The 279,473-nt window shown below is 45.8% G+C and overlaps 2 protein-coding genes and 1 long non-coding RNA gene across 4 annotated transcripts; 2 read left to right on the plus strand and 1 right to left on the minus strand.

The window, feature by feature from the left end:
* The first annotated feature begins 7,335 nt into the window (after nt 1-7,335).
* PLCG2 (phospholipase C gamma 2) lies at nt 7,336-228,772 on the plus strand. 2 transcript variants are annotated; one of them, XM_088449429.1, is made up of 34 exons: nt 7,336-7,557; nt 54,215-54,456; nt 90,156-90,299; nt 93,075-93,168; nt 100,595-100,642; nt 106,114-106,198; nt 106,288-106,371; nt 106,791-106,834; nt 112,028-112,100; nt 122,430-122,531; nt 124,377-124,495; nt 126,564-126,649; nt 128,738-128,858; nt 134,068-134,236; nt 138,885-138,989; nt 153,534-153,620; nt 156,972-157,144; nt 159,688-159,888; nt 165,271-165,390; nt 166,372-166,552; nt 166,980-167,048; nt 167,671-167,780; nt 168,351-168,444; nt 175,087-175,153; nt 180,389-180,546; nt 186,525-186,627; nt 195,403-195,612; nt 197,949-198,088; nt 198,188-198,302; nt 200,943-201,107; nt 202,751-202,839; nt 211,318-211,490; nt 220,478-220,524; nt 225,860-228,772. In XM_088449429.1, exons 2-33 carry the CDS (start codon nt 54,258-54,260, stop codon nt 220,521-220,523), a joined length of 3,774 nt encoding a protein of 1,257 aa, XP_088305555.1. In that variant the 5' UTR covers nt 7,336-7,557; nt 54,215-54,257; the 3' UTR covers nt 220,524; nt 225,860-228,772. The 2 variants fall into 2 exon arrangements, with proteins under 2 accessions (XP_088305555.1, XP_088305556.1); XM_088449430.1 differs by lacking the exon at nt 220,478-220,524.
* Nucleotides 228,773-232,761: 3,989 nt separating this feature from the next.
* Nucleotides 232,762-241,166, minus strand: SDR42E1 (short chain dehydrogenase/reductase family 42E, member 1). The gene is made up of 3 exons (XM_088449398.1): nt 241,037-241,166; nt 239,284-239,356; nt 232,762-237,117 (listed from the first exon to the last, which is right to left on the minus strand). Exons 2-3 carry the CDS (start codon nt 239,349-239,351, stop codon nt 236,004-236,006), a joined length of 1,182 nt encoding a protein of 393 aa, XP_088305524.1. The 5' UTR covers nt 239,352-239,356; nt 241,037-241,166; the 3' UTR covers nt 232,762-236,003.
* On the plus strand, nt 241,106-274,704 carry LOC148502766 (uncharacterized). The gene is made up of 3 exons (XR_015869974.1): nt 241,106-241,335; nt 253,357-253,433; nt 274,502-274,704. It is a non-coding gene; the product is annotated as an uncharacterized LOC148502766 (long non-coding RNA).
* Nucleotides 274,705-279,473: the final 4,769 nt, after the last annotated feature.

The raw sequence follows: 279,473 nt of genomic DNA on the forward strand, positions 1-279,473 counted from the left end.
GGAAAGCAATTATTTCTTGTGCGACCTATAATGCTATTTAACAACATTTAGAGTGTATAGATAGGTAGGAATCAAAACATGGATATCCTTAAAACCTGGACTGTCAGGGTGCCTTGAGGACCGAGTTTGGGAAACCCTGCCATAGACAGTTATATTCTCCCAATGTTTAACACCTGTTGAAATACCATTCAGTGCAAACCTATTCTTCTCAATTTAATTTGTAATGTGTTTTAAAGTATTGTTACTATCTCAGCTTTTACAATTTTAGACGTGATGCTTTTCATGGCAGTACTAGCATGTCAGTATGTCAGGCTCACCATGTAACGTCATCCTTGTGCTTGTTGACTTCTGATTGTCGATAAGCCATTCCTATCTCTCCTCAATAAATACTTACATTTTCTTCATTTTTTGTTCCAACGTCATGAGATGTAATGATGAATAATCCATATGGGAAATAAAGGAAAGGCCTCTATGGACCGAATAGGCTGCTGAGCCGAGGGGCACTCGGCCATGCAATGAGTTAAGTTTCTGTCACCCCGGCTACATAACAGCCGGGCAGCCAATCAGGAGTGGTTTTTTAAACCGCTCAGCCAATCACAGATGGGTTAGCTTTAGGGACCCCCGGGGGGACTTAGGGTTAGGCACCCCCCCTGGGAGGGTTAGGGTAGGGAAAGGGGGGGTTAGGCACCACTAGCAGGGGGTTAGGGTTAGGCACCCCCCACGGGAGGGTTAGGTTTAGGATGCGGGGAGGGGGGGATAGGTTTAGTCACTAACGGAGGGAGGTTAGAGTTAGACACTAGGAGGGAGGTTAGGGTTAGGCACCCCTAAAGGAGGGTTAGGGGGGGAGTAGGGTTAGTTTATACTTACCTTTTTAGCTGTCGGGATCTTCACTGCTGCCGATCCTCCGGCGTCGGGATTTTACCTATGTCCGGCGGTATTTCATACCGATCCCATATACTGGATGCTTATATCTTATTAGTGGCAATAACTATGCTTCTTCCTCATTCCAAAAGTTGTCAAGCTAAAGCTGGGTATGCACCAGTGAGCCAGCGATGTGGCTATGCATTGTACCAATATAGATCACATCGCTGTACACACTACACAATCCGTCCTGCGATATATCGTTACATGCATCATGTAACAACACCGCATCGTCCATAGAATCATCCTATTGGACGTGCAGAACATTCAATAGGACGCTGCAATGAACAACGGGTGAGAACGATAGATTGGGGGTACACGCTACACAGTGGTCATGCAGATTGGTTGAAAGTAACAAGATTGCAGGATATATTGTACAGTGTGTACCCAGCTTAAGTGGGATAAGCAATGCAAAGACATATTGGCTACGATATTTTTAAATATATTTCATAAGGGATTTCAAATGGATTTACGACATTAGGTAGGGGGAGCTGTAAGGGCAGCGGAATGCACTTCTGCTCCAAGCGGCACTGCTGCAGCGATTCTGGCTGCAGGGTGCTCTTCCAGGCACCCTGCTACCCAGATGCAGGGGCCATGGGTGCCACTGGGCTCTGCACTCGGTGAAGATTTTTTTTGCAGGAGTCTCATGCAATAACGTAAAACCTGGATGTTATCAAGTCCAACGTTCACATCATTTCAACATTTTAATAGCCCCACATTCCAGGCGACTAACTCATCAGAGGGCACCACAGCGAGACGAGAAGATGTAGTAGAATTATCTCCGCCACCCCTTACATGCCTTCATGTCAACCGTCTTGCATGTGCATCTTTTGGTCTGATGCGTATGGAATATTAAATTAAAAATAAATAAATTTTTTTATAAAAAATTAAAATAAAATACATGCTACATGAATTATATACCATATACAACCATACCCACCCTTGAATTGGTTGAAACAACAATTCCACTGCCTGCCTTATCCGCTTGTTATTACAGCCAATGCACCCACATCCAGCTAGGGCTGACCATCATGCCTCAGGCATGGCACAGGTAAAGAGAGTATGCCCCATTAAATGTCAGGCATGCATGTCACTGTATCTATTTCTCTTGGTCCACCACACAAAGCTCCGTAGGATATCTTCTTTTTCACCTGGTAGTAGCAAGACTGTTGTTTCTGGCCCTCAGCTAATCATGATGAAGAAAGATTTTGTGAGTCTCACACTGAAGGGTTCCGATCTCACATGCCAACCTAAATTCTTCTCCCGAACTTCTTATCACACACATCTATCACACGTCCCTCCGCTTGCCCAAGTATCCTCCCAGCAGAGTTGAGCACACAGTAGTCTGGAGCCTGCTCTTCCCCTCCAGCCCGCGAGATCTCGCGAGATTGCGGGTCCGGACGGGATTCAGCACCTGATATACTGTGGAGACCAAACCAGCAGCCGCACTGAAGGCGCACGCTGGAACACGGTCTGACCAACGGCTATAGCAGGAGTGGATGAAGACTGCCAAAAGAAGATACCAGGACCCGGACCAAGAAAGAAGATAAGGTGAGGCCTCACCAAGACTGTCATCTAGACTTGTTATACTTCAACCCTGACTTTGTGATACTAACAGCTCATAACTACTATCAGCTGCTCAGGGCAGTGGGGGGCGGGACGCCCTCCCCCTGCACACTTAGTCACGTCACTGGACTGTCCCCTGCACGATCCATCTGTCCAGTGCCTGTCCATTCCCCCTCCCCCCCATCTCTCCCCACCACCTGCACATGTTCACCTGCATAAACCACGCAGATTATTAGCTGCCACATGCATGTATTTTAAACAGTCCTCACTATACTGCGAGTGACATCAATAAATTACTCTGTACATCCCCCTTGGTATATATCCAGTCTGCATTATTTCACTCTGCAAGTGGGGTCCAATCTACAACATCTACAACATTCACTAAAGAGAGCGCGATCCCTACTATAACATAAATTGTGTTTACATTTATGTTCAATTGGTCATTTATCACACTAGTTTAGATTGGGGCATCTAAACATAGGGATCTGCAGCACTCACATCAATTGCTTCTAGTACCTACAGTGAGCGCCGAGAAATGGATCTACGTGATCTCCCTCTACATAATATAGTTTTGCACATGAATCAATTGCGTCATCATGGCTTCCCATCCGCTCACTCCACAGAAGTGGCCGAGATCCGGGAGGATCGTCTGCTCTCCCAGGAGAACACTTCCAAATTCAGGAGTCTCCTGGAAATTCCGGGAGAGTATTACCCTCTATATTATGCACAGCAGAACGCCATCATTCATGAAAAGCTTTCATCACAGGGAGAGGGAAATGTCCACAGTTGGCAGCATCTCCAGCAGGGGCGTATTAAGAGAGGAAGGGGCCTGTGATCACTCCCCGTCCGGGGCCCCCTCCTTTCTCTCCAGCGGACCACGCGCACTGACAAGTGGCGGCGACCATTTTCCAGGCGTTTTGTGTAGCACTTCTCCAGCCAACGTGGCACTTTGGAGAGGTAAGTATGGGTGCAGGATGTGTGGTGTGGGCCCCCCCCTCGACTTATTATAGACAGGCCCCTGATTTCCAGCCCTGAAGTGTAAAAGTTGTTTGCAGAGTTTTTTTTTTAGAAATACATAAAAAATTACGACCCCGCATTCGGTTGTAGGTTGGTTAAATGTCTTAATGGCTAGGGTGTATGGTTAATGCAAATGAATGCCCCAAATGTCAGAGGGATCCATAGTCCTTGTCAAAAAATACATAGGTCAAGCTAAAGCCCTTTAAAGTAGGTCATTAATGTTGATTTTTTTTTTTAAACCCATCCACGGACACTATTCACTTATTTTTTTTTATTTCTTAAGCTGAGTACACACCAGAAAGATATATCTGCAGATGATGGTTGTTCGTACACGCTGACCAACCGTCACTGCCATCTGGCCAGGGGTCCCGCTGGCTGGGGATCGCATCACACACCCCTCCACAGCGGCCTGTGTTCAGTTGAACAGCCGATATGTTGGCCAGCACATTACACCACATTAGAGCTCATTTTTGGATTTAATATACATATTATATATTTATATATATATATATATATATATATATATATATATATATATTAGAGATGTGCAGGCTCGGATTAGTTTTCGGATTTTCCTGCCAAAAATTGGGTCTCAGAAAGAGGCAAATCGTCATCTTTCATGGACAAACATCGTCTGTCATGGACAAAAGTCGATGAAAGATGATGCTTGTCCATGAATGATGACTAATCCAGATCCACATTAATGACCGGCGCCTCAAGACCTTAGCAGCTGGTGCTAAACGCCATCCTTAGAGACTGACAGAGGGTGACAATCTCCATTTCCTTAAAGCGTGACCAACCCATCCACAAGCATCTTAAAATATTATAGTCGTGTGTTGTTCTGTGCTGCTCTGACTATAAGGGGAACTTGGCATTGAATGACTTACAAATAATGATCAAATTATCTCCTAATATGTTTTTAATTTTAGCAACCAACAATTTTAATAAACCGTACGTAGGTTGCACCAACATCTTTTAACAAACTGACAGCTAACAGAAGATGAGCTTTTAAGAGACATCCTCTGATGAAGGTCCCTAAGGGTAAAGAAATGTATTATGAAGGAGAACCTGCCACAGGGCCTGATTCAGAGCCGGTCGCTTTGACAGAGCGCTCGCTCTGAATCAGGGCCGGTCTTTTTTTTTTTAGAACGGCCTCCTGGCCGCTTGCATAGCTGTGGGTGACCACCCACAGCTATAGCGAGCGGCCAGGAAGATGGTCACGATGGCCAAGACCATCGCGACCATCGGGCTTGCGATGAGACCCTTGTGGTAGGGTCTAGTTGCCGCAAGTCCCAGAGAGATTTCGGCTCTAACAGAGCCGGAATCTCTCCACTGACATCACTTGTGATGTCAGTGGGGCCGACCTCAAACGGTAGGTGTTCACATGGGAACGCCTCTGGGCAGCCACCCCCCCAGCCCGCCCACCAAAGGGGGCGTGCTGTCACTCAACATCGACAGCATGCGCCCTTTGGTGCGAGACCCGGAAAGACGCGTTGCCCGTCGCTATCCGGGTCTCGCGCATGCGCACGATGGAGCCGGCTCCGTCGTGCGCATGCGCTCTGGGCCACCATCGACCCGGTTGCGAGCACACAGCGCTTGCGACCGGGTCTGAATCAGGCCCACTATTTCAAACAGCAGGGATCCAGCTACCATCTGCAAACACCGCTGTAAACCAACTACCACAGCCACTTTAAATGAGTGACTGTGGCTACAGCCTCTCATCTCCCCTGGTATAGCCTCAACTGCACAATTCTCCTTCATAGACGCCGGCCTTGCTGTGTGGACACAGCGTGAGCGAGCTTACCGTGGCAGATAGCCGACGGTCTTAGGACTCATATTGGACATTGCTGGAATCTTCCAATTGACCAGCTATAGGCTGCCCAGCTCCCACCCCCCCCCCCCCTGCACCCGCAGCCTCACGTACGGCAGAGACGTCGGAAGCCGAGGGTCCGGTGACCCCGATCGGACACTACCATCCGGATAAGCTGTCCTGTCTATATGTTCCATCCTCAATGGGCTACTAAAGGATTACAGCTGAATTACTGTGCAGACATCAGGGTGAGAAACTGTATCTTTACATATTTATAATACGGACATTGCCACAATTCATCAACAGTTATATTATTATAAGTTGGAATAACAGCAGTGTTTCTCAGCAGAGAATTTGATATTTAAAGGCTACATTTTATTATTGCAGTCATTGCAAAATATTTACTCTCTTTTAATTGTGTATTATTTATTTATTTATTTATTTATTTTTTTGCTGGGACCCATGCAACATTATATGTGTATATCTTAATAAATTATGTCAATTGTGATTTAAATTCTCTGTATGGGATGATTTAAATATCTACTAATTGGATAAGCGCAGTTCCTATACAAATCCTTTCACTTTTAAGAGACAAACTGTAATGTGAATCTGATGTCTATGGTTTATGTACAGTACTTTAAGTTGTTAATGGGTACATTACATTAATACAGTATTTTCTCTAAAATCTTTAATGTAAAGTTTTCATTTCTTTGAGTTGATTAATTTTTTCTATCTTATGGAAACAATTTAATAATGCTTGATTGTAATTTTCTTTCAAGATCAAATCAATATTATTTATCTCCATTGTTACGGGGCCCCTGAAGGGCACGGGACCCATAGGCCGGTGCCTACTCTGCCTATTTGGTAATCCGGAACTGCTTACAGCACACATTCAAAATGAATTACAGGGAAGAAAAATCAGACAGCATTCACGAAAAACAGCACAGCGTTCCCTCGTGCATTGTGGTGTTATCCTCTACAAAGGTACAGACACTGTCATGTGTTCTGCTACACAAATTACTGTTCAATGCGAATGCCGTTACACAGGTGCGAGGAACCACAGCTAATACATTTAGAAACTAATTTTACTAAATTATAATTAGCAGTCAATGGTTATTCCTGACATTAAAAAAAAAATGTTTTTGTTTCTTTTTCATCATTGTTAAGAATAAACAGGGGGAGATGTACCAAACCTTGGAGAGAGAGAGAGAGAGAGAAAGTGGAGAGAGATATAGGAGCTCATTCAGAGTCGGTCATTAGCGCTGAGCGCTCACAACCGACTCGATGCTGCCCCACAGCGCATGCGCACGACGGAGCCGCCTCCGTCGTGCGCATGCCCGAGACCAGGCTAACGACGGGCGCTCCGTCGTTAGGGGTCTCGTAGCAGACGGGGCGAGCTGTCGATGTTGAGTGACAGCTCACCCCGTTTGCTGGGCAGGCCGGGGGCGTGCCCGGCCAAACGGAGGCGTTCCAGTTGGAACGCTTGCCGTTTGGGGGCGGCCCCACTGACATCATTGCTGATGTCAGTGGGGAACTTCCTGCTCGAACAGAGCAGGAAGCTCCCTGGGGCTTACGAGTGCCCAGACCCTACCCACAGCTTAACGATCGACAAGGAGGTGGCCGTTCAGGATGCAAGCGGCTGCCGTGATTCTGAGTGACCGCTTGCATCTAACGACCGCCTCTGAATGAGGCCCATAGTACCAACCAATCAGCTCCTAGCTGTCATTTTTCAAACACAACCTGTAACAGTTAGAAGTTGATTGGTTGGGACTTTATGTCTCTCCAATCTATAGCTCTCCAAGGCTCGATGCATCTAGCCCTCTGTATTTTTTAATCTAAAGAGAAAACCAGTGTGTCTGCACCTTTAAGTGCTCATTCCATATTCAGTAGTTTCGTCACACCCCACATGTGTAAAAAAACATAAGAACAGGAAGGACCGTATAGAGACAGAGAGCCGACTATTGCAGCACTGACACTTCCTTGTATTACACTCAACCCTTCCTCTAGCAGTGCACTTTGTCACCGTAGCTCGAAACATTTGAGTCCAACTTATTTCTTTTATTTTTATTTAGCATTGTACTATTTACCGGGATTTTTTTTTATTTTTTTTGTATTTTTATTATTTTTTTTTTACTTCATAGCATTGTGGACAGATGTGGAATCAAAAGAAAAAAGTTTTGCAGCTGAGGAATTAGTAGCACGCTTATGGGACAGAGATGACATTATTCTGGCTCTAGTTTCAGGTAAGTAAATTTACACTTGTCTCTCAGAATAAATTACTTGTTTGTCGATGATCGTACTTTATGATCTGAATGAATGCAGAGGATTAACGATATCTATGGAACATGACATTTTACACTGCGATACCAGGAATCCAGTTTTTGTGTAGCTGCCGAGCATCAGTGTATTCACATGAGTAAAGTGTGAAAATCTCATTATTTATTCATTTTCACTGGATTCCTAAATAGCTTCACTGATTCTCTAATTAGCAGTGAATGAGTTATCCAGTTAGAGACTTATCAGATAACAGCGGAAAAAACTTGACTTATAAAAGTGATTTTAATCCAGGTCTTTGGGAGACCAGTAGTAATAAGATTCTTGTTTTTTCACAATTTGAATATCAAAACGTTAAAAAAAAATTATTAAAAAAAAAGTTTTGGTCAGGCATAAGTATTACAGTTAACGGTAAGATGTAATGAAAATACTAGTTTGTAGGAAGTAATTGGATGCACAGATAATATTTCAGGAGGGATGGTAAATATAAATTATGAATGAATCAACCTCTTTTTTTATTACTGGTTCAAACATAAAAACGACATTTAAAAGGACAATTAAATTGTTTTTTGTATTTTTTTATTTTGAAAGTGCAAGATTTCCAGCGTGACTTTAGCAAACCGATTCGCTGTCAGTGAAACATTCAAATCCATTTTTTTCTGTTAATATTGGCAAGGATACTAATGATACAGTCGACCGACGTCAGGTGTCAAATTTGCTCGGACCCACAGTAGCCTATCGCCAATTGGCTTTTATCTGCCTAGTGCAAGTTAGACAATGAAAATGAGTTTCACATTTGTTGCTAATGATTAGTGCAAATTTTGCATGCAAATGCAATTTTAGTAAATGAGTGGGCCTGATGTTTTAGACCCAGGTATGCCAAGAAAAGGGGCACTACCCATATTTTTTTATAGAATAAATAAATTAATTAATAATTTACAATGGTGACTCTCCAAGAACATCCACAATTCAATGAAGGGTCTCTCTCATCCACAATTCCATCTTTAGGGAGGATTAAGCCCCCCACAGCTGCATTGCGGTACAATATGTGTAATTGGACACTGAGGACAAGCAGGTCTGACGCGTTTCGTATCATCAAGCCCTGTCCACTGATGCGTGGTTAATGCCATTGAGCATCAGTGGACGGGGCATGATTGCATCGTCATGTACTGGTCGGTGGCCTGGTGAAATACCTATCGTGTGAAACTCAGTTTGTTGGCCTGGGAGGGCAGGTCTACAATGTCAACAATTATGTTTTTATTTCAAACTTAATGTGGAATGCAATGTCTCTGTCAATGCTCATGTTATCTAACTAGTCCTGGCCTGGAGCCTGCCTTGTGATTATGATCACTGCTGCTTTATGCCAGTTTTATGTGCAGTCACTGATGATAACATGCAAAATGCAACATTCATCTGAAGTTGTACTGGATGATCTTATTACTTGTATGGCAGATACAGCATAGGCTGTGACTGGAGCGTCTCCACTGGGTGAACTGGTCAGATGCAGGATTCTTTAGCTGCTGATAGGCAGGTTCCTACGTATGAGCTTCTTTGCAAAACATAGCAATAATTATCGCTCAACGGCACACCTGTCAAAAGTCCCAATGGGGGCACAGCCTAGGGGGATATTGGCAATAGCTGCCCCAAGGAGCCTCCAAAAGGACTGCAGGCAACTTTTGACCTGCGGAACAAACTCACGCAGTGATGCCAGAGCTTTCTAACAGTGCTCCGAACAAGAAATATGGGCGTGACAAAAAACGATTGGTTTTCTGTGGACATGGTTTTATATACCTGATGAAATATATGAAATTTTGTATTAAAGAGCTATAAACAAATGCAACACTTACCAGCCCTATCTGACTAACATTCAATGCAAACACTACCCTAGTGGGCGATATTTATTTCAAATAGCATCCTAGTGACCGATATATACAATACAGAGACCATACGAGAGGACAACATACTATATAGCTAGCATCTTAATATACTATATACAATGGAGAAAACATTCTAATGACCTCTATACAATACAGAGGGCATTCTCATACCTCCCATCTTTGCAGCTTTTGGGAGGAGAGTTGACGTTAATACATCAGAATGGGGGTATGGACAAGTTAGAAGCATTAGGTAGCCCTTACCTTTCTTCCTTCTTATCACTCATTCATTGCCAAGTGCACCAGTGGTAGGTGAATGTGGTACCCATTCAGAGAGAAATATACCTCCCAACTTTTAGGCACACAGAACAATGGTGTCCACAGTCAAGATACTGGGACAGAGCCTGACTCACCTAAATTTGGTCAATTACCAGGTATGCATTTTGGTGACCTCAGTACTATACCGATAGAATTCAAGTGACCTCTGTACAATAAAAAGAGCATCATAGTATCCAATATACAGCACATTACAGAAAGCATCATAATGAACTATATCTATACAATACAGAGAGCCTTCTAGTGACCAAAATACAATGTGGATAGTATTCTAGTAACTGATATACAATACAGATGGGTTGGGCATGGGATGCTAGACCTCAGAATCCTGGGGGTAAAATTCCTGATGCCAGCATCCCAACAGGATTACAATCCTGATGCCTACAATTAAGTAGCCCTATCCTAACACTAACTCTCCCTCCTCGCAGACCAGCCCTAACCCTCCCTCCCTGCCGCCTAACCCTAACCCCCCTCCCCCTTCACCCTAACCCTCACCCTAGTGCCTACCCTCCCCATACCCCAAATACTTATGGTCGGAATGCCAGCGGTCAGGGTGCTGGCTCCGAGATTCTGACTGGTGTCAGGATTCCGACTCCGGCATTCTGACCACTGGCATCCTGTGATATACAAAACAGAACACTTTATGACTAATGTACAATACATAGAGCATCTCAATAAACAATATAGGAAAATAATATTTTTGTGATCTCTACACAATACAGAGAACATTGTCATGACAACTAATCAAAACACAATATATTTTAGTGGCTACTTTTCAATGCCAATCCTGTTCTGCCGGCCACTATAAAATACTAAAAAAAGCCATTCAATCATCACAGTATCTGGTTGACTAATGTCTCCAAGTGGAAGTAGTCAGGATCCCGGTGGTGACCAACTTGACGGTCACATTACCGGCAGCAGAATCCTGATGGTCAATTACAGACAAATCCCGACAGTGAGTATTAGGGCTAGGGGTAAGCACCAGGTAAAGGGTTAGGGTTAGGCTGTGGTATGGGATGGTTAGGGTTAGGCTGCGGTATGGGACGGTTACAGTTAGGCTGGCAAAGGGGACGGTTAGGGTTAAGTTATGGTATGGGACAGTTACGGTTATCCTGGCAAAGGGGATGGTTAGTGTTAGGTTGCGGGTGGGGTTCTGTTAGGGTTAGAATACTCACCAAAATTTGTTGGGATTTTGACCGTCGGGATTCCACTGCCGGTGTCGTGACCGTCGGGATGGCCACCGCCGGGAAACCTATCCAACCCTCTACCAAGCTATGGAAATGTATCAAACTTTCCAAAGTGTAGAAAAGAGTACAAATGGAGAAGTTCCCATAGCAACCAATCAGCTTCTAATTAGCATTTATCAAGTATAGTCTACAAAATAATAGGTAGCAGCTTATTTGTTGCTTCGGGTAACTACTCTGCTTGTCCACTTCTCTGCTCTTTAGGAGGCTTGATAACACCCCCCCCTTCCCCCCTCTTCCTTAGTGTGCAGGATAGTTTTACAATTTGGATTATACTCCTATTGGGAGCCAGGATAGGTCCAGGTGTAAAACGTCACATAGTTTCAGGTTTAGGATTGTAGTGTAATATTTGTCTTAAGATTTGAAGATGGTGGTTATTAGTTTGACAAAATTTTTAGCAAATTTGAGATTAAAGTCAGAAAATGCCGTTAGGAAACGGTGCAGGGTATAAACCATACAATCTTCCATTTTCACTTTTGCGTTACTGTTCCGCACTGCGTATTTGTAAATACTGCAATTTTGCATTTCTCTGAATTTCCGGTCTATACAGTATATACCGTAGAGTTGGGCCGACAATAGTGTCAATTCTTTCGGCTCTGGGGTGTAGTTGGGGTATAATAAGGGAGTAGGATGAGACTGAGCAGGAAATCCCTGAGGAACACAATTGGCAAAGAGGATCCTGCACAGACCATATAAGGCCAAATTTCACCTCTGAAACATGAGAAAATCCGCAGCCAAACGCAGAATGAGGAGAATATTCCTGTCTTGAATATTTTCCTCTTTCTAAGCATAAAATCGATGTACAGCCGTTTGCTAAATCACTCAGGTATGTGCAAAACCATCATACAATAAATCTATCGTACATCATGTAACAAGTCTATGGTACATCAAACAATAAGTCTATTGTATATCATGCAATACATCATACAATAAGTCTATGGTACATCATGCAATAAGTGTACATCATGCAATACATAATACAATAAGTCTAGCGTACATCATGTAATAAGTCTATCGTACATCAAGCAATACATCATACAATAAGTCTATGGTACATCATGCAATACAGCATACAATAAGTCTATCGTACATCATGTAATCAGTCTTTGGTACATCATGCAATAGATCATACAATAAGTCTATTGTACAACATGCAATACATCATACAATAAGTTTATTGGACATCATGTAGTAACTAAGTCTATGGTACATAATGCAATAAGTCTATGGTACATTATGCAATAAGTCTATTGTACATCATGCAATACATCATACAATAAATCTATCGTACATCATGTAATAAGTCTATGGTACATCAAGCAATAAGTCTATTGTACATCATGCTATACATCATACAATAAATCTATCGTACATCATGTAATAAGTCTATGGTACATCAAGCAATAAATCTATTGTACATCATGCAGTACAACATACAATAAGTCTATGGTACATAATGCAATAAGTCTATTGTACATCATGCAATACATCATACAATAAATCTATCGTACATCATGTAATAAGTCTATGGTACACCATGCAATAAGTCTATGGTACATTTTGCTCTAAGTTTATGGTGCATCATGTAATATGTCTATGGTAACGGCTTTAAGGGATGTTAATGTGTAGATATCCAGTTAGATAGTCCTAGTATACTATACACCACCCAACATTTCCATCCCAAGTTAATCTTGTGGAGAATTCTGGCAGCCTTAGGTGTTTATTATATAAGCTACAGTATATAGATTTCCTTTTTAACCCGCAAACATTTTGTCATTTGGTTTCAAATAAGTTATTTTTCTGTTTGCTCATTGATGGTGGTTCTTTGCAGTGAAAGAGGAAGTTTGCTATTTGTGTAAGCTATATCATGTAAATATACTTTGCACCTTTCTATTTAAAGCACTGCATTGATATATATTTTTTTTACATCAGTCCCAGTCCTAAAGCTACGCTACCACCTGCATTTTACTAGCTTTCTCCCTTCCCCTAGCTAGAACTCGTTGCTTCCTCTCACATCCCTGGCTGAATACCAGGATAGTCAGGTGTATGAGCGTAAGGACCAATCACAAGCTGAAATTAAGAAATTGCTGCTTGTGATTAATCCTCGTGATCATATCCAATTCTCCCCCACCATTATAAAATTGTAAATAGAGTTTATCAACATTGGCGAAGCCCGGGGTAAAAATCTACTGATTGGTGCAACCCTTGGGGCTCCAGCTGATGGAGTGAGGTATACTGTAATATTTGCTAATCAGTCCACATCTCCCCAACTGTTAGGAAGCAGTGCAGTCCTGCATTATCTCCCTATGCGCATACATGCTGGTCACTAGGACCCAGAGTCTACAGGAAGGTCTGACCTTCAACCTGAAGTGCTACTGCACATGTGACTGCAGCCATTTTAGCACTCTGTGTAGAATGACATGGTGAGAGACAGTAGTCTCCTGCTTAGCTCCATGTGAGAGACTGCAGCGTATATACAGTACCTGCATAAAGCTGTTCCAGCATCCTGCACCACTACATGCAAGTAGCATACACTCCCCGGCTGGTGAGCTGTATAGGCCCCCTTTCCGCTCAAGCTCTGCTCCACTGTCAGTGGGCATGTAACAGTGAGTACGGCTGTACCTACTATCTATCGATATTTAACTGGTTAAGTAACTGGGCTGTTCATAGTTTGAGTCATCCTCTGGTGTTTACCAACATAACGCTGCAGTATGAACACCTGCACACACATAATTTCCAACACCAACTAGTATAACTGAGGAGGTTCAGTAATTTGGGATAAACTGGCCGTCTATGTTGTCAGTAACATAGGAATCTCCAGTCACTACAGTTTAGAAAAAAAGTTTTTCACTTTAAAATGGCATTTTATTATATCCCTATCTAGCAATAGTTCTGTGGCAGTGGTCCCTCTCCTGTCACCGTTCGCTGTATGTTCTAACTTATTGCCAGGTGTTTTGCCGCCCATCTTTGGCGCAGCTCGCCACTTACTTGCTCTCACCTTGAACCATTGTTTTGGCTCTCCCCTGCCACAGAGGGAACTGAGCAGTGATGTGCGGTCAGGTGAGGCAGAGCCTTTCCTGTCATACTTAGGTATACTCCAAAGTTTTGACTATAAAAATGACAAGAAAAAAAAACAAAGAAAATATTATATACAGTATAACTTCTTTGTATTATTCTAATCATTTTTATAGCCAAAAAGCTGAAGTAAAAAGTGTATGGCCCCTGTCTACCTTTTCCACACATCCCTGATGAAAACACACCAAGCACTATATACTGCTGGACCATTGTATAATGCCCATATGTACCCTCGGGTTCATATATGTGTCTGTAAATATAGCCAGCGCCTCCCCAGTTATTTACCTCACCGCATGTCACTGGAACAGAGCAATGCCTTAGATCAATGATAGGCAACCTGATACACTTTGGGTCCGCATTGGTCAGCCCTGTAACCTTCCAAAGAGCCACATATTACTCTTAACCTCAGTAGACATTTTAAATAAGCCTTACAAACTATAGCAAAAATATATAATAACAACACAGCAGGAAGGAGCTGGACTCTGCAAGTGAAGTGTCAGAGGGTGCATGTGGACTTAGGGTTGCCTGTTGCTCATCTCTGCCTATGTTGCAGGGCATGCTGGGATGTGTAGTTCCACAGTAGCCAGAGTATTAATACAATACTCTCAGTCCTGCCGTTTCCATCTCAAAATATTTCTAGGATCAGACCCTTTCTCACCCAGGATGCTACTAAAACCCTCATCCACTCACTGGTCATCTCCAGAATGGACTACTGTAGCCTCCTCCTATCTGGCCTCCCTGACTCTCACCTCTCTCCACTACAATCTGTCTTCAATGCTGCTGCTCGGCTCATCTTCCTCTCCAAACATTCTACATCTGCTTCCCCCCTCCTACAAGCCCTACACTGGCTCCCCTTCCTCTTCAGAACCCAATTCAAGGTTCTTACACTCACCTACAAAGCCCTCACCCATTCCTCTCCCATTTATATCTCTGACCTCATCTCCCTTCACACTCCCGCCCATCTCTTGCCAGCTGATGATTTCCTACCACTCCCGCCTCCTAGATTTTGCCCGTGCTGCCCCCTACCTTTGGAACTCTCTCCCTCTCCCTACCAGACTCTCCAGCTCTTTACAAATCTTCAAACGGGCTCTCAAAACCCACAACTTCATCAAAGCCTTCCAGCTCTCATCCTAACCCACTACTACATACTCTTACCTCCCTGTCTACCCCATCTGTGCCACTCCTGTTTGTCTGCCCCTCCCCTTTAGAATGTAAACTCTCACGAGCAGGGCCCTCTTCCCTCATGTGCATGAAGATATTTAGAAAAAATGTTTTTAACGTGGAACATCTCTAATATTGTTCAATGTGATAATACGTTCTGTCACCGGCTAAAACCTTTATTGTCACAGGCAGTAGGGGCTCTTCACCTGTTGATAATTATGCCCATAAGTTCTCCTGGGGGCAGCACAACAAAGGGACTAGGGGCCCGGATTCAGCAGGGCACGCAATTCAAATGCAATATCGATGCGCCTCTATGACGCTTATGTTACACAGAGTGTACGCACAAGGATACTGCTACGTTCAGGACGATATCAGAAATGGGGCGGCAAAGTGATGGGCGGTGACTGGATGGTGGCTAGAAATGAATACAAAAAACGTCTGTCTCGTGCTGCGAGAGTGTCGCAGACGTGACGGTGAAAGTGGCTGCACTCTGAGACGCACAGCCGCAGCCACAGAGGCCATAGTCAGGAGGGGAAGCCGCACCTGCCATTGGGCTGGTGCGAGTGATGGTGGCGTGCGGAGAATCTCCGGTGTTACAGCGCGTGGAGATGCTGAGAGTGGGCCTCTCGGTCTTTGCACAGTTAGACGCAGGCTACTACACCGGGGGACGGCTGACACTAGCATTTACATATTATCTCAGCCGCGCATATACATATTATCTCAGCCGCAGCATCAGCAACAGATGCAGGAGCATGCGCATCAGCCTCTACCTTTGAATCAGGCTCCGGGTAAATTTACTAAAGTGAGAGTGTTTACAAGTGGAGATGTTGCCCATAGCAACCAATCAGATTCTAGCTATTATCTTCTAGAAGGGTGCTAGTCAGGGATGTGCAGTCTGTGTAGGCAGGAGAGGCAGAGCCTCCCCTGTCATACTCCCTTCCCCTATCATACTCCCTGTCATGCTCCATAGTTTTGATATAAACACTGTGTTTTATACGTGTGCCTCCCCAGCTATTGACCTCACCGCACGTCACTGGTGCTGGTTAAATGTTAAATAGAATCTGATTGGTTGCTATGGGCAACATCTCCACTTCTATACACTCTCACTTTTGTAAATTTACCCGCCAGAAGTGGGAAACAAATGAAAGCTGGATACTTCCATGTACAGTAAGCTGAAGTCTGTAATGTATTATGAAGCAGTGTGACTGAGGCCTGACAGCGGCTGGGCTGGAGGTGGGGTCTGTCATTCTGAGGCTCATGTCACTTTCTTTTTGCATGGTCTGTAGGTCTCACTTTCCACATTCCAGGTGTCTAATCATTGACATTTAGGATAAAGGAAACAGTTACTGTTGCTCTCCATATTACTGCGTTCATGAAGTCATTTCTTTTTAAAGACAACAGCACATGCATCTGAGGGGGAAGCACTCGGGAAGTCGATGGACGGAATCCCGACCGTCGGCTTCCCGACTGTCTAATCCCGGTAAGGGTTAAATGATAGGCGTCCAAATCCTGATGCCTGTCATTTTACCTACGCCGGGAGCCCGATACCCAGCTTACCGATCGAAGGTAAGCTGGGCGCCGGGCGCGGAGAGCCGCGGGGGGGGGAGGGTTAGGTGTAGGGTTCCCGGGGGGGACTTAGCGTTAGGCACCCCCCCGGGAGGTTAGGGTTAGGCTAGGAGAAGGGGGGTTAGGGTTAGGCACCCCCGGGGGGAGGTTAGGGTTAGGCACCCCCCGGGGAACTTAGCTTTAGGCATTGGGGAAGGGGGGGGGTTAGGTTTAGGCACTTAGAGGGGGGATTAGGGTTAGGCACTTGGGTGGGAGACTAGGGTTAGACACCCCTAAGGGTGTAGAATTAGGTTAATAAATCCATACCTTTGACGATCGGGATTTCCTCCCCTGCCGTGATGCCGCTGTCAGGATTAGAATCGTATGTCTTCCATCTGAGGGACTATGAGGAAGGGAAATAAGTGAGAAGCTGCAAAGGGGAATAAAAAATCAGAGAAATGTGGCAAAAGGGAAATAGAGGGCCATGGGTCGCATTTCTCTGTCTCCAACCAGGACCCCTTAATAATAGAGCTCCATGCGAGATACAACGGGTCACATTAATATACTGGCTCCTGATATCATGGAATTACTGACCAGATGCTCAACCTATTATAAAATCTATAGAGAAATGAATCAACTCTAACTGTAAATTAATAGTCTTAATCTGCGTACACCCCTATGTAATTATCGGGACGATCACCTGATATTGGCTGGTCCTGCATAGGTGTATATACAGGAGTGTATATGCAGAGGTGTATATGCATAGCTGTATATGCAGGAGTGTATATGCAGAGGTGTATATGCAGAGGTGTATATGCATGAGTGAATATGTAGGAGTGTATATGCAGGAGTGTATATGCAGGAGTGTATATGCAGAGGTGTGTATGCAGGAGTGTATATGCAGAGGTGTATATGCAGAGGTGTATATGCAGGAGTGTATATGCAGAGGTGTATATGCAGAGGTGTTTATGCATAGGTGTATATGCAAGAGTGTATATGCAGGGGTGTATATGCAGAGGTGTATATGCAGGAGTGTATATGCAGGGGTGTATATGCAGAAGTGTATATGCAGGAGTGTATATGCAGAGGTGTATATGCAGGAGTGTATATGCAGAGGTGTATATGCAGGGGTGTATATGCAGGGGTGTTATGCAGAGGTGTATATGCAGATTTGTATATGCATGAGTGTATATGCAGAGGTGTATATGCAGGGGTGTATATGCAGAGGTGTATATGCATGAGTGTATATGCAGAGGTGTATATGCAGGGGTGTATATGCAGAGGTCTATATGCAGGAGTGTATATGCAGAGGTGTATATGCATAGGTGTATACACTGTATATGAATAGGTGTACATGCAGAGGTGTGTATGCAGGAGTGTATATGCAGAGGTGTACATGCAGAGGTGTATATGCATAGGTGTATATGCAGGAGTGTATATGCATAGGTGTGTATGCAGAGGTGTATATGCAGTGGTGTATATGCAGTGGTGTACATGCAGAGGTGTATATGCAGGAGTGTATATGCATAGGTGTATATGCAGAGGTGTATATGCAGGAGTATATATGCAGAGGTGTATATGCAGAGGTGTATATGTATAGGTGTATATGCAGGAGTGTATATTCATAGGTGTATATGCAGTGGTGTGTATGCATAGGTGTATATGCAGTGGTGTATATGCATAGGTGTATATGTGTTGGTGTATATGCAGAGGTGTATATGCAGAGGTGTATATGCAGGAGTGTATATGCAGAGGTGTATATGCAGGAGTGTATATGCAGAGGTGTATATACAGGAGTGTTTATGCAGAGGTGTATATGTAGAGGTGTATATGCAGAGGTGTATATGCAGGAGTGTATATATGCAGATGTGTATATGCAGGAGTGTAAATGAAGAGGTGTTTATGCAGAGGTGTATGCAGGAGTGTATATGCAGAGGTGTATATGCAGAGGTGTATATACAGGAGTGTATATGCAGGAGTGTATATGCAGAGGTGTATATGCAGAGGTTTAAATGCAGGATTGTATATGCAGAGGTGTATATGCAGAGGTGTATATGCATAGGTGTATATGTAGAGGTGTTTATGCAGGAGTGTATATGCATAGGTGTATATGCATAGGTGTATATGCAGGAGTGTATATGCATAGCTGTATACACTGTATATGTATAGGTGTATATGCAGAGATGTATATGCAGAGGTGTATATGGAGGAGTGTATATGCAGAGGTGTACATGCAGAGGTGTATATGCATAGGTGTATATGCAGGAGTGTATATGCAGAGGTGTATATGCAGAGGTGTATATGCAGGAGTGTATATGCAGAGGTGTATATGCAGGAGTGTATATGCAGAGGTGTATATGCAGAGGTGTACATGCAGAGGTGTACATGCAGAGGTGTACATGCATAGGTGTACATGCAGGAGTGTATATGCATAGGTGTATATGCAGAGGTGTATATGCAGAGGTGTATATGCAGGAGTGTATATGCAGAGGTGTATATGCAGGAATGTATATGCATAGGTGTATATGTATAGGTGTATATGCAGAGGTGTATATGCAGAGCTTTATATGCAGAGGTATATATGTTTAGGTGTATATGCAGAGGTGTATATACAGGAGTGTATATGCATAGGTGTATATGCAGGATTGTATATGCAGGAGTGTATATGCAGGAGTGTATATGCAGTGGTGTATATGCAGGAGTGTATATGCATAGCTGTATATGTAGAGGTGTATATGCATAGGTGTATATGCAGGAGTGTATATCCATAGGTGTATATGCAGGAGTGTATATGCATAGGTGTATATGCAGGAGTGTATATGCATAGGTCTATACACTGTATATGCATAGGTGTATATGCAGGAGTGTATATGCAGAGGTGAGAGGTGTATATGCAGGAATGTATATGCATAGGTGTATATGTATAGGTGTATATGCAGAGGTGTACATGGAGAGGTGTATATGCAGGAGTGTATATGCAGAGGTGTATATGCATAGGTGTATATGCAGAGGTGTATATGCAGGAGTGTATATGCATAGGTCTATATGCAGAGGTGTATATGCAGGAGTGTATATGTAGAGGTGTATATGCAGGAGTGTATATGCAGAGGTGTATATGCAGGAGTGTATATGCAGAGGTGTATATGCAGGAGTGTATATGCAGGAGTGTATATGCAGAGGTGCATATGCAGAGGTGTATATGCATGCATAGGTGTCTATGTAGAGGTGTATATGCATAGGTGTATATGGAGGAGTGTATATACATAGGTGTATATGCAGGAGTGTATATGCATAGGTGTATATGCAGGAGTGTATATGCATAGGTGTATATGCAGGAGTGTATATGCATAGGTGTATATGCAGGATTGTATATGCAGAGGTGTATATGCAGAGGTGTATATGCAGGATTGTATATGCATAGGTGTATATGCAGGAGTGTATATGCAGAGGTGTATATGCATAGGTGTATGCAGAGGTGTCTATGCAGGAGTGTATATGCAGAGGTGTATATGCAGGAGTGTGTATGCAGAGGTGTATATGCAGGAGTGTATATGCAGAGGTGTCTATGCAGGAGTGTATATGCAGAGGTGTATATGCAGGAGTGTGTATGCAGAGTTGTATATGCAGGAGTGTATATGCAGAGGTGTATATGCAGGAGTGTTAGCCAATAAACGTTTTATAAGGTCCCTGGAGCGGTTGGATCGGGAGGTCGCATCTTATGTCTTGATTAAAAGAAGCCCGACCTCCTGTTTTCCATTGAAGAACGTACACACTGAGGGCCTGATTCAGTTCCGCTCGCGAGCGCTGTGTGCTCGCAAGCGGGTCGTTGTTGGCCCAGAGTGCATGCGCACAACGGAGTCTGCTCCGTCGTCTGCATGAGTGAGACCCGGATAGCGACGGGCAAGCCGTCGCTCCGGGTATCGCTACAAAGGGGGCGTGCTGTTGATGTTCAGTGACAGCACGCCCCCTTTGGTGGGCAGGCCGGGGGCGTGGCTGCCCAGACGGAGGCGTTCCCATGGGTACGCCTACTGTCTGGGGCTGGCCCCACTGACATCACAAGTGATGTCAATGGAGAGATTTCGGCTCTGTTAGAGTCGAAAGTACTCTAGGGCTTGCGGCAACGTGACCCTACCACAAGTGTCTCGTCGCAAGCCCGATGGTCTTGACCATCGTGACCATCATTTTGGCCGCTCGCTATAGCTGTGGGTGGTCACCCACAGCTATATGAACGGTCAGGAGGCCGCTCTAAAATTAAGAAGGACGGCCCTGATTCAGACCGAGCGCTCTGTCAGAGCGTCCGGCTCTGAATCAGGGCCTGAGCTCATTGTATACAGAGTGGTGAGATGGAAATGGAAACAGTCCACTTGGGAGAAAGAAGGTACAAAAGCTAGTCCATATACTGTATATAAAATCAAATGTCCTGACTGACTCACTGACTGACCCATCAATGCTCAGCCCAAACCCCTGGACCTAGAAACATGAAAATCGGGGAGTATATTCCTTCCATGACGTAGGTACCCACTAAGAAAAGATTATTGAAATTCGACTCTGGGGTGAAAAGGGCTAAAATGTTTCCTACCCCTGTGCAATGTCCTGACTGACTGTCTCATCGTGGCTGCAGCACAGTTCCTATTCAATAGGGGAACCACACAAGCTGCTGCCAAACATCACTGGCAGCTGGTGCGGCTCTCCTATTTGTATAGTGAGGGAAGGGAATGTGTTACTACAGAGGTGATAGAGGGAAATGTGTTACTACAGAGGTGAGAGAGGGAAATGTGTTACTACAGAGGTGAGAGAGGGAAATGTGTTACTACAGAGGTGAGAAAGGGAAATCTGTTATTACAGAGGTGAGAGAGGGGAATGTGTTACTAAGGAGGGAAATGTGTTACTGCAGAGGTGAGAGAGGGAAATGTGTTACTACAGAGGTGAGAGAGGGAAATGTGTTACTACAGAGGTGAGAAAGGGAAATGTGTTATTACAGAGGTGAGAGAGGGGAATGTGTTACTAGGGAGGGAAATGTGTTACTACAGAGGTGAGAGAGCATACCTCCCAACATGACCCTCTCCAGGAGGGACACAATGCTCTGGTCCTGGACTTCCCTGGTAAGAGGTGGGACTGCAGCGCAGTTCAAAATTCAAATAGGGGAGTCACACCAACTGTCATTTCACACGCTGCCAAACATCACTGGCTGGGACTCACTGGCAGTTGGTGTGACTCCCCTATTTGAATTTTGAATTGCGCTGCAGCCCCACCTCTGGGCCCTCCACCAATCATAAATTACTAGGGAAGTCCAGGACCAGAGCATTGTGTCCCTCCTGGAGAGGGTCATGTTGGGAGGTATGTGTGTGTGTTAGATATGTTGCTAGGTAACCTCACATCACTCTGATGTTTCAATCAACAGGCAAGAATAAATCCCCACAGTTGATACAATCAATAGAATAAGGAGATGAAGGTTTTGTATTAATTACACTTATATTGCACATCGCAGATGTTAATCATTAGTCATCCGATTTTTTATCTAAATTCAGAAGCATACTAGTACTGCTTCATTTTAACTCAATCAAGTAGATAGTGGTACATCAAGGAATCATATTCCAAATGGTGAATGTTTATTATCCTTATATATTGAATTATCATTAAAACAGTATATAGTGACATCTTTATTGTATTCCATTCCCCTTATCTCACATAGATGAATTACATACGTATAGCTCATTAAAGATTTTTTTTTTATATATATATATATATATATATATATTGTATATTACAAGACAGAGTTTAGTGCAATAGTTTCATTTAGCCCGTTGGGGTATAAAGAATCAAATTGTAATGTCCAATAAACCTCTTGGCGACACAGTCTATTATACCTGTCTCCCTCTCGTGCTGTAGTGGAAATAAATTCTATGCCCACAACCGAAAGACACTTTGGGTCACCATTATGTATCTTGTTATAATGTCGTGAGATACTCTGGTGAGGATATTTGATTAAAATGTTACGTCTGTGTTCCATAAATCGTACACGAAGAGTTCTGGTGGTACGACCTATATAGTGTAACCCACATCCGCACATTAATAGATAAATGATGAAACATGTTCACAATTCATAAATCTTTTTAAACGATATTGTTCCTTTGTTGTTGGTATAATAATAGTGGTGGTCTTTCTGTCCATGTGGGTACACATATTACATCGAGGCTTACCACATTTATTGAAACCAGGGGGTCTTTGTATTAGCCAGGTAGTTTCTCCCAATGATTCCGAAATTTTGGTATTTTTTATCGATTTTAAATGACTTGGTGCTAAGATGTTTTTAATAGATTGATTTTTTCTGTAAATGATTTGTGGAACACTCAGTAGGAGATCACCAAGAATCTGATTGTGTCATAAGATCTGGTAATTTTGTTTTATAATTCTTTTGATATCATCTGCCTGGCTATTATATTTACATACAAAGGATAGATGGGTGTTATCAATATCTTTTTTCTTTCTTTGAGGTTTAGATTCAAGTAGTGATTTACGTTTCATCTCTAACACCTCAGAAAAAGCTCTTATCAATAAATTTTCAGGATATCCACATCTTTTGAAGGAATCCATCATATCATGAGCTTGTGAAATAAAGACATGTATATCACTACAGTTTCGATAGAGGCGCATCAATTGGCCTTTTGGGATGTTCGTCTTCCAGGGGCCATAATGTGCACTTTTATAGTGAAGATATGAATTGGTATTAACCTTTTTAACATAATTAGAGGTGACAATTTGGTTATCTATAATTTCGAGTGCCACATCCAAGAAGTTTACACTAGTGGGGTGAAAACAATGAGTAAAGGACAGATTATAAGAATTACTGTTGAGGGAATTGACGAAGGAAACTGCAGAAGAAAGATCTCCATCCCAAATAATAAAAAGATCATCAATGTAACGGCCATAGAAGACCAGAGACGCACCCCACCTGCTCCTCCAGACATGGGCGTTTTCAAATTCGCCCATGTATAGGTTCGCATAGCTGGGTGCGAATCTGGTCCCCATGGCCGTTCCCATCACCTGTAAGTAAAATGTGTCGAGGAAAAGAAAATAATTGTGGGAGAGAATAAATGAAATAGCATCCAGTAGAAAAGATTGGTGTGCTTCACTGAGGTCATCATCTAATAGAAGACGTCTCTTAATCACCTCACATCCAATTGTATGTGGAATGTTGGTATATAGCACAGACGTCCAATGTAAGGAATGCGTACGATTCCTTCCACTCTATAGATTGTATTAGACTATATATATTATATATAATATAATAGACTGTGTCGCCAAGAGGTTTATTGGACATTAAACTCTGTCTTGTAATATGCAATATATATATATATATATATATATATATATATATAAAAAAAAAAAATCTTTAATGAGCTATACGTATGTAATTCATCTATGTGAGATAAGGGGAATGGAATACAATAAAGATGTCACTGTATACTGTTTTAATGATAATTCAATATATAAATATAATAAACATTCACCATTTGGAATATGATTCCTTGATGTACCACTATCTATTTGATTGAGTTAAAATGAAGCGGTACTAGTATGCTTCTGAATTTAGATAGAAAATCGGATGACTAATGATTAACATCTGCGATGTGCAATATAAGTGTAATTAATACAAAACCTTCATCTCCTTATTCTATTGATTGTATCAACTGTGGGGATTTATTCTTGCTTGTTGATTGAAGCATCAGAGTGATGTGAAGTTACCTAGCAACATATCTAACACACACACACATTATGTGACCAGTCAGTTGAAAATCGGAATAAGTTCTGAACAAAATTGTAGGTGGTTTTTTAAACACACAATTTTTATCCATTAAGGATTACATTCCAAAACGACCTTTGAATTAGGCAAATATGCTGACATGACCGGGTGACACTGTAAGTAATGATAATAAGGTGCAACCCTCGTAAGTGCTGGTCTACTAAATTTTGTCAATAAAGCTGCGCAAGGCTGCCTAGTAACATGGTAAACATACATCTTTACCATGTGATCAGGAGTTTCATCCCATGATCAGATGAAACCCGGAACTAGGTGATATCTCCCCGCTCTGTGCAAATGGAGCTGCGGGGGGTTACCTAGCAACACAACAGCTACACAATAATGAACATTTCATTGGCTCTAAAAACAACACCTGACAGTCACATGATCGGAGAAACACGGAAATAATGAAATAAGGTACTATCTGGGGATATATATATATTTTGTGAATCTTTGTTTTGTGTTGTTTCCTACAGATAAGGAACTATTTAGGGAGAAATGGGATTGCCTTCTAGCCATAACGATTGCTTCTAATATATATTATATGAAACGGTTGTATACACATATGTTTGGTTCTTAATTGACACTCAGGTGTCCATGATTCTGTTAATGAAAGAGGTATATAAGGACCATGAACACTGCACTTGGGATAGCTGGACACTTTTAACCTGCGAAACGCGTTAAGCCAGCCTCCTGCACAACTCTACAACTCTTGGGGAGACCCTTCATCATACCAACACATTGGAACTCATTGGACACCACCTTTTGCTGTTTGGGAACCTGCATCTAACATCTCTATAGAGCTACAGCTACAAGTGGATCTAATTCAGTCAATTCCTCTGTGATCATCGCTAACAGGACTGTGGTATACATCTGACCCACTTGGTAAATATTTGCTGTGCCTACTTGTTGGAACTGCTCACTTGGTCCTCTCAGCTAGTGCCCATTTATAAATATGGACTTTGGATCCCCCTAGTAGCGGACTGTTGCAGTGATCATATCTGCTATTGTGGATTTTAAAATATTTTATGAATTTATTCCTTCCCATATTGTCAGTATTTATTGCCAATTTATGTAATAAATGTGTTATTGTTTTATACATTCGTTTCAGCTATATATGTATCAGTTATTAATCCAACTCAATTATAGCACCAATTTTTAGCACCAGTACCATTTACATTTATCTACTTCTGCTTGGGGTCTGACTACCCCCTCTGGCTACTTTCTTTGCCTGCGCATTGGTGTTGTTGTTTTTTTTTTCTATTCATATATACTATAAGTTAACAAATAGGGACGGCACTCCAGGTCTTGTATCAATGTAGAAAATTGTATTTAAATGATCACACAGTCAAGTCGACGTTTCGGTGCTAAAGACCGCACCTTTGTCAAGACATAAAGATGGCAAATGAGACAAATACTACAGCTGTAAATACAATTTTCTACTTTGACACAAGACCTGGAGTGCCGTCCCTATTTGTTATAGTGTATGTTTGGAGTGTAATCTTACATGACATCCGGGCTAATTGCAAGTGCTCTTATTGAGTGCTGGACATGTTTTATATTTATACGATACCAAATAACGGCGGCACTCAGGGATTTGAAATAAAACACGACACAGCAGTCAGCTAATATCGATGTTTCAATGCGACAGTATTTTCATCAGGACACAAACAGAATAAAGAAAACAAACCTTAAATAGGTGCTCCCCCTCACCATGTTGCTGCAATTTCCGGCACGATGTCCGGCTAGGCTCCCGCCAGTGCGCGCATAATGATGACCTCACTACAGTGCACCCATCACCATTGTAACTAAAGACACAAATCCAATCTGTAGTATAGAAAATACAAACGAGCAGTAGAAATAAATAAAAAAATATAATAATACATATGTATGACCGAATCTGTTGCACTAAGTGCCTCATTCAGACCCGCTCGCAAGCGCTGAGCACTCGCAAGCGGGTCGATATTGAGGCCCTGTGCACGCGCAGCGGCCGCACTGCACGTGCGCAAGCCCCGGAGCGAGAGAAAATTTCTCTCGCACCGGGGCTCACTACAAAAGAGGCGGCTGTCGATGGTGATCGACAGCTCGCACTGTTTTGTAGGCGGGGTGGGGTGGCTGGCCAAATGGAAGCGCTCCCGAAGGAACGCCTGCCGTTTGGGGGAGGCCCCACTGACATCACTCGCACACCCTGCACCCATATTATTTTAAACTTACCTGTCCGTGGTCCTGCGGCGGGTGTCAGCGCTGCTCAGAATACTGGAAAATTGCAGGTGCGGCCATTTTTACAGTGTTCTGCACATGCGCAGTAGACTTCGGGCACACTCTAGTGCCCGGAGTCTACTAAGGCTCCGGTGGCTGGCTAGCCAAGTCAGTCGGCTGCCAGCCACAGGGGAGAGAGGAGGGGGCCCCGCACGGGGAGTGCACATGGACCCCTCATCTCTTAAGATGCCCCCGGGTCAATGTTTTACTTCAAGGAATGGAAATAACTTTTTCTTTAATTCTACGTAAAGAGTTACGATCATAACCTCTATTCACAAATTTAAGTATCATAAGATCCATTTGCTTATGCATATCACTCTCATCGTTGCAAATTAGTTTTAGCCTCAGCAACTGTGAGAAAGGAAGCCCTCTCTGATCTGAGTTAGGGTGAAAACTAGTTGGAGAAAGTAGAATGTTCCGATCAGTCGATTTAACATAGAGCAAAGTATTTATTTTTTGATCCTTGATCTTGATTGTTACTTCCAAAACATCTATAGTATCATGATCAATTTTATATGATAGTTGAACAGGGCCACAGCTTGTATTATGGTTATCCAAAATAGAACAGAGATGCTCCTTACTGCCTGTCCACAGCAGGAGGACATCATCTATATACCTAGTGTAATACAATATGCAAAATTTCTGTCACCCAGTGCAAAGACTCAGCTCAGCAAAGACTCTGTCACCCCAAGTAGATAGTAGCCACCCTTAACTTACTTGAATACAGACGTCAACATTGTAAAGGCTGAAAGATTTGTAGGGTGAGGTCAATACCTACTTTCAGTCCCATCAAATTAAGAAGCAGCGCTAGCTGCATTTATTATGTGGCTCTGGGCTATCTTCCCTCTTCAATGGAGCATTCAGGCTCCACTGACTCAAGACTCAAAGTAAGCATTGCAGCCTTTACTGCACTACCTCACCCACTATAGAGTACTGCAGTGATCGCCACACAATACAGAGAGCCTTAGTGACAGCTTTATACACAGAGAGTATCAGTGATGACCATACAATACAGAGAACATTGCAGTAACCACCATAGCATACTGATTGGTGGATGGCTCTGGTCATCCTCCAGTCAGTGAGAAGGAAGGGACAGGTCTATGCTAAATTACTCTACCATCCCCTCTGGATCTGCCACTAGTGCGGAGACTCAAAGTGGTCCAATAATGGGATTGAGGTGGTCGTAAGGCACAGTGGTGTAGCTCTGGGGTGGTGATGATGAGAGTCAAGGGTGTCATCATGCTGTTTCACAATGGTAGGACTGTTCTTCCTACTTTTTCAGCTTCTTTATTGCCACACCCCCTCTGTGTGATGCTGCGATTGGCATTATTGCACCGTAGAATGACGCCGTTATCTATCACCAACTAAACATAATTCTTTTATCTAATTCAAGGGTGGGGAACCTTTTTTCTGCCGAGGGCCATTTTGATATATATAACATTATTCAAGGACCCAGTGCAGGCCAAACCCCCTCTATGTGATGTCACCCAGGGCGGGGTCACAATTGCCAGTGATTACAGCAATGCCCGGCGTATCCTGAGGATGCTGCGGGGGGCTGTAAGGGCAGCGGTGTGACCATCCGAAGGGTCCTAAGGATGCTCCTGGTGGCACTGCTGCATAGATTCTGGCTGCAGTGTGCCATTCTAGGCATCCTGCTAGCCAGATGAGGCTAGCAGAAAAAAGCTCCGAAGGCCAGACCAAATGATTCCGCGGGCCTTATATGGCCCCTGGGCCTGAGGTTCCCCATCCCTGATTACTCCTAAACATATAAATAATTGAGTGCTGGGTCTTCTTACAGACAGCTTTATTGTAATGGCCAATACCCTTCCATTATCAAGGGCTGTGTATTTTTTTCCCATAGGCAGAAACTACCAGTCTAACAGGCGCCAATAATGATAACAGCTGTACAGCAGTGGGTTTGACAATAAGGTCGTTACTCAATTTCCTCCCCTTGTTTTAAAATTTTAGTTTTTGCTGTAGCAAAGTTTCAGCCACTGTACATTATTATTATTATTATTATTACCAGTTATTTATATAGCGCACACATGTTCCGCAGCACTTTACAGAGAATATATTTCCATTCACATCAGTCCCTGCCCCAGTGGAGCTTACAATCTATATTCCCTACCACATGCTCACACATACTAGGGTTAATTTTGTTGGGAGCCAATTAGCCTACCAGTATATTTTTGGAGTGTGGGAGGAAACCGGAGTATCCGGAGGAAACCCACGCAAGCACAGGGAGAATATACAAACGCCACGCAGTTAGGGCTTTGTACATGTCCGTGTTCTACTGAAAGAGTGAACGGAATCGGTATGAAATACCGCCGGCGCTTCGATTCCCGGCAGAGCCCGGCAGCGGAAGCCCGACAGCGCTGGAAATCCCGATCGTCGCTAAGGTAAGTATATACTAACCTAATCTAACCCCCTAACCCTAACCATCCTTAGGGGTGCCTAACCCTAACCTCCCCCCAAGTGCCTAACCTTAATCCCCCCTCTAAGTGCCTAACCCTAACCTCCCCCTTCCCTACTGTCTAAACCTAAGTCCCCTGGGGGGGGGGTGCCTAAACCTAAGTCCCCCCCAGGGGTGACTAACCCTAACCCTCCCTCCCCCTAGCCTAACACTAACCCTCCCGGGGGGGTGCCTAACCCTGTCCCCCCCCGGGTGCCCTAAACCTAACCCTCCCCCCCGCGGCTGTCTGCTCGCGGTGCCCGGCATCCCTTCTATCGGGATGCCGGGCGCCAGTCTCCCGGCATCGGGGAAATGTCAGGCGTCTACATCTAGACGTCCGGCATTTCACCCTCGCCGGGATATGACAGTCGGGAAGCCGGCTGCCGGTATTAAGGCAGCCGGTTTCCCGATTGTATACCGAGTGAACATTGAGCTTTATATATACAGTATCTGCTGCTTACTGAGCATATGGGCCATATTTACTGTACTAATTATCGGCTTCTATGCACTTGGGGGCTGATTCAGCAAGGATCGCCATTGCAAAGCAGCATGCAGGCATATACTGTAGTGTGTAGTGCACGCAGGAAGCTTTGCAATGCGTTCCTTGCTGGGATCACCATCGCGACCATTGGTGGTCGATGTTCGCGATGGTGGATGGCGCCGGGCAGCTGAGTAAGCCGGCTTGTGAGCCCAGCAGATGCGTACATCCACGCAGTACCTGGGCTAGCCACTCCCGGAAAACAGGGCGGACATGCCCCATTTCCGGAAACCCCATCTGACTCCGCCCCCGCACCGCCCCTTAAATGCCTCTGAAGGGCTTGCATGCGTCTTAGCAGGACCCATTCTGCACACTCATAGAATGGGTCATGCGCACACGCAGATTCCCGATAATCAGGAATCTGCGTTCAGCAGTGTACGTAGGCCCTTTGGCCACTCTCACTCCCAGGTGGGTATTGCAGTCTGGCCTTTGCAGTTTCCAGGCTTGCAGTTAGATGACTTGCCTAAGGCGCATATTGGATCCTGTAAACTTCTCTCTTCTACAATGTCCACAGAGATTATTATTATTATTATCCTTTATTTATATGGCACCACAAAGGTTCCGCAGCGCCTTACACAGTACATAAATGAGCACACAAGAAAAACAGTTAATAGTAATACAAAACAATGCAGGACAAGGACAAGGTTATAAACTCAGCTGCAAAACACAAGCAGCAGGACATGAGCAACCAGGTGGTAGGTGCCATTGTAGGGAGTTAGGAGTAAATTATACTATAAGTAGGGGGAGGAGAAGCACGTGAGGATGAGGGCCCTGCTCGTGAGAGCTTACATTCTAAAGGGGAAGGGCAGACAGACAGGGGCGACACAGAGGGGTAGATAGTGAAGAAGGAGCATGGAGCAGTGGGTTAGGATATGTGCTGCGGAATGTGTGTGTATAAGACGACCTGATGTTATGTAAAAATTAAGTCCTTCATACATCTATCTCTATGATAGAAAATAGATTGTTTGTGTTATTTACATGAGAGATGTACAAAGTAAAGTAGAAGCACTTTAATTTGTGTGTTACATTTTAGCATCTATATACAGCCTGACAAGAAATGCAGCTATTATGGGACTGTCCCACCATCCTAATACAGTAGTGACTACTTTAGTTCCAGCTGCTGGGTGCTATGCCATGCTCCTGTGAGTGGGTGCATCTCACATGCTAGACCCACTCACAAATGGGTGCAGCCATACATGATGTGGTCCCACAGGATGTTGCAGTACCCGGGCCCAGAATTTCTCTTGGCAACTCTGGAGGTGACAGACAGAACGAGGAGGGAATGGGGCTTAGTAGTGGGGTAACAAGACCATGGAGGGAGGTGGTTGAGACTGGAGGTATAGGAGAGGTGGGGGAAAGAAGCAGAGGGTTGGAAGCAGACTGATGAGAGAAAAAAAAGGAAGAACAGCAAGTGGAGGAAACAGGAGGGGGAGGAGAGGGACGGATAAAGTAGAGGATTATGTGGACATAGAATATGGGGGTTGTGTGAAGTAAGGGTGTTCATGCTGTGGACAAGGTAATAATTGAGATGTAAACTGGAGTGGAGGCTGTGAGATATAGAGTCAGTGTGGATTAAAGTTGTTAAATGTTCAAAAATACATGTAAAGAACAGTGCTGCTAATGTATGAGCGCAGCTCCAAAAGTGATATATAAAGGAGAGGTATGTGAGTAGTGGGTGCAGGAATTAGTTTATAAACAAATGATTAAAGTGGATAGATGTGACACAATTGGAAAAGGCAATACAAAATGAATGAGGACAAAATTACAATGTACCCGAGCTGATCCAGTCCAAAGTGTTCTGATCAACAAAGATCAATCAACAAGAGCAGTATACAGACAGGGGAGCACTTGCAGTGTCCAAGCAGTGAGTGCAGTAAGTAGTTGCCTGGATATGCATACAGCAGAAGATGTTGATTTTGTTCATTCACATAAGTATGTTGCTTCTTGTTGTTCAGAAAGTGTTCTGGTTTTGAGTTTCTTTTCCCTCAGTTTTCCTCCAGTTTAACTGCAGCGTAACTCCGACTTAGTTATCAAATTGTATTTACACTTATAATCAGAACACTTTGAATCTTAACACAGACTATGGCAGCCACCGGCTATGCAGCCTGTGGGAGCAGTAATATCTAAAGTTACAAACATGTCTCTGTGCTCACTGATTGGGACCCCACCCCGAAAGCTCTAACACACACTAAATTGGGATGCAATAAAGTCTAAGATAAACAATTTGTGAGAAGGGGGAGGCCAACACAGATTCACAATACATTCCTAACTTACTTTAGATAAATTGCTCTTAGTATAGCAGTAGTTGTAATTTACCCAGTATAAATTTTCAAAACTGTGCTGAGGCAATCACTAAAACAGTTCCAAAATACTTCATAGAACCTATCTCTCTCCACACAGATGATTTCATACTGGTCAACTCAATACTGCCAGCAAATTAGTATTGTAGGGTTTGTTTCAAGACTACTCAGGATCGTACTTGGTCAATTACTGTATCTACCTTTGACGTCTGAATGGTGCTTTTTGGGGACTTGGGTAGGAGTGTAGTGTACCAGGGACTGCAGTCAGGGTAGGCAGAGCCACCCCTGTCATACTCCCTGTCAGACTGCAGAGTTTTGACTATAAAAATTATTACAATAATACAAAGAAGACATTTATAACTTAGATATATCTTTGTATTATTCTGATCGTATTTATAGGCAGGCTTGCCTACCCTCCCGATTTGGTCGGGAACCTCCCGAATATCGGGTTCCACTCCTGACCCCTCGAAAGGCAGGCAAGCCTCCCGGCTGCCACCTGCCCCTCCGGGCTACAACTAGAAAACCCTGCAGCAGTGAGCCCGATGACGCGATTCACGCTAAATCGCGTCATTGTGGCTCCGCCCCCTGCTTCACAATGCCTTTATTTTCGGCGTTGTGAAGAGGGGGCGGGGCCACGATAGCACAGTAACACCTCTGGCTCCGCCCCATGTGGAGTCAGTGCCTGGCCACGACCCCCTCTGTATGCAGGCATTCAGCTCCCTCCCGGAAGGAGGGAGCTTAATGTCGGCAACTATGTTTATAGGCAAAACCAAAGTTGCAGCACTGCCTGGAAATACAGGGAGAGACGAGAGATGAGGCAGTAAGAGCTCAGCCTCACCTCTGATAGCCAGACACTGCCTGGAGCTGGGGGCTAGGCCATAAAGAGCCTTGAGCTCTGCTGGACACCTCTGATGATCAGATGACCAGTCCAGGAAGTACTCAAGCATTGGAGCTCAGCAGCAGAGGAGAAAAAGGTGAGGAGGGTCCACTGCTAGGGGGAGATCTGTGTGTGTGGGGGGGAAATACTCTGTGCCAGGGGCGATCTTATGTGCTAATTGGGAGATATGCGTGAGGGGGATCTGTGCTAAGGGGAATCTGTGTGTGGAGGGGATCTGTGTTTGGTTTAGATCTGTGCAAGTGGGGCAGGTTCATATATGTGTACATCTGACTCTGATGCTAGCCAGTACCTCCCCAACCATTGACCTCGCTGCACGGGGTGTACTAATGCCCGAGGGGGCTCATTTGCAGCATCCACCCTCCTCTGAGCAGTGCTTACCTCCACCCCCAGCATCTTACCTTGTAAGCGGGTCTCTTCTCCTCCTAGTGATATTCGGGATGATGGTGCGTGCACACAAGAGAGCAAACGCTATGGCACAGTGCCAGCGTCTTGGCTTTCACTGCGCAGCTCTATGATGTCACTGGGAAGATGGCACTACAGAAGAGGAGGGAGCGCTTGCTGGCACAATATAAGTGTGCTATGGGTGCAGAGTGTGTGGACTTTCTAGGGGCAGCAGAGGGTTAAGGCTGGAGGTCATTGCAGCTGCTTACAAGTCCATCCTACAGATATGGATACACCCAGAATCCTCTCTGTCACCTTTCCATGCAGCCATAGCTGCTCTTACCTTTCTTACTTCACATTTCACTTTTCTCATTATGGCGATGCCCTGGGGTGGCTCGGCTGCGCCGGTTTAGAGGTGTCCTGCGCTCTGGATTTGAACCCTAGTATGTTAGGGACCTACCGTACAGAGGTTACCTGGATGTGGTGGGTAGGACCATAACCTTGGCCATGATTATGCTAAAAACCTCTATTGATTGCAAAATGTTATTGCATAATGTATTTATATATATAATCAGTAATTTGGAGCTGTGCACCTTTGATTTGTCTGTTCCTGTGCCTACAAGAAGTCTCATCAGGTAGCACCTCCCATTATATATATTCAGGGTGTGCAGTCCAGGACACTTTCCCATACACTCCATTTACAAGGCAAAACTTTTTTTTATTATCTCTGAGTGAAGACTACGTTAGAGAGAGAAAAGAAAACTGAAAGTTTCTTTTGCAATGTGGGAGAGCAACATAGCAACATTGTCTATTGAGATGAGATCTCAGTTTCACCAATATCTAAGCTGTGTATGGTGGCGGGTGATCCCCATATTGCAAAATGACTATTATAGCCTAGGGGGAAGGAGGGGGGGGTGGTTCAAGCAAGTTCTGTTTGTTTGTTAGTTTTTTTTCCCTTTTGTTCCTATCTCCGATTTTGAGCCCAAATCATCTTTTCATATTAATGTTATCTCAGTATTAATGTGAGCCCGATATTGTCTATTAACAAATGTTTCTGTTCCGGCACAATATGTTGCATGTATGTTTTGCTTCTGTGTTCTGGGGGCCTGATTCAGAGCCGAACGCTCTGACCAGAGCGCTCGCTCTGAATCAGGGCCCTCTTCCATGAAAATGGAGCGTCCTCCTGGACGCTCACATAGCTGTGGGTGACCACCCACAGCTTATGCGAGCATCCATGATGATGGTCACGATGGTCAAGACTATCGCGACCATCGGGCTTGCGATGGAGACCCTGCAGTAGGGTCTCACTGCCGCAAGCCCTGGAGTGATTTTGGCTCTATCAGAGCCAAAATCACTCCCACTGACATCACTAGTGATGTCAGTGGGGCCGACTTCAGACGGTAGGCGTTCCCATGAGAATGCCTGCGTCTGGCAGCCACGCCCCCGGCACGCCCACCAAAGGGGGCGTGCTGTCAATCAACATCAACAGCACGCCCCCTTTGGTGCAAGACCCGGAGCGACGGAGAGCCCATCGCTAGCCGGCCCACTGACATCACTAGTGATGTCAGTGGGAGTGATTTTGGCTCTGATAGAGCCAAAATCACTCCGGAGCTTGCGGTTGAAAACCTCAACCGCAGGCTCCGGCTCGCAAATTCGATGGTCGCGATGGTCTCGACCATCGCGACCATCACAATGCACGCTCGTATAGCCTGTGGGTGGTGACCCACAGCTATACGAGCGTCCAGGAGGACGCTCCATGAAAATGGAGCCCGGCCCTCATTCAGAGCGTGCGCTCTGCTCAGAGCGTACGGCTCTGAATGAGGGCCTTAGTCACCAGGATTCCGTCAGACGGCTTCCCGGGTGTTGGGATTCTGACTACATCCCCCCAAAAAACTATTACTTAAAGTTTGGTAGTTTTATAAACTTTCATATTCCCCTGATTAACATTTTTCACATCAAAAAAGACCACAATGTATTTTCTAGTGTTGTTATCCAAAGTGATAAAAGCAGCAACTTACTAAACAACACAACGCGTTTCATAGTAAAAGTGATACATGGTAGACAATACCAGAAGATACATATATATACGGTGCACATGTGTTATCAAAGCAGAAAAGTACATAGAGACAAAAAGTCTTTACTGCACCCAGGGGGTCATTCAGACCCGCTCGCGAGCGCAGGACGCTCGCAAGCGGGTCGATGTTGCCCCAACATTGACAGCACGCCCCCTTTGATCGGACACAACGAGCGAAGGACTTTCCTTCGCTCGTCGCGTCTGGCGCATGCGCACGACGGAGCTCCCTCCGTCGTGCGCATGCTCAGTCCATAACATCGACCCACTTGCGAGCGGACAGCCGCTCGCGAGTGGGTCTGAATCAGGCCCTAAATCCCGAATTAGGACTAAAGAAAGGCGTCTAAATCCTGACGACTATCTTTAGCTCGACGACGGAATCCCGACAGACGGCTTCCCAAACGAAGGTAAGCGGGGACAGGGTTAGGTTTAGGCACCCCAGGGGGGACTTAGGGTTAGGCTGGGGAGGGTTAAGGTTAGGCTAGGGAAGGGGTGGTTAGGGTTAGGAACCCTCCCAGGAGGGTTAGGTTTAGGTTTCGGGAAAGGGGGGTTAGGTTTAGGCACCCCCGGGGGGACTTAGGGTTAGGCACCGCCCCGAGAGTTTTAGGGTAAGGCACCCCTAAGAGAGGGTTAGAGTTAGGGGGGAAAGAGGGGTAGGGATAGGGTACTTACCTTAGCTGTTGGGATTCTGCTTGTTCGGGATTCCGGCGCCTGCATTTCACCCGGTCTAGTCAGTCAGCGGGATTTCATACCCAACCCGTTTTCTTTAACCTACCCACTTACATCTTAGTTAACCAGGAGTGCCGGCTCCACTGTGCAAGGCTTCATTGAGAAACCCTGCTGGGACAATACTCTATTGGCAACAGGGATTCCATCTTTGCTAGCTGAACTGAAACATGACCGTAACTCAACCATAGATGCTCCCACATTACATGCATGGTCCTATAAATGTGTATATATTCACCTTTATGCAGCGTTACACACATCTTTGGTGTTCGCCCAACATATTGATACACTTGTGTTGCTACTCGACTTGAAATCATGTGTTTTTACGCTTACTATGCATTGCCCACAGTTCCATCGTCCCTCACTGAACTTTGCCAACCAGTTACAGCCTCATCAGTCGCAAGTGGAGATGTGATTGAGTATTGCGCACAGTTGTAGAGCATGCGCAGTGCAAAAACACACAAGATATGCTCTGCATATAGACATACATTCAACGCAGCATCAGGCCCAATGGGAGTATAATCTACCAATCTATCAGCGAGTCCCCAGATTACGGAAATGTTAATTCTCTTTTACCCCCTTGGCTGCGGAGAATGAGTGTGACCCACCTGCATATACACCTAAACTGCAGATGACAAATCCAACTTGTCATCAGCATCGAGGGGGGTCCCACTTGTCATCCGCATTGAGGGGGGTCCAGCGGTACAGATGGGCACAGATGTTAGCTTTATTAAAAAATGTATACATGTTAAAATAATGAATGAAAGCATGAAAGAGGGACCTTTTGTGGAGTACCCCCCCCCATCCTGGCACCCACGTTTTAAATAAGGGGGGTCCCCTCTTTCAAATGATGCGGTCCCCTAGCAGCTATTGGGCGTGATGCACGCGTTTTTTTGCGGCCAAACCTCTGAAAATGACGTTTTCTGAGGTTTGCCTGCTCTCTGCATATGCGCCAAGCCCAGGAATGTGATACATTCACGGAGCTTGGATGCAGTGGGCAACGGCAAGTTTAGATAGAGTTGCCCAATAGAAGCCTATGGGCTTCTATTCGCTGCTTCCCCCCTAGGAGTGATCCAATCGGATCCCTACCAGTAACCCCCGCAGTGTGCGTGTCCTTCTGCGCATGTACGGAGGGACGCAAGAGGTACTTATGGGTCATGAACCCAATCTCCTCCATGCAGGCGCAAACACACATGTGGGCACTGATGCTTGAAAGAGGGGAGTCCCAGTGGCGTAACTACTGCCCCCGCAGCCCCCGCGGTGGCTTGGAGGCGCCGGGTAGCTTGGGGGTGACGGGGGCAGTGGTTACACCACTGCAACTGTGAGCGCTGGCCCCTGAAATGATCGGAGGCTAAGGAAGCCTCCGATCACTTCAGAGGCCAGCGTTCCCAGTAATGCAGTGCGCGGGTGACGTCATGACGTTATCCGCGACCTGGGGAACCTGCGCGGCCGCGTCTGCTGGATCTATTTAGATCCAGTCAGCGCGGCAGCGGGAGAGACAACGCGGATGACAGCGCGCAAAGTCAGGTAAGTGAGGGAGGGGGGGGAGGGGAGGGAGAGAAGTTTGGGGAGGCCACAACTACAGGACAGGCCACAACTACAGTGGGCACTACTAAAAGGTGCACAACTACAGAGGGCACTTCTAGAAGGGGCACAACTACCGAGGGCACTACTAGAAGGGGCACAACTACAGGGGGCACTACTAAAAGAGGCACTACTAGAAGGGACACAACTACAGGGGGCATTACTAAAAGGGGCACAACTACAGGGGGCACTACTTTAATGGGCACAACTACAGGGGGGCCCTGCATAATTGGCACTACTACAGGAGGCATTGCATAATGGGCAGTATTACAGGGGGCATTGCATAAGGGGCACTTGCTACAGGGGGCATTGCATATGGGGCACAACTACAGGGGGCACTACTTTACTGGGCACAACTACAGGGGGTCCTGCATAATGGGCACAACTACAGGGGGCCCTGCATAATGGGCACTACTACAGGGGGCATTGCATAAGGGGCACTATTACAGGGGACATTGCATAAGGGCACTAGTATAGGGGGCATTGCATATGGGGCACAACTACAGGGGGCACTACTTTAATGGGCACAACTACATGGGGCCCTGCATAATGGGCACTATTACAGGGGGGCATTGCATAAGGGGCACTAGTATAGGGGGCACTGTATAAGGGGCACTAACTTGATACACGCAGTTTACAGGTTATAAACTATGTTCCCAATAATCTGGTTCTACACGGACATAAAATCTGTGCAACCTGTCTTGAGCTGAGGTGACAGACTGGCAGGAGCAGAGAGGAGGGTTGGTGAAGTAGATCTGTCAGGGTGGGATGTAATGGGCATTACTGTTTGGCATAATGTGTATTTGACATTACTGTGTGCACAATGTGCTATTAGGGGCATTACTGTGTGGCATAATGTGTTGTATGTGGCATTACAGTGTGGCATAATGTGAAATAGGGGCATTACAGCGTGGCATAAATTTGTTATAAGGGCATTACTGTATGTCATTATGTGTTATATGTGGCATTATTGTGTGGCATGTGTAAGGGGCATTGCTGTGTGGCATAATGTGTTGTAAGGGGCATTCCGGTCTGGCATTCTGTGTTATAGTGTGTCATAATGTGTAAGGCACATTACTGTATCATGTAACCATACACCTTAAATGTCGTCTTTGGGTGTGTTTGATCTTTGGGCGGGGAAGGGGGGGGGAGGGGGCGCCTGAAACTCTTTTGGCATGGGGGAGCAAAATTTATAGTTACGCCACTGGGGAGTCCCCTCATTCAAATAATATGCGCCCCCTCGGCCTTTATTGTTTGGTGATCACCTGTATGGAAAGTGATAGGGGAAGAGCACATTGCCCCCTATCTCTCCCTTTAGGCTGCCTTGTATGAAAGAAACAATGTGCCACCTTAGTAGTTATTGTCCTGTGATCGCCAGACAATAACTGAAACAGTACAAAACACAATCTAATATTCCGCAGAGGAGGTAAAGGGGATCTAAAGTCCAGATCTCTGCCATCTTGCCTGAAATTAAAAATGGGGTCCCTAATTTAATGCGGCAGGTTGCGTAGTTCATAAAGTGGTAGGCCTTGTTGGGCAACCATATTATTCATACTCATTGTAAGCCAGGGACAGTTTAAGAGAGGAGGGGGCCTGTGTGGCAGACTTCTCAATGCGGGCCCCCTCTCTCGAATTGTGCCAGAGTCTACTGTGCAGGTCTCTGGTAACACGGTGCCCATTCCATGATACCGGGACACCTCTACTGCGCGCACTCAGATCTCCGGTGACATGGCACCCACGCCTTGGTACCGGGGATACACCTCTACTGCGCATGCGCAAAACTCAAAATGGCCACTGTGCGACTTGTCTCGACACAGGACTCCGGAGAGGTAAGTATTAAATGGGTGCAGGGTGTTGGTCCCCCATGGACCCAAGTGCCCATGTGCACGTACACCCGGCTCCCATTGTAGATACGCCAATGTTGTCAGCGTTTAAATAGAGATGGCAAAACTTGACAAAATTAAAAAAAAAAAAAATCCATGATAATTTCCAAGTGCAGATAATTTAAATGAAAATCTATGTAGAATCCGGGCTGGTTGCAATTTTGGAAAGATGTGATGTTACTTTCTTGAAATTTCGCTTAAAAAACACCCACTTTTACATTTTATTTGACGTGTTAGGAAAAGGTAAAAGACAAATGGTATTTTCAGAAACTGAATACACAGTCAATTGAGATGGTCCATAATTAACCATCCCAATTGACTGTGTATTCCAGGAACTCCTGTACGTTCTCTACATACTGATACTGGTACATAAGGTGCCTGCTTACATTCAATTGGATTTTAATGACTTTTTAGTGTACACACTAAGCATAAAGTACATTTTTGTCTATGCGCATATGTATACTCCAGAGTATATTTTAATTTTATTTATATTTCTTACATGTTATTTTATATGTGTATTTTATGTTATTTTATATGTGTATTTATTCACTATGCATAGATACATTTTCCTAATTTACATTTAAAAGGTGCAGTAGTAGCATCGGTACGGCCGGCTGTCCTCCTAAGCTATTCCTGTCTTAGGTGATAGCAAATACAATGAAGTGGGAAGAAAAGCTTTATTATTCAAATACAGCAAATACATTTTTTTCCTGTTTAAATGTATGTTAATATTAATTTTCTTCTATTTTTCAACTTTTTTATTCTTTTTTTATTCTATTTTTATCATTTATTTGAACAGAAAGTACCACCTACCACATCTAGGTGGCAATAAAGAGCTCTTTGATATTAATCGGTGGTTCCGAAACTGGGGTGTCAGGGCACTTGCACGGGTTGGTAGTCCATTACTAAATCAAATTATTTCATGCTTAATGTGATAGTCAAAATCAGTGTTGGGGCTGTCAATCATATAATATGGGGACAAACAGAAGATTAGCCCTGTTCACCACCATATAACTTAACCTAAGGATAATTAATTAAATGTAATAATTTTTGCTGAATTTCTCAATAAGACATTTTTGGCCTGGGGGGCGCCATGAAAAATATGCTCAGACTCTAGGTAGCTGCGATTCAAGAAAGTTTGGAAACCACTGATACAGTATAAACAATATATTTATTGCAGTGTCGTTTGTAGGCTATACCAGGGCAAGATTAACAAATTCCAAAATAATGTAAACGCGCCAGATAATTCAATTAGCGGGGTTTACCGTTAAAATACTAAGGTGCAGAAAAGTCCGCAAGAAAATGCTCCCATGGGGGGAATAACGTGTTGGGGAAACCCCATTGATTCTGCACTTTACGTGGAATCAGTGGATTTACACGCATTAACCCCTGGTTTACTGCACGGGGAAAACGCTATTTAATTGAACAGTATATCCCTGTGCGGCTCGGGTAATTAGCCGCGAGGTACATATTGCGGCTAATAAAAAATAAAGGCGTCCTGCACATGAAGATCAGCTGTTGCAATTCTCATTTTATGTCACTTATAGGTATTTTTCCCCGTTTTCAGGGAAACCTGGCAATGGCCAGGGATAGTGCATCCACTTTTTCTTTATTATTAAGTTATTTATTTGATAAAGCGCGCACATATTACGCAGAGCTTTGCAGAGAATATTTATTTATTTGTAATAAGGTAAAATTACCTTTTTATAGATATTATTATTTGGTTTTCCGTACTGTGTTTAAGTTGGTTAGCATTCATGCTATGGGGCCTATTCATCAAACAATAAATGGCCCGGTAACCATGTGGAAACGCTAGCATTTTTAAGTTACCGGGCCATTCATCATTAGGGGTCCGATAGGACCCACCGGTATTCAGCAAACTCCATCTTCAGACGGTGCTTGTTCTCGGATCCCCGCTCCTTCCTATGGGAAGGAGTACCGGGGATGCGAAGAGGTATCTGAGCGGATCCCTCCGCCACCTCCTTACTCCCTCCCGGCGGCTTTACGCATGCGTGACTCGAGGTCACACATGCGTAGCCGGGATGATGGGGAGCAGGTAAGTAACGCAGCTACATCTGTAGCTGCGATACTTTTCACGGGGACAACTGCTTTTCGGAGCAGTTGTCCCCTCAACAGAGCAATGATGAATTGCTCCGGTGTCAGACTTCTAAAGTATCCCTCACAGCGAGTTCAATACGTCATCATCGGAGGCCTTACTGCCTTTGATGATGAATAGGCCCCTATGTATTGTACTTACCACAGCATATTATGTGCCAGTTTTGGCAGGAAATTAAAATTTTTACCAGGAAAAACAAAAACAAATGGTGAATACCAGGAAATCTTGACATTTGAAACTGAAAACACTGTAATATGAGGTTCCCCTCCTATAATATAGCTGTGGCTGCGTTATAAAACAGCAATAAAAAAGGCTAATCATAGACATCATGTAGAAAGACATGATGGTAGCGAAGGTCACTTGCTCTGTCCACTGCTACTAAGAATACCTTGGAAGCGCAGAGGGGCAGAATCCCTGAGCCATGGAGCTGACAATCATTATTTCTTGCCGTTTGTTTTCCACACTGCCGTCCAATTCCCACTTTTTGCTTCTGTGTCATGTAAAGTGCTTTCATCATGGGGAAGGGAGGTCTGTGTGGAGCCTGCAGCATGAGGAAGGAAGTGTATGCACTAGAGCAGAAAACCAAGCTGCTGGGTGGGGGGTAGTGTAGAATCGTATAAACGAAAAAAGCAGAAGCAATGAAACTACGAGGAAGAAGTTTAGAGCTTTCTCCATCATCATGTGCCTGACAACGTAGCTGACGGCCAGCGCAACCTTACCAGAAGTCCACCTGTCACCCTAGCTGAGAGATGGCGGTGAGTGCGGGGAGGAGGGGCGTACCGACGACCACAATGCCACCGTTGCCAGCGATAGGAGTGGTGTAGTCCCTATGCTTTACGACAGGTTTAAGCAACCTATGGCTCAGGCTATTTTGTAGCTTTACATTTTAGCATGACAAGGCAGGCATGCTGGGCCTCATAGTTCCACAACTACTGCGTTACCTACCTCTGATTTACACAATCTAGCATAAACGTGTGTATTATTAAGGACTATGGAAGACATATAAATAACAAGACATTATTCATTATAAGAACTGCCAACAAAGTGGGACTGAATCATTAAGAATATGAAAGGAAGACAACTAACATTACATCAATGTACTCCCTATTATTTAATGTCCCTGTCCCAAGTCACTTTTGCCTTAGACTGCGGCCTCAGTAGAGGACTCTTCCTGGTGGGGAAAGAGAGTGTTCATGCTTATGTGACATTATCCTCTGGAGTTCAATTACTGCACAAGGACAGGGACATGGAGTTGACTGTAGAAACTCTGTAACTGTGTCGATAAACCAGGAAATATAGTGAAACTCAGTAATATTGATATCCCCTGTTTATATTTGTGTGTTTCTGTCGAGTTTCAGTGATCTGTAGAGGAACTTGGTGTATTGCAAAATTAACAAAAGAATTGAGGTGAAACGCGCCGTCTTTGTAATGGGCGAACCTTGCTTAAAGGGGAAGTATACCAGTTTAATTCAACTATATATCATCCAACCTTGTTGACTTTTCTTTACCTAACAGCATTCCATTTACAATCTTAATAGCTGAGAACATGCACAAGCGACATGTTTAAAATATGAGGCACTGTACCTGCTGAGAGTGGAGTAAAACGTGTTATTATTTGAGAATTCCATTGTCACGCCTGAGGGTTGGTGTGGGTAGGAACAGGCATGGGAGGCTGAAGAGGAGATCAGAGAGGCGTGAAGGAATTTGGGTGGACTGAGCCAGGACTTCCTCATGTAATGATGTGAGGAGATAGAGATACGGCAGTGAATGATGGGCCCGAAGGTGAGGACAGGAATAGAATGTCTTTATTAAACAACAGGTTGGAATGGAACTGAATATATAGTACTGAAGGAATGAGCAGAATCATATTGGGACCGATGATGCTGGATTAAGAGCTGGATTGGTGTGAGACTGATGTTGATAATTTGAAGAACTTGATGGATTTGAATCCGATGTTAAAGAATTGATGAACTTGATCGGTTTGAGACCGATGTTGAAGAACTTAACTGATAGGAGTCCGATATTATTTAATTGATTAACTTGATCGGTTGGGACCGATGTTGATGAATTGAATAACTTAATTGAGTCCGATGTTGAAGAATTGATGAACTTGATCGGTTGGAATCAATGATGATGAGTTGCAGTACTGGGTCGGTTTGGAACCGATGATGATGAATTGCAGTACTGGGTCAGTTTGGAACTGATGTTGGAAGTATCGGCTGGGACCGATGGATGGATATATCGGCTGGGACAGATGGTTGGCGATATCGGCTGGGACCCGATGGTAGTAGTTAGGAACAAGTCTCAGTGGATAACCCAGACTGGAGCACAGATGGAATGGACACTTGCAATCAGACTTGAAACTGGAATCACATGGACTGGAACCGTTCAGATACAGAGTACCTGGGAGCACAGCACGGAGCTGTAATTTCAGCAGAAGCGATGTTGTACTGGCAATGGAGGCCAGTCAGGAAATGGAATTTATAGGGGTGGATCCCCAGGGATTGGATGCTGCGATCAGCTGGCCTGGGAAAAATTAGTTAGGATCGTGACATCCATAATCCTGAATTGAAAATCTCTTTAATATTTGTTTTTTAACCATTTTCCTAAATCCCCGCCCCCTGTCGCTTTAAGCATAAACACATGAGTTATAAGACATTGGAGCAGACGGCATCAGCATGAGTACCTGATTACAGGGGCCCCGTATCTTTTCTCTTCACCAATGTGCACATCCATGGTAAGGCTGGGGCAGTGCTAGTTTGTCAGTAAACTACTGTAGTGCAAACACTGTCTCTGCTATCTGTGATAAATTATCAATGAAAATTTGCCTTTTTACCAATACATTGCCGCTGTCGTGACTGCCCACTGGATGGAAAAAAAGGACGGGGCTTACGATGGAAGCTTTTTTCATACAGAATAAGAAAGACCATGTGTAGTTCATACAATAAAACATAAATAATGCAAATTAAAAAATGACTAACAATGCCAGATCATCTAAATACTAAATCGTCCCTACGATGATCAGCCTGCTGCATAATGGAGAGACTACTACCGGTAGTATGTCTGGTTAATACGGGGTGTTGCCTTTATTATGGGTAGGGAATGTGGGGGGGTTAGGAAAAAGACAGTGTGTCCCACTCCAGCAACTACCAATCTCAAGTTGAAAAGAACTTGGGCTCTTTAGACCCCCTTGGTCTGGGGGGTCTGGGTAATTAACAAGATTGAGACCCAGGCCCAATAGAATGAACAAGTGTCCCTAAGCCTCCAGCTCTTTATATCAACAGTGAATAGTACATACTTTTTGAAAATAGTATTTGCACAAGGTGTAAGGAGTAATGTTCGGAGGGTTAGTTACGGGGGATGATAGCATTTGCTCCTGAGAATCCCTCTGTAGTCTTCTCCCACAATACTTTTAATACACAAAATGAAAATAAACTTTCATTACATAACTTGTGGAAACCAGCCTAGGCCCCAGTTATGTTAGAACAGTGATCAAGGGTTTAAAGTAGAGATGAGCGGGACCGGTTCTCAGAGAACCGGACCCACTCGAACTTCCATATCCAAAGCGAGAACCGAGTTCGGCTCGGGGTTTCCCGTCTGACTCGGATCTCAAAACAAGGCAAAACGTCATCTTCCCGCTGTTGGATTCTCGCGGGCTTTGGATTCTATAAAGTTCCCGGTGATCGGGGCCATTTTCACTCCGGGTGTGGATGGTGAACTGAACAGACGTGTTGCTGTCACTGTCTGTGTCAGTGTGTTGACCAACTTGTCCTGTTGGGGTCTGTGATGTTATTGCATTAGATATGCCTAATGTTTGTAGACACTCCCTAACTGTATGTGAAAGCCTGGATCTTCTGTGACGGTCCCTAGGACCAATGGGAATGCTGGGAAGTGGGTGTAGTCTTGTGAACAGTATGTATATAGTTTGCAAATGGCTGAATAAAGAGCATAGCAGTTGAAACCCATGCATCAGTGTCCATATGAATTCATATACAAGCATGCAAACAAAACAGGGTCTGGGGCTGAAGGCTGCTGCTGTGTTGTCCATAAAGGGGCTGGGGCTGCAGTATATAAAGGGGGGCTTCAGTGGGTGCTGCAGCTGCTATGTCACTTGTCCTGTCAATCAAGGGGCTGCTGCTGTGTCCATCAAGGGGCTAGGGCAGCAGTGCTGTGTTGTCCAGGGGGGGTGCTCTGTCAATCAGGGGTGCTCTTCTGCAGTGTAAAAAAAAATAAAAGTGTTTTTTTTGTGTGTGCGCGTTAGCAACTTAGCTGCACTATTATTGTTTGGTGACACTGCCTACCAGACCACAGTTTATCGTCCACGTATTTGTGACTCTGCAGGTGGTCTGTCTGCACTCAGCAGGGGTGCTTTGTTGTCCATAAAAAAGGGGTGCTGTCTGTGTTGTTCATTACAGGGCTGCTGCCTCGTTCAGGGGTGCTCTTCCCCAGTGTTAAAAAAATATTGTTCAGTGACACTGCCGTTCAGACCGCAATGTAAGTTTGTTGATATGGAGGACAATCAAATGAGAGGAGAGCAGGAACCACATACCAGTCTTGCAGCTGCTGCCAGCAGTCATGATGACGATGCAAGGCCGTCAACGTCATCTATGACGTTGACGGCCCAACGGCCCAAGGGCTTAAGTCAGGACATTTAAAATCAAACAAGCAATGTTTTACAGTGTTAAAGAAAAAAAAATTAAAAGCTAAGGGCCTGATTAAGACCCACTCGCGAGCGGCTGTCCGCTCGCAAGTGGGTCGATGGTCTGCACTGAGCATGCGCACGATGGAGGGAGCTCCGTCGTGCGCATGCGCCAGACACGACGAGCGAAGGACTTTCCTTCGCTCGTTGTGTCCGATCAAAGGGGGCGTGCTGTCAATGTTGATTGACAGCACGCCCCCTTTGGTGGGCGTGCTGGGGGCGTGCCTCCCTGACGGGGGTGTTCCCACGGGAACGCCTCCCGTCAGAAGCCGGCCCACTGACATCACTAGTGATGTCAGTGGGAGTGATTTTGGCTCTGATAGAGCCAAAATCACTCCGGAGCTTGCGGTTGAAAACCTCAACCGCAGGCTCCGGCTCGCAATTTCGATGGTCGCGATGGTCACGACCATCGCGGCCATCAAAATGCACGCTCGTATAGCCTGTGGGTGGTGACCCACAGCTATACGAGCGTCCAGGAGGACGCTCCATGAAAATGGAGCCCGGCCCTCATTCAGAGCGTGCACTCTGCTCAGAGCGTACGGCTCTGAATGAGGGCCTAAGTTAGCTGCAGAGAAACAAAAAATTTACAATATGCAGTTTACTACACAAAGTGACAAGGAAAGGATAAGGCCTTGACCTTTTATTTATGACTGGTGGTTCTGCATCTTATGATGATGTAAGCCCTTCTCCCTGTAGAAGTGTGAAAAAAATTAAAATCGCTAAGGCACATGAACCAACTGTGTGCTCAGATAATTCACAGATCCCCGAGTAGAGTCCAAGTGTGTCCGCGGTTGCCATGTGTGAGCCTGACCTTTCTAATACTGTACTTGAAGAGGATCCTCCTTCCATAATTTGTGTGCCCTCTGCAAATGTGGGGATGAGCAACACAAGTCAACATGCTGACGTAGAAATTGAGGATGCTTCTGTGAAATTGCACCAGGATGATGAAGAGGATATTTCTGTAGTTGGCGCTAACAAGGATGATGAGGATGTTGATGCCGAGGATGTTGTTTGTGTAAATCAGGCAACAGTTGTTGCCCATGGTATGAAAAAACCCATTGTCATGCCGGGGCAGAACACAAAAAAATCCACTTCTCATGTGTGGAATTATTTCCACCCAAATCCGGACAAGTCAAGCCATCTGTAATGTTTGCCAAGCAAGAGTGAGTAGAGGTAAGGATCTTAACCACCTAGGAACCTCCTCCCTGTTACGTCACTTGCAGCCCATTAATCAAATTCCAAAGTGTTTACAAAATTCAGATACTTTGGCTAAAAACGTAACAATCAGTCCAGCGTCACCTAGCTGCTCACTTCTCTATGTTAGATCCAAGCGCCTGCAATCTTCACCACCAACACCTGCATCATCAACATCCTCAATCGTGATCAGAAGTAGTCCTGCTGCATCCAATTTCATAAGCATGACTGACTCCTCTCCTATCTGTGGTTCCTCAGAGGGATCCTTGAGTGCTACGCCTGTTGCTGCTGCTGTGAGTGAATCTTCATCCCAAAACGGGACCAGGAAGAAGACTACTTTTAGTAGTTTAACAAAACAATTGACTGTCAAACAATCCTTTGCAAGGGGGAACAAGTATAACAGCAGTCACCCAGTTGCATAGCGGATTGCTGACACCATAACAGCTATGCTGGTATTAAATGTGTGTCTAGTATCCACCATTAATGCAGTGGGTTTTAGACAGTTAAATGCGGTTCTGTATCCCCGCTACCATGTCCTTTCTAGTTTCACTTCACAAGAACAGTAAAAAAACCTTATTAGTGTCCTCCAAAATGCCGTTGTATCCACTGTCCACTTAACCACAGATATGTGGACAAGCAGGACAGTGCAAACTAAAGATTACATGACTGTGACAGCCCAATGGGTAGGTGTATTGCCTCCAACAGTGCAAATAGCAGCAGCAGCATCTAATAAATGCCAGGTCATTCAGAGGCAGGCCACTCTGTGTATCACCGATTTCACTAAGAGGCATACCGTTGAGAACATCTTAGAAAAACTCAGGGAAATCAATGCAAAATGTCTTACCCTGCTTGGACTCTCCTCGGGATTTGTGATTTCTGACAATGCCACCAATATTGTGAGAACATTACATCTGGACGAATTCTAACACGTCCCATGTTTTGTTCAAACAATTAATTTGGTGGTGCAAGATTTTTTTTAAAAATGACAGGGGCGTGCAGGATATGCTCTCAGTGGCCCGAAAGATTTCGGGACATTTTCGACATTCAGCAACTGCGTGTCAAAGATTGCAGCACCAGCAATTACTGTTGAATTTGCCCTGCCATCAGCTGAAGCAAGAGGTAGAAACTAGGTGGAATTCTACTCTCTATATGCTTCAGCGGATGGAGGAGCAGCAAAAGGCCATCCAAGGCTACACAATGGCCTATGACATAGGGAAAAAAAGCAGGAATGCACCTTAGTCAAGCGCAGTGGAGAACAATTTCTGTGTTATGCAAGGTTCTCAAACCCTTTGAACTTGCCACATGTGAAGTTAGTTCAGACACTGCCAGCTTGAGTCAGGTCATTCCCCTAATCAGACTTTTGCAAAAGCAGCTGGATAAACTGAAGGAGGAGCTGAAACAGAGTGATTCCGCTAAGTATGTTGGACTTGTAGATCAAGCCCTTTATTTGCTTCGCCAGCATCCAAGGGTCATCATAAGAGTGGGTGGGACAGCCCAAGGACAATTCCATCTTGCACCTCTTTCTTTGCATTATGTACTGTTTGCGGCATTGCTGCCTGTCATTTTCAGTTTTATAGTTTATGAATGTCCAAAAATTGTAATGGCCACAGACAGCATCCCCTGTATGGTCCTTTTATTTTAAATTCTGAACCACCAAGTTGATGGGGTGGGCAGATATCAGCAGCACAGAGCATCTTCCTGCCAGGATGTGTGCAATAAAGTACAAATACGTTTAATACAAAAATTAGTATAGTATATTGGTCACATACTGTACATACATATTTACATGGTACATACACATATACAGTGCATAAACCAGGCTGAGGTAACCTGAAGTACGCCACCTGTTATTGACAAATAATTTCCAGTAGGCCCAGCAAACATCACAGATGCTGGGAGGTCTGGTTCAGCTAGAGAACTACAGGCTGCTTTCCTCTGATGCAAACAGCAAGTCTTGGTCCCATTATCCCCAACAACCTCCCTGAGTACAAAGTAAACGTCTGTTTACAATATGTTCTAGCAGCATCTCCACAAGCAAGGCCACCTCATTTCTATTAGATGTATAAAAATTTAAAAACCTCCTCCAGATCGAACTGAAGAACTTGATCCTAGATTGATCTTCCTTCATAAATTTAAGAATTAATAAATAAAATCATAACATTAAAATAAATAAATTAAAAAGTAATCAATTCTTCCGTCCTTTTACTGTCTTCAGTACATAAACATATACCAACTCCGCCGGGCCTCTGACCTAGTTAAGGAAAACATTCTTGGTTTTTAAACTTCCTAGGGGTCGTATAGTTTATTAAACTGCCATCCTGTCTACCACTGCAATGCCACTCTGTGCCATTTTGGAAGCTGAACTACCACATGTTAGTGCCGCCCACTGCTGTCACTTAGCTTAGTCAGCCAGCTAGCTTGATGCAACCTTTTAGCCTATACTAGATGAAATCAATATTGTGAGCGGTGAGGTGGTCAAAATTGACTGGAAATGACTGGAAATAAATGTTATTGAGGTTAATAATACTGTAGAAACAAAAACAGGCCCAAATTCTGTGATTTTAGCTGTTATTATGACTTTTTTTAGAAAACATACAGATCCAAAACCAAAACACGCAAGGGTGGTTTTGGCAAATCCAAATAAAAAACGCGAGGAGATACAGATTCAAAACCAAAACACGGGGGTCGGCGCACCTCCCTAGCTTAAAGGTGCTACCAAAGTGAACACTGATACTGTGTCTCAGCACCACTAATTCTAATAAATGTATATTGACATGTTTATACTTAATCTAATATGTCCAAATATAATGCAATAATACTCCTATCTATAGCACGCACCCCTATAACTGGCAGGATTGAAGATTTGCTCTGCAGAACTGCACTGTGTGCATCGGTAGATTTATGGCCTAGTAATGCCTCAGCAGCTCAACTGACTGCAGCCTTAGGGCCTGATTCAGAGCCGGACGCTATTTGCGCTCGCTCGTTCAGAAAAAGGGGGTGGCTATTTAAATGAACCGTTCGCTCTTTGCGGTCTGTTGACGCCTCTATGTCTGAACGAGCGAACAAAACATGCGGTCGTAATTTTGTAAAAGACGCCCCCTGGCCGCTCGCATCATACGTCATGTCCGTTATTTAATAGATTAATCGAGTACATCGAACAGCGTATGAACTGCTCGCTATTCTTGTGGTTGGTTTTTCCTACCGCAATCTTGCGAGCAGTTCTGACTATAAAACAACCAAGTGACGTGGTCAATGACGCTGCTGTATTAATTATGCACACCCATAAAACGCCCGTTTTGACCTTTAAGCACGCCTGCGTTCGGATCTCCACTCCCCGTTTTCAAGCACCTTCCCCTGTTACCACCCACAAACGCCTCCTCCTGTCACTCAAAATAGCAGGCATTCGCTATTTAGCGAACAAACGATTTTGGGCCACACTGACTGGTTCGCGCATGCCTATTACAATACGTACGCATGCGCAGTTGTGCGAACATCGCTCGGAACGAACGAGCGGCCGCTTACGAGCGGCTCTGAATCAGGCCCTTAGTTTTCCTGGACACCAATCCCCTGCTTCTGTGGAAGCTTGCAGATGCATCATTTTTAATTTACCCCCCTCCCCCTTTTTAGTACTATAAGTATCCTAATTGTATAAACAGGGTTTTGAAATTCTGTCTATTTGCCTATCCCGTAGATAAATCTGTGTACTTACATTTGTCTGTTAGGCCGATTTCGGACACTCATTAAAATATCAGCGGTGCACTGAGGCGTAGTTAATGTAACAAGCCAAGAAAGCGTAACAGGAAAAGTTCTACATAACGAAGCTGGGGTAAATTGACAATCTTGAATTCACAGCTGTGACATGTATCAAATATTATTTATGATAATTGTCATTTCACATAGCTAATATACAAATCAAGTCACATTTATTTTCCCTTTCCATAACTGGTTCCTTTAAGTGAAAGAATATTGTACTGGAGCATAAGTTATTTATAATATACAGTGTGTCTGTAGAGCTTATAGAGCTCTTATTGCTGAATTTACAGTACATGGACACATCAATATCGAAGGGATGTTCGGATGGAAAGGCAAAGTGATTGTGCTTCAGTGGTGTCAATAGTTCCTAGCCTTCCAGGTGACAGAAATACAGTAAGATGACTTAATACATCACTGACACAGTATAAGTGACATTTGTGTTTTTAATGTATGCAGCTAGTCGGAGGTAATATTGTGAGCCCGTAATAAAGTCCCTTCCGTAGAAAATAATTTATATAATAATACACATATTTTACACCACAAAATGTACAATAAACTACTTTATAGACATTTTATGATATTAGAAGCCAATATAGTCACTTTTCCTTTATTTTATTAAATTAGCTGGAGGTCATTTATCATGCGCATTTCGCCGCACATCACAAAACACCAGGATGTTCCACCGTTGCGCTTCGATGGTCTACCAGCACCCGACAATGTACTTGTAGAGTCTCTGCAGTCCGCAGAGTAGGGATTGCATCAACGTGCAGAGAAGTGTAATAATATTTAGATGCGCACTGCGCAAAAGTGTAAGCTCGAAGACCAATCTTCTATCACTGTATTACCACACTTTCCAATCACAATAGGGCCACCAGTCAGCTCATAGAATTGCATGTTTCACTGAATTTAGCTGACGCAACCTTTACAGGGTCCTAACTAAAGTTTGGATATTTCTGCACATTATGATACATACTTACTATTTATTATACAAATGCGAATGTTGCACATTGGCGTTTCGCTGTACTAAATGACAGATTTTTCAAAGTTAAAAACAATTTTGCGAAAGGATTTTGTCTTCACCTACCAAGTGATCCCACAAACATCGACTTGGCTTCTGCAAATATCCTGGACCAACTTACCGGTTTCTATTTAGAGACCAGCATCTTTTGGAACTGTCAATAGGAATACCCCTCTATCGGTGCAAGGATTTGGTAATTATATACTGGCAGGCCCATTTCTATTTTGTGAAAGTGCCACTCACTGTCATCTACAATTATTTCCATATCCGGAAGTATATATAAGAGAAGGCATTGTGTTTGTGTGGATTTCCTTTGGGGTGAAACATTGGCTCACATTTCATATTGCATTTATATTGATTTTATTGGACATTTATTATATTAAAACAACATGTTCTTTATTGACATTTGACTATTTGTTAATGAATATATAATCATCATAGCACTACTATTTGTCTTCTGGTTTTTTTTTGTGTGTATACATATGTATGGGCCTGACTAGCCCTTTATTTGGTAGCTGCTTGGGTTAATCACTTCCATTGCATTTTCATTGCTTTGTGACAGTAAATTATTTTTTTATTTTCAAGTCCTCAGTTAGTTGCTAAGTCAGTTAGTTGCTAAGTCAGTTAGTTGCTAAGTCAGTTAGTTGCTAAGTCAGTTAGTTGCTAAGTCCAATCACCACCCGAATCCAGGACTAGCCTCCTACACAGACTGTGCGAATGGTCATTCCAACGTGAGTCCCGAAAAGGAGAAGGGCTTAGCTATATGGTGTCCTGACATTAATATATATGGGGGCGCCTTGGATAAATTGGAGTATGATTTGGGACGGGCGAATGGCGTAACCAATTTGGTGCAGTTTCTTGCTCTGGAATTTCGAGAGGAACCGGAATATTTTTTGCTGTATGTTCCCCATGTCTATTTTTAGTATTATTATTATTAACTGTTATTTATATAGCTGCCATATATTATGCAGCATCTCAGGAAATTTGCTTTGCCCCAGCGTTGTTAACTAATTCTTAGCGAGAGGCTTAGTGGGTAGTGGTAGCAAAGGCTTACTGGGTAGTTATTACTTGGAAAAACATAGGGAGATGCTTTGTATTAGAAGCCTTGAAGTTTGCTTAATGTTTTTTTTTTGTGTTTGGTTATAGTTTGCGAACCTCATTACTGGTGATATATTCCATCACCACATAAAGACAATCTACAGGAAGAGTGTTTTTATATTGTATTTATAGACATTGACTTCTAATATCCATAGTAACTTACAGTTGGGGTGAATTATTACTATACACATGATTTCCCAAATAACGCACAAGTAATGATACAAATATTTATTTACAAGCCTTGTACGGTATCACTTGGCGCCGATTCAATTAGCCGCAGGTTGAGCCGCGTGGTCTCCTCCCTCGTGTAAAGCGTGCTCCAGAATTACTCAATTGCAGGGCTGCGATTAACCCACCAGCACCTCCAGAGGATGTGAGCAGAAATGAGCATTAACTCCTGACTCTGGACTGCTTGCGAGTTGATCGCGGGTCTCGATTTGAATAGCTCTGGGTACTTTATGTGGCAGAACAGACCACCCAAGTCACTCCTTGCCTAATTGAATCTACCTTTGTAAATCAATTATTACGAATTTTGCCTGTGCTGTTAAGTTTGTGCCTAAAAAAGAAAGCCTATAATGCAATAAAAGTGTAATTTACACAATTATTTTTCTGGTCCGCAGCACATTTGAAAGGTGTAAGACCGATTTGGGGAGTGTGTTTGAGATGGCGCGAAGGAGGAGCTCTGATTACCGGGCGCTGCCGGAGTACGAAAAGAGCCAGATAAAGAGGACCCTTGAACTGGGTACTGTGATGACTGTATTTAACTACAGGAAGTCCCACCCCGAGCGGAGGACCATCCAGGTGATAATGGAAACCTTCCAGGTGGCTTGGAGTAAGACAGCAGATAAACTTGAAGGATTCTGTAAGTACTCTTCACCTTCTGTACTAGCTATGGAGTAATTTACAATAAAATACATATGTCGTGCTGTATGTTCTCAAATAATCAATATTTTCGACATACATATTTTCGTCTTTTCTTCAAAAATATCATCAATGAATTGAACATCGAGTGTATATATTCTTATGGAAATAAAATAGTATTGATATACTGTAGGGTTTGATGCATGCAAGAGTGTATCTTGCATGTTTTCACACTTTACATGTGTCAAAACTGATCATAACCAAATAAAGATGATGTGCAGGACCCTACACATTTCGGACATTCTCACATAGGCAAAGTTCAGTGAAAACGCGTTGAAGCAACCTGAGGTTATACAGACTTGGATGCTAGGCTAATTGCATTAGAAATCATTGCGTGTCTTTTGAAATGCAATGTGAGTCCAAAGAATATACATAATTTATTGTTAAATTATTCCCTGTTCAGTGACAGTGTAATTATTTGAAGCAAACTACCTATTTGGCAGGTTTATATAAAGATGTAAAAAATACATTGTGATTTTTATGATCCATTACTGTCAGCTAAAATGTTTAACTGTAACAGAGAATAATAATCTACAGGCGCACTTGCCGACTCTCCCGAAATGTCTGTGAAAACTCTGAAATAATGGGTGATCTCTGTACTCCCGAGATTTTGGCAATGTACCTGAAGAGGGGTCAGATACAAAAGCGGTAACAGGGGCCAGCATGATGATGCAATTAATGGCATGATGCTGGGCACACTGTGGAATGGTCGCATATGCGCATTTTAACCCCCGGGTCATAAACCAGGCAGGCCCGCCAAGGGCCGCAGTGGCCCCAGGTAACAGGGGGCATGGCCTAATCACGGGAGGCATGGCCACTCCCCCTTCCTGGAAAAAAATGCAGCGCCGCGAGGCGGCACTGTGCGCTGGGGAGGGGGGCTCTCTGAGCCCCCTCAGCCCTGCTCAAAGCCAGAGGGGGCGCGATCAGCCATGAGCAGTCTCCCACTGCAGCTCACCACACACTGAGGGAGGGGGGGGGCGGTGTCAAACCCCTCAGGAAGCCTGGGCCCAGGTAATCTGTACCCGCTTCCCCCCCTCTCTGCGCCCCTGAAACCAGGAAGTATTTGCATCGCTCTTCCAATATAGAGCTGTCCCAGGAAAGTAGGTAATCCTGCCTACCAGCAATCATCAATAAAATGCTGGTGTGCAGACGAAGAGAGGGAAAGATGATCACAATTTAGCGATAATTAAAAAATCTCCCCCTTTATGTAGCTATGGGGCATATTTATTAATCAATTCTGCCCTAAAAATATGCAAAAAACTTCTGTTTCCTCATATTTAAGGGCAGAACTAAGTATCCTCTAAATCAGAGGTCTTCAACCTTGGCCCTCCAGCTGCTGTGAAACTACACATCCCAGCATGCACTGCCATAGTTTTAGCATGCTGTTATATCAAAAAGGTGGCAGTGCATGCTGGGATGTGTAGTTCCACAGCAGCTGGAGGGCCAAGGTTGAAGACCTCTGCTCTAAATGTACCAATACAGAAAGCAGGAGATATTGTGGAGCTCTCTCCTGCTTTCTCTCCGCCAGCCCCACAGCAGCCTTTCCAATGTTTTTTTTTTATTATAGAGACCCTATTTATGTGGGGAAGGCATTAGCCCATTGACTGCAATGGGGCAGCCCTGCCGGAGAGGGATGTTGGGATCCCTCCCCACTGGGCTGCAGGAGATCCCACTTTGCAGCACAGCTTTTTTCGCACTTCACAGCCGGAAAGACACGCAATAGCTGCAAGGGGGTCCGTACGTAGAAGTAAAGTAAGCGCAGAATCCGTTCTGTGCATATTCATATAGGCAACGTGTGAACGAAATTGCGGGCTATGCCATACTTACTGACTTTATGTTTCTCCTCTCTGAGAAAAGCCCGGAGACCGGGTGACCACGTCGGGGGCAGGGCCGGGCTCTGTACATCATTTGTTTCTGCTGTCTTAGGTGGGGACAGTACTTACTAATACTTATACTATTTTAGCACATAAGCAGTGGTGTATCTATACTGGGTGCAGGATGTGCAGTAGGGCCTGGGGGCCAAACCGCATACCTTGCACCCATGTATTATAGTCACATCTCCAGAGTTTGCGTCACTGGGAAAATGAAGTAGTGGCCATTTTCCTGGAGACATGCCCATGCTCGGTTGATAATGACACACTGTCAGAGTGTACTCAGCTGCGCCTCTAGCGAGAGAGGAGGTGACCCACACAGAGGCCCTCATTCAGAGGCGGTCGCAAGAAGCGATCGCTCTCTCTGAATGAGGGCGGCCGCTTCTTTTTTTAGTGCTGCCTCCAGGTCGCTAGCTAAGCTGTGGGTTACCGCCCACAGCTTAGCGACCGACCAGGGTGATGGTCGCGATGGTCAAGACCATCGTGATCATCGGTCTTGCGACGAAACCCTAAGGTTGGGTCTCGGCAAGCGCAAGCCCCAGGGAGCTTCCTGCTCTGATCGAGCAGGAAGCTCCCCACTGACATCATTGCTGATGTCAGTGGGGCCGCCAACACAAAACGGCAGGCGTTCCATCGGGAACGCCTCCGTTTGGCCGGCCACCCCCCCTGCCCACCTCCCAAATGGGGCGAGCTGTCAATCACTATCGACAGCTCGGCTCCGACGTGCGCATGCCCAGTGGGCAAACATCGACCCGGTAACGAGCACCCGGCACTTGCGACCGGGTCTGAATAAGACCCAGAGACTGCACACATGCTCCCTCCTCTTTAAGCTGCCCCTGCACATATGCTTGTCTCAAGAGTGTCTGGCTGGCCTTTATTAAGTGAGTTTAAGAGGGTAAATATCTGGCTTTCACGGTCTCTATCCCTGATTTTAAAGCTGGGTACATACTATAAGATTTTGACCATCGATGCTAACGACTAGAACGATTCAGATCGACCAAAACCATCCCAGAAACAGCTGATATACACTAAACATACTACACAATAACCGTTTAGGTCCAAACGATCCATTCCATTCCAAATAATCTCTTATCTGTAGGCTAATGCTAATTAATTAGCAGACGTAGGGGCAAGGTCCGTACACACACTGCACTTTCTAGACCAGAGGTTTTCAACTGCTGTGCCGCGGCACAGTAGTGTGCCGCGGGCGGTTGTGAGGTGTGCCACAGCGCTAGAGCCGCCGGTCACATTAAAGAGCTGCGGCCCGGGCAGCGCTGCCACTGAGCTCCTCTGGGAGGCTCAGGGGCACGCCCGGGCCGTGACCTGCCTGAACGCGGCAGCGTGACATCACAGGTCACGCATGCCGCGTTGCCTGCCTGGCCTGCCTGCCCGCCCCAACAGAGTCTCAGCCAGTCCTTTTCTCCCGCTCGCGGCCAGCCAGTCCTTCTCTCCTTCCCGCCTGCGACCAGGCAGTATTCCCACCTTCGCCAGCGGTTAGCCACCCCTTCACTAACTCCTGCCTGCGGCCAACCAGTACTACCCGCCCGCGACCAGCCACCCCTTCTCTCCCACCCGCCCGCGACCAGCCACCCCTTCTCTCCCACCCGCCCGTGGCCAGCCAGTACATCTCTCCCTCCAGCGGCTAGGAAGCCCTTTCCTCCTAGCCGCCCGCGACCCGCCAGCCACTGCTGACAGCTCTGCACCGTGGGAACCTGCAGCCGATGACAGACAGGTAAGTCTAAAAAAATTTAAATTTATTTTTGATGTGGTAGCCAGTATGATTTGATTTTGTGGAGAGCAATGTGTTGTTGTTTTTTGTTTGTTTCTGTGGGGGTCCTTGTTATTTTTTTTTTCTGTGGTTGCCTATGTTATTTTTTTTCTGTGGGGGGTCTATTATTTTTTTTTCTGTGGGGGCCCATGTTATTTTTTTCTGTGGGGGCCTATGTTAATTTTTTTCTGTGGGAGCCTATGTTTTTTTTTTCTGTGGGGGCCTATGTTATGTTTTTTTATGTGGGGGCCAATGTATGTGTGTGTTATATCTTTGGGGCCATTGTATGTGTGTTTTATTCCTGTGAAGGCCAATGCGTGTTTTTTTATGTGAGAGCCAATGTGTATGTTTTTGCATAGGTCGCGCACGCCACATCGCCGGATGGTGTGCCTTGGCAATTTTAAAATCTTGCCTAGTGTGCCTCCAGTTGAAAAAGGTTGAAAATCACTGTTCTAGACAATACCAAAATGATCCGACTGACATAGCGCGCGCAGTACACCCAATATGGGGAGTCCAACCGTTAGACCCTGGTGCTGTATACACACTACACAGTTATCATCCCAATCTGTCATGTCGTACCCAGCTTAAGTCTGACTCTACAGACAAACTGATTATACATATATATATATATATATATATATATATATATATATATATTAGAGATGTGCACTGATCCTCGTGTTTTGGTTTTGGATCTGGATCTCACCTGGTTTTGGATCTGGATTGGTTTTGTCAAAACCTCACCTCTGTGTTTTGTTTTTCAGTTATGGTTTTGGATCTGGATTTTTTCTTAAAAAATCATAAAAACAGCTAAAGTCAAATAAAATGGGCTTTTTTTTGTTCCTACAGTATTAATAACCTCAATAACATTTATTTCCACTTGTTTCCAGTCAATTTTGACCACCTCACAGCTCACAATATTGATTTTTTTTCATCTAGTTTAGGCCCAAAATTTGCACCAAGATAGCTGGCTGACTGCAGCAGTGGGTGGCACATTGCAGTTCAACTTCAAACATGGCACATCAGGAAACACTTTTATTATTCAAGAGAGGCCTGAGGGAGTTGGAGTATATATGTAGTTGAAGGCAGGGCAGGGACAGGGAGGGTTGCTTGGTAGTAAATTTAATTTTGTTTTTTGATTCTGAAGAAAATTTACGAAGGAGAAGGGGAGGGGAGGAGGCATTTACAAAAAAAACTGATACATTCATATCAGTCCTTGCCACAGAAGAATCCTTGAGAATGGCTGCTGCTGCTGGGAGTTGATTTTCTCATTCCAGAAGGGGACCAGGAAGAGTGCTTTCCAAAAACAAATAAACAATTGACTTAAATAATCCTTTGCAAACCTTCTATAAAGGCATTTCCCAACCTGTACAGGGACATAAAAAACCGTAGTTAGTTAGTGGCCTCAAAGTGCCACTTAACCAGCACAGATATGTGGACAAGCATAAGATCTATGGTTTAAGGCAGGGGTAGCCAACCCTGGTCCTCGAGAGCTACCAACAGTGCATGTTTTCCAGGTCTCCTCACAGAATCACAACTATAATAATTAACTCCACCTGTGGATCTTTCTAAATGTTTTGGTGAGTAATGATTATACCTGTGCACCAGCTAAGTCATCTGGAAAACGTGAGCTCTTGAGGACCGAGGTTGGCTACCCCTGATTTAAGGCATTACGTTGTGTCTTTCTTGAGAATCCTGCGCCTGCTTCTGCGGCTAGGAGTGGATTTTCATCCCGGAAGGGGACCATGAAGAGTGCTTCCAAAAAACAATTGACTGAAATAATCCTTTGCAAACCTTTTGTAAAGGCATTTTCCAACCTGTACAGGGACATAAAAAAAAAACAGAGTTAGATAGTGGCCTTAACCATATTACTTAGATATATGTACAAGCGTAACAGAGCATTAAATGCAACATTTCAGTTTAAGGTTTAAGTTTTACGTTGTGTCTGGAGATCATTTAGAAAGCAGAAAAAGAGCTCCACAACAAGTGGCAGATGACTAAACTCACACGCAAAGGTTTAATAGAAATAGATACAACACCAGATCAGATGTTTACCCTGGAGGATCTGTCTGATTCATCATGGTGCCCCCAAGACCAAGATTGTGCAAATTCTGCCAAAAGAGAGACTGACACCATGGCTAAACAAAAGAGTCACCTTCTGGATGTGAATTGTCTCATTTGCATGGGGAAAACCCACCCCTCAGATGAGATGGATCTCAGCCAGTGGACAACATTGAATATCACCATTAAAAAGTCACAATGGAAGACTACAGTGTGGAGAATCTTTCTTCACAGTCAGGAGAGGCCTCAGAGAACATGAAAAAAGATGCTCTAGGTGCTGAACTTCAAGGTATTTCTCCAGTTCTGCAGTGTGGGAAGGTTTAATTCACATATAAAGAAGTTCAAAGTTACAGCCTTCAAAGTGTCTGGCTATAACACCCACCTTTGCCAGGAATTACCAAGGATTATCACAAGCAAAGGATTCATCTGTCCAGAATCTGTCTGGGAATTCATGGATCATATCTGGCCTGAATGCACTAAGACATCCAGTGATTCTGTGTTCTGTAGCTGACTTTAATCCTACCTGAATCGCAAACTGAAACACGAATAGTGAGCACAGACAACATGGAGGCCTTTGTTATTCAGCTGCCTGCATGCCAACCAATACCTCCCAGACTATACCCACTGGGGGGACCAGGTCTTGATAATGACCATCCCCATCTGTTGCTAGACCTTATTCTTCCAAACCATCCATCCTGGACTTCCTGTCCAAAAAGGGTGAGCAGAGTACACAAAGAGAAGCTAGATGTCCCCGATGACATTTATTTTTCATCTATAATAGATAGATGATGTGGAGAGAGAAGAGCTTCAGATGTTGGAACAGGGGCTCCCACCTATTTGGCTTCCCTCCAGAGAGCAGAGCTCTGTTCCTCAGGAAGTGTCTATGCCTGAGCTGATGAAAGGTAGTCTCTGCCTGTTGGTAAACACCCTTCAGGAGATGGCAACTCAGAATAACAACAACTATAATAATGTGTCCACTGATAACCAGCCTGATCCCTTAATGGCAACATACCCCATATGCCAACTCATAACATGACACCCAGTTTGCAGCCTCCTCTTCCTTATGACACTAATCCAGTCACCATGGATGATCAATCAGCCATGTGTGGTCCACCCAATTTTTGGCCTTCTACATTCTAACATCATAATAACACACTATAACATACTAGACTTATAATCTTTGCTTTTGTTTATGTTTTTGAATAGAACAGTTTTAGAATTTAGGATGTCCAATCTATATAGGTTTGTAAATATAGGCTTTAGTGTTTAAGAGCATATAACTTTATAAGCTGTTAGCAGAAATGTTATCCTATGTTTAAGATTAAAAAAAAACTTTTTGTAAACCAATAACTTAAAAAAGTTTTCATTGCAATATTCATGTTTGTTCTTTTTTTATTTTATTTTTTACTGGTTTTGTTTACAGAATGCAATAAAAATATTTATCAAAATAAAAAAAAATAAAATAAAAAAAATTGTTTTTATTTTTTCACTGATGGTGTGGTTAACACGCACACAGAAAAAAATTGATTGTTTTTTTCACACTGGGCGTGAACCCCTGAAAGAGACAGCAGCCCCTTGACAGACAGCAGCACAGCACCCCTGTGCACCTATGCCGATGACCGTGACAGCTAGGTGTAGCTAACACGCACACAAAAAAAATAGTTTTTTTTATTTTTGGCCCAGCAGCCCTCAACAGACAGCAGCACAGCACCCCTGCGCACCTACACCGATGACAGTGACAGCCAGGTGTGGCTGACACGCACACAAAAAAAATGTGTTTATTTATTTTTTGGGCAGCAGCCCCTCGAAAGACAGCAACACAGCACTCCTGCGCAGCTATGCCGATGACAGGTGTGGCTAACACGCCACACAAAAAAAATAGTTTATTTTTATTTTTTTAACACTGGGTTGAACCCCTGAAAAGAGTCAGCAGCCCCTTAACAGACAGCAGCACAGAACCCCTGCACTGATGACAAGTGTGGCTAACACTAATTTTTTTTTTTCACACTGGGGGTGGGTGAAGAGCACCCCTGAAGGACAGAGCACCCCCTGGACAACACAACACTACAGCCAGTCAGCCCCAATGGACAGGATAACGACAGCCAGCCAGCCCCTCTATAGACAACAGCCAGCCCTTATGGACAACAGTAACCAGCCCCTATGCACAGCGTCAGCATGCAATTAACAATAACAAGTATTAAGTATTAACAGTACAGCACAGCTCCCAGCTCCCTCTCTCTTCACTCTCCACAGCCGGAATGAAAATGACGGCGAATCGCGGGACCTTTATAGAATCCAAAACCTGCGAGAATCCGACAGCAGGATGATGACGTTTTGCCTCGTTTTCAGATCCGAGTCAGGCGGGAAAACCCGAGCCGATTCGTATCTGACTTGGATCCCCATAATTCGGGTGGGTTCGGTTCCCAGGGAACCGAACCCGCTCATCTCTAATATATACAGTATATATAAATGCTATGCTATGTATCAACCAAAAGAATGTAGAAATATTATTAACAATGACATGCATATCATTGTATTACCAAATGAAGCCTATGTATTAGGCCACTTGCACTGAACATCACTGCACGGCTTTTCAAAAGCAATAAGAATCCAAAGATCATACTGTACATGATTTATTTCAGTGACAATCTATGTAATAACTACAATCTATGACCTAATTATGTCTATCAGAAATCAAATCATAAATTGCAGCACTGATCCTAAGTTCCATAGATATGAAAAAGAAAAAGTTTTATGGGGTATCAACTTCAAGACATGCCTGCTTGAAGTGGCAAAGTGGACTTACAAAAGCCATTCAAGAATCTTAGGAGGCAATATAAAATAGCATTGCACGAATGCATTGTGCTACTGTATACCCAAGTAGTGTGTGCAAGAAGCAACTGGTCCCCTGACCGAACTGCTGTCTTGTTGATTAATATGATTACTGTGTTCATGTGTCAAAGTTATCTATTTGAGACAGACTTGAGTACCATGGCTGACTGTACACTGTTACCTAAGGTCCATTGGGACCGATAACTTAACTCAGGCTGTACAAGATATTAATAACAGAGTTCACTGTATGATATAGAAAGATATATATATATATATATATATATATTTTTTTTTTTTTTTACATATATAAATTATTATTATTATTTTTATTGGGGGAAAATATTTAAGTACAGAGAAGAGTTTCATTTAATCCAGAAAAATAAAAATAAATGTATCCACCGCCTGATGCTGGCCACAAATCACTTTCAGAATCTGCCACCACTATCTGCAATTCGCAGCAAGAATACAATTTCACCGCAGAGCCAGAGGTCAACACTTTAAATTGCTTTTCCCTATCTCACATGAAAGAACTAAACATTTTCATTTATTGACAAGATGATGCCTGAACTGAGACAAGTTACTTAAATTCAATGACCCCTGACTTTGAGTCCAAAAAGATCTAGTTGTCTGCTTTATAAGGAGGAAAACTGGCTGCCTGCGTTTTTTTTTTTTTTTTACAGTGAGCTGTCTTTTAAAAGAATAGTGCAACTTAGCAGCTAAAGAAAGGTCTCAATTGATAACTCTAAAAGGCTGTATTCATTTTCTTGAAAAGTAGCTGAGCTGGTTCTGTCGGTGATTTGACTGGAAGGCTGTATGTTTGGAGGGTTGTACGGTTGGAGGATTGTAGTTTGAAGGCTGTACAGATCGCTGTGCTGGATTAAAAACATGGCAGCCAGGGTGGTTGTCCAAGGGCTCCCACATACTGGAGGCCCTCACACATTGCTACATCATTAGCATAAAACTGAACTGTGACAGTGCAGGCTACAAGTGATGCCGTACCAGGTGGGAATGGCAAGGGGGAGGAACAAGAAGGTCCTGAGCGGCACCAGTGACACTGTGGCATAATGTGAATTGGAGGCACTTTGTGGCATAGTGTGAACTTGAGGCACTTTGTGGCATAATATGAACTGGGAACAGTGGCATAACGTGAACTTGTGGCACTGTGACATTATATAAAATGGGGGCACTGTACGACAATGTGAACTGGAGCACTGCAGCTTTTTTTTTAACACATTTGTGCTGCTAGGAGTATTTACACATTATACTATTTAATTACATTACCAGTATATAATTTTGGCAATTTAGTTGGTAGGGGCCCCCTACAAGTCATAAGGTGCGTACACACTGGGCAATAAAGTGGACGACTGAACGATAACGATATCGTTATCGTTCAGTGGTCCACTTTATCATCCATTTTTAACCCCAAAAAGATGAACGATAACGACGACGCGTGTTCCCGCGGGTCGATCGTCATTATCGTTCATCGGGCTGACATGCAGGCCAACCTAACGATCTCGTCAGGTTGCTGCATGTCAGGGAATGGGGGGGAGAGAGCCCGGCGCTGAACGATATCGTTAATGATATCGTTCAGCTGCTGTGCTCAATGTCATGAACGCCATTGAGCACAGCCTGCCGGGGACAACACTACACGATATCGCTCAGGAAGCATATCGTGTAGTGTGTACCCACCATTAATCTGGCCCTATCGTCTGTAGGCTTCACTGTTTGAAGGCTGTACCGAAGGGTTGTATGGAGTACTGTAAAGTTGGAAGTCTGTACAGTTGGAGTACTATATAGTTGGTAGGCTGGTCTGTTTAAATTAAAACCTGCGTGGTGTTAAGGCTGTATGGTTGAAGGCTATACGGTTTGAATGCTGTATGATTGAAAGGCTGTACAGCTTTTAGTTCTTGTGTCTCTCTTCACATTGGAGGTAATGTATTCAACTAACTATATTAATTACATGCAGTTGAGAAACCATGGGTCCTGAGCCCAAAATAGTCTCATGATTGGTGTAATACATTCCTATAACTGCTAATATAGTAAGTAGATGTGCTGGTGGAACCAGGAACCGATGAGAAGGTAGTTTACAAAGAAGGGATGGTGACAACATACAACTAAGTCCTGGGAAACCAGGAAGACTTTATGTACATGAGGTCTATAGTGGTCATACCTGCTGCCATATATTCGGTGATAGTGGGCAACTGGCCCAATATTTAAACACTTCTGGACCCAACACCACTGTGTTGCTTGATAGTGATCCTATCATAATCATTGGGGCCATTATTTGACAAAGTTAAAGCTTTTAACAGTAGGATTAGTTTTTTTTTTGTCTGTGTTCCATTTCCAGATTGCATCACAACATGTAAGTTTACAGGATACTACCTAGCATTATGATTCTCTAGCCTGGCTACAGACTGTGTAGGTGTAATTAATATATACAGTATAGAGACCAGTGGCATAGATAGGGTATTTGGAGCCCAGGGCAAATTGAAAAATGGAGCCTCCCCCCCCCCCCATATGTGCGTATGCCGTAAAAATGGGCGTGGTCACAAGGGGTGTGGTCACTGAAAAATGGGGCGTGTAAACATGACACACACCCCTTTTTCGTCACTCTGGGAACATTTCTTTCCATTCCATATGCACCTTAATGCAGTGCCCCTTATACAGTCCCCCCTATGCAGTGCCCCCAGTAGTGGTCCCCCTTATGCAGGCTCCCAGTAGTGCCCCTTGTACAGTACCCCCAGTATGCAATGCCCCCAGTAGTACCCCTTATACAGTGCCCCCAGTAGTGGTCCCCCTTATGCAGGACCCCAGTAGTGATCCCTAGTATGCAGTGCCACTTAGACAGTGCCCTCTGTAGTGGTCCTCCCTATTCAGTGACCCCAGTAGTGGTCCCCCCTATGCAGTGCCCCTTGTGCCTCCAGTAGTAAACCCCTATATAGTGCCCCCAGTAGTGCCCCTTATGTAGGCCACCCTGTGCAGTGCCCCCAGTACTGGTCCCCCCTTATGCAGGCCTCCAGTAGTGATCCTCCCTATGCAGTGCCCCTTATACAGTGCACTCTGTAGTGGTCCCCCTTATGCAGGCCCCCATTAGTGCCCCCAGTAGTGGTTCCCCTTATACAGACCTCCAGTAGTGATCCCCCCTATGCAGTGCCCCTTATACAATGCCCCCAGTAGTGGTCCCCTTATGCAAGCCCCCAGTAGTGATCCCCCCTATGCAGTGCCCCTTAGACAGTGCCCTCTGTAGTGGTCCTCCCTATTCAGTGACCCCAGTAGTGGTCCCCCCTATGCAGTGCCCCTTGTGCCCCCAGTAGTAAACCCCTGTATAGTGCCCCCAGTAGTGCCCCTTATGTAGTCCACCCTATGCAGTGCCCCCAGTACTAAGGGGGTTATGCAGGCCTCCAGTAGTGATCCTCCCTCCTGCAGTGCCCCTTATACAGTGCCCCCTGTAGTGGTTCCCCTTTTGCAGGCCCCCATTAGTGCCCCCAGTAGTGGTCCGCCTTATACAGACCTCCAGTAGTGATCCCCCCTATGCAGTGCCCCTTATACAGTGCCCCCAGTAGTGGTCCCCCTTATGCAGTGCCCCCAGTAGTAGTCCCCCCAGTAGTGTCTCCAGTAGTGGTCCCCCCCGATGCAGTGCCCCCAGTAGTGCAGACAAAGACACACACGTAAAAAAACAACAAAAAAACACACTTACCTGAATCCCCGCTCCCGCTCCCGCCGCCATCCGATCCTCCGTCCTCCCGGGCTGACCCGCTCTGCATTATGGGAGAGACGTCATGACATCTCTCCCATCCATCATCCACTGTGGGAGCCGGAAGCTGGAGCTCATAAGTGAGCTCCAGCCTGGCAGTGGGCGCAGCAGTAAATGTGCTCTGTGCCCCGGACGTGAACCCCTTAGTGTTAGGGACTGCTAGTGACAGAGAAGCTTTGACGAGGCCTAGCAGCTTCCCATGTATTTACAAATGCATGCAACCAATATCTCTGAAATTCTATTACCATATAGTCTCACATATTGTTGCTAGTATAATTCAGTGTGCTGAGGAACAATAGGGGGTTAAACCCCCCTCCCTTTTCTATTTGGTATGACCCCTCCTTTTCATGCACCTGAAAAAGTACTACCAGATTGATTGAGCAGCTGCCATTTTTTTTTGTTTGTGGTCAATGAGAGTCTGTCTGACTCTCATTGGCTGCTAATTAAAACAAACACACAGCCGGCGGCTGTGTGTTTGTTACTGTGTAGAGCTGACCGAACTGAGGGCCTGATTCAGACCCGGTCGCAAGCGATGAGTGCTCGCAACTGGGTCGATGGTAGCCCAGAGCGCATGCGTACGACGGAGCCGGCTCTGTAGTGCGCATGCGCGAGACCCGGATAGCGACGGGCAAACCGTCGCTCCGGGTCTCGCACCAAAGGGGGCATGCTGTCGATGTTGAGTGACAGCACGCCCCCTTTGGTGGGCGGGCCGGGGGGGTGGCTGCCCAAACGGAGGCGTTCCCATGAGAACGCCTACCGTTTGGGGGCGGCCCCACTGACATCACCAGTGATGTCAGTGGGAGAGCTTCCGGCTCAATTTGAGCCAGAAGCTCTCTGGGGCTTGCGGCCACGAGACCCTACCACAAGGGTCTTGTCGCAAGCCAGATGGTCGCGATGGTCTTGACCATCGCGACCATTTTCCTGGCCGCTCACTATAGCTGTGGGTGGTCACCAACAGCTATGCGAGCGGCCAGGAGGCCGCTCTAAAATTAGGAAGGACAGCCCTGATTCAGAGCGAGCGCTCTGTCAGAGCGTCCAGCTCTGAATCAGGGCCTCCGTCCGGTCAGCACTACACTGACCACAGTGTCCTGGACCACGGCCGATGGCGTCCAGGGCACAAGCCCTGCTCGACCCACCCCTAGTTACACCACTGATAGAGACACACTTGTATGCACAAACATGGTGTAAAGTCATTTTCCAAGGAGCGGTCTTTAATGTATGTCTTCTTGTCCACAAAATGCGCTTCCGGAGGTGAAAGCTCCAATGAGGCAGATTCAATTTGGGCAGCACAGACGGTGTAATGGTTAGCATTACTGCCTCACAGCACTGAGGTCATGGGTTTGATTACCACTACAGCCCTAACTGTGTGGAGTTTGTATATTCTCCCTGTGCTTGCGTGGGTTTCCTCCGGGTGCTCCGGTTTCCTCCCACACTCCAAAAATATACTGGTAGGTTAATTGGCTCCCCACAAAATTAACCCTAGTGTGTATGTGTGTGAGCATGTGAAAGGGAACATAGAGTGACAGTGACACCACAAGTGACCCGCACTCATGGTGGTAGCTAACGCCTACGCTTGTAGTTTGAGGGGGGCAATAGAAGACACGATATTGACCCCAGTGCATACTCTTGCATGGATGGCAAATAAATAAACCAGTTATCATTCCGTGGACACTGTGGCACCACCACGACTGACTGCAAGTGGGTATAGCGGTTTATTGGCACCACCAGGTTCCATTCCCCCATGCATGTACCTATTTTTAATGCCAATCCCCAAAGTTAAAAGGATTCACATATCCCTCCGCAGGTTGTTTTGTGTCACATGCCTCATCCCTGTTGTTCTGATTTCACTGAGGCATGAGGCACACAGTTATGTCATAATAAACAAATCGCAGATAGCACTAAGGGCCTGATTCAGACCCACTCTGTCCGCTCGCAAGTGGGTCGATGTTGTGCACTGCGCATGCGCACGATGGCGGGAACTCCGTCGTGCGCATGCGCCAGACGCGACGAGCGAAGGACTTTCCTTCGCTCGTTGTGTCTGATCAAAGGGGGCGTGCTGTCGATGTTGATTGACAGCACGCCCCCTTTGGTGGGCGTGCCTCCCTGACGGGGGCGTTCCCAAGGGAACGCCTACCGTCAGAAGCCGGCCCACTGACATCACTATTGATGTCAGTGGGAGTGATTTTGGCTCTGATAGAGCCAAAATCACTCCGGGCCTTGCGGTTGAAAAACTCAACCGCAGGCTCCAGCTCGCAGTGGCGATGGTCGCAATGGTCAAGACCATCGCGGCCATCAAACTGCACGCTCGTATAGGCTGTGGGTGGTGACCCACAGCTATACGAGCGTCCAGGAGGGCGCTCCAGAATTATGGAGGGCGGCCCTCATTCAGAGCGTGCGCTCTGCTCAGAGCGTACGGCTCTGAATGAGGGCCTAAGACTATTGCAGCTGCCAGTATATATTATGTAGAGAATACGTTCCCTGAAAACTCACCTCTTCAGGCAGCTTATTAAATCCAGAACCATACCCTCCATAAGTTATCCTACCCAATTACATCCGCTCTCTACAGTCCCCACGTTACATACATGTATGTTCTCTTCCTTCACTTTCACATCCTCAGGACCCCAGCCCAGGCCAACATTCCTATATGACTGGATCATACAACCCACCAAGAACCTCCGCAATCTGGCTGGACCATTATACAGTAGGTACCAGGGCCGTAACTAGGGTGATGTGACCTGTGCCATTGCGCAAGGCAGGGGGCGCTGTTTGGGCCTGTCAATTTTCCTGTTTATTATCATTCTCACTTCCTCTTCTTTTATCCCCAGCATCTCCTGGCCTCCCCTATCTCTTCCCTGACCCTTCCCCATGAGGCCATGGCCCTTTCTCAGGTGCACTATCTTATGGCCCTATTTAAAAAATGGGAGGAGGGGGCGCCAATGCTCTCTCTGGCTCAGGGCACCAAAAAGTCTAGTTACGGCTCTGGTAGGTACTTACCTTTGTGTATCAATGCCAATTCCCCTATAGAGCGTAAGCTTGCGAGCAGGGCCCTCTTACCTCTATGTTTGTCTGTTATTACCCAGTCTTGTTCTATTACTGTTTGTCCCCAATTGTAAAGCGTGACAGATAGAATATGCTGGTGCTGTATCAGTAACTGATAGTGTGAGCAGCACTGTGCAGTCCAGCTGACTATCATTATGTTGTTACACATTGACAAAGAAAGCAAATTGTACATAGGCAAATATCTTTCCTGGTGTGATAACAAAGTGACACATGGTTCATTCTTCTCCCTATTGACCAAATAGAATGTTATGAATACACTGTTACTGTATATACAGTTACAATGTTATGTATATACAGTATGTACAAAAGGTGAAACTATCTTGTTATATATTTCATATGTAAATGACTATAGTGTTGCTGTACATGGTACACCATACGTGGTGTGCCTCATTCCCGTGTAACTGGTTTATTCTGACAACAAATGCAGGACCTGAGAACAAACATTCAGCAGATACAAGAATAGTGGGAATAGTGAGTGTTTTGTTAAAGAAGTGCTGTTCTTCTTCCAAACATCTTTTCTGTTCTAATGACAGAGCCTAATGATGTCCTAACTCAGAGGTTCCCAAACTCAGGGCCTGATTCAGACCCGCTCGCGAGCGCTAAGTGCTCGCTTGCGGGTCGATGGTGGCCCAGTGCGCATGCGCACGACGGAGCCGGCTCCGTCGTGCGCATGCGCGAGACCCGGATAGCGACGGCCAAACCGTTGCTCCGGGTCTCGGTCCAAAGGGGGCATGCTGTCGATGTTGAGTGACAGCACGCCCCCTTTGGTGGGCGGGCCGGGGGAGTGGCTGCCCAAACGGAGACGTTCCCATGTGAATGCCTCCGTTTGGGGGCGGTCCCACTGACATCACGAGTGATGTCAGTGGGAGAGATTTTGGCTCTGTGAGAGCCAAAATCTCTCTGGGTCTTGCGGCCACGAGACCCTACCACAAGGGTCTCGTCGCAAGCCCGATGGCCACGATGGTCTTGACCATCGCGACCATCTTCCTGGCCGCTCGCTATAGCTGTGGGTAGTCTCCCACAGCTATGCGAGTGGCCAGGAGGCCGCTCTAAAAAACAAGAAGGCCGGCCCTGATTCAGAGCGAGCGCTCTGTCAGAGCGTCCGGCTCTGAATCAGGCCTTCAGTCCTCAAGGCACCCTAGCGGTCCAGGTTTTAAGGATAACCATGCTTGGGCACAGGAGACTAAATAAGTACCTCAGTGTTTTGATTTAACCATTTGTGCTCAACCATGGATATCTGTAAAACCTGGACTGTTAAGCTGGCCACACACTAGACCAACTTACATCCAACCAGCCAACTTGTTGATTGGTTGGAATGAAAATCTGGTAACGTATGGGAGTAAATGATGCTCCAAAATGCCAGAAAACAGATGAAAATGGTCGGTCAGACAAGTTTGTTAAATGTTTGATCTAAACAATTTGTTCAAACAACAGTTTTTGTCCATTTTCCGGCGTTTGGGAGTAAATTGCTGATTGTCATTTGCTTTCATATATTACCAGATTTTCATTCCAACCAATCAACTAGTTGGCTGGTTGGACAGATAATCTTTAGATGTGTGGCCAGTTTCAGGGTGCCTTGAGGACCGATATTTGGAACCTCTATCCTAACTCATTAATAACATATCACTTGGGCCTCATTTGTCACATACATGGGAATGGGTATAAAGTCCCGGCGGCTGAAGCCTGAAGGGAGAAGATCCCAACAGGGCAGGTAAGTACCCTATCCCTACCCCTCTTCCCCCCTAACCCCAACCCTCCCTTAGTGGTACCTAACCCTAACCTCCCCCCCTAGTACCTAACCCTAACCTCCCCCCTGGGGGTGCTTAACTCTAACCCCCCCTTATCGCACCCTAAACCTAACCCTCCCAGGGGGGTGCCTAAGCCTAACCTTCCTCCGGGGGTGCCTAACCCTAACCCTCCCCCCTAGGGGTGCCTAACCTTAACCTCCATCCCCAAAACCTACCCCTAACCCCACTGCGCTGCCTAAACCTAACCACACATCCCCCGCGCGGCTAACGCCAAGGGCGCCCCAGACTTACCTTGTTCGAGCTGGCGTCCTTCGGCGTTCCGATGTCGGGATTAATATAGGCGTTGACGACTATCTTAAGTCCCTTATCAGGATTCAGATGTCAGTATTGAGACCGGTTGCTTTGCGGCCGCCGGTCTCATAACTACATCCCCATACATGACCAGTACAGTAACTCATTCATTGAGGTGTTACAATTCTAATAAGAAAGCTCATATATTGGATACCGTATGACGGGTAACAGGTGACCTCTAGTGCAGTATGCAGCCCTCTCCTGCAGCCCCTTCTCCTCACTGCTTTATTGTTATAACTTGTAAGACTTGTGTAAAATACCCACGGTATGTTACAGTAGGTAGGTGTCTCTTACTTTGATATATTGTTTTATCTTAATGTGAGTGTCTCTCAATGGTTAGTGGGACACCCATGCTGTCCCTGAAGAGAATTCGTCATCCTTTCACTGATTTGTATATACAGAGCACCAAGGACGTTACTAGAACTTTGTGGGTAACATTTTGAAGGGGCCCCTATACTTCAAAGAGAAAACTCTCTCTCAGTACTCCACAGAAGTAGACATGCCTAGTACTGCCCAGGAGGTGTGCTTACTGCTGCCTATCATTTTACTGCATTAATATCCTCAAGTCTATTCGTCCAGAGACGTAAGGATGGTCGAGGTGGTGGCTTTCTAGGCTGCAGAATGCCATAACAGGCAACTAGCATGCCAAACACAGGAGACATGGGGCAGTGACAATGCCATCCTCTAGGCCCAGCATCCGGGCCTAGGGGGCGGCATTATGACTGCCCCATGTAATACCGTTGTAGGGGCAGGTGGGCTGGTGCAATGCCTATGTCTGGGTGTGCAGCTGGTGTAATACCATTATAGGGGCAGGAGGGCTGGTGTAATGCCTATGTCTGGGTGTGCGGGCTGGTGTAATACCGTTGTAGGGGCAGGTGGGCTGGTGCAATGCCTATGTTATGTGTGCAGCTTGTGTAATACCTATGTAGGGGCAGTTGGGCTGGTGTAATGTCTATGTCTGGGTGTGCAGCTTGTGTAATACCTATGTAGGGGTAGTTGGGCTGGTGTAATGCCTATGTCTGGGTGTGCAGCTGGTGTAATACCATTGATGGGGCAGGAGGGCTGGTATAATGCCCATGTCTGGGTGTGCAGCTGGTGTAATACCTATGTAGGGGCAGGAGGGCTGGTGCAATGCCTACATAAGGGCAGGTGGTGCAAAACCTATGTAAGGGCAGGAGGGCTGCTGTAATGCCTATGTAAGGGCAGGAGGGCTGGTGTAATGCCTATGTAAGGGCAGAAGGGCTGGTGTAATGCCTTTGTAGGGGCAGGAGGGCTGGTGTAATGCCTATGTAGGGGCAGGAGGGCTGGTGTAATGCCTATGTAGGGGCAGAAGGGCTGGTGTAATGCCTATGTAGGGGCAGGAGGGCTGGTGTAATGCCTATGTAGGGGCAGGAGGGCTGGTGTAATGCCTATGTAGGGGCAGAAGGGCTGGAGTAATGCCTATGTAAGGGCAGGAGGGCTGGTGTAATGCCTATGTGGGGCAGGAGGGCTGGTGTAATGCCTATGTGGGGCGGGTGGGCTGATGGGTATAGTTAAATTTTTACTGGTGCTATTTCTAGTAAGATTTTTTCAGGGCTGATCTAATATGTAGAGAAACATAAAATGAACAAATGTTATTATTTATTGTGGAAGAATTTGTTGAAATACTAAGTCACCTAACAGTTGAGAAAATGTAATAAAATTAAATCATTTTGTCCAATTCAAAATATTTGTAAAAGACTTTCTGGATATTTAATGACAATAATCCAAAAAACAAGTAAGGTATCAGTAAGTAGTGTATGGTATGACAGTCGCGGTGAAAATGAATCTACTGCGAGCAGCTTCTATAGCTGGTGATGATAGTTTCCTGCCAGTAAAACAAAGTCTCATTAAACATTAGAATGAGTACGAATGGACAATAATTGGCCCGTTCTAATAAAAGGGAACCTTCCAGGTGGGTCTATGTAACTATCTGATAACTCATTCCTTCTTAGCAAGGCAGTTACAATCTGTATATGTATTATTCAATGTTAACAGCTCAATAGTCTGTATTTTTGAGAATGCCAAGATCAGGATTGAAGCTTACAGCGCTGTAAGAGGACAGCAGTGCGCTCTGTGCCGGCCCCAACGCCTAAACCCGTGACATCACGCCTAGGCGCCATTTTCCCAGAGACCTGTGCACGATGCCAGAGTCTACTGCGCCGTCGGAGAGGGCCTGATCCGTGCCTGCACATGGGCCCCCTCCTCTCTTAAAGTGTCACGTAATAATTGAGTGATTTATTTGCTACTGCGCTAAAAGTCCCGAAAACCCCTATGACGCATGTGTTACCCTGAGTATACGCACAAATGCGCTGTTGTGTATGGGACCGCTGGTAACAACACTGACGAGGAAAAACCATGTGCGTTCCTGGGTTGTGGTGACCTGAAGTGAACGCAGAAAAAAAATTGCATGGGCGTGTTATGGGAGTGTCGCAGGCATGTCAGGCGCAGAGCCACACCGGCTATGTTTAGAGGCGTTCTGACAGAGGCAGGTGCAAGTGCCGATAGGGCCCCCGATGGTGGAGTGTCTTCAATCCCCAGCAGTGTTGCACCGTGCAGCGCTGCTGAAAGTGGGCGTTTCCGTGCTTGCACGACTAGGTGCATGTCAGTACACAAATGGGCTGAGACTAGTATTTGCATATTATCGTCACTGTGTCTCCACAAACATACGCACCAGCGGCTGCAACTGCATGCACCTCACTGAATCAGGACCCATCTCTCTCAAAGGTTTTATACATCTCACCTTATATGCTTCAATATATCTGCAGGGGTATCGTATTGTGCAGTTGGCTCTATATAACAGCGTGTGTGGCCCCACATGCACAAATTATAATCAGATTGATCAGCTATCATGCAACTCTAAATATGGTGAAATATGAACTAATGGGGCTTATGCTAGCCCATATATTTAAAGCGGCAATCATTTAAAACACGAAAACAGGCTGATTTTGCCTAATAAATTGATTGCTGCTTTAAAAATACATCAGACTTGCCGGAATCGCACCTGTACCTGCATTCAGCAAGCTTTTATATAATCTCCCGTAAGTCCAAAGTTTTCATCATGCAGTCATAACCTATCCATGCACAAAAGGCACATTGTGTCTCCTTATACAAATAAGATGGAAATGATGTGTTTATGTATGCTACCGGTAGCCGAGAAGCATTAACCCCCACTCATCTCATTACTTATACCTGATACTCCTGCACAAGCCTCTTTTATGTAACAGAACAATATCCTTTGATGCCATCTCAACCAGCAAAATCCTTTGTCTTCTATTGTCAGATGGTAGGAACAAAAAAAGAAATAAAAAAAACACAATAATTGCAAAGTGCTACATTCACTGGAAGAAAATATATTTTTACTTCACAGCTATTTAGAAATCAGGTTGATGTTTGCGAGCAGTGGAAGGGGTTCCTGCCTTGACATTGCAGTATTTTGATTTTCTCTGGCCTACCTCCGGCACTTGTTTAATGCACCTGTCATTCTACAGTGCTTTGTTGTACATATATATATATATATATATATATAAATAAATACGTTTTTGCAGATTGGTGTACAGAGGGCATGATTCAGTCCCGCTCGCAAGCGCATAGTGCTCGCAAGCGGGTTGATGTTTGGCCCCTGCGCATGCGCCGCCTCCGGCATACGCATGCGCGAGCCCCAGCGAGCTACGGCAGCTCTGACGCTCCGGGTTTCACTACAAGACAAGGCGGCTGTCAATGTTGATCGACAGCTCGCCCCGTTTTGTAGGCGGGTAGGGGGGGTGGCTGCACAAACTGAGGCGTTCCCGAAGGAACACCTGCCATTTGTGGGCGGCCCTACTGACATCACTTGTGATGTCAGTAGTGGACTTCCTGCTGTATTAGAGCTGGAAGTCCACTCGGCATTGCAAGTGCTGAGACCCTACCTTAAGGTCTCCTCGCAATGCCGATGGTTGCGATAATCGCGACCATCGCAAGGCCGCTCGCACTAGCTGTGGGTGATCACCCACAGCTTTGCTAGCAACCTGGAGCCCGAAACGAAAAAAAAAAAACGGCCCACCCTGATTCAGAGCGAGCGCTCGCAAATTGCAAATTAGGGTTAGGCACTAGGTGGGGAGGTTAGGGTTAGGAACCCCTAAGGGAAGGTTAGGGTTGGGGGAGAGGGTTAGTTATACTCACCTGAATTACTTGTCGGGATCTTCACTGCTGCCTGTCTTCCGGCGTTGGGATTTGAACTGCTGGACATAGGTCCGGCGATCATTCGTACCGATCCCTCATTTATTTATTAACAAAGCATATTTAGTTTAGTATCGCAGTGATACAAATGAAAATGCAACTGGTATTCATCAATATTTACCCCTCCGGCGAGGTCCAGCGATGTCCTCCTCGTCGGCAAGGTCCTCTGCTCAGCTACTGGCAGCCTAACGCTCTCAGCGACGGGCTTCTGTGTGATGTGCAAGCATGACGGTGCAGTGCCTGGAAAGCTTCGCTGGATTTTCCTCACTGCCCTCATTGGGTCCTAATTGCCGGCAACGGGGACCGCATTGCGCTCGCTATCTAAAGATGGCGAGAACGATGCTGTGGCAAACAGCGGTAATCTTAGACTACCGCTGTTTGTTGAATAAAGAAAAGATGACATAACCCCGTTAGCAACCCCTTATGCAGCGGTGATGGCAGGGTTGTCTTAACAGCAGTGTGGGCCCTGGGCAAAGCAATGCACTGGGACCCCTACCCACCCATTCACGGGAAAAAAATTTAAATGGTCAATAAAATTAAACCCTCCTGCATGCCCATCAGACATCCCACACATGCAGAGAGACTCTGTCTGACTGGTTTGAAGCCGGCGGATGAAGTGAAACTGGGACTGAGGTGAGTACTCGTCACGGGGGGGGGGATGGGGTGGGAGAGGTTAGATCGGAATACAGTGCACCGGTGACTGTTTTATGAAAATATCACAAATTTACCAACTGGCCGCAGCTGCAGGGCGGCAGGTTGGCGAGCCCCCTACAAGCTTCGGGCCCTTGGGCAACTGCCCAACAAGCCCAATGGAAGAGATGGCCCTGGGTGATGGAGGTTTTAATGGGGGAGCGTCATCTACAAGAAAGCCTCTTATCGGATGTGCTGTCCTGGCATCTTTTAGATGATAAATAAACAAGTTAATTCATCTGTTCTCGCTGTGAATATTGACAATAATAGGTTTTGCAGTAATTAACATTGCAATAATGCCGACATTAATAAATTAGCCCATAACCATAGACTGGATATGGTTTTTTATCTATTTGTTTTCTACAAATGGGATGAAGTCGAGTTTGCAATGGGCAGTAATGGCAGTAATGGCAGTAGGGAAGGATATGAAGAACATCTTCTATGATAACGTATGGGAAGTGCCCTTCAGGCTTTATGTTTGTAAAATAAGAAGGAAAAAATAGAGGGCCTGATTCAGTAAGGATCGCTATTGCGTATGCAGCTGCAAAATCGCACGGAACACAGCTGCGAAAGTATGCTAATGCCTGCCACAACTCAGCCGCCATAGAGACGTCCACTGCTGCTTTCTCACATCCATGCTACCTCGCACTCCTGCTTATACATCGGTACCATCTACGCACAGCGGCCCTTCACGCAGCATTTACACCAGGTCTGACCAGCCGCAGACACTGCAAGACTCGTCGCACGCAGTGAGTACTCAGGGATGGATTCACGCTAGTGCACTGCTGAACGCAGCTTCCCGATGTTTGGTAATCAGCGCAGAGGCCAGACCTGTTCTGCGCGTGTTACCACTGTTGTGGGGGAGGGGAGAGGCCAGGATCTCCGTCGAGTGATGGAGATTTCCTGGCCTCTTCCTCTAAACTGCGGCGTCTGGCTGCGGGAACCTATGAATCACCGCAGCTGGCCGATGGTACGCAGATTATGCGATGCTGCGTTGAACAACTCAGCTCGGTTAAGTAATGCAGAGGGGGCGTGATGGCTCCTGTGCATTACCATATCTGCAAATTATTGGACGGTCTCCCTAACTTGTTTTCCAGCTGCTCTGCGAGTGGCGTGCTGTAACAGTTCTCTTTATCGATGTTGTGTTATTCGATTCTTAAATGCGCAGAAAACACCTGACTAAATTTATCATTAATTAAAGCAGGTATATGGTGATGTGAGAAAGTGATGTGACATGTTCAATAATGGACGAACAAACCGGCATGGCGAAGATCGACAGGGACGCCCGGCCTATCACTTTTGGGTGGGAGGTTTTCGATCAACCACCCTATAGTCCGGACCTTGCTCCAAGCGATTTTCACTTCTTTGCTAAGCTCGGAGTGTCCCTGGGCGGAAAATGTTTTGGAAGTGATGTTGAGTTGAAATTTGCAGTCAGCAACTGGTTCAATGGACTGGAGGCAGCCGTGTACAAGGGGATTCTGAAGTTTGTGGACAGGTATGATAAATGCTTATATACAGGGGCGTAGAAAGCCGGCCCAGGGCCGGGTGAAGAGGGCGTGGCCTAATCGTGAGCTACGTGACCATGCCCCCTTAGTAAAAAAGAAAACGTTATTGCAGCGCCTTTTTGATCGCTCCCCCCCCACAGGCACGCTGCTGTGTGCTGGGCTGCCTGTGAGGTAAGAGGGAGGGGGGGCAGCATCAGACCCGGGCCCCTCCAGCCAGCCCTGTCCCGGGTAATTAGTACCCACTCTTCCCACCTCTCTGCGCCTGTGCTTATATAAAGGAGGTGAATATGAGGAGAAATAGACAAAGGTGCTCTGAGTTTAAAAAAAAAAAAAAGAACAAATAATTGTTTAATATTATTAGTATTTTTTTTTTTTATAGGCAAATGGTCTTTACTTCCCTCATACTATTTCCAAGTGTCCTCTGAAAATGTACACAAACTCCTTTTGACACATCAAGAGGACTTTAATCAATCGTTTTGTATTTGATAAATTTCCAAAAAATATATTGTTATAGCTGTATGTGTTATTTTATGTACTTTCCAGGCATGTATTCACATTATTACTTGTTCAGGTTCATTGGCACAGGATATAATACTCTGGGTGAAACAGCAGAGATGAATTGTAACCCAGGGCAACAGCTGAACAATTCTCCTGGAGGGATATACAGACAAGACTAAAGGTGCCCACACACATACCGATATACTTACGATCAGCCGTTGTGTACGATTGCTGTCCAATCTTCATCCGATCTCCTGCAGCCAGACTCTTTTATAGTGCATTGTGTTCTAGATTGTCAGATCTGCCATACTGCACGGCAGATCTGACAATGCGATGTGCGACCTGCAGGGACGCGCATCGCATCATGATCGTGAGTGGGGACTCGCGATTTACTCACGATTTGGCCATATTTTACATGATCTGTCGTTTCAATGCCTCGGAATCGGCCAGATCGTGTAAAATATTGCTATGTGTGTGGGCAGCTTAAAAAAAAGCACAGAAGGAAGCCAAAAACAGATAAAGCCGTGTATTTAGGGCCTGATTCAGACCCACTCGCGAGCGCTGAGTGCACGCAAGCAGGTCGATGTTGGCCCAGTGCGCATGCGCACGACGGAGGCGGCTCCGTCATGCGTATGCGCGAGACCCGGATAGCGACGGGCAAACCGTCGCTCCGGGTCTCGCTACAAAGGGGGCGTGCTGTCGATGTTGAGTGACAGCACACCCACTTTGGTGGGCGGGCCGGGGGCGTGGCTGCCCAGACGGAGGCGTTCCCATGGGAACGCCTACCATCTGGGGCTGGCCCCTGACATCACAAGTGATGTCAGTGGGTGGACTTCTTGCTCTGTAAGAGCAAGAAGTCCACTGGGACTTGCGGCAATGAGACCCTACCACAAGGGTCTCGTCGCAAGTCTGATGGTCGCGATGCTCTTGACCATCGTGACCATCATGCTGGCCAGTCGCACTAGCTGTGGGTGGTAACCCACAGCTATGCGAGCGGCCAGGAGGCCGCTCTAAAAATACAATAGGTGGGCACTGATTGAGGGCCTGATTCAGAGCCGGATTCTATTTGCGGTCGTTCGTTCACAAAAAAGGGGTGGCTATTCAAATGAACCGTTCGCTCTTTGCGGCCTGGTCACGCCTTTATGTCTGAACGAGCGAACAAAACTAGCGGTCGTAATTTTGAAAAAGACGACCCCAGGCCGCTCGCATGATACGTCATGTCCGCTATTTATTAGATTAATCGAGTACATCGAACAGCGTATGAACTGCTCGCTATTCTTGTGGCTGGTTTTTCCTACCGCTATATTGCGAGCAGTTCTGACTTTAAAACAACCAAGTGACGTGGTCAATGACGCTGCTGTTTTAATTATGCACACCCATAAAACGCCCGTTTTGACCTTTAAGCACGCCTGCGTTCTGAATTCCACTCGCCGTTTTCAAGCACCTTCCCCTGTTACCACCCACTTACACCTCCCTCTGTCACTCAAAATAGCAGGCATTCGCTATATAGCGAACAAACGTTTTTTGGCCGCACTGACTGGTTCGCACATGCGTATTACAAACCGTACGCATGCGCAGATGTGAGAACATCGCTCGGAACGAGTGAACGGCCGCTTACGAGCGGCTCTGAATCAGGCCTTCAGAGCGAGCGCTCTGAAAGAGCGTCCGGCTCTGAATCAGGCCCTTAGTCCTTTCAGTAAGGCACGTATAACAATACATACAAAGGGGCGTATTCAATTAGCGGCGATAAAATAGTCTGATTTCCCCGGAGAAATCAGGCGATTATCGCATGCTCACTCCTGTTTTCACCAAAAGACAGGCGAAAATTGGTATGTGTGATAAAAAAAGCAGAAAATAAGTGAAAAAGTGAGGACATGAAGGAAATGGCATCTGTACTCCAACAAATGGCTGACGTACATCGGAAATTAATGTAGAAGTGTATTATTGGCCATAATAAAAGTATTTAGGGTACTTAAATTGCGTCGGTTGGCAATATATTGCGTATTTTAGAAAAAAATAAAAAAATTAGAGAAAGCTATTTTTTTCAAGGAAATTACTGTTCCAAGTAAATTGGGGGTACGTTAAAAACTTAAAATGGGTGCAAGTATATTTTCCTGTCGTAAAAGCGCACTTTTAAAAAACTTTAAAAATACGCCTGTTGCGACCACGTGCAATGTTTAAATCACGCATCCATACAGCCAATGAAAAAAATATTTATGCAGAATCACAGAGCACAAGAAGTCATAAGCAGCAGATTAAACTAAAACAATGAATCACCAAATCAAAAAACATACATATAATAAGGTTCAGTATATAATCATGCGCCAGACTACAAAATGAAAAAAAAAAACTTTTAGAGGTCTCAGTCCAAACTGTTTGGTCTCACCCACAAATTTGCGAGAGATGTGATGTATTACTCCTATAAATTCCAATATCATAGGGACAAAAAGGGAAAGAAACAAACAATATTGTATCAATTTCCAAGAGGTATTTTTTTCAAAGATAACACCTCAGTGTTAAAAGTTCGAAGTAGAGTGTTCCAGACAAAAGCTAAAGAACCCGGGTGCACTTGGAAAATATACAACCTCACTGTGTGTAATGTAAATATACAGGTGCTCACCTGTATGCTTACATATATACAGTATGGTTGTCAGCAGGCACATAAAGGTTTCTTTATCTCCCCATACTGTACTGTATGTCATATAGCGATCACCAAATAAGGGGAAAGAAAACAGACAGATGGTATATGGTCACATATGCCGTCCAAGCAAAAAATGAAACCCGGGTGTTCAATACTGGGACATAATACAGGACTGGACAAGATAAATAATGCACCTTTTGGGACACAGGGCCTGATTCAGAGCCGCTCGTAAGCGGCCGCTCGTTCGCTCCGAACGATGTTCGCACATCTGCGCATGCGTATGGGTTGTAATGCGCATGCGCCAACCAGTCAGTGTGGTCGGAAATCGTGTGGTCGCAAAATAGCAAATGCCTGCTAATTTGAGTGGCAGAATGAGGCGTTTGTGGGTGGTAACAGGGGAAGGTGCTTGAAAACGGGGAGTGGAGATCCGAACGCAGGCGTGCCGAACGGTCAAAACGGGCGTTTTAAGGATGTGCATAATTAACAAAGCAGCGTCATCGACCACTTCACTTGGTTGTCATTTAGCCTGAACTGCTCGCATGATTGCGGTAGGAAAATGCTACCACAAGAATAGCGAGCAGTTCATACGCCTTTCGATGTACTCGATTAATCTAATAAATCCCACATTTAAAAAATGTAAAAATGATGCATCAAGGAACTTACCCTGAGTATGCAGGTCCAGACACACGTGCAATGAAGCGCCATCTTGTCTGTGACCAATAAAGTTATATAGGGAGACAACCAAACAGAACGTGTGGTTACTGCACAAGGTGGGAGTAAATAGCAATTATCTGTATAGAGTGATAATAATATTTGCTCTCTAATGACATGCACAAGAGGCTTGTTTAAACATAAAAATCTTAATTTAATATACAATATGACACATAGATAATGTTAAAACAGAAAATATATTGGCATAATCTGATTTTGGATAATCTAATGATACAGTTTGCTGTGAATGCGTGATTTTGAAACTAATGTAACTAATTAAACGATAAAATGTAGCAAATATTATTATCACTCTATACAGATAATTGCTATTTACTCCCACCTTGCGCAGTAAGCACATGTTTTGTTTGGTTGTTTTCATTAATTTATTTGGTCCTAACTAGATCAAGCTTGTTACTAGCTAGCAGGTGGTACTTAAACGTATACAAATTATATTTTAGAAAGCGCCAGGTACTGTAGCTTTAAAAACGACAAAATAATTTCTTGTCTATATAGGGACACAAACTTACCCATCATTCTTTTACTATTATACACATATTACCGGGAGCCGTGATCACGTGGATGTGATCACATGGCTCTAGTTATCTGAGTGGGCAGAAGAAGTTGCCGTCCAAACCACCTGCAGTGTTCAGTACTCAATAAAGTTTAGTGTTTAGCATTCACTAAGAATGCTGGGTAGGTTTGTCCCCCTATATAACTTTATTGGCCACAGACAAGATGGCGCTTCATTGCACGTGTATTTGGACCTGCATACTCAGGGTGAGTTCCTTGATGCATAATTTTTAAATTTTTTAAATGTGGGATTCAAAAAATAGGTTTTATAGGCCATGAATTTTATACTTTTTAGTCACTCTACTTGAAAATGCGCCTGGAGTGCATCGAAACGCGTAGAAAGAGTGATTACAAACAGTGGCCCTGATCCAGAGCCACTCGCTATTTGCGAGCGCTCGCTCTGAATCAGGGTGGGACAGATTTTTTTTTAACCCAGGCCTCCAGGCCGCTCGCTAAGCTGTGAGTGACCACCCACAGCTTTAGCGATTATCGCGACCATCGGGCTTGCGACGAGACCCTTGTGGTAGGGTCTCGTCCATCGCAAGCCCCAGTGAACTTCCTGCTCTAATAGAGCAGGAAGTTCACTACTGACATCACGTGTGATGTCAGTAGGGCCGCCCACAATTGGTAGGCGTTCCTAAGGGAATGCCTCCATTTGTGCAGCCACCCCCCCGACCCGCCTACAAAACGGGGCGAGCTGTCAATCAACATCGACAGCCGCCCCGTCTTGTAGCGAGCCCCGGAGCGAGTGATTCATTTTCTTGCTTGGACTGCATATGTGACCATATACCATCTGTCTGTTTTCTTTCCCTTTATATGGTGATCGCTATATGACACATGGGGAGATAAAGAAACCTTTATGTGCCTGCTGACAACCATATATATGTAAGAATACAACTGAGCGCCTGTATATTTACATCCATATAGCCCCCCGAAATACCAGACCCAGGGCCCCATTTACTAACAAAATATAACCCCTTTAGCGCTCACTAAAGGGATTATACCATCTTTCTGTATTTAGTAAACAGCGGTAATCTTAAATTACCACTGTTTGTACAACATCGCTCTCGCCAACTTTTAGATGGCAAGAGCGATGCGGGCCCCATTGCCGGCAATGGAGACCCGGTGCCTTTCCGGCTTCAGCGAAGCCTTCCAGGTACTGCCGGGTCCCCGTGTCATGCACATGCACAGACGGACCGTCGCGCATGCGCATAACACTGGAGCCCCGTCGCTGGCAGCGTTAGGCTGCCAGCAGCCCAGCGGGGGACCTCGCCGAGGACTTCACTTGACTTCGCAGGACCTCGCCGGAGGGGTAAGTATTACTACACACCAGTGGAATTTTTGTTTGTATCACAGTGATACTAAACGAAAATTTCCGCTGGTATTTGTGTTCGTTAGTAAATGGGGCCCCCGATACGTTAAACCCATTTTCATAATTTTTTTTATTTCTCACCCAAAATTTGACTAGTTGTTTTTTGCCAAATTGTACATCTTACGAAAAACTTTTGGGGTAATTTATCATTGGGGTGGGGGGAGGGGGTGTCCAAAGGGTTCTGAAAGAAATCCCCACATTTTTTAGGCAAAAATAAGGATTTTGAATTTTTCCACCTGGTCTGAGATGGTGAAAGCTTTTTGCCTGATTCTAACTCTTCGATTTTCGCGGTTGCGATCATTTACCGCAATAACGGCACTTATTGCACCTGATTGAATCCGGCCCTAAAGGTGAAAAGTCATCTAAGGGCCTGATTCACAATTGCACTGTGTAGATGGATCATACTATTTTTTTATCAACTGCGCATGTGTTGGAGCCTGAACGCAATGGGGCTTTTGCACATAGGTGTCCTGTGAGCGTAGAGACGCAATTAGGGGCTATTCAGAGGTGAATGTATCCAGACAGATGGATCTCTTGCACCAAGGATAGGGGGAGTGCAGACGAATTCCGTGCGACTCTGGACCAGCCCCGAAGTCCTCATATTCCCTGTAATAATTGCATATGGCTGTTGATTCCACATTAAAGACTCTAGAATTAGAAGATGTATCGAATCTTGGAGAGAGATAAAGTGGAGAGAGGTAAAGTACCAACCAATCGGCATCTAACTGCCATTGTACAGGCTGTGTTTGAAAAATAGGGATGGTCATCGGTCGGGTGTCCATCGATGATTACCATCGATAGGCCCATAAGTGATTACCATCGATCGCACAAAAAACCATATATAGTGAACCATCGATGGTGTGAACCCCCTCGATGGACACCACTGCTAGGGGCACAGCTGACCACGGGCCAATCAAACAGGGGGGCGGGGTTAAGGATGATAGAGGGTGGGGCTAAGCTCCGTCCTGTCAAGGAAAAAAAACAACTTCTCCCACTCATCCATCAATGGCAGAGAACCGTAGTCGACATCAGGCGGCCACCATCAATGTTTTGAAATCATCGATGGTCCATTGATGTTTTGAAATCATCGATGGACGATGGCCATCCCAAGTTAGCAGTCGATTGGTTGGTACTTTATCTCTCTCCAAGATTTGGTAAATCTCCCCCTTAATCTTCCAGGAACTGTAAAAACATACCAATACCAATAAATGGTGTGTGACACCTCGCGTTACCTCTCTACCTCTACATTTCATAGTAAATATCCATATTTTTTCTCCCCATAAGCTTCGCACCACGGATATACAGATACATCAGGCTTGGGAGGTTTAACTCTTTCCTGAGAGCGTCTCTGCTGATGGCTGCACAGATGCTGGTCAGGGGTTGTGTTGTACTATGTGTACTTCCTCCGGGTGTGTGAGAACCCCCATGTCCTGTCAGGAACAGGAAGAGCTTTGTGTCTGTCCATTATATGTGGTGTAAAACCACTTCCCTCACCTTTCTCCTAAATGTCTTATCAAGAAGAAGCATGTTCTGTAAAGCGTAAGGGGCAGAGCTATAAAATAACCGATCACTAGGTCCGTCAGCCAGAAACACAGCAACTTTTCTCTTATTAAATTGGAGAGCGGATTTGAGTACGTACTGATCACAATATCAGGCCAACGGCAGTGTTCTGGGTGGTGGAGTATATAACGTGCCTGCCCGGTACTTGCCTGCTTTATGGACCTCTTCTCTGGGAGATCCCAAAGGGAAGGTCCAAGTGGCCAGCGAGCGGGGCATAGTAATGCGATTATGCACAAGGGCCCCCTTCAGCCTTGACACGCCAATGATTTAAATGCAAAATGATTTGTATACTGCTCGCCATGACGGAAATGGCGCAGTAGAGGGGAGTCAGTGGTTGCCTGTGATGTGTCAGGAGGAAGCTATAAGGTTGTACTTAAAAACTAACAATGTCTGTGAAAGCCCTGCTATAAATAACCCCACATGTCCCATTATTATTATTATTATCATCATTTATCTATATGGCACCACAAATGTTCCGCAGCGCCTTACAAAATATATAAACAAATACGTGACCAGGGGCGGCGAGAGGGGGGGGAGCGGGTACAGATTACCGGGGCCCGGGCTTCCTGAGGGGCCAGGCGGGGGCCCCGGTCCGGCGCCGCTCCCCCTCTCTCCCTCACAGCAGTCCAGCACACAGCGTGTGCTGAGCTGCAGTGGAGACTGCTCGTGGCTCCTGAGCAGCAGCCACTGCAGTCTCCTATGCCTGTGGGGGGGAGCGATCACACTGATCGCGCCCCCCCTGGCTTTGAGCAGGGCTGAGGGGGCCCAGAGCGCCCCCCTCCCCAGCTGCAAATCTTTTTTTCATTATTTTTTTCCGGGAAGGGGGCGTGGCCACGCCTCCCACGATTAGGCCACGCCCCCTATTACCTGCTCCCGCCGCGGCTCTGAGCGGGCCTGTACGTGACTGAAGACTTACAGCACAATACAATGCAGGACAAGGACATGGCTAATGGACATTGCTACGTTAGCGGCCATAACACCCACATAAACGGCAGAGCTTAAGCAACCGAGTGTTAGGTGTCCTAGTAGGGAGTAAGAAGTAGATGAAAGTAAAGTAAGGAGAAGTACAAGAGGGTAGAGGGCCCTGCTCATAAGAGCTTACATTCTAAATCAAAATACCACACTTTTCTGATTATCTTTTACTGGGTTAAACAAGTGTCTGGTAAACAACAAGATAAAAACCGCGCACCAATAGTGTCCTAATACTTAACCAATTAAAAAACTCATTGATATCTCAGATAAGAGGAACAAACACAAAATTCACTGACTTGATCATTTTTTTGGGGGGGGAAAGCAGTGTTATACGTTAGAAACATATACGCTAATTGTGGTCGTCTATCATGAGTCTACGGCAGGGGTGGGGAACCTTTTTCCTACCGAGGGCCATTTTGATATATATAACATTATTCACAAGCCCGGGACAGGCCACGCCCCCTCCATGTGATGTCACACAGGGCGAAGCCACAATTGCCAGTGGCTACAGCAATGCCTGGGGCATCCTGAGGGTGCTCTGGGGACTTGTACTGTAAAGGCAGCGGTGTGACCGTCTGAAGCATTCAGGTGCCACTGCTAAATAGATTCTGGCTGCAGGGCGCCATTCTAAGCAGATGAGGCTAGCAGAAAAAAGCAAATGATTCAGAGGGCCTTATCCTGAGGTTCACCGTTCCTGGTCTATGGGCCTGCTTCAAAGTCATATTACACGCCCCCATTTTCGGGAACGTTGGCCGGTCCTGCCCACTCCTCGCCCCCAAAACAGCCGCTGCCTTGCAATGATGATGATTGTATTTATACTATATTGTTTCCTCCCTGTATCCACAGGCTGTTTTCACATCCACTCTTTTATAATGTACGTTATAATAACCCGCAATGTACTGGTTTTTGTTTGTATAACTAAAAAGTAATACAATGCACATAGGAGCTAATTCAGATCCGCTCGCAAGATGCGATCGTTTGCTGGCCAAATGGGCCGGATATTTAAATTAAGCGCTCGCACTGCGTCGCGTAAGGACGCCCACTGTGTGTAAGCGAGCTACGGGAACGTGCGCTTGCAAGTGTCTGAAGACGTTCCCTTGCCTCTCGCAACACACGATCTCCGGGAAATGTAGGATTAATCGGGACCATCAAGAGCCATCGGAGCTGCTCGCAGCCCTTGGGGTTGCCTTTCCCCACCGCAAGCACTGCGATCAGTGTGGGCTGAAATACATGCAGGTGACGTGTACAATCAATGACGCTACATTGCTAATTATGCACGCCCTTTAAACTGTGTTTTGGGGGACTGACACGACTGCGTTCGCACATCCTCTCCCCCGTTCACAAGCACCTTCCCCTGTTACCACCCACAAACGGCGCTATCTGTCACTCAAAGCAGCGACCTGATAGTGGCTTACGAGCAACCAAATCAGATCGCAATGCATGGCTTGCGCATGCGCACTGCGAGTTATACGCATGCGCAGATGGGCGAAAATCGTTCACAGCGAGCAATCGCGCCTTAGCGAGCAGGTCTGAATCAGGTCCATACTGTATGAAGGAAGGAGAATATGAAGGAAAAAGTAAACAAAACTACCACAAAACTAATTTATGCTCCACCCTGATGAGTGCTGCCCTAAATGTACTTATGTGTTAGGTGATTTATTAAAGTGCAAAACCATAGTGCAAATAGTGTTTTACATTTGCACAAATTAATATTTTTTTTCCCCCAGGGAAACACATAAAATTTCCAGCCAAGATTTTTATCTGTTGCCCTCAGAGCTGTCATTAGTAACACTGGGCCCAACATTGCGGCTTTCAGTGCCCCATCCACAGTTGCTACAACGCTGAATAGAGGGCGTGGCCAAACCCCGTAGGGGACATGCCTGCGCCTCTTTGGCAGACCTGGGCCCCAGTACATTTTACGGTCCCCGTCTTTTTGACAGAAGTTGGGCGAATTTAGAGAATTCTAGAGTATGGATCCTACTGTGGATTTGTAGTAAAAAATAAAACGGCGTTATATATAAATGAGCCATCAGGGATGGGGTAGGTGCATTTAGGGACCTTTTCTAACCCCCCAAAAGGACTTCTCGTCTCCCAATACTATTATTGGGGTGCATTTTTCACCTTCTAGTGGCTAATTTCCAGCTGCAGTTTGATGATGTCAGGAAAATACTTTAACATACCGAATTAACTGCGCCTCTCATAATTAATGTAAAACTGTAACGAGATTAGACCGAGCAATATTTTAGGAGAAAAACTTAAAGCTTAAATTGGTAGTAGGTTATACTGTCTATTGTAGTTCCTACTGTTCCTCTTCCATGCACTGTTTCAGGAGCATTTGCAAACCCGCAATTATAGAAGTATCGTCCTTTTCCAGGGGTGTTTCCAAAGATCGGTACGTGGGAGCGGAGTGCACCTTAAAGTGTGTTTTTTGGACAGCTGAGCGCACTTCTGTATGCCAAAAAGTAGTGCCAGTTCTTGTTTTATGCAGTTTATAAGTCATTATTATTTTTATATGAAAAAGAAAATGCTGGCCATACTTACTGCTATAGGGTAATGTGTATATACATGCTCTAGGGTGATGTATATACATGCTATAGGGCAAGGGTGGGGAACCTTTTTTCTGTCGAGGGCCATTTTGATATACATAACATTATTTGAGGGCCTGGTGCAGGCCACACCCCCTCCGTGTGATGTCACACAGGGGCAGGGCCACAGTAACCGGTGATTACAGCAATGACCAGAGCACCCTGAGGATGTTCCAGGAGCTGTAATGGCAGCGAGTGACCGTCTGAAGCATCCTAAGGACGCTCCTTGCGTCACTGCTACATAGATTTTGGCTGCAGGGTGCCATTGCAGCCATTCTTGCTCAGAGGGCCAGACTAAATTATTCCGGCGGCCTTATATGGCCCCCGGGCCTGAGGTTCCCTTACCCTGCTGTAGGGTGAGGCATATACATGCTATATAGTGCTGTATATACATGCTATAGGGTGAGGCATATACATGCTATAGGGTGATGTATATACATGCTATAGGGTGAGGCATATACATGCTATAGGGTGAGGCATATACATGCTATAGGGTGATGTATATAGTATATACATGCTATAGGGTGAGGCATATACATGCTATATAGTGCTGTATATATATGCTATAGGGTGATGCATATACATGCTATAGGGTGAGGCATATACATGCTATAGGGTGATGTATATACATGCTATAGGGTGAGGCATATACATGCTATATAGTGCTGTATATACATGCTATAGGGTGATGTATATACATGCTATAGGGTGAGGCATACACATGCTATAGGTTGATGTATATACATGCTATAGGGTGAGGCATACACATGCTATAGGGTGAGGCATATACATGCTATAGGGTGAGGCATATATAGTACATGCTCCAATGCTGACCTGTGATTTATTTTCTTGTAGTGGACCTCTCGGAAATTAAGGAAATCCGCCAGGGGAAAAACTGCAGGGATTTCGAGCGCGGCAAACCCTCTCGCTTGAAGGAAGATTGTTGCTTCTCCATTTTCTATGGGAGTCAGTTTGTGCTCAACACGCTAAGTTTGGAAGGTAAACTATGCCCTAAATACCATCATACAGGCTGGTTTTTCACAAATGTTCTTATAAATAAAATGATATGACACGTCCAGCAGCCACAGCCAAGAGAATAATGTACAAGGAGACCGCTCATATTACGTGAAAACAATATTTATATAACGCACATTTATTCCACAGCGCATTTTACAGCAGTGCTTTGAAGAACTGATGGGGTCATTCAAACCCGCTCGTGAGTGCAGGACGCTCGCAAGCGGGTCGATGTTGCCCCACTGTGCATGCGCACGACGGAGGGAGCTCCGTCGTGCGCATGCGCGAGACTCGGATAGCGACGGGCTCTCCGTCGCTCCGAGTCTTGCACCAAAGGGGGCGTGCTGTCGATGTTGATTGACAGCACGCCCCCTTTGGTGGGCGTGCCGGGGGCGTGGCTGCCAGACGAAGGCGTTCCCATGGGAACGCCTACCGTCTGGGGCCGGCCCCACTGACATCACTAGTGATGTCAGTGGGAGTGATTTTTGGCTCTGGGCTTGCGGCAGCGAGACCCCACCGGGGTCTCCGTCGCAAGCACGATGGTCGCGATGGTCTTGACCATCGCGACCATCATCATGGATGCTCGCATAAGCTGTGGGTGGTCACCCACAGCTATGCGAGCGTCCAGGAGGACGCTCCATTTTCATGGAGGAGGGCCCTGATTCAGAGAGAGCGCTCAGGTCAGAGCGTTCGGCTCTGAATCACGCCCTGAGAGCAGTCTATGCAGGAAGTGGCTTGAACCACAAGGCAGCGGGACTGGCCCGAGTGTCAATCAGATTTATGGGGCGGGCTAACAGAGGTTTTAAGATCTGTCGCCTTACTGGGCCATATGCTGCCATACACCTGCACGACCAGCATAAGATCCGATTCATCATATGATTTCCCTCCGATTCCCCGGAGCTCCCGGCAGCATGTTTGTTGTTTTTCTTAGCACAGGATCTGTCGTAAGATCGATCCTGTGTCTCACAGGCTCATTAGGGAAACAGTCATTGAAATGACTTGAATTTACACACGATGGATCGCATGAACAAAATAAACGGCATGATCTGCACACGATACGACTGAACATATGGGCTGCACATCTGATCATAAAATCAGATTATAGGAGCTGCGGGAGCGCGCATCGGATCTTATCCTACTAAAATAATACACGATTTTCACAAGATCCATATTAAAGACTCACCGAAAATCGGGGCAATCGGCCCGAAATCGTGGAGGTGTATGGCCAGCATAAGTCTCTTTGTCGCCTCCCATCAGCTGATAGGTTTAACAGTATAATACATAATGTAAAATAAATAAAATATAATAGGTAAAATAAATACTTGTGCTGTGCAGCTATAATACATCACTGAAAAAGAAGACACCATCATTTCTTACTGATCATCATATAAAACGTGAGATGGATAATTTACTGCCTAAAATCCTGTTAAACAAATTGTGTAAATCTGTTATAAAAACGAACTTTTACTTCACTGTGTATTTAAATATTTACTTCTTTTTTTAAACTATTATTTTTTGTACCAGGACTAGGCAACCCATGGCTCTGGTGGGGCAACAAGCAGTACCCTAGCAGGAAAGTAATGTGCCCTAGGCTGTCCCCACCGCCCCTCCATAACATCACAGAGCAGGGGCTAGCCAGGTAGCCTAATGGTGCATACACACGGTCAGATTTAAAGGACGATTTAAACAATAATGATATAATTTAAATCGTCCTTTTTTTGCCCTTCAAACAATGCGCGGGCACGGATGGTCGATATCGATATTGACCATTGCCCGTGCATGCGATATCGACCAGGTTAGCCTGGTTACTATCGGGACCCTCGATCGTTGATCGAGGGACGTTATAGTTGTTGGGGGAATGGTACATGTGCTGGATGTTCAATAATGATCAGACAACGATATCTGATTATTGTCTGATCTGATCGTGTTTACGGGCCATAAAGCTGACCATACACTAGACCAACTTTCATCCAACCATCCAACTAGTTGATTGGTTGGAATGAATACCTGGTAATGTATTAGCAGATTTAACAAACTTGTGATTGTTATTTGCTCCCATAAATTACCAGATTTTTATTCCAACCAGCCAACTAGTTGGATGAAGAGCCACATGGTACCTAAGCCTTACCCTTAACTTTTTCCAGCAGCTTGGTAGATGGATAAAACCATTTACAGTTACCCATGTGAATCCCCACACTGTCTTCACGTTCCCCCTATTGTTTAGCAGAGCTCCTTGTAGTGAAGTAGGAAGAAATCCCAGAGGATCAGAAATAGTTTTTTTCCTTTGTGGTCCTTGGAATTTTATAGGTAAAGGATTTCTCTACCATCTATGGTAAAATGTAAGGCTGGGTACACACGTAAAGATTTTCTGTCCAACCATCCAACTAGTTGATTGGTTGGAATGAAAATCTGGTAACGTATGGGAGTAACTGATGATCAGCAATTTGCTCCTAAATGCCAGAAATTAGATGAAAATGGTCGTCAGACAAGTTTGTTAAATGTTTGATCTAAACAATTTGTTCAAACAACAATTTTTGTCCATTTTCCGACATTTGGGAGCAAATTGCTGATTGTCATTTGCTTTCATACGTTACCAGATTTTCATTCCAACCAATCAACCAGTTGGCTGGTTGGACAGAAAATCTTTACGTGTGTACACCTTAAGATTGTTACCAGCCACCAAAAAGTGAAATATGGGAATACTGGTCATATAATACATCATTTTCCCATTGTGTTTCGTTGTCTGGTTTCATTTTGCAGCTGACTCCTTTGAAGATGCAGAGAAATGGATGTGCGGTTTGAATATCTTAATTGACGAAGTGAATTGTGCACCCACCCCGGCCATCACAGAAAGGTGTGCTTATTGCTTATTTCTTCTGTTTGAGAATGGGCAATATACAGGGAAGTGTACAAGAAAGGTGACGTGCCAGGAACATTGTAACAATATGATATGAACAATTTGAAGCATTCTGTTTGTATGGGTCAAATCCAGAGGTTCCCAAACACGGTCCTCAAGGCTCCCACAACAGTTCAGGATTTAACTCCAAGGTTGACCAAAGATGACTATGGGGTCTATGGACTAAGGCCCTGATTCAGAGCCGGACGCAAGTGGCTGCTCGTTCGCTCCGAGCGATGTTTGCCCAACTGCGCATGCGTACGGATCGTAATACGCATGCGCGAACCACTCAGTGCGGCCGAAATTCATGTGCTCGCAAAATAGCGAATACCTGATAATTTGAGTGACAGAATGAGGCGTATGTGGGTGGTAACAGGGGAAGGTGCTTGAAAACGGGGAGTGGAGATCCGATCGCAGGCGTGCTTAAAGGTCAAAACGGGCGTTTTATGGGTGTGCATATTTAAAACAGCAGCGTCATTGACCACGTCACTGGGTTATTTTATAGCCAGAACTGCTTGCAAAATTGTGGTAGCAAAAACCAACCCCAAGAATAGCGAGCAGTTCATACCCTGGTCGATGTACTCGATTAATCTAATAAATAGCGGACATGACGTAGGATGCGAGCGGCCAGGGGGCGTATTTTTCAAAAAAACGACCGCATGTTTTGTTCGCTCGTTCAGACCTAGAGGCGTGAACAGACCGCAAACAGCGAACGGTTCATTTGAATAGCCACCCCTTGTTTTAGAACGAACGACCGCAAATAGCGAGTAGCTCTGAATGAATAGATTGTAAGCTTGCAAGCAGGGCCCTCTTACCTCTATGTCTGTCTGTTATTACCCTGTTTTGTTCTATCAATGTTTCCAATTGTAAAGCGCAACGGAATATGCTGCGCTATATAAGAAACTGTTAATAAATAAATAAATAAATAAATAAATGAGGGCCTAAGTCTTAAAGAGAGACAAAGTGGACAGAGATAAAGTACCAATGAATCAGCTTGTAACTGTGATGTTACAGGCTGTGTTTGAAAAATGACAGTTAGGAGCTGATTGGTTGGTACTTTATCTCCATTCACTTTCTCTCTCTCCAAGGATTTAGTACATAGACCCCTTAGAACCTCAGTCATTTTGATTTAACCACCTGTGCTCAACTATGGATATCACTAAAACCTGAACTGTTGGAGAGCCCTGTGGACCGCGTTTGTTTGGGAACCTCTGATCTAACTGATTGATACATGGGTTCTCAAACTTGGTCTTCAGGACCCCTAACAGTGCATGTTTTCCAGATGTCCTCACAGAATCGCAAGTGAAATAATTAGCTCCACCTGAATGTGTCAGTGAGTAATGAGTACACCTGTGCGCCTGCTGGGTGACCTGGAAAACATGACCTGTGTGGTGTTCTAAGGGCTGAGTTTGAGAAACAACTGGTTTAACATGCTAAAGAAATCATGCAGCAGAAATGACCAGTTAGGCAAAGTATCTGTTGCTGACTGCATGCTTAAAGTTCCCCTGCCATTAGTAAATACCCCTTCATCTCCATCAAGGGCCAATGCACAGTTGAACGCAGGCCATTTTCGCACTGTTGCAGGCTCTGTAGTCATGTAAACGCATCTACAGGCAATTCACAGACCCATCGCATGTATCTTGACTTGACAGAGCAAATATAAATATGTCCATCATCGTGCCACCATGATGATGCCTAGCAGGCCAAATGGTTGAGCAAAAATTGTAAGTATTAAAATTGTATTTAAATTTTCCTCACAGAAAAATGCATTTTATTTTTCTTTTACATAAGCACCACACGGCACTGGCCACACCCACACGGCACTGGCCACACCCACATTGCACTGACCACACCCACATTGCACTGGTCACACCCACACAGTACTGGTCACACCCAAACTGCACTGGGCACCCCCACACAGTACTGGTCACACACTCATGGCACTGCCCACACCCACACAGCACTGGTCACAGGGTTGATGCTAGATTTTTGGCAGAAGGACCTTTGATGTCACCACCCTGGGACCAGCGACGGCAGGGGGAGTGGCAAGGCTGGTGAGTTAGCAGTTTTACTATCCACGTAGATATAGGACCTGATTCAAACCCGCTCGCTAGATGCGTTCGCACGCTAGGTGCGTATGCAAATCCTGCAAGGCAGGCGATCACACGGCAAGGCATTAGCACACCCACTATGTCTTAACGTGCGATCGCATTGTGTATGCAGACGCCCACCGGCCTGTCTTAAGACTCCCACTTGCGCACGTCATATCCAGGAAGTGTATGCAACCATCAGTGACATCGAGTAACATCGGATGCGATTGCAGCACTTGTGGTTGTCCATACCCTGCCGCAAGCACTGCAAGTGAATACTACCAAGTGAAGTGTATAATGACGCTTCCTTTTAATTATGCACGCCTCTGAAACGGCGTTAAGACGCTCAGGCACGCCTGTGTTCGCACCTCCACTCCCCCATTTCTAGTGGCCAGCCCCTGTCCCCACCTACAAACGGCTTCTCCTGTCACTCATTTTGCCGGGCTGTCTATGCTCAGCGAGCGAACGCTTCCCGATCGCTCGCACTGGTTCGCGCACACGCATTGCGATGCGTTTGCATTCTGCGCATGCATACGCAATCGGCTCGTTGGGTGCGAACTCATCCTAGTGAGCGGGTCTGAATCAGGTCCATAGAGCGTGAATAGAAGTCTGTGGCGAGCAAAGCGAGCCACCGTGCCCGTAGCGTGGAGAGAGAAGCGAGCCCATGAGGCTACAGTTTGGGTCCCATGTTCTGAACCTTGCTCCTCCCCCTGCCCTCGTGGGTCACATGCTTTTGACGTCAGAGATCCTTCAGCATACTTCACTTTAGACCTAACCGTAGCCCGGCTCAGCAGGAACTGTAGTATGCTTCCCAGTGGCCCAATCCGCTCCTACAAGTGCTCAGGATATAGATATGTACTATCTGGCTGTAAGTGCACTGTAAAGCCAGGTAGCAGTTATCTTGCTTGGTGAAGTAGTTGGCATACTCCCAGTCACTCTAATATGAACAATTGCACCGTAAGTAGAGGGAAGTATCACAAATGATATATTGGATCTGAGTAAAATTGATGGGAGATGACTCAGAAGGAATTTGCACTATAAACCAACAGAGAAGTGAATTGGCCGATGGAGTTCTTCCTATCACCTCTGGAGAACCATAACCACTCTGCTAATAGCACGGCCTCATAGCAACTAGGAGAGGATGCACAGGAGGTGATGGACAAGTCATATGTACAACATCACACAGTATTATCATAGTATCAGTCAACCTAGGGTGGCCACAGCCCCCAATAGACACCGTAAGCCAGTGCCAAAGATCTGGAATATATATTATATTATATTGAAAGACCGCTTTCCAGAATGCACAAGAAAGAGCAGGTTTAAGGGTTCTTTGGAGGAGAGCTCAGACCTCCATCTCTAAGGCCCAGTTTGAGCATTCTGACCTCCCAGCTACAATATATAGCAGGCTGAGTAGAAACGAAACTTGCAAGGCCAATATAGCGGTATGAATGCTGTGGTTGTCTCTGGGGAAAGAAGCAGGAAGCCTGTGCAGAGAGATAGACACACTATAGGGGTCTGATTCTGAAGTGAGAGCAAAGCAAAAAAGCAACTCTGCATCTGGAACAAACCATGCTGCAATGCAAAGGGTGCAAAGTAGGGATGACCATTGATAGCTAAGAACCATCGATCGTTAACTACCGATGACCATTGTTTTTTGCCATTAATGGCAAAATCGAGATCCAATCGTTTGACGGCAGACTGGGAACCAATGTTTTTTTATTGTTATTGTTCCCGACTTCACTGCTGCGGGCCAATGCTGATTGGCCCGCAGCACGCCGTGACCCCCAGCAGCAGTGGCCATCAACAGGAATCACTGATGATTATCCATAGATAGTTTTGTGCCATTGACGGGAATCACCGATGGTGACCATCAATGGGCAGACCACCGATGGCGATCTCTAGTGCAAATACTCATACATTTATTATTTTTGAATGCAGAGGTAAATACTGGCTGCTTTTTCATGTTACCCAGCTTTATTTTTACACTGCACTTTAGATATGAGGGCCTGATTCAGTGATGGACGCAGGTAGCATGGACGCTGCAGGGATGCTGGCATATGGTAATGCAGCAGGAAGCGTCTGTAGGAAAAGATGCCTCCTGCCAGCTCCTGCGATCCGAGTGCTGCTTCCAAAGACACAGCATCGGATCACCATTGTGCCCATCTGTCGCAATGGCTGCAGTAATCGCCCATCAATACAAACTACTTTTACTTACACATAGGGCTATTAACCAAACTACACCAACATACATCTCTTCACTCATCTCAAAATATCTCCCAACTCGACTTCTCCGCTCTGCACAAGATCTGCGTCTGTCATCCTTACGCATTACTTGTTCCCATTCACGGTTACAGGACTTTTCTCGGGCTACACCCACCCTGTGGAATGCCCTCCCACGCATAATAAGACTTTCCTCTAGTCTCCAAACCTTCAAGCGTTCCCTGAAAACTCATCTCTTCAGACAAGTTTATCAGATTTCAGAACCGCATGCATAACCTTCATAGCTTCCCTATCTATTTACATCCCCTCTCACAGTCCACAAATAACCTAACACATAGGGTCAAATGTAATAGAGTGTCAGTTTTGGTAAATTGCGAGTTTAGTGCTAAACTCGCAATTTTCCAGAACTCTCCAATGTAATAGGGCGTCAGTTCACTAAAACTCGCATTTTTCAGAGTTACTAAAAATCCCCATTCTCAAACTCGCATCCAGATGTTTGCACATTGAAAACAATCAACTCGCCCAATGTAATAGAGTGTCTGTTTAAGACTCACAAAAAAAAGATAACCAAAAGTCCCCAAATCATAGACCTGCTTCAGGCTAGCGAGTACATCCTGAGCAGGTCAGAGTAACACAGAAACATGCACATATCCATGAGATACGTGCATATTTCTGTGTGTACTTATGTAAAAGGTTTTAAATTTAAAAAAAATGACGTGCACCCCCTCCCCAAAAGCATAATCAGCCCCGGGCTTTATAAAGCCTGTCCTGGTTCTAAAAATACAGGGGCCAAAATGTGTAGGGAGCCCCTGTATATTAAGAACCAGCGCAAGGCTTTGTTGAGCTGGTCCTGGTTCTGGAAAATCAGGGGACAAAACGAGTAGGGGTCCCCTGAAAATTCCCAAACCAGCACCAAACTCTTTCTAGCGGGGGGATAATTCCACAGCCAGGGAAAACCTTTCACCGGTTTCCCCGGCCAAAGCCTTACCCCTGACCACTAGTCAGCCCAGGCTGGGGATCCCTGCGGAGTTGGGGACACCCCCAATAAAGGGGTCCCCCTCTCCAGGGCACCCCAGGCCTAGACTGATAGCCCGGGGCTATCCCCAGCACCCTAGGGCGGTGGGTGCCGGGTTGATTGTGTTAGTGTTTTGTGTAAAATAAAGGGTTAAATATTGTCTTTAGTAGTAGAACCACAAGTACCAGCAAGCCTCCCCCGCATGCTGGTATTTGGAGAACCACAAATACCAGCATGCGGGGCATTACAGGCCCGCTGGCACATGTAGTTCCACAACTAAAGAAATACATTAAAAAGAAAACCACACACCGTGAATGTAAAATTTTAATAAAACATACCTGCACACTCACACTCACACATACTCACCTAATCCATAAGGGTACCTGAAATAAAAATCCATACTCACCTGTCCTATGCGTAGATGGCGTCCTCTTGTCCAAGTAGGCATCCAAAGGATTAAAATAACACAACGGAAAAAAAAACGTACCATGCCGGACTGAGCAAAGGTATGTGTGTACACATACCTTTGCTCCGTGTAAATTACCGGGACACACGTGTGCCCCGTCATTGAAGGGGCCGCCAGCCAATCAGCGGGCATCTCTGTCTAAGCAGCTTCCTGATTGGCTGAATGCGGTCAACCTGTTTTCCCCATAGACATCAATGATGAGAATTCACCATTGAAGTCTATGGGCCTGATTCAGAGCCGGACGCTATTAGCGCTCGCTCGTTCAGAAAAAGGGGGTGGCTATTCAAATGAACCGTTCGCCCTTTGCGGTCTGTTGCCGCCTCTATGTCTGAACGAGCGAACAAAACATGCGGACGTTTATTTGAAAAATACACCCCCTGGCCGCTCGCATCATACGTCATGTCCGCTATTTATTAGGTTAATCGAGTACATCGAACAGCTTGTGAACTGCTCGCTATTCTTGTGGTTGGTTTTTGCTACCACTATATTGCGAGCAGTTCTGACTATAAAACAACCAGGTGACGTGGTCAATGACGCTGCTGTATTAATTATGCACACCCATAAAAGGCCCGTTTTGACCTTTAAGCACGCCTGCGTTCTGATCTCCACTCCCCGTTTTCAAGCACCTTCCCCTGTTACCACCCACATACGCCTCCTCATGTCATTCAAAATAGCAGGCATTCGCTATATAGCGAACAAATGATTTTCGGCCGCACTGACTGGTTCGCGCATGCGTATTAAAAACCGTACGCATGCGCAGATGGGCGAACATCGCTCGGAACGAGCGTACTGCCGCTTACGAACGGCTCTGAATCAGGCCCTATGATGGGAGCCGCTTCATCGTAGCCACAAGGTTAATTGAGTTTAATCTTGTGGTTACATCATGTGACATAATAACAGTCAAATATAAAGGGGGAGGCGCATCAAATCCTGGTGAGAGATAAAGTAAAGGAGTTGCCCACAGCAACCAATTACCCTCTAACTGTCATTTATCTACCAGGAATCAGTATGATATACCATCGTACGGGATGCTAGCGGTCAGAAGACAGACAGCGGCATCCCGATGGTTTAGATCCCAACAGGGGCAGGTAATCCTCCCCCTCTCCCCCATCAGCCTAATCCTCCTCCGGTTGTGCCTAACCCTAACCTCCCCCCGGTGGTGCCTATATCTAACCCCCCTCCCCGCAGCCAAACCCTAATCCTCCCCGGTCAGTGCCTAACCCTTACCACCCCATCCCTGGCCTAACCCTAATCCTAGCCTAACCCGCATACTTACCTTCAGGATGCCGGCGGTCGGGATGCCAACGTCGGTATCTTGATCCCTTCGAGATGCCGGTGTCGGCATTCTGACAGGAGTTGGGATTTCGGTGTCGGTATCCTAACGTCCAGCATCCCGTCCTCCAGCATCTTGACCGAATCCCATCTAGCACAGCCTGTAAAATGACAGGAGGTGATCGGTTCCTTTGGGCAACTTCTCAAATGTATCTCTCTCCAAGACTTGATACATCTCCCCCACAGTGACATAGCACTTATGGCGCCACGTGTAGGCGAATGATAACATCAGCTGACCTTGTGCGTTTTCTGTGTTCACAGTTGGCTGAGAAAGCAGATCTACTCCGTGGATCAGACAAGGAAGAACAGGTAGGATGACATTCTTCTATTCCGTGTCCGCCCCAGGCCGGTGTTTCCCACTCGCCCATCTCTAGGCAACGTCAGTGTTATCTGTACTGCTCAAGGCAATTGGCTCTTCCACCAAATGCATACAGCAAATCTAGCCCTGATATGTAGTGTACTTATTACCACCGACAGGGTTCATACGCTAATTTCCAGTTGGTTTATGTCATGACTTCTACCAGGAGATTGGATAAAGATAACATTAGCCAGCTAATTGTCTCTGTTGGATATCTAAGTAATAATTGTGGATGGTTTGTCCCATGTTTGCAATGCACCCCCTCTCTCTTCCTTGCAATGGCTCCCACTGCTGCAAAGGACAGGACAATTTTGTGGCTGGGGGTGAGCATGAGAGAGAGTGGAGCCCTGCAATACAAGTCATACTACCTAGCGACCCGGCTAACGACAGGTCAAAAATTAATCGGTATGTAATGCCGGCGGCTGTTTAGCCGACAGATCAAATACCGACAGCAGCAGCCAGGCAGGTCTAAATCCTGACTGCTGAAGGTAATTCCCCCCCCCTAACCCTCCCTTAGGGGTGCCTAACCCTAACTTCCCCCCGTTAGTGTCTAAACCTAACCCCCCCTCCCCGCACCCTAACCCTCCCGGGGGAGTGCCTAACCCTAACCACCCCTAATGGTGCCTAAGCCTAACCCCCCCTTTCCCTACCCTATCCTTAACCCTCCCGGGGGGTGCCTAACTCTTAGTCCCCCCCCTCCCGGGGGTCCCTAAACCTAACCTCCCCCCCTGCAGCTAGACGCTAAGGGGTATATTTACTAAAGTGAGAGTTTTTAGAAGTGAGTTTTAAAAGTAATGTTGCCTATAGCAACCAATCAGATTCTAGCTATTATCTTCTAGAAGGTGCTAGTTAAATGTTAAGTAGAATCTGATGGGTTGCTATCGGCAACATCACTTTTAAAACTCACTTCTAAAAACTCTCACTCTAGTAAATTTACCCCTAAGACACCCTATCCTGACTGCATCCCGGTCAAAAATACAAGTTATAAGTAATGCTGCATTCATCATCTTTTACTGACATGCATGTATTTTTGGGATTTCATATCGCTAGGGCGCAGGCTTACGTAGCTTGTGACTCTTAGCTATTGCAAAACCAATGCTGAGATTTGTAGTTCAACAGCTGCTAGAGAGCCGCATGTTGCCCATTGCTGCTCTGGTGAGAAGAAAATGTTTTCCTAAAACAAGATATGTTGCTGGGATTCTCATGATTCCTTTCATTGTCCCGGATTGCTCAGGAAGTACGAGATGTGGGTTTCTTTTATGTCTGTCCCAGAGGTTTAATCAGGCTTCTCGGGGAAATACATGTTATTGTTACATTCTTCAGGAAATACGCACCCTGACAATTTATTCAATTAAAGGGAAACTCACAAAGGGAATTATGTTTTGTAGAGAAAACTAATACTGCGTCATCGTAAAATGAAAGGCACTCTAATTATTACTATTATTTGTATTTGCATGATGCCACCAAATGTCAGTAGCGCTTTACAGCGAAGATTAAAATAGTATAAACAGTCTATGCTAGAGGTTCCCAAACGCGGTACTCAAGGCTCCCCAACCGTTCAGGTTTTAGAGATATCCATGGTTGAGCACAGGTGGTTAATTCAAGTTGACTGAAGTACTAAATAAGTCACCTGTGCTCAACCATAGATATCTCTAACAGCTGAACTGTTGGGGAGCCTTGAGGACCGCGTTTGGGAACCTCTGGTCTATGCAATAGAAAAAGTTTCAAACGGACAGTACAGGGTCAATAAGCAAACAGTGAGATGATTACACAACTAGGTGACTTACAACTATTTAGGAGCGGCTCAAGGCACAGGCTGACAGGTCCATCGCCTGGAGCCCCAGAGCCTGGAAAGGGGCAGTCTTGCGCTCACATCCGACTGCTGAACTTCTGGCGCCGGCCACGCTGGGCTCATCTTTCGGCTGAAATGTGGCCTGGGACACTCTGGTAATGAGCGTACAGGAATCCAAAAACGCTGTGCCGGTGACATCACTGTGTCAGTGCGTCACCTGCCGTCCCCTCTCTTCCGCTGTCAGCAAGATCCACATCTGGGGTTTATGACATCTGTCGTGGACCTACACATCTAGCATGCAACATGTACTGTGGCAGGGCATTCTGTGATGTGTAGTTCCACGGCAGATGGAGTGCCACATATCATCAACCCCAGATGTGGCTCCTTCTTAGGGCAGGAGTGGTAACAATGTGCCTTCTATACCACCCCATGCCCACAAACACCGTATGATTGCAGTCACCTGTTTCCAAGTATTGCTGGCATTTACTTCACCAGGTATTTTCGGGGCCAGCTGATTGAAATTGGGGACATAGCCACATCATGGAGGGGGCATTCCTCCTATCATTCTCTTTATGCAGGGCATGCTCAAGGGGGAGCCGTGCCCTGTGCAGGATGGGACTTATGCGCCCCTTACCTCCAACCAAAAATGGGGGCTTGGCCTAATTGTCATAGGCCACGTCCCCAAAATGACGTTAATTGGGGGCGTGCAAATATGGTACGCCTCCCATTAACATTAGGCTGGAGGCGAGCCCAGCACTGCGTTAGTAGCTTGACTTTCCTGCACTGAATGGATGCCACATAGATGCGCGTGGCATCCATTCCTCTTCTCCAGGGCCGGCTTCGCCGCACAGCTGCGGCGGTGGAGATGCCCGTCCGCCCACGGGACGGTGGAACAGTGGGGCAGTGCCCGGAAAACAGGACTGTCCCGCTGAAATTGGGAATGGCTGGGAGGGGTGTGCCCTCTATGGGGTTGTGCCCCTGTTCGACCTCGCTGGTCGAACATGCCTCAAACCGGCCCTGTCTTTATGATATTGCACCAATTATGCAGAGATGCATCCCAAATTGGCCGGGGACTGGGATAATTCCGTCCCGATCTTGGCAGCTGGATAGAGTCCTCAAATAGAGACTGTCCCACTGAAATTGGGAGGTACGGCTTAGATTCAGAAAACAGTGTAAACTAAATACCCCCCTAGTCATGACGCTCATTAACACACTTCATGTTATGGGTAATGTCAGAAAGGAAATATCACTATTATTCTAATGAGCCTGTCACACATTTATGTTATTTAGCTAATTGTATTCTAGCAGATAGGGAGCAGGGATGACAATTACTATTTGGGGCATTATTTAACTTTAGGGGGCGATTCACTTGTTCTGCGCACCCCCCGCTTGGCAACTATACGAATAGGTGCCAAATGGAGCAATTCAATTGTTTCTTCCTTTCGGATGCCAATTAGTATTTAAAGCGCCTAAAAGCACCAGTGTAACCGCGCAAAGCGGCTAAACCTGTCTGAAGAAGTGGTTAGGGTGCCCAGAACCACAGACTTTGCACTCATTTCTCCTGGCACCTCAGGAGGCTGCGAGAAGAAATGTGTCCCCCAGCGGCTTTAGGTGTCCAAATGGAGCAACAATTGAATTGCCTCATCGGGCGCCTGTTTGTTTAGACGCCCAGTGGTGGGCGTCCAAAACAATTGAATCGCCTCCCTAATGTCCCAAATGACCCAATTAATACTTTTGGGAGGAGGGGGTGTTCATCATTTGAGGCGCTCAGGAATGACTGTATACAGTACCCATTGCCTGACATTCAGCTCTGCAGTTAAAAAAAAAACCACACGATAATATGTGACAATTTTTAGAAGAGGAGATGTTGCCCATAGCAACCAATCAGATTCTAGCTATTATCTTCTAGAAGATGCTACTGTAGTTAAATGTTAAGTAGAATCTGATTGGTTGTTATGGGCAACATCTCCACTTCTAAAAACTCTCACTTTAGTAAATATACCCCCCAGGCCTTAATGGGACCCTTATTCCTAACCGCGGTCCGCAGATGTCGCGGTTCAGCCAATGGTGGCAGCTAAATTGACTTATTATGAAGTAGTTTCCTGGAAGTTTAAGGAATTCCCTGGTTTGAGAAGAAACCAGAAAAACTGAGTCATTCTGTGACCAGCCCACCTTGGTCCTGCGCCAAGTCTTTCTAGAGAACAAGTGTTTCTATAATAAGTAGAGTTGAAGAAAGGTTAAATCCCAGCTCGGGGAGACAATGGCTGTTCCTATATCATGTACGATGTCTGAAGGCAGCACGCTGCACTGTAGCAAGTTCATTATGTTACACACAAATCAGAGTTTATGATCTTTGCAAAGGTGCTTTCCAGCAACAGGGCATTGAATAATATTCTGTATTAATCTTGAATAATATAACCGCACTGTTGGATTAAACTATAGTCAGTGTACTGAAACTGACTCGGGCGTTGATTAGATTGTAAACTGGGCTGGGAAATAAATAAGCAGGCCGTTCAGGTGAGTTCTGGTGAATGGCTGTTTACCAGCCCAGAATGAACTCTTCCCACCTCTATGGGCAGCCATGACAGATGGAGAATTGAACGACAGCTGCAAGGCATTTTGGGAGGCAGACATAGGAAATAGTGATGGGCAACAGGCGACCCTCGGAGCAGATTTGTGCCCCATAGCTTGTAACACATGTTCAGGGCAGTAGACAGCTGGCCCAGGCCCCATTACTATCAGGGGGCATGGCCTAATTGCAGGAAGGCCATGCCGCGCCCCCTTAGAATAAAAATACTATTTGCAGTGCCATGAAGCGCTGAGGAGGGGTGCGCTGTGAGTCCCTCAGCCCGGTGCAACTCCAGGAGGGGGGCACGATCAGTGTGACCACTCCCCCTCTCAGGCAGAGGAGATTACTGACATGAAGGGTAATGTTTGGCTCGGGCGATGCCATTGTTATTGGTTCTTCAGACCTGACTAATCCACTGTATTTGTGGTTGCACTGAAGAATTCTGGGTAGTGTTTTTTTTTTTTATCTTCTTCAATTAATACATTAGGGCTTTCCATCGATGTGGATTCATGAACAGATCCAAATATTTTTTATGATAATAAGAAAATTTAGTGATGGAAAAAAAAATCAGATAAATATGCTGTGCTGAAAATATTTTATAAATATATATAATTTTAATCAAAGCCTGAGGTGAGTGCTCGAATAACCCTGTGCTGTTACAGTGCAGAGGGCTTGGGGGTTTGGGCCCTCTCCTGAAGGAGAAAGTCCCATTTCTCCCCATCCTCCAGAACCAAAAGGCCCTTGGGTGGGAGGGGGGGGGGTAGTTTCTTCAGACCCTCCCTTCAACAAAACCAGGCCCCCTTACTCTATGACCCCTGAACCACGGAGGTCCCTTAAAGGGCAAGCTTCTTCAGTCCAATCCCCCCCCACAATTTTGTCGACTGTTCCCTTTGGGAAGGAGGGACCCTTTGACAATTTGGGGATGGGGCTGCTAGATATATTCCAGATTCTTTTCCTTGCAAAGTAACAGAGCAGATTAGTTTTGCTATTTTTTTTTTAAAAAAACATAACAATATTTTTAGTGTCTAATGAAGATTTTTCTGAACCTTCCACATTTACAGTGTTAGCATTCGAGAGCTGAAGACAATCCTTCCACAGATCAACTTTAAAGTCGCCAGCACAAAATGGCTGAAAGACAAGCTGATGGTAAATACTGTATACTGCCATTCTATTACACACAGCAATCCTCGCCACGCCAAGTGTGTTTATCCAACAATTGTTTTATTTTGCTGCAGGAGATTGGGATTCCCAAAGATGATCTCAGCTTTGAGCATTTACATTTGTTTTACAAAAATCTCATGTTTGATCAACAGAAATCAGTAAGTTTCTACAAGTTAAATAAAAATTAATGTCTAAAACAAAAGAATCAATTTTGTGCCATTTTCTCCATCTGACTGTAAAACTATAATTATGGTGTCAGTTTTAATATGTTAGTTACAAATATATTCAGTCAAACCTGTCAATATTAGATGGCTTATATTATGTAGTATGCATGTTTAGATGCCACTGTTGTTATTTATGAAGAAGCTATTTCTGTGAAATGAAGGTCTCTGTAATTTGTTCTAAAATAATAAAAATATTAGACACATACATTACAATACATTCTTTTTTTATTTAATAAAGTTATGAAATCTTACAGTTCAGATGTATTGTTGTGCCTGAGGTTCAGGTCCCATTTTCGAGCTCACCACATTCATAGTTGCTGCAAACAGTGTAACGTATATTCTTCTCTTCTCAGATTCTGGATGAATTTCGGAAAGATTCTTCTGTATTTATTTTAGGGTAAGTATTCTTGTTTCCATCCTTCAGGTCACCACAGCCTTAGAGGGCGATGGATGATATATTCGGTGATAGTAAACTATGGGCCGTATTCAACACGGATCGCTGTGCTGCGATCGCACGCCCCCGCCTTTTGCAAAATTATGCAAATTAAATGCGATCGCACTTCCGCCGCAGCACAAGATGCTGACACCCAGCATTACATAAAGCCGCCCCCTACACCTTACTTACATCCAAATTATTTAGCAAGACAGCGCAAACATCGAGAACCATCGTACCCATACGCACAGTTGTGGCTGACCTGGCCCTCACGCACAAACTGCTAAATTTCCTGCAAGCAAGGAGTACTCAGGCTGCGTATCCAATCGTAGGGGCTTAATTATGCACGACCCTGTAATGGCGTTCCAACGCACAGGCACGCCTGCATTTCCCTGACCACCCCCCGTCACCCCAAACGCAGCATAGCGATCCGTGCTGAATCAGGCCGTATTGTCTAAAAACTGTTATCAAGATATTTTTAGCATACACATTAATAATTGAACTGCAATTTATTTTATTGAAAAAAGTAAAATAAAACCATATAATACATACAGTAAAAAACAGGTAACTCAACACCCCTTATTACATAGACATGCATTGTATTGTGACCCATATAAGCTTCCCTGTAGCAGCACATTCTCTTCTCTCTTCCTGTAGCATCACAGTATCCCCTCTCCTCCCTGTCTTAGCACAGTATCCCCTCTCCTCCCTGTCTTAGCACAGTATCCCCTCTCCTCCCTGTCTTAGCACAGTATCCCCTCTCCTCCCTGTCTTAGCACAGTATCCCCTCTCCTTCCTGTAGCAGCACAGTATCCCCTCTCCTCCTGTAGCAGCACAGTATCCCCTCTCCTCCTGTAGCAGCACAGTATCCCCTCTCCTTCCTGTAGCAGCACAGTATCCCCCCTCCTTCCTGTAGCAGCACAGTATCCCCCCTCCTTCCTGTAGCAGCACAGTATCCCCTCTCCTCCTGTAGCAGCACAGTAGCCCCTCTCCTCCCTGTAGCATCACAGTATCCCCTCACCTCCTGTAGCATCACAGTATCACAGACGGTCAAGCCGTCGCTATGGGTCTCGCTACAAAGGGGGCGTGCTGTCGATGGTGAGTGACAGCACGCCCCCTTTGGTGGGCGTGCCGGGGGCGTGGCTGGCCAGACGGATGCGTTCCCATGGGAACGCCTACCATCTGGGGCCGGCCCCACTGACATCACTAGTGATGTCAGTGGGAGTGCTTTAGGCTCTGATAGAGCCAAATGCACTCCAGGGCTTGCGGCAACGAGACCCTACCACAAGGGTCTCGTCGGAAGCCCGATGGTCGCGATGGTCTTGACCATCGCGACCATCTTCCTGGCCGCTCGCTATAGCTGTGGTTGGTCACCCACAACTATGCGAGTGACCAGGAGCCCTCTCCTCTCTGTAGCAGCACAGTATCCCCTCTCCTTCCTGTAGCAGCACAGTATCCCTTCTCCTCCCTGTAGCAGCACAGTATCCCCTCTCCTCCCTGTAGCAGCACAGTATCTCCTCTCCTCCCTGTAGCAGCACAGTATCCCCTCTCCTCCCTGTAGCAGCACAGTATCTCCTCTCCTCCCTGTAGCAGCACAGTAGCCCCTCTCCTCCCTGTAGCAGCACAGTATCCCTTCTCCTCCCTGTAGCAGCACAGTAGCCCCTCTCCTCCCTGTAGCAGCACAGTAGCCCCTCTCCTCCCTGTAGCAGCACAGTAGCCCCTCTCCTCCCTGTAGCAGCACAGTAGCCCCTCTCCTCCCTGTAGCAGCACAGTAGCCCCTCTCCTCCCTGTAGCAGCACAGTATCTCCTCTCCTCCCTGTAGCAGCACAGTAGCCCCTCTCCTCCCTGTAGCAGCACAGTATCTACTCTCCTCCCTGTAATAGCACAGGAGCCCCTCTCCTCCTATAGCAGCACAGTATCTCCTCTCCTCCCTGTAGTAGCACAGTATCTCCTCTCCTCCCTGTAGTAGCACAGTACCCCCTCTCCTCCCTGTAGCAGCACAGTATCCCCTCTCCTCCCTGTAGTAGCACAGTATCCTCTCCTCCCTGTAGTAGCACAGTATCCCCTCTCCTCCCTGTAGCAGCACAGTATCCCCTCTACTCCCCTATCCTCTCTGTCACAGCACAGTGGACTTCATTCAGAGTCGGTCGTTGCGGCCGCTCGGTCGTACGCCACCGATGTTCGCTAAACTGCGCATGCGTAAAATTTGCAATGCGTGTGCGCAAACTAGCTATTATGATCAGAAATTGCTCTCTCATTGAACACAGCCAGGTTGTTAGTTTGAGTGACAGGATGAGGAGTTTGTGGGTGGTAACAGGGGAAGGTGCTTGTGAACGGGGGAGTGGAGATCCGAACGCAGGCGTGCCTGACTATGCAAACGGCGTTTTATGGGAGTGCATAATTAACTAAGTAGTGTCATGGCACATATGACATGGGAGGTTTTTACACTGACTAGATCGTAGTGCTTAAGAGAGGGTATGATCAACCTTAAACTCTACGAGCAGCTCCGATGGTTCCCGATGGTCTCGATTAATCCTTATATGCCCGGAGATGAAGTGTAGTGCAAACGAGAAGGGGGCGTATTTTTAGTCTTATGGCTGCATCCTCCCCTCGCTCATCCAGCTAACGATCCCATCTTAACGACGCAACTTGCGAGCGCTTCATTTGCATATCCGGCCCCTTTTACCTTACGACCGTGCGGCTGCAACGACCGACTCTGAATGAGGTCCAGTATCCCCTCTCCTCTCTGTAGCAGCCCAGTATCCCCTCTCCTCTCTGTAGCAGCACAGTATCCCCTCTCCTCCCTGGAGCAGCACAGTATCCCCCCTACTCTCTGTAGCAGAACATTATCCCATCTCCTCCCTGTAGCAGCACATTCTGCCCTCTCCTCCCTGTAGCAGCACATTCTGCCCTCTCCTCCCTGTAGCAGCACATTCTGCCCTCTCCTCCCTGTAGCAGCACATTCTGCCCTCTCTTCTCGGTAGCAGCACATTCTGCCCTCTCTTCCTGGTAGCAGCACAGTATCCGCTCGCCTCCCTTTAGCAGCACAGTATCCCCTCTCCTCCCTGTAGCAGCCCAGTATCCCCTCTCCTCTCTGTAGCAGAACATTATCCCATCTCCTCCCTGTAGCAGCACATTCTGCCCTCTCCTCCCTGTAGCAGCATTTTCTGCCCTCTCCTCCCTGTCACATCACAGTATCCCCTCTCCTCCCTGTCACATCACAGTATCCCCTCTCCTCTCTGTCACATCACAGTATCCCCTCTCCTCCCTGTCACAGCACAGTATCCCCTCTCCTCCCTGTAGCAGCACATTATCCCCTCTCCTCCCTGTCACAGCACAGTATCCCCACACCTCCCTGTAGCAACACATTATCCCCTCTCCTCCCTGTAGCAGCACAGTATCCCCTCTCCTCCCTGTAGCAGCACAGTATCCCCTCTCCTCCCTGTATCAGCACATTATCCCCTCTCCTCCCTGTCACAGCACAGTATCCCCCCGCCTCCCTGTAGCAGCACAGTATCCCCTCTCCTCCCTGTAGCAGCACAGTATCCCCTCTCCTCCCTGTAGCAGCACAGTATCCCCTCGCCTCCATGTAGCAATACATTATCCCCTCTCCTCCCTGTAGCAGCACAGTATCCCCTCTCCTCCCTGTAGCAGCACATTATCCCCTCGCCTCCCTATAGCAGCACACTGTGGCCCTGATTCAGACCCACTCGCGAGCGGCTGTCCGCTCGCAAGTGGGTCGATGTTCTGCACTGAGCATGCGCACGACGGAGGGAGCTCCGTCGTGCGCATGCGCCAGACGCGACGAGCGAAGGAAAGTCCTTCGCTTGTTGTGTCTGATCAAAGGGGGCGTGCTGTCGATGTTGATTGACAGCACGCCCCCTTTGGTGGGCGTGCCGGGGGCGTGCCTCCCTGACGGGGGCGTGCCTCCCTGACGGGGGCGTTCCCACGGGAACGCCTCCCGTCAGAAGCCGGCCCACTGACATCACTAGTGATGTCAGTGGGAGTGATTTTGGCTCTGATAGAGCCAAAATCACTCCGGAGCTTGCGGTTGAAAACCTCAACCGCAGGCTCTGGCTCGCAGTTTCGATGGTCGCGATGGTCACGACCATCGCGGCCATCAAAATGCACGCTCGTATAGGCTGTGGGTGGTGACCCACAGCTATACGAGCGTCCAGGAGGACGCTCCATTTTTATGGAGGGCGGCCCTCATTCAGAGCGTGCGCTCTGCTCAGAGCGTACGGCTCTGAATGAGGGCCTGTGTCTTCTCCCTGTAGCAGAACATTCATCACATTTACTGAAGATGACTTACCTGTCCTTCCGGCATCAGTAGTACAGGGACAATCTGGCAGCTAATCAGAGATCAGCTCATGTATTTTGATGCACTGCCAGACTGACCGACCTCTCCATATTTGATCATGTACTGTAGGTGCTTTGAAGAAACATGCTAATATATAACATTAGAAAAAACATTGCATTATTGGACCAATCAATTGCTTAGGGGTTTTTTTTTTTTGGCAACTCTGGCCCTGATTCAGAGCCGGACGCTCTGACCAGAGCGCTCGTTCTGAATAAGGGCCCACCTCCATTAATATGGAGCGTCCTCCTGGACGCTCGTATAGCTGTGGGTCACCACCCACAGCATATATGAGCGTGCAGGATGATGGTCGCGATGGTCTTGACCATCGCGACCATCAAAACTGCGAGCAAAAGCCTGCGGTTGAGTTTTTCAACCGCAAGGCCAGGAGTGATTTTGGCTCTATCAGAGCCAAAATCACTCCCACTGACATCACTAGTGATGTCAGTGGGGCCGGCTTCAGACGGTAGGCGTTCCCTTGGGAACGCCTCCGTCTGGCAGGCACGCCCCCGGCACGCCCACCAAAGGGGGCGTGCTGTCAGTCAACATCGACAGCACGCCCCCTTTGATGAGACACTCCGAGCGAAGGAAAGTCCTTCGCTCGTCGCGTCTCGCGCATGCGCGCGACGGAGCTCCCTCCGTCGTGCGCATGCGCAGTGCGGACCATCGACCCACTTGCGAGCGGACAGCCGCTCGCGAGTGGGTCTGAATGAGGGCCACTATCTTTTTGTATAGTATCAGTGTATTTGTGCTAAAGAGAGTACTGATGTGTGAACTGACAATTGGGTTGTATATTTCAGAAATGCGGACCGTTCGGATGCGTCTGCTATTCATTTACATGATTTTCAAAGGTTTTTGCAGCATGAACAACAGGTGAGTCAGTGAAACGTGCTGTGGTTATGTGTTACGTCAGTGCCCTATGGAATTAGCTATGTTTCTAGCCCAAGGTTGCATTAGAAAAATATTGCTTGAGAGTGAATAAAATCACAGTATAAATACTCTGCCGGTTTTTAAAAGGCCTCACACTTGTTTATTGGCGTTCTCTGCATTTCAGGAGGCTGTTGGAAGTGTAAAATTCAGTTTTTATTGTCACTGTCTCTGCATTGCATTATAAATAAAGCTGTGTCTCTTGAATAAATTGGACAGGTCCTTTCTAAATGGTGGATCCTTACTATATAAATTAGTATTTTACTTGGCTGCAATCTCAACCTCCATTTACATAATTGTAATATGATGTGCTTAATTTTTATGTCTCCATCATTTCTTATGCTGGAATCTTACTCTTAATGCCCGTGGCATTCTAGGCAAATTATACCCCTTTTACACCAGAGTAAAAACCTTGGTCTACCCGGGTCGCAGCTCAGTGTAAAAGAGTCCCTGATAAATGACCCGGGTCAAGTGACCCAGCAATCCAACCCAGGTAGCTACCAGGGTCGGACCCAGGATGGACCTGGGTAATGATGCAGTGTAAACGGTGCGACCCGGGTTATCCGACCTGGTCATGCCTAAAATCAGCTGATTGGGGGTTGTGGAGCAGTCACCTCCCACTTTTTATGACCTCACAGGTTTAGCAGGGCAGACCTGGGTTCAGTGTGAACAGGGCTGACCTGGGAGTAACCCATATCGAAGGTGCAGTGCAAACAGTGGCGTAACTACTGCCCCCACAGCCCCCGTGGTGGCTTGGAGGCGCTGGGTAGCTTGGGGGCGATGGGGGCAGTAGTAGTAACTACGTAGGGTGCAGCACCCTCCATCTGCCGGGCACCCGCTGAGTGTGTTACCAGCGGGCGCCCGGCTCCTATTCAAACCCACGGCGGCAGCCGGAGGACGGAGCTCCCTCCGTCTTCCGGGTCCCGCAGGGCACTATGGGAGTGACGTAATGATGTCACTCCCATAGTGCCGAGGAGCGGACGCCGGGGACGGAGCTCAGGAGTGAGCTCTGTCTTCCGGGTCCCGCAGAGCACTATGGGAGTGACGTAATGACGTCACTCCCATAGTGCCGAGGAGCGGACGCCGGGGTATGGACGGCAGCAGCACTGGAGCGGGGATCAAGGTAAGTATTTGTGTTTTTTTCTTTTGTGTGTGTGCGTGCGGAGGGGGGGAGCAACTACAGGCGGCTAACTACAGGCGGCTAACTACAGGGGGCTAACTACTAGAAGGGGCACTACAGGGGGCTAACTACTAGAAGGGGCACTACAGGGGGCCCTGCATAATGGGCACTACTACAGGGGGCACTACTTTAATGGGCACTACTACAGGGGGCCCTGCATAATGGGCACTACTACAGGGGGCCCTGCATAATGGGCACTACTACAGGGGGCATTGCATAAGGGGCACTACTACAGGGGGCATTGCATAAGGGGCACTACTACAGGGGACATTGCATAATGGGCACTACTACAGGGGACATTGCATAAGGGGCACTACTACAGGGGGCATTGCATAATGGGCACTACTACAGGGGACATTGCAAAAGGGCCACTACTACAGAGGGCATTGCATAAGTGGCACTACTACAGGGGGCATTGCATAAGGGGCACTAGTATAGGGGGCATTGCATTTTGGGGCACAACTACAGGAGGCACTGTATAAGGGGCACTAATTTGATACACAGTTTACAGGTTATAAACTATGGGCCTGATTCAGAGCCGCTCGTTCGTTACGACTGATGTTCACACAACTGCGCATGCGTACGGATTTTAATATGCATGCGCGAACCAGTCAGTGCGGCCGAAAATCGTGTGCTCGCTAAATAGCGAATGCCTGCTATTTTGAGCGATAGAATGAGGCGTTTGTGGGTGGTAACAGGGGAAGGTGCTTGAAAACGGGGAGTGGAGATCCGAACGCAGGCGTGCCTAAAGGTCAAAACGGGCGTTTAAAGGGTGTGCATAATTACTAAAGCAGCATCATCGACCACGTAACTTGGTTGTTTTATAGTTAGAACTGCTCGCATGATTGTGGTAGGAAAAACCAACCACAAGAATAGCGAGCAGTTCATACGCCGTCCGATGTACTCGATTAGCGGACATAACGTATGATGCGAGCGGCCAGGGGGCGTTTTTTCAAAATTACGTTCGCATGTTTTGTTAATTATTATTTATTTGTAGTGTAATAAGTTGGGGTAATTAGATTGGTGTCAGTGGTGCAGTGATTAGAGTCCACACATTCCAGTAAAAGTAAATGAAAATGGTGCTTTACTGCCACATAGAAATCAGGAAACAAAAATAGAAAATAACAAACAACCTAGCCCTCTCTTAGGGCACTAGCTCACTTCTTGAACCCTCTCTATAGAAGCAGCTAATCTGCATGAAAGTCTCTCACAGTCTCTGAGATTGGTGGTCCTTCCTGCCACATGCAGGACTGGACACTGGCCTCCTGGCCTGGTATAGCTTTCTTAGCTTGTTGGCTGCCGCCTCTCACAAGGACAGTGTCAGAGGTATAGGGATCTCCCTGCCTCCTTGCAGGTATGATCCTGAGCACCTGGTCAGCTTCGCTCTGACTGCTGCTCACCTGGACTGTCTGACTGTATCCACCAACAGCCTCACCTGGGCTCTGCTCATCTGGCAGCCCTTAGGCATCTTCCCACAATGTTTTTCTACTCTGTGTGGGCGGATCTGTTCTGCCCCACACAGAATCTGCTGCTCACCAGCGCCATCTCTGGTGATACTGCCACAATATATATTTATATTTATGGGATTATAATATGGGATGTAGCCAGCATCCCGGCATGCAGCGTGCGTGATGCCGATGGTCAAAATACCGGCGCCGGAATCCTGACATCGTTGTGATCCCGGCGCCAGAATCCCGACTGCCGGCATCCCAAAGGTAAGTATCAGGGGTTAGGTGGAGGGTTAGTTTTAGGCACCGGGCAGGGGGAGGTTAGGGTTAGGCACTAAGAGGGGAGGTTAGGGTTAGGCACTAAGGAGGGAGGGTTAGGCATCAGCGAGGGGAAGAATTCTGACTGTCGGGATGTTGCTGTCGACATTCTGACCAGCGGCATCCTGACCGCCGGGATTCCATACCTAACACATATATATATGTATATGTGTGTGTGTATATATATATATATATATATATATATATATAATGTTGTAATAATCTAATTCTGCAAACATTGTAACCAGCACCTTGTTCCCTTGCAGAACACCCCTTCTGGCAGACGTTATAGAGCAGCAGAGAGGCTATTATGCATTCATTCATTGCTGTAATTGTTTGTGCATTTCATCATTTAAACCTGAAACATAAAAACAGAAGCTAATAATCTAAATGGCAGAACAGTGCGTCCCATGGTGACCGCTGTCAGGCTGATAAATGCAGGGGGTTGTGATTATTCTGCCATTGTGCATTGGGCAGCAGAGGTGTTTCATTCAGCCACTGCCTCTATTTAACATTTCCTATGCAAATAAAAACTGAGCCGCCGCTGGGAGAATGATTTGTTCCCCTCACCTACAGTGCCATCCCAAAGACCGTCATTATTATCCCGATAGACCAAGATTAGCTGGCGGTGCTTTTTTGCATATGAAAATGAAAGGTCCTCTCAGCAGGATGAGACGGGGGAGCAGATAGAGCCTTTCTTTGTCCTTGTATTTGCATTGAGTGATTAACTCCAGCTTGGCGCTTTTTATGACTTGCCTGACTGCGCGTTGGCCCACCCCGTAGATAGAGAACCCATGCTGACCTGCTATCACAGCACATTATTATTTAGTATTATCCATTATTTATATGGTGCCACAAGGGGTCCACAGCGCCTTTCAGAGGGCCTAATTCATTACCGAATGCAATAGCGATTACGTATGCAGTTCAACTGCGATAGTAGGCTAATTCATAGAGATCGCTATGCCGCAGCAGCACTACACAAGGACGCCCACTTTACCTTACACACATTCGTAATGTTTAGCAAGACTGCAAAACCATCGGTAACATGGAGTACCATCGCAGCCTCACGCACACTTGCACAAGCTCTGACCGTACTCAGGAATTGCTAACTTCATCGCACAGTATGAGTGCTCAGGATGCGTAGGGCATCGCAGTGGCTAATTTATGCACGCCATGCAACGGCGTTCAAACGCACTGCCACTCCTGCATTTCGCCAACCACCTCCCTGTCACCACCCACAAACGGCACTTCCTGTCAATCACTCTGCGATGGTTCTGCATAGCCGATGCGGTCGCAGTCCCGATAGCAGTGGCCGGCTCACGCATGCGCAGAACACAACAATAGGCCAATTGAATCAAGCCCTGAGTACATAAACAGAATGATCAAAACAAAAAAAGTGACATTGCAGAATATGGACAAGGTTTATAAACATTGCTGCATCAGCCGTCATAGGGCCGGAATCATTAAGGATTGCTGTCGCGATCGCTCGCTCTGAGCGATTTTCAGCCATCTGCGCATGTGTATAATTCGCAGTGTGCGTGCGCAAGCCATTCGTTGCGATCTGATTTTGGTTGCTCGTAAGCCACTATCAGATCGCTGCTTTGAGTGACAGATAGCGCCGTTTGTGGGTGGTAACAGGGGAAGGTGCTTGTGAACGGGGGAGTGGATGTTCGAATGCAGACGTGTCAGGCCGCCATAACGCCATTTAAAGGGCGTGCATAATTAGCAAAGTAGTGTCATTGTACACGTCACCTGCATGTATTTCAGCCCGCACTGATCGCTGTGCTTGCGGCGGGGAAAGGCAACCCCAAGAGCTGCGAGCAGCTCCGATGGCTCACGATGGTCCAGATTAATCCTTCATTTCCCGGAGATGACGTTTGTTGCGAGAGGCAAGGGGGCATCTTTAGACACTTGCGAGCGAGCACATTTTGTCGTAGCTCACTGAAACATAGTGGGCGTCCTTACGCGACGCAGTGCGATTGCTTAATTTAAATATCCGGCCCCTTTGTGCCTGCGAGCGACTGCATCTTGCGAGCGGGCCTGAATGGGCTCCTAAATCTTGTGGGGGCCTTGGGACAACTAAGAAGGGGGCCCTTGGCCCCCTCCAATACCACCATAGTGCCCCCCCCCTCGGTGACCCTCTCACAGACCCCGTCTGTCTCGTCGGCATACTGCGTCTCCCTCCCAGCGTCGAGCCCCCACACTTACCTAATTTGTTTTCCGGTTGCTCACTGTAACACAGCTCCTCGGCTGCCTGCTCTTTCAATGGGTGCAGCGCTGCGTGACGTCATGAGGTCACACACGCTGCACCGATTAAACAATTAATCTGTGCTGTAATTGAACCTCCGGTTCAATAAAGTTACTGAGCGCCGCGGATCCCCTGACTGTCCCCTCGCTTATGGGTAACTTCTCCACTAGTAAAAAAGAAATTTAATGAAGATATAACCCTTCAAGAAATGATGACAGCGCTGTGCATCTAACAGGAATGAGAATTAATAATTTATTAAAATAAAGATTCATATATATGTTTCCATATTGACCCCAAAAAAATTTGAGACATACAATACCATAAACACAATTGAATAATTATTAATCACACAAATACAATATAAAACTCCAGTCAATCAGACTGAGAAATATCCAAAGATTTTAGTTTATAAATATGTTGCACTTCATAAAAAATACATTAGTCCCCCGATTTTCTTTCTATTTAAAGAAGAATATTAGTAGAAAACATTAATTTTGTGTTAGTGCGCTCCTTATATCCAAATTATAGGTAGTTCCTTAAAGACTTTATAGGTAGTTCCTTAAAGACTTTAGTAGGATTAGTAACTTCTAATCAGCCATAAAATAGTATAGTCACTTACATCACCTGAGGAGAATATAAATTACAATAACAAGGGAATTCCCATCTACCCACTACCCAGGTGATGTAAGTGACTATACTATTTTATGGCTGATTAGAAGTTACTAATCCTACTAACAAAGGGCCTGATTCAGAGCCGCTCGTAAGCGGCCGCTCGTTTGCTCCGAGCACAACTGCGCATGCGTACGGATCGTAATACGCATGCGCGAACCAGTCAGTGCGGCCGAAAATCGTTTGTTCGCTAAATAGCGAATGCCTGCTATTTTGAGTGACAGGAGGAGGCGTATGTGGGTGGTAACAGGGGAAGGTGCTTGAAAACGGGGAATGGAGATCAGAACGCAGGCGTGCCTAAAGGTCAAAACGGGTGTTTTATGGGTGTGCATAATTAATACAGCAGCGTCATTGACCACGTCACTGGGTTATTTTATAGTCAGAACTGCTCGCAAGATTGCGGTAGGAAAAACCAACCACAAGAATAGCGAGCAGTTCATACGCTGGTCTATGTACTCGATTAATCTAATAAATAGCGGACATGACATAGGATGCGAGCGGCCAGGGGGCGTAGTTTTCCAAAAAACGACCGCAAGTTTTGTTCGCTCGTTCAGACATAGAGGCGTGAACAGACCGCAAAGAGCGAACGGTTCATTTGAATAGCCACCCCTTTTTTCTGAACGAGCGAGCGCAAATAGCGTCCGGCTCTGAATCAGGCCCAAAGTCTTTAAGGAACTACCTATAAATTGGATATAAGGAGCGTACTAACACAAAATTAATGCTTTCTACTAATATTCTTTTTTAAATAGAAAGAAAATCGGGGGACTAATGTATTTTTTATGAAGTGCAACATATTTATATATTAAAATCTTTGGATATTTCTCAGTCTAATTGACTGGAGTTTTATATTGTATTTGTGTGATTAATAATTATTCAATTGTGTTTATGGTATTGTATGTCTCAAATTGTTTTTGGGTCAATATGGAAACATATATATGAATCTTTATTTTAATAAATTATTAGTTCTCATTCCTGTTAGATGCACAGCGCTCTCATCATTTCTTGAAGGGTTATATCTTCATCAAATTTCTTTTTTCTTTCTGATTAAAGGGTGACAATACCTTTTAGAGAGCTGCAGTACATCTAATTTGTTGGTCTCTGTTTAGACCCGCGCCCTCTCTTTCTTTGTTTTTATTGATGCTCCACTGGTACACTTTAGAAGCTTAGATAAGTCTTAGGGCACAATTTACTAAGCGGCGGGTTATAAACTCTGGCGGTTTGGTGACGGGTTTGGCGTTGGTTTCTACATGACACCGAAACCGCTGATTAGTAATTTTAGCCATAGTCCTGGTCTATCCTATTCTAAAATGTGTTTTGACAGCAGTTTTGCAGCGGTTTTGAAGTGGTTTTGATCTTTGTAAATCTGCAGATTGCAAAACATCCGCCAAACCGCCAGGGTTTAGAACCCGCCGCTTAGTAAATGTTGCCCTTAGTGTTAGACCCCTGTTCAATGGAACATCTCCTGTGTTACAACCCCTAGGGCCTTATTCTAAGTCGCACGTACTGCCGTCGTTTGGCGCAGGTAAGTGATATTTTTCTACCGCGCTTGGGTCTAAGTCGCACAATGCATGTGTACCGATTGTCTGCGCACACAGATGCAGTACTGATTCAGACGCACGGTCTAGAAAATGTATTGCAAATGTATTGGATGTTCCTGTACGGTGAGTTGGAGGTGGCTATGCGGATGAACAGAGATTCAGTGCCTTATGGGACTGTCACAGGCCAGGTAGCGTGCATGTCGCAAGCAGATACATACAGTACATAGATGCTTAATCAATTACTTTGGAGGCCATACTCAGACAGAGAATTTGCACCTAGCATGGGGCTGGTGTTATTTTTGATGGACGCTCAGAGTGGGTGTCTCAGTACACCAGGGAAGGGCATAATAGCAGCATTAGCATAAAATCGCAGGAGGGGCTGCGACAAAAGGCACAGACATGGCCGCCGCTGCGTCCGACTCAGAATCGGGCCCCTGGTGCATTATAAAGAATAATATCTTAATGATCACTCCTAGTGGTATATTTACTAAAGTGCACATTTTTTAGAGATGTTGCCTATAACCAATCAGATTCTACTTAACATTTATCTAGCACCTTATAGAAGATAATAGCTAGAATCTGATTGGTTGCTATGAGCAACATGTCCACTTTTAAAAACCCGCACTTTAGTAAATATAGGCCCTCATTCAGAGCCGTACGCTCTGAGCAGAGCGCACGCTCTGCATGAGGGCCGGGCTCCATTTTCATGGTGCGTCCTCCTGGACGCTCGTATAGCTGTGGGTCACCACCCACAGGCTATACGAGCGTGCATTTTGATGGCCGCGATGGTCGTGACCATCGCGACCATCGAAATTGCGAGCCGGAGCCTGCGGTTGAGGTTTTCAACCGCAAGCTCCGGAGTGATTTTGGCTCTATCAGAGCCAAAATCACTCCCACTGACATCACTAGTGATGTCAGTGGGCCGGCTTCTGACGGGAGGCGTTCCCGTGGGAACGCCCCCGTCAGGGAGGCACGCCCCCGGCACGCCCACCTAAGGGGGCGTGCTGTCAATCAACATTGACAGCACGCCCCCTTTGATCGGACACAACGAGCGAAGGAAAGTCCTTCGCTCGTCGTGTCTGGCGCATGCGCACGACGGAGCTCCCTCCGTCGTGCGCATGCTCAGTGCAGACCATCGACCCACTTGCGAGCGGACAGCCGCTCGCGAGTGGGTCTGAATCAGGCCCATAGTTCCTTCTTTGGCTTAAATATGAATTGGTGAGTAGATCAATCTGTATAAATAGGTTTTTAGGATAAAGGTAATCTCATAAGGAAAATTATGTTCTGCTGAACTGCCTTTTTTAAAAAATTTTATACTAAATTATTTAAGTGAGATAAAGGCAGTCCCTAGCTCTAGTGGTGAATACGTCTGTACAGGCTCTAGTTCTAGTGGTGAATATGTCTGTACAGGCTCTAGCTCTACTCTTGGATACATCTGTACAGGCTCTAGCTCTAATGGTGGATACGTCTGTGCAGGCTCTAGCTCTAGTGGTGGATACGTCTGTACAGGCTCTAGTTCTAGTGGTGGATACGTCTGTACAGGCTCTAGGTCTAGTGGTGGATACGTCTGTACAGGCTCTAGCTCTAGTGGTGGATACGTCTGTACAGGCTCTAGCTCTAGTGGTGGATACGTCTGTACAGGCTCTAGCTCTAGTGGTGGATACGTCTGTACAGGCTTTAGCGGTGAATACATCTGCACAGGCTCTAGTTCTAGTGGTGGATACGTCTGTACAGGCTCTAGTTCTAGTGGTGGATACGTCTGTACAGGCTCTAGCTCTAGTGGTGGATACGTCTGTACAGGCTCTAGCTCTAGTGGTGGATACGTCTGTACAGGCTCTAGCTCTAGTGGTGGATACGTCTGTACAGGCTCTAGCTCTAGTGGTGGATACGTCTGTACAGGCTTTAGCGGTGAATACATCTGCACAGGCTCTAGTTCTAGTGGTGGATACGTCTGTACAGACTTTAGCGGTGGATACGTGTGTACAGGCTCTAGCTTTAGTGGTGTATACGTCTGTACAGGCTCTAGCTTTAGTGGTGTATACGTCTGCACAGGCTCTAGCTTTAGTGGTGTATACGTCTGCACAGGCTCTAGCTCTAGTGGTGGATACGTCTGTACAGGCTCTAGTGGTGGATACGTCTGCACAGGCTCTAGCTCTAGTGGTGTATACGTCTGCACAGGCTCTAGCTTTAGTGGTGTATACGTCTGCACAGGCTCTAGCTTTAGTGGTGCATACGTCTGCACAGGCTCTAGCTTTAGTGGTGTATACGTCTGCACAGGCTCTAGCTCTAGTGGTGCATACGTCTGCACAGGCTCTAGCTTTAGTGGTGCATACGTCTGCACAGGCTGTAGCTCATGTGGTGTATACGTCTGCACAGGCTCTAGCTCTAGTGGTGTATACGTCTGCACAGGCTCTAGCTTTAGTGGTGTATACGTCTGCACAGGCTGTAGCTCATGTGGTGTATACGTCTGCACAGGCTCTAGCTCATGTGGTGTATACGTCTGTACAGGCTCTAGTTCTAGTGGTGGATACGTCTGCACAGGCTCTAGCTCTAGTGGTGTATACGTCTGCACAGGCTCTAGCTTTAGTGGTGCATATGTCTGCACAGGCTCTAGCTTTAGTGGTGTATACGTCTGCACAGGCTGTAGCTCATGTGGTGGATACGTCTGCACAGGCTCTAGCTTTAGTGGTGTATACGTCTGCACAGGCTGTAGCTCATGTGGTGGATACGTCTGCACAGGCTGTAGCTCATGTGGTGGATACGTCTGCACAGGCTGTAGCTCATGTGGTGGATACGTCTGCACAGGCTGTAGCTCATGTGGTGGATACGTCTGTACTTTTAGTAGCATTTTTTTTCTCTTCATTATCCCAATAGGAATCCTCGGCCCAAGACCTTAATAAAGTCCGTGAAATCATGACAAAATTTATAGATGACACTATGAGGGAGACAGCGGAACCCTTTCTGTATGTGGATGAGGTAAGCAGTCTTGGGATATATATATATACATTTTGCACTAGCACAGAAATGTCTTATATGCTTCATTTGCATTTGCACTTCGGCAGGGAAATGCATTTCTAGTTGTACAATGTATATAAAAAGATGCTTTAAACAATCAAAAATGACTAATGTATAACTACAGTCCTCCCACATTCATAATTTAATCAAACCATGAATAATGTTAAGCCACTTAATCTCACTTTTGCGCAGTGCACGTCTCAATGTTTCCCATTCACCTAGGGGCAAATTGTAGTTGAATGGTGCATCTGCTGAACGCGTTAGCAGGCTGTAATGCAGGTGGATCATACAGGTGCAACTTTGCCCAAATGCAGCGTTTTGTGGTGTACATCGAGGTCTCTTTGTTGGGGGGGGGGAGATTATTCATGAAACCTTGGATAGAGATAAAATTGTGAAAAATAAAGTACCAACCAATCTGCTCCTGTCGTACAAACTGTGTTTGAAAAAAATGACAGGAGCTGATCGGTTGGTACTCTGGGGTCTATTCATGAAGATGTGCGGTAAAAAATTGCTACTTTTCACTATAGATCGATGCGATCTGTAGCTTCGCTAAGTAGCAATTCATGTACCCTCACCTGTGTTACAAAGCGAGGCGTTAAAACATGGCCTGGCGATCCGGTTTTTTCATTGTTGTCAGTGACTTTTTCTTTTCCCCTCTCTGGTCTGCGCATGCGCCGTTTTGATCGGTTGGGCTATTTTCTGTGCATGCCCCGAAATATCCCTGGCTAGCGCTGCATACCACAGACGGCAGCAGTGGCTGATGGGTTTAAAAAAAGGGGGCGGAGCAACAACAGAGGACGGGACCCGGCTTGAGGACAGGCAAGTTCCCTGTCCTTTTCATGCAGGGGAAACGATGGCGAACGCGAAGCAAACACAAAAATGAGAAGCTCGGCTTTCCGTGTTTTCATGAATTGCACTCACCATGGAAAAGATTGGTGATAGCGATTCAGACACGGAACGGGTGCACCACCGGAGAAGTGATAAGCTGCTCCAGAGTAACTTGCTCTATGAATAGCACGAAGCAGAGGAAAGCCCTGTTTTCAGATAAACAGGACTCTTCACAGCTTTATGAATAGACCCCTTTATCTTTCACAGTTTTATCTCTCCACGCTTTCATGAATACCCCCCTAAATGAGGGCCATGGGCTTAGGGCCTGATTCAGACCCGCTCGCGAGCCCACAGCGCTCGCAAGCGGGTCGATGGTCCCCCACTGCGCATGTGCGAGACCCAGCCAGCGACGGGCGCTCTGTCGCAACGGGTCTCGCACCAAAGCGGGGCAGCTGTCGATTGTGATTGACAGCTTGCCCCGTTTTGGAGGCGGGCAGGGGGGTGGCTGGCCAAACGAAGGCGTTCCCGAAGGAACGCCTGCCATTTGGGGGCGGCCCCACTGACGTCACGAGTGATGTCAGTGGGTGAGCTTCCGGCTCTGTTAGAGCCGAAGCTCACTGGGGCTTGCGGGAACGAGACACTACCACAAGGGTCTCGTCGCAAGCCCCGATGGTCGCGATGGTCGTGACCATCACGACCATAACCTGGCCGCTCGATAAAGCTATGGGTGGTCACCCACAGCTTAGCGAGCGGCCAGGAGGCCGTCTTTAAAAAAAAAAAACAGGGACGCCTTGATTCAGAGCGAGCGCTCTCAAAGAGTGTCCGGCTTTGAATCAGGCCCTGTGTTCACTTCTCATGAACATTGATTCTGTCTACAAATGTCTGCCTCTACTGTGTGTAGTCGGCACTGTACAGGGCACTTTCTTTCCAAGTGTGGACAGCATACCCTAATTCTCGTCATTACTATGTCTCTCGCAGTTTCTAGCCTACTTATATTCCAAAGAAAATAGCATCTGGGATGACAAGCACGAACAGATTTCTGTCCAAAATCTGAATAATCCTCTATCACATTACTGGATTGCATCCTCGCATAACACGTGAGTAATGATTGAGATTCAACCCTATAAATGCTGTAAAACAAAGGTAAGACAGGTGCAGGGCAGGGACACGGGTCACATGTTCAGTTGAATATAATGTGCACTTATCGGCAGAGGGCCTGATTCGGAGAAGGACGCAGTTGCAATTCCGTATGCAGATTGGGCACTTTACCATTACGCATGCGTATAAGCCGCATGGCTCGTGCGCTACGATCGCATTGTGATTACGGACATACATAGGAATAGATTGCAGTGATTGACAGTTTGTCAGCTTTTGGGGTGGTATAATGTGGGTGGGTCAGAACAACGAACGCGTGTCCGACCGTTTAAACGCCTTTTCCTGGATAAATTAGCCCTTTGCGATCTTCTACGTAGCATGAGAGACCTCTGCGTGACAGGAGAGCTGCCGAGTCTGCGGCTGGTCAGACCTTCCGAAAGGGCATGATGGTTGCTGGATGTGCGCCGATGTTACCGATATTTACGCAGGGGCTATGCAGAATTGGTTGTAGGCATGTTTCAGGTGTATCGCTTGCATCTAGTATAGGGATGGAGACCGGGTCGTAACTAGGGATGTCAAGTGGTGCAGTTGCCCCGGGGTGCAGGGCCCAGGGGGCGGCACTGTTGCTGCCCCAAGGCCGATAGCAGGGTGCTGGCACACACCCTATAGTCTGTGCCGTGCCATACTTCCCGGTGCTGGTGCAGTGCCACCCTGTCCCGGTGCTGCCAGGAGTAAGTTTGTGCTTCTGCTGCTGATGACTAGTAAGAAGCACTCGTATAGGGGTCTTATGCACCGCGGGATGCTTATAGCTCTTCTTACAGGCGAATATGCGCCTTGTATATAATACACGAGCTCATATGCCCGATTTCTGTCTAATGCCAATAAAACTAGTTTAGGTGCCATGAAAAGAGATAATCTGTGCATGTTTCTGAGCTTCTAGTAATGAAAGTAAAGGTGAGAAAAATAATGTATCATTCTAAAACAAGCATTTTACCCTCAAATAACGGCTGTGTTTAGGGATGGATGTAAATTGCACTTGCAGACCCTTGATCCTTGGTGCAGCTGATTGGGCTCATGTTTATAGTTTAGTATTACAAGCGCATCCTACTAAGAGATGCATGCTATAGTGAATTGGATGTGACTCTCCAAAAGCAGAAGAGATTGTACTTTGGGCCTTATTCAGACCCGTTCTCTACCAAGCAATCGCTCGGAGCGAGCGATGTTTTGAAATCTGCGCATGCGTAGGCATCGTATTGCATGTGTGCCAACCAGTACGAGTGATCGGGAAGCCAGCATAGACTTTGGCAGGTCAAGCCGTTTGTGGGTGGTAACAGGGGCAGGCCACTGGAAACGGGGGAGTGGAGGTGCGAACACAGGCGTGCCTGAAAATCTTAACGCCGTTTCAGAGGCGTGCATAATTAACAGCCAGCGTCATAGGACACGTCACCTGGCTGGTTTTTACACTGAAGTGCTCGCAGTGCTTGCGGTAGGGTTTGGTCTGCCACAAGCGCTGCGATCGCATCCGATGGTACCCGATGTACCGATGGTTGCATACACTTCCTGGAGATGATGTGCGCAAGTGGGTGTCTTAAAACAGGCTGGTGGGCGTCGGCATACACAAAATGATCGCTCGCCAAGACATAGTGGGCGTGCTTATACCTTGCCGTGCGATCGCCTGCCTTGACGTCACTTAGCCGAGTTTGTATACGCTGGGAGCAAGTGTCCACATCTTGCGAACGGGTCTGAATCAGGCCCTTTGTGCCATATAAATAGAACACACCTTACAACTGCAGGTAATAGTGGTACACAAACATTGCAGATTGTCTAATATAAAATATATGGGTAACTGGCAGAATAACCTGTATAAGAACTGTATATAATATATCATTGCACGGTACATTGAATCCTGTAGTATTCATTGCAGGCAGAAACTCAGGAGTTCAAACAAGTGCATTACAAGGCTCCTGGCCACACTGTCAGGCCGACGTGCTAGAATGTGGCCCTGCAGCTTCTGTGCTAATTACACCGATATTCTTCCGAGCTCTGACTCTTCCTGCTTCCTGCCTGTAGGTATCTAACCGGGGACCAGCTGCGCAGTGAATCCTCCACCGAAGCTTATGTGCGGTGCCTGCGGATGGGCTGTAGGTGTATTGAGTGTAAGCACAGATGTATTTCATTGATGTCTTACATGGGGGGAGGGGGGTGTCTTACATCAGTCCATTCAGGGTCCATTCCTTCCTACAACTCATTACGCTTTAAGAATTGGAAACAACAGAGTAATAGAGACCATTTTTTGTTACATTCTGAATCCCAGGACATGCTGATAAAAGTGATAATCTTATGTAATGTTTTAGAAAGAGAAAAAAAAAGTTAAACATTGTATAATCAAGCTGGGCTGCCAACGTGGATGGGGTGCTCTGGTGACTGAGGTTATGGTCCATCTGCATTTTTCGTGAGTCCCAGGTGACATCATATCTGAGATCCAGATGAGGACCATCCATTACATAACCTAGGATGCCGCCAAGTGGCCCAATGGTATCTGAGGGCTCGGATTATTCTAAATGTGTTTTTTTTAAATTAACAAATGAAGTGGGAATAGGGGACCAAACTAGTACATTGCTGATGGCCCCACAGGGTTTATCCAGGCTCTGGTAGGATCCCAATCAGATGACCAACTGTCACAGACTATCACACAAACGGGATGCAGTAGAAATACCGACATGCGGGATGTCGGCGCTCAGAATGCCGGCACCCGAATCCCGACACTAGTCAGAATCCCGGGGCCGGTATCCCGATGTTAAGTAGTGGGGCTAGGGGAAGGGTTAGGCACTAGGGGCAGGGTTAGGCACTACAGGGAGTGTTAGGGTTAGACATTAGGGGGAGGGTTAGGGTTAGGCACTAGGAGAAGGGTTAGGGACTAGGGGGAGTGTTAGGGTTAGGCACTGGGGGGGGACGGTTAGGCACTAGGGGGGAGGGTTAGGGTTAGGCACTAGGGGGTGAGGGTTAGGCATTAGGGGGGAGGGTTAGGGTTAGGCACTAGGAGGGTTAGGCACTGGGGGGGATAGTTAGGCACTAGGGGGGAGGGTTAGGGTTAGGCACTAGGGGGTGAGCGTTAGGCATTAGGGGGGAGGGTTAGGGTTAGGCACTAGGAGGGTTAGGCACTAGGGAGGGTTAGGCACTAGGGAGGAGGATTAGGCACTAGGGGCTGAGGGTTAGGCACTAGGGGATGAGGGTTAGGCACTAGGGGGTGAGGGTTAGGCACTAGGGGGGAGGGTTAGGGTTAGGCACTAAGGGGAAGGTTAGGCACTAGGGAGGGTTAGGCACTAGGGGGTGAGGGTTAGGCACTGGGGGGAGGGTTAGGGTTAGACACTAGGGGGGGAGGGTTAGGCAATAGGGGTAGGGTTAGGCACTGGGGGGGAGGGTTAGGTTTAGGCACTTGGGTGAGGTTAGGTTTAGGGTGCTGGGAGGGAGGGAGAGGGTTAGGATACTTACCCGACAGGTGTCAAGATGACGGCATCAGGATTCTGACCACTGGGATCCCAAGCGCCGGCATCCTGTACCCCACCCACACAAACATGTGTGGACCTCCCATTACAGTGCATCATGTCATTTGTATGATGCGACTGATAACACAAAAACATGCAACAATTCATTAAATAGCCCCCACCCCGCTTCCCTCAGCCAGACTGATAGGTATACCAGCTAAACAACATTCCGGAAAACACAGATTGAAAACTCGCAAAATGTAAAACGCCTAAGAAAGTTTGCCTGACACCTACACACATTGGAGGCAGCCATTTTTGTTTGCTGAAACCAGCCTATCAATGCGCTAGGAAACATTGACATCACTGATGGACTAAGAGTCAGCTGGTCGCCAGTGATTTCACTTATTCCCGGCCTGCTGTCTACTTCCTAATATTGGTTCAGCTGACAAAATGGACAGCTACCCCGTGTGTTGGCGATAGGTACACGTCTTCAAATGTTATAGATTTAAACATCTACATTATTGTTAAAACCTTTTGCCATAGAATAGAAGCGGATTTGTGAAACACGTGTGCGCTGGGGGATTCTAGTTAAAACCTATTTGGAATGATCCGGTTCATTTGTCCCAACATTGCTGCATTGCTGGCACGTGGGATTGCTGAGGTTGCACCTTAACTATGCAGATGAGGGAGCGGATTTTGCTAGAAGCTGTGCTGAGGTCACTGAGGTGTGATTGTTGCCTGTCTCTCACCTCTCTCCAGTGGACTGCTGGGACGGACCTGATGGAAAACCAATTATTTATCACGGATGGACAAGAACAACGAAAATTAAATTTGACGACGTGGTGCAAGCCATTAAGGACCATGCCTTTGTCACCTCCGAGTGAGTTTGTGCTGTAACCCGTTAGTAACTGGGGCAATGACATGTATGACGGTGGTGTATAAAGGTAGGCCGAAGCCAACTAGTAGTTACTTTTTTCAATCTTGGTCACTTTTCCTGCTTATATACACACACTGGTATAAACCGATATACATAACGTTTAGCCAACATTTAAAATGTCGACATACAATATGTAGATGACATAATGTTGGCAGGGTACATGTCGACATATTCAATACTGACTTGTAACATTCTGATATTGCCATAGTATCGACATATTCACAATGTCAATCTCTAACCCTAATGGTAATGTCAACATGTCATATGTCGGCGTTTTGTCCATGTTGATATTTTAGAGATGTTGACATTTAACCATTTTGACATCATAACTTTCTACATTCTGGTGTCGACATAGTTAATGTCGACTTAGTGAATGCATCCTCTATAAACCTTAATCACCATTCATTTTACTGTGCAATTAGTTAATGGGGAAACATAAATGCATTTCCTAGGACAAAACTTTAAAGCTTGGGCCTGCCATTGGCAGCGCTGTACATTACATGCATATTACATCAGTGCACCTGCATATACTATAGGAGCTAATGTAGAGACATAAATGCAATTTGCACCTTTTTTCCACGTAAATTGCATTTTTATGTTTCAATTCCACGCCGAAAACATTACGCTTCCCTACCAATGCCAAATAAGAGGTGGACGTTAAAGACGCTGCGAGTGTGTCTTTGTACACAGTGCGACTGCAACTAGGCTAATACTGCAGCCGAAGGAATTCGTACAGAGTTGCCCATCTGCTACAGCTCTCAGTGGCGTCGCTATGGGGGTGTGGCCTGCACCGGGTGTGACACCAAAATGCCGGCTCCTCCTCAGTGACAGGAGCTGGGTGCCACAGTGTGACATTCTCCTGCAGCACTCGGCTCCTGTCGCAGAGGAGGAGCCGACAGTGCAGCCAGGAACTAGTCTCCGGGGACAGCCCAGTATCACCGTGGATACTGAGCACACCCCCTGGAAGGATTTCCCACAAGGCCACACCCCTTTTTGTTTGACCACATCCCCTTTTCACACGAGGGGGACACAGAGTGCGCACCGGGTGTCACCAGATCTCCAGTGATCCCTCCGCTGCCACTTTGCTAAAAAGTTGCACCAACGGGCGCACATCGGTCGCACCAACAGACATTAGAGCAGCCCTATGGTGGCTCAGAATGTCAGTCGCAACACGGCCACCGGTGCCAGTGCAACTGCGAAAACAAGGCAGCGACATAGCCACTCCCTTGTTTCCTCACCGAAATTGCCTCTATCTGCATCAAAATCCGTTCTGCATCCCCAGGCGGTAACCATCGGGAAACAGTGGGGCTCAGACGCATGCGCATTACAAAAAACATCGGACAACTGTGCAAAAATTGGTGTCTCTGAATCAGGCTTATGACTCAGTGCACTTAGGGAGGGGGAATAACGTTTTTTTAAATGAATAACTAATTAAAGTTAAGAATTAATAACAAGGTTTTTATTGTATAGTGACCAATAAAGGTTAGATCAGGGGTCTTCAAATTTGGCTGCTGTGGAACTACACATCCCAGCATGCACTGCCACCTTTTTGATATAACAGCATGCTAAAACTATGTACAGTGCATGCTGGGATGTGTAGTTCCACAGCATCTGGAGGGCCAAGTTTGAAGACCCCTGGGTTAGATAAATCACTGTACAAATTGCTGGTCTCCAAGTGCACCACCAAACACTCATCATTTTCTTCTTTTTATGGGTGTTGCAATGCATTTGTGAGATAGAGGGTGCACCAAGTACATCTGTAAATTAGCAAAGATATCTATAAATAAATATAGAGGGCGCTGACGAGAGGTGTTAATCCCAGCAGCTGAAACGTGGAGACAGTCGATCTCCAATAAATATAAAAAAAAGAAAAAAGGAATAGCAGCGCTGTATGACAATAAATGTATAGCGATTTATTAAACATATAAATCTTAAAACCCAGGCTGATGTAATAAGCACATGTACTATATGGATATGTGAAAATTACAATTATAAATGGCAATGAGCAATACTATGCCCTGGAACACTGTTTGGAATAGAATCCTATAGCACTGTTGAATATAAGGCAGTCCAACTTTACAGCACACCAATGCTGAGTATATTTACCCACTAGATAGAAAAGTCTACAATGTCCTTTAATTAGCGATGGTCCCACACTGAGGTTGTCCAACGCAGATGACTGGACCTGGTGTTGTTAAGGTGGGTAATGATAATTACCGATGGTCCCACACTGAGGTAATCCAACGCAGATGACCAGACCCAGTGTTGTAGAAATGGGTGATGATAATGGTCAGAGTCCAAAGTTGAGCAGTGCCAATAGTCCAATGATACTTGATATGAAATCCAAGTGTCCAGGGTAAACAGATAGTTCACCTACGCGTTTCACTACTCTAGGCAGCTTTTTCAAGGTGTCCAAATGATGAAAAAACTGGCTTTAAATAGTGTTCCACATGGAAATCAATTGCTCTCAGCTGTTTACAATTATCCCTACCATTTCTCAATCAATTCATTAAAAGAGGCACAATTTGACAACAGGAGGCAAAACCTGTGATAATATATAAAAGACCAGAGGAGTACTTACTGATTCTAATGCATATTCATTACAAACAGGTCCCGATCGTGGCGTCTCGATCAATACGGAAGCTATTTGCTACCGCCGTGATGACGTCACACGTCGGGCCGGGCAATGATCCTGAGACGCAGCGTTGGTCACGCTGCGCCTCACAGACTACAATCACCATGACCACCAGGGTGTAGTGACGATATCTGACGGCAACGCTAATCCCCCACCCCATACCATATGATAGAAATATCTATCGTGCATCTAAAATTATGCATAAACCAAAGGAGTAGTCCTAATCAAAAAGTAAAAAATAATCGGTATCCATAAAGGACCCCACAAAGCAAATTCAATACATAAATAAAAATGATAATTTGCACATAAAATGCATTTTTTGTGCATGTATATGTGTAAATTATCATTTGTCCAGTACAATTTTATTATTATTTTTATATAAACTTTTTTATATCAATTATTATTAATTTTTATGTATGTATTGAATTTGCTTTGTGGGGATACCATTATTTTTTACTTTTTGATTAGGACTACTCCTTTGGTTTATGTATAATTTTAGATGCATGATAGATGCATGATAGATATTTTTATCATATGGTATGTGGTGGGGGATTAGTGTTGCCGTCAGATTCAACACACACCACAAACCACTAACACACATTAGAGGTCACTTATGACTTGCCATTGTTCCCTCCGCACTGAGAAGCAGCTCTGCACCCTTAGGGCCTGATTCACGCCGGACGCAATTTGCGGACGGTCATTCAGGAAAAGGGGGTGGCTATTCAAATGAACCGTTCGCTCTTTGCGGTCTGTTCACGCCTCTATGTCTGAACGAGCGAACAAAACTTGCGGTCATTTAAAAAAAAAATACGCCCCCTGGCCGCTCGCATCCTATGTCATGTCCGCTATTTATTAGATTAATCGAGTACATCGACCAGCGTATGAACTGCTCGCTATTCTTGTGGTTGGTTTTTCCTATCACAATCTTGCGAGCAGTTCTGGCTATAAAATAACCCAGTGACGTGGTCAGTGACGCTGCTGTTTTAATTATGCACACCCATAAAACGCCCGTTTTGACCTTTAAGCACGCCTGCGTTCTGATCTCCACTCCCCGTTTTCAAGCACCTTCCCCTGTTACCACCCACATACGCCTCCTCCTGTCACTCAAATTATCAGGCATTCGCTATTTTGCGAGCACATGAATTTCGACCGCACTGACTGGTTCGCGCATGCGTATAACGATCCGTACGCATGTGCAGTTGGGCAAACATCGCTCGGAGCGAACGAGCGGCCGCTTACGAGCGGCTCTGAATCAGGCCCTTAGAGGTCTGTACAGAGGGGAATACAGGGCAGGGCGTAACTAGTGAAGTTTGGAGCAGGTGGACCTATGTGCTGCATTTGCAGAGCGTTGCAGAAATTAAATTTCCTTTTGCGGAGCTTTATTATTGTGATAAAGTGACGGAGAAGGCGCAAATTCCTTCAGCTTTGTTACTGTGCAGTTTCCCACCACTTCGTAGTTGGTCGTCTTTGCTGCTTCTGCTGTAGTTTTAATCGGAAACCGTTATGTGACCCATGGACAAATTTCCATCCACAATCTGAGCAATGAAGAAAATAATTCAAGACACAAAAAAATGCACCTCTACAGTTTCATCTACCTTTTAGGCTGTGAAGATGTTTCCCAAAACCGTAGTGCAGGCGTACACCTTGACCTGTGCTTGGCAGGCAGTCCAAGTGCACTGGCGCAAAACCGTGGTTTGCAGTGAGCACTTGCATTTTGTAAATTACCTTTTTGGACAGCACGGATGGTGTAATTAGCATTACTGCCTCACCAAACTGGGTTCAACTCCCAACATGGCCCTAATTGTGTGGGGTTTGTATGTTCTCCCTGTGCTTGTGTGGGTTTCTGCCAAGTACTCCGGTTTTCTCCCACATTCCAAAAATATGCCTGTAGCTTAATTGGCAAAAATGTACCTTAGTGTATATATGTGTCTCCTGTATATGTGGTAGGGAATATAAATTGTAAGCTCCATTGGAGCAGGGACTGATGTGAATGGCTAAGTATGCTCTGTATGGTGCTCAAATATGTGTGCGAGATATATATATATATATCTATATATATATATATCTATGTATATATATATATATATATATATATATCATATCTATGTGTGTGTGTGTGGACAGTAACAGCGACTTGTAGAACATTGTCTGTTTCATAGTAGTGGGGGGTTATGAGGAATGATTAATGGGCTCACATAGCTGAGTATATTGCCTGACTGGCTTAAGCCGGGTACACACTTGGCCGACCCGCCGAACTGTCTGACAATTGGTAAGTGCATATACACTTACCAATCGTGCGCCCCATGTGTCGAGTCTGACGCCACAACTGGCCGTGCATTTATATTTGCCCGCCCAGTTGAGCTGTCACTCACCGCCGGGTCCCTGCAGCATGTGTACGGGCGATCGGCAGGTCCCCCCCCGTACACACCAGCAGATGCACTGATATATCGCTCACAGAAAGCTGCGCTCCACCCATATGCTTAGATTTAGGTAACATTGGTGTCTTCTCTGCTTCAGATACCCAGTCATACTGTCCATTGAAGAACACTGCAACGTGGAGCAGCAGAGGTACATGGCCAAGGTGTTCAAGGAGGTATTTGGAGACTTGCTGCTGACGAAACCCACTGAGGCCAGCGCAGATCAGCTGCCATCTCCTACACAGCTAAAGGAGAAGATCATTATCAAGGTGACATCAGCATTAAGAGCTAATTAGGAGCAATAAAACTTACGTGGCCCTTTAATGATTGTTCTGATGGCCTCAATCTGTGGGGATCACTGGAGTAAATGTCAAGGGGGCTGGTGACCAAAAAAAGTTTGGGAATGACAATAGCCTCACCTGTCACATAGCAGAATATACTGTGCGTAACTCACCTCCAGTCCAGTCATGTTCATCTCTTTAATATACTGTGGTAATGAGGATTTACCAGCGTCTGGTGATTTTGTTACTTCCCTTGGATGAAGTCTCTCAGTGGATGCCTACTGTGTCTTATCATTCCTCCCAACATTTACACTTGCCAAAATAGGCCCCACCCCTGGCCCACCTAAACCTTTCTCACTGCGCCCAAATCCCACCCTAACCTGCAGAGAAACCTCCATTTCTGGTGAAAACTCCGCCCCTTTTGTTTCCCATACATCGGGACTGTCCCACAAAACATTAGGTCAATTAAGGATGGCCATCTGTGTGGCATCCATCAATGCTTACCATCGACGGTGATGGTGGCACAAACCATCGATTGGATAGTAGCTATTCAGTGTGGTGCCATCAATGCTTTTACCATCACTGTCTTTGCGCATGGCGGCTGGCTCGGCTTCTGACTTAGAGCTGGGGGCGGAGCATGACTGAGAGCTGGGGTGGGGCCTGTGAAAGAGACTGGACATCCCATATCCGGCTCTTACCCATAGTGTAAGAGGCAGGGGCAGCGCAGGGATGCGTGAAAACAGGGAAAATAAAAACAACAAATGGGCATACAGCTACCATCGATGGCTGGAAACAATATGGTTCTTCGTTGTCGATGGTAAAAGTATTCAACATCAACATAAACCATTGATGATTGTATATTATCGATGGCCGATGGCTATCCCTAAGGACAATTGGAAGATATGGACATATGCTAAATCCAGCTGGGACTTGCCCAGAGTTGGAGTTAAAGGGATTGTACCTTGCACTGGTGAATGTATATACTAATACAAGACAGGTGATGATTTATCAAAGGGTCTAAATCCCTAGTGCTAGCAATAACACGTCATAGCCATCAAATGGATCCGCCAGCGATAGCACGTAGGGAAGTTTTGCTGGCAAACGTGCATAAGGAAGCCGTAAGTAAGGGTGTGTGAGTGACCAGTGTCACAGCCCAGGGCACAGGACTGAGGGGGAGGCACCGTCGCTGCCCCAGTGGCACCTTTCCTCAGCTTGAGGGGACCCTAGAACGTCACCCTGTATCTTGAAGAGGCGCTCAGCAGCACATTCCTAGTGAACAGCCCAGCTATCTGGCGGCTCCCAGCTTTACCCCCTCTACATGTGGTTGTGACGGCACATGTTCTAGGGGAGGTGAAAGCTGTCACTGGGGAGAGGAAGTACCCCGCTACGGCCCTGCTGTACATGTAACAGATTTTATTATGTTATCGCTATAGGATGGCAATAGCAAAATAAGATCATAATATGCTTTATTGTTTTAAAAAAAAAATTTGTTGCAATGAGTAAATGTTTTAATAATTAGATTTTTTACTCACAATACGCATATTTAGTAAACATGTAGAATAAATATGACCAAGTCCAGTGATTATTCGCTGACTTACGTCAGAAGGTGCATATTTCCCTAAATCAGTCATCCAAGGCAGCAGCAGATCACTACCAAAGTACAAGAGAGTTAATGAATAACTCAGTTACTGCTGTCAAGGACAGGAATGGTAAACTACACCAATACATAACAAAAGTGTATAATAAGGGCCCGATTCAGCATGGATCGCAATGGCACCCACGTATGTAGATCGGCCGATGGTGCGTACTGCGCATGCACATACCCCGCACTGTGCGAGCCGGCGATCGCACTGCGATTATGGAAGCAGACAGGAATCCATCGCAGAGCGAGTGGCAGGCTGTCAGTTTGGCGGTGTTGACAGAGGAGTGGTCGGAGAAACGCAGGCGTGCCTGTCCGTTTGAACGCCGTTGCATGGGCGTGCATAAATTAGCCACTGCGACGGCATACGCAGCTTGAGCACTCACTGCGTGCGACGAGACTTGCAATTTGTGAGACAGGTCAGACCTGCTGTAATTGTGCGTGACGAGCCGATGCTCTCCGATGGTACCGATGTAAACGCAGGACTGCGAGGTATCACGGATGTGAAAAGGCAGCAGTGGGCGGCTCTTTACTGCCTGAGCGGTGGCAGACAGAATATTTTCGCAGCTTCATTGCTTGCGATTTACGCAGCTGCGATATGAGCTGAACCAGGCGAGGAGTACTAAAGGAGATAGTTGGGCGTTTGCCCGTTTTTAAAAAAAAATGAGGGCTGGCACTGATGGGTTGTTGGGCTGCCCTCTAATCCACAGTAATACGTATACATGGCCTCTGCTCTGCATATACTACTGTACATATGTGTAGCTTATTGCTGGCTATAACAGGACACAGGAACAATCATATAGTATAGCAGACCTAATGAAAAATGTCCTGCAGTAATGCACAGCGGTCAAACCATCATGGCTAGCTTCCCCGCGCCCCTTCCCTTAACAGCCTGGCATTAACCATATACATGTATCACTGTAATTATCTCTGCATGTCCCACAGCCTTGGTTTGGCTGCCATGTAAGAGTTAAAAATACAACAGGGAAGTCACCAGGTTTCTTTATATGTACCTCTGTACTAACAGTGCATTTTGAAGGTATGTTACCTCTTAAGGCCTCTTACCCACTAATATACAAAATGACGACATTTAACTCTAGTAAAAGCATGTAAGCAGATAAGGGGATGGATCTTATTGGTTCCAATGATCCTGTAACCGCTTGGACTTGTAGTGCAAGTAAACACATAAATCTTGTCAAGGTGATACCGGTCCTGAGCAGATGAACTTACCGCTTTGCTGGGCCAGTCACTGCTGATATGCACATGCGTGAGTGAGCTGAATAGCTCGGGGGGCTTTCAAATAATAATCATTTTGAGAGATTTTTATTTATTTTTTAATAAATCAATGAACAATATTTAAAAACAATTGAGGCGGCCATTTTGGGAACACCGCCTATCCATGAATTAGGTTCGAATGACATCACACCAACACATTTTTTGGGGCTGAGAATGACTGAAGGGGTGTCACTAGTTACTGAAAGCATATTAGGCTGCCTTCCCATAATTATAGATTCAGCACATAAAATGGCTGACACCAGTGTGTGCGGGTGCTTGTCTCTGACCCTTTCTTGTCCTTGGGGGGCACCGAGAAGCCAGGTTTCCAGGGCAGCGTGGAGTCCCTAATGGAATGAATAACAAAATTAATTGCTTGGGTACAATACAAATTAATTAAAAAAACTAATAAACTCTTTCAGACCAGTGACCCCAGAGTACTAAGTAGGCCAGCCTTCACATATGCATAATTATGCTAAAAAAACAGCAAAAATCAAATCTATCCCCCAAAGGCTCTCTAAATAACAGATACGGAGTTAAAAAAAATAATGGCTTTTAAAGGGAAAATAGTTATATATTAAGTTTATGTTTAAGTGTTTGTTACCATGTGAACATCAGTTATTTCACTCACTACACTTTATTTTTCCAGAGAATATAATAATAATAATAATAATAATAATAATAATAATAATAATAATAATAATAATATGTTTAGTCTGATTCATGGGAGAAAGACTTGTGATTTGTTTTCCAACAATATATATTTTTGTGTTTTATAAATATGATGTTTTTCAGCTACCATTTGCTGGCCTGAATCTATATGCAGCCTTATAGTTTGCTAGGAGCCAATGAAATCACTGCGGCACAGCCCGACTAAAATTCTTTAGGCCTGACTAACATCCATGAGGCCTGACTAATATTCATGAGGCCTGACTAATATTCATGAGGCCTGAATAATATTCATGATGCCTGAATAATATTCATGATACCTGACTAATATTCATGAGGCCTGAATAAAGTTCATGAGGCTTGACTAATATTTATGAGGCTCAATGTTAGGCCTCAAGAATATTAGTCAGACAGTGCCTCAGCGATTTAAGTCAAGCCTTTTCAATATTAGTCAGGCCAATCAATAACCATAAGGCCTGACTTATATTGATGTGGCCTGACTAATATTGACAAGGCTTGACTTAAATCACTGAGGCACTGTCTAATATTCTTGAGGCCTAACATTCATGAGGCTTGACTAATATTCATGAGGCTTGACTAAAACTCATGAGGCCTTATACTTATGTGGCCTGGCTTATAATTATGTGGAAAGACTAATATTTACAAGACCTGACTTTTATTCATGAGGCCTGATTAATGATAATGAGCCCGGACTAATATTTCTGTGGCTTGACTAATAACCATGAGGCTTTACCAATATGCAGGGGGCCATACTAATATTTATGAGGCATTAGTTATATATTTGTGTAGCCTGACTCATGTATGTGTGACATAATATTCGTGCGGTCTAACTAATAGTCATGAGTCCTGACTTGTATTCCTCAAGCTCTGGTGAATGGATAGGATACAATCTCATATATATTAATTAAGCCCACAAAATGGCTGTCTACATTGTGTGCAGAGGCCCACTGTAAATACTTCCCAGTGTCAAGGGCAATTTAAAGCTAGTTACTTATGATTACAGAGAAATCATTTCATGTTTATCTTTTTTTTTAGCATAAAAAGCTGGGACTCAAAGGAGATTATATCACAAAGGCAGAGGATCATAAGGAGGAAACCAAGCTTCAGGGAGAGCTCTTTATGTGGGACCCCATAGATCAGGTAATCTGCTCATACTCCCTATAAGTACTGGAAGATCTTTATTTTGCAGTTAAATTTGAATTATCATCTTCTCAAGGGCCCATAAATAAATCTGGAATTGTGTTTGTGCATACTTGTGTCAGTAGTATGAGGTAGTAAATGGGGGTCAAATGCAAATTGCTCTCCATTTGCTGCAAGGTGACCCTAAATAAAGAAATGCCATAAATGAATATACCAGTGTAACTTTGATATATGCTTATGCTTATGGATGGGCATGCCCATTGCCTGTGTAGTCTGCAGGTTGTACAATTTGAAAGAAACTACATTTTGTGAGGGATGCTGTAATGTACATTGTGGGCGTCCAGGCTGTGATGTGAGGAATGATGTAATGTACACCATGGGCGTCCAGGCTGTTGTGATGTGAGGGATGCTGTAATGTACACTATGGGCGTCCAGGCTGTTGTGAGGGGTGATGTAATGTACACCATGGGCGTCCAGGCTGTTGTGATGTGAGGTATGATGTAATGTACACCATGGGTGCCCAGGCTGTTGTGAGGGATGATGTAATGTACACCATGGGCGTCCAGGCTGTGATGTGAGGGATGATGTAATGTACACCATGGGCGTCCAGGCTGCTGTGATGTGAGGGATGATGTAATGTACACCATGGGTGCACAGGCTGCTGTGATGTGAGGGATGATGTAATGTACACCACGGGTGCCCAGGCTGTTGTGATGTGAGGGATGATGTAATGTACACTATGGCCATCCAGGCTGCTGTGATGCGAGGGATGATGTAATGTACACCATGGGTGCCCAGGCTGTTGTGAGGGATGATGTAATGTACACCATGGGCGTCCAGGCTGTGATGTGAGGGATGATGTAATGTACACCATGGGCGTCCAGGCTGCTGTGATGTGAGGGATGATGTAATGTACACCATGGGTGCACAGGCTGCTGTGATGTGAGGGATGATGTAATGTACACCATGGGTGCCCAGGCTGTTGTGATGTGAGGGATGATGTAATGTACACTATGGCCATCCAGGCTGCTGTGATGCGAGGGATGATGTAATGTACACCATGGGTGCCCAGGCTGTTGTGATGTGAGGGATGATGTAATGTACACCATGGGTGCCCAGGCTGCTGTGATTTGAGGGATGATGTAATGTACACCATGGGTGCCCAGGCTGTTGTGAGGGATGATGTAATGTACACCATGGGCGTCCAGGCTGAGATGTGAGGGATGATGTAATGTACACCATGGGCGTCCAGGCTGCTGTGATGCGAGGGATGATGTAATGTACACCATGGGTGCCCAGGCTGCTGTGATGTGAGGGATGATGTAATGTACACCATGGGTGCCCAGGCTGTTGTGATGTGAGGGATGATGTAATGTACACTATGGCCATCCAGGCTGCTGTGATGCGAGGGATGATGTAATGTACACCATGGGTGCCCAGGCTGTTGTGATGTGAGGGATGATATAATGTACACCATGGGTGCCCAGGCTGCTGTGATTTGAGGGATGATGTAATGTACACCATGGGTGCCCAGGCTGCTGTGATGTGAGGGATGATGTAATGAACACCATGGGTGCACAGGCTGCTATGATGTGAGGGATGATGTAATGTACACCATGGACGTCCAGGTTGTGATGTGAGGGATGATGTAATGTACACCATGGGCGTCCAGGTTGTGATGTGAGGGATGATATAATGTACACCATGGGCGTCCAGGCTGTTGTGAGGGATGCTGTAATGTACACCATGGGCGTCCAGGTTGCTGTGATGTGAGGGATGATATAATGTACACCATGGGTGCCCAGGCTGCAGTGATGTGAGGGATGATGTAATGTACACCATGGGTGCCCAGGCTGCTGTGATGTGAGGGATGATGTAATGTACACCATGGGTGCCCAGGCTGCTGTGATGTGAGGGATGATGTAATCTACACCATGGGTGCCCAGGCTGCTGTGATGTGAGGGATGATGTAATGTATACCATGGGCGTCCAGGTTGTGATGTGAGGGATGATATAATGTACACCATGGGCGTCCAGGCTGTTGTGAGGGATGCTGTAATGTACACCATGGGCGTCCAGGTTGCTGTGATGTGAGGGATGATGTAATGTACACCATGGGTGCCCAGGCTGCTGTGATGTGAGGGATGATGTAATGTACACCATGGGTGCCCAGGCTGCTGTGATGTGAGGGATGATGTAATGTACACCATGGGTGCCCAGGCTACTGTGATGTGAGGGATGATGTAATGTACACCATGGGTGCCCAGGCTGCTGTGATGTGAGGGATGCTGTAATGTACACCATGGGTGCCCAAGCTGCTGTGATGTGAGGGATGATGTAATGTACACCATGGGTGCCCAGGCTGCTGTGATGTGAGGGATGCTGTAATGTACACCATGGGTGCCCAGGCTGTGATGTGAGGGATGCTGTAATGTACATCATGGGCATCCAGGTTGTGATGTGAGGGATGCTGTAATGTACATCATGGGCGTCCAGGCTGTGATGTGAGGGATGATGTAATGTACACCATGGGCGTCCAGGCTGATGTGATGTGAGGGATGATGTAATATACACCATGGGCGTTCAGGTTGTGATGTGAGGGATGCTGTAATGTACATCATGGGCGTCCAGGTTGTGATGTGAGGGATGCTGTAATGTACATCATGGGTACACAGGCTGCTATGATGTGAGGGATGATGTAATGTACACCATGGGCGTCCAGGTTGTGATGTGAGGGATGATATAATGTACACCGTGGGCATCCAGGCTGTTGTGAGGGATGCTGTAATGTACACCATGGGCATCCAGGTTGCTGTGATGTGAGGGATGATGTAATGTACACCATGGGTGCCCAGGCTGCTGTGATGTGAGGGATGATGTAATCTACACCATGGGTGCCCAGGCTGCTGTGATGTGAGGGATGATGTAATGAACACCATGGGTGCACAGGCTGCTATGATGTGAGGGATGATGTAATGTATACCATGGGCGTCCAGGTTGTGATGTGAGGGATGATATAATGTACACCTTGGGCGTCCAGGCTGTTGTGAGGGATGCTGTAATGTACACCATGGGCGTCCAGGTTGCTGTGATGTGAGGGATGATGTAATGTACACCATGGGTGCCCAGGCTGCTGTGATGTGAGGGATGATGTAATGTACACCATGGGTGCCCAGGCTGCTGTGATGTGAGGGATGATGTAATGTACACCATGGGTGCCCAGGCTGCTGTGATGTGAGGGATGATGTAATGTACACCATGGGCGCCCAGGCTGCTGTGATGTGAGGGATGCTGTAATGTACATCATGGGCATCCAGGTTGTGATGTGAGGGATGCTGTAATGTACATCATGGGCGTCCAGGCTGTGATGTGAGGGATAATGTAATGTACACCATGGGCGTCCAGGCTGTGATGTGAGGGATGCTGTAATATACACCATGGCCGTCCAGGTTGTGATGTCAGGGATGCTGTAATGTACATCATGGGCGTCCAGGCTGTAATGTGAGGGATAATGTAATGTACACCATGGGCATCCAGGTTGTGATGTGAGGGATGCTGTAATGTACATCATGGGCGTCCAGGCTGTGATGTGAGGGATGATGTAATGTACACCATGGGCTTCCAGGCTGGTGATGTGAGGGATGATGTAATATACACCATGGGCGTTCAGGTTGTGATGTGAGGGATGCTGTAATGTACATCATGTGGCGTCCAGGTTGTGATGTGAGGGATGCTGTAATGTACATCATGGGTGCACAGGCTGCTATGATGTGAGGGATGATGTAATGTACACCATGGGCGTCCAGGTTGTGATGTGAGGGATGATATAATGTACACCGTGGGCATCCAGGCTGTTGTGAGGGATGCTGTAATGTACACCATGGGCATCCAGGTTGCTGTGATGTGAGGGATGATGTAATGTACACCATGGGTGCCCAGGCTGCTGTGATGTGAGGGATGATGTAATCTACACCATGGGTGCCCAGGCTGCTGTGATGTGAGGGATGATGTAATGAACACCATGGGTGCACAGGCTGCTATGATGTGAAGGATGATGTCATGTACACCATGGGCGTCCAGGTTGTGATGTGAGGGATTATATAATGTACACCATGGGCGGCCAGGCTGTTGTGAGGGATGCTGTAATGTACACCATGGGCGTCCAGGTTGCTGTGATGTGAGGGATGATGTAATGTACACCATGGCTGACCAGGCTGCTGTGATGTGAGGGATGATGTAATGTACACCATGGGTGCCCAGGCTGCTGTGATGTGAGGGATGATGTAATGTACACCATGGGTGCCCAGGCTGCTGTGATGTGAGGGATGATGTAATGTACACCATGGGCATCCAGGCTGTGATGTGAGGGATGCTGTAATGTACATCATGGGCGTCCAGGCTGTGATGTGAGGGATAATGTAATGTACACCATGGGTATCCAGGTTGTGATGTGAGGGATGCTGTAATGTACATCATGGGCGTCCAGGCTGTGATTTGAGGGATGATATAATGTACACCAAGGGCGTCCAGGCTGATGTGATGTGAGGGATGCTGTAATGTACATCATGGGCGTTCAGGTTGTGATGTGAGGGATGCTGTAATGTACATCATGGGCGTCCAGGCTGTGATGTATGGGATGATGTAATGTACACCATGGGTGCCCAGGCTGATGTGATGTGAGGGATGATGTAATGTACACCATGGGTACCCAGGCTGCTGTGATGTGAGGGATGATGTAATGTACACCATGGGTGCCCAGGCTCATGTGAGGAATGATGTAATGTACACCATGGGTGCCCAGGCTGTGATGTGAGGGATGATGTAATGTACAACATGGGTGTCCAGGCTGTGATGTGAGGGATGATATAATGTACACTATGGGTGCCCAGGCTGCTGTGATGTGAGGGATGATGTAATGTACACCATGGGTGCCCAGGCTGTGATGTGAGGGATGATGTAGAGTGCACTATGGGTGCCCAGGCTGTGATGTGAGGGATGATGTAATGTACACCATGGGCATCCAGGCTGTGATGTGAGGGATGATGTAATGTACACCATGGGTGCCCAGGCTTTGATGTGAGGGATGATGTAATGTACACTATGAGTGCCCAGGCTGCTGTGATGCGAGGGATGATGTAATGTACACCATGGGTGCACAGGCTGCTGTGATGCGAGGGATGATGTAATGTACACCATGGGTGCACAGGCTGTTGTGATGTGAGGGATGATGTAATGTACACCATGGGTGCCCAGGCTGTTGTGATGTGAGGGATGATGTAATGTACACTATGGCCATCCAGGCTGCTGTGATGCGAGGGATGATGTAATGTACACCATGGGTGCCCAGGCTGTTGTGATGTGAGGGATGATGTAATGTACACCATGGGTGACAAGGCTGCTGTGATGTGAGGGATGATGTAATGTACACCATGGGTGCCCAGGCTGCTGTGATGTGAGGGAGGATGTAATGTACACCATGGGTGTCCAGGCTGCTGTGATGTGAGGGATGTTGTAATGTACACCATGGGTGCTCAGGCTTCTGTGATGTGAGGGAGGATGTAATGTACACCATGGGTGTCCAGGCTGCTGTGATGTGAGGGAGGATGTAATGTACACCATGGGTGTCCAGGCTGCTGTGATATGAGGGAGGATGTAATGTACACCATGGGTGTCCAGGCTGTGATGTGAGGGAGGATGTAATGTACACCATGGGCGTCCAGGCTGTGATGTGAGGGATGATGTAATGTACACCATGGGTGCCCAGGCTGCTGTGATGTGAGGAATAATGTAATGTACACCATGGGTGCCCAGGCTGCTGTGATGTGAGGGATGATGTAATGTACACCATGGGTGCCCCGGCTGCTGTGATGTGAGGGATGATGTAATGTACACCATGGGTGTCCAGGCTGCTGTGATGTGAGGGATGATGTAATGTACACAATGGGTGCTCAGGCTGCTGTGATGTGAGGGATGATGTAATATACACCATGGGTGCCCAGGCTGCTGTGATGTGAGGGAGAATGTAATGTACACCATGGGTGCCCAGGCTGCTGTGATGTGAGGGATGATGTAATATACACCATGGGTGCCCAGGCTGCTGTGATGTGAGGGATGATGTAATGTACACCATGGGTGCCCAGGCTGCTTTGATGTGAGGGATAATGTAATGTACACCATGGGTGCCCAGGCTGCTGTGATATGAGGGATGATGTAATGTACACCATGGGTTCCCAGGCTGCTGTGATGAGAGGGATGATGTAATGTACACCATGGGTGCCCAGGCTGCTGTGATGTGAGGGATGATGTAATGTACACCATGGGTGCCCAGGCTGCTGTGATGTGAGGGATGATGTAATGTACACCATGGGTGTCCAGGCTGCTGTGATGTGAGGGAGGATGTAATGTACACCATGGGTGTCCAGGCTGCTGTGATGTGAGGGAGGATGTAATGTAGACCATGGGCGTTCAGGCTGTGATGTGAGGAATGATGTAATGTACACCATGGGTGCCCAGGCTGCTGTGATGTGAGGGATGATGTAATGTACACCATGGGTGCCCCGGCTGCTGTGATGTGAGGGATGATGTAATGTACACCATGGGTGCCCAGGCTGCTGTGATGTGAGGGAGGATGTAATGTACACCATGGGTGCTCAGGCTGCTGTGATGTGAGGGAGGATGTAATGTACACCATGGGTGTCCAGGCTGCTGTGATGTGAGGGAGGATGTAATGTACACCATGGGCGTCCAGGCTGCTGTGATGTGAGGGATGATGTAATGTACACCATGGGTGCCCAGGCTGCTGTGATGTGAGGGATGATGTAATGTACACCATGGGTGCCCAGGCTGCTGTGATGTGAGGGAGGATGTAATATACACCATGGGTGTCCAGGCTGCTGTGATGTGAGGGAGGATGTAATGTACACTGGGTGCCCAGGCTGCTGTGATGAGAGGGATGATGTAATGTACACCATGGGTGCCCAGGCTGCTGTGATGTGAGGGATGATGTAATGTACACCATGGGTGCCCAGGCTGCTGTGATGAGAGGGAGGATGTAATGTACACCATGGGTGCCCAGGCTGCTGTGATGAGAGGGATGATGTAATGTACACCATGGGTGCCCAGGCTGCTGTGATGAGAGGGATGATGTAATGTACACCATGGGTGCCCAGGCTGCTGTGATGTGAGGGAGGATGTAATGTACACCATGGGTGCCCAGGCTGCTGTGATGAGAGGGAGGATGTAATGTACACCATGGGTGCCCAGGCTGCTGTGATGTGAGGGAGGATGTAATGTACACCATGGGTGCCCAGGCTGCTGTGATGTGAGGGATGATGTAATGTACACCATGGGTGCTCAGTCTGTTGTGATGTGAGGGATGATGTAATGTACACCATGGGTGCTCAGTCTGTTGTGATGTGAGGGATGATGTAATGTACACCATGGGTGCCCAGGCTGCTGTGATGTGAGGGATGATGTAATGTACACCATGGGTGCCCAGGCTGCTGTGACTTATAGACACTCGTTTTTGTATAGTCTGTGTATGTTGATCTAAATACTAATTTATTGTTCCTAAACCCCCCAAATGTCCTGCTCTGTTCTCTAACCCAGCAATGGGGCAGCAGAGTGACTCAGTGGTCAGCATTGCTTCCCCATGTCACTTGGGCCAGAGGTTCTATTCTGACCAGAGCCCCATCTTTGTGGAGTTTATATGTTTCCCTGTGTGCTATAGAGATGATTTAGGGCAGTGGTTCCCAAACTTTTTTGAATCACGGCGCCCTAGTATCAGCGTTGTTTTCACAGAGCCAAATGTTTGTTATTGAGAAATTCAGATGAAAATGTAGTGAAGTAAATTGTGCTGACCTGTCATCCTTGGGGTCAGTTATGCTGGGGGACAGGATTGCGATTCTGTTTGTCCTCATATATACATTACATTGACTATAAATAATTTGATTTGGTGCTGAACCATCAACCTGAGGCACCCCTGCAAGCGTCCCGAGGCACCCCAGGGTGCCACGGTGCACAGTTTGGGAACCACTGGTGTAGGGTCTGCTGTGAATGATTAAATATTCTCTTTACAGATATTCATTTTTTGTAATATTAGGGAAGGGAAAAGGGGAGACTCTGAGCACTGGTGCCAAATAAATTAAGGTAAAGGTAGAATTACTGCAAATGAATAAAAATGCAAATGCAGATGGTAGTATCAGGGATGTATTAACCTTATGGAGGTGCACCCATTAGAGTAAGAACAGGAAATAGAAAAAGAAAGTACTCTCTTTTTGGGGCACAAGAATCTACCTTGGATAGTAAAACTTAACTTTTAATGTTTTGTCATAAAAGAATCATAGGAAACGAAAAACTTAATGATAAACATACAATAATATACATACAATAATTGCACAACGTTATATTAAAAAAGCAAATACTTGTATCATATCAAACAGCAAATCAGAGAGTGGTCAAGATTTATGTAAATAGATTTAATAATCCAAGGTACCAATACCACAATACAAAATGTAAGGTGAACCACCCCTAATTGGTTCTGATGCAGCTGTAGCCAAGGTGAAGTTTTAAGTTTGTATATATATTTTATACAAGGGAAAAAAATCCCAATATCTGTAATACAAGCACAATCCAACCACATATGAATTAATAGCAGATGATAAACAGTTAATAATCTATAATCTTCTGAGGAGGAAAGAAAGCAAACTAATGAATATTCCAAATTCACAATTTAGGACAGCATTTTTTCCTTATGTCATTTAGAAACTGCTGCAAAACCGCCACCAAACGCCCCGGAGTTTAGAACAGAATAGAACCCGCCACCAAACCGCCGGGGTTTAGAATAGAATAGAAACCGCCGCTTAGTAAATTTTGCCCATTGAATTTTTCGCCTTTTACTTTCACCTTCTGTTAGGCAGCAATTTATGTGCCACAAGGTGGCGCTGCAGCTCATAACATTAAAACACTGGGTGAAATTCAGAAAGCATCAAAACTAATACAGTAGTAAGCTAATGCACTAATATTGAATGAGTTTGAAGAAGCATTTTTTTTATATAATTTACATGTTTGTTTCTTTATATTTACCTTTTTTATTTATTTACTTCTTTATTTTGATTATTCCCAAAAGTTACAGTAATAGCTAAAATACACCGGAGGTCATTCACTGACATCTAGCAAAAAAGGGAAAATATACAGTACAGGCTCCAATCAGCAGTTTGCTGTGATCAATGCAAATTAAGCAGTTGTCTGATTGAGTGTGACGTATCGATTTGCACGTTTCCAGACAATATATAGACCTGTCTTATTACCAGTAGAGCTATGTAATGAGCAACCACGTAGGAGGCAGGTGATTAACCGCATCATGTGATCATGAGCCAATAAGAGTTGCCTACTGAGGTTGCCTGGCTGAAAAAATGTCCCGCCCCATTAGCACACACAGAGCCTGATTCAGACCCTGACGCTAAGAAGCGTTCGCTCGTAGCTGCCGATGGATCGCATTCTGCACATGCGAATGCATCGCAGTGCGCGAGCCAGTCACTGCAATCGGGAATCGTGCGCTTGTAGCACAAAGACTGAGCGCTACCTTGAGTGACAGATAGCGCCGTTTGTGGGTGGTAACAGGGGAAGGTGCTTGTGAACGGGGAGTGGTGGTACGAACGCAGGCGTGTCTGAGCGGCAAAACGGCGTTTAAGGGGCGTGCATAATTAGCATGGAGGCGTCATTGTACACGTCACCTAGTTGTATTTCAGTCAGCACTGATCGCAGTGCTTGCGGCGGGGTAGGGTCTACCTCAAGCGCTGCGTGCAGCTCCGATGGCTCTCGATGTTACCGATTAATCATACACTTCCTGGAGATGACGTGTGCTAGGAAAGTGGGCGTCTTTATACTGCTGCGTTCGCTCACTGCCGTCGCTCTCTAAGACATAGAGGGCGTCCTTACGCCACACAGTGCGATTGCGGAATTTGCATACCAGGCCCCTTTTGGCAGCGAGCGATCGCGGCTTAGCGTCCGGGTCTGAATCAGGCCCACATACCCCAAGCTCAATAAATAAATAGCCTAATAAATAGCATTTTATGAATCACTATGTTCATGTATCTACTGCACACAGTATTGAGTATACTATTATACAGTCAGGATCTGAGGCACAGTTGCATGTGTGTAAGATTTGCGGGCGGACCTTGCAATGTTGCCTACTGCGCTTTCTCCGTGGCTAAGCGTACCCTTCTTCAGGTGACTCTGAGTTGTGCCCATCTCAGTTGCATATCCACTTGCGGCTTTATTGGTGCATATGGGTGGCAATGGGACATCTGCACGTAGGCTAGGTGTTCTGAGGGCATGGTCTGTATGCCCAACTGCAGGCTATGGCGAGTTCTGCAAATGTATTGATCCATCTGCTTTCTGCAGATCTCTTGCACCAGGTATAGGGTAAATGCATGTGCACGCTGATAATGATAATTTCCTGAAGCGTACGGATCGGGGCTATACTGCCACGTAGATGCCCGCTTCCCTGCATACGGGCGAATATCCGTATTTCGTTTCGTGCACGCAATGTGGGGGCAATTGCTTCAGACTTACGTGCATCTCTGAATTGGGTGTGGTACAGAATGTAGACATGGTCATGTCGACACTGTGCTTGTCAACAGCCAACATACATTTTTTTTTCTTCTGTTAGAGCTCTAACCCTATTCCAAACCTTACCCTAACCGCAACCTAATCCATAACCAATATTGTGACTGTTGACAGTGTCAACATAACTTTGTGAAGGTCGACATGCTCACTGTTGACATACAGACCATGTCCACCATCTGGTGTAGACATTCTATGTTGACAAAAGGACTACATATCTCAGAATTGTCCCTTTAACAATTTCATATGTGTGTGTGTATATATATATATATAGACCTCAATAATTGTACGATACTCAATATGTGTGTAAATAAAGTAACAATATGCTAAACAATAATATATATGCAGTTCATATTTATAGACATAAAAACCTATGAATAGTGCATTATGATAGCTTGATGATCAGGGTTAAATGTACCTGAAAGGGATAAGATAGTGTTTGGAGACTCTTGTAGGACTCGTTTCTTCAGATGAATTGCGCAATAATCTCCCCAGACTCTACTTGTTTGTAAATGTTGCATGCTTAGAGATGTAACAAATTATTCCCATATTGTTTCTTTTAGTGCATACAGTCTTATTCCATGCTGTACACAGGATTTGTAAAGCACAATTTCCCTGAGCAATTGATTTTGCAATGTAATTTCGGTGGCTGAGACACCGTATGACAAATTGCCTTGTCCAAGGTTACAATGGGCTGACGCTGGAATTTGAACCATGGTTATCTATCTAGCAAAGTATTCTGGTATCATTGTTATTCAGTCAGTGAGTTTAACTACTGAGCTACTATCTAACAATTCCTATAGCAATAGCTTAGTGTAAGTGATGCTTTTATCAGTGGTGCCCCCCCCCCCCCCCCCCCCCCCCCCCCTGATTGTAGGGAATGAATAGAATTGCTTCCTTGGTCACCAATAATAGTAAATAAATAAATAAAACTGTAATTATAGGATTTACTATTTTGTTTTATAGCTTGAAGTGTATGCAGAGGTCAACTGAAATGGCACCTCCTACACCGTCTATCAATTCTCACTTTCACTTTTTCATGTGTAGAATTCGGCATGAAAAAATAAAAAAAACACTATAGAAAAGCCTACATGACATACATTGATTGTAACATATAAATGGAATAGAATAAATTTCCCCCAAAAAAGATAAAACAAAGTCCCTATAGGGCACTCATGGACAATAATTGGCTAAAACATGTATATATTTTATTTGGTATACTTTACAATGATAAACTCTGTTGCTGACAGAAAGATAAAATATACAATCAAACAGAGCGAAATATAAATAAAACACAAAAATGTGACCCAAAAGGGGAATGAAAAAGAAATTAAAGCTGTGTGGAAACTCTAATAAACAAGTGATTTAAAATCAAGTGGCATTAGTTGACGTTTATAATATTCTCAATTTACTGTGATAGTAATTGAAATACCTTCATACATTGAATGTAGCAAAGTATATTGCTCTGGGGTTATGTATATATTCAACAAACTGCAGCAAGTTCTAATATGTTTTAGCCTTTATCTGCTCTGCTCCTGGAAGAAATACTGACACATAACTTACTACTATTAGAATTCGGTGTGGTTCTTGGGGGTATATTTACTAAGATGGGAGTTCTATTTAAGAAGTCATGTTGCCCATAGCAACCAATCAGATTCCAGGTATTATCTTCTAGAAGGTGCTAGATAAATGAGAAGTAGAATCTGATTGGTTGCTATGGGCAACATCACTTCTTAAATAGAACTCCCATCTTAGTAAATTTACCCCTTGGTGTCAAATTAACATCTTCTATTTTCAAAAGGGTCAAGAGGAAAAATCATGTCCATAAGGAAATATCTTATATAGGACTCAGGGGTTGATGTATCAAACAGTAGAGGAGTGCAACAGTGGGGAAGTTGCCCCAAGTAACCAATCAGCTTCTTCCTATCATTTTATAAAATGTACTTGATATATGAAATCTGATTGGTTGCTATGGGCACTGGCCCACTTCTTCACTCCTTTCACTGTTTGGTACATCAAACCCTTAGTTACAGTTCTAAAAAAAAAAAATTAAAACAGTGGCGTCCCTCCTCGAGGTGTCACCTGGTGCGGGGAGGTAGCCTGCGTGTGCGGCATAGCTGCATGCCAGCAAAAAGTGGGCGTGGTCACTCAAGAAGGGGGCGTGGCCACACTGCCCAAACCCCCGTGCCATTACTTGGGGGGAGAGCGGGGGGTGCAGGAGGTACATGTGTGGAGTGCCGGCCGGCTCCCTCAGTGTCAGGAGCCGAGTGCTGCACTTAATGCTACAGTGCAGCACCCGGCTCCTGTCAGTGAGGGAGAAGTCTGCACGGTATACGTTCGGGATGCCGGGGGACGTAATGCCGACCGCCGGCTTCCCGACTGCTTAATCCCGGCAAGGGTTAAATGACAGGCGTCTAAATCTCGACGCCTGTCATTTTACCGACGCCGGGAGACGGCGCCCGGCATCCCGATCGAAGGGATGCCGGGCGCCGAGTGCAGACAGCCGCGGGGGGGGGGAGGGTTAGGTTTAGGACTCCCACGGGGGACTTAGGGTTAGGCACACCCCCCGGGAGGTTAAGGTCAGGCTCGGGGAAGCCCCTCTTCCCCGAATTAGGGTTAGGGGCGGCCAGCGGTAAATCGTACCGAATGCGCCTGCACCTTGGTGTCACCCCTCGGCGGGTGACACCCGGGTGCAGACTGCACCCCCCGCGTGACGCCACTGGTCTAAAGGTGCATACACACTAAATGATATTTTGTACGATTTGGCCAATTTTGACGCATCGGAACGACAAATTGTGCAAATCGAGCAGTGTCCACGGTCCCGCCTGTCGTTTGTCGTATCCTCAGATCTTACCTACATGCAGTAAGTTTAGGCAAGATATTGTTTGTCTGGGTGTGCCGGGGATTTACAGGGGGAGTTCAAGGGAAATTGTTGACGACATCACATCTTTTGCGAGTCGTCTACTGTGTAGGCACCTTAAAGGAATTAAATACCGCCGGCCGCATGGCGGTTCGATTCCCAGCAGCGCCTGGCTGACAAAAGCAGAGTTCCCGGCATCGGAATCCCGACAGCGCTGGAAATCCCGATCGTCACTAAGGTAAGTATAAACTAACCTAACCCTAACCCCCTAACCCTCCTTAGGGTTGCCTAACCCTAACCCCCCCTTCCCCACTGCCTAAACCTAAGTCCCCCGGGGGGGTACCTAACCCTAACCCTCCCTCCCCCTAGCCTAACCCTAACCTTCCCGGGGGGGGTGCCTAACCCTAAGTTCCCCCAGGGTGCCCTAAACCTAACCCCCCCGCGCGGCTGTCCGCTCGCAACGCCCGGCATCCCTTCGATCGGGATGCCGGGTGCCGGCCTCCCGGCGTCGGGGAAATGACAGGCGTCTAGATATAGACGCTGGTCATTTATCCCACGCCGGGATAAAGCAGCCGGCTTCCCGATTGTATACCACCTTAACAGTTAATAGTCAATTCGAGACCATAACCAGATAACATGACCAGTTTTTATAATGATTTCTGGGCAGTGAAACATCTTACCAAGCTTTGGTTAGCATATAATCAGAGGAGGGTATATTACAGTTTACGGGGTAAAGTATATTGTCAAATCTGGAGAAAAACAAATTATCTTAAATAGTTTCAAAGAACTCTGTTTAAGTTTGCAATGCTAACTATTGGCTTCAGCGGTGCCCTGGTAGTTATATATAGCTATAAGCTACAGTATTAAGCCCTTATATGAAATATGCTGCTGTAGAATCATATATGTCGGTCGGTAACACATTTAAAAACCACGTTAAGGATTTATAATAATGGTAGAGGATGATGGGGTCATATCATATTATTCTGCTAGTCATGTTGAGAGTTTCCTTCAAAAAGTAGAATTCTAATATAATATATAATATATATCTTTCCTTATAGAAATGGTACATCCGATACTGCGCAATAGCTGGCGACAAACTGTCCTATGGCGATGAGATTGAGTGCACAGATGATGCTGCACCGAAGGTATTTTCATGTCTTGTGTGAAAATGATGCTACCTACCATAGGTAATGTGTTACCCTTACACTTGCTGCATATTCCACTCCAAAAATCTATACAGTCAGGGCTATTTTTCTGGAAAAATAGGTTGAGGAATAGTGGGTGGAGCTACTGTGGGTGGAGCTACAGAAAATCAATTCTATATATTATATATATATATATTCTTTAAAAAAGAAGGCATTCAAAAGGAACTTTAAAATAAAACATATCTAATGGAAAATACCTTTTGGTCCAGGACATTACGTCATAGTTAATGAGAGGTTCAGGAACTTAGGGCCTGATTCACGCCGGACGCAATTAGCGCTCGCTCGTCCAGAAAATAGGGGTGGCTATTCAAATGAACCGTTCGCTCTTTGCGGTCTTTTCACGCCTCTAGGTCTGAACGAGCGAACAAAACTTGCGGTCGTTTTTTGGAAAAATACGCCCCCTGGCTGCTCGCATCCTACGTCATGTCCGCTATTTATTAGATTAATCGAGTACATCGACCAGCGTATGAACTGCTCGCTATTCTTGTGGTTGGTTTTTGCTACCACAATCTTGCGAGCAGTTCTGGCTATAAAATAACCCAGTGACGTGGTCAATGACGCTGCTGTATTAATTATGCACACCCATAAAACGCCCGTTTTGACCTTTAAGCACGCCTGCGTTCTGATCTCCACTCCCCGTTTTCAAGCACCTTCCCCTGTTACCACCCACATACGCCTCCTCCTGTCACTCAAAATAGCAGGCATTCGCTATTTAGTGAACAAACAATTTTCGGACCGCACTGACTGGTTCGCGCATGCGTATAACGATCCGTACGCATGCGCAGTTGGGCAAACATCGCTCGGAGCGAACGAGCGGCCGCTTACGAGCGGCTCTGAATCAGGCCCTTAGTTCCTGCTGAAAAATAGCCCTGTCCACAGTATTATACTGTTCTGTCTATCATGATATATAGTATATACTATGGAGGAGATATAATAAATCTTGGAGAGATATAAAACTGGAGATACATAACACCAACCAATCAGCTCCTAACTGTCATGTTACAGGCTGTGTTTGGAAAATGACAGTTAGAAGCTGATTGGTTGGTGCTATTTATCTCCAATTTTGTCTCTCTCCAAGACTTATTAAATCTCCCCCTAAGTGCTTTTGGGTGTATATTAGATCTCATAGGCAGTACCCTATGGTGTCCGCCATTGCACGGGGCTCTTCTTTGACTATTATGGATTTTGTAGAGCAATTAAACATGTTTTGTTCCTGAGAGCCTGAAGCCATGTCACGGGTTATTTAATCATTTTATAAAACTATTCCAGACAAGATGAGAATACTACTGTGTTTTGTATCAAAGCATTATCTACCGCTCTCTTAAGTTTCCATTTCTATATTTTTTTATCCGCGTAATAATGAATGGTCGCCCAATGTAGCAATTCAATTGTTTTTGGACACCCATCAATTACCGAGCTTGTCACACCCAATTAGACTGGGTTAAGCCGTGTAAACTGGCTCAACCCATCTAATATCCGGGTTAGGTCTCTCTAACAGCAGTTTGGGTGCCCGAACTACGGACTTCTCGCCAGTGGTGTAAGTGGAAAAAAGTTCTTAGTGGTACTCTATGCACAAAAAAATGGGCGTGGCCACTGGAGACGTGGTTGTACTAGCATGACACGCCACATATTTCTTGTCACCCTGGGAGCATACTTCTCCATTCCATTCCAAATACACCTTACCTATATGGTGGTTTCTCTGCAACAGGGAACCTCTGAAGAAACTGATCCTCCCTGGGCAGACGATGTCTTCAGTCGGTATTCACTACTCATGTAGGAGATCATATGGTCCAGAAAATGCCTGTTTGTGAAGGAATATAACCAATGTCTTCATCATACAACAGATATTCCACCAGACTCGTGCCCCCTGTGTCACCATCTGCCTCCTGTATCCCTTCTAGCCTCCTGCCTCTTGTGTCTCTCCTGCCTCCTGTCTTTACAGCCTTCTGCCCCATCTTTCTAGCTTCCTGCCCCCTGCCCCATCACTCCAGCCTCCTGTATTTCCAGCCTCCTGTCCCGTCACTCCAGCCTTCTGCCCCATGTCTCTTAGCCTCAACCCCCTCCCCTATGTCTCTCAGCCTAACCCTCTGTGTCTCTCAGCCTCCCCCTCTGTGTCTCTCAGCCTCCACCTCTGTCACTCAGCCTTTCCCTCACTCTGTGTCTCTCAGCCTCTACCTCACCCTGTGTCCCCGTGACACAATGCCTTTTCACCGCGCGCGGTGCAGCCACAAATGAGGGTGTGCCCTAATTTACATAGGACATGCCCCTAAATTATGTTATTTGGGGGCGTGCCCGTATGGCACACCTCCCGATAACGTCAGGCTGGGGGCAAGCCCAGCACTACGACAGTAGCTGGGCTGCACCCAGCCTTCTTCCTGCAGTGAATGTATGCCACGTGCACTAAAGAATCCCGCACTTTAGTAACTATACCTCTGACTGTCTTATATTGCCTTTACCTGGCAACACCTCCACCCCGGGGACTGTCTCTAAGCCAGTTTTTACATGATCAGCTCTCAGTGCAGTGACTGTAATGGAGCATACACACGGTCAGATTTGTCAGACTTGTCAGATGAACGATTGAACGTTTAAACGATTTGAACGATTTTACCAAAGATTTGAACGATTTGAACGATTTTTGACTGCATTAAAATGAATGGAATCGTCCAAGTCTGACTGCAAACACATCAGATGTCAGAAATCGTTATCTGACCATCGGGAACGCGCATCATTGATCGTCCATCGTTCAGGTATGTCAGATATGTCAGATTTTCCTTCAGATATGAACGACTGAACGATTTTTAAATCGTTATCGTTCATATCTGAAGGAAAAATCTGACCGTGTGTATGCACCATAATGGAGCGTACACACGGTCAGATTTGTCAGACTTGTCAGATTTGTCAGATGAACGACTGAACGATTAAACGATTTGAACGATTTGGACGATTTGACCAAAGTTTTGAACGATTTGGACGATTTGAACGATTGAACGATTTTTACCTGCATTAAAATGAATGGAATCGTCCAAGTCTGACTGCAAACCCATCAGATGTCAGATATCGTTATCTGACAAACGGGAACGCGCATCGTTGATCGTCCATCGTTCAGGCATGTCAGATATGAACGATTTTTCATCAGATATGAACGACTGAACGATTTTTAAATCGTTATCGTCCATATCTGAAGAAAAAATCTGATCGTGTGTATGCACCATTAGAAGTTATGCGTAGCTCCTATCCCCAGCAGTTTATACTCTTTTCAATAAGTTTCCTGTACTTTTTCTTCACACCCAGTCAATGAAAGATCTACATCTGCAAGAGAAATGGTTCCACGGACGGATGCCCGAAGGACGCTTCATGGCCGAACGACTGCTACAAGAGTACTGTGCCGAGATGGGGGGCAAAGAAGGAACTTTCCTAGTGAGAGAGAGCGAATCGTACCCTAATGACTACACTCTCTCGTTCTGGTATGACTTGTGCTGCCTCTGCCCATAACAGATGTATATTCAGCTCCACTATAATACTGTATATGTTATAAAGCAATAGTACATCAATGATCAATGTATGAAAAAATGATAAACGAGGAGTGATAATGTCACTGACAGTCTGCTGCCATTTTGCGCGCGATCACTTAGAACGCGTTAAGCAGGGGCATTTCTAGAGAGGAGTGCAGTCTCCGACACGGGCCCCCTCCTCTTTGTCCGGCAGCCGGCAGCGCACTAACCTGTGCGCGGCCAGGGCTGGAGTTATAGACTCTGGGCACTAGAGTGCGCCCAGAGTCTATAGAGTATGCGCAGGTCACCAAGAAAATGGCCTCGGCAGCCATTTTTCCTGTACTGCGCATGCGCAAACGACGGGAAAATGGCCACGGCGGCCATTTTCCAGTCATTTTTACAGCACTGGACCGCGCTAACCTTACCCTCCTCCAATGCCTAACCCTCCCCCTAAGCCGCTACTTACATTCGCGATTCTGGCAGTCAGGATGCCAGTACTGGGAGGTGTCGGGAGTCCGGTGTCGGCATTCTGACCGCTTGAATCCCCGGGGTCGGGATATTGACCGCATCTAGTCTAGATGTGTGAGAGTGGCAACTGCCCGAGGCGTAATGCTGCTGGGGGGCTCAGGATAATTCATATTGTATTTGAATACAGTTGAGGCCTGGGGGTGTCAGTTTTTCTTCTTTCCCCAGCATCTATACATTTCAGTTATGGCTCTGGCAGCATTAGCCCATGCACTGTATATTATATATCGTAGGTAGATTTTTCCCTCAAAGGTGGCAGCCTGTTGACCAATGCCAAAGCTGTAGGTGCTGGAGGAAACTAAGGGGTCTATGGGCCTGATTCAGAGCTGAATGCTCTGACCAGAGCGCTCGCTCTGAATCAGGGCTGTCCCAGCTAAATTTGGCTCGGCCTCCTGGCCGCTCGCATAGCTGTGGGTGACCACCCACAGCTTATGCGAGCGGCCAAAAAGATGGTCATGATGGTCAAAGACCATCGTGACCATCGGGCTTGCGACGAGACCCTGCAGTAGGGTCTCGCTGCCGCAAGCCCAGGAGTGATTTTGGCTCTATCAGAGCCAAAATCACTCCCACTGACATCATTACTGATGTCAGTGGGTCCGGACTGAGACGGTAGGCGTTCCCATGGGAACGCCTCCATCTGGCAGTCACGCCCCCGGCACGCCCACCAAAGGGGGCGTGCTGTCAATCAACATCGACAGCACGCCCCCTTCGGTGCGAGACCCGAAGCGACGGAGAGCCCGTCGCTATCCGGGTCTCGCGCATGCGCACGACGGAGCTCCCTCCGTCATGCGCATACGCAGTGGGGCAACATCGACCCGTTTGCGAGCGTCCTTTGCTCGCGAACAGGTCTGAATGACCCCCTATGTACTAAGCAGTGATAAGTGACAGAGTGAAAAGTGATAAGTGCCAGCCAATCAGCTTCCAGCTGTCATCTCACAGGCTGTGTTTGAAAAATGACAGTTGGGAGCTGATTGGCTGGCACTTATCACAGACATCACTTTTCACTCTGGCACTTATCACTGCTTAGTACATAGACCCCTAAATAACTTTAGGACATCCAGACTTGGAAAGTTAAGTAGCTTTATTCAGCAACAACAACACAGGTAAACCTACCCTCTATAGCGACTACTTACTCATTATAGAGAGTGCTTACTCACCTCACCTACAGTTGATGTTTCTTTTTAAGAGTGTTTCCAGACTTGCAGAACATAAGGCCAGCCTCCTGGATTCCCCCCACTTCCCTAGTGAAATGGGCGGGGCATTAATAAAGTGATTCACTGCAACTTCAATCATCATGGTCCCACCCCCTGCTGTTCAATGACACTGATAGCGGCATTGCACCAGGTGTGGGGCTTGGAGAAGTGAATCGCATCCTCACACCTCATGCAATTCTCGTAGACACCAAGTAGACAAGAATGATTCGGATATATGACATCCTCATGTCTCCAGCTGGTCACTGCAGCAGTCTTGGGTCTCCCTGTAGTACAGGACTCTCCTGAGCTTCTGTCTGGCAGAATACAGCTTCAGGGGACAGACTACCTGTCTGTCTACAACTAGTTTTGGGTCTCAGCTGTCTTGCCTCCAGCACGACACCCTACAGCTAAGCATTGAGCTGCAATTATAGTGGTCACTAGGGTTGGCCACAGGCATCGATGATTAGCAACCATCGATGGTTTTACGGCAACTAACTAGCTTTACCATCCATCGGAGGCCATCAAAGGTGATCGATTCTAGGTCATAATATCATCGAATTCTGCGGTGCCGCAGGATTGTCCTGGCATACTGGTGTCATCATTTTCTACTTTAGATTGCATCCCATATCCTGTATTACAGTTTAAAAAATGTTCATAATGTATGCCTTTAAATCATCGCTAGCATTACTCTCTAATCGTGTCGTTTAATAAAGTACAGTATGTTTTCTTTTACTAACTTCTCCAGCTGACATCTTGCATTTTGTGCAGATCTTTCATATTTGCGGGTTCCCCTTGCAGGAGATCAGGCAGAGTGCAGCACTGCTGGATCCGTTCCTGTACCGAAGGAGACAACGTGAAGTATTACCTGACCAACTACTTAACGTTCGATAGTATTTATGAACTGATCAAACACTACAGGGAGTCCTCGCTGCGCTGCGCCGAATTTGAGCTGCGATTGACGGATGCTGTTCCCAACCCCAACCCACATTTATCTAAGGAGTAAGTGACTATTTCAACTTATTGTGTCGTGACAACAATACAATGTGTAGTACCATGAGGGGCCGCTGTGTAATTACTGTCACTTGCAATCAGCCTGACAGAACCCACAGCTTTTATGTAAGATGTATTCAATGTAATCAGCAACTCAAAGAAACATTTTTCTTCTAGGACTGTTCAATGTCATTGAAATAACTCATTGTGTATGAGAACCTCCTTACCTACTTATGTTATTGTAACAATGAGTATTTCATACTATTTGTGTGCCAAACGGCAAATGGACAGTGGAGGTTACCATTACTAATCAATTCACATTGAGGTACATTGTACCTCATGCCTCAGGGATGTCAATAGTTAATTGTGAATTCATTGTTTGACTATTGGCTTAGCCCCTAAAAATGTATCTGTCTGATTTAGTATTGTGAGGTGAATGTACAAAGCATTTATGTTTCAGGACTTTACTCTAAAAAGTTATACTCTTTGCTGTAAATAGTTGTTACTAGACCTTACAAAGCCCTTGTTCGTGGCTCTGATCCAAAATCTCTCTGGTTCTTAGTCGGACGCAGGCACAGGGCAGGTATCATTCTATTTGGGGCAGGTATAATTTTGTTAAAGCTCCAAGAATGTGACCCTTCCTAACCCTTCCCTCCTGCAGCCTAACCCTCCCCTACCGCAGCCTAACCCTCCCCTACCGCAGCCTAACCCTCCCCTCCTGCAGCCTAACCCTAACCCTCCCCTCCCACAGCCTAACCCTAACCCTCCCCTCCTGCAGCCTAACCCTCCCCTCCCACAGCCTAACCCTTCCCTCCTGCAGCCTAACCCTAACCCTCCCCTCCCACAGCCTAACCCTTCCCTCCTGCAGCCTAACCGTCCCCTCCTGCAGCCTAACCCTAATCCTCCCCTACCGCAGCCTAACCCTCCCCTCCTGCTGCCTAACCCTAACCCTCCCCTCCTGCAGCATAACCCTAACCCTCCCCTCCTGCAGCATAACCCTAACCCTCCCCTCCTGCAGCATAACCCTAACCCTCCCCTCCTGCAGCCTAACCCTAACCCTCCCCTCCTGCAGCCTAACCGTCCTCTACCGCAGCCTAACCCTCCCCTCCTGCAACCTAACCCTCCCCTCCTGCAGCCTAACCCTAACCCTCCCGACCCACAGCCTAAGCCTAACCCTTCCCTCCTGCAGCCTAACTGTCCCTTACCACAGCCTAACCCTCCCCTTCTGCAGCCTAACCCTAACCCTCCCCTCCTGCAGCCTAACCCTCCCCTCCTGCAGCCTAACCCTAGCCCTCCCCTCCTGCAGCCTAACCCTAACCCTACCCTCCTGCAGCCTAACCCTAACCCTCCCCTCCTGCAATCTAACCGTCCCCTACCGCAGCCTAACCCTCCCCTCCTGCAGCATAACCCTAACCCTCCCCTCCTGCAGCCTAACCCTAACCCTCCCCTCCTGCAGCTTAACCATCCCCTACCACAGCCTAACCCTCCCCTCCTGCAGCCTAACCCTAACCCTCCCCTCCTGCAGCCAAACCCTCCCCTCCTGGAGCCTAACCCTAGCCCTCCCCTCCTGCAGCCTAACCCTAACCCTCCCCTCCTGCAGCCTAACCCTAATCCTCCCCTACCGCAGCCTAACCCTCCCCTCCTGCAGCCTAACCCTAACCCTCCCCTCCTGCAGCATAACCCTAACCTTCCCCCACTGCAGCCTAACCCTAACCCTCCCCTCCTGCAGCTTAACCATCCCCTACCGCAGCCTAACCCTAAGCCACTCCTCCTGCAGCCTAACCCTAACCATTCCCAAATGCAGCCTAACCCTAAGCCACTCCTCCTGCAGCCTAACCCTAGTGCCTAACAGTAATACTAACCGTCGAAAATCTGTCGGGATGCTGCTGTTGATATTGTGACTGTCTGCATTCTGACCATCGGGATCCTGACTACATCCCTTTTAGGTTCCCTCCCAGTTTCCACCCTGAAACGCCCAGGGTCCGCGGCACAAACCCCTTCCCAAGTGTTTGTGACCCCATAAGCATATGCAAATGACATTGGACAGTTGAGTTCACGCCTGTGCAGTAAGGGTATCACAGACTTGTCACACCTGCGCAGTAAGGGTATCACAGACTTGTCACGCCTGCGCAGTAAGAGTATCACAGACTTGTCACACCTGCGCAGTAAGGGTATCACAGACTTGTCACACCTGCGCAGTAAAGGTATCACAGACTTGTCACACCTGAGCAGTAAGGGTATCACAGACTTGTCACACCTGCGCAGTAAAGGTATCACAGACTTGTCATGCCTGCGCAGTAAGGGTATCACAGACTTGTCACGCCTGCGCAGTAAGGGTATCACAGACTTGTCACACCTGCGCAGTAAGGGTATCACAGACTTGTCACACCTGTGCAGTAAGGGTATCACAGACTTGTCACACCTGAGCAGTAAGGGTATCACAGACTTGTCACACCTGAGCAGTAAGGGTATCACAGACTTGTCACACCTGCGCAGTAAGGGTATCACAGACTTGTCACACCTGCGCAGTAAAGGTATCACAGACTTGTCACACCTGAGCAGTAAGGGTATCACAGACTTGTCACACCTGCGCAGTAAAGGTATCACAGACTTGTCACACCTGTGCAGTAAGGGTATCACAGACTTGTCACGCCTGCGCAGTAAGGGTATCACAGACTTGTCACACCTGCGCAGTAAGGGTATCACAGACTTGTCACACCTGCACAGTAAGGGTATCACAGACTTGTCACACCTGCATAGTAAGGGTATCACAGACTTGTCACACCTGAGCAGTAAGGGTATCACAGACTTGTCACACCTGCGCAGTAAGGGTATCACAGACTTGTCACATCTGTGCAGTAAGGGTATCACAGACTTGTCACGCCTGCGCAGTAAGGGTATCACAGACTTGTCACACCTGCGCAGTAAGGGTATCACAGACTTGTCACACCTGCGCAGTAAAGGTATCACAGACTTGTCACACCTGCGCAGTAAGGGTATCACAGACTTGTCACGCCTGCGCAGTAAGGGTATCACAGACTTGTCACACCTGCACAGTAAGGGTATCACAGACTTGTCACACCTGCGCAGTAAGGGTATCACAGACTTGTCACATCTGTGCAGTAAGGGTATCACAGACTTGTCACGCCTGCGCAGTAAGGGTATCACAGACTTGTCACACCTGCGCAGTAAGGGTATCACAGACTTGTCACGCCTGCGCAGTAAGGGTATCACAGACTTGTCACACCTGCACAGTAAGGGTATCACAGACTTGTCACACCTGAGCAGTAAGGGTATCACAGACTTGTCACACCTGAGCAGTAAGGGTATCACAGACTTGTCACACCTGCGCAGTAAGGGTATCACAGACTTGTCACATCTGTGCAGTAAGGATATCACAGACTTGTCACGCCTGCGCAGTAAGGGTATCACAGACTTGTCACACCTGCACAGTAAGGGTATCACAGACTTGTCACACCTGCACTGTAAGAGTATCACAGACGTCACACCTGAGCAGTAAGGGTATCACAGACTTGTCACATCTGTGCAGTAAGGATATCACAGACTTGTCACACCTGCACAGTAAGGGTATCACAGACTTGTCACACCTGCACAGTAAGGATATCACAGACTTGTCACGCCTGCACAGTAAGGGTACCACAGACTTGTCACGACTGCAAAGTAAGGGTACCACAGACTTGTCACACCTGCGCAGTAAGGGTATCACAGACTTGTCACACCTGCGCAGTAAGGATATCACAGACTTGTCACACCTGCGCAGTAAGGATATCACAGACTTGTCACACCTGTGCAGTAAGGATATCACAGACTTGTCACACCTGCGCAGTAAGGATATCACAGACTTGTCACACCTGCGCAGTAAGGGTATCACAGACTTGTCACACCTGCGCAGTAAGGATATCACAGACTTGTCACACCTGTGCAGTAAGGATATCACAGACTTGTCACACCTGCGCAGTAAGGGTACCACAGACTTGTGTTACATATGAAATTCCATGTATTAGCCATAATTACATAAGGGTTCCGTAGTATGTCAGGCATAGGAGTGCTGTTGTGTCAATACAAGACTACTGTGTCATTGAATATTTAGAACTAGACATCCCGGCTACTCTCATTTAATTCACCACTAAATCCACGGACCATTTAAATTCCTTGTAGGTCAAGTCCAGCCTATAGACTTGTGAATTGGATCCTTTATTCTATTTTATTTTTTTGTCAAAATATTTTTAATGAAGCAATGAGTGTTATGTTAAAAAGCTTACAGATAAAAAAATATAAAGGCAATCGAAGTACACATGTCGTGGAAATAAAGAACAACATGAAATATCTTTGAATACAAAAGGTCACATAAAAAACAGCATAAAATTTGTATAATTACAAAAGAAATTGCTCCGCTCTAACCCCCCACCCATCCAAAGCAGTCCCACACCTCCGCACATCTTCAGTCTTTAGAAAAATGATAATCACATAACAATCGGAGGATCATTATCCACCATACGGAGCATATACCATGTGGTATTTGAAAAAGAGTTGTGAATTTGAGACTTAATGGCTGTGGAGAGCGTTGCTATATAGCTCTCCCATACTTCAAAGAACTGTTCTACTTTTGCCTCTCTTTCCAACGATGTTCCCACCCATTCCATTCTAAAGAGATAAAAGAGCTTGGCCTTAATAAGGACCACTGAGGGAGGATATGGGCGTAGCCAAGTTTGTAGGATGGCCATCCCTGAGCTGCGCTTACTTTCAATAGTAGCTTCCTACACCCCCTAGTTATACGTACAGTAAGTTCTGTGAAATGATTCCAAAAAGCGCCCATTCCGATGTTAGGGGTAAGTAATTTGTTAGGCGTTCAACAGCTTAGGCTCAAATTCGAACCCAGAACTGGCGGATCATGTGACAGGCCCAAAGGCAGTGCAGCGGGTCCGCCAGAGGCGCACCACATTTGAAGCATAAATGGGAAGTGGAGAGACTAGTCAAAAATCTTCTGTGTGGTGAGAGGTAGGTTCTATTGGATCCTTTATTCATGTTCTATTGGATCCTTAATTTATGTGGTACCACAAGGGGGTCAGTTGCGCCTTACAAAGTACATAAACAAGTACAACACATCACAGAATATAGGATACAGGCTATATAAAGAGTGCAGAACATAGGATACCTGTACATGCTATATAGCTATTGCAACATAGGTATTTAATATACCCACAAAAGCAGCTCCGGTTGAGCTCAAAGGGTCAGTATCGCTCTTGGTAATGGGGACGAGATGATGGTATAGGTCAGGGAAGAAAAAGCACAAAAGGGAAGAGGGTCCTGCTGGTTTGTTAAACCATATTTCATAGATGAACTGATCAGTGTTGTGCTTGCTTCATGCAGCTGGTACTATGATAACCTGAGTCGCGGAGAGGCAGAAGATATGCTAATGAGAATTCCCCGGGATGGTGCTTTTCTGATACGGAGGAGAGAGGAGACAAATTCTTATGCCATTACTTTCCGGTATGTGCACTGCATTAATCTCACATGCCCAATTTCATTGGCGGGACCATTTCACACACTGGCCTCTCATGTGGTTGGCCAAACTAGTTGAGAACAAATCATTAGGCACTTACTGTAGTCCTAAGATGACCACACACCCAGACTGATAGTGGCCAACTTCTGATCAGCATTTTCCAACTTGCCGGGTAATGATCCAGTCAGTATCGGTCTAATTATTATTGGGCATCGCACAACAAGGGGATGAATTTCTTGTGCGCCACTTTTCGAAGCCACTGTGTCTTCGGAATTTTCCACCGCAGGATTTAAAGGGGCAATAATATGAAATACTAAGCCAGGTGTGTTTTGCATTTAATATTATTGCCTCCTTTAAACCCAGCAGTTAAAACTGTCTTAAATCGCACAGGCTTTGAAAAGCACTATATAGTAAATTTACCTCCCGGTGTCCAGTTTATCCAGCATCTATGGTGACCTCACCACATGTGTAGCAAGTGTGTAGACCAGAGATAGGTTCCCAATCACACTCCTCAAGGCTCCCCAACAGTTGAGGTTTTAGAGATATCCATGGTTGAGCACAGGTGATTTAATTACTACCAAAGTCAATTTGATATAACCACCTGTGCTTAACCATGGATATCTCTAAAACCTGAACTGTTGGGGAGCCTTGAAGACCGCATTTGGGAACCTCTGGTGTAGACAATAAAAGGAAATGGTTAGTGTGTGTCACTGCTGAATTACACTTTTTTTTTTAGTAAATAGACCCCAAGGAGGTAAAGAGATTAGAGAGTTTTGCAAGAAGACGATACATAATGTGAGATACAATGGGAAAAACTCATAAAGAAAAACAATAGACCACCAAACCTTATATATCTTGTGCTGCCTCAAATCCTTGCACGCTCAGCTATTCTGCCCCTATGTTATTTAGCAAATGGCGGAGATGGCACATGCGTGACGTGAATTCCTGTCCATGTATTTGTTTCTCAGGGCAGAGGGAAAAGTCAAGCATTGCAGAATCAAAAAAGATGGCCGCCTGTTCGTTCTCGGGACTTCAGCCTATTTTGAAAATTTGGTGGAGCTCGTGAATTACTATGAGAAGCACACGCTCTATCGGAAAATGAAGCTGCGGTATCCAGTGACAGAGGAACTGTTGGAGAGATTTAGTGCCGTATGTTTTCCGTTCCATCATTATTGTCTTCAATATGTCCATCCAACCAACAATATGTCCATCCATATTTCTGTCTTGACATTGGAAAAGTAACGGCAAGATGTCATTGTTTACCAGGGTCACGGACTGTTCAATGGGCTTTACTAAAAGGGCCGTCGTATAGGATGTATCTCTCTTATATCTCATCGGTTTTCCGAATCCGAATAAATATATCTCATCTGTTTTCCGAATCCGATAAACATGTTCCTTTAATTAATTAGGAGACATACTTAACTGGACAAAGGGGTAATCTGTCCTGTTTCCGTTATGTTAGGCCATTACCCATTATGCCTTTCAAATGGGTTCATCTTAAATATGAGATTTTTTTTAATTATTATTATTTTTTACGGCGATTGTTGTATTTTGTTTTTATGTTTTTGTATTACAGGAAAAAGATTTTAACTCCATATACGATGTTAAGATATACGTAGATCCAGTTGAAATATCTCCAGCAATGGTAAGAATTGATTTGCTTTTTATTTTAATCTGCAAATACAAAACTGTTTTAGAAATGGGACCTAACTACTGTATAATTTACGCATTACCCACAGGCAAACAGATCAATGAATTTTATATATACAGTAAGATATATAAAATTCATTGGTCTGTCTGTTTGTTTGTCTGTCCGGTTATGCATTCGGACACCCCTGCACCGATTGGGATGGAACCAATGCAAGGTGGTCCAGTTGGATCCTGGACAGGTTTTAGGGGCTTAGGGTCCTGGTCGGACCTCCCGTTGGTGAACGCTGGGCAGAACTTTGACCTGGGGAGCCTGTTGTGAGCTTTCCACTGGATGGGTTTGGACAAAAACTTCACAGAGAGGTGGCAAATGGTCTGGGATGCCTAATGGAATGGTTGGGGTTCCGGTCGGACTTTCCTCATGGGTGTATTGGAAGAGCTGCTAATCTGATTAATTATTTTGAAAATGTTGACAGTTACATCCAACTCATTGATTACTTAATCATTTGAAGATTTAAACAAGGGCAATGTCGGGTACTTCAGCTAGTAAAATATAAATGCCCCCCATTTTACTGTACATATTATTGACACATCCTTATTTTCCTTGTTTTTTTATTAAGCCACAAGGAACAGTTACCGCTTTATACAACTATACGGCCATGCGGCCAGACGAAATGAGCTTCTGCACCGGGGCCTTGATTCACAACGTGGTAAAACTCTCTGAAGGATGGCAAGTATCACTTATCATCGCTTATTTCATTGCATCATCAGAAATCAGTAAGACACATGCAGATTCTAGGATTAGAGGTAGAGCTGCCTGCACGAAGGAACAGGTCGAGTACTTCAAGTATAATCTCTCTCCGGCATTAGGAGCTGAGAAGTATTCATATAATTACTAGGTATTGCATAAAGGTACATTTGCGCAATTCATTTTTACCTGGTACAACTGCTATATGTGTCACCCCCATTTCTGGGAAGGACGAGGCCAGGGTCTGCATCGGGAGATGCAGATTACCTGCCCTCGCAAGCTGCCAGGACGTGGTCAGGCTGTGGTAAGCTTCAACAACTGCAGCCTGCCCAAAGGGGCAACCATTGCATCTGATGGTCGCAATATTGATCCCAGGCTAGGATGGCAGATGCATTGGCATTTTAGATGGACAGCTCTGCAATTCCGTTCCATCTCTGAATCAGACCCATAAAATGTACATACAACAAATTATATCCCTGAGGAGCTTTGTCTGAGATTTGATGAGTCAGAAGCCGTTTAATAATATGTTATAATGTGACTTTCTATATATAGGTGGAAGGGGGACTATGGAGATAAAATACAGCACTACTTCCCCTCAAATTACGTTGAGGACATATCAACGAACGATGAGAGTTTTACTAATCAGGTAAGAAATCAGACCCACTAAAGCTTTCAATGAAATCTGGGCCTGATTCAGACCCGGTCGCAAGCGCTGAGCGCTCGCAACCGGGTCGATGGTGGTCCACAGCGCATGCGCATGACGGAGCCGGCTCCATCGTGCGCATGCGCGAGACCCGGCTGGCGACGGGCAATTCGTCGCTCCGGGTCTCGCACCAAAGGGGTCGAGCTGTCGATGTTGAGTGACAGCTCGCCCCGTTTGGTGGGCGGGCCAGGGGGTGGCTGCCCAAACAGAGGCGTTTGGGGGTGGCCCCACTGACATTACGAGTGATGTCAGTGGAGAGCTTCCGGCTCTGTTAGAGCCGAAAGCTCTCTGGAGCTTGCGATGAACGAGACCCTACCACAAGGGTCTCGTCGCAAGCCCGATGGTCGCGATGGTCTTGACCATCGCGACCATCATCATGGCCGCTCGCTATAGCTGTATAGCTGTGGGTGGTCACCCACAGCTATGCGAGCGGCCAGGAGGCCGCTCCAAAAATTTAAAAAGAACGCCCTGATTCAGAGCGAGCGCTCTTTCAGAGCATCCGGCTCTGAATCAGGGCCTCTGGGCCTGATTCAGAGCCGAACGCTCTGACCAGAGCGCTCGCTCTGAATCAGTACCCTCCTCCATGAAAATGGAGCATCCTCCTGGACGCTCGCATAGCTGTGGGTGACCACCCACAGCTTATGCGAGCGTCCATGATGATGGTCGCGATGGTCAAGACCATCGCGACCATCAGGCTTGCGACGGAGACCCTGTGGTAGGGTCTCGTGGCCGCAAGCCCTGGAGTGATTTTGGCTCTATCAGAGCCAAAATCACTCCCACTGACATCACTAGTGATGTCAGTGGGGCCCGCTTCAGACGGTAGGCGTTCCCATGGGAATGCGTCCGTCTGGCAGCCACGCCCCCGGCACGCCCACCAAAGGGGGCGTGCTATCAATCAACATCGACAGCACGCCCCCTTTGGTGCGAGACCCGGAGCGACGGAGAGACTGTCGCTATCTGGGTCTCGCGCATGCGTACGACGGAGCTCCCTCCGTCGTGCGCATGCGCAGTGGGGCAACATCGACCCGCTTGCGAGCGTCCTGCGCTCGCGAGCGGGTCTGAATGACCCCCTCTGTCCCATGGACAACGGCTGAGCCAGACATGAAGGCTAATCTAAACATTCCATAGATGCCTATGCTGTACAGGGCAAAAGGAGGATTTCACTTGTGCCCACCATGACAACGGGCCGACGACTAGATGTTCTAGCAATGGAGCTCGGATGATAACGTTTTTAAATGAATTTTCTATCTCAGCCCTCCTGTTTTCATATATATATAATATGCTGTAATACTCTCCGAGTTCGGAGATGCAGGAAGATCGCCCACTCTCTGGGAGATCTCCCCCAAATTCTGGGAGAGTCTGCAAGTGTAATTATAACATTACAGACATACTCTGCAGGGTTTTACAGTGCTTTGGAAGGCGCCTCCAATCCTTGGCACATAATGGTTATAATTCTTAAAATGACAAAAGAAATAGGACTCCTCCTCCATACAGCAAACCTCTCGGGAACCTCCCCGCTACCTGATGGAGTCTCTTAGCGCTGGATAACTACAGGGGTTATGTATCACACCTTCTAAAGAGTGGACAACTGAATGAGTTTCCCATAGCAACCAATCAGCTTCTAGCTAGCATTTATCAAGTACATTCTATAAAATAATAGCTAGAAGCTGATTGTTGCTATGGGTAACGTCTCCACTTGTCTTCTTCTTCCCCCTATACCTCCTAATAGAGTTCTATACTGTAAGAAGTGCCTGCATAGAGTTCTTGTAATATTATGAACAGCTTGTAACACACCCAGTACAATAAACATCGTTATGTGACGTTCTGGCTTTTGGTTCAGGGCATTGGGCGTAATTCTGGCATTAATTTACCCCGAACTTGCCGTACTTCAAAATAATCTTAGTAATAACCTGTGGTGCTGGGGATGTAGTCAGGACACCGGCGGTCGAAATGCCAACCGCCAGAATCCCGACACTGAAATCCCGACATGGGACTAAATATAGGCGTCTAAATACCGACGCCTATCATTAGCCCCGCGTAGAAATCCCGACGTGCGGCCTACCGAACGTAGGTTAGCTGGGTGTCGCGACGTGTTAGCTGCAGGGGGGTTAGGTTTAGGCACTCCAGGGGGGACTTAGGGTTAGGCACCCCCCCCAGGAGAGTTAGGTTTCGGCTAGAGGAAGGGAGGGACAGGGTTAGGCACCCCACCATGAGGGTTAGGTTTAGGCTAGAGGAAGGGAGGGGGTTAGGGTTAGGCACCTCACCGAGAGGGTTAGGTTTAGGCTAGAGGAGGGGAGGGGGTTAGGGTTAGGCACCCCACCGAGAGGGTTAGGTTTAGGCTAGAGGAAGGGAGGGGGTTAGGGTTAGGCACCTCACCGAGAGGGTTAGGTTTAGGCCAGAGGAGGGGAGGGGGTTAGGGTTAGGCACCCCTCCGAGAGGGTTAGGTTTAGGCTAGAGGAGGGAAGGGGGTTAGGTTTAGGCTAGAGGAAGGGAGGGACTTAGGGTTAGGCACCCCACCGAGAGGGTTAGGTTTAGGCTAGAGGAAGGGAGGGGGTTAGGGTTAGGCACCTCACAGAGAGGGTTAGGTTTAGGCCAGAGGAGGGGAGGGGATTAGGGTTAGGCACCTCACCGAGAGGGTTAGGTTTAGGCTAGAGGAAGGGAGGGACTTAGGGTTAGGCACCTCACCGAGAGGGTTAGGTTTAGGCCAGAGGAGGGGAGGGGGTTAGGGTTAGGCACCTCACCGAGAGGGTTAGGTTTAGGCTAGAGGAGGGGAGGGGGTTAGGGTTAGGCACCTCACAGAGAGGGTTAGGTTTAGACCAGAGGAGGGGAGGGGGTTAGGGTTAGGCACCTCACCGAGAGGGTTAGGTTTAGGCTAGAGGAAGGGAGGGACTTAGGGTTAGGCACCCGTCCGAGAGGGTTAGGTTTAGGGTAGAGGAGGGGAGGGGGTTAGGGTTAGGCACCTCACCGAGAGGGTTAGGTTTAGGCTAGAGGAGGGGAGGGGGTTAGGGTTAGACACCCCCCGGGTGTTAGGTTTAGGCTAGAGGAAGGGAGGGGGTTAGTGACCTCACCGAGAGGATAAGAGTGCTGGGAGGTGCGGTTAGGATTAGGCATCATGGGGAGGGGGCTTATGGTTAGGCACCACCCCCCGGAGTCTTATGGTTAGGCATCCCCAAGGGAGGGTTAGGGGGGGGGAGAGGGGAGGGTTAAAGATACTTATGAGCCGGCGTTGGGATTTCATCTGTCGGGCTTCTCTCGTCGGGATTTGAATCGGCGGGTTATAAGCTGTCTGTATTTCATACCCAACCCATGGTGGTGTGTACATGGTTTCTACACACTGTAAAAGCACCCATGCCCCTGCCTTAGTCATTGTAATAATTTGCAATAAATGGAGAGGCTGCATTCACATGAATGCCCACAGAATTATTTATTTAGTAACAGTTATTTATATACCGCGGGCATATTCCATTGCGCTTTGCGACAGTCTCCGTTGCGTGCGGCTATGGGTATACTTTACCTGGAGAAGCTCCAAGTCTGAGCCGTGTACCCGTTCTATAATGTTTTACTCAATCTATTGTACATAAGACCTGGACACTCTAAGCTGTAATACAATGTTGCGCGTAGAAGACATGAATGTCTCTAAGGTCAAATGTTTTATCGACCTGTTCTGCTGCTGATGCATTAATTACTGCCAAGTTACTAAGCCACAAAACACAGGGCTTGTAAACTCATTCCTCTGTGAAAACGTCTCCGTCCTCTGCTGGGAAAGACTGCTGTGCACAAGACTGCATTGTGGAACATATACAGTACTTTGAATGATCAAAAAGACTTCTTGGAACCACGTTCACAGTTGGAAACACCCAGCGGAGAAAGCTACATGATGGGAATTAACCTCTCTTGCTGTCATAAAAGCACAAAATGTCAGACATTAGACTGAACAAGTGCCGCCTGCCATAACGCCTCTGAGCGTGGTGAGTGTCTCGTTTTCCAAAACAGAATTGTAACTAGCACAATGGATATTCAAAGTTATCTTTTCTCCGGCTCCGATTTAAATATGAGGCAGAGTTAATAGAGAGCCCCCCCCCTTTTTATTCAGATCCTCCTACAGATAATAATATGCTAATTTACAAATCAATTTTCTATGGATCGGGAGGTTGGGCATCTTAAATATTAAAATTGCACATAAGATGCGACCTCCCGATCCGTCCGTTTGCAGGAGCGTTTAAGCCGTTTGTCGGCTAATGCTCCTCCATACACACCTATAGAATCATCGGGCCGTCAGGTGATCGGCCAATGATTGTATAGGTGTGTACCGAGCTTAAGGAAATGGATTTCCACTATGGAACGCAGTTAAGTTGATGTAAATTCTGTTACCCAATCATACGACAGAGTAAAAAAACACAACAATTATTATTTATTTATTTATTACCAGTTATTTATACAGTACACACATATCCCACAGCGCTTTACAGGGAATATTTGGCCATGCACATCAGTCCGTGCCTTAGTGGAGCTTACACTCTATGGCCCTGATTCAGACCCGCCCGCTGCCACAGGTGACCTCCCACAGCTTGTGCGAGCGGGCAGGAGGCCGTCGTGATAATCGCGATCATCGGCCTTGTGACGAGACCCTGTGGTAGGGTCTCAGCTACCGCAAGGTCGAGACCCTGGCATTTGTGGGAGGCCCTACTGACATCACTACTGATTTCAGTAGTGGACTTCCTGCTCTATTAGCCTGCGTTTGTGCACCCACCCCCCCTCCCCGCCTACAAAACGGGGCGAGCTGTCACTCACCATTGACAGCCGTAGTCTTGTAGCGAGCCCCGTAGCGACTGAGCTGCAGTCGCTGGATGGGGCGACGCCAGGCGCTGCGCATGCGCAGTGGGTTAACATCGAGCCGCTTGCAAGCGCTGTGCGCTCGTGAGCGGCTCTGAATCAGGCCGTATGTTCCCTAGTCCCTACCATATGTACAAACACACACATATACATTAGGGTTAATTTTTCAATTCTATACCCAATTAATTTCCCGTCTTCACTCACATTTGGGCCCAACAGGGGTAGTGTTCAACAACCGGCACTACAACTGCTGTGGAACTACACATCCCAGCATGCCCTGCCACAGTTCAGGACATGCTAAAACTGCAGCAGGGCATGCTGAGATGTGTAGTCATACAACAGCTGGAGAGCCTCTTGTTGAATACCTCTGCTATAGAGGTATAATTTGATCTTGCCATGTACCTGCAGGGACAGATAAGTTGGGCCCACATTCTATCTGTGTGCACAGGAAAAGGAGGTGTGACCACACATCACAGGGGCATACTGTGAGACACGGGGGGCATGGCCTCGCATTCCGCCCCATCTAGGCACGCTGGCCATACTTGCCTACACTCCCGGAACACGCGGGAGGCTCACAATTTTTCAGGTAGCCCCCCGCACCCCCGGAAGTGTAGGCAGATATCCTGCATCCTGCCCACTTCCTAGTAAAGCTGGCAGGTTGGAGAGATTTATTGGGGAATTTGCAGGTCCGCCAGGAGGGGGCGGGGCTAAACGGGGTGATTTGCATAATTTAGCCCCGTCCCTTCATTGCGGATCACAGACTTTTCCGGGAACCGGGAGGGGCCTAATTAAGTCACCAGTCCGGTCCCGCCCTTCGAACCGGTCTGCAGCAGCAGCTCTCAGGGCTGCTCCCGGAAAGGAAGTACTCAAACTCGGTTAGTATGACATTGGCCGAGTAGAGCGCCGGGAGACGGACCTGCTTGGCCAGGCCTTTAGAAGGCCAGAGTGGCCCATCAGCCCTTCTGGCATTTGCCAGAATTGCCAGATGGCCAGTCTGACCCTGTGCACCTGTGATACATATTGACATGTGCTTTGGAAGGAACAACTTAATTCCACCCAACTACTCAAACTGGCCAGAGCAAACTACCCCTTCCGCAAATGTCGCCATCGTAAACCTGAGTACTTTGGCGGAAATTGAGGATTGGATTTTGCGTTGTGCTCTATGCAAGAATCCCATATTTTACCTGCCATGTGTAGTAGTAGCATGCCAATCACAACACTATGGGCAAAATTTACTAAGCGGTGGGTTCTAAATCCTGGCGGTTTGGTGGCGGTTTTGCAGCGGTTTTGGCATTAGTAAATCTGCGGATAGCAAAACAGCCGTCAAACTGCCACCAAACCGCCGTCAACGCAAATTTTAGTATAGAATAGAACAGGGCTGTCATTTAGAAACCGCCGCCAAACCACTGGGGTTTAGAACTCGCCGTCAAACCGCCATCAACCCACCAGGGGTTAGAACCCGCCGCTTAGTAAATTTTGCACTATGAAGCAATTAAAAAATGCCTAAAAACAATCTGGAAAAATGTCCTCGTGTCAACCTTGAAGTGAAAAAAAAGCCAAAAAGCTGAAATTGACAAGCCAAGCAAAGTTTCATTATTAGCCATTCTTCATAGCAGTTCCAGAACATGTTTTAATCTGGAAAAGGTGGAATATTTCAATTGATGTTTTCTAATGTGGCTAGTTGATATGACTAGAGACGGGAGCAAGTTTCTGACTCTCATCACATGGTAACTCAAATGTTTCCACCCACAGATAATCGAGGACAGTCCCTTGGGGTCTATGTGCAGAGGTATTCTGGACTTAGGATCGTATGGCATCAGTAAGTACTGTAGTTGTGTTGGGGATGATTTATTAATCTCTGTTTAGACCTGGGGTTCTATGACCTGCAGAAGCTCTAACAGCAAACACATCATGGGAGTATTGTTGGAGCAGCTCTTCCGGGAGCTGAAAACACCACTGAATGTGGTCAAACGTCAGTAAAAAGTAGTAATTAAAAAAATAGTAATAAAAAGTTTTGCTATTTTGTTTATGAGTGAACAAACTAAATGTACCTAAAATATATGAGAGTAAAATAGTTATGTTTATATATTTGTTTTGTGATGTTTGGATTTATCCTGGAGTTAGCACAATTATATATATGAGATAAAATACTCATCTTTAAAATGATAAGGAGTGATGGACCTGGCATCTGCATGTGCACGGCCCGCGCAGTGGCGGCTGGGTCGTGTGACGTGCGCAGTGGGGACTGGGTCGCACACCGTGCACATTAAGGGCCTGATTCAGATCCGCAGGAAATGATGATATTCACGAAAATGAGCGATTTCCTGCAACTGCGCAAAACTGCACGGCACATGCGTCACACCGAGTGTACGCCCAAAGGAGCTGCTGCATTCGGGACAGACGGTATCAGAAATCTGGCAAAGAATGATGGGCGTTCCTGGGCAGTGACTAGCAGTGCAGGCAAAAATTGGGCATTCATCGGGCGCCTTATGGGAGTGTTGTGAGCGTGTCGCTGTAAGCTCGGTTCACGGACGCTCAGCCACAGACATAGGAGGCCGTGGTCAGACGTTAAATCTGCACCCATCATAGGGCCGATGCTAGTTTAGATGGTGGGGTATAAGGGTGCACCAATCAGTATTACAGCGTGCACGGGCGCTAATAGTGGGCTTCTCAGACCGCGCACATTTGGCCGAATGGATGCACACACAAGGGGAGGAGTCTGTAGCTGCATTTGCATAAACTCACAGACGGGCAGCAGATCACAGAGAACGGAATACTGGGAGGCTGATAATAGATTAGTATTTGTATAAGATCCGGTAAATATTATCTGTATATTGTACGGTTATCGCTAATTATCACTGAAGTTTGATGTCATTTTTTCTGCGTTGATTAAAAAAGCATGTTTATTATAAACAGGGCCGTAACTAGGGGTGGGCGAGCTGTGCCGCCGCACGGGGCCGTAAGGAGCGGCACCGTTGCTCAAACATTTGACTTGCAGGGTGCTGGGGACAGCGCTCTGCAACCTAGAGAGTCACCAGGAGAATCCTCAGGGCAGTCTTCTCCCTAGTGCCGGCGGCTGTCCCCTCTTTGTGACGCCACGGTGTCACGTGTACTTTGCGGTGCCAGCACAGGGCAGAATATCGCCCTGCTAGGAGCCTGATTATAAGGAATAATGCGCATCCTTTAGAAGAGTGTTACAGATATTAGACGTCGCCTTGGATATCGGTGTACTGGCCTTGTGCGTTTATATGGGCACATAACTCCTCAATGACTTCTAATATCAATATCCAAGTGAGGAGCACATTACATTTAATATATTGAACATTAGTATAGTTTAGGGCAGTGCTTAGACTGGTGCATCAACTAATATGGCCTTCCTCCCATCCACGCGTGCCTACTCAAAGTGATTCTGATCCAGACATATCTGCGGCCACATTCCCATACGGCTGCGGCAGCCGGCTCACTACCTTATGCTGATGGGAGTATACGCCTGCGTATGCTGAGTATTTGTGCATCTACACAAATGCCCGGCCCGCCCACTGTATTTCCATCCGCAGCTGCATCCGTCATCATTAGTACCTGCACTTGGACCCAGCCCATGCTGGGTGCAAAATATCTACCTGAAACAGGCGTCCCATCTCCATCCGCATGCCACATTGAGCGCATAGTTCGGCCTACATGCCCCACAAGATGGCTCAGTTCCGTGCGATCGCCACCGAATTTACTGCTTAGAAACGCCCATTTCACAGAAAGAGTCAATGAACATATCTATCCGTAGGCATTTGCAATCTTCACCCAGTGCAGTCGGTATTTGCTTTCTACAGAGTGCGAGCAGTTTACAGATTTTCACGAGATCAGTCAAATTTCCACTTACCTTCAACTCAGAAGCAGGCCCTATATTTTATTGTAAACAGTTCTGACCCCATCACAACAGGCTGAGGGCCTGATTCAGAGCTGGACGCTCTGACAGAGCGCTCGCTCTGAATCAGGGCATCTTTTTTTTTTATGGAGCGGCCTCCTGACCGCTCGCATTGCTGTGGGTGACCACCCACAGCTAATGCGAGCTGCCAGGATGATGGTCGCGATGGTCAAGACCATCCCGACCATCTGGCTTGCGACGAGACCCTTGTGGTAGGGTCTCGTGGCCGCAAGCCCCAGAGAGCTTTCGGCTCAAACAGAGCCGAAAGCTGTCCCACTGACATAACTTGTGATGTCAGTGGGGCCACCCCCAGACGGTAGGCGTTCTCATGGGAACGCCTCCGTCTGGGCAGCCACCCCCCCCCCCCCGGCCCGCCCACCAAAGGGGGCATGCTGTCACTCAACATCGACAGCACGCCCCCTTTGTTGCTTGACCCGGAGCGACGGATTTCCCGTCGCTATCCGGGTCTCACGCATGCCCACGACAGAGCCGGCTCCATCATGCGCATGCTCTCCTGGCCACCATCGACCCGGTTGCGAGTGCTTGCGACCGGGTCTGAATCAAGCCCTGATTCCATTGTGAGAACACTGCAGGCAACTCACACCAGGCTAATCCATTGTCAGAACGCTGCACACAACTCACACCAGGCTAATTCCGTTGTCAGAATGCTGCACACCACTCACACCAGGCTGATTCCATTATCAGAATGCTGCACACAGCTCACACCAGGCTGATTCCATTGTCAGTACACTGCACACAGCTCACACCAGGCTGATTCCATTGTCAGAATGCTGCACACAACTCACACCAGGCTGATTCCATTGTCAGAACGCTGCAGGCATCTCACACCAGGCTGATTCCATTGTCAGGACACTGCATGCAGCTCACACCAGGCTGATTCCATTGTCAGAAACGCTGCACACAGCTCACACCAGGCTGATTCCATTGTCAGAACGCTGCACACAGCTCACACCAGGCTGATTCCATTGTCAGAACGCTGCAGGCATCTCACACCAGGCTGATTCCATTGTCAGAACGCTGCAGGCATCTCACACCAGGCTGATTCCATTGTCAGAACACTGCATGCAGCTCCCACCAGGCTGATTCCATTGTCAGAACGCTGCACACAGCTCACACCAGGCTGATTCCATTGTCAGAACGCTGCAGGCATCTCACACCAGGCGGATTCCATTGTCAGAACGCTGCAGGCATCTCACACCAGGCTGATTCCATTGTCAGAACACTGCATGCAGCTCCCACCAGGCTGATTCCATTGTCAGAACGCTGCACACAGCTCACACCAGGCTGATTCCATTGTCAGAACGCTGCACACAGCTCACACCAGGCTGATTCCATTGTCAGAACGCTGCACGCAGCACTTTCACAGGGGAATCGCTGTAGTGTGATGGCGACAGTGTTCTGTTTTCACTTTATCATTTTGCTGATTGCGAGATGAATCACTTCAGAACATCTCAGTCCCCAGCAGAGGCGAATTAAGGCCATATGGGGCCCTAGGCAAGATTCTTGTTTGGAGCCCCCTCCTCTGCCAATCCATCCATGTTAATATGCCTTTCCCGAGGCAATGCCCAGCCCCTTTCCACTATACTACTCTTTTTACAGTACTTGGCCTATATGTGCTTATTACTCACATACTCCTCTGCCCACCAGTTCATCCTTCATGTGCCCACAAGCATTTTCTCACATGCCCCTCTGGCCGCCAGCTTTTCCCTCACATGCCTATCTGCCCAACGGCTCTCACATCCCCCTGACCCTCCATTTTCCTCAATGCCTTCCTGCCCCCCAGCTTTTTTCTTACATGCCCCCCTGCCTACCACATTTGTCCTCACATGTAACATGCCCCCGGCCTACCAGCTTTTCCCTCATATGCTTCCCAACAGTACCCACACTATCCCTTCTACTTACCTGATTCACACAGACAGAGGCACATACATACAGGCAGGGTCACAGATAGACACACACTCTTAAATACATACCGGAAGAGTCAGCCGGGTAGGGTGCTGGACCTAGAGAAAGGGCACTCTGGCGCGAGTCTTACAAGAGGGTGTGGCCATGGAAAAAGGTGGCGTGTCTTTAAGATACACCCCCCTTTATCACTCTTCGGAATGTGCCTGGAACTTACGACATGCTGGGCTACCCCCAAGCGCTCATGTCTCTGTGAATAGATGCTTGGCGCATGGGTGCATCGGTATACCGCAATTTTCCCCACCCGCGGGACACTGTGGCTCATGGGTGGTGACGGCACCCACAGGCTGTTTTAGTGGGGCACCGCCAAGGGGGGCAGGGCGCATTCTGCCCTGTTGAAATCGGGCAGGGTGCGGCGCCCTGTTAAACAGTCTAGCCATATATACATACATACGGCAGGATCCCACATACATACATGCATACATACAGGCAAGGTCATACAGACACACACTATATATATATATATATATATATATATATATATATATAAAATCAGTAATGTGCGATGAGGTCAATGGCTTCAGTGTCGATTGTTTCTCCTACCTGCACCACTATATATTCGCTTGCATCCGCTGACTGAGCTCCAATCTCTAAACACTGCAGCGCACTTCCTGGTCACATGACACATACAAGGTGTCAATCAGTGCTCAAGGCACACCCCCCCATACTCAGAGGCATGCCTCTATTAGCTCTCTTTCTGTCCAGCTTACTGCCTATGGAGTGGCCCATACTGACACATTGTATAAATGTATCTAAGACTTACCTGTAATAGCGCCCATTACATGTGTGTACTGCAATGCACAGGACCTATACTAATTAAATCACCTATGGCAGGTAGGATCAGTGCTAGCACCAACAATTGTACCTTAAATACACGCATACACAGAAAAAAAGGGGGGGGATAATCAGGCCCTGGTCCCCGGGTTAGAATGTAAGTCCTCCTAAATCACCCTTCTGACTCTGCTTCTTGCAGAGCTACAGAAGAGAAAATGGCTGGAAAATTTCTTTAATTCACTTGAAGATGGATGGTCAAAACAGATATTTGAAATTAAAGTTCCTCTTTAAACGTTGTTTGGCTAATACTGACAGTTTGTGGCTGTTTAGCATTTTCTAATAATTTATAAAAATAATAATTAATTAATCTTTCAACAGAGAAAGAGGCTCACGGGAAAAATGGCAAAATGTTTGTCTTTTCATTGGAACCCAAGAATCCAGATGACCCCTCGTTAGACTTAGCAACTGACAAAGTGGAAGAGCTGTTTGAGTGGTTCCAAAACATCCATCAGATTGTAGGAAAAAAAGTGGCGCAGGTAAGTGTCCGCCAGATAACTAGTCAGTGGGGAAGGGGGGGCTGGAGGATTTTGCACTGCTCCATGGGGGCTGGAGGCACATGTCTACACATCTGTTGGCATTAAAACATGGATTTAAAAAAAATAAGAAAATAAATGTTTACTGTATATATGCTGTAGCTACGGGACTATGGGGTGTACATACAAACTTGTTTCAAATAATCTTGTGACCCCAGCACTCCTATTAATATCATACTTTATGACTTTCTGGCTGCTCCCTCTGTGAGGGGGGCATGTGAGAGGCGTGACGTGGCATGGGGTGGCAGTGCGGGGAGTGTGCGAGGTGGCGTGGTGCAGTATAGGGGCGGTGTGGGGGGGTGTGACTGCAAAATTGCATCATTGTAGCCCCGCCCCCCGCTATACAATGGCAAAATTATCGGAATCGTAAAGCAGTGGGCGCGAATATTTAGCATGATTCACTTATTCGGCCGACTGGACCGCTCACTTCGCTCTGAAAGTGGGCGCCGCCAGGAGGACGCAGGTCAGCCTCGTTAGACTTCAACGTTCTTCTGGGCGGCCGGGAGCAGCACCTGAGATTCAGGAGCCTCCCGGCTGTTCCAGCAGTGTAGACAAGAATGTATTGGTGCGAGAATATTACAGTATAAAACGCACCATTAGAAATTAACAAGTCCATATATCCGACATTATGGTGCCTGTTCCCAAGTGCCTAGCCAGCGAAACATCCGGCTATAGACCGAACTAAGGGCCTGATTCAGCTTGGATCGCAGTTGCTAATACGCACGCAATCGGCCTATTGTTGAGTTCTGCTCATACGTATGCATAGCAGTGCGCGTACGCAAACCGGCCACTGCAATCGGGACTGCGATCACAGAGGCTATGCAGACCCATCGCAGAGTGGTTGACAGGAATCACAGTTTGTGAGTGGTGATGGGGGGGTGGTCGGCCGAACGCAGGCATGCCAGTGCATTGGGCCGCCATTTCAGGGGCGTGCGTAAATGATTTACTGAGATACCATACGCAGCCTGAGCCCTCATTGCGTGCGCTAAAGTAAGCAATTCCTGAGTGAGGTCTGACCTGCCTTACCTGTGCGTATGGGTCCAATGTTACTCGATGTTACCGATTATTTCTCTGTTACCAATGTATACGGATGTGAGTAAGGGGAAGTGGGCGTCCTTATGTCAGGCTGCGATCGCAATGCGAATGCAATTATTTGCGTATCACCGCTGATATTAGCAACTGCGTTGCGTGTGTATTAGCAGAATAGCGATCCTGGCTGAATCAGGCCCTAACACAGTGTTGGCTAACCTTGACACTCCAGCTGTTGTGGAACTATATATCCCAGCATGCCCTAATAGCAAAACTGTAGCGGTGCATGCTGGGTTATGTAGTTCCATAACAGCTGGAGTGTCAAGGTTAGCCAACACTGCCCTAACACCTCACTTAAAGCATCATATATGAGGGCCCTCTGTAGGTGAAACAGTTAAGGAACATGAGATCATATTCATTATAATACCAGCGTTCGGTGTTAATCAGTTCCTAACGCAAACATCTGGAGTTAAGTGACTCTGACATCAGCCATTTGTCCTGATTGCCGGTGACATGAATATGTTTAATCGCAATTGGCATATTATACATTTTAAATTGCCTTTCCCATTGACTTTAACAACCCGCATACATATTTATGCTCTCACAGCACATTGGTAATAACCTCTTTATTCACAGCTTAGTTTGTCAAATTTTGGGTGAGAATTTTTTTTTTCAGAGCATCTTGTTTTGCTGAAGCTGTGAAAGTGGAAACAAGTCTTCTAAAGCTAATTAGGATATATATATTTTTAATTTTTTTTCGGCTGGGATTAGTAGATCCACAATAGCTGGACAGCTACAGGGCCTGATTCAGACCCGGACGCTATTTGCGGACGGTCGTTCCAAAAAAGGGGCTGGCTATTTAAATTGAGCGCTCGCTCTTTGCGGTTTGTTGACGCCTCTATGTCTGAGCGAGCGAACGAAAAATGCGCTCGCTATTTTGTAAAGACGCCCCTTTGCTGTTTGCATCACACATCATCTCCGGTATTTATTAGATTAATCGGGAACATCGAAAGGCATCTGAACTGCTCGCAGTGGTTGTGGTAGGTTTTTCCTACCGCAATCACTGCGAGCAGTTCAGGCTAAAAGACAACCAAGTGACGTGGTCGATGACGCTCCTTTACTAATTATGCACTCCCATTAAACGCCCTTTTGACCGTAAGGCACGCCTGCGTTCGGATCTCCACTCCCCCGTTTTCAAGCACCTTCCCCTGTTACCACCCACAAACGGTACATTGTGTCAATCAAATTAGCAGCCCCTCGCTGTTTTGCGAGCGCACGATTTCCGACCGCAATGACTGATTTGCGCATGCACATTATGACCCATACGCATGCGGCAGTTGTGCGAACATCGCTCAGAGCGAACGAGCGAACGCTTACGAGCGACTCTGAATCAGGCCCACAGTCCGTTCTGAAGCTGCTCCATTATCCATTTATTGGAAAAGCATAAACAATGTTTTCTTCTAAATGGTTTCTAAATAGAAATCGACACAAACAGTGCAACATAAAGAAGCTGACTCGGGTCCTGATCCAGAGATGTGTGCTATCCCAATCGTTAGTGCACATCTTCGATGTTTTAGGAGCTGTGCATGCGCAGGATCCGTTTTGCGCATTAACCCTCCCCAAGCCGCAGTATGATTGACATGCTGAGGCATTTGGGGGTGGAGCGGGGACGTGGCAGGAAATGTGGGCCGTGTCGCCCCTGTTTTCTAGGAGGAATGAGGCCAAGGTCTGCGTCGGTGGATGCAGATTTCCTGGCCTCGCAGCTGCCAAGGCCCGGCCAGGCTGCGTTAAGCTTCAGCTACCACAGCATGGCCAAAGGGGCAACCGCTGCGACGGTGATGTCGGGCTGCAGACCTCGGTCACAGCGCTGGGATTGCAGATGCAGCAAGTAGGCGTCTGTTTCCTACGCAAGCCTCCCGCTGCATTTGCATCTGAGATGGAGACGGAGTTGTACAGCTGCATGTGCGCGTCTCTGCAATACCATTCATTTCTGGCCTCCCGCCATAGCCTGCTTACTAGCTTGTGCTAATGCGATAATCCGACCGTATATGTAGAAAATCTTTGCGACTGCATGTGGCTGCCTATCCTGCCCACTGTTTTACCATCCCAGCTATCGTCATTGGCATCTGGATGCCTGAAACCGGCGTCCCACCTTTGTCCGCGCGCTACGATCCAGCGTGAAAGTCGGCCTGCACGCCCTTGACACTCCATCTAAATGGAACCGATCCATGTGTTCACAAAGTCACCGCCCAGAAAATCCTAGGCGGATCAATCCGCATGCGCTAGCGATCTCTGTCAGAACGCTTGAGTCCGACTGCATGCGCAGTCGCTGATTTCTCTCTCTGGCGCATTCGCGCAGTATGCTGAAACACGCCAGACCCGTCCACATTTGGCAATTGCACCCAACTCAGAATCGGCTTCAGTTACATACTGTAGCTTACCCGCTTTTTATTATGTTCCCATAGGCTCATTAGTATGTAAGAGCTGTGGGTTACAGACGTCGCACGAACAGAAATGGTAAAAGTGATACAGATGTGTCCTCATACGTTATTGCTGCAGTCGTGCCAAACAGCCCCTCTTGGTGCACCAAGCCCCATGCGACTATGTGTCTTTTTCACCCGAAAATGTGACCCGGTATTTGGAACAAGGTTCAGACCTAGAACATATCCCCTTCAGACTGCGGCGCTGACCCAGGTTTTGCAGAGGTGCGGTGACACTGGCCTGTGGGCACTTGGAGATGTCATTATCTCCAAACGCAGAGAAACCAGTAAGTCCCCATGCTGTAAACGGGACCTGGGTCAGACGAGCCGGGTTACCCGTTTACACTGCAGGGTAACATGGGTCATTCACATGTTAAACCCTGCAAGCTACCTGGGTTGTTGCTTATTCGCTTGACCCGGGCATCCAACCTTTGCCCTTTTCACACCTAGCAGCAACCCGTTAACCCTGCAATAACCAGGGATTTTGCTGCTAGTCTGAAAGGGTTATTAGCCGAAATACGATGCGATTAGGATGCACTGGGAGACTGCGCTGATTAATTTGATATGTGACACTTTTATATCTGTATGCGACGGAGTATAAATCTGTATACAGAGAGCTACGATGCAGCGGCCGCGCCTTTTTTCCACGCCAAGTTTTGCTGTGCTCCGTATACAGATATACAAGTGTCACGTATCAAACTAATTAGCACCACCTGCTGGTAGGAAAAAGAAGCCAGGCGCCAGCAGAGTCTCATGGGACCTGGCGGCTCATTCCCACCAGGCGTCTTGCGCTACATGGCGTATTGAGACTAGGGGGTATATTTACTAAAGTGTGGGTTTTTAGAAGTGGAGATGTTGCCCGTAGCATGCGTGACGTGACCATTTTGGGAACGTGCCTCTGCCTGCGACTGCGATCCCACCCGCAGTGAAAATGGCTCCAGGCGTCCCAGATCCGACGGCCATTCTACAACGGTTACTCAGAAGTCCAACGATCGAGTGATTTGCGCTGAGCTGGGTGTATGTATGCAGTCACTTGGATTTGCGAAGCCGCTGGTGGGTGTCTCGATACAAAACCCGGAAGCTGCAACATTTGCTATTGTGTGCACAGCCGCTGCGTACAAATTCACAGTCACTACTGCATTAGCGCACATAGGCCGGATTCTACGTGGCACGCTGCCATGTCCGTGCCTACGTCTTTTGCTGGTATTACTTCTGCGACTTTATGCAAATGCCACTACAAGCCCCTCCCTGGTGTACAGCCCTGCGTCTGCATGTGGAAGGGCTGAGACGCCCACTTTGTGCATCTTAGATGGTGAAATAGCGCCCGGTGATTCTTTACACGTACAGTAACCTTCAGTCGCACCATCAAAACTTGCGCCAGCCCCACACTAAGCTCATGATTATGGCCTCCAATATGAATTATTAGTCATTTGAGCTCGCAACCAGTTCAGCGACACGCCCGCAACAGTCCCATAACACGCCCATCTCCGTGCGGCCACTTAACCACCTCCCAGTCATCGACGCGGAACGCTCAAGACGTTTCTGAGATGGTGTGTGCGCACGGGCTCTGGATGCATGCGCAATGCGAAGAAAAAAAATTGCTCAACTACGTCCGCCATTGTCATTGCGCCTGACTCAGAATCAGAACCATGGTGTATAATGAGGGCGGTTTTGGTGCCTCTTAGTTTTGTTTTTGTCCTGTGGAGTACACCTCAGTGTAATGGACTATGGGCCTGATTTATTCCGTATCGTAACGCGATGACGCACGCAGACGGCCGATTGGCTTCACTGCGATGGGACTGCGATCGCAGAGACTAGGTAGACACATCACAAAATGATTGACAGGGAGTGAGCATTTGGGGGGTGGTGACGGTGGGATGATCGGTGAAACGCAGGCGTGCCAGTGCGTTTGAACGCCGTTACAGGGGCGTGCATAAATTAGGCACTGCGATGGCATACGCAGACTGAGCTCTCACTGCGTGCAACGAGGTTAGCGATTTCTGAGTAAGGTCAGACCTTGTGCAAGAGTGCGTGAGGCTACGATGTTACTCGATGTTACCGATGGTTTCGCAGGCTTGCAAAGTATTACGTATGTGAGTAAGGGGAAGTGGGCGTCCTCACATTGGGCTGCGACGGCATAGCGATCGCAGACCTTAGCTTATTTTCGCAACGGGCTGCGTGCGTAATTGCAACTGCGATCCGAAATGTATCAGGGCCTTTGGGCACATGAAAAGTGTGAATGCCAACCCCGGCATCTACTCCTAAAATATAAACAATATTCTTTTTTGATATTCGTACTTGATTATGTCCGTGTATTGAAATAAATTAAAAATAGCAAAAATAAACCCACTTTCAAATGTATCATCTGAGACCTAATTTGTCATTGCCTCAATGTACCTACTGTATCTGCAGGATTTTTTAATCAGGGACTCGGAGAAGAAACAGGCTATTGCACGGGAGTTGTCCGACCTGGTGATTTACTGCAAGCCCACCACTGAAGCCAAGGACAATTTAGGTACAGTAGTGCTGGCAATTAGCTCATTTACACCTAACTTATACACTGTGCATTAATGTCATTGCTGCCTCATGCTGTGGAATGGGTATGAAATACCGCCGGTTCGATTCCCGTCAGCGGCAGCCCGATAGGAGCAGAGTGCGACGCAGCGGAAGCCCGACAGCGCTGGAAATCCCGATCGTGGATAGGTAAGTATCCACTAACCTAACCCCCCTAACCCTCCTTAGGGGTGCCTAACCCTAATTTCCCCACCAAGTGCCTAACCGTAATCCCCCCTCTAAGTGCCTAACCCTTACCACCCCCTTCCCCGCTACCGGGGAGGGAGGGCCTAACCCTAATTCCCCCCCGGGGGTGCCTAACCCTAGCCCTCCCTCCCCCTAGCCTAACCCTAACCCTCCCGGGGGGGTGCCTAACCCTAAGTCCCCCCCGGGAGCCCTAAACCTAACCCTCCCCCCCGCGGCTGTCCGCTCGCGGCGCCCGGCATCACTACGATCGTGATGCCGGGCGCCGGTCTCCCAGCGTCGGGGAAATGCGGGCGTCTACATCTAGACGCCCGGCATTTCACCCATGCCGTGATAAGACAGTCGGGAAGCCGGCTGCCGGTATATAGGCAGTCGGCTTCCCGATTGCTTCCCTATGCTGTCAGGTCCCAGCATATTGATAGTGTAGTATTCTTATGGAACTCCAAGAATGAAGTTTCCCAATCAGTAACGACTATTTGTGAACTGTAAAACTGTAGAGCTACAATGCTCCTTTATGATCACTACTCTGATTAATGCTAAAACAGTTGTCCACAATAAGTTTGCAAATTCAGAGCAAAAGAATATTAATTGGAGTAATATGCTATATATAATTCAGCTTTATAAATGTCCCCCAATTGATACTGTATTTAGTTTTTCGGTCACAGTTGCTACTTATATTTTGCAAATGTCGCTGTGAAATCCTGATGATAAATTGGACCTCTTACTATTTTGCCCATGTTCGTGCAGGTTATTTCAGTTCCTTAGCTTCCTGCTCCCATTTTCACACCGAGACACAAGGCTCTTAGTGAATGACAATTTTGTGTGCACCCGGTTTTATGAGTTTGCAGTCCCTCTGAGTGCCATTATTGTAAATTATTTCATTCACAAATGCCACCTTTGGTTTAGAGAACTAATATAGGAAGGGTTTAGAGCAGGGATGGGGAACCTCAGGCCGGAATCATTTGGTCTGGCAGTCGGAGCTTTTTCCTGCTAGCCTCATCTGGCAAGCAGGGTGCCTAGAATGGTACAATGCAGCCAGAATTTATGCAGCAGTGCCGCCTGGAGCATCCTTAGGACACTTCAGACAGTCACACCGCTGCCCTTACAGCTCCCCGAAGCATCCTCAGGATACTCCGGGCATTGCTGTAATTACCAGCAATCGTGGACCTTCCCCAGTGTGACATCACACGAGGGGGCGTGGCCTGCATCAGGCCAGCAAATAATTTTATATATATCAAAATGGCCCTCGGCAGAAAAAAGTTTCCCCACCCCTGGTGTAGGGGACGGATACTGATAATATATATTTCAATAGTTTTGATTATAATTATTAATTATGGGTTCTATTCAACATGTCCTCTAATCAGCTGATATCAGATACTGTGTTGCAAACATTTATTGATATGGAAAGGTATATTTAATGAATGTGAATCTAATAACATATTGTTGCAGGTGGCATAGACAGATTAGCAGAGCCGTAACTAGACTTTTTGATGCCCTGTGCCAGAGAGAGCATTGGCACCCCCCCATTTTTTAAATAGGGACATAAGATAGTGCACCTGAAAAAGGGCCATGGCCTCATGGGGAAGGGCCAGGGAAGAGATAGGGGAGGCCAGGAGATGCTGGGGATAAAAGAAGAGGAAGCTACAAGTGAGACTGATAATAAACAGGAAAATTTACAGACCCAAACAGCGCCCCCTGCCCTGCGGTGCCCTGTGCCATGGCACTGGTCGCACTACCGTTACGGCCCTGCAGATTAGATCCAGAATGCACATTATAATTCCTGTAATAGTTATATACAAGGACCCCGATAATTAATGTTCCTAACGCGAGCTCCGGAGCAATTCATCATTGCTCTGGCGCAGAGATAGCTGATCCGAAAATCAGTTGTCTCCATGCGCATGAAACTAGTGCGCATGTGTGACCTACAGGTCACACATGTGCAAAAGAGCCCCGACGTCTGGCGGAAGGAGCTGGACAAGGGCGGAGGGATCAGAAAGGAACCCTTTACGCGACCCGGGACTCCTTTTCATAGGGAAGGCGCGGGTAGCGGGAGCATTCGCCATCTGAAGATGGAGTATGGTTCCGCAATCAAGCTCCGAAAATATTGTATTTTTGGAGCTTGATGAATTCTGTCTCCTTACTAGTGTATGGGGACAGTGGGCTATTCCGGTAAGCAGGAGATATCTGTGATATCTCCTGCTTTACCCTTTTGAAAATGACCCGAAAACCTAATTTCTACAATTGCTTTGTAGAAATTAAGTGGTGATGAATAGAGCCCTACAGTATATGTTTGGTTTTACTTCCTTATAGGCTGTCACTGTTCATATGACTGTTCCAAGCCAGATCAAACCCTAGTGGGCCCCGCCCCCTAAGCAACATAGTGATTTGGGTACACTTTTACACTTTTCGTTTTATACAAATAAACTAACATAACAAGGGATTAATCCAGGTCTCTCAGTGCCTACTGCACCATAGACAGGATCTTAGGTTACCTAATAGCTTATCCAACTAAGTCATAGGTTCCTAATATCTTCCATCAGGGCTCCTATCCGAAATGGTGGGGCCCGGGACTGACAAAATAGACAGGCTCCCCCCATATGTGCAACTCCATCACTGCAGTGTCTCTCGAGTTACAGCCAGCCCCCTTCCATTTACCCTTCAGACTCCCTTCTGTCTCCCCAGCCAACTCCCCTTGTGTCCCCTGCCAGCCCCCCTTCTGTGTCCCCTGCCAGCCTCCCTTCTGTGTCCCCCTGCCAGCCCCTCTTCTGTGTCCCCCTGCCAGCCCCCCTTCTGTGTCCCCCTGCTAGCCCTTCTGTGTCCCCTGCCAGCCCCCCCACTGTGTCCCCTGCCAGCCCCCCTCCTGTATCCCCTGCCAGCCCTCCTTCTGTGTCCCCTGCCAGCCCCCTTGTGTGTCCCCTGCCAGCTCCCCCCTTCTGTGTCCCCTGCCAGCCCTCCTTCTGTGTCCCCTGCCAGCCCCCCTTCTGTGTCCCCCTGCCAGCCCCCTTCTGTGTCCCCCTGCCAGCCCCCCTTCTGTGTTCCCCTGCCAGCCCCCCTCCTGTATCCCCTGCCAGCCCCCCTTCTGTGTCCCCTGCCAGCCCTCCTTCTGTGTCCCCTGCCAGCCCCCCTTGTGTGTCCCCTGCCAGCCCCCCTTGTGTGTCCCCTGCCAGCCCCCCTTGTGTGTCCCCTGCCAGCCCCCCTTGTTTGTCCCCTGCCAGCCCCCTTGTGTGTCTCCTGCCAGCCCCCCTTCTGTGTGAAAAGTACATTATTACAACTGTTGATGTAGTCATAGGCTCATACTGTATAAGTGCACAACCTAGTCATGGAAGCTAGCTGTCCGTCCATCCGTCACCTTAATAACTAATACTGGAGAGAATATGGCAGCATCTTTTTGTTTATATTTCCCCATATCCCAGACCCAGTTCTGTGTCCCAGCCCCCACACTTACCTTCTTGTTATTGCTGTGCTCCTCATGCGACAGCGTCACGGCTTCTCTCCGTGGCTCGCCGTAACGTCACGTGCGCCTGGCCGAGTCTCCAAATATTAAAAACTTTATTGCATGGCATCCAGAACACGCGAGACAGGCAGGATGGATTGTGGGCGGGCATGGATGGATTGAGGGCGGGTGGTTGGACAGTCAGCAGGATGGAATGTGGGTGGGTGGACGACCGTCTGCAGGATGGATTGCAGGCGGGCCCCCCTCGCCGTCCGGGCCCAGGACTCCAGTCCTGGCAGTCCTCCCCTGATGGCGGCCCTGTCTTCCATTACAGACAGTCCACATTTTAAGGATATCCAATGCTTGAGCACAGGTGACTTAATTAGTACCTTAGTCAATTTAATCTAACCATCTGGATTCAACATGGATATCCTTAAAACGTGGTCTGTTATGGCGGAGTTTGGGAACCTCTGAGCTTAGTGATTCTCTATATAGTGATTTAGGGGACTATTCAATTGTCGGTTATCGCAGCGATGTGCATTCTGAAATAGTACATTGTGACCGGCAGAAAAATTCCATATATTACACCGCATACCATGCAGACAATTTCCTCCATAACATGTGTCAGTGCATCACCTCCCAACCCAGTGCAAACCAGAACAACTGTCCAGCCAAGGGAGGTATGTTCAAAATATATACAGGTTTTAAATATTATTTATTGTTCATCGATTCTACCTAATGCCACTCTCTTTAAAATTATAGGCTGGGCAGTCTGGGAGTTGTGGTTCAACAAGAGCTGTCAAACCATGTTCGCCTGGTCTAGGTCAAGAGAAATTAAAGCATGGGCTCAGCTCGTGGCTCAGACCTTTTTTCAGGGGAAGACACCCGCAGATTAGCGACACAGCGACACAGCTTGTTACTTTCCTGACATAAATAGCTTCCACGCTCTCTCGCCACAAGCAGGTCCAATTAAAATAACTCATTTAATTATGCAATTATTTTAAATGTCTTCTAATGAGTAATCTGGGGGATGGTAATTATAAGGTTCATTTAGGAAGGTTGCAGATTTATATTTTCCCTCATTGACAGCTGAAGGTGCGAGTGTCATTGGTATGAGGTGTCCGTCACATTACTTTACCTCTTACATCTGAGGACTGTGATAAATTAATATTAAAATGAAGGTACTATTAACATGTTATAAAGTTTATATCCGGGAATATTATATGTCTTCCTTGCAGATGCTTATTTTATCCTCCATGTCACTGGTAACTTATTTGCTAACTTGGTAACTTTGCTTATGCCTAATTGGTCAAAATATATAACTACAATAACCGTGAGATCAGATCTTGGACTAGGAGGTAACTTATTGAATGACTGAACCTATTCCTGCACACATCGGTGTGCTTGGCCCAGTTGCTCACTGATCCCTTTGGTCTTTGTCGTCCTGTTCAAAACTTATGCCCCATACACACTAGACGATAAGTTGGACGATATGAACGATATCGTTATCGTTCATCGCGTTCAATATCGTCCAGTGTGTATGCAGGACATCATTAACGATGTCTTTCATCGCCCGTACTTGCAGGGCAACCTGACGATATCGCCAGGTTCTGCAAGTACGGCGATGAGGGAGGGTGCCGTCACTGAGCGATATCGTTAACGACATTGAGCCCGGCAATGCAGGGGAACCACTTAACGATATGGCTCGTGGAGCGTATCGTTAAGTGTGCATGCGCCTTTAGAGAGGTCATGTGTTTGGATCTCTGGTTAATAGGACCAGAGTGTAAGGACTGAACTGAAAATGATTGGGTTTAATGACGGGTACACACTAGACGATATGTCGTCCGATCCCATGGATCGGGCCGACATTTCGGGCACATCGTCTAGTGTGTACCCACTATGCCCACTGCAGCGGGTAGTTCGTCGGGGTCGTTCCTTTGGCCTGCATGCACGGCCGATGGAACAACCCAGCTGCTGACGCCGGCAAGGTCAATGGTGCTGGTGAACTATATATAGGGTGGTCAATCACTGGATCGTGCAGTGTGTACCACCTGCCCGATATATCGTTCATTGGCATCGGTATGATGAGTCGCTGAGTATATACCCAGCTTTAGAAGAGAGTACAGGTTCAGGGGGGGGGTGTACAGTTGGATGTGAGGGTCTTTTTTGCATAAAATATGCACTTTTCTACTGCGCAACCACACAAAAGAATTATACTTCCGTACATAAGAGGAGTCACTTGCATGTTACGCATCATACACCTTACGCATTGATAGGTGGAATGGGGAGGGAGGGAAGTGTATTAGCTCTACGGCAGGAAGAAAAAAATTTCCATTTGATTTATTTTAGGGATGTTTGTATTTATTTGAACTTAGGGCCTGATTCAGACCCACTCGCGAGCGGCTGTCCGCTCGCAAGTGGGTTGATGTTCTGGACTGAGCATGCGCACGACGGAGGGAGCTCCGTCGTGCGCATGCGCCAGACGCGACGAGCGAAGGAAAGTCCTTCGCTCGTTGTGTCCGATCAAAGGGGGCGTGCTGTCAATGTTGATTGACAGCACGCCCCCTTCGGTAGGCATGCCGGGGGCGTGCCTCCCTAACGGGGGCGTTCCCACGGGAACGCCTCCCGTCAGAAGCCGGCCCACTGACATCACTAGTGATGTCAGTGGGAGTGATTTTGGCTCTGATAGAGCCAAAATCACTCCGGAGCTTGCGGTTGAAAACCTCAGCCGCAGGCTCCGGCTCGCAAATTCGATGGTCGCGATGGTCTCGACCATCGCGGCCATCAAAATGCATGCTCGTATAGCCTGTGGGTGGTGACCCACAGCTATACGAGCGTCCAGAAGGACGCTCCATTTTCATGGAGGCCGGCCCTCATTCAGAGCGTGCGCTCTGCTCAGAGCGTACGGCTCAGAATGAGGGCCTTAATGGGCACTTTTATTCTGTATTGGCGCCTATTTAATTGTATTTTTACATCCTGAACACCACTTTAGTATTACTATATTCAACGCTTTTTTCTATGAAAAAAATGGTGTATTGGTAAAGTAGGTGCCGCTACTCACCTAAAGTCACACGATGACATCAGATCTATAGCAGCTTCCGCACTCTGGGTTAGTGTGAAGATACCTATTTTATTCGTTTCTGGAATGATTTCACTGATCTTCCTGTTTGTGGAATTAGTTGAAAGTATTAAAAATTAGGTTAAAAAAAAAAAGATAAAAGTGCTGGTCAGGGGCTTATTGATGCTCGGGAGGGACCATATTCTGCGTGTCCCCTCCTCTGAGCAGCGGGCACCCCCAAGCCCTGCATCTCACCTTGTGCCATCATTTGGGTCCCTCCTAGCTCTGACCTGTTGAGGCATGGACTCCTCAAGACCTCGGAAGGTGTCCTAAGGTATCTGGCACCAAGAAAATAGCAGCAGATCCTTTAAGTTCTGTAAGTTGCTATCACAGCTGTGTTTTCTTAGGCACGCAGCTGCAAAAATTTGCTAATGTTTGTAAAGATCACCTGAGCATAAAAGTGAAACAAGGTAATCTATGCATCAGACCAAAAATGTAGCCCAAACTTTGCTGAGAACAATGGTTTTTGTCCCAATGCTCTACCACATCCCAGTCCTGAGATATTTGCATAAATGCCTAGAAACACGAAAATCGCTGTCTGCCATGAGTTAAAGATGGCCACCATTTCGAAAAAGGAAGCTAATAAAAAAAAAAAATAGTGGTTTTAAGTTATTGGCATATAGGTGGAGGTTGATTTTTTTAAAAATGATCAAGCAACCGGTGTTGGACCACTTGGTATGTATTGACCCGCCTGCCTTGGCCTACGTAGGAGGCCTAGGGGACCATATCGCTGACACCAGGAGCCGGCAGCCAATCAGGCCTGTAGGAGCAGGCAGCCAATCAGGCCTGTAGGAGCAGACAGCAGGAGACAAAAAAGTAGCTTTACACAAAAAATTGGCAGATATCAAAAATAAATTCCAGGTACCTTCATACGATCACACTAATGGTGCCTTAGTGCAGCCCTCTCCTGCAGCCCCGGCTCCTCTCTGCTTTATTATTATAACTTGTAAGACTTGTGTAAAATGCTCACTGATCTACTACAGCAGATATGAGTCTATTTGATTAAATGTATTTATTTTATTATGGAGATTAAGGGTAATGTGCGTATCTCCCTGAAGTGAATCGGCCTTCTTGTTACTGATCTAGAAGGTATAAGTATATACAGAGCGCCAGGGGCATTACTAGAACTTTGTGGGCAACGTTTTGAAGGGACCCCCAATGCTTCAAGAGAGAATACTCTTTCCCATAGCGGTCTAGCGCAGTGGGCGTGTCTAGTACTGCTCAGGAAACGTGCTTACTGCCGCATATCATTTTACTACATTAAAATGTCTCTTTATTATCTTCACATCCCTTCATATCACCATCACCTTCTTCCATCATAGTCATTACCCCATTTTATAATATTCTACAAAAATAGTGCTTCAAAGTGCCCCACAGTAATGTCCTCTGTATGTAGTATGCTCCCTAATAGTGCCCCGGCCACTGTTCCTAATAACCCCTTACAGTAGTACCCTGACCCATTTTATATAATGCCCCCTCCCCACCCGTGTTATTTTCAAACCCTTGTAGGCCCTGTCTGTTCCCCATTTTTATCTCAATTTATGGAATGTTGCCCTTTAAAAAGGCGGCTCCTTGTCAATCTCCTCTCTGGTGCATCCTTCTACATTTCTCCCAGCAACGGTCAGCACTGATGTAAGTGTGAGCTGGGTGCAGGGGATGCAGGTCCCTAATCGTACAGGCACTGTATACTTATCAGACTTCCTGACTGTCGATGGAATAGTCCCAGTTTCCGAGTTCTATCCCTCAATCATGATCTGGACTGCATTGTTCCGATTGCCGGTCAGTTGTGGGCGGTATGTTCATTGCTGCTCTGGTAGTAGAAAAAAAAAAGTAATTGTACACTTCATTAATGCAGTCCACAATGCATTGAAGTTAGATGTTCAACTTAGAGCCGCAAATGTGCAGCAACATTTGGATGGCGGAAGCTTTTGTACAATAGTGGGCAGTATTGTGTATGACCTTTACCATGTTCTTACATACAGTGAGACCAGATTTCCGAGAAGTCCGATCGTTTGTGGAGAATAAGGCAGAAAGTATCGCCAGGCAGAAATCCAATGACCTCCTGCTATACAATCGCAAAGCTTTAACCAGAGCGTACCCCAAGGCACCTAGAGTGGATTCCTCCAACTACGATCCCCTGCGCCTCTGGCTGTGTGGGGCTCAGATGGTGGCTTTAAATTACCAGACTCCAGGTAAATACTTTTCCATTTATTCTGCTCTTACTATTCTATAATATTTCTCATATACTCTTTATTACTCTTTAGTCCCGGCAGGACTGGCCATCTGGCAAATGGCAGATTGGCTGATGGACTGGTGGGTCGGTCTGGCTGTCTAGAGGCTTGGCCAAAAGCCCCGCCTCCCGGTGCTCTGCTTAGCCAGCATGTTTAGATGGGCCGTGTCATGAGGTCATGCTCCCGTGACACGTGACACGCCCCCGGGATGTGTGGCCATGCCCGCAATGATACATGCCCCCTTTTCCATGTACACAAGATAAATGCTGGGGCCCCAGTCCATCCCTGATTTCATTGTTTATTTATACTCACGCACAAGTCTCTTTGGGCTCATTCAAACTTGTACAAGTTGAAATTTGGTACAAAAAGAGAAAAAGGTGCGCCTCAACCAATCAATATAAATATCTCTATTTCTCAAACTGGCAGCTCCAAACAGCAGGATCTGCAACCTGCTAATAGGAAAAGACTAATACAAATTATGTTGAAGCGCTTGTTTGAAAAAGAACAATAGATTCTATAAAGGCAATTTAAGAAAACACAATAAACATGATACAATTGATTACAAAAATATGATATTCAGTGTTCTGAATTATATGTATCAACTCTTAATGCCAATACAAGATGTTTAACTCTCTGTGTAGTGGGACAGAGCATGGATAGTTAAAGGAAAGTCCAAATCCTCATATACCGAGGTTTAAGCAATGCCTGACACAGCTGTATGTGAGCACAATGTATACAGGCAGATCAATACTCACTGTCCTGATATCTGTGTCGGTATGGATATTGTACAAATACAAAGGACGTCCTTTTACTCTCAAATAAGCTGTAAACTGGTATGTCCTCCGGGATGTATAGGTTAAACAGTTCGCCCAAGGTGAAAGTTATTGGCACTGTAGTCAGCCGTATCAGTTATCGCACAATACCTGTTGAGAACACACACTCACCCCAGATAGTGCAGCGTTCACTGTCCGACAGCGGGAGCGCAAACTCTGTGTGTGTTGATAGAAGGCAAGTCTGTCTCAGTCTCAAGTAAGAGTTGGTACATTTAATTCAGAACACTGAAGATCATATTTTTGTAATCAATTGTATCATGTTTATTGTGTTTTATTAAATTGCCTTTACAGCAGTGGTCAGGGAACAGGGGTAAATTACCCCACATGGGATAAAAATTAAATTCCTGGGGGTAATGGACGGACAGCCGGGCATGCATATGAATCACATTTTATAATATAGAATGATTCATATGTATGCCGCTGTGCCGCAGAGAGGCTCTAAGCCGGACGCCCGCTGAGATGTTATTACCAGCGGGCGCCCGGCTCCTTCCCTGCAGCGCCGCGTTAGCCGGAGGCTGGAGTTCTCTTCTGAACTCCGGCTCTCTCCATGCGCACTATCGGAGAGACGTCATAGTTCCGAGGAGTAGCCGGGCGGACAGGATGGCGGCGGATGCAGGAGCGGGGATTAAGGTGTTTTTTTTGTACAAGCGGCACTACAGGGGCATTATATGGGGGCACTACTACAGGGGAATAACTATGGGAGCACTACTACAGGGGCATAACTATGGGGGCACTACTACAGGGGCATTATATGGGGGCACTACTACATGGGCACTATATGGGGGCACTACTACAGGGGCATAACTATGGGGGCACTACTACCGGGGCATTATATGGGGGCACTACTATATGATTTCCTTCCTTTCAAATCAAGGGTGTAACGTCGGCGTATCTAAATATATTTTGGGGTAAAAGGAAAAAAGTTCCCTGACCCCTACTTTATAGCATCTCTTGTTCCTTTTTCAAAAAAGCGCTTCAACATAATTTGTATAAGTTGAAATTTGTACTGAAAATAAAACCTATGAGATATTTGGGTCTGTAGTGCCATCCCTAATAATGTTGCTGACTCATCTTTTTATTGCTGAGCACATGAGACGGATTGACAAATAAGATGGGCGCAGAAGCATAAAATTATATTGGATCTTCTGTATACTTACAGGACAGGAACTATTGTAATGACATTTTTTTCCTTTCCCCAACTCAATGTTTCGTAAATTCACTTTCTTTTTACCTGATTTGCATTAGAATACTGGCATCAGGAAGATATCCGTAACAGGAAGTAGAGAAGACATATTTTAAAAAACATAAATAACTACAAGCGTAATTATTATTGGAACAAAAACAAGAATGGTATATACAGTAGGTCATCCAAAGATGACAACCGCCACCTGGATTAGGAAGCTTCTTAACCCACAGTTATGATTCCAAGACAGTACTACACTTTAGATTTCCCTGTCTTTTCAGATCGATCCATGCAAATAAACCACGCCATGTTTTCTCCCAATGGCCGATGTGGATACATCCTGCAGCCAGAGTGCATGAGACAAGACACCTACGACCCAAGCGATTCCAAGAGACAATGGCAGATGATGTTGACCATCAAGGTAAGAGAGAGCAGTAAGCACAAGGTGTACAATGCAATCCAGTTAACAGAAACCTGTTCAGTAAAACTAATGAGATACTGAATCATACTTTGCTCCCAGGTCCTTGGAGCTCGTCATTTGCCGAAGCCGGGCCGTGGCATTGCCTGTCCTTTCGTAGAGGTTGAGCTATGCGGAGGAGAGTATGACTTCAAGAAGTTCAAGACCAGTGTTATGAGTGGGTTGGAGATCTATTTGTACTCCCAATGACACATACTGTAAAGCTAACAGAAGGAAAACTAGATCTAACTGTACATGCTGCACATTCAGTTCATCTAGCAGATAGAGATGATTAGCCTAAGCTAGCGTTTGCCCTGTAACATTATGGAATAAGAGAGCTAGGCCTTCTCCATGCTGTTGAAAGACACGTTATGGTAAATGGTACACCCTATTCCTGTTAGCAGTTCAGTTACAAGTTCTGTAAGGAATTCTACACTTGGCAAAAAAGCATATAACAGTAATAAGAGTTAAAAGAAAATTAAATGATTTGATAAATCTAGTTAGTAGCGATCCTGTTAAGAGGTAGCGGAACTACATCTTACTGACTCATTGTTCAGGGTTCACCCTGATGTCAGACTGGAAACACCTATTGGCAACCAGGTTACCAAGACCTCCAATGTGCACAGTAATAATTGATTAATGACTCAGCAAATCATCACCAAGCTTGTCACCCATCATGGGTGTTATAGGCTGAAAGAACAGAAGCCACGTCCCGAACCTTTGTCACCCCTGACCTCTAAACGCATATAATTAGGTCATGACACATTATTAGTCTAGTACCACAGTATAAGAATTCGGAATTCAAAGCAAAAGCCGCTATTGTGTTACAACATACGGTGTACAGTATGTCACAGGCACGCACCGATCATCCAAATCATGAATATGATAACGTTGTGTAACGGGCACATGTATAGCAGTGGGAAGGTGCAGTGACCCTTTTTTTTTTACATTGCATGTTTGCAGACTATTACATTTACGGTTAGGTCTAGACTATACAGGGCTAATGGCCCTGTGACGTCACACCCACGTGACTCGGCCTGAAAGGGGGAGGGGCAGGGATGGTAACGGGGGATCAAAAGCGGCCCCTCGCGGGCTCGCTACGCTCGCCACGCTTCGGGCACGGTGGCTCGCTGCACTCGCCACAGATATTTATTCCCCCTCTATGCCCTAGTGGATGGTAACGCAGGAGCAGTCCAGCCTCCTGCAGCGGTCACGTGGTGTCTACGTCACAGAGGTCCTTTCTCCAACTTGGAAATAGCAGCAACCTTATATTTACTGCAGGCCATCATTTCATCTTCTCTCTGGGAGGTAACCCTGCCGAAGTCAACAATTGTCACACGGATTAATTCAGCCCACAAAAAGTCTGTGGGGGTAAATTTACTAAAGCTTCTAAAAATGAATAAGGTTGTAGTGTTGTCAATAGCAGCCAATCGGATTGTAGTTGTCATTTTTCTATTGCATCCTAGAAAATGATAGAGATAATCTGATTGGTTCCTAGTATCAACACCACCACTTTTCATTTTTAGAAGCTTTATTAAATATACCCCTGTACCCACTATGCCGTGATTGATAAAGTTTCAGGCTGCTGAATGATTATGAGACCATGGGTATGTCCACTGCACTGGAACTTAGATAGTAAACTTTATTGCTTCACCTCTCATTGAACACATCACGATATAATAATAATAGAGTCCAATGAATAGGGGTGCTACCAAAGATTACATGTAGATAATTTGAATTAAATCTGGGAATCGGGTTAGCGGAAGAGAATCTTAGACTAGGTGCACTCAGGCAATAAATCAAATATTAAAATGTAACTTTTATTATATCATATGATAAAAAAAATTAATATATATATTTAATATTATTAGCACGTGTGAAGCAAGAGAAATAAAAAAAAAATGTGTAAAGAGATAAGCAAGTGATTAAAACGTGGTACCACTGATGCTTATATTAATTAGCATCCCAAATTTTTCAATGCTGCCACCATATAATAACAACTAATTATTAAAAATATGCTGTTCTTGGTATATTAAGTGCAGCTGCTTTGTAGTGATCCAGTAATATAACTGTTGCAGAAATTACTCCTATAATCGCAACAATGTTGTGCTAGAATCTTTACATGGATTGCAGATTATATTGTACTGTTACATTATGTTCATTGTTTCTAGTAACTATTGCCACAGCGGTTAGATAAAAATTCCACTGGCATCATTCAGTATAGGTTGAAATCCTCTTATATGATAAATCAATTCTGTATCCTGTTGAAAAATATAAGTGATATCACGCAGCTCCTACAATGGCTGCAGTCAGGGACCTGGCTTCCAGCCGAATCAACGTATCTTCAGATATAAACTTCACAATATGGATATACAGTTTACTGTATGATCAGAGGGAAGATATCCCCATGTGTTATGTGTGTTGATAGCAGCACTCGTTGCTAACACTATGCAGGATCTAGGTAATACTAGTCTCCCGCAGACATACATATAACCCCGCACTGCACAACCCAGCATCTCCGTATACGGAGTAAATTAGTGTAGTTGTCTCGGCATATAATATTTAATAAGATGGTGCATAGCATCAGCTGAACTGCCTACCATTAATAATTAGTTGTTATATAGTGACAGCATTGAAAAATTTGGGATGCTAATTAATATAAGCATCGGCGGTACCACGTTTTAATCACTTGCTTATTTCTTTACACATTTTTTTTATTTATGTTTTATTTCGCTAGATTCACACGTGCTATTAATAATAATAATATATATATGAATGATTATGAGTCATGTGATAACATCCTGCCTTGCTTTTCTAGGTGACAATGGCCTAAACCCAGTGTGGACCACGGTCCAGCAGATCATGTTTGAGATCTGTGAACCAAACCTGTCATTCCTGCGCTTCACGGTCTATGAGGAGGACATGTTCAGTGATCCCAACTTCTTAGCTCAAAGTACATTTCCTATTACAGGGTTAAAAACAGGTACAAATATATATTATATGTATGTGTCACGTGTGCTATCAGTTTTGAGTATGGATTCGTACAGTATTTGGCTAAACTTGCCAAATATAAATCTGAGGGTAATGTCACGATGGTGAGCAACAATGTCACTTTTCGCCCTTGGGTAGCACATTGGGGCTTTTATAAAATGTTGTATGAGGCCACAATTACATAGTGCGTACATGCCAACGCCCCAACACCCAGTCACGCCTATTCAGTCGCAAGAGGAGTTGCGACTGAGATGCTTCATGCTAACGACCGCGAGATCCATCCACAAAATGGACTGTCGTGCAACTTTGAGTCAGACCCAAAAATTCTCAGCTACTCTACTTTCATTGAATCAAATACAGACGTGTCCTATACACCATACGGCGCAAGACGTCCGACGAGACTGAGCACTCCGAGAGGTATAGCCCACCCTCTTTTTTTCTTTAAGCTTTGCATTTTGTTTTCATCGCAGATGCAGCAAAACCTCACTCATAAGGGTATATTTACTAAGGTGCAGATTTTTAGAAGTGGAGATGTTGCCCATAGCAACCATTCAGATTCTAGCTATTCTATTATAGATGGTGCAAGATAAATGATAATAGCTAGAATCTGAATGGTTGCTATGGGCAATATATCCACTTGTAAAAACCCTGCACTTTAGTAAATGTACCCCCCAGTGTACTACAGACCCTGAGCTGCGACTATGGGATCTGGTCAATATCCCAGCACATGGGACGCCGACACTTAGAATACCAGCATTGGAGTCCCAACACCTGTCAGAATCCCGATCGCCGACATCCCGAAAGTAAGTAGCAGGGTTAGGGGGAGGGCTAGCATTAGGGTTAGGCACCAGGGGGAGGGTTAGGCTCCAGGGGGAGAGTTAGGGTTAGGCTCTAGGGGGAAGGTTAGGGTCAGGCACCAGGAGGAAAGGTTAGGCACCAGGGGGCAGGTTAGGGTTAGGCACCAGGGGGAGAGTTAGGGTTAGGGACCAGGGGGAGGGTTAAGGTAGGCACCAGGGGGAGGGTTAGGGTTAGGCACCAGGGGGCAGGTCAGGGTTAGGTACCAGGGGGAGGGTTAAGGTAGGCACCAGGGGGAGGGTTAGGGTTAGGCACCAGGGGGAGAGTTAGGGTTAGGCACCAGGGGGAGGGTTAGGGTTAGGCACCAGAGGGAGGGTTAGGCACTAGGCTGGAGAGTTAGGGTTTGGCACTAGGGGAAGAGTTAGGGTTAGGCACCAGGGGGAGGGTTAGGGTTTGGCACTAGGGGGGAGGTTAGATTTAGGCACCAGGGAGGGAGGGTTAAGGGGAGGAATAGGATACCTAAGTATCGTAACCCTGTCGGTATGCCGGCATCTGGATTTTGACCTCCGGGATCCCGAGCGCCAGCATCCCGTACCCAACCCCTCCCTTGTGTATGAATCGACTAATCCATGAACTGCATTTCTGCACAGCAAGTCTGCCAAGATGTCAGTCAGTACCTGTCTGCCAGGTTAAAAAAGCACCTGCTCCGGATCTGCTGCAGTGGAGTGAAATGTTATATTAATTCATTAAACAAACAAACTGTCGTGATTCCTAGAGAAATCCCTGTGAAAAATAAGCAACTTGAGAGAACATCGTGTCTTTTACTGTTATGTCTTTCAGGCTACCGATCGGTCCCTCTCAAAAATGGTTTTGGGGAAAATATAGAACTATCGGCTCTTCTGGTATACTGCCAAATAAAAAAATATCAGGTAAGTGCTGGCATGGCTGCCTTCTATTCACCGGTTATAGCGGCCTGTGGTGTGCGGTCTATGGTGTGCTATATACATTACTAGGCTCACGCTCTCTCCGTATGTAATAGTGCCACAATCATCGTGTTACCTATTCGCACTGTTCCTTAACAGATCTCCCCTCTTCCAATCCTTATGTCATCCTAAATACAGAATATATCCACCAATAGTGATGCATTAATGTGATATTTCCCAGTACACACATATACCTGTAATATAACCCACACTCACCATGTATGAAGCTTTATAATGTAAAATGATTTATGTGCATTGCCCTTATCTTCATTTGCACTTATATATCTGTAGAGATACTTTTACTCACCACCATACTTTTTATCACTAACGTTACTTAGAGGAAGTTGTAATTATATCAGTTAGTTACAGCAGTAATAATTATTACACTATAGACCAGTCCTGGGGTCTCCCATCTACCCCTGCATCCACTTCCATGCGCTATCCGGCAGCCAGGTCTGATGACATCACACCTGACCCCATTGTGTACATGCAGATAGGAGATCACCTTGCATGATGGGAACAGCCAGGGGGCAATGTCCCTTCCCAAAACTGTGCACTACACTGGGAGCGGCATGTGGGCACCGGCAGCATGGGCGATGCACCAAAATCTACCTGGGATTCGTGTGCGGCCTCCTGGACGATATGCAGTTGGGAAGCCAGCGGACCTAATCCCAACAGCCGGCTTCCCGACTGCTTAATCCCAGCAAGGCACTGACAGGCGTCAAAATCCTGACGCCTGTCATTAGACCTACGCCGGGTGCACGAAACCCAGCTTACCGATCGAAAGTAAGCCGGGCGCAGACAGCCGTGCAGGGGGGGGGAGGATTAGGCACCCCCCCTGGGAGGTTAGGTTTAGGCTAGGGGAAGGGGGGGTTAGGGTTTGGCACCCCCGGGAGGAGGTTAGGGTTTGGCACCCCTGGGGGGAGGTTAGGGTTTGGCACCCCTCGGGGGACTTAAGTTTAGGCAGCGGGGAATGGGGGGTTAGGGTTAGGCACTTGTGTGTGGAAGGGGGGGGCGTTAGGGTTAGGCACCCCTAAGGGAGGGTTAGGGGGTAGAATTAGGTTAGTTAGTACTTACCTTAGGACGATCGGGATTTCCTATTGTGTCAGGCAGCCGCTGTCGGGATTTGAACCGCCGGCGGTAAATCATATTGATTCCTCCTGGACACACCTACTGCGATGACCATATTGCAGATGCAGTTACAATACCCTATGGGTGCACATGAGCGTGGGCCTAAAGCCGCCATCTTTCTTCCAATTTGCTCAGCTGTCACAGGACATTTATATAGACTGAAGCACTTCAAATGGTCAGAAGAACAAATATATTTCTTTTCTGCATCATGTCAGACCATAACTGTAAGATTTGTGCTTTGCAGCTCTGTAAAAAGTGCCGGTCTTTTATACAGAGAAAATATTTGCCCCATCCAAGTGAGTGACCTAAAATAAACATTTTAGGTATTACTCTTATTACTCTCCGCTGGTCCAGTAATTGGCAGCTCCCCCTCTGTGTCTAGTGATTCATTACCGATCGCAACTGCGATTATGCACGCCATCGGTGTAAACGTATGCATTACAGTGCGTGTGTGCAAACCGGCCACTGCGATCGCAGTGACTACGCAGACCCATCGCAGAGTGATTGACGGGGTGGTCGGAGAAACGCAGGCGTGCCATTGCGTTTGAACGCCGTTGCATGGGCGTCCATAAATTATCCACTGCGATGCCCTATGCAGCTTGAGTACTCATAGCGTGCGATGAGGTTCCTGAGTAAGGTCAGGGCTTATGCAAGTGTGCGTGAGGCTGCGATGGTACCGATGGTTTCGCAGTCTTGCTAAACATTACGGATGCGTTTAAGGTAAATTGGGCGTCCTTATGTAGTGCTGCGACGGCATAGCGATCGCAATGGATTAGCATACTATCGCAGTGAGACTGCGTGCGTAATCGTTATTGCAATCGCAGTTGCGATCCATAATGAATCAGGCCCTTGATCGATCATAAGTCTTGCGGCAGTGGTACTTTTTTGGTGTTGTCAAAGCCGCAACTCCTTGGAATTGTCTTTTGCAGTTATAGGAAGTTCACAGGTGACAACATGAACCGCTTGGACTGTTTGGTGCCTCAGGGGAACCCAGCAATTTGTTACCACTGAGCGCCTCTGCAGCCGCCGGGTGGTGGGTCCTGCCGTGATCGGCGGGGTCAGCAGCGATCGGCAGCTTGGAGGTCACTGGAGGAGGGTACAGGGATGCAGCGGGACCAGAGGTCCCTCTGCCATTGGCGGGTGCTGGAAGATCATCTTCTGGCAGCCGCCCATTCTGCGTTTCAGACTAGTCGCATTGTTTGCTACTATGGCCCGTATTCAATTTGGAGGGAAAAGCCGTTTTCACATGTTTTTGGCGAAACTTTTACGCGGGTGACGTAATTTTCGCCTGTTTTGGTTTTACCCCGTATTCAATTTGGAAGACTTTCTGCCTAGGCGGAAAGTCGATGCAATGTACCAGGCAAAAAAGTTTCGCCTATGAATAGCAGGTGGAAAAAAGTGCAGAATTGGGGTTTTGGGGTGCAACGTTGCGGGAACCCCCATGCAGCCTTCAGACAGTCCCCCAAAGGTAAACTGTGTAAAAAAATGTTTAAAAAACACTTAAGGCCCCCCCAAAAAATTACTTTGAAAAAGGAGGCGGAAAAAAAAAATTGGGGTACAAAGTTAAAAACTAGCGAACTTGACTCTGGGGGGTCCCCAAGTATGCCCCAGGTGTTTTTTTTATTGCAGGTGCTTGCGGCAGGTGGATTTTTTACGATTTTTACAACTACACTTTAGCAACTTTTAAATATGCTGACCCCCATTTTCAAGTACCCCAAATTTGCTGGGATAAGTTATTTTCAGAAAAAAATACTCCTGAATACTATTCTGCACCACGTATAGAAAAACGCTATTTAGCAGCTATTGAGCCCGTTTAAAAACCCCAAATACCTTCAACAAGCCAAATCGGGGAGTATCATAGTGAACCCCCATGTCAGAGCATCTTTTGGGGGGTGTCAGACTGATTTCCCCAAATCTGACAGCGCTTTCCGCCTGTTTCAGTTTCGCCGTGTGCCATTTTCGCGTACTTTCATATTGAATACTGGGTAAAGCATGCGTGCGATACTTTTCCGCCTGCCAAACACGCGATGTAGGCAGAAAGTCCGGGCCGCGAAAAAGTATCGCGGCTCGGCTCATATTGAATACGGCTCTTAGTCGGTTAACGGACAGCCTGCCATGGTCACAAAGGCTGCGACCATGCCAGGCAAGTGGTTAGGAGAAAAATGACTTTGACGTAGGGACTGAGAAAATGATTGGCGCACCATTTACACAATCGGCAGTGCACGATGGTTGCCTGTACACAGCTGTACACGCCCTAGCACTCACATTGGTTTCAGTTACCTGGAATGAAAACTGCTCTACAAAGTCAGATTTATATGAACTGTAATGTCCATTTCATTTAAGGGCTTGTCAGGTATTCACAGATCTGTGGAAATACATGATGGCCTAAGCCCTTTTTGTATCTTCTTTGTTCTATATTATTTTCTCTGTTACATATATAATATATAGATACTGCCGGTGTCTCGTGGGTACATCACTGCTGCTGCTGCAAAAAAAAAATCATTATCATTTTTGGTAGAAGTAATTATTTCTCTTTTATACAGGGGGGCTGTGGTGGAGGTTTGGGTCACGGGGTGGAAGAGGCAGCACAGCATAATCAGCCTTTGGGGCAAAATAATTAAATATGTGCCAGCTGTCAGTGATCCTTGTGGGCTGAAATGGGATTTGTACTAATAGAGAAGTATTAAAGTTTAGTTTAAAGGGAAAAAAAAAAGAAGTCAATTAAGGGATACTTGGAAGCGATGATTCCCATGCCATCTCCCGTACACTACATTCTTTCTTAGGGGCAGCCATTGGGAAAAGCCATGTGTCTCCCTCAACATCGTTTGCATATCATTAATGGGACGTTTCAGAGACTAGGAGGGTCTGAAAATATTTTGATGGATCTACGGTGAACCATGAATCTTTACGGTTATTGCAGAGTTAGACTCCCTGCCAACGTAATCTGAATGTGAAATTAAGACATGATTTGTAGTCCGACCCATATGTTCTGCGACTTGCAAAACCCTCAATAAACTGTTATAATTTAATAGTAGGTCTGCTTTGATGAAAAGCACATCTGCAGGCACTTAGCCGGGAAATGTGAGATCATAAAGCCCTACAGATGGCTGGATAGCAGAATTCTCTGGGTCTCCATAGCGGAAAGCTGTGTAAGACACTGACGGCTATATGAGACTTCTGACTACGTTGCTGGCTAGGAAAATTGGATCATTTTTACAGAAGATCCTCCCTTTTTTTTACATTCTGATGGTAATGGTTCTGCTTGTGTCTCAGCGGTAGATTTACTAAAGCTTCTAAAAATGAAAAGGGGGGGGTGTGTCCTATAGCAGCCAATTAGATTCTGTCTATAATTTTCTAGGATGCAATAGAGAAATGATAACTACTGTCTGATTGGTTGCTATGGGGAACACCTAAGCTATCCATAAGAGCCGTTTGTGTAGACGCTAAACTGGGGAAATGTCGCATAAATGCTGATAAACCTCAAGCACATTAAGTAGAAGGCAATTGAAATGTACCTGTCGCCACGAATCAGCATCTATTGACCCTGCAGTACACTAAAAGCCACTGCAACAGCATGCTTGGGTGTACGTTTACATTTTCGATTTGCCAACTTTACTGGCATCACCTCAACTTTTTGTAGAACTAAGAGGAAAAGGGAAGAGACAGACACAGCTGCCATTCTAGTAGTTTAGAAAGAAAATTGTCTTTGCCACTAAAGCATTGAGGAGAAGCTTGGGAGATTACTTCCGTGCCAAGATGCGGCTGCCGTCATGTTAATGGGCATTCCCTGTGTCTCATCCTACCTGTATCTCTATAATTGGGTAGCTTTCTCTTGTCACTCAGCTTCTCTGGTTTGAAGGGTCCCCTAAGTAATCGAGCCATGACAAAGAAAGGCCCAGGGTGAGGCCAGCAAACAATTATGTAGGGTGCACCTGCGCCACGTCGACCACATCTTTGCATCAGTAGTAGATGTGTCCTTTAATGCACTGGGTTGGTGCATTCAAACAAATCCCAAATTGAATCTTGATTCTAGCACCCTGCACCAGTCACAACCCGTGCAGTTCCTCCTTCCTGCCTGGGGTGTGGCTCTTTGCTCTGGTGCCTCTAGCACACTCAGCTGATGCAACAAACTTTGGAGATACAGAGCAGAGTGTGCTAGAAGCACCAGAGCAGAGAGAGACACTCCAGGCAGGAAAGAGGAACTGCACGGGCTGTGACAGGTGCAGGGTGCTAGAATGAACACTATACTCTCCATTCACCCTGTGCTTCATTCAACATAGGACTAAAAATTTGTGTTTTGGATAGTTCAATACGCAGAATAAGAATGGAAAGTGAGATTTTGCATCTAACATACAGAATAATGGGAATAGTAGGAAGAGATGGGGGGGATCTATTCGAATTAGACCAAGAGTCAGTGTAAAGCTGGGTACACACCTATACAATCACTGAATATCAGGTGATCGGGCTGATGATGGTATAGGTGTGTATGTAGTACCACTGCAGGAGCGTTAGCCGATAAACGGCTTATAACACTCCTGTAACGAACAGGATTGAGAGGACCTCCCAATTCCATAGAAGCCTGTACACACTGAGCTATATGTAGTACAGTGTGTACAGGGCTGCAGGCAGGGGGTGACACTGGGGGAACCCAGCTCGGCTGGTTGGGAGCGTTTACCCCGATCAGCCGCAGGATAGAAAAGGTGTGTACCCAACTTAAGCCCAGCGTAACTACCTAGTTGCAGAACTTGACGCTTCTGGTCTAGTACAGTCTTAGACTCCTTCATTATATTCCTTGTGTCTTCCTCAGGAAAAGCAATAATAAATATGTCATATGTGGCAGTTTAGATGGGAGCTTACAGAACCAGTCGATTGACCACTTTTATCAATTATTCCTGCCATATTTTTTTTTATGCATGTTACAGTCTCCAGCAAGGCCAAAAGGCCATAATGGCCTGAGGTTTGGAAACCCGCAGGTTGTGATTGTCATATGGCCTATTGTTAGTTGTGGGAGGGGGCAGTGTGTATGTGTGGGGGTATTAGTACGTATTATGGGCGGTGTTAGGTTGTTTGGCTAGTATCCAATCATTACATTTGTGGTAGACTATCTATTAGAGTGATTCTGTTTAATTCTGCCTCTTGGTTGAAACATGTTGTTGAGGAGGAGTCAGGCTGCTGCCCGAAGTGTAAATTTTCACGAGCTACTTTCTTCCATGAGACGTGGGAATGTGGGAAAATTAGAACATTTTGGGATAAGATTATGGTATTTCTAAACAATATATGCGCCTTACATCTTATGAAGGAGCCATTGGCTATGTTATGCGCTAATTTTATAAATTGGGACCTGCAGGGTCGTAAGATGGAATTATTGCCCTTTCTTACGATAGTGGTAACTGTGGCGTAGAAAGTTATCCTCTGTAACTGGACAGTTTCCACAGCACTATCAATTCAAAAAGTTCAAACTATTTTACTACAAATACTTTATTTTGATAGAAGAGCAACTATACCTGATGTTGAGAAGGGGGTGGTTCGCTTTTACGCTAAATGGGGTATATATATATCGACTCCTTGGATTCCGATGTTAGAACTCATATAATGAGATTATTTGAGACTACGAATTGGTCTCTACTTCGTCATTTGGAGTGATGTTGTATATTTAGATCTTTAAATCCTATATTTATGGGCCAGGGGATAAGACTCTTTGGGCCTGATTCAGACCCACTCGCGAGCGGCTGTCCGCTCGCAAGTGGGTCGATGTTATGGACTGAGCATGCGCACGACGGAGGGAGCTCCGTCGTGCGCATGCACCAGACGCAACGAGCGAAGGAAAGTCCTTCGCTCGTTGTGTCCGATCAAAGGGGGCGTGCTGTCAATGTTGATTGACAGCACGCCCCCTTTGGTGGGCGTGCCTCCCTGACGGGGGCGTTCCCATGGGAACGCCTCCCGTCAAAAGCCGACCCACTGCATCACTAGTGATGTCAGTGGGAGTGATTTTGGCTCTGATAGAGCCAAAATCACTCCGGAGCTTGCGGTTGAAAACCTCAACCGCAGGCTCCGGCTCGCAAATTCGATGGTCGCGATGGTCTCGACCATCACAATGCACGCTCGTATAGCCTGTGGGTGGTGACCCACAGCTATACGAGCGTCCAGGAGGACACTCCATGAAAATGGAGCCCGGCCCTCATTCAGAGCGTGCGCTCTGCTCAGAGCGTACGGCTCTGAATGAGGGCCTTTGTCTCCTGTAGAGGAACAACGTTATTTCCTCTAGTGTAGGAGTGTCCTATCAATGGAAAGGGAACAAGCTGCACCACAGTCCGGGGGGGGGGGGGGTGGGAGGGTTTTGTATGTGTTTATTTTATATATATATATAATTTGTTTTTGTTTTTTGTTATGGTTCTATATTATTTTATATTTTCTATCCCTGTGCTTATGTTTAACAGTAATTTTTGACTAGCTATATCCTACAGGCAAAACGTATTTGTTTGACATTGCACTTGAATTGTATTTGCTTACACAGATTGCAGTTCTGTATCTATGTGTATATGGATTTATGTAGTATATCTGTATAGATATACATGTACATGTATGTTTGCACTTGTGAGTATATAAAATAAAAATAAAAAAAAATTGTTTTGGAAAAAAAAAAAAATTCTGCCTCTTGGTTCCTGGTGCCTTTTCTATTGGTTGTTGGTGCTGGGTTAGGTGGAGCAGTATTGCCATCAGTAGGCACACGTGGTGAAGGAGGTGGTAGCAGAGTGCTGACCACACGGATAGGCTAGTGGTCACAGCCCCTGAGGGAGGGCCTGGCCATGTGTGGGAGGTGCTGGCACCAGTCTGGCTCCGGCGTGTGTCCGGTGATCACCGTGTAGAATGCCGCTGACAGGTGTAGGCTTTCTGGCCAACTTTTTCCCCATTTCTGTTTATTCGAATGAATTGTAACTTTCTAGTCCCCAAATCAAGTTTCTGTGCGTTTTATTATTCAGCAAAAGAGGTTATAGATAGAATATGCTCAAGTTGTTTATGCCAAGGTGAAAACATCAACATCTAAGAGGCTTACATGTCTATCGGTGCTATATATAACAATAAACTGGTAAAGTGTTTGGCTAATTAAAATAAAATCTATTTAAATAATGAATATGTACATTGCCGGGGATGAAATCATATGCTTGTAAGGAGGTTTAGCTGCCAACATACAACCAACCAGCGCTATACGGGCCGGGTTGATAAATGTTTAGCTCCGTTCAGTACTTGTCTTGTAATAGTAAATAACTGTTGTTGTTATTGTTGCCTCTTAAGGGTAATGGAGAGGACCTATACTCTTCATCCGGGAATCTGCGGAGGCACATAAACCATAATAATGAGGTGTCCTTGTACGACACACACCAGAACGTAAGGGTCCCTAGCAGAGAAGCGCTGGTGAGACAGCCAATGAGTGACAGCAGAGGAGCTGCAACGCCAGATCCCAGGAGGTGTGTATAACTAACAGTGTTCTCTCTTCTGTGGTCTTCCTCTATGCATGTACCTATCTATTACCTCTTTCATATATATCGGCTTCCTCTGTCCCCAAGACTCCTTACATTCCCACCATAAAGGGGTTTTACACTTGAACAGTTAAGTTTTACTACAATCTCCCTTCGCAACACAAGACCTTTGGGGGTTTACTTCTCTGGGACCCCCTCCCTCCCCCACCATTCCTTCCGTTTAGCATGGTCCTGGTACTTATACATGGCCGGGATGGCTGCAAATCACAATTGGTGTTACTCGGTTCTAGTAGGGCTGATATATCGAGGGTCCTCGAGCTGCTGTGTCAGATCTCCCCTGCTATGGCGAGAGCTGAGTGGCACTAATAAGGATCGGCAGAGGTCTCCAATATATGTGAGTGTCAGGACACTGGTAAGTGCTGCAAATGGGGTGGTGGGGCAAGGAGTGATGCCCCCCTCCTAAGTGCTCCTATTTGGAAGGGATGGGATTTAGCTAAATTCATTTTGAAAGTTGAAAAGCCCTTTTAGGTAATTCCAGGTACAATGCATTTACCTAACTAGCACCCAAATAGGCGGGATTCCCCTCCAGATTGTCAGACCTCAAACCCACCAGAGCATCAGCGTTTTATCATGGGAAGTCTCTAATGCAGGTCCTACCTGCCCATGTGATGAGTCTCTGTTCCTGCTTCTGTAGTTGCACAACAACAGTCAATCGAAATCATGTGCTGACTGCTGGGCGTTTTCTATAGTCCAGCGGATATTATTTAGCTATAACAGCCATCCTGTGTGCTTATATAATCATGTGACCATTTATACCACCCATTAGGGCATGTTACAGTTTTATCTGATTAGGATTTGCCCTGCTTTGGGTATATTGGTTGCATATATCTGCAGCTACTGTATAGGTGCCCATCCACTAGCAGATCAGGGAAAGACGGTACGATTACGACATCGTAATCGTACCGTCGTTCCCCTAGGGGGTGAGGTGCCTACACTGAACGATTGATCGTTCAGCGTAGGCACATCAATCATCCCCGAACATGGCCAATCTGTCGTTATCGGCAGATTGGACTGCATGTTCGGCCGATGATTGATGTCGGAAATGACCAGCGGGAGCGCACATCGCTGGTCGTTTACGACATTTGGATGCACGATTTGCAGCTGATTACTGAGCGACTGCACGATTACGATGTCGTAATCGTGCAATCGTACAGTGTAATCGGCTAGTGGATGGGCACCTTAAGTCCAGTCTCTGTGGCTCTGCCCAGTATTAGAAAGTGACATATCACAGTTTGAATTTCATCCCTTAGCTGTAAGAAGCTGGTGGGTGATAAGATCTGATAGTCGTGGGGCAGGGGTGATGTTAACTTTAAATTTAATTTAGGCTATTAGTGCTTCAAAAGGCCACCAAATTTATTTAGTATGAAAAGGCTTTGTGAAACATTCCTAATTGTACTACCCAAATCATTTAGTTCGACACTATTATGTTACCTCACTGTAAACTACTTTGTGCATGCTGAGACGTATAGTGCACCCACAGGCTGAGAGACAAAGATTGCCTTAGCTTGTGGCTGCAACTCGATGTTCTTGCACTTGTTACTACTCACAAGGGTTGGTGTCTTTCCTTTTTTGTCTATGGGCTGGTTTAGGTCTCCTTTCTCTTACATTTGATAGGGTCTGCTGTTTCCCTTCAGGCCCATGTTTGTAAAAGAGCAGGGCCGAGAATAGGGAAAAGGGGCGGGCGGGGACCAGAGTGTCATCGCTGAGCCCTTACCCAAAGTTTGCCATGGGGCTTGGTAACGTGAGTTCTGCCCGTCTTAGCACAGTATACCTTACCTGGTGGTGGTTACCCATTATTACAGCTATCCTTTTGCACTTGGTACTCAGAAGAATTGGTGTGTCTCCTTGGCTGTCTGTGGGATCTTTTTCAGATGCATTTGTTTAATATGTTTTTAATTCCAATATTTTATTGTTATTTAAAAGAAAAGTAGTTTTAGTTGGAGTTCATTAGGGATAATAGAAGGTAATTCAGATACTGGATCCGTTCAATACTGGTTATCCGTTAAATACCTGTTATCCTGAAAGGACAATAAATTGGAAAAACAAGAGCTGGACATTTGTATGCTAAACACTTTAAGGAGCAGAAGTTTAGGGGCAATGTGGAGAGCGATGGGTTATTTTTAATTGCAATTTATGGTGTTTCAAATCACGACACCTTACCCCCGTAAATTTGCTCCCTTACCCCCAATACATTAACTCCCTTACCTCCATACATTTACTTCCTTATTCCATATAGTCACATCCTTACCCTCATATATTTACTTTCTTATACTCATATATTTACTTCCTTATTCCTATACAGTCACTTCCTTATCCCCAGTCACTTCCTTATCACCATAGTCACTTCCTTATAAGCCAGTCACTTCCTTATACCCATTTACTTCCTTATCTCCATAGTCACTTCCTTATAAGCCAGTCACTTCCTTATACCCATTTACTTCCTTATCTCCATAGTCACTTCCTTATACCCATTTACTTCCTTATCACCATACAGTCACTTCCTTATACCCATTTACTTCCTTATCACCATGCAGTAACTTCCTTATACCCATTTACTTCCTTATCACCATACAGTCACTTCCTTATACCCATTTACTTCCTTATCACCATACTGTCACTTCCTTATCACCATGCAGTCACTTCCTTATACCCATTTACTTCCTTATCACCATACTGTCACTTCCTTATCACCATGCAGTCACTTCCTTATACCCATTTACTTCCTTATCTCCATAGTCACTTCCTTATACCCATTTACTTCCTTATCACCATACAGTCACTTCCTTATACCCATTTACTTCCTTATCACCATGCAGTAACTTCCTTATACCCATTTACTTCCTTATCACCATACAGTCACTTCCTTATCCCCATTTACTTCCTTATCACCATACAGTCACTTCCTTATCCCCATTTACTTCGTTATCACCATAGTCACTTCCTTATCCCCATTTACTTCCTTATCACATACGGTCACTTCCTTATCCCCATTTACTTCCTTATCACATACGGTCACTTCCTTATCCCCATTTACTTCCTTATCACCATACTGTCACTTCCTTATACTCATTTACTTCCTTATCACCATGCAGTCACCTCACTTCCTTATCACCATACAGTCACTTCCTTATACCCATTTACTTCCTTATCACCATACAGTCACTTCCTTATACCCATTTACTTCCTTATCACCATGCAGTAACTTCCTTATACCCATTTACTTCCTTATCACCATACAGTCACTTCCTTATCCGCATTTACTTCCTTATCACCATACAGTCACTTCCTTATCCCCATTTACTTCGTTATCACCATAGTCACTTCCTTATCCCCATTTACTTCCTTATCACATACGGTCACTTCCTTATCCCCATTTACTTCCTTATCACATACGGTCACTTCCTTATCCCCATTTACTTCCTTATCACCATACTGTCACTTCCTTATACTCATTTACTTCCTTATCACCATGCAGTCACCTCACTTCCTTATCACCATACAGTCACTTCCTTATACCCATTTACTTCCTTATCACCATACTGTCACTTCCTTATACCCATTTACTTCCTTATCACATACTGTCAATTCCTTATACCCATTTACTTCCTTATCACCATGCAGTCACTTCACTTCCTTATCACCATACTGTCTTTTCCTTATACCCATTTACTTCCTTATCCCCATACATTTACTTCATTATTCCCATAGTCACTTCCTTATCCGCATACTTTTACTTCATTATTCCCATAGTCACTTCCTTATCCCATACATTTACTTCATTATCCATTTTCTTTATCCCATAGTCACTTCCTTATCCCCATTTACTTCCTTATCACCATGCAGTCACTTCCTTATACCCATTGACTTATCACCATGCAGTCACTTCCTTATACCCATTTACCTCCTTATCACCATACTGTCACTTCCTTATACCCATTTACTTCCTTATCACCATAGTCACTTCCTTATACCCATTTACTTCCTTATCACCATACAGTAACTTCCTTATACCCATTTACTTCCTTATCACCATACAGTCACTTCCTTATCCCCATTTACTTCCTTATCACCATACAGTCACTTCCTTATCCCCATTTACTTCGTTATCACCATAGTCACTTCCTTATCCCCATTTACTTCCTTATCACATACGGTCACTTCCTTATCCCCATTTACTTCCTTATCACATACGGTCACTTCCTTATCCCCATTTACTTCCTTATCACCATACTGTCACTTCCTTATACTCATTTACTTCCTTATCACCATGCAGTCACCTCACTTCCTTATCACCATACAGTCACTTCCTTATACCCATTTACTTCCTTATCACCATACTGTCACTTCCTTATACCCATTTACTTCCTTATCACATACTGTCAATTCCTTATACCCATTTACTTCCTTATCACCATGCAGTCACTTCACTTCCTTATCACCATACTGTCTTTTCCTTATACCCATTTACTTCCTTATCCCCATACATTTACTTCATTATTCCCATAGTCACTTCCTTATCCGCATACTTTTACTTCATTATTCCCATAGTCACTTCCTTATCCCATACATTACTTCATTATCCATTTTCTTTATCCCATAGTCACTTCCTTATCCCCATTTACTTCCTTATCACCATGCAGTCACTTCCGTATACCCATTTACCTCCTTATCACCATACTGTCACTTCCTTATACCCATTTACTTCCTTATCACCATACTGTCACTTCCTTATCACCATGCAGTCACTTCCTTATACCCATTTACTTCCTTATCACCATGCAGTCACTTCCTTATACCCATTTACTTCCTTATCACCATACTGTCACTTCCTTATCACCATGCAGTCACTTCCTTATACCCATTTACTTCCTTATCACCATACGGTCAGTTCCTTATCCCCATTTACTTCCTTAGCACCATACAGTCACTTACTTATACCCATTTACTTCCTTATCACCATACTGTCACTTCCCTATCACCATGCAGTCACTTCCTTATACCCATTTACTTCCTTATCACCATGCAGTCATTTCCTTATACCCATTTACTTCCTTATCACCATGCAGTCACTTCCTTATACCCATTTACTTCCTTATCACCATGCAGTCACTTCCTTATACCCATTTACTTCCTTATCACCATACTGTCACTTCCTTATCACCATGCAGTCACTTCCTTATCCCCATTTACTTCCTTATCACCAGTCACTTCCTTATCACCATACGGTCAGTTCCTTATCCCCATTTACTTCCTTAGCACCATACTGTCACTTCCTTATCACCATGCAGTCACTTCCTTATACCCATTTACTTCCTTATCACCATGCAGTCACTTCCTTATACCCATTTACTTCCTTATCACCATGCAGTCACTTCCTTATACCCATTTACTTCCTTATCACCAGTCACTTCCTTATCACCATACGGTCAGTTCCTTATCCCCATTTACTTCCTTATCACCATGCAGTCACTTCCTTATACCCATTTACTTCCTTATCACCATACTGTCACTTCCTTATCACCATGCAGTCACTTCCTTATACCCATTTACTTCCTTATCATCATGCAGTCACTTCCTTATACCCATTTACTTCCTTATCACCAGTCACTTCCTTATCACCATACGGTCAGTTCCTTATCCCCATTTACTTCCTTAGCACCATACTGTCACTTCCTTATAACCATACAGTCACTTACTTATACCCATTTACTTCCTTATCACCATACTGTCACTTCCTTATCACCATACTGTCACTTCCTTATACCCATTTACTTCCTTATCACCATACTGTCACTTCCTTATCACCATGCAGTCACTTCCTTATACCCATTTACTTCCTTATCACCATGCAGTCACTTCCTTATACCCATTTACTTCCTTATCACCATACTGTCACTTCCTTATCACCATGCAGTCACTTCCTTATACCCATTTACTTCCTTATCACCAGTCACTTCCTTATCACCATACGGTCAGTTCCTTATCCCCATTTACTTCCTTAGCACCATACTGTCACTTCCTTATCACCATGCAGTCACTTCCTTATACCCATTTACTTCCTTATCACCATACTGTCACTTCCTTATCACCATGCAGTCACTTCCTTATACCCATTTACTTCCTTATCACCATGCAGTCACTTCCTTATACCCATTTACTTCCTTATCACCAGTCACTTCCTTATCACCATACGGTCAGTTCCTTATCCCCATTTACTTCCTTAGCACCATACTGTCACTTCCTTATAACCATACAGTCACTTACTTATCCCCATTTACTTCCTTATCACCAGTCACTTCCTTATCACCATACGGTCAGTTCCTTATCCCCATTTACTTCCTTAGCACCATACTGTCACTTCCTTATAACCATACAGTCACTTCCTTATCCCCATTTACTTCCTTATCACCAGTCACTTCCTTATCACCATACGGTCAGTTCCTTATCCCCATTTACTTCCTTAGCACCATACTGTCACTTCCTTATCCCATACATTTACTTCATTATCCATTTTCTTTATCCCATAGTCACTTCCTTATCCCCATTTACTTCCTTATCACCATGCAGTCACTTCCTTATACCCATTTACTTATCACCATGCAGTCACTTCCTTATCCCCATTTACTTCCTTATCACATAAGGTCACTTCCTTATACCCATTTACGTCCTTATCACCATGCAGTCACTTCCTTATCCCCATTTACTTCCTTATCACCATACAGTCACTTCCTTATCACCATAGTCACTTCCTTATTCCCATACATTTACTTAATTATTCCCATAGTCACTTCATTATCCCATACATTTACTTCATTATCCATTTTCTTTATCCCATAGTCACTTCCTTATCACCATGCAGTCACTTCCTTATACCCATTTACTTCCTTATCCCCATTTACTTCCTTATCACCATGCAGTCACTTCCTTATACCCATTTACTTATCACCATGCAGTCACTTCCTTATACCCATTTACCTCCTTATCACCATGCAGTCACTTCCTTATCCCCAATTACTTCCTCATCACCATACAGTCACTTCCTTATCCCCATTTACTTCCTTATCACCATAGTCACTTCCTTATCCCCATTTACTTCCTTATCACATACTGTCACTTCCTTATCCCCATTTACTTCCTTATCGCCAGTCACTTCCTTATCCCCATTTACTTCCTTATCACCATACAGTCACTTCCTTATCCCCATTTACTTCCTTATCACCATGCAGTCACTTCCTTATCCCCATTTACTTCCTTATCACCATGCAGTCACTTCCTTATCCCCATTTACTTCCTTATCACCAGTCACTTCCTTATCGCCATACAGTCACTTCCTTATCACCATACAGTCACTTCCTTATCCCCATTTACTTCCTTATCACCAGTCACCTTATCGCCATACAGTCACTTCCTTATCCCCATTTACTTCCTTATCACCATGCAGTCACTTCCTTATCCCCATTTACTTCCTTATCACCAGTCACTTCCTTATCACCATACAGTCACTTCCTTATCCCCATTTACTTCCTTATCAACAGTCACCTTATTGCCATACAGTCACTTCCTTATACCCATACATTTAGTTATTTATCCATTTACTTCCTTATCTCACACATTCACTTCTCTTTAATGCAGTGCTTCATGTAACCTGACCGGTCAGTCCAAAGGATCCAATGGTCCAGCGATGAGACCTTCTCTCCTACCACTGCCAGATCTCTATCTTTTTTTAAATACTGTAGCTGCGGTGTCTCCATTTCCTCTGTTTACATGAAAGGAAGGTTTCATTGGTGAAGAATAGACAACACACAAAGCTGTCCGAGTTATTAAGAGAACGTGGAGTGTAGAGCCTTTGGGGTGACCTGCATTATTACTCCCACGCTGCTAACATAGGTCTAACACTAGTAAGTAAAACGTGTTTCCCCTTATAGACTGCCATCTTACACTATCTAGCGACCACCAGGGTGGAATTCTCCTTTATACAAATATACAACAATAAGAGTGGTTGTGACAAAAGCATTGCCCCTAACTTTCCAAAGCTTTGGGGACATCAAATCATATTAAAGATTTATGGACATTTAGGGTACTGTGTCAAGAATAAATGTCTGACAAAGGGGCCTAATGCATGATAACTGCCCAGGGTTAGTGGTTTATTTAATCTGACACTTATGTATCAAAGGAACAAACTAAGAGTTTTTAATGGGGTGCCCTTCATACTTTTTCTAGCGGATCACATGCCAAGGTACATCCTGCACGTAAAAAAACCTGGCAATGTTATTATTAGCAATAATGGTATACAATGGAATGTCTGATAATACTGCGGTATCTACCCCTTTAAACACGAAACTGTCTGGTTTACAAATGTACAGTGTTTACAGATTAGCCACCTACCCCCATTCCCCCCTCGCCCTTTGGAAAAGGCCGGGCAAGCACTAAATCTCTATGATACAATGTGTTCTTACCTACAGCACAAGGAGCATGTATTGTCCCACAGGACAGCCCCACCAATATCCAGTTTGCATTATGCCTTAGGCAAAGTGGCTGCATGCTCAATAAATAGTGCTGATTTTCTGTTCATTGATATAGATTTTGTAATTGGGCTTTAGTCTAAATTTACTGTTAAGTCTGTGTCAGATCAGTTAAACATGTACACAATTCCAAACATGACCTTATCCAATAAATGCCCCCAACCCCATTGCTATCTCTTGGCATATGGAATATATAGGGTGTTTATATCAGAAACTATGATCTATACTCTGGTTACTACCAAGCACCCATGTACTGTATCAGTATTCAGCGAGTTGTATTTTGTTCTTGCTATATGTTTGCTGCAAACCGGTTTACAAAAGAGACCGCCTTACATTCAATATACAATAATATAATAATTGTCAGAATTATTCCTTATCTCTCTCTTATTACAGACCAGGGCACCGCAAGTTCAGTCCTCAAGGGCAGCCTGATTTCTAAGGTAACACACCTAAGAAAGATTTGTGCTCCGGTAAAGTTACAGTAGTAAAGCTTGATCAATAGTTTGTCCGTATCACATGCAATTAGGAGTTTCCAACCCTTTAAGAGGACATAAACCTAATGAAACACTTTTTAGTAGAATGCATTTATACACTTAGCTGTATTATTATCTTTTTTTATAGTTCTCTGCGGAGTTTCGTTATGCAGAATGCTGCTATATTTCTGCAAGAGCCGCCCACTTAAGCTGTCCATATATGGGTGCAGCCCAATGTGACAGACCCAACCGTTCGGCACATGGATCAACTGGTGGGAATCTATCCTTCACAATTAGGACCTTATCTAGAGGTGGACGTCATTGTAATGCGAGTGCGTTTTGTTCACAGCGCGTCTTTGTTATTAATACTGCAGCCAATCGGCTTCCTGCAGACACACCCACTGGCTGCTGTGCTAATAATTTGGCGGTGCATATAAAGATGCACCATCGGATATCACACCAGCCCTTATGGAGGTGCAGAATGTCAGTCCGAACATGGCGCCAGTGTAACTGCAACAAGAGAAAGTCTGTCTAGCCAATCCTGTTACCTCCCAGGGTCGCCTACCTAAATCGCCTCTCTCTACATCGGAATTTGTTCTGCGACTCACGGCGGTAACCATCGGGACGCATGCGCCTGTGTGACCAGACTAAAAAAACAGCAGCTTGCGTCTGAATCACCACTGCGTCCGCCTCTGAAAATTTGTCACCGGGGGGGTCTTACAGTTGAAACTTGGGTAACTTGCATGTTTCCATGCAACCCATCCTAAGGGCCCCCATTTATTAACGACACCTAACCCCCCTTAGCGCTCGCATCCTTTCTGTATTTAACAAACAGCGGTAATCTAAGATTACTCCTGTGTCTCACAGCATCGTTCTCGCCATCTTTAGATGGCGAAAGCGATGCGGTCCCCATTGATGGCATTGGGGACTCGGTGCTGCCCTTCCGGCTTCAGTGAAACCTTCCAGGCACTGCCGTGCCCCCGCCGGGTGAATGTGTCCTGCACATGCGCAGACGGGCCATCGCGATGCGCATTACACAGGAGCGGAGGACCTCGCCAACACGGAGGACTTCGCTGGACCTCGTCTGAAGGGCAAGTATTGATAGATACCAGTGCCATTTTCCTTTGTATCACAGTGATACTAAATGAAAACTGTTAATAAATGGGGCCCTAAATGCTACAAGAGCACTAACTTTCCAAGGGGCCAGCTTATATAACACAGTACGGTTAACACCGCAGTTAGGTGTAACCTTTGTACAAAAACCCAGCAACCAATCAGACACTGGCTTTTATTGTTTGCCGATAAAAGCCGATTGGTTAATGTGGTTAGAAATATTCATAAATACAATGTTAGTAAATTGATAGATGTCTTTTACTTCAAGTTTTAATGTTTATGTTTAATTCCATATTAAGTATTTCCACATCTACTTTAATCATCTTAATTCTAAGTGGTTTTTTTGTTATTGAAATATACAATATCAGTATTATTAGTAAGCTAAAGACGTTATTAGGATCAGTCCAAAGTAGCAAACCGAGACGTTTTGTTGTGGAATAACATGAACTTGTAGGATACTTCACAGCAAAACGCGTTAGTTATGCTACAGTGAGATAACCATTGGACCAAGGTCTACAACATCCTCAGCTTATCAATTACATCATAACTATACGATGATCATCTTGCAAATCAGGTCATTTCTAGTAATTTGTGGGTTGTTTTTATGGATCTGTGCGTTACAGACAGGAGTAGAATGATAGCTACTTTCTTATGAGTTCCAAGTGCAAATTTCTGGACGTGAACTGTGAAGTTAAGAGATGGACTAGATCAGTTGTTCTTAACAAGTCTTCAAATAATGTCTAGCAACTCAGTTATAAACCAACTATGCTCTTCATACTATGGGTAGAAAAAAAAAATATCCGGACGCGTTTCACCTGCCCTAAAATGGTTCCTTCTCCTATGTTTATGACATGATCTAAGGGAATGAACCAATAATACCCGTTGAGCCTGAATAGAGACACATTAGCGTTTATTTAATAAACATGCTGTAACCAATACTAGCTTACATTAGACTGACTACATTCGACTTCTAAAAGCTGCAATTTGATTGGCTGCTGTGGCCAAACACACTATATGTATAATGCCTAGGAAGCCTGATATGTATATATGTATGTATGCATGTATGAATGAGAGGACACCCCGGGAAGCTTGACGTCCACATAATTAATATCTTTCCAAAATGTATAGCTTTATGTTTAGCTCTAAATCACACCATTTCAGACTATTTGAAATGAAGTTGAATTGAAGTTGTGATCGTTGGGGGGGGGGGGGGGAGATATTTCCCTGTACAAAGCACACTTCCTGTCAGTCATCACATACTAGCCCTGATTCAGAGCCGGACGCTCTGACAGAGCGCTCGCTCTGAATCAGGGCCGTCCCTCCTTCATTTTGGAGCGGCCTCCCGGCCGCTCGCATAGCTGTGGGTGACCACCCACAGCTATAGCGAGCGGCCATGATGATGATCGCGATGGTCATGACCATCGCGACCATCGGGCTTGCGACGAGACCCTGCGGTAGGGTCTCGCTGCCGCAAGCCCAGGAGTGCTTTTGGCTCTATCAGAGCCAAAATCACTCCCACTGACATCACTAGTGATGTCGGTGAGGCCGGACCCAGACGGTAGGCGTTCCCATGGCCCTCGGCACGCCCACCAAAGGAGGCGTGCTGTCAATCACCATCGACAGCACGCCCCCTTTGGTGCAAGACCCTTAACGACGGCTTGGCCATCGTTATTCGGGTCTCGCGCATGCGCACCATCAACCTGCTTGCGAGCGGGTCTGAATCAGGCCCACAGTCCGCTACAGCAAACTTATTCAACAGCTTGCAAAGTAAATGTATAGGATCTCTTTTATATGAGGATACTGCTAGATGCAGAACCTGGAAGCCCTTATTGCTGTAACTGTGATTAGCCAAGTTAATAATATAAATGTAATAAATAAAAAAAAAAAAAAAACTAATTAGTTCTGAAGCAGATGCCTTGGAGTTATTGAAAGTTGAAGCCTTGGTTACCAAACAGGAATAAAACAGATTAGCGATTTGCTTTATTGCCACCTCTTGCTTCTGTATCCTTTCCCTTTTTGTTCTGTGCATTTCTTTTTTAAATAGTAATTATTATTAATTTACAACTGCAGCTGTGCCGTTATAACGCGCTCTCTTTAATAAATATATCCCCTTCTGCTCATCTTTTCTTTATTTATTCCACTGCACCATATGTCTTTCCTCTAATGAATGTGTAAAAACCTAATTACATCTGATAGGAGATAAAATGTTACTCCTAATTCTGCAAGTTCAGGCTGGTCTTTGCGCAGTGCGTACCGCTCAGCCGCTCACTGGTCACGCAATGTCACCAGCAGCACGCACTGCCGTACTGTGACTGGAGGTTACTAGCATAAAACGCTAATGATACTATGACAAATGAATTAACCAGGTTTACAATTAGTCACCTGGAAAAAGGAACAATAATATGTCAAGGGTTTAAGGGCACTCTAGCCCCATTTCCTACAAGATACCTTAATACATTGGCCCTTACGTAATAGCCTGCGAGTAGCAGGAACAGGCATGATTTAGCCCATAGATTTAAAGCAGCAATCATTTAAATAGCAAAACCTCCCGCTGGCTTATGTGATATGCAGCTGAATCTGAAGCTGCAGCATGGGATCACTCTGCGTGACCATCAGTCATCTGGGCGACCTTCAGGGTACTCAGAACTGCCGGTGTTTTCACAAAGCTGAAACGGAGTACAAAGACGCCCCCGTTTTCTGAGATGCTGCTGCCTGGTGCCATCCCCAAACTGAGTGACAGGCTACAGCGTCCGGGCACTGCGAGCGATCTTGCAGGAGGGTCCTGCGCATCTGCAGAACTCGAAACATCGCCTATTCAAAGATGTACGCAAAACCAATGGTCATATAAAAGCACAAAACAATTATAATAAAGTACAAAACACACCTGTTTTGCATGTGCCATTTTATATCCCTTCGGCTCAGTTTCAGCAAGGGCACCTGGATTTCACCAAGACACAGAGGGCCTGATTCAGACCTGCTCGCTAGGATGCGATCGCTCGTAGCTGGCCGATATTTGCATTCTGCGCATGCATCACATTGCGAGTGCGCGTAACCACTGCGACAGACCGGGAAGTGCTCGCTCGCTCAGCATAGGCAGCCCAGTTGAATGAGTGACAAATTTTCTATTTTGGGGTGCAAACGTGGGGAAACCACTCAGGACCCTTGGGACAGCCCCCCAAAAGGACAACTGTGTAAAAAAATCTGGGGAAAAAAAAAAAAACATAACACCCCCAAAAAAGTGCTTTCATTTTGGGGGGCCAAGCATAAAAACTAGTGAAATAGCCTTCTTAGGGGTCTGCAAGGATGGGTCAGGTGTTTTTAGGATTGCAGGTGCATGCAACAGGTGCGTTTTTCATGTTTTTTTAAACTTCACTTTAGAGACATAAAAACATGCTTGCACCCATTTTCAAGTACCCCAAATTTGATTGGACTACTTATTTTCACCAAAAAATACTGCTTTATGCCATTCTTCACCACTTTAACAAAAGATGCTAATAACAAGGATTTAAAACAACTTCAGTACCCCAAATAGTTTTATAATGGCTATTGGAACACTTCTACATTGTTCCCCAAGGTTAGTGCATCTTTTTGGGGGGTTCGGTCTGATTTCCCCTATTCTGACAGTACTTTCCGCCTGTTCTGCATTCGCCTGGTTAGTAATTGAATAGGGCGAAAAGCGGGGACGCACACGACAAGTTTTTGCATCCAAACACGCGATGTAGGCGAAAAGTCGGGCAGGCGGAACTTTCTCGCCGATGCAAAACTAATGGAATACCGCCCTAAATCGCAACGTGCATCTGCATCTGTGTACGAACTGCTACAATGTAGCGAAGCAGCTTTTTTTCATTCCAAGTCCGGTTGTAGCTCAGATACAGACTCAGGTGCGCACAGATACAGGGGTCGCATAGCAAATGAAAAACAGTCTGCTCGAAAGATGCTAGCAGAGAAGGACCGGACCTGACGGCTCACTCACGCCAGTCGCACTGCGTGTCATATTGAGGCTAGATATATCGGGAAACATCTGTATGTAGCCATGTTCTTTCAGGTAGATCTCCACAGTAAGCTTGTTTAGTTTTCTCCAGTCCTCAGTTACCCTCAGTATCCTCCATAAAGTGGGTATAAAGTCATATTCCCTTTTGGGCGTAAGTTTTTTCTGTATTAATAATATTTTATTTTCTTTCTTTTAAAGGTTAGAAGTGAAACGTATAAGTAACAGCAGATTTTACTCATAACGGAAGCTTGATATTTAACTGTAGTCGTTTACCTTATCCTGGAACATGGGGTTTGTCTCCAACGCGAGAAACATTTCAAGATTGTTTATAAACAGACGACCATTATTTAGCCATGGATACTTCTTAAAGCGTCTAAAAAATGGCTACCATGAACTATTACTGTAGCATACGGTTTGCAACGCTGGAGACTTTTGCTGCTGTGTTTTTAAAATACAAGTGAGGGGAGATTCAGAATCTCCTGGAATGTCGAAGACTTTGAAGACCTAACGTACGGTCACGTGTTGGATTTGCGTGAGATCTTACATGGATTCCTTGGTTTGTTTTAGATGCCTGTACTTGTTCCTTCTAGAATGGCGCTGTCCTGGCACTGGCGTAAGATAGATACTGGCATAGATACTGCCTGGGCCGTGGAGGGCCCAGTTCCACTCTGCGGTATCTTCGGTCATCAGGAAACTCTATGTGCCCTTTGCCGTTTAACCATCAACATCGTAACTGCCTCCAAATTTAAACAGCGGTCAGAATGGAGAACAGGTTTGTCCCTCCCTAGAAATCTTTGGGGCACCAAAATAAAGTTTGACACATGGCTATTAAGTGGACAGGCCTGGTCCGGAACGTTGCTGGAGATATAACCGCGATTTAATTAGTGATAATGTGATGTACTTGAACTGTGCATGTAAATGGATTATAGTTTATAACGGTTTCATCAATGTCTCATAGAATATATTATTACTTGTAAGACTTTTCTTAACTTGTTTGCATATTTGTCATTTTAGTGCCTTAAAAGTGGAGAAAAGAGTGTTATTACCATTTTTACAAGTTTTACTTGGTGCTGTTCATTATGATTTTATAAATGAGTATATATTTAATCCCAAATCAACCTTATGCTGTACTCCCATGTCTATACAACTGGCTGAAGTTAGTGCCAATACAATCATTACAGCACTCATTCAATATACTAGTTACAAATTGCAAAAGAAAAAAGGTTCAGAAGGCCACCAATGAGCCAAATTGTGGTTTCCTCACACCTCAGTTTATTGTGAATACTGAACACGTGGCACATGATATAGCAAAAGTATGTTATACATTTAAAAAATACATTTAAGGTATAATTATGTCATTATTCGGCTTACCTCAGATCAGAACAATGGTTAGTCCATACAGCTTAATATTAAACTAATGGTAAAATCTTTCCTATCCCCATAGCAGCCTATAACTTGCCTGGAACCAGTGACATCAATGTGGTGTGGTCTGGCTTCTATTCATGAGGTACTCTCTCCTAGTAACTGGATAGGCCGCATCCACATGAATATTAGTTAAGCTGACAAAATGGCTGCCACAGCATTGTAGACAACTCCATTTTAAATTCAGATTCAAAATTCCAACAAGGAAGTAAGGAAAGTGAAAATGAATGCGAGATTTAGCTCAATTAAACAAAAGATGCCGATACATATAACTTCCAAAATAGATCTTCTGCAACACCATCAGCCATCTGAGCTGAGGTTACTTAGATTGGTCCTCGCAGCTCCGTTGCTGAAGCAGGGAAGTCTGTATTGGAAGACGCAGACCATGGTCTTGGCACTCCAGAACGGAGGCCGGCACCGCTCCACGGTGGGTGGGGCAATGTGCAGACGCGTTGTTTGCAAACCATCGCGTTTGCATACATTCCTGAATGAGAGCCAAAGACTCAACCATCGGTCACACATCGGCTGATTGTTGAACTTCTGAGTAACTCAGAATGGCCTTCAGAACGGTGACCCAGGGTCTTTACAACTACCTATGGGATCGCAGTCGCAGGCTGAGACATGTCCCGAGAACGGCTGCATTGGAGTCGCCACCTCCCCGTTGCCTCCCACAAATGGTCTCTGCTTGCCAATCACTTTGCGAATACATCCTCACTGTGACCACCCTCGCAAGGCCATTGCAGCACATGCGCAGTGAGACTTATACGTATGCGCAGTATAAAAAACCATGATCCAACGGCGTCAACATTGCCATTACCTCAGTCCCTGAATCAGGCCCCATGGTAAGAACCAGATCAATGATGCACGTAATGTTCCCTGCAGAGCCGTAACTAGACTTTTTGGTGTTCTGTGCCAGAGAAAGTATTGACTCCCCCCCTCCTCCCATTTTTTAAATAGGGACATAAGATAGTGCACCTGAAAAAGGGCCATGGCCTCCTGGGGAAGGACCAGGGAAGAGATAGGGGAGGCCAGGAGATGCTGGGGATAAAAGAAGAGGAAGCTACAAGTGTGAATGAAAATAAACAGGACAATTGACAGGCCCAAACAGCGCCCTCTGCCCTGCGGTGCCCTGTGCCACGGCACTAGTCGCACTAGTTACGGCGCTGGTCCCCTGTACTCTTGGTCAAATGATCTCACACGTGCAGCTATTGGAGGTTTTGCTCAACCCTGCCATTAGATTGAGGTTGACACGTTCATGGACTTGTCATGCCAGACCTAATTCAATGGATTACATATTTGCATAGGGGTTTTACGCCTCAAAAAAATGCCAGAAAGACAAGAATTCCAAATTACACCAAGTGACCACGCAGCCTCTTCCACCATGTAATCTACAGCAGGCTCAGCTGGAAATGGAGTATAGAACAAAAAAACACAATCACACTCATTTGAATGAAGGTTTCCGTGTTGTCTAGGAATGTCTGCCGTGGATAGCTCTTTCGGTTGGTTTGGTGTATTAGTCACTATGGGCCTCATTTATCAACGAATTTGATCATCCACTCGTTGTATATGACAGTTAGGAGCTGATTGGCTGAAGCACAATTATCATACGCAACAAGTTTTATCACTCATTGTAGATGCTAAAACTTGTTGATAAATAGTATATATATATATATATATATTTTTTTTTTTTTTTTACACACATACACACACACGTGTGCTTTTCCCTTTTTTTTTTTTATATTTAATCCGTGCAAATGAACGTCAAACACATATTTTATATAACTACAGACCATGCAGCCAGATCTATTACTTGGATAGCACTTACACAAAACCAGCCCTGTTGTATCCAGCATGAATTGCCAGGTCTAACAAACGAATGTACAGTAAATATAAAATGTCACCTTTCACAACTTGCTATGCCGCTGGGCAAATGAGAGGATGAAGGATAATTTATTCTATTTTTTTTGTAGTTACATGTATTCTAACAGTATGTTTTCCCTTTCATACTCGCCAAAATGTCCCACATGTGCCTTATAAATAGAGGTATTTGTGAAAGGATGTAATAATAATAAAAAAAACCCACATGATTTTTAAGTTAACATTGTCAACTGTTTTGTCAACTTACCTAGACAATAACTTCGCCTATGTGATTTATCGTCTATATTTTTAATAAAGGTTTGCAGTGATTGCGTGTCTGTGCCATTCATTGTTTTATTTACCTGTTCTAGGTTATGTGAAATAAGCGTTAATAACTGCTACAGTAATTACAACACTTTTATTGCAGCATTATTTATGATAGAATTGTACTTAAAATTATTAATGGCTTGTGTGAAATTTTGGGTTAGGCACCCACCCGGGAGGTTAGGGTTAATAACCCCTGGGGGGGGGGGGGGGGGGACTTAGGTTTAGGCGGCAGGGAGGAGGGGGTTAGGTTTAGGCACTTAGAGGGGGGATTAGGGATAGGCACTTGGGGGGGGTGGTTAGGGTTAGGCACCCCTAAGTGAGGGATAGGGGGTTAGAAATAGGCTAGTGAATACTTACCTTCGACGATCGGGATTTCCTCCTCTGCCGGGATGCTGCTGTCGGGATTCCAACCGCCGGGGAGGGGTCCGGTGGTAAATCATACCGATTCCACTGCAGGAAATACAATTCTCATTTAATTATTTAAGGGGCGAGCAAGGGTTCTGTTCAACTACTTTTAGTATGAAAAATGCTTTCACATCTTATGTGTGTATGACACTCCATTACATTCTGATATTGTGCACAAACAGGAATATGCAAGCTTTGCATTGGCTACTAACATTATCAAGCTGCATCTCTTACGTCAGCGCCCTAGCAATGCTCAGAGGCGGCACAACCCAATCCCGGCGCATGTGATGTTATGATGTCACACAAATTCCCGGGGAGCAGGAAGAAAGGTGCCGGGCAAAGGCCTAAGGTACCCTGGTGCAGTCAGGGCAGCCTGGGACCATGTTGTGCCCTTGTTAGCGCCTGCTCTACATTATCGCTATGCGTATTTGTAGACCTGGCACAAACGATTCCAATGCTAAATTGGGCACAATATAATTAACTTGTAAAAGACAAAATATTTTATGTATTGTTTTAGTATAATGCGTCTGAGGACTTTGGTTAGTCTAAAAGCGATACAAAATTATACTGTCTTATTGTCAAAACTAGTGCAAAAAAGACCCCAGCAATTCTCAACTACTGTAAATATTTACACATTTTGGAAAAAAATAAAAAAAAAACATTTAGGTTCATTTGAGCTTTCAATACGTTACATATTGTAAACTACTATTAATGTTTTATCAGTTTTTTAAAGAAGTGACTACATTAAAGTCTGAACTGGTTAGCATTTTCCTTTATTTTATTTTTGATAAAAACCAGATAAAAAAACAATCCCTTCCCACTGCCTAGACAAGGGTGGGCTTTCACCATTTCCAAATATACATGGAATACACATTTGCAAGTAATCATTAATAACATTACATGTAAAGGATTGCTTAGCTGGAATATATGAAATTACATATATTATTTTGCTGAAAATTATGCAGCGATTTGAATAAAAAAAAAGAAAAGAAAAAAATAAATCAGAAAAGATTTGTAAGCTAAATAGGAAATGTAGAAGTTGAGCAGTACTTACAATACAGTGATGATTTTCTGTTATTTTTACTTAATCAGTAGTAAAAAAAAAAAAAAAGTAGAATATAATCAAGAAATTATTCCTGTACAATACAAAGATTATTTAGGTAAAAATATAAAATATATTGCATAGGGAGCTGCTTCTTAAAAATAAAGCTCTGGCAAACTAATGGGGCACAAGCTGTGATTTTGACTTTTTTTTTTTTTAAAAGCAAAACCAAACCTGCAGTTTTACAGACTCCTAGACTTACATTTCCCACAGAGAATATAAACCGCTGTATACACATTTCCTGAGCTTGAATATTTACAAAGTGCGATGCATGCATTAAAATTATGGAATCTCTGAAGTAGAGATGCTCTGGTTCTAAATCCTATTTAAAAGTGGCCAAAAAGTTCTAATATTTGCATACATTTTGAAACTTTTTGAGAGTCTGATTGATTCAAATTAGAATTCAGTCAACTTGAGGTTTGATGAATCCCGGCCAACACTTCTACCAATCCCAAGACAGCTAAGCCGGGGAAGCGGAACAGGAAGTATGAGCCAGGATTCAGTGCCTACAAACAACATTATGGATGACACATGTTTCAGCTTGTGCTTAACGTGTGGTGAATTCTGTAGGTAGCTAGCTCTCCGGCTCACAGGTTTGCTCCTTCCATCGTACCATGTTCCTCAGTTAACATTAACATCAACCAGCCTGATCACATGATGAACATGTCCAATAGAAGACAACACTCGGGGAAACCTTAGCGTAATGTTACAGAATTACACTATAGATAAATGAGGACATTAGTAACAGAAAAGGCACCTTGCTAACAATAAGGCTAATTTATAAATGTGCATAAGCTGAGCATAAATACTGATTTTGTTACATGCTCGGTTTTATGTACTTACACCCATTATTTCATTTTCTAAAAGCTACGCACATTCATTTTGCTCCTTCCATTTGCCACTAAGGAAAAGCACCTTAAAGCTGCATACACACGTAAAGATTTTCCGTCCAACCATCCAACTAGTTGATTGGTTGGAATGAAAATCTGGTAAGGGATGAAAGCAAATGACAATCAGCAATTTGCTCCCAAACGCCGGAAAATGGCCAAAAACTGTTTGTCACCGCCAGGGTATTTCAGCATGGCGCTAGGCGAGTGTTACATGTGAGGTCATTGTGGCGCGGGCTGTCTGGTGGCGGAGCTGGTGTCTGGCGGGGGGCTTTGGCTGCACGGGTTGTTGTGCGGGCCTGTTGTCACTCTGCGCTGGTAAGGCCTGGTGGCGTCTCCATTCCGTTTGGCATGGGCGCCGCCATCTTGCCTTCTGGCCATGTGATGCGGCTGGCCAATCCTGGTGAGTCACATGTTCCCTCCGGCCAGTAACAGCACGGCATGGGGTATTTAGGAAGGGTCAGTGCCTTCCTTCTTTGCCAGTGCAACGTGTATCTCAGCCTAGCTGAGAGGGAGTTCTCTGTGCTTATCCTGTTCCTGTGAATTCGCTGTCTGCCAGTCTGCCTGTCAGCTCCTAGCTCCCAGTGGACTACCCCGCTTCCTCCATCACCCTTGCCCATACCTGAGTCTGCTGACATCCTGCGCTTCAGTTCACTACCTGCATACCTGGCTTGATTATTTTCAGTTCACTACCTGCACACCTGGACAGCTCTAATGGTTTCTACTTGGACATTAACCCTTTTACTCCCACCACAGAACTCTTGTGCACATTTATATATTCCTGGACTTTTATTTACTGCCACATTATATGTCTACTCAAGCACTTATTAAAAATCCTAGTTTTATTTTCAAATATGCTTCTGTGATCGCTCCTGCTACCACCCCAGGTCCACAAACAACCCAGAACATAACACTGTTGTTTGAACAAAGTGTTTAGATCAAACATTTAACAAACTTGTCTGACGACCATTTTCATCTGTTTTCTGGCATTTAGGAGCAAATTGCTGATCACCAGTTACTCCCATACGTTACCAGATTTTCATTCCAACCAATCAACTAGTTAGATGGTTGGACAGAAAATCTTTACGTGTGTATGCAGCTTAAGGTGCCAATATTTTTCCCTGAAGTTACTTTGCCTCCAGTTATCACAACTGGTCCCAGCAATTATCTTCAATGTCTTCCTATAAGAGGTGGCTGCATAGTATATCGGAGGATAAAATAAGCTCATCCATTATAAACAGCAGGTAAGTAACTAACAGCAACATACTAAAGAAGGAACTGGACACGAGAACTAAGTTTTGTTATGAAGGTTTTTCTATGTTCTATCATATATATTCCACAAAAATAATACAATTTTGATAGGACTCCTTGTGTAAGGTAGAGAGGAGGGTTATAGTTCAGGGCACAAACATTTAGACTATTACCTTTATACTCTTATTTCCCTCTGGCTCATCCCAGCTGGATTTCATTGTCCCGAGCATGAGAAAAATGATGGCAATGAGGATTATATTATTTAGAATATTATATAACGCAGTGTTAGGCAACCTGATTAATATTCAAGGGCTCATGGGTGGCCCTCTAACTTACACAAGGGCCTCATATTGGGCCTGATCCTGAGTTATACGCTAATCACATCGTTGTTGCCTCTTTGTATGCAGTGGGCAATGCAATATTACGCAGCATCGGATCACTCGGTGTGAACATCGGTGGCTGGTGTTTTCACACAGCTGAAGCCAGCACAAGGACGCAGCCACTGGCTTCAGCACGCCCAGAAAATGGGGCAAACACGCTGTCGTTTCCTGGGGCACTTTCTGACGCCGCTCCCAAATGGCTGTAGCCTGTCAATCAGGCTGTGGCGTTTGGGCACATCAAGTGCGCAGAAGGAGATCTGCCCGTGTGCAGTACAGGTCCTACGCAGGTCTTCAAACATCAGGTTGGCGTACAATTTAGAATCAGGCCCAGTTGCCTTAATTGATAAAAAAAAACAATACACTTGATCAAAGGAGAAACACCAGTTAATAAGAACAGATCGGTAAACTAGTGGTTCAAGCTACAAAAACAAAACAGAGAATCAGGAAGGAGCTGGAGGCCGCGGGTGAAGGTTAGGACGGCAGCATGTGGACCTAGAGCCGCCTCTTGCCAGGATATAGCCAATCCACATCCAATCTGTGCTGGGGATTTCAGCCGACATCTTTCAGTTCAGTTTGTAAGGATTAAAGCGTGAACATTTCTCCCCCCCTCCACCTTTACTTTAAAACTACAATAGAATTTGGAAGGACACCCCTATTACTGCTTTTTGCACTATCTGAGAGAGTCGGAGCATCTTGGCGTATTGAATCTTCATCAGCTGATTCTGGAGGTTCTGGGATCGGCTAATTGGAGCTTTGCAATGCTAACAGCGCAAGAGGTGGAGGTTCTGGGATTGGCTAATTGGAGCTTTGTAATGCTGACAGCGCAAGAGGTGGAGGTTCTGGGATCGGCTAATTGGAGCTTTGCAAAGCTAACAGCGCAAGAGGTCGAGGTTCTGGGATCGGCTAATTGGAGCTTTGTAATGCTAACAGCCTAAGAGGTGGTGGTTCTGGGGTCGGCTAATTGGAGCTTTGTAATGCTGACAACGCAAGAGGTGGAGGTTCTGGGATCGGCTAATTGGAGCTTTGCAATGCTAACAACGCAAGAGGTGGAGGTTCTGGGATCGGCTAATTGGAGCTTTGCAATGCTAACAGCGCAAGAGGTGGAGGTTCTGGGATCAGCTAATTGGAGCTTTGCAATGCTAACAGCGCAAGAGGTGGAGGTTCTGGGATCGGCTAATTGGAGCTTTGCAATGCTGACAGCGCAAGAGGTGGAGGTTCTGGGATCGGCTAATTGGAGCTTTGCAATGCTGACAGCGCAAGAGGTGGAGGTTCTGGGATCGGCTAATTGGAGCTTTGCAATGCTGACAGCGCAAGAGGTGGAGGTTCTGGGATCGGCTAATTGGAGCTTTGTAATGCTAACAGCCTAAGAGGTGGTGGTTCTGGGATCGGCTAATTGGAGCTTTGTAATGCTAACAGCCTAAGAGGTGGTGGTTCTGGGATCGGCTAATTGGAGCTTTGTAATGCTAACAGCCTAAGAGGTGGTGGTTCTGGGATCGGCTAATTGGAGCTTTGTAATGCTAACAGCCTAAGAGGTGGTGGTTCTGGGATCGGCTAATTGGAGCTTTGTAATGCTAACAGCGCAAGAGGTGGAGGTTCTGGGATCGGCTAATTGGAGCTTTGTAATGCTAACAGCCTAAGAGGTGGTGGTTCTGGGATCGGCTAATTGGAGCTTTGTAATGCTAACAGCCTAAGAGGTGGAGGTTCTGGGGTCGGCTAATTGGAGCTGTGCAATGCTAACAGCGCAAGAGGTGGTGGTTCTGGGGTCGGCTAATTGGAGATTTGTAATGCTGACAACGCAAGAGGTGGAGGTTCTGGGATCAGCTAATTGGAGCTTTGCAATGCTAACAGCGCAAGAGGTGGAGGTTCTGGGATCGGCTAATTGGAGCTTTGTAATGCTAACAGCCTAAGAGGTGGTGGTTCTGGGATCGGCTAATTGGAGCTTTGTAATGCTGACAACGCAAGAGGTGGAGGTTCTGCTGCATAGGGATTACAGGTATGAGAGAGACAGAGGCAGTGTTATGATGTGAGGAGGGGGAACAATAGAAAGCGGAAGGAGCAGGGTTCCCCAACAGCACAGAATAATGACGCAAGGCTCCTTTGTCATTAAAACATATCAAGCAGAAAATAATTTTTTTTTTATTATCAACAGAGCAATATTAATTAAAGAAAACAATAGTTCTATCCTATTTTCCAGCTTCCCTGCAAGAAGTGGATTTTTAGTTTGATAACCCACTGTAAGGTCTGCTGTGATTGCAGGAGTATGGGATAAGACCAGTAATAAGGTCAGTGGTCCATAACCTATAACTGACCTGTGACATTTCAAAAGAACCAGGCGGCAGAATGGTGACAATTTCCAGATAGGAAACCAAATCAAAAATTAGCATCAGTCACTTCTGCTCTTCATGCTTTCTGTTACAAGAGGTAGTGCCCCTTGCAAATATAAGTAGTCCCCATTATCTAATTACTGGCAGAACCAATTCTAAAAATCGAACTTAAAAACAGTTTATATACTAATTAGGTAGCCATTGTGTGTGTTAGACAGCATTAGTGAGAAAACAGGCTGTTAGATTACTAGGAAGTGGTGGCATCGCCCAAACACCGATAATGCAATCCATCAACGCACCAGGAACCAGTGGCCTTGCTGCTTAGCCTTCATTCTATGGTGTTAAATTGTTCCCGGGGCCTCAATAGAACAATATAACAGAGAAGTCCTAGTTGTTTGGAAGTTCTAGGTCTAACCCCACCACACTGGGAACCCAAGCAAACACCGTCACAATCAGCAAGGCAAGTAGACCAACATCCCAAAGAAAATTGTTACTATTGACCCGCTTGCCATAGCCCTGACCGCGGTACCATTTGGCAACTTCATGCATCGTAAACGGCATGGGTTCGTAACCCAGCTCTTTCTTGGCTTTTTCCAAGCTGAAGTAGTGTGTTATCCCTGTTTTATAGACCTCGGCACGGGTTAGTAAAGGCTGGAAGTTATAAACAGGGCTGATAAGGAAATGCAGCCATTCAGTGAGGTAGGCCATGAAATACATGAGGAAGAGAGGAAGTCGAACTGTGGGGTATTTATACCCTAGACCTTCCACAAAGGGGCGGAAGAATTCGAAATTATCGATTGGGTCACCATCTGCAATGAAGTATGGCTGACCGGCAGCTACGCGCTTTCGATTGTCTGTAAGACCTTCAGCGGCTAAAGTGTGAGCGGAGACAAGATTATCAACATGGACAAACTGCACAAGATTATGAGGATCCCCATAAAGAAACTTGAACAACCCTTGTTCAAGATTATTAATGATTCTAGGAAGATGTCTTTGCTCCCCTGGGCCATAGATACCGGCTGATCTGAGAGCGCAGGTCCTTAGACATCCGCTATTATTACCAAGCTTGCTGCCATTGGCTTTCAGCACCATGTTTTCAGCGATAGACTTGGTGCGGGAGTAGTTGTCTGCATGGCGATTCAGAGGTAGATATGGCATGGATTCATCTCCGTTCTTGATGAGCTGCCCGCCGAACACCACATTGTATGTACTGGTGTAGACTAGTCTTTGAATGCTGTTGCTTAAGCAGGCCCGGATGACATTCTCTGTGCCCTTCACATTAACCTCGGCCGTGAGAGAGGTCTGAAGTTGCTCCCGGCCGGACATTCCGTAGGAAGCTGTATGGATGACGCAGGTTGCACCTTTAAGGGCGTCCTCCACCGCCGAAAGAGATCGGATGTCTCCTTGTATAAAACGGATTCCATCGGGGAGTTCTTGGGCTGGTCTTCTTACGTCAAAAAGAACCACTCTAACACCGCTCTGGTGCAGCCGGCAACCTAATCTGAAACAATAAATGGGAACGTGAATATTGTCCAATTCCAGGTTGGCTAGTACAGAGGTACACAACGGAGGGCTGGCAACTGCTGCAGGCGCACGAAACTGCCCTTCTTGGTTTGCATTGAGCGTCTTTTTCACCCGAAAATGCGTCTTTGTCGCAAACGGATGCAACAAATGGCTTCTCTAGACTGCAGCGATTAGTTTGAAGCGACACTTGTACAGCTGTGTGCAAAGCAGTCTGAATACGTAGTGTTCATTCTAAAGGGGCGGGACGCCTGGTCAGCAAAGGGTCACTTTCGCGCGCGCCAAAAAGTTGGTGTGTCCTTGAGACACGCTCCCCTTTACATCACTGTGGGAGCTGGCCCCAAGCTCTCCCTGCAGTGTGAACAGATAGCGGGCGCACACACACAGCATCAAATCACCGGGCGGTGATGGTTTCACTGCAACTTCCCCCCCCTGCAGATCACTGCGGCACTTGGGTGGGTACAACAACCGGTAGGCTGATTTAGCGGGGCGCCGCCATAAGACCAGAGCACATTTTGTCATTTTTAATATAGGATAGGGTGCGGCGCATCACTAAAACAGCCTAGCGGGAATACTAATATGTAAACGAGGTAGCGCCAACAGCTTTTTTTTCTACGCCAAGGTCCGTTGAGCATTGTTTACAGATTCAGTCGCACACAGATATGCGAGTGTTGCATATCAAATTAATCAGTGCAGTCTCGTGAAGCGGTTTTGTTGCATCTGTTTGCGACTAATACACATTTTGGGCGGCACAAGCTGAGTCGCACGGGAACTGGCAGCTCACTCATGTCAGTCGTATCGTGCCGCATGGCGTATTGAGGCTGGGTGCATGTGGAGGAATCAGTATGATATACCCCCGTTCAAATCCCGGCAGCAGCAGCCCGACGCAGATGGAAATCCTGAACGTCGGAAGGCAAGTATAAACTAACCTATTCTACCCCCTAACCCTCCCTTAGGGGTGGCTAACCCCCCCCCCCCAAGTGCTTAACCCTAATTCTACCCACTAAGTGCCTAAACCTAACCCCCCCCCCCCTTCCCCGCCGCCTAAACCTAAATCCCCCCGGTGGAGTGCCTAACCCTAACCTCCCCCCGGAGGTGCCTAACCCTAACCCCCCCTTCCCCTAGCCTGACCCTAACCTCCTGCGGGGGGTTCTTTACCCTGTCCCCCCGGGAGCCCTAAACCTAACCCCCCCCCCTACGGCTGTCCGCGCCCAGCATCCCTTCGATCGGGATGCCGGGCAAAGATCACCCGGCGTAGTAAAATGACAGGCGTCGAGATTGACACCTGGCATTTAACACTTGCCGGGATTCAGCAGTCGGGAAGCAGGCGGTCGGCATTGCGTCCGCCGGCTTCCCGACTGTTTCCCCATGTGGATACATCTGTACGTATGACAATACAACCATCAGCTCCTAGGCTGGGTACACATAAGATGATATATCGCTTTGACGCGGATTGGACCAATATATCGGGCGCACTGTCTAATGTGTTCTCGCAATTACGCGCTCCCACAGGACATCACATCTGATGTTCTGCGCGATATATCGTTCAGTGTGTATGGATGACCGATGTATTATTACATCGGTCATCCAGATGGCTGGGAACAACATCATTTTGATGTGTACCTGGCTCTAAGATAACTCTTCGTCTATTCACATAATAAGTCTCGTGCAGGCACCCCGGCTGTTTAGACAGAATATAGCTACCTACTATGCAACACAATGATAAGTCTGAAACCACTAAAGCTCAGACAGGAAGATCTACATAGATATCAGTAGCAGCACTACCATTCGCTGCCAAATATCCTAACGAAAATAACTACTACTATGCATATTAACATTATATTAGATAATTTTGGTGGTAGTGCCCCTTTACACCGGCCTTCAGCACATGAAGTACATGGACAGTAGAGGGAAAAAATATATTCTGCGTTGAGAGTAATACCAGGCTGGATATTTGCTAGGCCATTCTCTAAATGAACTGCAAAACTCATTAACCAATCCTAATTAATAATGAAATTCGGCTTCTTCGGAAGATGCAATTAGTGCTCATTAGTCAAAATATCCCCAATGGAATTGAATAATTAAATAGATTATTAATATACTTTCCATAATTATGCAACATTATTAATTATAGCGTGGCACTAACCTGTGTCCAAAGTAGCCGCCACCTCCAGTAATGACAAATGTTTCCTTGGGAGACTGTGAAATGCTCATCGTTTCTTAAGGGGAAAAAAAAATATATATATATATATATACATTGTAAATCTAAAACGCACATATAATTCTATGTATAAACAATTAATGATAATATTTCCCACCCTGCAAAGCCACAAGCACTTCAATAAAAGATTTTCCATATAATGTTTGACAGAGACAAATGCTGAAACCCGCGATGGAACCAGGGACCTTCAGACGGTCAGTCAAACATTCTCCTAACAGATATATCGGCCAGCTCACCATACGGCAAAAGTTAGGTAAAGACAAACAGGGCAAATGACCAATAAGCCACATAAAATTACTAAACCTGTCTAAAGTCCTGGTTAGCGTGACCAAACAGCAGTCAGACCAAAATCAGTACTTTCCGCACATTTCTTCTCGTCATCGCAGGAGAGTGTGATCAGAAGTGTCCACCCACAGCAAAAGCGCTCTAATGGAGCAACAACTGAATTTCTTCTTTGGGCGCCCATTACTCACAGCCGCACCTGAAAACAATTAAATCACCCCTTATCTGTGTGCAGTTTGTATGTTCTCCCGTGCTTGTGTGGATTTCCTCACACATACTGGTAGGTTAATTGGCCGGTGACCCTAGTGCATGTGTGTGGTCACATTACATAGCCATGCCTAAATATTATATAACCAAATAAAAAAAATGAAACTAACTTCTGCAACATTCACACTGAAACCAGCTGTGCAGCTATGTACATTTTCCATCTGTCCTTGATGTCCAAGGACTAATCATAGCGTAAGTATCAAAGTCCATATACTAGTCATTGTATAAAGTATCATAGTCCACATACTAATCATAGTATATATAGCCTAGACCACTGACTATTCATAGTGTAAATCTTCTAATCCATAGACTAACCATTGCAGAAGTATAGTCCACATCACAGTAGCCAACTGTTCAAAATAATGAACCTGCCATATTACTGAAAGTTACTAAACATTATTAATGGCGGCAGCAGCACAATGATTGGCGGCGTGTAAGCACCCCCAGAGCTGGATCCGATGGTCTATATACTAAACATGGAATATCATGATTATAGCATAATAATAGTCCCCACAACAGTCATAGCATAAATAATAGTTCATAACAAGTCATACTATAAATACTGTCCATACAACAGTCATACTATAAATATAATAATCCATACAACAGGCATAGTATAATATAATAATCCATACAACAGGCATAGTATAATAAAATAATCCATACAAGTCATACTATAATATCATAATCCTTACAACGGCCATACTATAATATAATAATCCATACAACAGTCATACTATAATATAATCCATACAACAGTCATACTATAATATAATCCATACAACAGTCATACTATAATATAATCCATACAACAGTCATACTATAATATAATAATCCATACAAGTCATATTATTTATAATATATATATATATATATTAATCCATACAACAGCCATACTATATATATAATCCATACAACAGCCATACTATAAATGCAATAGTCCATACCATCAGTCATAGCATAAATATAGTAGTCCATGCAATAATGACAGCATAATATAATAAACATAGGATACACATAATCATGGTCTGACATCCACAAGTGGTGCCACTGTACGTAGTGCTGACGTCACGCTGCCCTCTGACCCCGGCTCCCCCTCAGGTGAGTGATATACGGGTACTACTATTACCTTTCTCCTGACCAGCCAGGGGTGGGTGCTATGCTGAACCTCCTCTCCCCCTCTGTGCCTCCGCACCGCACCGTACTCCTTACGGCTTATGTATGTACTAAGTTCCGTACAGCAGCATGGCGGCGCTCAAGTAATATATACTCGCCGGCTGTTGCCTGGGGCGACACGGTGAAGCCCTGCGTGCTGACGTTGAGACACGTGACAGCAGGAGCAGCAGCTGCAGACCATGGCGGGGAAACTGAAGCCCGGGGAGCTGAGGGACGTGCTGGAGGCGCTGAGCGGCGCGGCCCGGGACCTGGGTACTGTCATATCATATCACATGCCCCTGGGGACAACAAGGCCCAGCGTGACCTGCCAGCATATAGTAGTGATCCCTACACTCTGATAGCTTTATGTAACTTTCCTGAGCACATTTCCTCGGTGATTGGGTGCTGCGATGTGGTGATAGGGTGCTGAGGTGATGGGGCGCTCGGACTGGGGAGCTGAGACCTGATCGGGTGCTGAGGTGACTGGGGAGCTGAGAGGTGACTGGGGTGCTGAGGTGATTGATGAGCTGAGACATGACGGGAAGCTGAGGTGACTGGGAAGCTGAGATGTGACTGGGGAGCTGAGGTGACTGGGGAGCTGAGAGGATTGATGAGCTGAGACATGACGGGAAGCTGAGGTGACTGGGAAGCTGAGATGTGACTGGGGAGCTGAGGTGACTGGGGAGCTGAGGTGACTGGGGAGCTGAGAGGATTGATGAGCTGAGACATGACGGGAAGCTGAGGTGACTGGGAAGCTGAGATGTGACTGGGGAGCTGAGGTGACTGGGGAGCTGAGGTGACTGGGGAGCTGAGAGGATTGATGAGCTGAGACATGACTGGATGCTGAGGTGACTGGATGCTGAGGTGACTGGATGCTGAGGTGACTGGGTGCTGAGGTGATTGGGGAGCTGAGACGTGACTGGGGAGCTAAGATGTGACTGGGTGCTGAGGTGACTGTAGAGCGGAGACGTGACTGGGTGCTGGGGTGCTGAGGTGATTGATGAGCTGAGACATGACGGGATGCTGAGGTGACTGAGAAGCTGAGATGTGATGGGGTGTTGAGGTGACTGGGGAGCTGAGATCTGACGGGGTGCTGAGGTGGCAGGGCGCTCAGAGTGGGTGCTGTGGTGATGGGGAGCTGAGACTTGACTGAGCGCTGAGGTTATTGGGGAGCTGAGACGTGACTGGGTGCTAATGTGACGGGGCGCTCAGACTCGGTGCTGTGGTGATGGGGAGCTGAGACGTGACGGGGTGCTGAGGTGACTGGGGAGCTGAGAGGTGACTGGGTGCTAATGTGACGGGGCGCTCAGACTGGGTGCTGTGGTGATGGGGAGCTGAGACGTGACGGGGTGCTGTGGTGATTGGGAGCAGAGATGTGACTGGATGCTGAGGGTGATGGGACGCTCAGACTGGATGCTGTGGTGACGGGGAGCTGAGATGTGACTGGGTGCTGTGGTGATGGGGCGCTCAGTCTGGATGCCGTGGTGATGGGACACTGGTGACAAGGTATTGAGATGTAATTTATATATCTTAAGTAGTAGTTGAACTTTCAGTGCTCCCTACACAGCATGCTGAGGTAACAGTAAGGCCTCTGGGCACCTGCTGTGAGCCATATTCAGAGTTATTCGTATATATGTAAATTTCCAGGTGCGACTCCCTAACCCTGCTGTCCCTGGTTTAGATGAAACTGGATTATTGACCATCGATGGTGGAGTTCTGATTGTTCTCTGTCATCAACAGCAGGGGCACAGCGATAATTTAAAAAAAAAAAAAAAAATTGCCAGTGCACTGGGCATGGAGCTTAGCCACAACCCCTGATGCATTGTTTAACCCCTCCCTGACTGGTCTGCCATCTGTGTAAAACAAGCAGGAATGACTGCCTGTCCATTATTTCAAGCCATCAGTGCTAAGCACTGATGGTACCATTGATGGAGACCATCAATATTTAACCCTCTGATGGCCATACCTCGACCGTATTGCGACTGGAGGCGTATTCTTGGAGTGGATTTTCAAAAATGTAAAAATAAAATAACCATACGCAAAGGAAACGCCTTAAAGTTAATTACCGGATCGAGCTGATAATAAGTACACAAGTGGATTGATGCATCTGCAGGGCTTACTGATGCAGCCCATAAATATAAAAAACATTCCTACGACTGCACTTCCTTCCCAGCCCTGGACTCGGCCTCTTAGTTGGACACCGTCTCTAGTCACGTGGGGCTAAGCTCCATGCCCAGTGCGGCTAGCGGTGACCCCAGATGTTTCGGACCATGGCCGGATTCAAGGGGAGCAGGTAAGCAGCGGGGGTTCCGCGGTGGGTCCCTGCTGAGAACATAGGGCCTGATTCAGACCCACTCACAAGCGGCTGTCCGCTCGCAAGTGGGTCGATGGTGTGCACTGCGCATGCGCACGACGGCGGGAGCTCCGTCATGCGCATGCACCAGACGCGACGAGCGAAGGACTTTCCTTCGCTCGTTGTATCTGATCAAAGGGGGCGTGCTGTTGATGTTGATTGACAGCACGCCCCCTTTGGTGGGCGTGCCGGGGGCGTGCCTCCCAGACGGAGGCGTTCCCAAGGAAACGCCTACCGTCAGAAGCCGGCCCACTGACATCACTAGTGATGTCAGTGGGAGTGATTTTGGCTCTGATAGAGCCAAAATCACTCCGGGCCTTGCGGTTGAGAAACTCAACTGCAGGCTCCGGCTCACAGTGGCGATGGTCAAGACCATCGCGACCATCAACCTGCACGCTCGTATAGGCTGCGGGTGGTGACCCACAGCTATACGAGCGTCCAGGAGGACGCTCCATAATTATGGAGGACGGCCCTCATTCAGAGCGTGCGCTCTGCTCAGAGCGTCCGGCTCTGAATGAGGGCCATAGTCCTCAGTCCCCAGGCAGGGGGCTCCCTGGGGACTGGCTGCAGCGTGGAGCCAGGTACTAATCTGCGCTTCCACTATCCTCCTGGGACAGCGGGCCGCAGCTGAGCGGCAAGCGCTGCAGTGTCCCAGGGGTTAATTGCATGCCAGGGAAGCATGCCTTCCCTGTATACAGCCGGCGCCTCCCCCGCTGCACAGAGCCCTCTCTGCGCTGCCGATTGGTCCTGTGGCAGCGCTCCTCCCCCAGGCCGGCCTCCTCTCTGCTCTTCGGTGGCCATCTTTGCATGGTGAACGCTGCTGTAGCTGCTGATCGGTGGCATCGCGGTCTGGGTCCCCCAGCATACCTCTCCTCCGTGGCTTAAGGTCAATGTATGCAGCGCTGTGTCCTACCAGACTCTGTGTGTGTGTAGTTGAGAAACAGTGCTGATAGTGCAGGGATTGATTTCTTCTGCATTGTATGTGACTTTTGCTAGCGACTGCTGCCTGTACTTTCACTTTCTACTGTCAGCCATTTTACTGTCCCTGCTCTTACTCTGCTAAAGCCCTTGCGGTGCGGTGATTGCAGGGTGGTTCTCCCACTATACTAACAAGTATCAGTGAGAGGGGTCACATACTTACCATCATGTCTGAGAGTGAATTTCCTCTCCAGCTTTTGTGTACTAAGTGCAATGTACCAATAGCGGAGGGGCTATGTCGGCAGTGTTATTTATTGGCGCGGCACGGCTCCGGTACAGGAACCTCCCTGGGCTTGTTTCGCTAAGGCGCTTACAACCTTAGTGGGCCAGTTAGCTCCGCCACCTGCGTTTTCCCAGATGGGATTGTCCCAGTAGTCAGTGGTGTCGTCACCCATGCAGGGTTTCCCGAGACAACTGATGGTACCCCACAGTCTCCCTATTTCCCCTCCCCAGGCTTCACATGAGCCTGCATGGGTTAATTCACTGACAAATTCAGTACAGCATTTGTCGGAAGTGTTACAGGGGGAGTCTGTGTTGCGGCCACATAAGTGGCCTGTGGCGTCTGTCTGCTCCTTATGAGGATGACGACGTGATGTCCGATGATGGGGAGATTCTGGATCTATCTGACCAAGAAGAGTCGGGCGCTACGTCAAAGGTTTATATTCCTGGCCTTATTCGGGCAGCCCGCACGGCTTTAGTTATTGAGGATGATGATCCTCCGGTGTCCAAGTCCAAATATGCCTTTTTCAAGGATATTAAGGGTGACGCCACAGTGTTTCCTCTTTCGGGTCAGTTAGTAGACCATTTAGAGGAGGCGTGGAAACACCCCGGAAAACGGTATCAGCCTCAGAGGCGCTTAGCCGTGGCTTATCCGTTTGCTGACAAATATTTTTCTAAGTGGGAATACCCTCCACAGGTGGATTCTCATGTGACACGCCTAGTCCGAAGTGCCACTTTGCCCATGCCTTCCATGTCCTCCTTGAAGGATGCTACGGACCGCAAGGTGGGAATCTGCCTAAAGTCCATTTATTCTCTGGGGGGCGGGGGAGGGGGTCGGCGTCCAGACCATCTATGGCCGTGTGTTAGGTAGCCAGAGCTATGGAGAGCTGGGCTTATGGTTTGGAGGCGTTTTTTGGACTCTGACTGTTCTGCTGAACAGGCCAAGTTGGTGGGCAATCTCCGGGATTTGGCCACTTACATCAATGAAGCGGCCTTGGATATCAGTATCCTCACCTCTAGGTTTTCTTCTGCAGCTGTTGCTGCTCGTCGCACCTTATGGTTGCGATCTTGGAAAGCGGACGCTGATTCCAAAAAGGGCTTAGAAGCTTTGCCTTTTAATGGAGAAGTCCTATTTGGTCCGGATCTGGACAAAATCGTAGCTACGCTGGCAGCAGCCAAATCTGCATGTCTCCCGTCTGCTGCGGTCCCTTCAAGTTCTGGTACGTCGGCCTTACAGGGCTCAGGGTAGGCCTAAAGCACAGTCTTTTCCCCGTCAAGCTGTGCCCAAGAAATCGGCCAAGCCCAGGAAACAGGCCTGGAGTACCAGACGTCCGGCCCCTAAGTCAGATGACAAACCTGCGGCCTGACAGTCCGGGCCTCCCTTTGGGGGATCCCAAAGTGGGAGGCCGTCTGCTTCAGTTCGCCAAGGGTTGGTCGATAACCACGACAGACATTTGGGTTCACGAGGTGGTTTCTCACGGGTATGCCCTCTCCTTTCGGCACAGGCCCCCATCGCGGTTCTTCACCACAGGCCTTTCATTAGACTGGAACAAAGCCTTGGAACTGCGGAAGGTTTTGCACAGTATGCTCCAGGCTGGAGTTATAGTGCCTGTTCCATTCTCCCAGAGGGGCCAGGTTTTCTATTCCAATCTATTTTTGGCGCAGAAACCCAATGGGTCGTACCGTCCAATACTCAACCTCAAGGCCCTCAACAAGTCCTTGAGGGTGCCTCGGTTTCGGATGGAGACCCTACGGTCCATCATTCTGGCGCTGGAACCTGGGGATTACATGGTGTCATTGGACATCCAGGACGCTTACCTGCATGTCCCTATTCTTTTGCACCATCAGCAGTTCCTCAGGTTTGCAATCTGCAACAATCACTTCCAGTTCCGGGCGCTACCTTTTGGCCTGGCGACAGCACCACGAGTGTTCACCAAGGTCATGGCGGTCATGGCGCTCACCTGCGGATGCAGGGAGTCCGCATGTTACCGTATCTGGACGACCTTCTGTTGGTGGCAGGGTCTCCAGAGCTCCTTCTACGCTATTTTGACCTGACTATTGCAGTGCTGCAACGTCACGGCTGGTTGATAAACTGACAAAAGTCCACCCTGATCCCGTCTCAGAGGATTCTGCACCTTGGGGCCTTGTTGGACTCCAGGCAGCAGCAAATCTTTGTGACGGTGGAAAAGATCTCTGCTTTGCAGTTGAGGGTGCACAGTTGTCTACAGTGTTGCCGAGTGTCTCTGCACTCGGCGATGAGGTTGCTGGGCTCCATGGTGTCAGTATTCGACATGGTGGAATATGCCCAGTTTCACTCCAGACCTCTGCAGCAATTGATCCTGTCCATATGGAATGGACTGCCTCAGAGTCTAAAGTCCCAGATGATGGTGCTCACTCCGAAGGTTCGCCTGTCTCTAGCCTGGTGGTTGCAGATGACCCACCTCAACAAGGGTCGCCCATTTTGGGTGGCGAACTGGGTCCTGTTAACAACGGACGCCAGTCTTCGGGGCTGGGGAGCTGTCACGGGTCCACACTTGTTCCAGGGCAGGTGGACTCAGGCCGAAAAGGAGCTTCCAATAAAATTTTGGAACTCCGCGCGGTTTTCAATGCTCTCCAGCAGGTACATCGGGTTCTCCAAGGTCATCCCGTGCAGGTCCAGTTGGACAACGCCACCACCGTGGCCTACATAAATCGACAAGGAGGAACCCGAAGTCTGGCGGCACTTGCAGAGGTGTCCCGCATCCTGGTCTGGGCGGAGCGCAATCTCCCGGCTATATCGGCTGTATTCATCCCGGGAGTCCTCAACTGGGAAGCGGATTTTCTCAGTCGGCAGGATGTACATCCGGGAGAATGGTCTTTGCACCAGGACGTCTTTCAACTTCTGGTGGACAGGTGGGGTCTTCCAGAGATGGACCTCATGGCGTCACGGCACAACAGCAAGTTGCCTGTGTACGGGTCTCGAACAAGAGACGAAAAGGCATCTCTGGTGGATGCTCTGTCCGTCCAGTGGACGTTCCAGTTTGCCTATCTCTTTCCTCTGTTTTCCCTTCTTCTGCGGGTAATCCGGAAATTCAAACAGGAAGGGGGTACACTCCTGTTGATAGCTCCCGAGTGGCCCAGGCGGCACTGGTTCTTGGACCTTCAGAGTCTGTCCGTGGACATTCCTTTGCGGTTGCCGCTGCGACCGGACCTGCTATCACAGGGTCCTTGTCTTCACCCGGACCTGACTTGGCTGTCTTTGACGGCGTGGCTGTTGAGACGGCCATGTTAAGGTCCAGGGGTTTTTCCCAGCTTTGTGGTGCAAACCATGCTAAGAGCTCGGAAGCCATCCTCTGCAAGGATATACCATCGTGTGTGGCATACGTTCTTCCAGTGGTGTCGACCGAGAGGTGATGCCCCTCGGGAGTTCCCTCTGTCTAGAGTGTTGGCTTCCCTACAGGCGGGGCTAGACCATGGGCTTCGCCTTGCTTTCCTGAAGGTGCTGGTGTACGCCATGTCAATTTGGTTCCATCGTAGGATTGCTGTGCTCCCTGATGTGCGCACCTTTATGCAAGGTGTTCTTCGCATTCAGCCACCTTTTGTTCCATCGGTGGCTCCTTGGGATTTGGCTGTGGTCATGAGAGCTCTCCAGGGACCGCCGTTTGAACCACTGGGCTCAGTGGACCTTAAATGGCTTACAGCTAAAACAATATTCCTTCTGGCCATTGCTTCGGCCAGAAGTGTTTCTGACTTAGGGGCTCTCTCCTGTAGACCCCCTTTTCTGATTTTTCATAGGAACAGGGCGGTGCTGCACACTCGTCCTGGACTCCTTCCGAAAGTTGTTTCAAGTTTCCACATCAGCGAGGAAATAGTTGTGCCGGCTTTTAACTCACCTGATCTTTCAGTGGGTGAGGCCACTTTGGACGTTGTGCGGGCCTTAAGGATTTATGTTGACCGCACTTCTTCTTTTAGGAAGTCAGACGCCTTGTTTGTCCTCTATGGCTTCCGTAAAAAGGGTTGGCCTGCTTCAAAGCAAACTTTGGCAGGTTGGATTCGTATGCCTATTTCATAAGCTTATCTTCATGAAGGCCTTCCGGTTCCTTCCTCTGTGAGGGCACATTCCACTAAGTCTGTGGGTCCTTTGGGGGCAGCTCAACGTGGTGCCTCTGCAGTCCAGATCTGCAAGGCTGCCACATGGTCCTCTGTCCATACCTTTGTGAGGTATTACGCTTTTGACACCTTTGCCTCTCAGGATGCTTCCTTCGGGCGGCGGATTCTCCTTTCAGCACAGGAGCGTCCCCACCCTTGAAGGATACTGCTTTGGGACGTCTCCAAGGTATCCTGTGGATACCCTATGGACCCTGATGTAGAAAATATGAGATATGGTAAGAACTTACCTTTGTTATATCTATTTCTACGAGGTCCATAGGATTCCACAGGACTCCCGCCCTGTCGCACCTGTACTGCAGATGGGCTTTTATCTGGTCACCGGTTTTTCCGTCTCCTTCTGGTGAGAATGTGTTTCTTGTGTGTTGCAGATCTTTCTTCTCTCTCTTTCCTCTCCTCCGACCTGGGGCTTATTACGTAACTGATTTGCCTTGGCTCGGGGGCGGGGTATAGGAGGGTGACCCCAGTGCACCCTGGGACGCTGAAAAAACTTAACCCTGTGGTGCCCGTGACCGACGTCATCACCCATACCCCAAGGTATCCTGTGGAAACCTATGGACCTCGTAGAAATAGAGATAACAAAGGTAAGTTCTTACCATATTTCTTATTGTTATCATTCTTCATCTTTTATAGACTAGTATCTCAGTTTGGTGTCCCCCCCCCCCGATTTATATGGAATTTATATAAACCAGCAAGCTTCGGATATTTACAGTCAGGGCCGAATGTAATAGCCTGCGATTTATGGGAGGTGGCGCGATTCCGCCGTGAGAGTCGGTAAATTTAAAGGTGCATATTCAGTTGCCCGAGTTTTGTTTTTTGTTCTTTTCCCCAAACCTATTCAATTAACTACAAGAATTTGTATGGGAATTACCACAGGTTTTTTCTTGCAGCTTCAGAGTAGGTGCAAAGTTGGGAAAAATAGTTGTTTTAAGATAAAAATGTTAAGACTCGTTCAGAACCCCTGGGACAACCCCCCCCCCACCCCCCTGCCAATGATCAAATGGTCAAATAGAATATTTTAATTAGCTTAATTGCCTAATAGTTACATGTCCTTATTGGGGTGAAATTCTTCAAAATGCAGTGGGTAAAAAGATGTGGGACAGGTATTTGAGGGTTTTTTTATTGATGGAACAGGTGTTTTAAATGGAATCAGTATGAATGACCGCCGGAAGACCGGCAGGAGTGACGATCCCGACAGGGGATTAAGGTAAGTAAAACTAACCCTCATGGGTGAATAAACCTAACCTCCCCCCCAAGTTCCTGCAGCCTCAACCTAAGTCTCCCGGGGGGGGGGGGTGCCTAACCCTAACCCCCCCTTCCCCTAGCCTAACCCCCAGGGGGGGGGGTGCCTAGTCCCACCCGGGAGCCCCTAACCTAAAACCCACGGCTGTCCACGCCCGCCCCCTGGCTTACCTTCGTTCGGTATGCCGGGCGTCTGCTTCCGGCGTAGGGATAATGATAGGTGTCGGGATTTCGACGCCTATCATTAGACCCCAGCCGGGATTTGACAGTCGGGAAGCCGGCGGTCGGCATTTCGACCGTCTGCTTCCTGACTGCACCCCTTTCAAACATTGCAGGTGGGAGCTACAGGTTTGTTTTTGTTTATAAAGCGGTTTCAAATGACTCAAATCAATTTTTATCAGTTTTTTGCACAGCATCTATTTTTTCACTGCTATTAAAAATGCTCAAATCGGCCATTGAAACATTTTAAAAGTGCAAAATCTTTTTCTTTGGGACAGTCATAGACACCTATAATGAATTACCCTCCTAAAAATCTAAAATAAATTATAAAAAAATATATTTTAACCTTTTTGCATTGTATGCCCTCTTTGTGTGAGTCATTAACTAGATCTTTTGAATTAAGCCTTTCTTTTTTTTTTTTTTTTACGGTGAGGATCGCCTTTGAAAAACAAGATTGTGAATTTTGCACAAACGTTATGAAATATTTTTAGTTTTAAATACACTTAGTAAACCAAAGGTTGTTACCTATTAACCAGTGTAATATTGAGGGTGGAAACCGGGAAGTCTCTGGCTGCACTTACCACTTTCCTATAGTGATACAGGTGGAGTCTCCCATATCCAAATATTCCGAAATACGGAATATTTTTAGCATGACCGAGATAGTGAAACCTTTGTTTTCTGATGGTTCAGTGTACGCAAACTTTGTTTAAGGCACCAAGGGCCTGATTCAGACCCACTCGCGAGCGGCTGTCCGCTCGCAAGTGGGTCGATGTTCTGGACTGAGCATGCGCACAACGGAGGGAGCTCCGTCGTGCGCATGCGCCAGACGCGACGAGCGAAGGAAAGTCCTTCGCTCGTTGTGTCCGATCAAAGGGGGCGTGCTGTCAATGTTGATTGACAGCACGCCCCCTTTGGTAAGCGTGCCGGGGGCGTGCCTCCCTGACGGGGGCGTTCCCACGGGAACGCCTCCCGTCAAAAGCCGGCCCACTGACATCACTAGTGATGTCAGTGGGAGTGATTTTGGCTCTGATAGAGCCAAAATCACTCAGGAGCTTGCGGTTGAAAACCTCAACCGCAGGCTCCGTCTCGCAATTTCGATGGTTGCGATGGTCTCGACCATCGCGGCCATCAAAATGCACGCTCGTATAGCCTGTGGGTGGTGACCCACAGCTATACGAGCGTCCAGAAGGACGCTCCATTTTCATGGAGGCCAGCCCTCATTCAGAGCGTGCGCTCTGCTCAGAGCGTACGGCTCTGAATGAGGGCCCAAATTTTTACAAATATAGTATAAAATAACCTTCAGGCTGTGTGTATACGGTGTATATGAAACATAAATTAATTTAATGTATGTACACAAACTTGGTTTGAGCCACAAAATTATTAAAAATATTATATAAAATTACTTGCAGGCTGTGTATGAGGTGTATATAAAACATAAATGCATTCTGTGTTTAGATTTGGGTCCCATTCCCAATATATTTCATTATGGTACGCAAATATTCCAAAATACCCCTGGCCCCAAGCATTTTTGGATATGGGAGACTCAACCAGTATTATAATAGTGGGCCTCTTGTAACTGGTGGATTACTCTGAACTGGTTTATAATTGTCTTGGGGATACACCTTGTGTGGGTATGGAATGTGTAGAAAACTGCTGCCATTTTACTGCAATGCAAATTACATATATTAGTAAATATCTGAAATATTAATCTCAATGATCTCCAAAGGGCATACCACTAAAGGGTTGATTCGATTACGTGCGATCATCTCGCAACTGTGAGTAAGCGCGCATATATACCACGCTTACGGTACCGCCATAATCGTAGATTTTTGTTCGCAGCGTTCGGGGTGCCATTGGCGGCGTTTCAGCGACCATGCGTCCCCCTCCCATGAGTTCATTGAATCGACTCCTAATACTGAGCTGCCCCTAACATTGGAATTTCTGCATAATCTCACAAACACTGGACATTTGAAGTATTAAATATATTTATTTATTTTAGATTTTTAATTTTCCAAAACTTTTTCCAGGGAGGGAAAGAAAGCAAAGAAGGAAATCATACAGTACTTAAATGTCAACAACCAACCAAGCATAAATCTGTTATGTAAAAAGTAATGTAGGGCCCATGCATTACTGGATTTTCATTGGCTGGTTGGAGAGATCATCTTTAGCTGTATGGCTTTCTACGATCATCTACAGTAAAGATTCGGCTGCTTTCCTATCCGAGGGCCAGCCACGGCAGAGGAAGGCTGTGGATACAATGGAATACCCCTTTCACATTACAAGCAATAACCTGGGTTATTGCACGTGAAGCTCAGCAACCCGGGTTACCGTGCAGTGTGAAAGCGTCACGTTGAAAACTGGTTCACACCAGCTTGCGATGCAGTGTGAATGGGTAACCTTGGTCGATGCGACCCAGGTCCAGTTCACAAGAGTAGAAAGAGCCAGCGCTTAGAGCGATTATTCCATCTCCAAGCGCCGGCTCAGCGCGTGATGGCGGCGACGTCATCGGCCCAGCAATAAGCCAGGTTGGGCTGCCAGTCTGAAAGGGGTCTCAGCTGGGTCGCACCCGGGATGGACGCATAAACAAAATCCCGGGTGTGACCCGGCATAACAATGTGAAAGGGGTATAAGGGTAACACACCAAAATAGCTTCACCTGCAGGATGCTGCTGCTACTCCTACACAGGGAACTGCGGAACATCCTTACTCAGCTGCTTTTACATTGGAACGCAAGCGTCTCTTCTCCATGAGTGGTGTACATACAGTAGAGCAGGGTTCTTCAACCTTGGCCCTCCAGCTGCTGTGGAACTACACGTCCCAGCATGCACTGCCATAGTTTTAGCATGCTGTTATATCAAAAAGGTGGCAGTGCATGCTGGGATGTGTAGTTCCACAGCAGCTGGAAGGCCAAGGTTGAAGACCCCTGCAGTAGAGGAAAGCAGCTTCATCACTGTTGGAGACCGCTAAGAATCCTACAAAGAGATTGTGCTTTCACCACTATTAGACCTGGCGGAAGACACTCACGTTGGTTGGATGCCGGAACGGGACACGGGCACCTGCTTTACTCCTGGATTATATTTGGTGCACTCTTTATTTTGCTGTAATTTCCACTGATAGACATTGTTTTATTTGCTACAGGATCCTGTTTGACATCACTCCAGGATTGCCAGGAAAAGCTCGATAAATCCATACAGTGTCAAGGTTATTTAAACTATGTAAGTATAATTTTATAGTTTACTTGTGCATGAATCTTTTTGTTTTAGCCCTTCCTTGGTGACAATTTGTAATGATCCCCTCCCCATCAAGGGATCTTTGTTTGTTTTTGTTGTTTAATACAATAAAAATGAAGAAGAAAAAATATATAATGCTACATATTATTTTGTATTTATCTTGCTTTTTATTTGTTGCAAGTGTTTGCTGGTGGTGGTGGAGGGTTTGAGATGTGCTTAGAGACAGGGTCCCAGGGGTGTCAGCATGCTTAGAGAGGGTCCCAGGTTATAGTGAGCCTGTTTTTGTTAATTTGCCTTTGCCTAAAAATTAAGTTTGTTATTGATAATTAAGATCGTTATTCGAAATATAGTGATGTGTACAAGGTAATGTTCAAATGTAATCAATAGCCTAATTCATTTATTGGCTGGCAGCACATACAGATTTGCAAAAACTGTGATGACCTGTTCCCGGTGGTACACAGACTACCGTTTGTGTCCTAACAATAGGTTACGAACCCCGGATGTAAATTGTATATTGATCTCTCATATATTGTTCTTCCTCGGGAGACCGTGCATTACATTGCAGAGCGACGCTGAATTACCTCTGCAAGTGCATGCACCAGTGCAAAGTGTTTAAACAATCCCAGTAGCAGTCTGACGCACAGTCCTAGCTGCACATATAAGAAGATGCTCATTCTATTTTTAGAGCAGATTGTTTGCAATTTGCCCCCATTGGATGAGAATGTGTACGGAAATCAAACATATGAAGGTTACTATGACCGTTCCCACTTGTACATCCCATAAGTGGTTGCTGTGTGTTTGTGACATTATAATGCTGCATTATGGTGTGGATGTTTCTCAGATCAGAGCACGTGTGTGTGTCTGTGTGTGTGTGTTTACATATGTATGTATTGGTTGAATCCTGTGGGGGCACTGGATCTAGGTGCAATATTTACATTGGAATGTCTGACCAGCCATCTCAGATTTCTACGAAATTTTTTTAGTCAAGAGAGGATGTCCAATACAACTATTTCTGCCAAATATCTCGACTGTCTGACAATTAGTATATTAAATATAAATTTTTCAAATTATTTACTAATCGCGGCTTCTTTATCCAGTTTATTTGAAATATCACGGGTGTTTAATAAGGAATCACCATGAAATTTGGACCCCTAAGGTAACTTCCCCCCCCCCCCCCCCCCTCCCCAAATCCAAAAAACGAAACCAAATTACATTTATCTGCCTCATGTTTTGCGTCACGGCAAAAACGCACGTTTTTCGAATAGAATTAAAAACGCTAGGTTCCATCGACATTAGGGATCCCATTTTTTTGGGGTGCTTAAAAAAGGTAAACATTACTACCACAAAAAAAAATCAGCAGGGCACTCTTTAATAGTGGAGGCAAAAAATAATGAAGTTGATGTTCGATTACTGTTGTACCGCTTACATAATTAACACAAGAAACCATGAAATTTAAAACCTTTAACATAGCTTGAGTCCATAACTGAAGTTGAGTCAACAGTCTCATGTTTCCCTTGTTTGGAACTTGTTGTAACTGTCTATAATTTTCCTTAAAGTGGCAACAGAAAATGTATACTGCCTTCCAGTACTTCCTTGGATAGTTGGTTCTTTCGTTACACAGAGGACGTGAATAAAAGAATCAAAACACTTATCTCTTGAAGGCCAGGACAGCACATTTGTTGATTGGTTTCGTTTCATGAAGTGTACCAGCACATCTTGTTCCTACTCATTACATTTAATGATATACCCAATGTACCAGATGTTATCCTACACCGCTGCTATGTATGTTCCAGGTTGCAGATCACTTTTGTCTACATATTTTGTGACTGTGGTCATAGTGACACTAACTCTGGTTCATTACTAATAGGCCGAAATCTGTGATGAGAAAGTGTTCCTGCCACAGTCTTTGCTGTTTCTAGACAGCTATGCAGCTTGGCTTTGCAGTCTTGTATTTCACACGTAAAAAAACTTTATGCCATGTACATTTTCATTTGCCCAGCTATACAGGTCCAAAGGTGTCAAGATGTGATGGGTTTCCACTGCTTGCATACTGGTGCGTGTGGCTAGACGTTTAACTGTCCCTCCAATGCCGCCACACGGTCTCTTACCAAGAGATGTGGCAAAAAAAATGTCATTCTGCTTGAATGTTGAAGTCATCCTTATGGAAGCACAAGTTCAAAAAGTTTTTGCAGTTCTTGTATTGTGCTCTAGCACCATCACTAAAGTAGTAAACATACTCCAATTTTGGTAATAGTTTCGCTAAGTGTTTCATAACTAAGTGGTTTTTGGGTAGCTAGTAATATGGCAGTCCGTATTTAAAAGACTACCAAATGTGCACTTTGATTGAGCAGCTGCCATGATTGACTATCTTTCTGTGACTACCTCTCCCTTTCTCTGGAAAGTTTCAGTTTTGGTTTCTCTAAAGAGAATACCCTTCCCATCAATTTCTGTTAAGTTTCATTTTCTGTATGGGAGTTTTATCCCATTGCCTCAGTTTAGTTCACTTTTTTGGTATGGTTTTTAACAATGTGTAAATTATGTATGCGGTACACCAGTAATCAAATGTGAGCTTGATGATTTTTTTTTTTTTCTCTCCACTATGAAACCGAGTACCCTGCTGATTTTTTTTTTTTTTTTTTTGTGTGCTAGTAATGTATACCTTTTTTTTTTTTTTAAGCACCCCAAAAAAATGGGATCCCTAAGGTCGATGGAACCTAGTGTTTTTAATTCTATTCGAAAAACCGTGCGGGTTTGCCGTAATGCAAAACATGAGGCAGATAAAATAATTTGGTTTGGATTCAAGAGGAAAAGTTACCTTAGAGGTCCAAATTTTGTGGTGATTCCTTAATTAACACCTGTGATACTTCAAATAAACTGGATAAAGCAGCCACGATTTGTAAATTATTTAATACATTGAAAAATCAATATATCATCAACTAATTGTCAGACAGTCGAGATATTTGGCAGAAATAGTTGTTTTGACATCCTCTCTTAACTAAGAAATTTTCAAATAAAAAAAAAAAAAATCTGAGATGGGTGGTTTCTTTGGGTGATGTGGAGTGATATTATACAGACGGCGTAATGGTTAGCGTTACTGCCTCACAGCAATGAGGTAATGGGTTCAATTCCCACCATGGCCTTAACTGTGTGGAGTTTGTATATTCTCCCTGTGCTTGCGTGGGTTTCCTCCGGGTACTCCGGTTTCCTCCCACACTCCAAAAATATACTGGTAGGTTAATTGACTCCCAACACAAATTAACCTGTGTGTATGTGCGCATGTGGTAGGGAATATAGGCCCTCATTCAGAGCCGTACGCTCTGAGCAGAGCGCACGCTCTGAATGAGGGCCGGGCTCCATTTTCATGGAGCGTCCTCCTGGACGCTCGTATAGCTGTGGGTCACCACCCACAGGCTATACGAGCGTGCTTTGTGATGGCCGCGATGGTCGAGACCATCGCGACCATCGAATTTGCGAGCCGGAGCCTGCGGTTGAGGTTTTCAACCGCAAGCTCCTGAGTGATTTTGGCTCTATCCGAGCCAAAATCACTCCCACTGACATCACTAGTGATGTCAGTGGGCCGGCTTCTGACGGGAGGCGTTCCCGTGGGAACGCCCCCGTCAGGGAGGCACGCCCCCGGCACGCCCACCAAAGGGGGCGTGCTGTCAATCAACATTGACAGCACGCCCCCTTTGATCGGACACAACGAGCGAAGGACTTTCCTTCGCTCGTCGCGTCTGGCGCATGCGCACGACGGAGCTCCCTCCGTCGTGCGCATGCTCAGTGCATAACATCGACCCACTTGCGAGCGGACAGCCGCTCGCGAGTGGGTCTGAATGAGGCCCATAGAGTGTAAGCTCCACTGGGGCAGGGACTGATGTGAATGGTCAAATATTCTCTCTGTAAAAGCGCTGCGGAATATGTGTGCGCTATATAAATAACTGGTAATAAAAAAAAAAAAAAAATATATATATATATATATATATATATATATAGTGTGTGTGTTTTAGCATTAGAAGTGCAAACTAGCCAATTAGTGCAAATAGTCTTCTAGATGGGAGGACTGCCTGCTGGGATTTGTAGTACCACAGCAGCTGCAGAGCCACAGGCCTGTTTCCTCTTCTGTACAGTGCAGCATGAGACCCCAGTAACTCTTATTAGATGTGGGCAGGTTTTCATAGAGCTGTGACAGAAAGACTTATGTAATCCATAATGCATTAGATTTGCAATTTTTAGATTAGAATATAATTCCTCCTTCCGTATGAAATAAAGACATCTCAGGCCCTCTGAAAATGTCACGGTCGAGTGACTCTGACTTGTGTGTCAGCTATTCTCTTTACAAATGCAGATACCGTAGTGCTATCTCCTTATTACGATGGCCCCTGCAGCTAAATGGAGTCACTTTGTAGCAGAAGAATCGATGGATATCACTTGACGTCACCTTGATATAGTATTTAGCTGGGGGCAAAGACCAGCTCCCATGCACCGGCTAATCTAGGAGGTGGGGATTATAAGGCTTCTCACTTTATTTTCTTCATAATTACATGCCAAATTAAGTAAACAGCCCTCCGTAGAGCACTGCAAAAGGGTTTTTTTGGTTTTGTTTTCTAATAAACCTGGTATTTATACAACTTTTACAAAAGTTACACAAGGAACGGTCTAGTGTTTAACAATTACAAATGTTAAGATATATAGCCTTTCCGTATTAGTGCCTTCTCTCTTAGGGGAATACGTAATGTCTAGAATAAGGATGGGCAAAATAATCAAGAATGGAGCTGTACCGTTTGGTGATTACTGATCCCGTTGTGCGACCGTGAGCAGATCTAACTAGACTGTAATCTGTGGGCAGTGTAAATGGGGATTTCTGTGCAATGGGTAAGTGTACAGTACCCACTCCCTCTCCTGCCACCGCCGTCATACAGACCATTGCCTGGAAACTCTGTTATGGAAATATGGCTGCGGTCACTTTGTTATCGCCACGCAACAATAATTAGGCCCATATTAATCATCATTAATGAAGATATAGTTTTTTTGTTTTTTTTTATCGACACATCACAGTGAACATAAAATCGTTTATTACCGCAGTCTACTTGGAAAACGATCAATCTAACTGCTGAGTGATAGCGGCGGGCTGCAGGAATGCAAGTTTTACAATTTTACTAGGCCAGTGTTACTATATATGTGAATGCTATGTCCAGGTTTGCCAGCTGGCGCACGCTCAGTGGCACTGGAAGCCATGACTTGGGTTTATATTTCCACGTGTTGAAAAAACAAATTACAAATAAACAAATTTTTTTCTGCAGATGTTCTGAATTGAAAAAAAAAAAAACGGCTTAATTTAAATAAACCATTATTATTTCAAATAATATCCTCTGCTGTTACCTTTCTCAGGTGGTGATGGCCAAAGGTGGGGAACGCAGGGTGGCAGCCCTTGATAGCTCAGGAGGAGTTAGGGATAGGGCTTTTTACTAGTTAATGTTTCCCAAACTGTGTGCCGTGGCGCCCTGGGGTACGTCGGGGCACTTGCAGGGGTACCTTGGGTTGGTGGTCAGTACCAAATAAAATAATTTTTAGTCGGTGTGATAGGCAAAACCAGTTCTAATGGCTGCCAATCAGAAAATATGTGGATAAAACAAGCGCAGCCTGTCAGCCACCACATATCTGAACCTAAGGGTGACCTGTAAGCACAAATTACTTCATTTAATTCTCGCTGAATTTCTCAATAACAAACTTTGGGCCCAGGGTGGTGCTGTGGGAAAAATGCTGATACTCTAGGGCACCGTGATTCCAAAAAGTTTAGGAACACCTGAGTGTGTATGTATATATATATATGGATTGATGTGATGTTGGAAGTTTCTGATTGGATGGGAGATCGTACATCATGGTAGTGGCCCTGCAGACAGCTGTTAGGGATTACACGTTCCCGTTTGGGCGGTCATTTGGTTGATTTCAAACATTTTTCATTGCTTTACAAATAAGTCAGATCTTAGGTTACGAATTGCAATGTACAACTTAATTTTAAAGTTTGTTTTTTTGCATAATGTTCTATATGTAGCAGATACAATCCTGCCCCATTGTAGTCTAGACTTTGCCCTTTGCTCCTAAATTAAGCTATCTGTCATGCAGATAATCATATAATTAAGCTGATGTGAGATTCTCCACCATCCGCTTTTATGACGAAGGCCACATCAATTTGAGTTGTAATAACTTTGATTTAACAAGTATGTGTAAAGGGAGGTCCCCTGAAGGCACAGCAGCCATTGTAAATCTTACCAGCATCTATCCGCTATAACAGTCCTCCAGATTTTTATAATTTTTTTTTTTTTAAATCGTATAAGCATTGAAAAAGATTGATGACCTTGTAAAAAAAAAATAAAAAAATCCACGCACAAAAAGATTTATAACCGATGAAATAGGAGCCACTGTAAAAGTACACAAGTGCCAGACTGAGCATCGCTGTCCGGTAAAAAGGAGAAAAATCAATCACTTTGCTGTAATGGAGGCTGCGCGTTCAGCAATATGAACACATGGCAGTGAGTGCGAGACGGGAATAGAGAACCTTACAGCTCCAACATCGTCATGTGCTTGGGCTCTTGACTTGATAAATTGTAATGAAAATAAATATCTGAAATCACTCGAAGTGTACAAGAGGTGAGATCGGCGCAGGGAGACTCCAAGGCATGCAATTAGTAGGCAATGATATGTTTTAGGGGCCTGAATGAGCTTCGGTTTGATGAAGACGAGGTCACTTGAATCATGAGATTATACCACTCCATAAATACACCATGAATACACCATGAATACATCAGTTGCAATACTCAGAAATCGTGGGCGCAGTCTATAACACATTGCTTGGAAAGCCACGCACATCATGGTTTTTATATGTAATAAAGTAGTCATGTAATATGCACACAGGTATGGTATATATGCTTCCTGACTTAGCATCTGACAAGCTAACTTGTACTATAAGTAGGGGTTCAGGTTTAACCAAAAATCCTCGTTCAGGGCTTTCGTAGCATATTCGGTTAAAGCTCAAAATAGGATTGCTGGCCAGCGTCACCCCATAAAATTTAGGGAGCTTTCACCCTCTTCACTGTCCACCTCTTACCACACCTTCTCTTCCACTCGTTATACTTGCAGTTCATCTGCTTCCTGTATCATCACCACTACTACTGTAAAGGTGCGTACACACTGGGCGATATTACTGAGCGACTGCACGATTACAACATCGTAACCGTGCAATCGCTCAGTAATCGTGCACAAATCGTGCACTTTTATGTCAGGAATGACCAGCGATCTCGCTGGTCGTTTCCGACATTGTCCATCGCCTGAACATGCCGCACAATCTGCCGATAACGACAGATTGGCACGTTCAGGAATGATGGACAGTGCCTGCACTGAACGACTGATCGTTCAGTGCAGACACTACTGCCTTTCCTGATCGCCTAATGTGTACGCACCTTAAATGTTTTATAGTTCTATCATTTAATTTATATTTATTAAAACTGAAAAGTTTGTTGTTTTTTTTGCAAGTGAAAAAATATAAACAGGAACATTTAAATGCAGAATTTCCCAAAATAAAATAAACAAAAGCTCTTCGCTGTAAATATTCACCATCTGGTGGTACTTTTATGGTGCATACACACGATCAGATTTTTCCTTCAGATATGAACGATAATGATTTAAAAATCGTTCAGTCGTTCATATCTGAAGGAAAATCGTTCATATCTGACATGCCTGAACGATGGACGATCAACGATGCGCGTTCCCGTTTGTCAGATAACGATATCTGACATCTGATGGGTTTGCAGTCAGACTTGGACGATTCCATTCATTTTAATGCAGTCAAAAATCGTTCAAATCGTTCAAATCGTTCAGTCGTTCAGTCGTTCATCTGACAAATCTGACAAGTCTGACAAATCTGACCGTGTGTACGCTCCATTAGGCTTTTATTATCTCCTGGACAATATACTTCACTTGGAAGTTGGGGATTCCAGATACCTTTTAATTCTCCATATAGTTTACAGTTTATGGAGAATTAAACCATTGGCTTGGTTCTAGATTACAGAATACTGATACAGCTAAATGGATGTATTGCCATGATTAGACCTGTACTGTTTCAACAGTTACTGTGACTGGCGTTCTTCAGGTCTCGAGCCCTCGAGCATTTTGTAATTGGTAACCTGGGAGTATATTTACTAAGGTTCGATTTGGGATTCTGTTTGATTTGCCGTTTGATTTACACTCAGTTTTGATATTGGAGATGTACTAAAGCCCAAATCGAATGTCAAATTGAACAGAAAACACTGAATTTCATTCCAAATCGAATTTCTGCAAAACATCAATGTTTTCCCACAGTCGAATATAGGATCCCTTCGATTTTGAATTCGATTTGCAAATCGAATGTTAGTAACTGAACTTCAAATCCCCAAATAGAATAATGAGAGACAGTCGATTTGAGCTTCTAAACACCATTCTATTGACTGGAAATTGATTGTGATGCCTTTAAAAGCTCCCAAAAACATGTGGGACAGTCTGGCTGTAGGAATAATGGCTGTGCACCTACTGGCAGTATCAGGGGCATAACTAGTCCTGATGATGGGGATATGACCCCGAAACGGCAGTAGTGTGCATGTGATACATTTGGCACAATAGGAAGTGATGAAGTTGCGTTCAATTTTTAATGGGGATTTCAGGTTCGATTTTGGAAGGGATTCATCAACTGAACACAAAATCCCTTCTTAAAATCGAATTAAATTTGAAAATCGATTGCAAAATTGAATATTAGTAAATGAAGGATTTGCGATGGGATTTTGCAGTTCGATTTCAGTCGATTTTATAGATTCATAAAATGGAATACCAAATCGACCCTTAGTATATGTACCCCTTGGAGAAGGACCATCTGCTACGTAGGGATGTTTCGGTAGAGAGACACTACTTAGAAGGGCGATTATTGGAAAATGAGCCCTTTTATTACTAACCTTTATTTATATGGTGCCACAAGGGGTCCACAGCGTCGTACAAAGTACATAAACAGAAATGGAATGAACAAAACATGAAAAAAGCGACTTGCAGTACAGGACATGGTATAAACATTGGTGCATCAGCAGTCATAATACCCATGATATGTAGATAGAAGTAATGTCATTATAAGAAGTTTCCCATTTAAAATCAGGCCAGGTATCGCAAATGCGAGCTATAATAGAAACATCGTTTTCGGCCCTCCAGTTGGCTCCTGCAGAATTAGTAGTGTGCAGTGAGATTTATAAATATTTTTTTAAAAAAACAACAACTCTGTCCTCCATGCTCACCGAGTGTTTCCTCCTGCAGTCACTGAAGAAATTTAATGCGTTTGGTTTGACGGGGTTCATTTTCTCCATGTCATTTAGTATGTATTAGGCACGGCGCTTCTAATTCCAAGAACACCCTATAGCTCTCAGATAATAGATCCTGTGCCTGTGTGTTCATAGATAGATTGTACCCTGGAAAAGCATTTTTCACATTTTGTAACCTCGAATGCTGAATTTAAATCAGACTTCAGAAGGTTTTGCCACTAATCCTCAAAGCACTGAGCACCATAACAAATCATAATAACTATTACAAAACCTCTCCAGAAATTAATAAAAATGAGAAACCAAAATTATTGAATAAAAAAAGTCTTCATAGCCCTTGTGAATGCGAACTCAAATTTTCAGGATACATTTATCTAAAGTCACACAATTTGGTTAATGACAACAGACTAATAATTTCTGTCCTTTGTAAATAGCTATCTCTTTGTGAGATCCTTCCAAAGTGTAAACCCCCCCCCCCCCCCCCAAACAATGGTTCAACTTTTTCGGCATCAGTTGATAACAGAGTCGTGGGAGATTGAAATGACATAGCCTTATAAATTAAATCAATCATCTTTGTGGTGTTGTCTTTTGCTTCCCGTCCGGAAACAAAACCTACTTGATCACTATGGATCAAAGTAGACAACAATGGTTTAAGGCGGTTTTCCAGACCCTTTTCATATAGTTTGAGATCTACATTAAGCAGAGAAATTGGCCGATAGCTTGAACACAGAGTAGGGTCCTTGTCCGCCTTAGGGAGAACAGTGACATGAGCCTCAAACATTTGAGCAGAACATTTTTCACATCAATCTCATTGAAAGCCTGAAGCAATAATGGGGACAACTGGGCTTGGAACATTCTATAATAAGAGATGGTAAACCCATCTGGGCCTGGGCTCTTACCAGTTGGAGTAGATTTAATTGCATACTCCAATTCCTCTAATCAGATGGGTTGCTCTAAGAGAATTTGTGCTTCCCCTGAAATTCACGGGTATTCAATATGAGAAAGATAATCCTCTATCTCTTTGAGGCGCAATGATAGCCGGTTCGGGGAGATGGGCCCAGAAAGAGAATATACAAGAATCGGCTATCTGTTCAGTGAGAAAACTAACAACTCCTTGAGAGTTTTTAATCTTGGGAACAAAGGTCAGAGCTCTCTGTTCCCTCAGCGTGAGCGCAAGAAGTCTACCAGGTTTATTACCCCATTAAAAGTACTTATGGATGGCACTTTCTAAAGGCCAGCTTCGACTGATCTGATAACGGCTTATTTAAGGCCGCACTAGTTTGTGCCAGTTCAGCACCCACAGTGGTATCTAAAGATGATTTATGCGAAAGTTCCAGAGATTTAATTTTCAAGAGGAGTGCCTCTTTCTGAGCTTCCCTTCGTTTCTTAGCCAGGGAACCTAACTGTATAAGTTTCCCATGAATCACACATTTATGGGCTTTCCAGAGGGAGAATTTATTTTATTAACGTCTGAGGTACTATTAAGGGCCACATAATCCTCAATCGATTCCTTAATTATATCTTTGTACTCTGGGATCTGAATTAAACCTTCATTTATACGCCAGGACCAGCTCTTAGGGTGAGATTCTGGAACGAGGAGTTGCAAGGATACAGGGGCATGGTCCAACCAAGTAATAGAACCAATAGCTATACATTTAATCAAATGAAGAAATATGAGATATAAAAAATGAGTCTATCCGAGAGTAAACATTATGGGGGTTAGAGAAAAAAGTGAAATCTTTTTCATTAGGGTGTTGTAACCTCCAAACATCCATCAACTGATGATTGTGAAAAAGTTCCCTTACCTTACGCAAGTCGAAGTAGACCTAGAAGATTCTAGAGCGGGGTCAAAGGTCCAATTAAAGTCTCCACCTATAATTAAAATACCTTGTTGTACAGATTCTACATATTGTAAAACTTTAGTAAAAAAAAAGCAGATTGACCCTTGTTAGGGGCATAAATATTGACAAGTGTATACAATTGATTAAAAATCCATTCCTCATAACCAATAAAGCGCGACCTTCGATAACTACATGTGTAGTCACCTCAATAAGAGGTATACATCTAGACAGTAAAATCGCAACCACTTTAGTTTTCCCTTCTGAATTATCACTAGTAAAGGCCTGCGGATAATACCAGTTTTTAAGCGAGGGGGTATTCCCACACTTAAAATATTTCTTGTATAAATACAATATCGAGTTTGCCACTGCGGAACTCACAAAGCATGGAGGACCATTTCTCAGGAGTATTTAACCCTTTCGCATTAATTGGGGAAATTTGCAAGAGTTCAGAAGCAGCCATTATTACAACTCAGAGGGGGAAGCCACAAAGTACACCACTGGATAATCAAGGCCATTATTAAGGGAATACGGTAAGACCCAACTTGAGATTGCGAGTAGAGCTGTCCGTAGAGATTAAAGAGGGATTAAAAAAAAAAAAAAAGGTAGAGTAACACAAAGACAAAAACAAAAAATAAAAAAGGGAAAATTTACAGAATAACATCATAAAACCTAGATATACATAACAATCTCAGAAAATCGCCCTGTACCACAGAAAGAATCTGTAGACTCCCATGGCCAGACTAATATTTGGCGAGAAACAGTAGCTGTTGAGAAAACAAAGGTTAAAAAAAGGGACCCAAACATAAATTACATAACATGCTCAAACAAAAAAGAAAAACAGTTTTCGTAAATGCTATGACTTTAAATTGCAGCACATCTGCACCGAAACTTTTGTCAAACAGCTGCAGAAGGAAAAACTTTTAGATATCAAACCCTTGAACCGTGCAAAAATAAAAACCTAGAGGTAATATCTCAAACAGAATTTGCCTTAATCACACAATACGTTAGTTTTGACCAGAGCAACCCTAAAATAAATCAAGTGACATGTCCAGCAACATCACGGGACTGAGATGGAGAGCCTCGTACAGGATGCCATTGCTTATCTCCAGGAACAATCGGTAAAGGAGGAGGATCCAGACAAGCGAACAGAGCAGTCCAATCAGGAAGCTCCACTCTAGAAATTCGCAAGCCATAACAGAAAGAATGCAAGTCTCCGGGCTCCTTAAGTGAGTGGGTGGAGGGAACCGTTGTGGTGGACCATGATGCTCAAAGGAAAGCCCCAACGATATTTTAGCTAGCGGTTCTTAAGTTCATCAATCAAGGGACCCAACATACGCCTCTGTTGTAACGTGTTCCAAGAAAGGTCCTGGAAAATTTGTATTGGAGATCCACTGAAATCGATACCCTGAAGAGACCTGGCTTTCTGAAGGACAAGTTCCTTATCAGTGAAATAATGAAGACGGCAAATGATGTCACGAGGTTTATCTCTCTAGGCGTCAGTGCCCTGTGAGCTCTATCATATATGTTTGGAGTGTCTGAGGCCTGCTCTAGGACTTCATTAAATAACTTTGTAAGCACTCCAGTAATGTCTTGAGTCTGAATGTCCTCAGGAAGACCCAGTATCCTGATATTATTACGCCTGCCACGATTATCCATATCATCCAGTCTGCTGTGCATCTGCCTCAATTCTGCAGCTTGAAGCATAGCTGTAGAGGGAAAGGTGCGATGATCGTCCTCCATCTTATCCCCAATTCTAATAAGCGATCAGCAACCTATGCAATGTCCGTCTGTAAAGCACAGACATCTTTTTTGAAAGCAATAGGAATAAATGAACTGCGCTAGGTATATGTATCTGTACAGCTGCTCAGTTATAAAGATTAAATATGAGAGGGGAGAACGAGCGCTTATTAAAACTAGATAAATTATATTAAGGGGAAAGAAAAGAAAAAAAGTTAGAAGACAAACAGACAAACACACCTAAGAAACACTGAAACCATATGTTTAAGCTCTTTTAGGAGACATCTGAGGCAGGTCCAAGCAAGCGTGCAGTGGTATGGTACATCCAATGCAACCTAATTGTCCCTACCTTTGTCTTCAGCTTCCGGTGCTGGCAGCGTGTTGGCTTGCCTGCACTGCACGGGAAGCCGGTGCCCCACTTACACATCGTGCGGCTTCCCGTGCAGTGCAGGCAAGACAACACACTGCCAGCCCCGGAAGCTGAAGACAAAAGTAGGGACAGTTAGGTTGCATTGGATGTACCATACCACTGCATGGTTGCTTGGACCTGCCTCAGATGTCTCCTAAAAGAGTTTAAACATATGGTTTCAGTGTTTTTTATGTTTGTTTGTCTTATAACCTTTTTTTCTTTTCTTTCCCCATTTTTAATATAATTTATCTAGTTTTAATAAGCGCTCGTTCTCCCCTCATCTTTTTTGAAAGCGTCACAGAGTCTTTGTTCAGAAGCCAATAGATCCTGCTTCGTTGAAAGCGAGTCTAACCGGTGATGACGCCATGGAGTAGTCCGTGTCAGATAAAGGGGTATGATCTGGCTCAGGAGAGGGAGATGCAGCAGCCCCAGCTGACGGGAGGATGATCTAGCTTAGATTGGAGTAACGGGGAATTTTGAGTTTTGCTCTGGCTTTTATGGCGAACAGATTTCCGTCCCTTCGTCATTCGGTGCAGGTAGAGAAAAAATGTTTACGGTGTGTATGACATAGAACTGTTACAAAAAAAAAAAGGCGTATTGGGTCCCTCTCTCACCCAAGCGAACTCCTATAACTAAGAGAAACACTGTGTTGTGGGGATGGAGGTCATGACGGCCAAATGGAGACAGAGCCCTGTTAATACATTGGTATTAGCAGAATTGAAAAATATGATAATAGAAATAATTTCTTGCTGTAAAGTAGATACAGACAGCAGCCACTAGATGGAGCTCCGGTAACACAGGTAAAAGGAAAAAAAAACAATCTTTTTGCAGCAGAATTATCAGGTAAAATAAACAAAGTGGAGCCTATAGCAGAGAAATTGCACATATATATAAAGTTCTTTAAAATAGGCTCCCATATGAAGCAATATCAGAGACCTCAAAATATAGAAGGTAGAATCAAAACTCTACTTAAGTCCACTAGCAGGAAACCCAGTAGCTGGTAGAGTAATCGAGCTGCAAGAAAAAGCAGGAGCTGTCAAACACTCTAAACAGTCACCTTTAATATGGCTGCACCAGTCACACTGTTATGATGTGACCCAGAATGTTACCTCCCGGGAAATTCAGGCACACCATTGCATAATGGAGGAGACCTTCCCAGGAAGAGAGGAGAAGCCATGTGCTGGAGTTGACCGGAGCATACTTGCTGACTATCTGGCTGCCCCTTCCGGGAGGGAGCAGCCAGATCGGCATGACTGGGGGGGGGCTGGCCAGATGACGAGTGTTTGCAGGCGGGGGCAGAGCCACGAAATCACGTCATTTTGGCCCCACCCCCACTACACACTGCCTGTAATATTACAGGCAGTGTGAAGCAGTGGGGGTTTTACATGTAGTTGCGGGGGGATAGGAGGGGTCGCCGGGAGGCTTGCCTGCCTTCCGGGGAGGTTGGGAGCGGCACTGGATTTTCGGGAGGCTCCTGACCAAATCGGGCGGGTAGGCAAGTATGGACCGGAGTTTGTTACAATTGTGGTGACGGGAGGTTGAGAGGGAGGTGAAGGTGACCCTGGTTCCGGAAGGTATCTAGTCGCGGCCGCCGGTGAATACTGAAGCGGCAGCGCCGGCACTGAAGGTGTCTCCGGGGAACAGACGGCAATGAATAGCCACCAAGGCGCCAGGCACGGAGGAGCTGGAGGGGAGACTGCAGACACGGGGACACTTGCAGGGCCGCGACCAAGGTATAAGGGCGCACCCAGAGCAGATGACCGGCTCAATAGGTAGCCTGCACAGAGAGCCGAGGACAGAGGTCCGGATATGCAGGTCCAGGCAGTGGCTGATAGGGAGACGCGCTGCTTAGAGCTGGTATGGACCTTAGAGAGAAGTGTCCTCCATCTTGGCCACCAAGCCACGCGCCCACGACCATTGAGCTTTAATGTAAGATTTATGTATATGATTGACAGTCTCCAAGGCTCTCCAAGATATGGGCCATTATGGGCGAGTGGCATGGCAGACAAACCTGGCCTGAACAAAACACATATCCTTACCCAGCAAAAAGTAAGGCCGAGGCAGAACGTCTTGTGTTCTGTGCCTGAAGGCTAAGCGGTATGCATGACTCAAATCAACACTGCATCCCAGCTAGGTAACACTACGGCCACTAGAGGTGCTGCTTCCCACAGCGATACTATGGAGGTTATTAGCATGGTGCAAACAGCACAGCATCTATTCACCCGGCATTGTTCCTTCACCGCTGTGGCCCGCGGGTGGGGAAGACTCAGGGCAGGCTGTTTTAGACCACTAATTCCTGTTATGCCCCTTCAGTTGCAAATGTAGATGCTGCTGAAAGGTGTACACCCCTGTATTACCTGTTCTCGAATGCGCTTAGTTACAGAACACGCACAGTGCAGAAACGCGCAAAATAGAATGCGCGAGTGGGTCTACGGTCGACTCTGCTTCAGGTATATTTCCCCTTTAACAATGTGTAGCAATAACATCATGTGTTCATTTAGACTGGATAAAATAAATGTTTAATTTAATTGTGCATTATTGCTTCAGAAACATTGAAAAGTCTGTAATAAAACATTCATTTTATTCATTGCCCGTGACAAGGATCTCCAAATATGACCATCTGGCTGTTCTTTCACTAGGGATGATGGAATTTTAATATAATGCTACTCTTTGTACCATCGGTTTTCAGCACTTTATAACAGTGAGGGGTTCTCTGTATCCTGGCAAAGAAAAAAAAATAGTTCATTAATATCAAATACATTCACAGTTAGATGCATGTTTACTTGATTCTTAGTAACTGGATTAAAAGAAGATGTTCTGGGTGCAGAGAAGAGTTGCTGTACGTTCCTACAGAGGGCGCTGTTGGACTGCACGTCTCCTTACACTTCGCTACAGATTGCTACGGAGAATTTAATAGACCAAGCTTTTTGCCAACTGAAGGGAATTGGGGCCTCTGAATTGCACCTGTCAGTCTGGTTCATTTCCAGAAACACAAAGCCGTGTGATAGATTAATTTGTGCTGCTAGGCTTCAGGTAGGAATAACTACATTTTTAGGCTGATTGTGTTTTTCCCTGGTGAGTGCATGTGTCTTATTAAAAGCGTAGGGAGAAATTAATAACGCTAAGTACCCCGTGTTTGGCGTTAATGCGTCTTCATCGTATACTGTGCTTTTTAAAGGAAGGGGCCTTTGAAACTTAAAGGTTGATACAGTGTGGAGGACATTTAGGAAAACTCTTGCACAGTTCTGTGACCTATAGCAACCAGATTCTGACTGATCCAGTATAGAAATCAAATGTAAATATCTGACTGACTGCACTGGGTAACAGCAGGGTGTCTCACACTCTGTCCTCAAGGCACCCTAACAGATTTAAGGATGTCCATGCTTGTGCACAGGCGGTATAATCAAACTGACTGAGATACTAAGTCACCTGTGCTTAAGCATGGATATTCTTAAAACATGGAATGTTGTACCCCTTTTCCACCAAAATTCCGGATCTGACCCGGAGTTGGAACAGGGTTCCTATCCGGATCAGACCCGGAATTTAGCCGGCGCCGACTCAGGATATTCCCGAGTCGGCGCCGCTCACACCGCAGTCGGGTCTGCATAGACCCGGCTTTTCCGGCGTGAAAGTGGACGCTTGGAGATGACGTCATCTCCAAGCGCCACTGAAGCCGGACCAATCGGCCGGCTTGCGGCGCACTGCAGGTCATAAAAACTGGGAGTGCGCTGTACACACAGCAGGGTTTCACGGGTTACTCCCGTGTTAAACCCTGCTATTTACCTGGGTTGGATTGCCGGGGCACTCGACCCAGCGATCCAACCCCTTTTAATACTCCTTTTACACCAAGGAGCTGCCCGGGTTAACCCTGCAATAACCTGGGTTTTAGCTCCGGTGTGAAAGGGGTATTAGTGTGCTTTGAACACTGAGTTTTGGAACCACTGGATTACAGGGATTTTTTTTTTTTTTACTGTACAGCAACTTTTATAAATGGTCCTGATTGGACAAAATAGTCATTATAAATGCAGAATGTAAACGAGACATTAGAAATGCTGTAATACCATGGAAATACAATTGTAATTCAGATATTTGCTTTGAATACATCAATTTGCACAATTATGTCTTCCAGTTCATACTCTTTAAGAACAATTGAGCTCTGCCTAACCTAGAGGTTCCCAAATGCAGTTCTCAAGGCTCCCCAAAAGTTCTGGTTTTATGGTGCATCCACACGGTAAGATTTGTCAGATCATTTCATCAATGATGAATAATTTCTGACTATTAAAATGAATGAAATCGTCCAAATTTGTCTGCAAATACAGTTGATGTCAGATATTGTTATCTGACATGCAGGAACGCGCATCGTTGGTTGATGCATGCCCTACATGTCAACGATATGAACGATTGAACGATTTTTACAATCGTTATTATTCATATCTTTAACAAAATCTGACCGTGTGTATGCACCATTAGAGATAGCTACAGTGCTTCCAGAAAGTATTCTTATCGCTTCACTTTTTCCACATGTTGTTAAGTTACAGCCTTATTACAAAATGGAATAAATTAATTTTTGTCCTCAAAATTCTACACACAATACCCCATAATGACAACGTGTAAAAAGGTTTTTTTTTTTTTTGAGATTTTTGCAAATTTAATTGAAAAAATAAAAAAATAAAATAAAATTAAGAAACCACATGTACATAAGTATTCACAGTCTTTGTCATGAAGCTCAAAATTTAGCTCAGGTGCATCCTGTTTCCACTGATCATCCTTGTACAGCTTAATTGGAGTCTAGCTGTGGTAAATTCAGTTGTTTGGACATGATTTTGAAAGGCATACACCTGTCTATATAAGGTCCCACACTTGACAGTGCATGTCGGAGCACAAACCAAGCATGAAGTCCAAGGAATTGTCTGTAGACCTCTGAGGCAGCTCCGTTGCAACAGGTCTCGTTACAAGATGGGGCGGCTGTCGATGTTGATTGACAGCTCGCCCCGTGTTGTAGGCGTGGAGGGGGGGGTGGTTGCACAAACGCAGGCGTTCCCTTAGGAACGCCTGGCGTTTGTGGACGGCCCCACTGACATCACTCGTGATGTCAGTAGTGGACTTCCTTCTCTATTAGAGCAGGAAGTCCACTCGGGCTTGCGAGAGGAGACCCTACCACAAGGTCTCCTCGCAAGCCCGTTGGTCGCGACAATCGCCAGGCTGCTCGCAAAAGCTGTGGGTGGTTCCCATAGCTTAGCGAGCGGGCTGGAGGCCGAAAAAAAATTAAATTCCCCGCCCTGATTCAGAGTGAGCGCTCGCAAACAGCGAGTGCCTCTGAATTAGGGCATTACTAGCACAGAATATTTATTTAAATGTTTCATCCTTGTCAGGACTCTGCAGTGCGGGATAATCTAGAACTCTCTTATCTTGAATTTGTCAAAAGACTTCTGAAAAGCAAACGCCTCCAGTACAACCATAGATTTCTATAGCATTAAGTGAAGGAGGTTTGTACCTATTTTTATCTATCTTGAAACTTTCTAAGTAAGTTTTACTTTGGCTTTAGGGAGGGGGGGTTAAACAGGAAGGTGATTTCAATGATGAGAACCAGTCCGCTGCAGTTAATGATAAATAGCTAAAAATTCCCTTTGTGGTTTGATGTATATCCTGCTGAACCCTAGACATCAAAGAGCTGTCAAAGGAAGCCGGCCATGTGCTGTTAATTTATAACAGCTCTAGAAGGCAATCCATAATCCCCCATCACTCCTTCTATTTTATGATAACCTAAACCTCAACCCCCAGCCCAGCCAAATCCACCGAGAGATCTGCATCAAACTGGGCTGTCACAGAAATTGCGCTGACATCCACTTTGATCACTCACAAAGCACTGAGGTTATTTTAAAGGGACATTTTTCTATACTGTCGGGTTATTATGTCTTAAAAATGTGCAAGCGATTGAAAAGACCAGTAAAGCAAATAGTGGAATATAGAGCACATTGACTCCCAGACGGAACTGTGCAAAATCCCGGCTATATAAATTCTAATTATTGGCTTAAATTTGCGATGAAACCCCCCTGGTTAATTTCAGAATGCAAATTTGCGTCCCGCTTTGGGACGCAATCAATATTTAGCTGAAGCCTAAGATATAGGGTATGCAGACTAAAAGTAATTAGGCTCTTTGTAACACGTTGTCCTGCTTTTTTTTTGCGGAGTACCGTACGAAGAGATCACTCATCCAGAAGCCCAACGTTTTTGCTGTTTTAAACCATACGCAGACTTTCTACTGCAGTAAATGTGATGATGTATTTCCTCCCCTGTATCACAAATAGCCAAATAAATCATTTCATAACCTCTAAATAGGTCAAGAAGCCAGAACACGGATGTATTTAGTCGTTTCAGTGTAACGTTGCTGTGACTTTAAATTTATTTTATGAGATGTTTCGCAAACTGTTTAGTGTTTCTTCTCTGACAAAGCACTTCTAAAGGCTCTAATGCACTGCGCACTTACTCTGTTAAAAATCCGCCCTGATTGGTTATGTATGACGAGAATGGTCAGATGCCGACACGTGGCGCCACAGCTTGAACCTTTCTTCTAGAAGCGGTGCTGTGAACTAGCCCGGTGCCCGAGTAACCAGATCAGTGCGTTTTGTCCATCCATGCGCGTAGCAAAACTGTCCACGAATGTAGCGCAGGGGCGTATTTATAATGTGTGCGGGGAATCTTTATAGCACTTAAGCTGGCCACAGATCTAAAAGATTATCTTTCCAACTAGTCGTCTGGTTGGAAAGAGGATCTTTAGGGGATGTGGTCGGCCTCCTGGCGCACACAATCCCGGCAGTCAGAATTCTGGTGCCGGAATCCCAATAGTAGTCAGAATCCTGGCAACAGAATCCCGATGGCCGTGACCCCGACGGTGAGTTTTAGGGGGGATGTAGCTGGCATCGCCGCGTTCGGGATGCCGACGGTCTGAATACCTGCGCCGAAAATCCCAACAGGTTGGGATCCCAGCACCAGTATCCCGAAGGTAAGTATTGGGGTGTTAGGGGGAGGTTAGGCTTTAGGCACTAGGGCGGGAGTTTATGGTTAGGCATCGGGGAGGGTTAGGGTAGGGGTTAGGAAAACACCTGTCTTCCCTATTGTTGGGATGCCGCTATCGGTATTCTGTCCAGCGGCATCCCCACAGCCGGGATTTTATACCCAACCTGTTTTAGGGTTAGGCACTAGGGGGAGGGTTATGGTTAGACTGCGGGAAAAGTGAGTTAGGGGAAGGGTGAGCATTCTTACCTGCATGCTTTGGGATTTCCACCGTCGGGATTACGCTGCCGCCGGCCTTATCAGGGCTCGCGTACCCAACCCAATCTTTAGGAGTGTAACCATTTTAAGAATAAGAATTTTAGCTTATCTTGATTCTGCAAGTTTCAAAATAAAACACCTACATAAATGGTTATTAAACAGTATTGTGTCATTCAAACAGAACTATTCAGTTGAAAAGTAGCAATTATACATCGTTTTCAGTCTCCTATATACAAGTCTATTTCTTATTAATAGAAGCTTTATAACAAAAAAACAAAAACAAAAAAGTTTGTCCAAAGTACGGATCTGGCTCGGCCGGCGATGTTCTGCTTCTGTTGCCCGATCCCATCTCTTTCCAGCCAAAATATTCCTGGAGTGTTAAGTCTCACAGTGTTCTGTGTATTTATCACCCGTGTTTTGGGGAAGTACACGATGTGAAGTAACACTCGTCTCTTCCTACCGCAGAGCTTGAGGCCCGTCCAGACTGGGTTTGTGCTGAAGGGAAATGATGCCAGCGGTCCAGGTGCCAGCGGACAGCTATAGGAAAGAAGACTGAGAACAAATAAAGGCTGCCTGTCCATAATAACAGCTTCCAGCACCATCATTTAGTAATGATAGAGTTTATCACAACCAAAACACATGTAATAAATGAAAAGGAAATACAGGTATTTATTTGGTGTCATTGAATCCCTGCAACGTTGTAAATGATTTGATTTGAATTAGATGTTTTTCTCCAAACATCTGAAATGATTCTCTTTGTTTTATGTTTGCAGTCTACAGTATACATTAATGCCTGATTTATTTCTGCATTGCCCTTTTAAATCTTTTCAGCCAAAGCCGCGATGATCTGTGGCTTTGGCAACCCCCTGGTTAGTAAATATACCCCGGTCTGGGTGATTAATACAGGAGACTGAGGATTCCCATTCGGCCAATATACTTTTGTTAATAATGAGTTCCAGTACTGATTGTTTATGGAAGTTTTGGACCGTTATGCGGAAATATGGTAAGCAAGGAGGCTTTGGTATGTCTACCAACTTCTTCACGAGGCTGGTGGGCAAACTGGAGAACCGCTGTAGGTTCTAACGCTGCCGGTGCTGCCCCTTATAGGGATTCTGGCTGCCGACCTGTGCTCTCCAGCCGACATTCTCTCTACATCGCCTCAGAGAACTGACTTTCAGCAAATACTAACTGGCGGTGACTAAGAAGATGCAATAAGGCCTACGGCAGGTAAGCAGTCTGGCAGGCTCTTCTTTCAGTGACCAAAAGCCATTTGGCGTCCACTTAACTTCAATTATTGTGGAGAGACAGGTGATTGTATATGGTGGGAAAGACTTAAGCTGCATACACACACAACGATTTTTTTAATGATTAACGATAATCGTTTGAAAAAATCGTTCACTTTCTGACTCAAATGATGAACGATTATCGTTCATGCGCGTTCACGTTTGTAGTTTGTAGTTCAGTCAGACTTGTCAACTGAACGATTTTCATTAAGGGAATATGTAAAAATCGTTTGTAGTTCATAAAAATCGTTCATTACGTAAAAATCTGAAAGATAATCTGACAGATAATCTGACAGAAAATCGTTCATAAAATCGTTGGTAACAAAATCGTTGTGTGTGTATGCAGCTTTATCCAATGAGATGTAAAGAAACCAATAAGGGTAATGGTCAGGGTTGAAGGGTCCTGGGTAATGGTGGTGGGTGCTGCTGGTTAAATGGATGATGATTGCAGCTTATATGAGTCAGGGGTGCTGTATTACATATTGGTCAAATGTATCCTACTGTGGTGATAAAGGGACGTGTCATTATTAATGGACGGGTGAAGGTAAAAACAGGTAAGTAGTGACCTATATAATTCTACATGATTAGTTCAACTTTCAGTATTTGTTATTAGTAGAATTTTTTTCTTGTTTTGCAGAATACAGTGTTTTAAAAAACAATTACTGTTTATAAATATGATTACAATTGTTTGAAGCACAGCTTGTTACAAATAGATAAGAGACTGAGGGGTCAATCCGATTGATTGAGAAGGGTGCTAGTTGCCGTTTGCAACAGTGTTAAAACGTCGGCAATGTCACGGCATCTCACCCCGTTCCGGCCCGAATTCGTATATTTTTGCTCATAGTCCTATGGGGCTGCGAGCACTTTTATGCAAATTCGGGCTGCCATAAAGTGCGTCCGTTGTCGCGATGACCCGAACCGGCGAGTACATCGCGTTTAATTGGATTGAGCCCTTACATCATTTATCATCACCCTGGGGGATAACAGTGGAATAGGTCTCACTGGACAGGAGAAGAGCATGTGAGAGGTTACAGTAAAAATAGCACCAATGAATCTCTATCATTGTATTTTCCACCTTCTGTAAAATCTATTTTATTAAGTTGTGCCCTCCCCCCACCCCCCTCTCTCTCTCGCTCTCTCTCCACATTCCTGGTACTGAGAGGTATATAGTAGTGACCAGCTGGCAGCTTGGGGTGGAGGTTGGAAAAAGGCTGCCATTGGCGGTGGATGCAGTGGGTGACAGGGAAGGTAAGGGAGGCAGATGGGACACTTACCACAGACAATGAATGCTTGCAGGTCCACTCAAGGAGGGGTATAGTTTTTGCTCAATACAGCTTGACCGAGCCTGTGAATATGGCAGGTTAGCCCAGGAACGTCACCTTGCTTTCTGTGCCTTATAAGTATGACTGCATTTGGCACCAGAAGCCTTGTGATGAAGTTCCTGTTCTGATCTGCAGCTCACACTTCATACTTTTGGGGGCTGAAGGAGCAAAAAAAGGGTGGGGGATCAACAGTCAATAGGTCGACAACAGATGGTCGACCGGGTTTAAAGGTTGACATGTTCTCCAATAAGAATTATTGGAGAATTAAAAATAAAAATTGACAGGTTCAAATGGTCAACACAAAAATAAGACTTTTTTTTTGTAATTTAACCCTCCTCCTGGTGCCTAACCCTAGCTCAACCCTAACCCTCCCCCTGGTGCCTAACCCTAGCTCAACCCTAACCCTCCCCCTGGTGCCTAACCCTAGCTCAACCCTAACCCTCCCCCTGGTGCCTAACCCTAGCTCAACCCTAACCCTCCCCCTGGTGCCTAACCCTAGCTCAACCCTAACCCTCCCCCTGGTGCCTAACCCTAACTCTCCCCTTGGGCAGCCTAACCCTCCCCCAAATGCCTAACCTTAAAAATATTGAAAAAACATGCTGACCATTTGAACCTGTCGACCTTTTAACCCTGTCGACCATTTGTCAGACAACCGTTTGACGATAAAAAACAGCTCAGATCTGCCTTACTAATGGTCTAAGTTAAGTCATGAGAGTAGACCTCAGGACTGTCTTTATTATATGTGGTACTTTGTTGTGTTTTAAGCTGTATTTTCAATTCAGGAAAAATCCACCTAGCTATGCTCCCCTCCATGTGCTTCCCATTAATAATATATTGGCTCAGATTCTGCGATTGTTTTGCATACAGCTCATAGGCAGTAGTGACTTTCTGCATGTTTATGCATGTCCGCTTTCTTCTGAGTTGGACGCCACTTGGCTGGATCTGTCAATCCGTGTAATGGGGCGTTTCTGGAAGTGAACTGGGCGGTGGCAATAGCATACAGGGAAGGGGAGCCTGTTTCTGATGGATTGTTTGCACCTAGCCTGGGGCTGGTGGAAGTGCAGATGCTAATGATGATCGTTGCAGATGGCTGATCAATGAACGGCACATTAGTTGTCCCGGAAATTCGCATCAGCGTAAAGTATAGAGTGTAAGCCTGTGAGCAGAGCCCTCTTACCTCATTGCCTGTCTGTTATTACCCAGTCTTGTTTTATTACTATTTTGTACTGAATTGTAAAGTGAGACAGAATATGCTGGCACTACATAAATAACGGTTAATAATAAGTAGTAAATCGGGCTTCTGTGGCTGTCAGACACTTTGCATGCGACTCTGCAGTATTATAGACTATTTAGTGGTGGAATCCTCATTGGTTAAAGTTGGAGCTGTCCCACTGCTGTTCATTTCTGCCTGGTGCGTGCACAAAATATAGTCTCCCCTCAGTCTCTCACAGGAACCTTGTTACGCCCCTCCCATCCCTGTTAATCCACGGGCTCATCTTCATGGATTATCACCTATTTATCAAAAGGATGTTCTTTCTCCTGGGTTGTAACTGACTGTTTATTTTTTTTAAATAACTCCCTTTGCTCCTTTAGCAGCTCTTACTACTGCTTACCTCCCTTTTTAGATTCCTCTGAGCTTTTTTCTGCTAGCCTCACCTGGCTAGCAGGGTGCCTAGAATGGCACCCCGCAACCAGAATCTATGCAGCAGTGCCGCCAGGAGCATCCTTAGGACACTTCAGATGGTCACACCGCTGCCCTTACAGCTCCCCAGAGCATCCCCAGGATACTCTGGGCATTGCTGTAATTACCAGCAATCGTGGACCCGCCCCTGTGTGATCTCACACAGAGTGGGTGTGGCCTGCACCTGGCCGGCAAATAATGTTATATATATCAAAATGGCCCTTGGCAGAAAAAAGGTTCCCCACCCCTGCTTTAGATCTCTTCATTAAGGAATCTTCCAATGACATGGGGAGGAGGTGCATCAAACCCTCCAAAGAGGACAGATGGAGAAGTCACCCACAGCAACTAATCAGCTTTGTGCTATCATTTTTTCTGTACTAGATAAATGATAGCTAGAAGCTGATTGGTTGCTATGGCCAACACCTCCTCTTAAGAAGGTTTGACACATTTCTCCCATGGGGCCGTATTCAATTAGCCACGAAAAAGTGCCGTTTGGAGAACAGTTTTCTCCAATTTGCACATTTCGCCTGTTTTCAAAGTATCTCCATAGTCAATTCCCTGGAGTTTTCGCCTACGCGAAAAACTCCATAGGCAAAAACAGGCGAAAAAGTTTCTCCAGCAAAAGGCACCAGGGGGAAGGTTATTTTGGGGTACAAAGGTGGGGACTTGGTTCAGAACCCTTTGGACACTCCTATTGACTAATAGGGCAAAACAAATTTAAAAAATTGACTTAATTTACCCCAAAAAAGACGTAATTTTTGGGGCAAAAATGAAAAAAGTGTTGGAAAATGGAAATAAAGTGGGGGGCTTGGTACTTTGGGGGGCTATATAATTGGGACAGGTGTTTTTGAGATTGTACAAGGCTGCAGCAGGTGAACTTTTGAGTTTTTGTTTTTTTTAAATCTTTATTATAGAGACATCAAAATATACTAGTACCCATTTCAAGTACCCCAAATTTAACCTCGGTACTTATTTTTCAGAAAAAACATTGCTTTCTATAATTTTTCTACGCATATGCATATAACAGCCCTTTGCAACAAAATAAGATCACTTTATTGGGGCTACTACTTTATTAGGGCTTCTACTACTATTCTATATTTATTCCCAGGGTAACTCAAGCTTTTTATGGGGTACAGACTGATTTCCTCCAA

The sequence above is a fragment of the Taudactylus pleione genome, unplaced genomic scaffold, assembly GCF_031769625.1.
Source record: "Taudactylus pleione unplaced genomic scaffold, aTauple2 ptg000484l, whole genome shotgun sequence".
NCBI classification, from domain to species: Eukaryota; Metazoa; Chordata; class Amphibia; order Anura; family Myobatrachidae; genus Taudactylus; species Taudactylus pleione.

What these genes read in the sequence shown, in the direction of transcription:
- PLCG2 (XM_088449429.1), top strand. Translation starts at nt 54,258, where the DNA reads ATGGCGCGAAGGAGGAGCTCTGATTACCGGGCGCTGCCGGAGTACGAA. An exon ending in TGTTTGATCAACAGAAATCA is followed by an intron (nt 106,372 to 106,790) that starts GTAAGTTTCTAC and finishes TTCTCTTCTCAG; the next exon opens with ATTCTGGATGAATTTCGGAA. An exon ending in CAGATGATGCTGCACCGAAG is followed by an intron (nt 153,621 to 156,971) that starts GTATTTTCATGT and finishes CTTCACACCCAG; the next exon opens with TCAATGAAAGATCTACATCT.
- SDR42E1 (XM_088449398.1), bottom strand. Translation starts at nt 239,351, where the DNA reads ATGAGCATTTCACAGTCTCCCAAGGAAACATTTGTCATTACTGGAGGT. An exon ending in GGCGGCTACTTTGGACACAG is followed by an intron (nt 237,118 to 239,283) that starts GTTAGTGCCACG and finishes TTATTGTTTCAG; the next exon opens with ATTAGGTTGCCGGCTGCACC.